Raw genomic sequence first — 288,358 nt, forward strand, 5'->3', positions numbered from 1 at the left:
TTCTGCCCCACTCCTTTCTTGGCCTTCAATAAATCATAGTCCCCAATATGTCTTTGACATGGGGGGAAATACCCTTATTCTTCTGCATTTAGAAAATGTGTCATAATATATGCCCTTGAATAATACAGCCATAGGTAGTCAATCAACCAATATTTGGTCTTAAAGTTCCAGTTTTAAGAAAAAAGTAGATCATGTTTTGGGCCACAGCAGACCTTTCAGAGTGATGGTAACACCTCCAATCAGGAGTCTTACAAAAGACAAACCAGTATTTCAAATCCGGGGAATCATGGGTCTGGACTGCCCCCCTAATACGAAACCGTCTCTAATAATGGACACTCTGGCATCCCCAGGGAAGGCTGGATTACTTTTAGGATCTTGAATATTTTAGGTGAGTATTAATAACACTTTGCTTCGTATTTCTTAGGCAAGATTTAACCTAGAGGTTGGGATGGCCATGTGCTCAGCCACATCTTGAACACAGAAAAAAAAGACTTCCTCCTGGGTTCTGACTTTGGGAAACCTCCCCTCCTTCTTCCCCTCACCATACATGACCTCAGGGCTGCCTCTCTTGATGCCCTCAACCATTAACATTCCTGCTATAGGCAGAAATGATTTTCAAAGTCTCTTTCTCTGTCGATTAAGCCCCATGAGATACGCATACGGGGCAGTTGAAACACCATGAGACTGACAGTCTGACTCTACTACTCACTTATTAGCAGGATCCACAACTTCTCTGACCTTCAGCTTGATGTTGTTTAGACTCTAAGTCGTGTCCGATTCTTTGTGACCCCATGGACTGTAGTCTGTCAGGCTCCTCTGTCCATGGGACTCTCCAGGCAAGAATACTGGAGTTGGCTGCCAGGCCCTCCTCCAGGGGATCTTTCCAACCCAGGGATTGAACCTGGGTCTCCTGCACTGGAGTGGTCTCCTGCATTGCAGGCAGACTCTTTACTGCATGAGCCACCAGGGGAGGCCGAGCCTTAGCACCCTTACCTGAAAATATACATAGACCATAATTCCTACAATGTAGGTTGTTGGGAGACAAGAAGAAATTACATAAAGCCCTTGATACTGAGGAGATGTTCCACAAAGAGGAGTTGCTATGATCATCAGCACTCTCAAGAGAAGCAGCAAGTGCCGGGAGATGACCATCACAGCAATTGTATCATCATTAGAGATATGATCAGTGTCACAGTGCTGACATTTGACAGTATCCTGTGGGGCTCGTCACGTAGAACAATTACTGCTAATCCTTTCATCAAACTCCGGCAATCAACCATCCATCTGGGTCTCCAGGATGTCAAACCACCACTCCATCCATGCAATGTCACTGTGTCAGGGACTGCTCTTAGGACCAACCTCCCCATCGAGAAATGCATTTGAGTCAGTTCTAGTGAGGTGGAGGAACCGAGAGCCTGTTATACAGAGTGAAGTAAGTCGGAAAGAGAGGAACAAATTTTGTATATTAACACATACAGGTGGAATCTAGAAAAATGGTACTGATGGACCTATTTGCAGGGCAGGAATAGAGATGCAGACATAGAGAACAGACTTTGGACACAGCAGGGGAAAGGGAAGGTGCAGCGAACTGAGAGAGTAGCGCTGACATAGGTACACTCCCATGTGGGAAATTCGCAGCGAGTGGGGAGCAGCTGCAGGGGCGCAGGGAGCTCCGCCCGCTGCTCTGTGACACCTAGAGGGGTGGGGGAGCCTCAGGAGGCGGGGGACACGGGTGTGCTTGTGGCTGATCCACGATGTCGTACGGCAGAAGCCAACACAATGTTATAAAGCAATTATCCTCCAATCAAAACTAAAGGAAAAAAAGAAGGCATCTACTGTTTAATATGCTGACCAAGCCCGTGTTTTACCCCTCCCAGGATGTCTACAATAAAGCTAATTTGTACTATGCTTAATCCCCCTCCCATACCATCCACATTTGTAGCCTGTTTGAACTCTTCTTTCCTTCCCTCTCCTTACCCTGTGTACGCACATCACCAGCTTTCTTATTCAGTCTGGATTGATGGATCAGTTCAATCCATCAGACCGATTTTCTGATCCGTATTAACTGGTTGCATCGCTTCAACAGTCCAATCAAGAGACACTGTGCATTTGGCAGTCTGCGAGGATTAAGGATGCAGACTCTGCCTTGTCCTTACCCCTACCCCAGCACCTGGCTGAAACTCTGGCACAGGATGGTGCTCAGTCCTTAGGGCGATAGTCAAGGTCTCTATTCCCACCCGGGCCCTATCTTAGAAACGCTGTTCACTGGATCATGGGACTTGGCTGAAAAGGGGCTCACCAAGTTATTGGGCACCTCTGAAGTGCACATCCCCCAAGAATACTCCAGACAAGATTCTGACCAATTAGAAGGCTTGCACTTGCATGCTAAGTCACTTCAGTCATGTCTGACTCTTTTTGACCCTATGGACTTGTAGCCCGGGGACTCCTCTGTCCTTGGGGATTCTCCAGGCAAGAATACTGGAGTGGGTTGCCATGCCCTCCTCCAGGGCATCTTCCCAACCCAGGGATTGAACCCACGTCTCTTACAGCTCCTGCATTGGCAGGCAGGTTCTTTACCACTAGTGCCAATCAGAAGCTTTAGAATGTCTCGATTCAGATCGTAGAATGAATTAAAGCAGCTCACTGAGTGCCACGGGCCTCCTTCTGCACCTGCTCCTGCACAACTTCCTGCTTCCTGAATGGCTCCCAGGAAATACTGGGGCCTCCCCGTCAATGCCAGGAGAGCAGAAGGCCCAGCTTCTCAGCAGAGGTCCAGTATTCACAGCTGTACCCTCTGTGAAGTGTGGATGGGAGGCCTGTGTCAGCAAGTCCCAGACCTCCCAGGAATGGGCTGGCGCCAGCCTCATCCGATTACAAGGCCCCGAACGGTGCTGTCAGCCAGATCCTTTATCCAGCACGAACTTTAAGTTGTTCACAAATCCTGAACCTCTCGGCTGGGTATTTGATCATATCTCAGGGACAGAGGGGAAACGTGAACATCTAGTGTCTCTAGGAAAGGAAAAAATAAAAGCACACACAACACCGTCTGTGATGTCAGGAGGACGGGAAAGAGGCTGTTATCTGAACGTGTTTACCTGCTCTTGCCCAAGCCAGGTAATTTCCGGGAGATGCAGGCGGAGATGAATAACCATTTATGAAATTACAAATGAATAAAAAACACTGGCTCCATCTGAGAACTGAAAGGAGGTGTGCTTCTTAGTCAGGGAAGCATGAACCAGGTGGGGCCCCGTTCAGCATAGAAATCGGAACAGTCTGCCCAGGAGGGGATATGAGTGATGTCATCCCTGCCCTCAAGGAGCTCTGGGCATAGAAAGGGGAGAGGCGTGCAAAGAATGCACTTTCGACACATCGAGAGGATGGCGACCAAAGCAGTATGTGTGAGGGCCGGTGCCAACACCACGCAGATAAAGGACTGACCAGGGCTTGGTGTTTAAGGAAAGCAGCTTGCAAGCAAATATCCCTGAGCTGGAGGCCGAAGACGAGAGTTCACAAAGTCAGGGTGAGATAAAGAGCAACCTGGGCTAAGGGTGTGTAAAGTGAGGCACATTCTAGGTCAGTGGTCTTTCTGTCTTGCTTTAGGAATAGACCGTCGTTCACGCAGTGATGACTAAAGCTGCTTGCTCTCTACGAAGTTGGGGGGATGCGCTTCCATTCTGTCCTCCCCTGCTCTTCGCCCCTGCCCCCCCACCACACTTACACACAACGGTCCTTCAGGGACCCCACCCCAGACCTGCTGAATCAGCTTCTGGGTTTAGAAAGACTCCCAGAGACCTGCATTCTTCCCACTGAAGTTGGATGAGGAAACCTATGTTTTCACCCACAAGTGTCCCCGGGAGAGGGGTTAGGATGGGAGTTTATGAACACCGCCAGCCCACCCTTGTTCTCTTGAAATCTCCCTCCACTGCCAAGCCCAGGCCATCCAAAGCCTGGACTAAGAGTAAGAGCTAGAGAGACAGGAAAAGGATGCCATACAGCAGACAACTTATGCCCCCATCCTGACCCAAAAAAGAAAAAAAGAGGGAGGGGATGACCTGGAAATCCAGGCAAAGCTGATTGCCCAGCCAGGTCTCACACACAGGCACTAGGGGGTCCCTGGGGCTCCTCAGCCGCCCATGTGTCAGGCCAGCAGTTTTAAAGCGGCATCTGCGTGACCTTCGCCTTCACTGCTCCAACCCTCTTGGCGCTTCTACTAGAGCCACAGGGCTCCAAACATCACAGATAGCCTCTGGGCACCAATCCCTCATCTGTGACCACTATCCCTTCCCATGCTGGGCACAACTGCCCCCCGCGAGGAAGGAAACGCCCCCCTCCTCCTTTTGCCTGGGCTCCTTGGGAAGCCCATCTTTCAATCTTTATACACAGGGACCTTTCCTGGGTCCAGACTCCATTCTATACTCAGATGATTCTTGCACTAGAGAATCGAGGATTCCACAGCACCTGGTGCAAACAGGTTTCTGGCAGTGCCAGCCCACAGGGGCCCTCAGCCAGTGGGTGTAGAATCAGCTTCCCCTAAACCCAGGAGAGGTGCAGGGTACCACTCAGAGGCCCCTGCAGGAGCAGCCTACAGCTCCCTTCCACGGGTTTCAGCCTGGAATCACAGGGCCTCCTTCCTCTGCCCTGCCCTGCTCCTGAACTAGTCCCATGCACAGGACTCCGCGAGCAAGGCCTACTTCTAAGGAAACTGCCCTCAGACAAGGGTTGTGGATAATTGTTGTATAAGCCACCCACGCACCTGTTAAATTTGTTCCCTTGTCTGCAGTCAGGATGGCCCTCCTGCGGGGCCGCAAGCCTCAAATCATGAGAGCCCCCAGGCTAGAGGGAACCGTCTGCGTCCTGGAGCCCTGAGCTCCTGAAACACCTTGAATCACACCCACCTCTCCCTGAAGGGGATTACAGTAGCCTTTGAGTGAAATAACCGCGGTCGGCCGAGCCACCCCCACCATCACTCCAGCTTTATTGCGCCACAATCAGCAGCCATCTCAAGTGGAGATGAAGCCGTGGAGAGCGGATATTAAAGCCACCTGCCACTCCCAGCTTCCCCAGATGGGAGGCCAGATTCCCCACCAGCCGTTCCGAGACGCTTTGCACCCCTCGACCCTGCCTGGCTGGTGGGGAGGAGGGCTCTGTCCTTGGACCACGGGGCCTCCCCTGCTTGTTAGCACCCACCGTTCCTAAGAAGGGGGTCTTCCTGCAACACAAGCTCAGAAGCACAAAAAAATATTAAAAAGATGGTGCAGGCTGGGGGACACATTGCATGCATGGAGTTATCCTCTCTTTTGAAAAGAAAATTCATTGTCTGTGAATAATTCGTGGAAGAGATCATGGGGGCCTCAGAACAACAAGGAGCACTTGGTTAACATAAATAGTTGCCACTTATGTGCCAGGCACTATGTCCAATGTTTAACAGTCTTTTTTTTTTTTTTTTGGCATGCAGGATCTTTAATTCCCCAACCAGGGATTGAACCCATGCCCCCTGCACTGGAAGACTGGACCGCCACAGAAGTCCCAGTGTTTAACAGTCTTTGAAAGAGGTCCGTTCATCTTTGATTCTCAGGTGAGGAAATGGAGACTCCCCACATGTCTGGTAGTGATGAGTTAAGCCCCACGCCCTGTTCTGCCTGTCTCTAAGGCTAGATTCTCAAGCAGAGCTTTTGCCAGGGATTTGGGTTCAAACTGTGGTTTAACTTCCTGTTGATGTTCAGTCACTAAGTCGTGTCTGACTCTTTGCAACGCTATGGACTGCAACCTGCCAGGCTCCTCTGTCCTTGGGATTCTCCAGGCAAGAGTACTGGAGTTGGTTGCCATGCCCTTCTCCACGGGATCTTCCCAACCCAGGGATCAAACCTGAGTCTCCTGCATTGCAGGTGGATTCTTTACTGTCTGAGCCACCAGGGAAGCCCATTATACAATAAGGTCCCATTCTTATACTGTGGGGTTAGTACTTCCATGTATCTTGCGGGAAAACTCAGTCCAACCTGTAACAGAGGACAAGCAGCCAGAACCAGAAACTCTAAATTTCTAAATGAGACTCAGAGAGGTTGAGGAGAGACCCGGCCTCCTCCCCGACTGAGGGACCCCCAGGTGAGCACCTTTGATCTTGAGTCTCCATCTCTCTCTCTGCTCCCTTGCTACTTAGGGGATGTTCCCAGAGGAAGAAGCCTGCTCACCACTGCACCACAGCAGGAATAAGAAAGAGCACGGAAGGAGGGCGGGCCAGTCTTCAAAATGTGGCACCCTCCAAATGCAGTGTTCTGGGGGACAACCTCCACAAAGCTGTTTTGTTAAGACTTTAGTCTTATAAAACATGTCTCATTAAACTGAGATACGGTTCTCAGTTGCATGCATGGAAACAGACTCGAGATGGTTTTAGCTGAAGGCAATCTATTTTAAAGAGAGGGTCTTGTTCACACAGGAACCAGGAAGGCTGCAGGACCCAGCTGAAACAATGGCCAGGAATGCGGGAGTCTGACAGTCAGAACCACAGTCAGAACCCCAACCAGCCCAGTGGGGACACCAGGGCCACTGAGCATGGCCCTGGCCCCGTTGCCATAGCTGCCCATAGGCTTGGACACGATCGCTGAGGCCACACACCTCCCAGAAGATTCCCCACTGCCCCTGACTTCAGGGGCCACTAACTCTAGACTGGTTAAGATTAACTGGTTGATCATTAAATCATCGGTTAATGATTGGCTAAAATCATTGGCTAAGCCTCCCACATCAGAGACCCAGCGGCAAGGGAGTCTGGGAAAGCATATATTCAGCTTTTTTTAAAGCTTTAATAGAGACAGGGCTAGGCTTTCCTGGTGTCCAGTGGTTGAGAATCTGCCTGCCAATGTAAAGGGACATAAAGAGCCTCTTGAAAGAAAGAGGAGAGTGAAAAATTTGGCTTAAAACTCAACATTCAAAAAACTAAGATCATCACTCCATGGCAAATAGATGGGGAAACAATGGAAACAGTGACAGACTTTATTTTGGGGGCTCCAAAATCACTGCAGATGGTGATTGCAGCATGAAATTTAAAAGACGCTTACTCCTTGGAAAGAAAGTTATGACTAACCTAGACAGCATATTCAAAAGCAGAGACATTACTTTGCCAACAAAGGTCCATCCAGTCAAAGCTATGGTTTTTCCAGTGCTCATGTATGGATATGAGAGTTGGACTATAAAGAAAGCTGAGCGCCAAAGAATTGACACTTTCAAACTGTGATGCTGGAGAAGACTCTTGAGAGTCCCTGGGACTGCAAGGAGATCAAACCAGTCAATCCTAAAGGAAATCAGTCCTGAATATTCATTGGAAGGACTGATGCTGAAGCTGAAGCTCTAATACTTTGGCCACCTGATGCCAAGAATTGACTCACTGGAAAAGACCCTGATGCTGGACAAGATTGAAGGTGGGAGGAGAAGGGGATGACAGATGATGAGACAGTTGGATGGCATCACCAGCTCAATGGCCATGAGTTTGAGCAAGCTCCGGGAGTTGGTGATGGACAGGGAGGCCTAGCATGCTGCAGTCCACGGGGTTGCAAAGAGTTGGACACGACTGAGTGACTGAACTGAATGTAAGGGACACGGGTTCAATCCCTGGTCCAAGAAGATCCCATATGTCATAGAGCAACTAAACCTGTGTGCCACAACTACTGAGCCAGAGCTCTAGAGCCCAAGCACCTAAAGCCTCTGCTCTGCAATAAGAAAACCACCACAGTGAGAAGTCCATGCACTGCAACAGAGAGCAGCCCCTGCTTGCTGAAAGCAGAGAAAGTCCAGGAGCAGCAGTGAAGACCCAGTGCAGCCAAATAAATAAGTCTAAAAAAAAGTAGAGGCCTCCGACAGTGAGCCATGCACTATGGAATTCCACACATATGGGAAGAGGTTCAAATGTTGAGCAAATAATGAAAAATAGCTCTAAGGGAAGATTAGGCCTGCTTATCCAGGAGCAAAGGTGAGACAGAGACGGCAGAAAGTAGATTAGGGGTTGCCACAGGACGGGGGAGGGGGGACGTGAAGGTACTCAAGGGCGCGGGGTTTCGTTTTTGGAGTGAGGACAGTGTTCTGGAACTAGTGGTGATACCTGCACAGCTGAATTATGTGCTTTGAGAGGGTGCCGTGTATGTGCATGCGAGCTAAGCAGAAGTGCGTGTCTAGTCACTTTAGTCGCATCTGACTCTTTGCAACCCCATGGACTGTAGCCTACCAGGCTCCTCTGTTTGTGGGATTTCCCAGACAAGAGTACTGGGGTGGGCTGCCATTTCCTCCTCCAGGGGATCTTCCCGACTCGGGGAAGGAACCGGAGTCTCTTATGTCTCCTGCGTTGGCAGGCGGGTTCTTTACCACTGAGCCACCTGAGAAGTCCTGTATCTCAATGAAAACAGAAGTCTCAGAGAGGCATCTAGGCGCCTCTTATTAGCAAGCGGTGTTGGGAAAGCTGGCCAGCCCCGTGCAAACCACGCGGGAGTTAAGCTGTCTGAAGGTCCACAGCTGGGACTCAGAACCCACCGGAGGAGACTTGGAAGCCCAGCACCCTCTGTTTCCTCCCTGGGCCCGGCTGGGGGGATTCTCGGGGCCTGAGAAGAGGGTGGCAGGGCATGCCCCTCACCCTCCTGCCCTCCAGGATCGGGCCTGTAGGATGTGTGGGGGAGCGTTCTCAGGGGCCAGGCCAAGCCAGGCCTTCCTGGTGATGTAGACCGTCTGCAGACCAACCCTTACATCAAACAAATTAAAGGCCTCTCAGCTCTGCAGCCCTGCTCCTGCCTCGCAGCCAGGGACGGGGGGCTGATGCTGGGGCCACGGGGACTCGGACTCATCGGCAGGGGCTGGCAGCACTGAGTGCTGCGGCAGATCAGATGGGGAAGGAGGGGTGGGGGTGCCCCCGGCTCTCGGCCAGTGGGGGTCTGGACTGAGCTGGACCCTGAGTCATGGGGATTCATGGCCTTCCCCTCAGCCCTGGACATCCCCGCCACGGAGGCTCAGGGCATACATCTGGCCCCTCTGGCCCCCAGTTCACAGCACTGCATTATGAGAAAGCATGAGGTGCTCAGAGAGCGGGGGACGGTCTCTCCTCTGACTCGCTTACTAGAATCCAGTCTCAGCAGGAGAAAGGGGGTGGGGGGAACCCTCAAACCTCCCAGAGCAGCATTCTCCAAACCTGTTTGGCCACGACTGGCTGCATCCCACCCTGGTAGATCCGAATACAAAACAGAACGCATCTGCACAAAGTAATCCTCACACTTACCACCTGCAGCGCTCTGTGCTAGACTTCATTCCATTCCATTCCTTTTACACACACACACACACACACACACATGTATTTTTGCAAATGCTGGTTGTGACCCACAAAAATGATGTCACACATCCATGAGGGGACACATGCGCTCCGAAAGACTTGCCACTCGGGCGCTGTGCAGTTGAACTGGGTTTGAACCAGCTGGCTGCAGAACCCAGCCAAGTGACTTAGCGTCTGGCGCCTGGCCACTTTTCCTAACTGCTAATACCGTGATTCGTTGTCCCTGGCCTCCATTCCAGACTGGGGCGCGACTTGCTGACTGGTCTCCCCAAGATGCACCCTGGAACCCCCTCTTTGCACATTCCGGGCACAGCCCATGGCAAATTTGTGAGTGTGGGCGTGCCAGTCCTTGCTCAACACCTCCACACTTTCCCTTTGATCTCTGGATGAAGACAGCTTCTGCCCCGGGCTGATGGGCTCAGGAAGCCAGAGTGGTGTGACCCCTGCCCCCCCACCGTCCCGCCCCTCCTCACCTTGAGCCCACCCCGCACCTGAAGTCTCTTCCCCCTTCCTCCTCTCCTCCTACCCCTCCTCACAACTCCAGACCCACCCGTTCTTCCGAGTGCCTGGTCAGTGTCCTTACCACGCTCCTGCTTGCGCAAGGATTTTGCACACCCTCTCCCCTCACCTCTTTACCTCATTCACTCCTACCATCTGCCCTTCAGAACTCAACCCAAAGTCACTTCATCTAAGAAGCCTTCCTCGACTTTCTGAGCCAAGTCCAACCTCCCAAATAACCCCTCTGGACCACACTCCTCACCACCATAGCACTTCAGGGCTGCAGCTCTGTGTTACTTAGAGAGTTACTGGGTTAATCCAGGAGACTTCCAGACCAGGACTTCTCCGTGCCGCCCCCCCCCCCCCCGGGAGTTAGGATCAACTAGAGACATTTCCGAAACTGCAGAAGGCTGACTGCCCGCCACTCAACTGTGACCCCCACCCCCCACCTATTCCAATTCTGTTCCTCCGAGATTGTGGCTTCCCAAGGGGAAGGAGAATCACTGGGCCGGGCCCTCAGCCTCAGGATGGCAGCGATGAGGTCAGCTTCCTGCCCCACTGTGTGCCCCAGGGCCTAAGGGAGGGAAGGAGGGGAGATGAAGGAGAAAGAGGAGGAAGGGAGGGAGGGTGGGGTGAAGGAGGGAAGGAAGGAAGGCAAGGGAGGGCAAGCAGCCTTTTTAAGGAGGATACACCTTCCAGCACAAAGAATCGATGGTTTTGCCCTACTCGGTTCCAGCCCTTGGAAGACGCTAAGGGCCTGGAGGCACAGGGACCTGGGTTCTCAGGGTCCCAGTTCATGGGGGTGCGTCCACTGGCCCTGCAGCCACCCCCAAAGCTGAGAAGGTGCCCCCACGGCTGGGGTGGGGTGGGGACCAGTTCTGCTTAGCTGGAGGAGATGATGGGATTTTGTCTCCGTCTCCCTCTGACCTCACACAATGGAGCACAGCTGCACTGACTCTTATCCAAGCCCCTTCCTGTCTGCGTGACAGCACCCCGAGCCTGTAGGGGCGTCAGGGTAAGAGGACTGCCCCCAGGGACACAGCCAGGCCCCCAGCTAGGGGGTCAATGGGGAAAGGCCTCAACAAGATGACAGCCCCCGGTCTCCCAACGGCTTGTGGTATGGAAGGGAAGAGGTCGAATACATAACCCACCCGACTAAAGCCTCACTGCCATGCAACATGCTGCCAGGGTCGGGTGGGGAGGTATTAGGAGCAGTGGCTTTGGAGTCACGCAGACCTGGGTCCCTGACCCACCTTCCACCTGCGGAGTCTTGGTCAGGTGGCCCCACTTCTCAGCCTGTTTTCCTAACTGTAAAATGGAGACAATAAGGTGCCCTCATTGGGCTGTTTGTGGGGCAGAAATGGAATAATCAGTTCAAAGTAAGAATGAACGCTTACTTAGACTCGAATTTTGCTGCGGAAGACATTCCTTGACTTCTGGCCCCTGCCAGTCTCGCCAACCACCTCCTCCCTCTCCTGGCTCTAGCCTCCCGGGACACCTTTCTGCTCCACGAGTAATTCCAGCTTGTTGCCACCTCAAGGCATTCGTCCCGCTGTTTCTCTTCCAAGAACACTCCTGTCATTTGTCATCAAGGGCCTGGCCTGAGGTCTCCTCTGATGGCTCTGTCCTGTTCAAGAGGCCCCTCTCGCCTTAACAAATTTCTGCCCTCTTCCTCCGTTTCACTTCCTTTTGCGCATTTATCAGTAACTGAAATAATCCTGTTCATTTATTTTTTTGCTTACAACATTATAATTGCAGGGGAGGAGGAGCTTCTGTCTCTCCTCCACCTTCCCCGAATTGTCAGCTCCATGGGAGCTAACTGCTTATCTGATTGGCTCTCGACGCTCTGGCATTATAATGATGCCTGGGGTTAGTGGTACTCAAAGCATGTCTGTTTCAATGTCTGTGTGAATGAATGAGTGAGTGAGTGAGTGAAGGCGCGGACAGTGCAGTGGTTGGTACACAGTCAGTGCTCAGAAAAGGCTGTTTATTCAATAGCCTCATTCTGACGATCACCGTGAGAAAGCTTGTTGCTAATAACGGAGCCCTCATTTATATGGCACCCTCACCACTTTATTAGTTTCCCTCCAGGGGGATAACCAGCTGGGTTAGCTTTGGGGCTCAGCATCACCCCCAGAAGTCAAACTGGAAGCCTGTGATGGGTGCAGGAAGTCCAGACTGGCAGAGGCCCAGTCTGGTGGCCAGATGTGAGGGCAGAAGCTTCCTTGGGGGAAGTATTTGTGTTATTATAAGTGCTAACTCAGAGAGGCAACAAATGCCCGCTCTTGGTGCACAGACACACAGACACAGACACACACACACACACACTCCCCACCTCACTCCCACCAGGGCCCTGCCAGGCAGATCCAGCAAATGAGAAACCTCTGGAGGAGGGATCTTCAGGCGCCTCCCTGGGCACCGTCTGGAGTGACCCTCCCATCATTAATACCCCTTGCAGCTGAGCACATGTTTTTTATGGGGATGAGTATAAATAAACAGCAGCAGGAGCCTTCAAAGAAATGACCCCCAGAGGAAACCTGATCTTCAGGCAATTAGAATGCTTCTGTTCAGATAATTGCCAGCTGAAAAAGTGAGCCTGGTGCCAATTCTCAAAAGGCGCCAGCACCGGCCACCCCAGGCTGATCACAGCCTCCTGTCTGGCGTGGCACTGGGAGATGGTGCTCCAGCAGGTGTCCCCGAGGGTGTGAGCGGGAATTCTGCCCCTCCAGGGACAGTTTTAGCAAAGCCTTTTTGGTTGTTCCAACTGGCACTTAGTGGGTAGAGGCAAAGGATGCTGTTAAACATCCTGCAACATGGACGGCCTCCACACCAAAGAATTGTCAGCTCAGAGGGTCAGGAGGACTGAGAGTGAGAAACTCTCGTCCAGGGTGGGGAGAAGCCTGCAAGGGCAGAAGCTTCAAATGCGCTCCAAACACCCACTGCAGGTCAAACACTTTGTCAAACATAGCTCGCGACCCCTGAATCCTCAAAACATCACTATGAGGTTTAATCACCATCCTCATTTTACAGTTAGGGAAACTGAAACTTAAAGTGGTTTTTATTAATAAAAGGGGGCAGCTTGCCCACGATTGCCCTGGCAGTCAACACAGAGCCAGATCTCAAAGCTGAACTGGTGCCACAAAGCCTGAGCTTTCCCCTCCAAGCTGGACCATCATGGTTATAAAACTCTATGCCGGTCACTCTTACATAAGCATCTTCTTGACCCCATGGGAAATGGGAAATGATGGGAATAGCTGGGACTTCAGCTTCCTGTGGACCTGAATTCAATGTCCTGCTCTGTCATTTTTTACCTGCCACGCAACAGGTTATGGGCGTGCTAGTCAAACCAGCACAGTTTCATCATCTGTAAAATGGGCTGATACGGCCCATCAGAGGGCCGTGATACTGTGTGTAAACACCTTTGAACCATGCCCAGCACATTGAGGACCTCAACAAACAGTAGCTATTAGTATGATTGCTACTAGTGAATTTGAAATTCAGAGCCACAGAGGTGCTGATTTTTTGCAGGGAAATGGGGCCTTGTGGGGCGAGTATGGAGGGAAGGGGATGGGCACTGAGTGGGTGAAGGGAATTGATTCCTGGGGCTGCCAGAACTCTTTACTAAGTCCCCTGTGCATGGCTTCCTTTGGCGAAAGCCTCTTATTTTGTTTACTGGTGATGGTAGCAAAATGTAACCATTCTCTGTCTCACCAAATGCCCAAATATATAACGTTCCAAGCAGGACTAAGCAGGTCCAGAGAAGCGGGCTGATGTGAGGGCAGGGGAACTTCCCTGCAGTTTGTAAAGTCACCTGGCTTTGAACTCACCCACCCTGGCCTTCTCTCTGATGGAGGGGAAGAGAACTGACGCTTCATAACCTGTTGTGCGCAAGTGCTTTTGACACAGCTCTTCCAGTTTTCCCACAAGTCCCTGTGAAGTTGTGGCATACACATTTCACAGTTGGGGAAAGTGAGGCCCAGGGAGGTTTATAAATTTTCTCAAAGTTGCACAGCTGAAAACTGGAGATCTGAGCCCTGACTCCAATGCTGCTGACTTCAACCACCTTATCTTAAGCCCATTGAGCTTAGGCAGGATGGCGGCAAGACTGAGGAGTCCGACAGGAGCCTCTCTCTGGCTCGTCTCCCCATCCCACTGGTGCGTGCTGGCCACAGTGACCACGGGCTCCAAGCCTGAGACCAGCCTCCTTATCTGGAAAGACTAATGTACTCAGAGGCCACATGGGGACTGAGAATCAGGACCTTCTAGGACAGCACCAAGAGAACTTTTAGCAATGAGACACTCAATGGTCAATGGCTGCATATCCAATATGGTAGCCACCAGCCATAAGTGATGGGAGGGGACTACCATAACTATGGAACTCAATTTAACATTTTATTTTATTTTATTTTAAATAATGTGACTTTTAAAATCTAGTCACTAGTGGCTTCCATATTGGTTGGACAGTGCAGGAAAAACAGAATCCTCAGTTTCTGAGCATTTTTGCCAACACTGTGCTTCTCAGAGCACCCTTCCACGGGAATTTCAGGTTTAAGATCCACTAGCCCTCAACTGCTGGAGAAGGCAATGGCACCCACTCCAGTACTCTTGCCTGGAAAATCCCATGGATGGAAGAGCCTGGTGGGCTGCAGTCCATGAGGTCGCTAAGAGTCGGACACGACTGAGTGACTTCACTTTCACTTTTCACTTTCATGCATTGGAGAAGGAAATGGCAGCCCACTCCAGTGTTCTTGCCTGGAGAATCCCAGGGACAGGGGAGCCTGGTGGGCTGCCGTCTATGGGGTCGCACAGAGTCGGATACGAATGAAGCGACTTAGCAGCAGCAGCAACAGCAGCCCTCGACTGCTCTGGGCACATGGGTGAGAAACCTCTTGGATGGGCTGAGCTCATGAAGGGTCATCTCATTCAGGCTTCCAATCCACAGACACGTGCTGAGATCCTACTGCTCGTATGGGCACCATCCCCATCCGAGAAGAGCTCCAGAGCTGACAGGCACAGTCAGGAATAACGATGCTGACTGTCCCCACAGAGATGCTGATGAGGATGGTGATGACGGCAGTGGTGATGGTGATGAGGGTGGTGCCATGTTGATGGCAGTGAGCAGTGTGATGGTGATGAGGGTGGAGAGGATACTGATGGTGATAATGGTGATGGAGAATGATGGTGATGGTGAATGACGACGACGGAGATGATGGACGATGATGCTAACGATGACAAAGGCAGTACGCACGAGGTAAAATATGGGCTCGGAGTCTCTCTGGATTCAAACCCACATTCATCCATTTACTAGCTATGAGACCACGGGCAGGTCATTCAGACTCTTTAACCATCAGATCTTTTGAAAACTGAGGTTAATAAAATATGTCTTCCTAAGATGGTTGAGAGCATTAAATAAAAAGTATAATGTGCACAGAATAGCCTAACACATAGGGAGGACAAACTGAATTAGCATTTTATTATTATTACAATTATTCATTATCACTGATTCAGGGCACACTATTTCCCAAGTGGTTTGACACAGTCTCAGTTGGGCCTCACACTGACTCTGCTCTCCTTCCCATTTGACAGGTAAGATAACTGAGGCTCAGATAAGTTTAAAGGATTTGAGGATTCTTAGAGCAAGTGGCAGGGCTGTGATTTGAGCCCCGGTCTACATGTCTTTGGGCTTCCCAGATGGTGCAGTGGTAAAGAATCCGCCCGCAATGCAGGAGATGGGAGTTCAATCCCTAGACCAGGACGATCCCCAGAGGAGGAAATGGCAACCCACTCCGGTGTTCTTGTCTGGAGAATCCCATGGACAGAGGAGCCTGGCGGGCTGCAGTCCACTGGGTCGCAAAGAGTCAGACACGACAGAGCACGCACGCGCACACACATGCACTACACTACATCTTCAAAATGTTTCAAGTTCTAACTGCCCAGGATGCTATTAAATACAAATTAGATGATAGGGGTTCTCAACATGGCGCTTGTGGAAAGAAAGAAAGTGAAGTGCGACTTGGGTCAGTCCCATCACTTCTCAGATCCTCAGGTGCCTCAGCCATGAAACACTCCACAGATGTTAAAGGATCACATGGGTGAATAAATAAGACAGTCTGCATAAAAACAGCTGCATGGAGCTTTCACACATAGAACACTCATTATCAGCTCACATTTTCAACCAGCATTAAATCCCCGGGCATAAGCCTGGCACACAGTCTACAAATGCCCCAGGCCTAACCTTGTCTTCACGCCCCCACCCCTATAATGACACAGCACGAACCTCCAAACGGTTTTATCTGAATGGGACAAAGGAAAGTGTTATTCCCCCACAAGGCTTTTGACTGCCTCGCAAGGCACAGGGAGGAGGGAGGCAGCACCGGGACGCATCCACTGGAGCCTCTGCCGCAGACCCTCCCCAGGGCTGGGGGCGACCCGCCACCCTGGATTCTCATCCCAGCGAACTGAAGCACAGAGGCTCCATGAGAAACCCTGGAATCACTGACAATCGGCCAGGGAAGAGAGAGGGTATTTATAAACCTGGCGCCTGTGCCTGAGCCCTCAGGAACCTGAGAGGGCGGCAGCTTCCCCACCCCGATGGGGAACCCAAAGAGGAAAAACACCAACACGCTCTGAGCTTGGGCACCAGTCAAAAGCCACAGAGGGCGCATCCAAGTCCCCTTCTAAATTTAGAACATTCAGCCAAACCAGTTCTCCGGCTTACCCCGCACCTCTCCTCCGGGCTGGACCAAGGCGTTCTTCTGAGAGCCAGCCACACGGATGGGAGCCTGGATCCCAACCCCCTTTGTCTCCATGCTCATCCCCATGAGCACAGACAGCCAGGACCCCGGGGGCTTCTCATACCTGAGACAGCAGTGCCAGAGGAAGGGATCTGAAGTCGGAGGTGGGAGTTCCTGTGTTTGCGCTGGCTGCTGACGCCAACCAGTCTTAGACTTTAGACAAGCATCTCCAGCCTCCTACTGTCTACTCCGACAGTCTCAAACTCATCTGGACCACGAGCAAACCTAACCCGGCAGCGTAGCGTGGGCATCCCACCCCCGCGGCTGAACCAAGATGGAAACTGGAGCCTGAAAGTCCCTGTTCTGAGTCTCTCTCTCTCCTTCTCTTTGACTGAGTTCAACACATTTATTTCAATATTACCCATGAGTTCCAGGCTCCATTTTTAGTCCAGGGATCAAAAACAGGCATGACGGTAATTATAATCAAAATCTATTTCTCCATCTTTAAAGTCCTCCTGCTATTCTAGAACCATCATCTCCATTGATAATCATCATAATAAAAATAACAGAAGCAACTAGCAGCTGTATGTAGCACTTACTACGTACAGACATTGGTAATTTATATAATTTAATTACGTTAGTAATAGTACATTGTTGTTCAGTCACTAAGTTGTATCTGACTCTTTGTGACGCCATGGACTGCAGCACGCCAGCCTTCCCTGTCCTTCACCATCTTCCTGACTTTGCTCAAACTCATGTCCATGGAGTCAGTGATGCTGTCCAACCATCTCATCCTCTGTCATCCCCTTTTTCTCCTGCCCTCAGTCTTTCCAAGCATCAGGGTCTTTTCCAATGAGTTAGCTCTTCGCATCAGGTGGCCATAGTATTGGAGCTTCAGCTTCAGCATCAGTCCTTCCAATGAATATTCAGGGTTGATTTCCTTTAGGATGGACTGGTTGGATCTCCTTGCTGTCCAGGAACTCTCAAGAGCCTTCTCCAGCACCACAGTCCAAAAGCATCAATTCTTCAGTGCTCAGCCTTCTCTATGGCCCAGCTCTAGGGTCTTCCCAGGTGGCACAGTGGTAAAGAATCCACCTGCCAATGCAGAAGACTCAAGAGTTGCAGATTCGATCCCTGAGTAAGGAAGATTCCCCTGGAGCAGGAAGTGGCAACTCACTCCAGTATTCTTGCCTGGAAAATTCCATAGACAAAAGGAGTCTGGCAGGCTGCAGTTCATGGGGTCACAAAGAGTTGGACACGACTGAGCCCACATGCATGCGTGTATATGTGTGCGTGTGTGTGTGTGTGTGTGTGTGTGTGTGTGTGTGTTAGTCGCTCAGGCACGTCTGACTCTTGTAACTCCATGGACTGGAGCCCACCAGGTTCTTCTGTCTATATATATATATCTCAGAACCGAGGTTTATTTGACATAACAATTAAAATTATGAAACAGCAATAACAACACCAATGCTTTTCTTATTCTCTCACTTAATTCTCATGTTTACCCTATGACACATCACATTACCTCAGCTCCCTGCTTGAGTACACAGGGGGTGCCATGCATAAACCCAAGGACATGCCTCTCTTGGATACCCCATGTAACCTGTCTGTCCTATGGCCCTCCCAGCCAGCTCCGGCTCCATTTCTCTACAGGAGGGTCACTGTTGTCCCCAAAGCCCCACTGCCCAGCATGAGACCCTCCAGCATGACCTCATTCTGTGCTCCAACAGCCACCCCGACTGTGAGAGTACCCATCCCCATTTGCGCTACATCCTGTTTCCCTGGTTACAGAGCACCACAGCCGTGGGCTCTCGACGCCTTCCCAAGTCTGGATGGATAACAGGCTTCTGATTTTATGCTCAGGCTTTACGGCAGGTCCTCACATGCCCCTGTTCCTGGTCAGAAGCCAGGAACATTTCTTCCCTCAGAACGTTTCTTTCCAGAAGCCTTGGGCGAATAACCCCACGAGGCCACCCCATCGTCGCTTAGACTTGCTGGACTTTGCTGCCTCCTGAGTGAACACGAGAGTCGGTGCTGTCCGGCCAGGACTGAGCTGCTGAACAGCCAGGCCTTTCGGTTGTCTTCTCATTCCTGGGCTGGTTCCATCCCGACTCGTCCGCAGTCTCCCTCCGCTCTTGTGAGAAACCCTGGGCACTGCTGAGATGGCTGCTTGGCAGCACGAGTGCTTCTCAGTTCGTGGTGAGCGCTAGTGATTCGGGCCCAGCCTCCTTCCCGTCTCCTTGCACTCATCTCATCAGGAAGGTAAAGGGTTCATGGGAGGTCAGACTCATCACTTCACCCCTTCAAGTCCACGCCCCGACCCCATGGGCTAATCGTAAGGAAGATGAGGTTCTGAGCTGTCAACCGGCAATTCCAAAGCAAGATGCGCTCACTGAACTCCGTGCATGTTTGGAATGAAGAAGAACCCCCAAATGTGGAAGGACCACCGTCAACTCTGAGGACAGCCCAGCCCACGTGGTAGCGCCAAGATGGCAGCTGGCTTATAAAAGTCCTTGAAGATACAGCCCCGGCCCCATGGCTCCCAGCCTGTGAGTCAGCAGCCTCCGCTGCCGCTCGCTGCTCACCACGGAACTGCGTGTGTCTGCAAAGCTGATGACATCTGGAGTTTCGGTCTCAATCAGGCTGCTTTTGGCAACTACCTTTCCTGCCATGGAGCTGATTCTGGGTATTTTTCAAATTTGTTCCTAGGGACTTCCACGAAAAAACCCCTAAACTGCATCCCATGAAAGCCGCAGCCTGAGATTCCTCGACTGCTCATTTGTCACATGGTTCAACGTGTGTCCACACCAAGAAAGGTTGACCAGACTGTAAAGGCGTGGCAACAAGCTGCACCCAGACAGACTTGCCTGCGTCTCCTGCCTTCAGGCCCAGCTCTGCCATGTCCCAGGTGTGAAGCTGACAAAGGGCTTCCAGGGGTTCCTCTAACTTTGTCTAAAAAAAATGGAGGAAGTGAGAGAAGTAAAGCACTTAGAAGTTAACTGCACATGTTTTAAATGGAAGAACATTTTTAAAATAATTTGATTGATTTATTATTGATGTTGGCTGTGCTCGGTGGGCTTTATGAGGGCTCTTCTCCAGCTGCAGCGAGCTGGGGCCACTCTGGAGTTGCAGGGCCAGGGCTTCTCATCGTGATGGCTTCTGCTGTTGCAGAGCACAAGCTTTAGGGGACACGGGCTTCAGTACTCGCAGCTCCTGGGCTCAGCACTTGTGACTCCCGAGCTCCGGAGCTTAGGCTCCACAGCTGTGCTGCACAGGTGTAGCTGCTCCGCGGCATGTGGGATCTTCCCGGATCAGGGATCGAACCTGTGTCTCCTGCATTGGCAGGTGGATTCTTTACCACTGAACCATCAAGGAAGTCCAGAAGAACATTTTTTAAAAGGCTAACTACAGTCAGTATCCTATTAAAAAAAAACTACCAGCAATTCCTTAATATTATTCACACACACACAGGCACACAGGTTTTTTTGTTCAGATCAAGATCTGACATAATCTACATATGATGTTTGGTACATATGTCTCTCCTAGGTTCCCTTCTCCCGTTGATATTTTCTCCTTTGAAAGTCATCTGGTAAAGGAATCAAATGCTGAAATAGCTTTTTTTTTTTTTTTCTGCATTCTAGATTTGACTAATTGCATTGATAGAGTTTGCTTAACATATTCTCTCACATATAGTTCCTGGACATTCCAAGCCCAATTTAGAGACAGGTGGTATTATGTCTTTCCTTGAGGAGAAAAATAATGTCCAGTTGACTCCCTTTTGGTGAAATTACTAGGAATGGCAGTCATTAATTACCTAAATGTAATAACTCATGAGGGGCTGCAGCCCAGTCTCTTTTAAGAGAAAGAGAGGTGCCTAAGACCAAGAAGAATGAGGGCCATCAGCAGACAGTAAAGGTCACAAAGCTTAAAACAAGACCACTCCACATTCCAAACCCAGCAGTTGCCATTACTAGTTGGGACTAATTGTGACTTGGAAAAGTGACTTAATGACTTTGAGGCTCATTTCCTTCATCTGTAAAAAAAGAAGATCATAATATTACCCAACCAACTGGTTTGTTGTAAGGACTAAACAGCAGATATAAACAGCAGTGCAGGAGAAGTTGAGGAAACACATGCCCTGAGCTCAGACTAAACTACAAAGTGACAATAATGAAAACAGTATGGTACTGGCCAAAAATAGAAACAGAAATCAGTGGAACAAGACAGGGAGCCCAGAATTAAGCCCACGCACTTACAGTCAATTAATCCATAACATGGGAGGCAAGAGTATACAATACAGTCTCTTCAATAAGCAGTGCTGGGAAAACTGGGGAACTACGTGGAAAAGAATAAAATTATATTCTATACTACCACATACAAAAATAAATTGAAAATGGATTAAACACTTAAATGTAAGACTATATATTATAAAACGCCTAGGAGAAAACATAGACAAAACACTCATTGACATAAATCACAGCAATGTTTTCGGATCCATCTCCTAAACTAAATAAAAGCAAAAATAAACAAAAGGGGCTAGTTCAACTTACAAGGTTTTGCAGAGCAAAGGCAACCACTGACAAAATGAGAAGACTGAATGGGAGAAAATATTTATTTGCAAATGATATGACTGATAAGGGGTTAAAAGCCAACATAAGTAAGCAACTCATACAAACATCAGAAAAATGAACAACTCTACTTAAGAATGGGCAGAAGAACTGAACCAACACTTTTTCAAAACGGAAATGCATATGATCAACAGGCACATGAAAAGATGTCAACATCACTAATCATTAGGGAAATGCTGATCAAAACCACAGTGAGATGTCACCTCATACCTGGCAGAATGTCTGCTATCAAAAAGAACACAATAGCACATGTTTGCAAGGATGTGGAGAAGACAGAACCCTTATACACTGTTGGCGGAAATGTAAATTTGTGCAGCCAGTGGGAAACTGTATGGAGTTTCCTCAAGACCCTAAAACTGGAGCAGCTATATGACTCAGCAATGCCACTCCTGGGTATACATCCAGAACAACCCCAAACTCCTCACTTGAAAAGATACATGCACCCCAGTGTTCAGAGCAGCATTACTTACTACAGTCCCGATGTGGCAGCCTACCCATCCATGGACAGACGAGTGCACAAAGATGTGGTATACATATACACAATGGAAGGCTACTCCCAAACAAGAATGAACTGTTGCCATCTGCAGCAGCGTGGATGGACTTGGGGGAATTATGTTAAGAGAAGGGAGTCAGACAGAGAAAGACAAACACTGTGTGATATCACTAATGTGTGGAACCTAAAAAAATATGACAAACTAGTGCATAGAACAAGGAAGAAGCAGACTCTCAGATACAGAGGATAAACTAGTGGTCATCAGTGGAGGGAGGGGGTAAAAAGGAGGGGGGTACAAACTGCTGGGTGTAAGGATCTATTGTACAACATGGGGAAAATATTTTGTAAATGGAAAGTAACCTTTAAAATTGTATTAAACAAATTTTTTAAGGCAATGTATGGTACCTGGTGTATGGAAAGTAATCAATAATTATCCCCCTCCCTTGATAACCTAATCTACAAGCTGATAGGGAAAACCATTCTGAGTGAGACCCAAGGGAAATGGCAGACTGAAGAGAGAAGAAGAAACCACCCTCACCTCTTCCGAGGTACAGGAACCACCCCATGCTGTGACCTCCAGAAGAAATAATGTGGGTTTATGACTCAGAGGTTAAAGCGTCTGCCTGGAATGAGGGAGACCTGGGTTTGATTCCTGGGTCGGGAAGATCCCCTGGAGAAAGAAATGGCAACCCACTCCAGTACTCTTGCCTGGAGAATCCCAAGGAGGGAGGAGCCTGGTAAGCTACAGTCCATGGGATTGCAAAGAGTCGGACACGACTGAGCGACTTCACTTCCACTTTCATTTTCATGACTCAACTAGAGCTAGGTTCAAAGTATGATTCTGCCATTTCCTGACCATGTGATTCTTAGAGCCTCAAGTTGATTCAGCAGTAAAAGAAAAAAAAAAAAAATCAGCTGTCAAGTCACAAAGAAGCCATGGAGGAAACTTAAGTGAAATTAGCCCATTTGAAAAAGCTACATACTGCGCAACTCCAACTATGTGACATTCAGAAAAGGCCAAACTATTGCTGTGTTCAGTTCAGTCCAGTTCAGTCGCTCAGTCGTGTCCAACTCTTTGCGACCCCATGAATCGCAGCACGCCAGGCCTCCCTGGCCATCACCAACTCCCAAAGTTCACTCAGACTCACATCCATCGAGTCAGTGATGCCATCCAGCCATCTATCTCATCCTCTGTCATCCCCTTCTCCTCCTGCCCCCAATCCCTCCCAGCATCAGAGTCTTTTCCAGTGAGTCAACTCTTCCCAGGAGGTGGCCAAAGTACTGGAGTTTCAGCTTTAGCATCATTCCTTCCAAAGAAATCCCAGGGTTGATCTCCTTCAGAATGGACTGGTTGGATCTCCTTGGAGTCCAAGGGACTCTCGAGAGTCTTCTCCAACACCACAGTTCAAAAGCATCAATTCTTCGGCGCTCAGCCTTCTTCACAGTCCAACTCTCACATCCATACATGACCACTGGAAAAGCCATAGCCTTGACTAGACGGACCTTAGTTGGCAAAGTAATGTCTCTGCTTTTGAATATACTATCTAGGTTGGGCATAACTTTTCTTCCAAGGAGTAAGCGTCTTTTAATTTCATGGCTGCAATCACCATCTGCAGTGACTTTGGAGCCCAAAAAAATAAAGTCTGACACTGTTTCCACACTTTCCCCATCTATTTCCCATGAAGTGATGGGACCGGATGCTGTGATCTTCATTTTCTGAATGTTGAGCTTTAAGCCAACTTTTTCACTCTCCACTTTCACTTTCATCAAGAGGCTTTTTAGCTCCTCTTCACTTTCTGCCATAAGAGTGGTGTTATCTGCATATCTGAGGTTGTTGATATTTCTCCCGGCAATCTTGATTCCAGCTTGCTGTGGAATGTATCACAAACTTAGCCACTTACAACACAAATGTATCATCTCAGTTTCCATGGGTCTGGGAGTTGGGGCACAAAGTAGCTGAGTCCTCTGCTCAAGGTCTCATGAGGCAAAATTAAGGTGTCAATGCGTTTGGGTCCTGTCTGAGGCCCAGGTCCCCTCCCAGTCTCGCTCAGGGTGTTGGTAGAATTCAGTGCCTTGTGTTTGTGGACTGAGGTCCCTGTTTTCTTGCTACAAGCCACTGACTGGTGGCTGATCTCAGCTCCTAGAACCCTCCTGCCATTCCCTACCATGTGACTCTCTCCCTTTGGCCTCTCAAGTCTGAACCTCTGAATACTCCATCTCTGACCTCTAGTTTCCTGATGGTTCAACTGGTTAGAGCAGCCCCACCTCACTCAAGAACAGGGGATTATATCGGGTGGCAATCTTGAAGCCATCTCAGTATTCTGCCTACCACCAGCCAGAATCATTAACCAGCTTTCTTAAACTAAACAGTTACAGTCTCCATCTGTGGAAACACCACAAACAACCAAAGATAAGAAAATTATTTTTACACACCCAGAATCAAAGCAGAAATACCTTTGTTTAATAAAAAAGAGCTGTGAAAAAAATAAATATTTTTCATTTTTTAAAATACAAAATAGATATTTTCCCCTTCTTCTTGTAAGTCAGGAAATGTCCACTTGGAAGTGTTAGTTTCATTCATTCATATTCAATTGAGTACCCACTGTTTGTAGGCAATATAGAAAGTAAAGGGATATAGAAGGTATATATTCCTGCCCTCCACCTGAACTGAGAATCCCATCCACTCATATGTTCATGATTTTATTTATTTTCACTCAACAAACAGCATCTTGGCTTTCTCTCTGTGCAAGGCACAAAAGCACCAAAGATTCAAAATTGGTTTTTGCCCTCAAGGAAACTCACAGTATAAAAGCAACATCTCGAGTTGCGGTATCATTTAATATTATTTTCAACTGCTTTAACGGCAGGATTGGTTCTGACAGCTTGAGTACAGTGTATAGAAATCAGATTGTTGGTAGCATGGTGCAGTCAAAAGAAGAGAAGCCTTGGAATCTAAACCCAAATGATCAAGTTGACATCATCAGTGAGGGAACAAAGGCCCCCAAGGCAATGCACTCAGACAGACATGACGTGGCTTCTGTGATCCTCCCCCCAAAATGCATAACCTGAATTGAATAACGGGGGAAGAGGAGACAAACCCCAAACTGCAAAACATAACTAGCTTCTTATATACTCTTTCAACTGTCAAGGTCAAGAAAATCTCAGAAAGGTGAAGGATCTGCTCCAGGTTAAAGAGGAATCGGGAGAGCTAAATGTGACGCATCACCTTGGATTGGATTCAGGACCAGAAGAAGGACAATCATGGGACAATCAGTAAAGTCTAAATAATTAGGTCATAATATTGTTGTTAATGTTAATTTCCTATTAATACCGTGCCATGTTTATACAAGATGTTATCCATTTGGGGGATCTGGGTGAAGGGTATGTGTAATTGGGGGGTGTACAATTTTTGCAACTTTCTTGTAAGTCAAATTGTTTTAGAATGAGAGGACAGAAAGACAGTCTGGAATTCCCACTCACTGCTCACTACTGTGTGTCCTTGGGCAAGTTATTTCACCTCTCTGAGCCCCAGTTTTTCTCTCCTATTAGACTGAGGCAGGCAAAGAAGTTGGGTACAAAATGAGTACACATTTTTCAGTTGTATGTCTGCATATGGATTTCCCTGGTGGCTCAGATGGTAAAGCGTCTGCCTACAATATTTCTTAATTCTTAAAACAAACAAACAAAACCTAGAAGAGGTGCCGAAGGCGAAAGGAGCTGAGTCATCACACATGACATCACACCATGATGGAGGGAGAACGTGAACTCAGCTCCATTTGACGCCAAACGCCAGGCTCTCCCGGCTTCCTCCTGGCCATTGCTCTGACGACGCTACTACGACCAATGCAAGACACGGGGAGGAGGAGAAGGGGGAGGAAAAGACTCCGCAATCAAACAGGAAATGTGGCCAAGAGGAGATACAATCTTAAAGACACAACCACAAGGCTTCTTAAAGAAAAAAATTGCCAACCACAGATCTCCTCTGCCAGGAACTGGCCCACAACGTCTGAGTTTTCTCTTCTTTTGTCAGTAACTGCTTGTTACCATCCAAATGGCTGTGAGAGCAGCCTGCGGGCCCCTGTTTGGAAGTGAAAGTGTAAACAAGTGTGTCTGCGCGAGACAAGGAGGCGTCTTGGGACACCGAGTGTGGCCTGAAGCTAGAACCCATCGGGCCCCCTGGCACTGCGAGACAGCTCATTTGCCATCTGTCCTGGCAGAGCCCAGGGCTCCATGTTTGACAATACATGGAAAATCCCAAGGACACGCGTCCCCCACCCCTGCCCCCCAGGCGAGTCCACAAGTGTTCTCTTAGCGTGTGTGTGTGTTCTGCACGTGGGGGCTAAGCCTGTGGACCCCAACTGTCCTACAGCCACAAACCATTGTTAAGGCCCTTAATCCAGGCGGTTAAGTTACACCCCACAAGTCACCATCTGGCTAGGGGTCCCACGTGGGTGGGGTCTCCTGGCACCTCCTGAATGACACCAGCTTGAATGTCAGTCCCTGATGACTGACTTGCGGAGACCCTTGCTGCCTCCCAGTCTGCGTCGTCCGCTCCTCCCCTGTGCTCCAGACAGGTCTCCACTGCTTTAAAGACGGGGAAGGGGAGGAGGTAGGTGTCAGGCAATCACCATGCATAGGACACCTACTACGTGCCAGCTCTACTGCGGGCACGTTCTGCCTTCAGCTTGCCTGAGCATCACAATGCCCTGTAGTGAGAGCTATTGTGCCCATTGCACAGATTAGGAAATGAAGATTGCCATTCAGTGAAGTCAGATCAGAGACTTAAATGCAAGATTTTCTGCCCATAGAACAATCACATACATCATGCTCTTTCCAGTGACATCGTTGCCGTTGATCTCTCCAGTCATTTCTCAGCAAGATCTCGCCACATTTCTCACAAACTGGCAGCCTTGGAGGAGGAATTTTCACTGATTTACATACACATATTGGTGCTTCCTGCCTGCCTGGTGCCCTGGACAGTCTCCTCCTGATCCCTGCACAAAATGGCAGCTGCCCTATAAAGTGTCCCCCTCCCACTCTCTGCCCTGAACCTCCCAGTCGCTCCAGATTGGTGCCCCCATGAAGCCTGTCAGCTCCTGGACGTTGATTTCTCAACTTGCCTCGGTGCCCAAAGGGCTCTTGTCCTCACCCCCAGCTTAGGAAGGCTCCTGGACCATGCTTGGGCCCGGGCCTCTGCATCCGCATTTCCAGGAAGGGGTTTGGAGGATGGAGAAGTACAGACCTCACTGGAAACCTCAGAAGCCAAGAGCTTCTGACGGGGCCGCCTTAGGGAATTCCCAAGGAAAAGGGCATCAGGCCTCACACACGTTCCCATCAAATCCTCCCAATAACCTTAAGAGAGGCAGCAGCATGAGCCCCACATGCAGGAGGGCTCGGGGGCCAGTGGGGAAAAGGCTGTGCCACGGCGTCACGGCCAGGGGCCTCCTCTGGGGAAGCGGCCATCCAGCCACCAGCAGAGACTAGTTCTCACCTGGGAGAGCAGAGGGACGTTACATCTCCTACCCAACTTCTGCCTGAGCCCAGACCTGTGTTTGCCCCCATCTAACAGACGTACTCGAGTCCCTGACTGATGTAACCCAGTCTCTCGCCCTGGCCTTCACCAGCATAAGTACTGATAAGGCTACTCTTGATTCAGTAGCAATGCTTTGCCAACAATGGTCCTCAAGATGAGAGTGTGTTTGTATATGTATGTAGGTAAGGACCTGGTTAATCTCACACTTTAAATAAATCATATATATATATATATAAACTCATGCATATATGTAAAGTTCATTTCATCACTAAAGAGTGGCTATGCACATAGACAAGACATGGAAACAAAATATCCATCAATAGATGAATGGATATAGAAGAAGGAATATTACTCAGCCAAAGAAAGACAAAATAAGGCCCTATGCAGCAACATGGATGCAACTACAGATTATCATCCTAAATGAAGTAAGTCAGAAAGAGAAAGACAAATACCATATGAGGTCACTTATAGGTGGAATCTAAGATATGACAAAAAGGAACTTACCTATGAAACAGAAACAGACTCATGGACATGGAGAACAGACTGGTGATTCAGGGAGGAGGGGCGATGGGGGAGGGACGGACTGGGAATCTGGGACTAGCGGATGCAGACCGGTATACATGGAACGCGTAAACAATAGAGTCCTACGGTAGAGCGCTGCTGCCGCTGCTGCTGAGTCACTTCAGTCGTGTCCGACTCTGTGCGACCCCATAGACGGCAGCCCACCAGGCTCCGCCGTCCCTGGGATTCTCCAGGCAAGAACACTGGAGTGGGGTGCCATCGCCTTCTCCAATGCATGAAAGTGGAAAGTGAAAGTGAAGTCGCTCAGTCGTGTCCGACTCTCAGCGACCCCATGGACTGCAGCCCGCCAGGCCCCTCCGTCCATGGGATTTTCCAGGCAAGAGCACTGCAGTGGGTGCCGTCGCCTTCTCCACGCGACTGAGCACAGGGAACTCCATTCACTGTCCTGTGATAATGGAAAAGAATATTACAAAAGGCTGTCTATGTGCAACGGAGTCACTTTGCTGTGCAGCATTAATTAACACAACACTGTGATTCAACTACATTTCAATTGTAAAAAGTGACTATGTGCCAACAGCTGTTCCAAACATTTTGCACATAGATAAAACCTCATTTACATATGTATGTATGTGTGTGTGTATGGTAGCCACTCAGTCGTGTCTGACTCTTTGCGACTCCATGGACTGTGGCCCTCCAGGCTGCTCTGTCCCTGGGATCCTCCAGGCAAGAATACTGGAGTGGGTTGCCATTTGGATCTTCCCAACCAGGGACGGACACGACTGAAGCGACTTAGCAGCAGCAGCAACCAGGGATCAAACACAGGTCTCCCACATTGCAGGCGGATTCTTTACTATCTGAGCCCACATATAATGATAATTATATATAATCTCTAAAATTTATATATGATACGTATATATAAATCTCATTTATATAAATTTTGCATTTATAAGAAAATCTTACTTAACCATTAAATACCTACTATGTTAGCAACTGTTCTAGAGACTCTATATAATTATGCAAATCTCATTTAATCATTAAAAAAGACTTCATGCCAACTCTTATAAATATACCTAATCTAATTTTATATATTAGTGTCCTTTGTATATTTAAATAAATCTCACATATATAAACTCTCACATATTCATACATTCACATATATACGTATGTTTTTATAAATCTCATTTAATCATTTAAAAACTCCCTAGAAGGCGAGCACAGTTGTATTCCCCAAAGGCTAAGCAAGTTCAAACACCCTGTGCATGTGATACCAGGACTCAGCTGAGCTCCAAGCACCCCAGCTCAGATCTGCCTGCCCTAAACCCCAGAGGTGTCCTTGCCTCACTTAGGGGCAACCCCAAATCCCAGGACCAAACTTGACTTGTTCTCTCTAAGTCTGCCTTCAAAATACACTCAGGATGTCACTCCTTCCTGTTACCTCAAGTGCCCCATCCCCAATTCAAGCTTTCATCGAGGGCAGACAACTACCAGAGTCTCCTTTGGGTCCCCTTGCCCTCAGCTCCCTTTTGCCCAAAACCACAGCAAATCTGCTAAAAGCACAGGTCAGTCCTGGCTCCTCCTTCCTAAGCCCTCCCACCTCCCTTGGAGTGGGAACTCGAATCCTCAGCCCAACCCACGAGGCTGTACAGCATGTGTCTCCCATACGAAGACCTGCCAGCATGTTGAAACCACCACTTGCAAGAGCCTGAATCGTTTGGGGATGTAATGTATGAATCTAACGTCTACTACGGAGGATTTGTAAGAATTTCTTTGGTGAGAACTATGCTACCTACCACCCCTTCACACACACACACACACACACACACACACACACGTATACACACCCCGGAGTGAGCGAGAAGGCCTTTCATCTGAAGTCAAAGGAAATGAGGCTTTATCAATTTATATGTATCCCCTAAAACTTAGGTAACGCAGTAGATTGGCGTCTGACTCGTGCCTGAGAAATTCAGTGAACGAGAGGCCAACTAGCTGACTAGTTAGCCCACCAGGGAGGCAGTTGCTGCTGTTTGGGGTTCAGCCTGCAGTCCTCGACCTGTATGAACAGAGGTTGCATGAATGCTCCCCTGAGCCAGATGGGGTCTAGGCATGTAGGACCATCTTATCCCACAGGGACAAACAGACCTGCACTGAAGAAGCTGGCAGTGGACCCCCGACTCCTAGGGACCGAGGAGGGAGGGATGTGCTGTCGACACAGAGTTCACCAGCAACACTAAGAGACTGGCCACCATCAGCGGAAGAAATCACCAGAAACCCAGACGGGCTCCCTGAAAGACAGTCAGCATAAACGTTTATGGGGCCCAGAGAAGGGAGCCCCCATGTGACAACAGCACCACTTGGTCCTGATAAAGTCTTCCGAGCGCTCCCTAATCCAACCAGGAAAGGAAATGAGAGTCAGTAAGAATGAGTGAAGTCTTGCCATTGAATGAAATTGGAAGCATTGATGCTTAAATGGAACATAACCATCTTTGACAACTGAACTGACATTGTGTTTGTGACATTGTATTATTTACCGAAAGACTGAAGGCAGGAGGAGGATATGACAGAGGGTGAGGTGGTTGGATGGCATCACTGACTCGATGGACACTGAGTTTGAGCAAGCTCTGGGAGTTGGTGATGGACAGGGAGGCCTGCTGTGCTGCAGTCCATGGGGTTGCACGGAGTCAGACACAACTGAGTGACTGAACTGACAGCCTGTGTTTTCGTCTAGGAGATGATTATCCAGTTAACCCACCTTAAAGAAACAGTGAGAGACAAAATTTGGGGATTACACCCCATCACTGTTCATTCAACATACTGGCGGTCCATTTAATTGCTGATGTGTCTGACCACATGAGACCCTCAGCTCAGTTCTTCTCACTGCTGGGTGAGGCCTTCTTTCAGTATCACATATCAAAGGTAGCCTCGGAGAGACAGTCAAAAGAAGAAGGGTTAGTCTTACAGACGCTTCGCCCTGAAACATCTGAAAGGCTTCGTCCAGTCTTCTGGAAGGACCAGACACAGTCAGGAGCAAAGGAGTTTCCAGGTTTGATCTTGACTGCTCAGGATGGAGTCAGGACTTCAGAGAAAGGGCAGAGAGGCACACAAGACAACGCTGATGCCACCAAGAACAAGAGAGAGGGAAGGGGACCGTCAGTGGGACGACCCTGGGCTCCCAGCCAGGCTGGCTGGCCCACGCCGCTGGATGCAGATTCGACGGAAAACTAACACCACCGCACCATCCTCTAGGTTCTGAGGGTGTTGGAGGTTATGTAAGCTCTTCTTTCCAGTACCACATTGTGCACAGTCTTGGAATTAAGGCAGGATGACATGTCTTTCTCACACTCCTGGGCCCCAAGATTCTGCATGACAGGGACGGTCTGAGTAATCTTTGCCTCTCGGCACTGGTGTGGCGTAGAGGCAGAGATGGGGGCTCAACACCGCCGCTGGATGGACGGACAGGTAGTCCCTCCCACAGAGTTCCCTGCTGCCTCAAGCCCCTGACAGACTTCTTCTTCCTCTTTCCTGGGGCCTCCATGTCGTCTCCAGAGCTAGGCGTCCTCAGCAGCATGCTCCTCCTGAGAGCCACTACGTGACGACCAAGGCAAAGAGACAGACTTCGTGTAATTCCATAGTGACAAACACGCTCGTGAGTCACGTGTGCAGCTGGGATTGTGTAAAACCAAGCTCTGCAGAGGTTCATCTCCAGTGAGGAGGGATTGCTATGCAAAGAAACATGCTGGGTGGGCCAGGGAAGGGGTGGATGTTCCTACCAATTTCTGACAAATCCTACCTGCACCCCTCCCCATTTCCAGGTCCTCTGTTACCAACCCATTGCCCCCGCAGCGATCCACCAGCCTGAATTACTGAAGCTGGAGGTAAATGTGGGTGGGAGGTACTTTTGCTCCCTAGGAACCCAGACACAACCTAGAAGCTTCAGATGTTGCAACCCCCTGGAGACCTCAGAAACGTCTCTGTTTGGAAACCACAGAACTCGTCTGTGAACTTCACCTGCCAGGCTGCCAAAGGGAGGACACGAGTGAACGCAGACCAAGTTTCAACCTTTTTATTCAAAGCAGCTTCTCACGATGTATAAATACTGCATATTAGCACACATGAAAAATACAACTTCTAAGGCACCCAGAAATGTGTTCATACACGTTACAGGACCATTCACAAAGAGAGTGTACAATTTGCTCTAGACAGTCAGCATTTGATAAATCAGAAGATTATTATCCCTCAGTACTGCACCCAGTCTCAGGTAATATTTACAGCATGGTGAGAAAGGGGCGGTGTACCTGCTTTATAAGTCTATGAAGTACTCATACTTACAGATATTCAGAACTAGTTAAAGACTTTCCCATGATCACCTGGCGAAAGAAAACGAGTAGCCTAATTTGCAAAGGTCTCCTTGGATTTCGGTGTGTGTGCTAGATCCAAGATCAAATCTGAACACTCCCAGGGTGGGCCGGAGACATTTTTTGGTAGCCTGCTTCATTATCAGAGGTTTGGTAATAAGCCTTACCACTAGAATCCCACTGCTTCAGTATCAGATCATTTCTCAGCCGGCCGATGGATGAATGGGTTCATTGAGGATGAGCATGGAGCATCTACCTAGTATGAGAAGTGAAGAGATTTCTTCCAGGGCTAAACAGGAAGCAGAATGGGTTGATGGAGAACAAAAAGGAGGTGGAAATTTGGCAACTGTAGGATCTGGCTGCTCAGTGTAGACACGTCTGAAGAACACGCGCTGGAGGCGTCTACACAGATGGACAAATCCTACACTGGTCAGGGACCCTGCAGAAGGCCAGACCTCCACTCTCTACGGTACTGACATGGACAAAGGCTGGGACCACACAGCAGAAACACCCGCCTGGGACAGCGTGTTTCAATCTGAGAAACTCGTCTTTCAGAGCCTTCGCAAGGGGACAACAAATCCCTCTGTAGGGCCAGCCAGGGGGAGCATGAGGCTGGTGGACGGGAGCAGCTTCTCTGCGCCATGAAGCATGCACACCTCTGCCTAAATGTGCCCACAATCTATGCAACTCGTGCTTTGCTGGAATAATGGAATTCTTTGGTCCTTGGTTTTATGAAAGGCAATATTTTCACAATCCTGTCAACATGGGCATCAGCAAATGACTTCAGGCTGGGACTAATGGCACAGGGACACATTAAATACTATATGGAAAATTCCACACCCTCCAAACTGCCCAGTCACCTTAATGAGCTCCAGAGCGAGGCCAGGTGTTGGGCCAACGAGGGAGGGTCAACCCACACGGAGGTCAGAGCAGAGGCTAAAAACTAGATGTCAGCTTTTCTGATTGACACACACACACTGCAAATATCTGAAGCCAGTCTCCATCCTAGTGGGAGATAGGCTGGCTTTATGAACACGTATTTTGAGATGAACCAAATAACTTGACTTTAGCCATTCTATGGCCCTGGTCTCAACATTATCTTTAAACCTTGATAAGGAGAACCAGGAGGTAACTACAGAAGCAGGGCCAATGAGAAAGAATCATTTTTTTAAGTTTAATTTTCAGAGTTTACTTGGTTTTATCAGACCCTGGTGGATGCCCGTCCAGTGAGCTCCACGACTTATGTGCCGTTCAAACAGCCCAGAGTGGGCTGAGACCGGCTCATTTGACGCGCACGTTGCACACCTAGGTTGCCTCTGCCCTGCTACACTCAGGTTCAGTATGGCTTAACACACCTACTTCACCGACAAGACATTCAGCTCATGTGGGAATGCAGATGATGTAACTGAAATCGACTTCAGATTGTCTACACAGTAAGACTCACATGTAAACTTTGTTAACATCTCTCAAGGAGTGCTGACCGCAGCCAGACTGGACATTTCCAGGTCACCTGCAAGGAACCTGGGGTCAACCACCAAGGTCAGCAGCAGGAAATGACATTGGTTCAGAACAAGCGATGGGCCAGCGGCCCTCCCTGTGGCCGTGTCTACACCGCGTGAACAGCACACAGGGGGCTCCAGAACGCCTGTCCGGGGCCCCTTTGTATGGCCAAAGACAATCACCACGGTGTCTAACTGGTCCCTGCTGCCGCTGGCTCAACTGCACTCTCCACATTAGCCATGCTGTACAGACTGCACAGAGTCCATCCACATGGCTTACGCTGCTTAAAAACCCGTATTACCTTTTTTTTTTTTTTTGCAACAAGCTTAAGGCTCTGTTCACAAACTCCATCAACTGCCACACAGTGAGAATTTATGGGGAGATCCTCAACTACATACATAGTTCCAAAGGTTGGAAATTTTTACTGATACTAATGGTAAGGCTTATTCACAAATTCAATACATTTTTTCAAACTCAATTACTTTGAAAAAAAAGAAAATTAACCGGCTCTCTAACAATTTAGGAGCACTCGATTCTAACGGGGAAAAAAAAAAAAAAGGAAACCATTGACACCAAACCAGAATGCTATTTCTTGAAAGAACAAGTGATATTAATGGAAAAGATTGCCTAAAACGCAGATCCTAACTCACCACAGAAATATAAAAGTTTATATTCTGAAAATATATATACTGTATTAAAGTCTGTAAGCATTTCAACCAAAATTTGCAGAAATAACTAAGCAACACTTATCTACAACAAAAATATACATGCAAGACAACCCCCAAATGGTTTCCCTTAAATATCTACAAAAGCAAAGTGTAGATTTTTAAAGATCATACAAAACCATTTACAGAGAATAAAATAAAATACTTAAGAAATCTCATTTAGAGTCTTAAATACTGTGTATATTAGTGAGGATGTCTAAACTAGTATATACAACAGATCTCAGTATCTGAATACAGAAACACAGAAGAGAAGCAATTCTGCATTTTAAATATTCACTTAGGAAGATCTGAAGGTGTTTCTATATTTTTCTTTGTTAAAAAAATTTCCACAGAAACTGGCTTGAAAAATTATATGAATGTGACTAAATTTCAAATTAAAAAAGTGTACAAAATTTTTTAAACCAACAGTTAATCATGGGAAATGCAATTCAGCATCCAGTGAAGGCTATTTTTCAACATGGATATCTGGAAATAGAGTTGCATTGGTCAAAGTCTAGTGTGATTATCATTTTTCCATCCTTATACTAAATTCCACGTGGGAAAAACATATTTTCATGCTTCAGAGAGAACACTTCCCAGTTTACTTTATACCAAACAAGAGTAATATTTTAAATCAATTCTCTACTAGCTTCTTAGAGTTATCCAATTTCATTTCCTAGAGGGTCATTTTCTATGGTTTTCACCCACAGACATTATTTCAGAGCAGGAAGGGATATATGGGTATATCCGCCTTAGGCTGAGCCATGCCAAATGGTGAGGAGCTCTGACCATCTTTGCAAAGCTCTCCAAAAAGCCCTCCTGAACCACACTGTTAACTCAGATGTTTCCACTGCAAGGCCCTGGATGCTAATCACCAGGGCCTGGAGGAGAGGGGAGTCCTTACGCATGCCTCACAGGATGGCACAGGGTGTACTGTCCAGAAGACTTCTTGACTAAAGAAGTACCCTCATCTTCCGCAAAGGCAACCCCAGGACGGGGCTGCCAAGACCAAGTACAATTCCTCTAAGACCTGCCCAGGCTCTGGGTCATGACCGACTGGGTTGGGGAGGGGGTGAGACAGAGTAGAGAGAGGGGAGAAAGGATCGTATGGATGGAGAGAAGGTTCTGGGGTAGAAGATAGGAAAGGAAAACCTGGGCCCCATCTCAAGAAGGCTATGGAGGACAAACCGTGACAGACACAGGTTTGGCGAAATTCAACCCATGTCGGCCGTAAATCGACAACCCATGTCCGTTGGCCGTAAGTTACCTGGATCTCATCTCTGCATTATCAAAGCGACTATTCAGAAAGTGAAAAACTCAGTGGTTTGGTCTACCCTGTAGCTAACAGATTAAACTGGCTTTTGCCCAATTTGTGGAACATCCTTCTTGAACTGACTGTACGGAAACAGCCGAAACACAGACTGTAGGGTAAAACACCTCCTCTTATGCGTGGAACCTGCCCAGGCATTCCACCTGAGTGATGGTTTCACGTTCCTACCTTATCATCAGAGATCCTGGAGGTATTTAGAAGTTTGGATTTGATGATCCAAAGCTATGTTTTAGTCCAAAGCTAAAACACTTCTGGTTTTTTCTGGCAGGGGACAAAGATGGGCACTGAGCCCAAGAAATTTCCAAACATTGTCTTCCATCTCCATCCAACAGGAATCCTAACTCTGCTTCTAGAGACGATGAAGTGGTTGTCCATAGAAGGTGAACAGAAAGCACGGTGCTCTTTCTTTAGACAACTTAGTGATGGGAGAGAGATTACCTGCCAAGAACGAGGCTGTCCAGGGGCTTTGGCAGAGCACACGTTAGCTTTCTCAAAGGAGGAGACAAACCCAAATGGAGATGTGACCACAGGCATCTGGGCAAAGGGAGGTGCTTCCCTATAGTAACAGTTCCTACAGGATCCCACGTGGACCACGGTGGTGGGCAGGGGGTGGGGCTGGTGTACACAGGACTTCAACCCATCTTCCTGTGGATGGATTTAGCCAAGGCAGCTGTCTCCCTGCCGAAGGAAGAAGCAAGTGAGACGTGTGCTCTTCCCTGACTCTCTTGAGGTCACAGGAAAAGGAGTGGGGCTTTCTGCAGAGGGAGCCAAGAGAACCCAGGTTCAAGTGCAGAGACTCCACCTGTCCTCTGAAACACAAAGCTCAGCACCATGAGTCCTCTCCACCTGCCCGGCCCAGGGTGTCCACCTGCCTGGCCCAGGGTGTCCACCTGCCTCCAGAGGAGGGAAGAGGACCAGAGAGGGAGAGGGAACTACAGCAATGACCCTCCCTCAGCCGCCCTCCCCTCCCTCAGCTGAGCCCAGCTCTCGCCGCTCCCCTCCTCTCTCCAAGGAAGGGCCGGGAGGGGCTGGGGACTGACAGAGGGCAGAGGAGAGGGGCAAGCGGCGGTCCTTGAGAACACTCGGGGGCTGGGGTGGAAATGGAAAGATCCTGCCACTCTGAGAACCAAACTTCCTCTGGTGTGACCCCCACGCAGAAGAACATGGCCCTGTAACCTCTCTGCTTGAACCCTGATGCTGACCTTCTCCTCTGCAACCAAAACCAAGGCCCCAAACCAAAACCTCTCCTCCCCTATGGCCAATCTGGGGACTTCGGGCTGCCAGCCTGAACACAAACGCTGGGGCCCCTCTGTGGCCCACGGGCAGAGGCTTAATCCCTGCTGCTGCTCCCTCATGGGAGGAAAGAGCCTGAAAACAGGACTTCTGGAGGCAGAAAGGCTTAGCCCGCTGCTGACAGCCCCACAGAGCGGGGACTCTCCCCCACCTCTCTGGGAGGCCCCAACCAGATACCACTGCCCATGAGAAAGGGGCTCTGAAAGTCAAGCCCCCAAGGAAGAAGTGTCCCTCAGTAGTATGCAACCCCCAGGGGGCCCAGCCCCACCTGTTCCCGACATCCAGGGATTAGCGACTGGCTGTGTCTCAGGACCATTCAGGCGGGAGGCCCCTTTATCTCCTTAAGGGCAGCGGGGCAAAGAGAAGACCTTTCCATGACTTCTCCTAGAACAAGTGTTCAGTGACCACAGAGCTGTTTCATATGCAGAGAATCTGGTGCAGAACCGTTCCTTCCAATCCTAGCAATCCCATTTCTATCTCTCTGAATTTTACATCTCCGTGGTTCATTGCTAGAATGCACCAAACAGCTCGAACCCTGTATGGGATTTGGTCTAGGGCAGTATGAAAATAGTATCTGCGTGAACAACAGATACTGTAACATATAAACAAAAATAAATAAATTAAATAAGTCTGATTAAAGGGGAAAAAAATCCACTTTCCTAGTAGTTTGTGTGTTTTGCAAAACTAGCTTTACATATAATATACATAAATTATCAGAATTTCCACTTACATTGTTTTAAAAAATATATATTTAACAAAACGCTCCTAAATGTACAATATCTGGGTTTTGTAAATCACTTGGTTGGGTTGTTAAGACCAAGCCCTAAAAGTCACACAGACATGCATCAGAGAGGAGACTGAGGCCGGCTCCACATAAGCGTTCTGCTCATTGCTCTGGAAAATCCCCTAAGACTGGCCGTCCCCCGGTCACTGGATCTGCCCTTAGCCACAGAGAGCCATGGCAGCTGTGTCTCCACGTCAGAGGCACTGTGTCAGACACAGCCTGAGTCAGAGGGACTGGTGGGGTGAGGGGACTGGTCTTCCTTCCTGGACAAGGATGGTGCATCTCAGCAAGTGGGGCAGGACAAGGGCGCCTGGCAAAGGCCTGGGAAGAGATAGCCCTCGATGGCCCCCCAGCCAGTTGGGGTTTGAGGTGTGGACACGGGGCAGGAGGCCAAGCACACTGCGTTTCCCATCATTACACAAAACCAAACCAATGAGGAGCAACCAAAGGACACAAGGAAATGGACACAACCCTAGGGACAGAGAGACACCTGGACAGACTCCTCGGCCGAGCATACACTGGGCTCCGATCTCTGAAACACAGGGGCGGAGCTGGAAGTCAGGGGCCCTGCAGTGCTGGGCCCTCAGACTTCGTAAATTTTGTCCTGCAGGTAGCTGAAGAGGGAATCCAGGCCTTTGGAGGAGCTCCAGAGTTGCTTGAGCATGATGCATTCTTTCTCATTCACGTCTTCAAGCACCGACCTCAGGAAGCTCCGCACGAGGCATTTTGACTCCTCCAGCACCTGCAGGGAAATGCACGAGCCTCATCAGCCAGGCGCCAGGGACTCTGCTCCCGAGGGACGTGCTTGGCCTGGGTAACCTCCTGATGTCCACAGCCAGAGGAGGCGCCTCCTGTGGTCCCGGGCTTCCCCGGCCGCTGCCCCTTGGCAACACCAGGAACAGGTTGCACATGCGCCCAGATGTCAAGCCCTCAGTGCCTGGGATGGATGAGTGGGACCTGTGTTAACCCCGACTGCAAGGACTTGGTCTTTCACCCACAGGTGACAGATACTCAGTATCACTTTCTATGGATGTCAGGAAAAAACTTGGGGAGATACTGCTTTAACCTCCGTGTGCTACCTAACTCAAGAATGGCTGGGATCACAGAGTAAGATAAGGAAATGAACTAACGGGTTGCCAGAGTACCCACAGGACCCACCTCGACAGCAACGTCCCTTGTTCAGGCTTAGCAGTAACAGCAGTGGTAGTCAAAGTAGCGATCCTTGCAATAGCAAGTAATAACAATGGCAATAAATGGCAGTGACGAGCAATAATAGTGACAACAGTAATACTGTAGTATCATAGCTGTGATAACCGTAATGTTAGTGGTGGTAATAACGGTAACAGTAGTAACAGAACTATAGTATTACAGTAGCAATCATAGTATCGCCAGGGACAGTAATACGATAGTATTATATTGCAGCAGTATTAATGATTTGAATATTAGTAATACAGTAGCCAGCGTGGAAAAACTAGCAATAATAATCATGATCGTGAGTGAGAACCGTCGCAGCAATCACAGGACAGCAAAGCCACTACGACCACCATTAGTTGTCAGCTCCGTGACAGGCACTCTCCATGCAGTCATTCATTCCCACCTCAAGTTCACTCCACAGACAGGCAGTATGTGTATCTCCCCATGACAGATGAAGGACCCGAGCTCAGGGAAGTGGACGTGCCCATGGCTGCCTGGTGGACACGCCCTGCAAACCCCTGGCTGATTCTGTAGGCCCCACGGCTGCCTCAGTCTGGCAGAGGCACGGCTGGCAGCAAAGTGTCCGAGCACCCTTCTACTTGCCTCCCCATTCTCTGCGGACGTGGGGACTTCAGCTCTCAGTCTCCCCAAGTGCTTTCAAACAGAAAACAGCAAGACAAGAGCTCCCTTGCTCAAGCAGGCTGGAAGTGGGCAGTGACCCTATCCTTCAGCTTGGGCTGGAGGCTCACAGGTGGTAAGGAGGGGCCGGCTGATGAAGGACACCTCTTCCTTCCCCCAAATTTCTCCAAAGACCACCATCTCCGGGGGCATGGGGGAGATTCCTGTCTCCGGTGAATCACCCCGAAGCTCCTGAACTCCTGTCTGTGGACAGGAGAGTCTTCCTTGCAGGACTTCTTCAAAAGCCGGTTTCGTCTGAGCACCCCCAGAGGTCAGACTCCTCAGGGGAGCTTTGGGGTCTTTGTCCTCCTGCCTTTTCAGCCTCATGGCCCCCCAAAATGCTGTGTGCCAGCTCACACCACCAGGAGCCACTGCCTGAACCCCACATGCCCTCACTCACACCGCTTACCCCACTAAGAGCGTCTACCCACTCCTGCAGGCAGCGGCCCCTATGGCACCAACCACCCCTGTCTGCCTGGGCCATGCAGTTTCCTGGGACTTGAGATCTCTGGGGCTAAAACCACAGGAGAGAGTTCTGGGCAAAGAGTTGGCCGCCAGAGTCATCAGGAAGATTGAAAGAGAATCCACGTAAAGAGCTGAGCAAAGGGCTTGGCCCATGACAAACGACCACCAAGATGGCAGGGCTGTCCCCACCCTGCCACCATCCCTGGGACCACAGGCTTCCTGGAGGCAGCGCTGACACCGTGGGTGTCTGTAAAGGCTGGCGGGGGCAATCAGGAGGTAAGTGACTGTGGGTGGGGACTCAGGGTAGACGGGGAGAAGGGGGAGGTGACCGCTCGGCCCCCACAGTCCAGCCCAGCTCCCCGTGACGCTAGAGCACAGAAAGCGTCCGGACCTTCTGCTCTCAGAGCGCCCTTTCTCCTGCCCTGCCCTTTCCCCCCCATCCCCGGGGTATTCCCACGCAGCGCTCAGGACGACTTTTATGAGATAAAATCAACAGTTAAAACCCGGTGCCTCCACGGAGGTGTTATTCACTTATCCAGTTTTCAAGGAGTCTTCAGAGTTGAACTGTAGACTTTAAATGTGCCGCGTGCTGGGTGGGCAGGAGAAATGAGGTTCCAGGGCAGCAGGAACTGTTGTTTCTCATCTCTCAGCTGGCTCGTACCCTGCCCTTATTCGCTCTTGCTTCCCCTTCTTTGAAAACCGTAGATGATTTGTGTGTCTGTGCAAGTTTGGGAGCTTTAAGGCACCACTTCTGCCCCAGGCTATAAATCTCTTCTGAGGTTTTCGCACTGCACCTGACGTGGGAACACCTAACGGTGCTGACCGTCTCCCTCTGGATTTAAGCTCTCAGCACCGAGACTCGGCCTCTGTGAAATCACACAGGGCCTCCCATGTACTCCCTGTGTGACCTCTGGCAAGTCAGACACTCCCTTCCAGTCTCTCTGCCCCACCTGCGAGAATAGCGCGCAGAGACGCAGAACTCACCACCGCGCTGCAGGAGGCCATCTCCTTGACCCGCAGCATGACCTCCTGGCTGAACGTGGTCGGCCAGAAGACCTGGGACACCAGGCCTCTGCTGCATGCCTCCTGGGCAGTGAGCTTCCGCCCACAGAAGAGCATCTCGTTGGCCTGAAAAAGCAAAGGCAGGAGAAAGCTGAGAGCCGGTATGCCTGTGGGCCTGTTAACAAGTCAGCATGCTGCGGGTGATGGTCCCAGTTCTCAGAGGCGGCATCCTTAACTGGGGACCAAAGATGCCGCGGGGCCTATTTGCCAACGCTTGTGTCTGTATGCATCTTTCTGAGCAGAGGGCCCCCAGCTTCCATTAAATTCCCAAAAGAAGTCGTGTACCTACAGGAGCTTCGTCTGCCTAATACCCCTCCCCATGTCTGGTGGCAGACCCCCCAGGAGGGACTTGGGACAGTTCAGAGTTGACACCCCGTCCTTGATGGCTGATATGGGAATAAACAGAAGAGCCACCCCAGGCATTAAAGCTCTCTGTGAGGTCCCCAAGCTGGAGAGGATGGGGAAGAATCTTCCTCCTTCTCTGGTGGCTTAAGCCACTCAGCCCAGGGCCACCCACTGCTGTGTCTGTCCCTGCTCCGTGGAGACAAGGAGCTGCAAAGACAGGATGGACAGAGAACAAGAGCCCTGCAGGCTCTGGGATGCCAGGGCCTGGCACCCCCAACAGGGGCTCTGTTGCTGGACCTGCCAGTTATGGGAACCGGTAAACTCTCTGTTCCCCCCACACCATCCTTTAAGCCACCTCAGGGGTCTCCCTCACTGACTGCCCAAAAGGTCCTGAGTAACAACATGATCCCGACACAGAATGCATCCTTTCCAGGGGCCCAGGGCTGGCTGCAGGCGCTGCCCAGCAGCCAAGGTTAGAAACCCCTCCTGCCTTCCACAGAGTCCTCTGCACTCTGCTCCCCGAAGAACTTCTCTCAGGTGGTATTCGTGTTCTGGGAGGAGCTACACGGATAAGGTCCTAAGCAAAGGCAGGGCACAGTGCAACCACCACTGACACCCACGAGTGGCTCTCCCACTGACAATCAGGGCAAGACGGCCGTAGCCCCTCCCTCCTTCAGGACAAGTCCCTGCCTCCTTCCCACAGCGGACCATGCAAGCCCCTCCCTGACTGCTGTCGACCAGCCTCCCCTCCAGTCCCCTTCCTGGCATGCTTAGCTGCTCTTAGGCAGATGTTAAAATGCCAAGCTCTCCCAGCCTCTGGATTTGTGCACCCGCTTCCCCTCTGGGAGGGTCATGATGACCAAAAGGACAATCTTTCATGCCTGAGGAGTGAAATTTGTCAGGTCGGTAACAGGCTAATGGATGCATCTGGTTGGAGATTTGAAGACGAACACACGCTGTATGTATTCAGAGACAAGAGACACCATCTCAGGAAGGAGAAATGTGAGGAAGAAATCCAGCGGAAGAAGCCAAATGGGACATAGTCAGTTGGCAAAAACAGGTCTCAATCGGGAACACTCTTGGAGTTTCAGAAATGATTGAAATGAAAGAGACAAGGCTCTGCAATGTTAATATGTTTGTGACCATCAAGGCCGGGAGGAATGGGGCAGAGCACAGAGGCTGAGGTCACAGGGGAAAGTGCCTGCCTCATCTGCCCGCCACTGCTGAGGCTGTGAGCCGCAAGAAAGTGGCCCCAGCTCCTGAGTCCAAACCACCTTGCAATCCACCTGCTGGGCAGGCTGTGTAGACACCGGCAGGCAGCAACCCCAGGGAGGCAGAAGCTGAGATGGCCTGCAGACTGCACGGGCAGGAGCAGCCCTGGGCCTCTACCCACGTGAAGGGCTGCGTCCTCAACACCAGGACAGAGGAGGGGTGCTCTGGCGCCCCAAATGTGCTGCAGAGACGAGGAGGCTTACCAGGGCGACGCCCAGGATCTGGGGGAAGGTGTAGGAGGAGCAGCCGGCAGGCGTGAGGCGGATGGTGGCGTACGGGGTCTGGAACCAGGCCTTCTCGCTGGCCCACACGATGTCACAGAGGGGCAGGATGGAGGCGCCCAGGCCCAGAGCAGGCCCGTTGATCGCCACGACGATGGGCTTCTTGAACTGGATAAAGGCCTTCACAAAGTCCCTGGGGAAAAGAGAGCCCCTCTTTAGCAGGTGAATGGATTTGCCAAGACCCACAGACCAGCTTGATTCTGTCGAGGTGGGAATAAGCCTCCCTGGGTGCTGGGAAGCACCCACGGGTCATCAGGGGACCTCCCAGATGGCGAGCCCTGGAGCCACAGGCATGGCACAGTGCTTGGCATCAGATTTTCAGGGGAAAACTCACGGAGTGACCATGGTTTGCCCAGAAGATCCCAGGTCGAGCCCATGGTCCCAGCACTGCACCTGGCTACCCTGCCCTCCCACCTCCAAGACGGGAATGAAGAGCAAACGTCCTTAAGGAAGACAGCCTGAGTGTTAGCGTTCAGAACGGAGCTAAGAGGGTCTTATAAGGAGGGGTATTTGAACTCAAGGAGAGAAGGAATGTTCTAAGGGCAGGGGTGAGGGTGGAGTGGGCGCCTTTGGCGGCATGAACGTCTTGTTCCTGGAGGTACCCCAAGTCTGGCCTGATGATCACCCTGAGTGAGCTTTAGACCATGGGCACAGGTGGGGACTGACGACCTCTAAAGAGTTCTTTCAGTATCAGGACTATCTGATTCTGGATTACCTACAGGCATACCAGACTCACTGAATGTGGTTCTAGAATGTTGATGAAGGTCTGTATGTTTGGGTGGCTTTGGCCAAAATTGGGGAAAGATGCTGGGCTCCCCTGGGGGCATGAGGCATCGCTCTCCGTGGCTATGGATCAGGCAATGTCGCCTCCCTGTCCTGCACCGAGCAAGCTTACAACATGCATCTTGAATATTAAACACCTACAGGGCACCGGTAGGGGCACCTACAACGACCTCCAGTCCTCTGCCTTAGGACACTCTTCACCTTTCCCCTATCTGCTTCATAAGGTCCATAAAACATTAATGTTCATCTGGACATGGAGGAAAAACCCAGGATGTCTAGTAAAGCCTGCAGCCCTCATTATTTTCAGGTAGAAGATTGGAAACTAACAGGAACTTGCAAGAATAAAATCCAGACTCCAAACCGTGGCCTTGGTCTGCCTCCGCTTCCCTCTCCAGACTCATCTCCTGTCTCTCTCACCTCTGCTCACTGTGCAGGGGTGGCCTGGGCCTTCTGCGAGTTCTCGGAAAACTCCGTGATCGGGATTTGCAATTATCCCAATTATCTGCTGCTTGCTTGAACACTCCTCCTCTTCCAGTTCCTTAAGGAAACTCACAGGTCTGCCTCATGCCCTGCTTGGTCTCCAAGCACATCGGGATGAACACTTGGTAAATCATCTCCCAGAAAGAGAGCAAGGCCGGTAGATGTGTGGTATGGAGGCACTGGCTGGTCATCAGACCTGCTTTCCCTTCCTTCTTCTTCCTGGGGTTACTGTTGGAACATGGTCTCCCTGGCAGCTGGCTATGCCCAAGTAACCAGGTGCCGGCCGACATGAGCAGAAACCAGATACACACTCTGGGCCTGGTACAAGAAAATCTCCCCCCACACAGCCCTCCCAGCTTGACAGGCTCAGCAATCTTGGAACACATTTGTTGAATCACAAAATGGCAGGTGTTTGGGTTCCTGACTCAGCCCTTGGGGGACAGCCACGGGTTGATCAGTAATATCTACTCTGAGTTCACACATGCAAGAAGTAAATTTCTTTCACAGCTGAGCCATTATGTGTGTTGGGGGTTCATTTGTTACAGCAGCGAATACTTAACTTATACAAACATCAAGCTGATTTATCTCTTCTCAATTGATACTATTCCCTCAAATTCATCTCAAAAAAATCTGGGTATCACAGTGATATGCCAGGATTAGACTGAACTGTGAGAAGACAGCTTAACACTCCTGACGTGGGGGTTATCTTGGGACCTACGTGTTGTCACAAAACATGCACCCAGGCTTGAGCCGTTGGATTTCCTGACTTCTGTGCGACTCTGTGAGTAGACTCTTTGGGACGCACCTCAGCCACTGTTGCCCAGCGCAGCTGACCCCAGAAGGACACTGCTGCACAGAGGGAGATGTGGCCCTATGGCCTTCTGAATCCTGGGTCTCCAGTGGCCTGTTTCCTAGCTTGGCTTCCTAACTTCATGGCCCCAGTCACTGGTTTTAACAGGAACTTTTTGCCAAATGCAATTCGGAATTTGCAGGGGGAAGTGGGGCTTCTTTGCAGGGTCCTTGGAACCACAGGGTTTGGGTTTGGGATTTTCAACAGACGTCCCATTCCTAAACCCCCTGGTACAACTCCAGGATCTTGGATTTCACAGTTGGGAAGGACGTTAACAGAGAGGCAGGGAACCAGATCTTCCACTTGGCATAGAATCACCTCCTGAGGATGCATCACAGCCTCTGCTGCACACTCTCAGTAAAGGGGGCCCACCCCTATCAGGACGTCCCCCCCTGCTGCGGCCCCTCTGATACTCCTATTCCCTCTGCTTCACCATCCACACGACAGCCCTTCCAGAAAGTCACTTGGGCACTCACGACTCTCCAGGAGCTTCCTCTTCCAGACCCCAGAAACTTTCATGCTGTTTTTTCCAACCTGAGCTCTGTGCACAGGCACCAAGGACCCCCAAGGAGGGCAGATGGGCCCAAGCATGCTCAGCTCCAACCCTCTGACCCTTCGACCCACCCTCCCATTTCAGTCCAGCGTGCTAAGTGCTGTTGCTTCGGTTGTGTCTGACTCTTGCAAACCCACGGACTATAGTCGACCAGGCTCCTCTGTCCATGGGACTTTCCAGGCAAGAGTTCTGAAATGGGTTGCCATTCCCTTCTGCATTCAATCCAGCAGACTTGCAAATTCATTTCCTTGATATAAAACATGGTGAGCAGACCACACTCCCCTTCCTTTTCTTCTCACCTCGAGCAGGAGATCTCTATCGCGAGGGCCCGCTGGATGTGGAAGCCAGACAGCAAGCAGGATATTGCATTACAGATGCTACCGCTCAGATATCTGATTCTGGCCTGGGTGGCAGGGCAGCACTGGGGAGATGGCTGGTGTGTCCCCCCATGTCAGAGTCCCTTAGGCTCATGCCAGCCTCCACTCAACCTGAGCCCACGCTGGGAGCTGCAGGCTGGGCTGATGTGGCAGGAGGATCAGGAACTTTGGGGGCTGGAGGACTTGGCCTCCAGCTTCAACACTGCCCCTAATGAGTGGGGAGACCTGGGACAAGTCGCCTAGTCTCTGGAGCCTCATTTGGCTTCTCATAAAACGGGAAAGCCAGAGACTTCAACGTGAGGGTCCACCCAGCACCAGCTCAGAGCCTGGCACACGCATCTCTGTCATCACGGTCAGCACATCAGCCGGGGAGGGCGGACACAGCTTTCACGCTGTTCCCAGTGGTCTGTGAGCGTCTCTCCTGGCCCACAGAAGACTCGGAGCAAGCTCTTGCATCGGGGGTGTCCAGAGTCCACCCAGAGCACTTGGCAACTGTGACCCTGCTGCCCGTTCCCCATAATGGGAGCCGTGGGGTGCAGCCCCCCACTGCCAACCTTCAGAGCCAAGTCAGCCAAGATGGGGCATGTGGGCACCAGGCACATACACAGTGACAGGCACCCTGGGCCCCTCACCAGAAGCCCACTCCATCGTCAGATCCAGGCTTTTAGCTAGACCTCATGGCTGGAAGTAATGGGAAGAACAGTGAGAATCATTCTTTACACCAGTCCTAAGTACTCATTATGGGCCCGGAATGGACCGAGTACTGCACACAGGTAATCTGACTCCTTCTCGTCCCAGCATCCAGCCAGCAGGCCATGGTCTCCCCTGTGAGGGGTTCAGGTGAGGCCGGCCTCTCTGCCGGGATGGAGCACACAGCTTTGTTTGGGTCCTGGATAGAGGCTTCTGCGGAGTGAGTCATCCGAGCTCTTCCCACATCTGCTAGTTCATTCAGCGAACATCTGCAGAGGGCGGGCAGCTTCCCGGGCCAGGTGCAGGCGTGTTTTCTTTAGGAAACTATCAGGATGGGGAGGGACCACGGCTGGGGTGCCACGGCCGGGTGTCTGGCCCGGATCCTGGGCTCAGCCCAGCCAATATCGTGCGTAAGAACCGCAATGGACGCCAGCAGCTTACGAGGTTCTGTGGCCAAAATACGTATTGGCCTTGGAAGATTCTGAATGAAGTTCTTTTACAAGAGACCTCTCAGACTGTAAATTTCTTAACATGCCTGGAGAAGCCGCAGAAGAGGGGACAGACCTCATTTATCAGCAGGGTCCCTCATTCACGATGCTTCTCTGGAAAGCTGCAGAAAGTTTTCCGGGAAATGCTTGTCTAGAACACTGTGGTTCTAGAACTTCTGGTGCATATGTGTTAAGTCGCTTTCAGTCACGTCTGACTCTTTGTGACCCTATAGACTTATAGGCCACCAGGCTCCTCTGTCCATGGGATTCTCCAGGCAAGAATAATGGAGTGTGTTACCATGCCCTCGTCCAGGGGATCTTCCCGATTGCTGGTGCACTCAGTCAATGTGGAGAAGCCTCTTGGTTGGCACGCGGCAGGGGTTCCTGATCTTGCTTTCATAGTAGAATCACCAAAGAAATTTTGAAACCCAAGACATGCTGCCCCAGCACTCCCCTCACTCATTAAGCCCAAAGCTCCTGGAGATGCTGCCAAGCCGCTGGGTTTTAGAAAAGCTCCCTGGGCTGAGAACCAGTGGTCCAGAGGACGCGTGGTCCCCAGACAAGTCATGGTTCGGTGGTGCGGCCTGGTCCCTGGAGAAGGGGCACTTAGTCCACGTAAGGTGTAGCCGCGGGTGTGTGCCCTTCCCAGGGTGGCGGCACACCCGGAAGGGCAGCCTTGCTGCCCACTGAAGACAGCCTTGCTGGAAGTCACACTCACTTGCTTCTGACAGATCAGTAAAGAATGAGGTTGTAACCACACGTTGCTTTCCCAAAAGAGATACTGATCTATGGGAGTGGATGTCCTCCCCAGGATCCCAGCTTTTGCCCCAAAGACAACGCAAGAGGGGGAAATGCTCCCCACCCAAGGGTCGGCATATACAGAGCTGCCCACGTCCCTCCTCCTCCTCATGGCTGAGCCGTGTCAGCTCCATGAGGCTGGGATGCCCAGAAAAGCAAAGATTTCACCACCAGGCAGACGGTGGGATTAGTGTGTATAATACTTGGGCATTACCAGAGGCTGGCTTTAACGTGAGGAGATAATATCTCTTTTTGATAAAAAAAAATAAATAAATAAAGTGGGATATAACCTAGAGTGTAAAAGCATCTCTAATTTTGGCAGGAAAATATCGGAGGTCCAATTAAACTCTGAATTTCAGATAAACATAAAACAATTTTCCAATAGTCATGTACAGATATGAGAACTGGACCATAAAGAAGGCTGAGCACCAAAGAACTGATGCTTTTGACTTGTGGTGCTGGAGAAGGCTCTTGAGACACCCTTTGTACTGCTAGGAGATCGAGCCAGTCAATCCTAAAGGAGATCAATTCTGAATATTCATTGGAAGCACTGATGTTGAAGCGGAAGCTCCAATACTCTGGCCACCTGATGTGAAGAGCTGATTCAGTGGAAAAGACCTTGATGCTGGGAAAGATTGAAGACAAAAGGAGAAGAGGGTGGCAGAGGATGAGATAGTTGGAAGGCATCACTGACTCAGTGGACATGAGCTTGAGCAAACTCCAGGAGACAGAAGAGGACAGAGGAGGCTGGCGTGGTGTAGTCCATGGGGTCGCAAAGAATTGGACACGACTGAGCGACTGAACAATTTTTTAGTATAAGTGTATCCCAAGTGCTGCATAGGATGGGATATACTCATGCTTTTAAAAATGTTTCCTTGTTTGAAATTCAAATTTAACTAAGCAGCCTGTATTTTCACATGCTAAACCAAGGCACGCCCCCCGGCGTGTGCAGACTCACCTGATGGCCTCTGCGATCCGGGTGCTCTCCTTCCTCCGGTCGCTGGACAACCTGCCGATCAGGTAGGAGTAATCCAGGCCGCTGCAGAACACGCTGCCCACAGCACTGAGGAGAAGCAGTTTGCTGTCGTCCGTGGCTGCGTTGCAGAGCGCACGCCGCACTTCCTTCATGATCTGCGGGCAGAGATGGATTTGTGGGAATGGCGAGTGGTCCCTCTAAAAGCAGGGCTCCTCCAGGCCTGTGTAGAGCCCTGGGCGTAGAGGAGAGTGAATCTGCTCTGCCCGTGCAGGAAGCCTCCCCTGCAGACACGCCACACCCAGACCAAAGAAAGAAACCCAAACCCAACTCCCTGTCCCGTCTCTGAAGCAGCACAGAGCACCAAGGAGGTGCCAGTGGGGTCAGCGGCTGCAGGCTCGGAAGCCGGGTGTGGAGCTGTCTAAGCCTGCTAAATCTCAGCAAGTCCTCCACCCGCATTGCTTATTTGGCCCTTTCCAAGGTGTGGGAAAATATTCCTGTGCACAGCCCAGGCAAGGTATGTCAGCTGTTGCCAGAAGTCCCAGTTTAACTATGCTCCTGCTTATCCTTTTTTTTCTTTTTCCATAGCAGCAGTCATTTATTTGAGTATATACATATATTGGGCTTCCCTTCTGGCTCAACTGGTAAAGAATCTGCCTGCAATGTGGGAGACCTAGGTTTGATCCCTGGGTTGGGAAGATCCCCCGGAGAAGGTAAAGGTTACCCACTCCAGTATTCTGGCCTGGAATATATAGTCTGTGGGGTAGCAAAGAGTCAGACACGACTGAGCGACTTTCAAATTCAAACTTCAAAAAAATACATATCAGTGCTGCTGAGGATACAAAGTGCTAATACCATAGCATATACCCAAAACCCACATGCATTTATGTAAACATTGCTACCTAGGATCAGGTTGCATCTTTTGGTCTCAAGATGCAATCCTGTCCATCACAGTTCTCTTTTCCAGTTTAATACGTATTGAATTGAGCAGTTCCATATATCCAGTAACAACAATGCTATCTTGTTTATCCTTAATTCCACTAAGATGCTCACATGGCTCAGAGGTCAAGTGAGAACTGGGCTTTGGCACCAGACCGACCTGTAACATTTTCCAGGTGCCAAGGAAAATAACCATTAAACACAAGCTCTATATCCAGCTAAACCATCATTCAGAGGCAAGGGTAAAGATCAGGCATTTTCAAGCAGGGAAGGATGGGGAGAAAGGATGGTTAGGGAGTTTGGGATGGACATGTACACACTGCTGTATTTAAAATGGATAACAAACAAGGACCTACTACTGTATACCACGGGGGACTCTGCTCAATGTTATGTGGGAGCCTGGATGGGAGAGGGGTCTGGGGGAGAATGGATACATGTATATGTATGGCTGAGTCCCTTCACTGTTCACCTGAAACTATCACAACATTGTTAATTAGCTATGCTCCCATATAAACTAAAAAGGTTAAAAATAAAAAAGATTAAGAATTTTCAGTAAAAGAATGCTTACTACCCTTAGGCCCTCACTGGAAGAACTAAAAAGGGATGCACTTCAAGAAAAAGAGAACTATATTCACAAAGAAAAACTGACTTGCAAGGAAAAGCAGCCAGCACAGAACGGAGAAAATGTGTCAGTAAATCAATGTAAGAACTGCCTATAAAATCATCATCAAACTGATAGAGGCCGACTGAAGGCTGGAGTCTGCACAAGGCAGAACCATAGCTTTAGGCAATAATACTGGGTGGGAAGGCCAGAGCTGGGGCATGCTGCGGCTCTGGAAATGGTGCAGAGGTCACTGTCACATTTAGGCTGATGCTTCTGAACTGTGGTGTTGGAGAAGACTCTTGAGAGTCCCTTGGACTGCAAGGAGATGCAACCAGTCCATCCTAAAGGAGATCAGTCCTGGGTGTTCCTTGGAAGGACTGATGCTGAAGCTGAAACTTCAATACTTTGGCCACCTCATGCGAAGAGTTGACACATTTGAAAAGACCCTGATGCTGGGAGGGATTGGGGGCAGGAGGAGAAGGGGATGGCAGAGGATGAGATGGCTGGATGGCATCACCAACTTGATGGACATGAGTTTGAGTGAACTCCTGGAGTTGGTGATGGACAGGGAGGCCTGGCATGCTGCAATTCATGGGGTCCCAAAGAGTCGGACACGACTGAGAGACTGAACTGCACTGAACTGACGTGTACATAACGGGCTTCCCTGATAGCTCAGATGGTAAAGAATCTGCCTGCAATATAAGAGACCCAGGTTCAATCCCTGGGTTAGGAAGATCTCCTGGAGAAGGGAATGGCTACCCACTCTAGGGTTCTTGCCTGGAGAATTCCATGGATAAAGGAGCCTGGCGGGGTCACAGAGAGTCAGATATCACTGAACAACTAACACTTTAACTTTTTCCCTTTCATGTGAATACAACTTAAGGAAAATGTCTCAAAAGTACATGAGTTACAAAGAATGGGTGGGGGAGGGTGTAAAATAAAAGAAGCTCACCCAATCCAACAGAAGTTAGGGAAGCAGGAAAAGTAAGTGCAGAAAGTGCATGAAAAGAGAAAACGAGGCATGTACTTGCCTGAGTGGAGCCGAGAGTCCAATAGGGGAGACAGTAAAGGAACAGGCTTTTGAACGATTGTTATTAAACATTCAAAAGGCAGAATCGTAGGGTACAGTGGAGACACTTTACGAGACCACTGGTTTTTAGATTGTACTTTAAGTGACCATGCCCTTTTATTAAGCACAGAGGTGCCAGGATTGCATCCATGAATTTCCACATAATGTTTGACCTGAAACGAAACTTCAGTGAGGGAGGGTGTGGTATCTCAATCTTGCAGATGAAGCAGGGAAGACTCAGAAAAACAAAGCCAAGGTCACCAGCAAGAGGCAGAACCAGGATACAAACCTCACCTCCCTTCTCTGCCCACTACCGCACACTGGAGGGTGACTTAAACAAATGGGTGAGTCTTTGTGGAGAAAAATAAAAACCACACACGCACGCTGAGACATCAGTCTGAATCAGAACTCTTGGGGCTTGAGCTTCATGAGGAGGGCGGGAGAAGTGCTTTCCATTCTAGCAGGGATAAGCCACAGACATTCATTTAAAACATCAGAAAAGCTAACAGATCACTATCATGTGGGTCCTTTAACCCATCTGCCTCCAGAAATAGACCGGCTCTCACCTATACATGAGCTCTGCTTCTCCGAGAGGCAAAGGAAAGAAAACCCTGTGCCGGGGACGTGAGTTGTAATTCTTCACGTGACTCCCCACCTGAGGGCCTGAACACTTGTCAACGAGCAGAACGGCCACCCCCTCTATGAGTTAAATGGAAAGCAGGTTCGTGTTTTGTTCATGTGATGAAAGAACAAACTAATTTTAATTTTTAAAGTGTACATATCTTGGGGACTTCCCTAGTGGTCTACTGGTTAAGACTCTGCACTTTCAATGCAGGGGGTGCAGGTTTGATCCCAGGGAAACTAAGCTCCCACCTGCCTTGAGGTGTGGCCAAAAAAAATAAATGAAAATGTATGTATCTAGTTAGTGTACTTTTCCTTGGCCTTTCTCGTGTTGATAATGCAACTTGGATGGAAGGCTGAGGGTCCTGCTTCTTGAAGGACCCCCTACCGGTCATATACTGTAACTGAAGTGTGGTTCTAAAATTCCTACACACTCCTGTGTCTTCTAAAACAGAGCCTGTCACTGCCTGTCCGTGTCACGTGCTAGCCTGTGATGGAGCAGTCCCCTCAGAGGCTCCCGGGCGCACCTCTGCTAACAAACGGAGCCGGACCACTGTGCATGTGGAAATCCTGGGTCCCTTCTTGATGCCACTGCCCTGCTCTGCACTTGGTGGCCACCGCCTGCTCCTGTGTGAATGTCTGCTGGAAAAAACACACCCCTCCGCTGCTGCTTCTACCTTCTGAGCTGCCAAGGGCTGGAACCAGATAGCCAAATCCATTAAAAGTGGGTATTAAAAGGGAACAGACCAGGGTCCCTCTCTCTCCTTCATCTCTACTTGCTGAATCCAGTCACCCGGGGCCCATATCCACTGAGATCACCCTCATGAAGACCTTCTCAAATATTCCCCACGAAATGCCAACTCCTTCTTCTCCTGACACCCCAAGAGCTTCTATCCCCTCCTATGACACTTCTACCAACTCCCTGGCAGAACGTGTGGGTCCTTACTTTATCCTGCCCTCTCCCTAACTTAAATCCCTGGGACAGGCAGCCTCTAAGGTAGCTGGTATTCACACCTGCGTGCAGTCCCTAGTGACTCGCTTCTAAGAAAATATGGTAAAGTCATGGGATGTTCCTTTCGAGAGGTGATTAAGACACAGGATGACTAAACTTGTCTCAGCTTTTCCCGGCCACAATCCAAGGCTTTCAGTATCTTAGTTCCCCAACCAGGGATTGAACCTGCGCCCTGGTAGTGAAAGCACCAAATCCCTAAGCCAGGAAATCCCCCCAGTCGTCCTCTTTCGCTCTCTCTCCCTTGGAGCTCTCAGTCTGGGGGAAGCAAGCTGCCACACTGTAAGCAGCCCTATGGAGACACTATGCCATAGTCCACAGTGGGAAGCCAATGGCAAGAAATGGATGCCTTTGGCCACCAGAGACCTAGGACCTGCCAACAGTCACTAGAAGGAGCGTGGAAGTGCAGCTTCCCCAGCCGAGTCTCAGGTAAGACTGGAGGAGCCACTGATGTGTCTGAAGTATGTAAGGGTGTGTGTGTGTGAGGAGTGGCCTGATCATATTTGCTTTTCCAGCAGATCACTCTGCTTCTGACGAACAGCTAACGGGGCAGGAAACATGAAAGTGGGCAGACTTGTTGGTGGGCTATGGCTGATACAATCGTGCAGACAAAACAGCTAGCAGTGTGGCCTCTCAGAGTTATGATGGAAATGGAAAGAAACATGACTGGCTTGAGGATGGTGTGGACACGGCAGATGCACCCCAGAGGGTGTGAAGATGCCTCCAGCGGGCCTGGGGGCCCCCGTGGAAGGTGGTGGTCTGTGGACTGAGGCTAGGGGCTACAAAGAAAACCCCAGAAACACAGTGAGGGCCTGAGGTCCTCTCCTAAGGAGAAAGTGGATGAGTTTTTAATCCCCAAGACTTTGGACCATCTATTTTGCTGGCTCTTTCTTGCAGGGGCATTTCCATTATTTCCCTGGCTCTTTGCTAGATTCCAGACAAGGAGAAATACGGCAACACTTGTGCTAGCCTCAGAATCCAGTTAATACGCCCAGTAATGTATGAGTTTCTGCCCATGGGGCCAATCCCGCCAACGTCACATACACAACTAGAAAAAGAATTCAGCTGTGATCCTGAAAGCGGCCTCCTTCCAGCCTCTCCCTGAACGAGCAGGGCTGGGTCTGCTGGCGGCCACTGTGACACCTCTGTTTCATCTTAACAACAATAGGAACATTCACTGAATACTTCCTAGGTGTCAGGGACTCTGAGAGCCTCTTTTGCAGACATTATCTCTAACCCCACAGGGAATACACTGTATGATTCCTATAAATGAGAACACTCAGAGAGGCAAAGTAATCCCAAGGGAGCAGAAAAGGAAAAGTGTTGGAGGCGGGATCTGATCCCAGTTCGGCCGGGAGGGGCAGGGCTCCGCTGCTAACTCTCTGCATGCTAAGTTGCTCAGCTGTGTCTGACTCACTGTGACCCCAGGGGCCGTAGCTCACCAGGCTCCTCTAACCATGGGATTCTCCAGGCAAGAATGCTGGAGGGGGTTGCCATGCCCTCCTCAGGGCACCTTCCCAACCCAGGAATCGAACACACGGATCTTCCGTTTCCTACGCTGGCAGGTGGGTTCCTCACCACTAGCGCCGCCTGGGGAGCTGTATTCCTTCACTAACATCACGTCACATACTGTCCCAGCTACTCTTCCCAGTTAGCCAATTTATCCACGGCGTCAATCCACTCTGGTTGCTGCGAGAGCTGAAACACCAGATCAATAATTGTTTTTCTGTCTTCCTCCTGTTCTGTTACTGACAGACACCAATTAGGAGTAAACCTTGCTAATCAACCAAACCTGAGTCTCAGGAGGTGAGAACCCGGGCGCCTGAAATTAGTCAGATGCCACACGCTTCTGTGATGACAAGGCAAGAGTTAATACACAAAGCTGCTGCAAAGAGAGAGGATGAACTGGCAGGCTCCACATCTATTCGGTTTATCAAAGGAAAATACCGTGCCTTTTTCAAGCACGCTTTTTAAAAGTAGTGAAGTAGAAAAAAAATCTGAGAAGAATTGGTCTCTTGGGAATGTTTTGTGAGGAGCTTAAAATAACAAGGTTTCCAGGTGTATCAACATGTGAATGGTGGCCTTTGGGATAAACCACAGGCCCTGGGCTCTGAGATCCATGCAGAGGTCTACACAGCAGAGAACCTAGAGGTGGTTCCGCTGAAGGTGGAGGAGGGAGTGACCCCAACACCTGCGCTTAGAAGAGGGGTGATGAGTCACCAGCAGGCCCCTACCTCCACAGCCCTGGCCACCCTCTTCCCTCACAGGCTGACATTCCTGCCCATTACCCACACAGTCCCCGAAAGGAACCACAGTCTGTGTAAATCATAGTGACAAGGGAAAAAAGGCAATAGAGAAAAAAAGATAAATTGGACTTCAAAGAATTTTGAATTGAATATCAAAGAGTGCTATCTAGAAAAGAAAAAGACAACCCACAGAATGGCAGTATCTTCAAATGACAACTCTGACAAGGACCCGGGATCCAGAGCATTGAGGGAATGCTGGTGGTTATAATGAGCTCAAGGACGCAGCACTGCCTGTCCCACCCACTTCCGGGCCCCCGAGTGGCACTGGACACAGCGGCAGTGCCAGGCCATCTGCACCGCCCCCGCTGGGTGGGTCACCAGCGAGCCGCCCCCTGACTGTGTCCGCCACCCCAAACCCATCCCGGGGTTCACCCTCCAGGTCTGCACTGCTGCTGCGGACCGGGAGTGCAGTACCACGGGAACGGGAACGGGGGTCTGCACTGAACTGTCTGCGCTGGCCAGGCGCTGGGCTGAGCGCCCTGCCCTCTGAAGCTGCGGGACCCCAGCCCTATTCCACTCTCTAGGCCCACGCTGTCTCATCTGAAAGACGTGAATTGTAATAACCCTACACCAGAAGGTGGGATGAAATGGGGTAAGAAGGATGTAGTGTGCAGAGCCCTGCGAGCTGCACCGTGCTCGTCTTGGTCACTTACCACTCTATGCCCTGCCCGGGTTGGTCCAGCAGGAGAAGACTGCTCGGATGCAAGTCTTCTCACACTGGCACTACCAACAATCTCTTCGCTGCCATCTGCTAAGCACCCCCTCTTTTGAATGGTGTTGTCTATGTAAATGCATTATGTATTCACTGCTTCCCTGTTCTGCTCATCTAGACATAAGCAGAATTAGCATTTTAAAAAGTAATAGAGATGGAATCCCCTGGCGGTCCAGGGCTGAGGGCTTGGTACTCTCACTGATGGGCCCTCAGGCTCAATCCCTGCTTGGGGAACTAGGATCCCGCAAGCCACCATGAGCCACAGTCGAAAAGAATAAAGAAAGTCAGAGAGAAAAAAGATAAACTGGACGTCAAAAACTTTTGAATTGAATGTCAAAGAATGCTATCTAGAAAGGAAAAAGACAGCTCAGAATGGCAGTATTTTCAAATCATAGCTCTGACAAGGATGTGATATTCAGAACACACAGAGAATGCGTAAAACTCAACTATAAAAAATTCCCAATTTTAAAATTAGGCAAAGGATTTGGACAGACATCTCTCTGAAGAAGACAAATGGCCAACAGGCACCAGAGGAGACGCCCAGCATCACCCATCATTAGGAAAATGCAAACCAGAACCACAATGAGATAGAGCCTCACAGCCACTAAAACGGCTGTAATAAAAAAAGACAGGCAATAACAAGTGCTGGCGAGGAAACAAAAAAACGGGGACCATCATACACCACAGTTGGGGATGCAAAATGGAGCAACCACCGGGGAAAATAGTTTGGCACTTTCTCATAAGGTCAAATATGCAGTTACCATTGTTACTGTAGCTCAGCCGCTCAGCTGTCTGGCTCTTTGCAACCCCATGGCCTGCAGCACACAAGACTCCCCTGTCCTTCACTGTCTCCCAGAATTTCCTCAAACTCATGTCCATTGAGTCGGTGATGCCATCCAACCATCTCAGCCTCTGCCATCCCCTTCTCCTCCTGCCTTCAATCTTTCCCAGTAAGAGGGTCTGTTCCAATGAGTTGGCTCTTTATGACCCAGCAATTCCATAATTAGGAATATAACCAAGAAAACCTTATGTTCACACGAAAACACATACACAAATGTTCATAGCAATATCATGCAAGATAGTCAAAAGTGGAAAGTGAAAGTGTTAGTCGGTCAGTCGTGCCCAACTCTTTGTGACCCTGTGGGTGTAGCCCCCCAGGCTCCTCCATCCACGGGATCCTCCAGCCAAGAATACTGGAGTGGGTTGCCATTTCCTGCTCCAGAGGATCTTCCCGCCCCAGGGATTGAACCCAGGTCTCCTCCATTGCAGGCGGATTCTTTACCATGTGAGCCACCAGGGAAGTCTGCACCAAAAGAGGAGCCAACCCAAACGTCCCTCAGTGGAGAGCTAATAGACAAAGTGTGGCCTACCCACACGCGGAGGAGGGGCGAGGCACTGACCGTGCTGCCACGTGGACAGACCCCTCAAATACTGTGCTGAGCAAAATAAGCCAGCCACGGGAGGCCACGCACTGCACAGTTCTGCATCTATGAAATGCCCAGAAGAGGCAAATCCACAGAGACAGGAAGGCCGTTCGTGGTTGCCAGGGACGTGGGGAGGGAGAATGGGGGTGGCTGCTAACGGGCACAGGGTTTCCTTTGGGGGTGATGGGAATGTCCCAGGATTAACGCTGATGGTCACACAGCTTTGTGAATACACTAAATACCACCGAACTGTACATTTTAAAAGGATAAAGTTTATGGTATGTGAATTATATCTCAGTCAATAAAACTGTAAGTGAGCTGAGTGAATATGATTCCATCTCTATCAGACATGCTGACTACCATTCAGTTTTGCTGGAGAAGCCCAAGATGTCATGTTTGGTTTCTGGGGTCAATACTGACTAATTCTGTGACCACGATCAGCTTATTGAATCTGTTTCCCAGGGCCTTCATTTTCAAAATGGGATACTGTAGTCACGGATCATAAAGATCAGACAGATGACGGATGTAGTGAGATCAGCAAATTGGGTCTCCAGGTCAAGTCTGCCTGGGTGTGGGTGGTCTCCACTGACTCCAGAGGGCTCAGAGAGCCAGCACCCACCCGCTGTCCCGTCCCTCTCACCTCGGGGGTCAGCGCGTTGTTGTCCGAGGTCTGGCTGGACAGCAGGATGTGCGTGAAGCCCTCTTCCTTCCGCACGACAATGTCCCGAAACCGACAGTTGCTTTCGTTCTGGCGGACGCTGTACCTGAGCCTTTTGTCGAAGACGTAGTCCTTCTCAGCTTCCAGCTTCCTCTTCACCGGGCTGTGCAGGTTGAGGCCCCCGTTGGTCAGAGCAGAGCCTTCCAAAATCAGAACACAGAGTGAGAAGCTGACTGCAGAGCAGCCACACAGGAGCGCGGCGGGAGAACACTCAGATTGTCGTGGGAAGGGTCGGGTGGGGCTGGGACCTCCGGGCAGCCTCTGTTCTGGGTGGTGAAAGGCTACATCTCCAAACATGGAAGAGCACAGAGAGGACTCTCTGTGAAGGACCCCGCACGATCCTTGATTCCCTCTCCCACACATCCACCCGTGAGCGCCCAGGTTCTGCTTGGATGCCTTCAGCAATGACGGATCCAGGAACGGTCCCTAAATAAACCACAAACCAAAAATACTGCAGCTTTACTCATAGTCAAAAACTGGAAGCAACCAATATGCCCTTGGGCTTTCCTGTGGCTCAGCCGGTAAAGAATCTGTCCGCCATGCAGGAGACCTTTTGATCCCTGGGTTGGGAAGATCCCCTAGAGAAGGAAAAGGCTACCCACTCCAGTATTCTGGCCTGGAGAATTCCATGGACTATATATGGGGTCACAAAAAGCCGGACACAACTGAGCGACTTTCATTTTCAACTCTGGTTAATTCACACAGTAGAATATTATTTTGCATAAAAAGAAGTCCACTATCAAGCCACAAGAATACACGAATGACTCTTCAATGCATATCACCAAGTGAAAGAAGCCCGTCCGAAAAAGCAACACATACCGCATGATTCCAATCATACGACATCTCAGGAAAGGCGAAAGTGTAGGAAAAGTAAAGAGATCATTGGTGGCCAGGGGTTCAGGTGGAGTAAGAGGAGAGCAGGACTGGTGAAATGTAGCGGACTTTTCTAGGGCCGTGAAACTACCCTGCAAGATATTACGATGGCGAATATGAGACACTGAACATTTGCCGAAACCTGAGGAACTTTATAGCATAGATGCCTTTGTTGCTGTCGTTCGGTCGTTAAGTCATGTCTGACTCTTTGCAACCCCGTGAACTGCAGCATGCCAGGCTTCCCTGTCCTTCACTATCTCCCGGAGTTTGCTCAGATTCGTGTCCACCCAAGGATGGAACGCAGAATGTGATAAAAAGAATCTAACTGTATGACAAGCATATGAAACCATCTCCCTGAAGGAGGATGGGGAAAGGTCCTGACTGAAGCAACTTTAGGAATGAGTGGAGCTTGTGAAACTGAAAATAACTGCATGGAAGCACTGGAGTCCAGCTGATAAAGTTGACTCCTACTGGGTAAACTGTTGTTTAGGCACTAGGTCACGGCTGACTCTTTGCCACCCCATGGCCTGTAGCCCACAGCCTCCTCTGTCCACAGAACTTCCCAGGCAAGAATACTGGACTGGGTTGTCACTGCCTTCTCCAGGGGATCTTCCTGACCCAGGGATCAAACCTGCAACCTTCTGCACCGCAGGCAGATTCTTTACCACTAACCCACCTGGGCGTCCCTGGTGGCTCAGATGGTAAAGAATCTGCCTGCAATGGAGGAGACCTGGGTTTGACCCCTGAGTTGGGAAGATCCCCTGAGAAGGGAATGGCAATCCACTCCAGTATTCTAGCCTGAAGAATCCCATGGACAGAGGAGCCTGGTGGACTACAGTCCATGGGGTAGCAAAAAGCTGGACACAACTGACCCACTTTCACTTTCACCTTGGAAGTAAGTGGAGGTAAGTAGGAGTTAAGAATTTCAGCCCATGGAGGTTAGTGGAGGTAAGTAGGAGTTAAGAATTCTGACATCATACATGAATGCTGGAGTTGAACAATTATGTAAATATATAGCAAGTGGGAGTGGAAGGTTTCTCTGTTTGAGTGGGAGTTTATAGAGAAATAAACGGAGGGAGCTAGAAGGATCCACGTGTTGATGGATGAACACTGAAGACATCAGTATGAACTTAACACAGGTACAGATGGTTACATACAGAAATATTTCTAGATAAGCGTGTCTATGCAGGTTCATATACACAGTGCATTTCCTCGCTCTGTCAGCTGAGAAGGCCCAGAGTCTGGCATCCCAATAGCAGTGGGCACCCCAAGAGACCAGGTCTTGTTTTCTGATAACCATTCTCAACAAAAGGAACAGGGGCTCTCTGGAGAAATAGGTGATTCCAGGCCTGGGGCAGGAAACAGGCGAGATAAGCTTGTAGAGACTGAAAGGGAGGGAGTAGCGAAACCAAAGCCAAAACAAATAACAACCTTCAAAGTGACAACACATGTCAAAGGACACAGGCGGCGGCTGAAAGAGCGCTCAATGGCCAAAGACGCGAGAATTTGAGCAGCTAAAGTATTAAAAGTGCAGACTGTGTTATAATTGAAAGTAAAAAATAGATATCCATGAGTCTAGATTGATATAATCAAATGACTGGACAATCGGGAGATAAGAGACACGAATCTGAGCAAACGCCAGGAGATAGTGAAGGACAGGGAAGCCTGCTGTGCTGCAGTCCATGAGGTCGCAGAGAGTCGGACATGACTTAGTGACTCAGCAACAAGAGACAAAGCTTCCGTGGACGAGAATCCCAAACAGTTCATGTAGACACCCTGTTCTCAAAGAGGTAGAACATAGCTTCTTTAAGGGTGTGCTTCATACCCTCCAAACGGTGTAGAAAGTGGGGGAGGGGGCTTAGTGGGGGAACAGGAACAGTGGAGAAACCTGACTGGGGCAGATGGAGAAGCCAAAGCCCCGTGATCAAGACCACCACTGACAGGGATAAGTCATGGCGTGGTGTGCACTCCTGATACAATGTGAGGGAGAAGGCGCTGGACCTCTGGGGTCTTCCTCTCAGAAGGGATAAGTCATGGCATGGTGTGCACTCCTGATACAATGTGAGGGAGAAGGTGCTGGACCTCTGGGGTCTTCCTCTCAGAAACCTCAACCCAAGTCTAATCATGAGAAACACACAGACAAATCCCAGTTGAGGGGCATTCTACAAAATACCTAATCATTGTACTGCAAGAATGTGAAGCTCATCAAAACACAGGAAAATCAGAGAAATTGTCTCAGGGCAGAGGATCCTAAGGAGACATGACAACGAAATTGGTGTGGGATCCTGGATAAGATCGTAGGATAGATGGTAGGATAAGGTATGGACTTTAGTTGATAATACTGTATGGATTAGCAGTTCATTGATTGCAACACATGGACCCTGCTAGTTTAAGATGTCATAAAAACAGGAGAGGCTGACTACAGGGTACGCACAGGAACTCTCTGTATTTTCTTTCCAAATCCTGGAAATCTAAAACTATTTAGAAAATAAAGGTAACTTTGAAAAAAAGAAAACTACACCCCAATTGATTCTGACATGCAAGAGGGTTTGAGTCCCTAGACCAGTGGTTCTTAAACTTGAGCAGACACCTAGATCACCTGGAGAAGGTTCGACCAGCCGGCTGGGTGCACCCCAGGCTGTTGCCCCTGCCCCAGGGACCGGACTGTGAGAACCAGGCTCAGGACAACTGTCAAGGTGACTCAGATTCTTAATGAGCATGGGGGTGGGGGTGGGCCTTGGAATCGCAAGAAGCAAGCCAAAGGCAGAGACCAGAAATGCTGCTCTGGAGCCCTCTCCTACCCCACCAAGATAAGCGCCCAGCCCCAAAAGGGCACAGAAACACCAGCCTCTGTGTCATCAGACAGCCTCTGAGAAGCCTCCTCATTTTGTCCCTTTCCATTACCCAAAGCGACAGGGCTTTGTCAAACACCACAATGCAGGTAAACGATTCAATGAACTCCGGAAAGCAAGCGTGAGCATTTAATTAAAAGGCTCATGGAAAGGGAGCTATTTCTTCAGGGTCAAGCTCAAAACCTCCAGCTCCTGAGAAAGCCTTCTTAATTGGAGCCAGCAGATGCGTGCTGGGGACCTCCTGGCAGAGGTTAGCTCATCACGGGAGCTGCTCTCAGCGGCGGCCACCCGGCTCACCCGTGAGAAGTCAAAAGCTCAGGGCTCCAGAACAGCAGTGTTTTCCCTGGGGCTGGGAGAGGTCTGACTTCACCTCTCCTGCCCTGCAACCAAGTCAAGGTGCTGGTTTACTTTTACATCAAGAAGGAGGACCTGAGGGTTACCTTTTCTGAGCAGCTCTGTAAGCTGCCTGTAAATTGCTCAACAGTCCTACAAAACTGCCCTTCTTGGTCCATTTTACAGATAGGAAAAGTGAGGCACTTGTGGGGAGCCAAAAAGGTTTTAAATGGCAGAGCCAGGATTAGAGGCAACTGCCCCTCCTCTTCATTCATTCAAAGTCTAATGAGTTATCACCTCCTCTGGGTCAGCCATCACACTAGATGTTGGAGGTCCAACAAAAATCAGAGAAATAAGGCCCATGCCCTCCTGGAGCTTGCTTCATGCCCTCTCAGAGGGTGGGAGACAGAAAGAAAACAAATAAACTAATCATTAAAATAATGATAAATGGGAAAAGATAGGGTGACGTGATAAAGAATACTAGGGATTCTCGGTGAGGGAGCCCATGGTCCTTCTGTTAAAGCATAAGAGGAAGCGGCCCCTAAGGGACCATCTGACCAAGTAATCCATATGCCTATTATTTACCAGGACACAGGGCTCACGTCATGAATGCTAACTTGGAGGACACACCATCTCTGGGCCAAGGAAGGCAGGAAGCCTCCGTGAGGGCCTGGATTCACTCACATACAGTAGCGTTAAGTCACCTTGAGCCCCACTCCGCTCTCCCACAGAGCTGCTCTCAAAGCTGCTACCCTTCTGGGGCACCATGCCTCCAGAGAGACAGGGGAGGCTGGTGGGGAAGGCACCATGGGGAACAGAATACACCGGAAGCAGGGAAGTTCGGGGCTTTACGGCCAGACAGCATGCGAATCCCAGCACTATGGCAGCTCATCGGGAGAAGCTGGAAGCCCACGAGCTCTCCAGCAGCATCTCCTTCGTTACAAGCTGGGGTCCGTGGTATGTGTTTTTGAGGGTTGTTCCATGTTAATTTAATTAAGGAACCGACATGGGATTAGCAAGGGCGTGGCTCGTTCTAGGCACTTTCAGAAATGTTAGCTGAAGGACACCAGGTCACTCCAAAGCTGAGGAATCAGTTGGTAAGTCTGTGTAGCCCCAGCTCTCCTGCTCCAAGCCCAGGACACGGGTCCAGGGGAGATGGGGTGCTCCAGGGGGAGAAGAACTGACTGCCTGATGAGGCAGAAGGCCAGAGTGAAACCCAGGGACGGACCAGCCTTCAAAGCCCACACCCCTCCTCTCAGGCTGGGGGCTCCCTACTCTCTCTGCACCCCCACTTTCCACACATGGAATGGGAGATGCCATCCCTGCCTCCCAGGATGATCAGGCTGGTTTCTTTCCTTCCACTCCCTTCAAGCCTTCTCAAGTTCCTTCCTTCCAAGTACAAAGGAGTATTTCCCATTAAGAAGGCCCCACAGACTCTCACTCTCACACAGCCCCTCTGCTCCAGACATGCAGAAGTGAAGGACACAACGCCGGGCTCACAGACAAGATACGCATCTCTGTGTGAGGGAGGCAGAGCAGCAACACAAAGCTCGCGGTGGGGGTGGGCGCCGGGAGCGGGGGCAGGAAGGGGGCGTGGGGGCAGCAGGACGCACGTCTCCCACATGAGGTGGGAGGGCGGGGCCGGGGGTGGAAACCAGGGGACGGGGTGATGTCCTCCACCAAGACAGGACAGCGACAACAAAGCCACATGCTGCCCACCACCAAGGCGTTACTGGGACCTCTGGGCCGGCTAGAGGGAGAGAGAGGAAGCAAAGAAAGACAAAAGCAACTTCCCTCTTGAAATGAGCCTGTCCGCCAAAATTCCAAAACAGGAAGATATCTAAGGCTTAGGATTCTAGCTGATAAAATCAACGCTGGTGACATGGATGGCTCCAAATCAAATCAAATAAATATTATGAGACAGTATGACATGGACTTTAAAACAGGAACGCTTAGGATGCTCCAAGCAATAGATGTGAGGGAAACAGTCATTTAAAATAAATAAATTCTCAGACAAAAGCAGACAGAAAGGAAAAGAGCACAGGGGTAAGGTAAGGAACTAATTAAAAAGCAAATGACAAAAAGGAAAAAAAATTGCATGCCATGGATAAAAGATCCCCAGACTAAAGAAAAATTTAAACACTGAGGACAAAAAGACCAAAATTCCTCCAGGGGGAGAAAAACAGACTGAAGATATGGACAGATAATCCACAAATATCACATAAAAACAGCTCTTATGTGTAAGAAGAGAATTCAACTTCGTTTAAAAGAATAATACAAACTAAAATTCAGAATGAAAGAAATGAACATTGAAACTACACTGAGAAACCATTTCTTACCCATTCACTTGGCAAAAGTTTAGAATCTTGACAATATACTCTCTTCTAGAGAATATGTGTGGAGAAGGCAATGGCACTCCACTCCAGTACTCTCGCCTGGAAAATCCCATGGGCGGAAGAGCCTGGTGGGCTGCAGTCCATGGGGTCGCTAAGAGTCGGACATGATTGAGCGACTTCCCTTTCACTTTTCACTTTCACGCATTGGAGAAGGAAATGGCAACCCACTCCAGTGTTCTTGCCTGGAGAATCACAGGGACGGGGGAGCCTGGTGGGCTCCAGGCTTCAGTCTACGGGGTTGCACAGAGTCAGACGCGACTGAAGTGACTTAGCAGCAGCAGCAGCAGCAGAGAAGATGTGGGGAGTCAGGCATCCCTTATTGGTGGGTGGAATGCAAACGGTAGAAGTGCTTTGGAAGAGAATTTGGCAATCTGTGAGAAAACTGTTCATGCACTTACTCTCAACACAGCAATCCCACTTCTGGAAATATAACATAAAATATACACCTATAAACATACATATACATGTATGTATAAGATGATTCCTTATAGCATTATTCACGATTGCAAAACACCACAACTATCTAAACATCCAAGCACAGACTGGGGAGATTGAACTCTGGTGCATCCACACAATGGGATACTAACGCAACTGTGAAAAGAATGAAAACTATTTCTAGGAACTAATGAGTGATTTCCAAAGTGAAGACAGGCAAGGCATGAAAGTATTTTACCTCTAGTGTAAGAAAGAAGGGGAACTAGATAAACTTGCTTATTTTGCAAGAAGAGGCAGAGGAAGGGAAAATCAGAAAATGATTAAACTGGTTGCCCACAATGGCTGGCAAAGAGAGCAGAGCAGAAGGGATGGAGAAGGAGTAGAGTCAAATACCCGAATCACTTTGCCGCACGCCTAAAACTAATACAACATTGTAAATTAACTATACTTCAATAAAAACAAACAAAACCCACAGAAAATATTACTGGGTAAAGAGGCATGCAATCTACACTTAAATGGTTCAGAGAAAGAAAAATAATTTGTATATAATCCGTATAATCATTTGTACATAAGTTCTAGGTGTGTATATATGTGTGAGTCTATGTAATTACCTATACATGTACATACACACAGATATATACACAAAGAGAGAGCAAGCATGGTAAAATGCTCAGTTCAGTTCAGTTGCTCAGTCGTGTCCGACCCTTTGCGACCCCATGAACTGCAGCACGCCAGGACTCCCTGTCCATCACCAACTCCCAGAGTTCACCCAAACCCATGTCCATTGAAAACTAAAAGTTATATATGCTAAATATATATATGCATGAGTGTGTGCGTGTGTATTTATATATATATATGTGTGTGTGTATATATATATATACACACACACATATATATACATTCTGAAAATAAGAATCAAATTAAAATTCCATACAAGGAATACCTCTAGGGAAGAAATATTTAAAGAAAAAATGGTTGAACGTTTTTAAGAACTTAAGAAAAAAACAAATTCTTAGTTTGAAATAGCACTCTAAATATGAAATAGGATAGTTCAGTTCAGTCACTCAGTTGTGTCCAACTCTTTGCGATCCCATGAATCACAGCATGCCAGGCCTCCCTGTCCATCACCAACTCCCGGAGTTCACTCAGACTTGCGTCCATCGAGTCAGTGATGCCATCCAGCCATCTCATCCTCGGTCGTCCCCTTCTTCTCCTGCCCCCAGTCCCTCCCAGCATCAAAGTCTTTTCCAAACAGACAAATAATAATGAAACTGTAGAATGTCTCAAAGAAAAAATCTTAAAATATAGCATGGAGAGAAAAAAACACATTCTCAAGAAGGAATATCTGATTGATAGCAAAAGCAGTAACAGAGGCCTGAAAAAAAAGAAGTTCCATCAAAATGCTGACAGAGAATAACTCTCAGCCAAGAATTTTATACCCAGCTAAAACCACATTTAAAGGACCAGTTAAATGGGCATTTTTAGATATCCCAAAACTAAAAGAGTTTATCACAGACTCTGAAATAATTATAAATAGAAACTTCAGCAAATCAAAAAGTTAATTTGTAGGAAGACAAGAGACATGAGAAACACAGCTGCTGGGTTTTAATTTAGTAAATGTAATTCCTGGCTGCAAAAATAACAAAAGCAATTTTTGCTGTTTAACAACACCGAGTGAGTGAACAAAACAAAAACATGAGGCTCCTTGAGAAGTCAAAACCAAGTAAGGTCCTCCTTGCTGCACCAATAGGAAGACAGCACATCTGTTAGAAAAAATGTGTAGTTGAATATGCATGCTAAAATTTAAGAGCACAAGTATGGCCTATGGCTAGCATCCAAATCAGCCCAGAGAGGAAATGCATACAATGTATCAGCTCAATTAGAAAGTACAAAAAGGGCCGTGGATGGGGATGAGAGAGGGAGCAGAGAGACAGAGTTACAAAGTGAAAATGCCAAATAAATTAGGAGAAAAGACACAAATGATGTTGATAGTCACATTAATTTGTGAGCAGGTTAGGCTCATATATTAGAAGACAGAGATGATCTGACTGGAGAAAAGAATCCAAAATCCAGATGTGAGGAAGACTCCCTAAGGACAGACTCTTAAAGACAGAAAAAAAGCATCTTAACTCAGCTAGTGGGAGAAGAAAACCTGTCCGGTCAAGTGAGAAATAGTGGAGATACTCAAAAAGTGTCAAGAAATGGTGCATAGTTGTCACTGTGCGGCAGGAAGAGGTGTGTCAGGAAATGCACTGCCGTTTGTAAGATACACAAAGCCAAACGGAAAGCTGGTGTGTGAAAGGTAAGGGAGCAGCAGCCCTGGGACGAGTGAGGGTAAGTTTTCAGGGAGGACAGAGGGTAAAGGTCTAGGGGAAGCCACAGAGGACTGAATGGATGAGGGACAGACTGCAGGACACGACTGTGTGAAGCATCAGCCACTCTGGGCAGGGCTCAGCATCCATGTCCACGTTCTCCACCAGGAGCATGGCAAACCCCAGCCCTGGAGACCACCAAGCTCCCTCCAGAGAGCAAGAAGGGAAGGAGCTCAGACAGGACACCAGAGGATGCCATCCCCAGGTGAGGGGTGCGTCTTCTGTGCTGGCTTCACACTTAACTCTTACTTACGGTCTAGGGCAGCTCTAGAGAGTCCCCTGACAGCAAGAAGATCAACGCTGAGTATTCATTGGAAGGACTGATGCTGAAGCTGAAGCTCCAATACTGGCCCACCTGATGCGAAGAGTCGACTCACTGGAAAAGACCCTGATGCTGGGAAAAACTGAAGGTAGGAAGAGAAGGGGATGACAGAGGACAAGATGGTTGACTGGCATCCAACTCAATGGACATGAGTCTGAGCAAACTCCAAGAGACAGAAAAGGACAGGGAAGTCACATCCCTCCCTGTAGCCCAGGGATCACAGAGTCAGACACGACTTGGTGACTGAACAGCGACAGTAAGGGCGGTCCTTTGACTATCATGGGCAACTGGGCTCAGAGCCACCTACACCTGCCCGGACAGTCTGAGAAGGCTCCTTCCACCATCAGTCCAGCATCAGCCTCAAAGTCCTTTCTCTCAACTGCCCACCGTTAACACAGTCAAGTGAAGAGGGACCAAAAAGCCTCTTGAGGAAAGTGAAAGTGGAGAGTGAAAAAGCTGGCCGAAAGCTCAACATTCAGAAACCGAAGATCACAGCATCTGGTCCCATCACTTCATGGGAAATAGATGCAGAAACAGTGGAAACAGTGTCAGACTTTACTTTTTTGGGCTCCAAAATCACTGCAGGTGGTGATTGCAGCCATGAAATTAAAAAGACGCTTACTCCTTGGAAGAAAAAACAGAGTTCCAGAAAAACATCTATTTCTGCTTTGTTGACTATGCCAAAGCCTTTGACTGTGTGGATCACAATAAACTGTGGAAAATTCTGAAAGAGATGGGAATACCAGACCACCTAACCTGCCTCTTGAGAAATCTGTATGCAGGCCAGGAAGCAACAGTTAGAACTGGACATGGAACAACAGACTGGTTCCAAATAGGAAAAGGTGTACATCAAGGCTGTATATTGTCACCCTGCTTATTTAACTTCTATGCAGAGTACATCATGAGAAACGCTGGACTGGAAGAAACACAAGCTGGAATCAAGACTGCCGGGAGAAATATCAATAATCTCAGATATGCAGATGACACCACCCTTATGGCAGAAAGTGAAGAGGAACTAAAAAGCCTCTTGATGAAAGTAAAAGTGGAGAGTGAAACAGCTGGCTTAAAGCTCAACATTCAGAAAACGAAGATCATGGCATCCGGTCCCATCACTCCATGGGAAATAGATGGAGAAACAGTGGAAACAGTATCAGACTTTACTTTTTTGGGCTCCAAAATCACTGCAGATGGTGATTGCAGCCATGAAATTAAAAGACGCTTACTCCTTGGAAGAAAAGTTATGACCAACCTAGATAGTATATTCAAAAGCAGAGACATTACTTTGCCGACTAAGGTCCGACTAGTCAAGGCTATGGTTTTTCCTGTGGTCATGTATGGATGTGAGAGTTGGACTGTGAAGAAGGCTGAGCACCGAGGAATTGATGCTTTAGAACTGTGGTGTTGGAGAAGACTCTTGAGAGTCCCTTGGACTGCAAGGAGATCCGACCAGTCCATTCTGAAGGAGATCAGCCCTGGGATTTCTTTGGAAGGAATGATGCTAAAGCTGAAGCTCCAGTACTTTGGCCACCTCATGCGAAGAGTTGACTCATTGGAAAAGACTCTGATGCTGGGAGGGATTGGGGGCAGGAGGAGAAGGGGACAATCAAAGATGAGATGGCTGGATGGCATCACCGACTCGATGGACATGAGTCTGAGTGAACTCCGGGAGTTGGTGATGGACAGGGATGCCTGGCATGCTGCAATTCATGGGTCACAAAGAGTTGGACACGACTGAACTGAACTGAACACAATCATCCTATTTTGTTGAATGCTTATTATGTGATCCACAGAACTTATGTTGCTTGATCCTGTAAGGCATCATTTCATCCACATTTCACAGGGGAGAAAAGAAAATCCCAAGGTCATGCCCCTGGGAAGGGCCAGAATACAGTTCAAACTTGGAACATTCTGACATCAAACATGATGCTTGACTCAAGCAACAAGACTCGGAAGCCTAAAAATGGTCCTGGGCCCTCCTGATGGTGGCTGGCTCTGAGGGACCTTCTGCATTTGTTTCCCCCTGAGAGACTACTGAACAACATCAGAAGGAAAATCTGGGTGCTGCACCTGGCTCCAGTGTCCCGTGGAGCTGTTTCCAAGCTGAGCTCATCTCGCTGCATCCTCATCGTCTCTACACCCACCTGATGCCTCCACCTGCCAGCAGGCTCTCCAGGGACAAGCCAGAGAGCCACTCACTTGCTCTGTGTCCGCAGGATGAAGCACGGTGCCTGGAAGGCAGCCGTGGTCATCAAGCAAACGGAGGAGTGAAAAACAAACCATGGAAACTAACCAGGGCAGCCTCCTTGCACCACATGCCAACCTCGTATTCAATGCTCTCAGTTTTGAGACATGTTCCACGTTCATTTCTCGACACGTTGGTCATACTTCCGAACCTTGGTATGAGTCTCATGCATGGAAAAAAACAATGGTTTCCTGAAATCAGGCTGCTGTCACACCTCGATGACTAACTTGTACTTACATCACATTTGGCCCTTCTGCTTCACGACAGCCGGGCGAGACCTCACCTCTCTGAGATGCCCGAGGAAAAGAATACGGTGTGAGCGCTATGAAGTTTCCTCCCCTTGCGAAGAAAATAGTAGCACCTTCTTGGGGTGCGAGCCATCAGGACACAGCAGGAAGGTGTCTCCAGACGAGAGACACTGTTTCCCAGAACGCCCTTCCTCCTGTGCCCTCCTGGTAAAGGTCTCATCCTTCTCAACGTGGCTCTTCTGGGACCTGCTCTCTAATTCTTCCAGAGCAGTTCATCCCTCGTCTAGAGGCTGCTGGCACATCCTTTTCCTTTCTTTTTGTTTCTAACATTCTTTACTGCCCCTCCCTTCATTCAGTTAGCATGCAACTAAGGAATGTCCAGGACAAACCTGGCTCCTGGGATACACTGATGGGCAGAAACAGAGATGGAGCCTGCGCTTAGGAACTTACAGTCTGGGGACTTCCCTGGCGGCCTAGTGGATAAGACTCTGCACTCCCAGTGTGGGGGGCCTGGGTTCGATCACTGGTCAGGGAACTAGATCCCACATGGCACAACTAAGAGTCTTCATGGTGCAACTAAAGATCCCTCATGCCGAGGCATAGCCAGATGAATAAATACACGTTAAATACGAACTCACAGTCCAACTCAACGTGTCCAGAAGAACCCCCTGCAATGCTGGAAATGCTTGCTATCTGCACAGTCGCATGCTGCCGCTGCTGCTAAGTGGCTTTAGTCGTGTCTGACTCTGTGTGACCCCAGAGACGGCAGCCCACCAGGTTCTGCCATCTCTGCGATTCTCCAGGCAGGAACATTGGAGTGGGTTGCCATTTCCTTCTCCAATATGTGAAAGTGAAAAGTGAAAGTGAAGTCGCTCAGTTGTGTCCGACTCTTCGCGACCCCATGGACTGCAGCCTACCAGGCTCCTCCATCCGTGGGATTCTCCAGGCAAGAGTGCTGGAGTGGGGTGCCATTGCCTTCTCTGGCACAGCCACATAGGGCTACTGAAACTTAAAATAAAGAAAAGCTGTCTAATTTTAATGAACTGAAATCTAACGTTAGCCACCTGAGGCTGGTAGTGCCGTGCTGGACAGCGCAGGTAATCACGCTGCAGGAGAATCACCTCGTGTGCCTTGCAAACCCTGAGAGAGCACAGGCGCACCCGGCCCCCTCTTCCCCCATACGCAGATCCCCCCACACTGGGAGTGCAGTGCAAGGGCTGTGTCAGCCGCTCCTGTGTCTTTAGGCCACAGTGGTGAAGAATCCGCCTGCCGGCGAAGGAGATGCAAGAGGTGAGGGTTCGATCCCTGAGTCGGGAAGATCCCCTGGAGGAGGAGATGGCAACCTGCTCCGGTATGCTTGCCTGGAAAATCCCACGGACAGAGGAGCCTGGCGGGGCTACAGTCCATGGGGTCATAAAGAGTCGGACATGACTGAGCTTTAAAACCAGTGCAGCCGGCAGGCAGGAGTGGCTCAGTCACGCTGAACCAGTGAATGAGTGCATAAATGAGTGCATGCCACACACAGCGGAGGGCCCAGAGAAGCTTCTGTCTCCTGGCCCAAACCGAGAGAGCGAGAGGCTGGAGAGCAGGACGAGAACGCGGTGAGGGACCTGCCCCGGCCTCCCACACCACCACCCCCATGCAGGCGCGAGCGTGAGGCCTTCCCCCTGGCTCCTTTCCTCCCAGCATCCCGCTCACAATCGCCATCTCCCGGGAAGCAGACTCCACTCACAGAGGCGAGGGAGGCGTGCAAGCAGCCGGAGGGCGCTGCACCCCAGAGCGCCGTGGCCTGCAAGCTGTGGAGCGGGCTGGGCGAAGGGGAGGCTTGAAATAGGCAAGAGAGAAGACTCATCAGTTCCGCAGTTGAGGGAAACCGTCCTGTGTTGACGGCGGGGTGAGGGCTTTCCAGCTGCAGTTCTTAGAAGAGAAAGTGATCGTTCTTACACTTGAGAACCGTTTCCTGGTCTGTGGTTGACGCACCAAAGATCCCCACGGTGCGGCCGGGTCTGAGGGTGCGCTGGGAGGGGAAGTACAGGATGCAGAGCTGACACGCCCGGTCCTCTCCTGTCTCCGCCGGGGAGGAAGGGCTGCTGCCCACAGACTCCTCAGTGGGGGCAGCAGCTGCTGTCGGCAGAAGCAGGGCTGGGGGTCAGGTGTTTGGAGCTGGGCGGGGTATGGGAGTTGGCGGTGGTGCTGAAGTTGAAAACACCCTCCAATCACCCCATCCTCTCATATCGAAGAGTTCAAAGAGCCCAACATGCAGTCAATACTTGTACAGTGTTTCGCAGCTGGTCCTCGTCCAGCCCCTAACCGTCACCATGGACAGAATCCCTGATCTCAGGGCTGAATTCAACAGCAAAGCTCAAGTTTATAGGTACGTTCAAAAAAAAGAATCTTCCTTTAGGCAGTATGCTAAGTGACACAAGTCAAAGATAGATACTGTATGATGTTGTTTACCCTGTGAAAACTAAAAAAATAAAATAAAACAACAAAATAGAACAGACAACAACAACAAAAAACCCAGCAGACACACAGACATAAAGAGCAAATTAATGGTTACCAGTGCAGAGGGGAGAGGCAGTATGGGGTGGGGGTGAGAGAGGTATAAAAATTATTGCATATAAGACAGGCTCTAGGGTGTATGGTACAACACAGGGAAAATAGCCAATATTCTGTAATAATTGTAAATGGACTGTAACATTTAAAATTGCATTAACAAATAACCAAATTTTTTAAAAAATCTTCTTTAGCCTCGTTAGCCATCATCTGGCATGTTATAATCATGCCTGATAAAACAAATACACTAGGAATTTCAAGAAAGCTTAAGGCTCCCAAGTTACTTCAAACCATTGAGAGTGATGGGCGTATATCTTACGATATCTGTTGTCAGTTCTAAATGTTTTTAACAGCAGAGCATGAATTCAAAATGCAGAATAACCTGATGAAAACGAAATTGTTTCTAGAGGTGAAATCACATCTCTTGTGTTAAACACCCCACGGCCATGGTGATGCTCAAATATTTGACCAGAATCCTGGCACCCAGAGAAGGATACCCCATTCGGCTATACCCAACAGCTGAACTGGCTACCGAATTCAGCCCTACGGTCTCCAAAGCAGAAAATGACTCCACTGGAAAGCCACTTTCTCATCTGTTCTCGTCACCCCTCCGCTCACAGACTCTACCTTCTGGCCTCACTCTAGTTTCCAACCTCAGTTCCCACCCCCGCCCCTCAAACACCCCAACCTCCAGGACGATGTCAAGTTTCCTGCTTCCGGGCCATCTTCAGCTGTCCCCCTGGTCCCGAATGCCACTTCCGTCCACCTTCACACCTGGAGTCACCTGAAACGCTTCCCTCCCAGGCAGCTGACTTCCTCCCAGAACAGCCACTCCCTGGGGGCCCCCATGGAGGCCTGTCTAGGCCCTTCCTGAACACTTGGCACACTCGGCTTTGTAGCTGGCCACTTGGGAGCATCTGATTCCTTAATTAATGAGTTCTTTGGAAGTCCAGGCTTGTCATCGCTAATCCCCAGCTCCCAGCACGCAGTGGGCATAAAATAAACATCTCTTTAACTGAGTTGTAGAAAAAATGATGGTATCGGAAGGCTAAGGGGATGGCTTTTCGACAAAGAAGTATTATCTGTGCTTACAGACAACCCCACCCCTCAGGAAGTTGAAGAGCCGAAGCTAAGAACGTGGGTCTGGAACAAGAAAAACTAAAATATAAAATTTTACAGTTTTTAAAATAAACAATAACACAAAATAACAAAAAGTGTTTTTTAAAGAAAACAACAAAAAATAAACTTAAAAAATTAAAAATAAAAAAAAGAACATGGGTCTGGAGCCTGACCCACTGGATCTGAATCTTGGGGCAGCCACCTTCTGACGGATCAGTTACTTCTCCACATACCTCATTTCCTTATCTGTAAAGGATTCTTTACAAGCTGGGCCACCAGGGAAGCCCAATCTGTAAAAGGAGGAGAGAAACAGACTACCCCCCACCCCAGATTAAATTAGTCGCCACATATCACGCTGCTTAGAACCGGGCATGGTGCACAGCATGGGCTCAACAAATAAATATTAGGTATGTTTGGCATGGTATGGAAACTGACCCTGAAGCTGGGAAAGACTGAAGGCAAAAGGAGAACAGGATGAGAAGGTTAGATAGCATCACCGACTCAATAGGCATGAACTTGAGCAAACTCTGGGAGACAGTGGAGGACAGGAAAGCCTGTCGTGCTACAGTCCAAGGGGTGGCAAAGAGTTGGACACGCTTTAGCGACTGAACAACAACGGAAACCGCCAATTTGTCTTTTCCCCATCAGGTTGCTTTCTTCCCTTAACTGTGAGCATCTTGCTCATTAATATACATGGAGAACAAGGCACGGACTGACCCGCTCCTCGGTACACGTGAGGGCTCGCGGCAGTCACTAAATGCTGGATGAAGAAAGCATAGATGAAGTTGACCGATGATGTCGGAGGTCACTGTTACCTATTCCCTAGAAATCTTCTCAATAAAATGCAGTTCCTGCTTGTCCAGAACATTCGCCCTTCTCCCTTTTGCCTGAATCCACTCTACAGGTCCTTCAAGCCTCAGATTCCATGCTCTCCCACCTGGAAGACCCTCCTCTCGTCTCCTAACCCCGGCGGGCTCCTCACTCACTCAGAACACCCCCATATCCTGTGAGCTGGCATGCTGAGCTGCTTCCTCAGGTCTTCCCACGAGAACGCGAGCTGGGTGAAGACAGCAACCATCTCACATACAGCCGTGGCCTTAGCACCCGATCCCACACCTGGCACACACGGCTGCTCCTGCAGTCAGATGTTTCGGTCTCGCCACCAAGTGATGCTAGGAGCTGCTGGTGGGAAGCCAGGACAGTAGTAAGACGCCTTGCTTAGACTCTGGGGGCTCAGCATGGGCTCACTTTCCTCCCACGTGCAGAAGCAGGCAGAGGGCGGGGAAACCGCAGAGCGCTAGCGTGCTAGAGAAGGAAGGGCTTGGGATCACTGTCACCATGAGGCAGGCGGGAGGGCTGACGCTGACTGCCGACTACCAACTCTGAGGACACAAGCGGCGGGCCAGTCACCCCTCTCTCAGAAGCAGGGCCTCTTGAGTTTGCCTGCCGGCTGACATGGACGGAAGAGCCACAAAGGTCCTAGCATCAGTGGGCAAGCAGCAGGGCACGTGGCAGCAGGGAGGAAAGCGGGCCTCCGAGCACAGGAAGAGACCCCATCAGAGCCCGTGCCGACTGGGAAAGGGCAGAAGAGAGATCAACACCCACGGCGCTGGGCGTGCGGCCCCGGCGCTGAGCGTGCGGCCCACGGCGCTGGGCGTGCACCCACAGCGCTGAGCGTGCGGCCCCGGCGCTGGGCGTGCACCCACGGCGCTGGGCGTGCGGCCACGGCGCTGGGCGTGCGGCCACGGCGCTGGGCGTGCGGCCCCGGCGCTGGGCGTGCGGCCCCGGCGCTGGGCGTGCGGCCCCGGCGCTGGGCGTGCGGCCCCGGCGCTGGGCGTGCACCCACGGCGCTGGGCGTGCGGCCCCGGCGCTGGGCGTGCGGCCCCGGCGCTGGGCGTGCGGCCACGGCGCTGGGCGTGCACCCACGGCGCTGGGCGTGCGGCCCCGGCGCTGGGCGTGCGGCCCCGGCACTGGGCGTGCACCCACGGCGCTGGGCGTGCACCCACGGCGCTGAGCGTGCACCCACGGTGCTGAGCGTGCACCCACGGCGCTGAGCGTGCGGCCCCATCACCTAACCCTCTGCAGAGGGTTCTGTCATCGCCCGTGGACAGAGGGGAAGACCGCCAAGGGTCCAAAGCTGCGAGCGCCAGCCTAGAGTCACTGGCTCAACGAGAGGCAGTTTGCGCTTGAACTCATGGACCCTGTGCCTCCAAAGCCCCTGCTCACTCTTTCTAGTCTCTTCCTCACCACTGCTGCCTCCAGAATTCACGGCAAGTCTAAAGGAGAAATCCCAACGTCCTTTCTGGAAACAGGACTTCGACTAAGAAGTCTGCTTGCGTCTTCTCTGCCACAGCAAAGGACTTAGACTGAACACAGAACGTGTGACCCAAATAACGCGCTCTGCCGTGAGAGACCGTGCCGAGCCCCTGACGGAGGACGGGCAGGGTCTGAGCCCCGGGGCTTCAGTAAGAGCTGCGCGTCTATGTGAACAGTAAGGGCGGAGAAAGAAGTGCAGCCAGTAGGGCTGTTGGCGGGTGCTGATGTGAACAACTGTCAGGCAAGATGCTGAAAGGGAACCCTTCAGCTGATAAAGAGAGCCCACATCAGCGGTCCTCTGGGCCACGTTGAGGGAGCGCGATGTTGAGAAACGGGAGACAGCCCAGGATGGGAAGTGCCGCTGAGACGAGGGATGGGGGAGCCTGACAGAGGATTCTACAGGGGCTCGGCCCACGGCTCCAAGCAGAAGAGGCTCCCTGCTTCTCTCTGCTCCGTTTGTCCACTCGCTCCCTCATTCGGCAGGCCTTTCTGAAGCGCCTCCTAGGTGCTGAGCAGTGCTAGGTGTTGGATCTACAAGTGGGAGCAAAGCCAGAGCCCATCGGTGCTCTCTGGAGCCGACAACCCAGGGAGGGAGGCAGAGGCTATCTGAGAATTCGGGCTGTGACCGCGACAAGCCGAGGTCCGTGCCGTCCATGAGGAAACGCGGGTCTAGGTGTGCAAGCAGATGGGAAGCTCACCTACCCGGGGAGTCAGGGGGAGCTTCTGCATGAGGGCTGCTGTTGAGCAGAGCCACGAAGCATGAGCAGGTGGGTTAAACGCCCACCTGAGGGCTGGCGGGGAGGGTACCGAGGCATACACAGCACACAGAGACCGCGTGGGGAAGGAGGCAAGGCGGGCCTGACCGGGGAGGCTTTGCAGGCCTGCAGAGTGTGGGCTGCACAGAGGGATGCCTCGGTTCCTTCCAGAAAGTCTCCCAGAAGCCCTCCCACTGCAGGCTCCAAGCCACCTGGTTCTTAAGCCAGCCCTGGAGCTTCAGCCCTCCCTGCAGGGTTGTCCAGAATTTTCTCTGTGATGTGGTGCGGTATACCCACACGCTTATCCTCGGCTTTATGCTTCTGGGGGTGCTGCCATCTTCTCCCACCGGCCCTGCCTTTTTCCTTGCTCATTCCGCTTCATTCTATCAGACTCAGCTTGCGTGTCACCTCCTCCAAGAAGCCCTCTCCTAACTCCTTTCCCAGGCTGGCTTTGGCACCCCTGCTTGTAACTCCCTCAATATCTTCTGCGTCTCTCTCCATCAGGCTATGAGGGACTGCCACTCGACAGTTCCTGGTATACAGCAGTCACTCAGTGAGTACAGTTGAGTTAACAAATATAACGAGGGATTAGAGTATACAATATAAAAAATGCTCTAAAACAATAAAAGCTTCCCAGGTGGCTCCGTGGGTAAAGAATCCATCTGCAGTGCAAGAGACTTGGGTGCGATCCCTGGGTTGGGAAGATCCCCTGGAGGAAGGGCATGGCAACCCACTCCAGTGTTCTGGCCTGGAGAATCACACGGACAGAGGAGCCCGGAGGACTGCAGCCCATGGGGTTGCAAAGAGTCAGACACGACTGAAGCGATTTAGCATGTACACATGCAGGAGAAATTGGCAGAGGATTGAAACAACATAGCTAATATTTATCAAATGTCTACCATGTGCCACCTAATATTCTCAAGGCTTTCTATGAATGAATTCCCTTATTCTTTACACAACCCCATGAGGCATGATTACATCTACATTTTATGAATGAAGCCTCTGGCCCAGAGAAGCTGAGCGATTTGCCTGCAGCCACGTGGCCGAATGCCTGGTCCACCCACCCTACTGAGCATCATCCCCTGCTCTGCTTGGCATGACGAGGCTCAGGCCCCTCCCAGGGGAGGAAGCACAAGTGTTGGGAACGTGAGAAGATGCTCACCCTCATTTGTAGACTAAAATCAGAACCGCAGAGCTTGGAAAAGCGTGACGAAGACTGGCAACAGCCAGAGCTGGCGAGGGTGTGTGTCTCGGGAAGCCGCCTGGACGCCCATCAGAGAGGCCAGCTAAGTCCCTGCAAGCCGTGAAAGCCCGGGCAGCCAGAAAGGGGAGGCGCATCCACTCCCCTGACACAGATGGAGTTTCAGATTTAAAACACAGTGTTCTCACCACCTCCAGTCTCTACCCAGATGCCACCTTCTCAGTGAGGCCCCGGCTTCTTACATGTGCACACACCCACAGAGGTGGGACTATCCTCGTTCATCATGGCTTCAACAGATCTCTGAGCAAACAGAACGTCTTTACACATGCAACATATAATGTGTAATAAATATAAATAAATATATATGCAAGTTGCATAAGCTGAGAGAGTAGTCCAGAATGATCCATAGGGAAATGTGAGCATCAGTCACCTCTAAATAGAATTCAGGGGGAAAAAAGGAGGGAACTTGAATGTTTAAAAAGCTTACACTTTCCATAGTGTTTCAATTTTTTGAACTAAGTTACTTTTTAACTTTAAGAAGGAAGGGAGGGAAGGAGGGAGAAAGGAAAGAAGTCTCAGGGTGGGAAAGGGAGGGGACATTTTGGGGACGGCAGTTAGACAGGCCTCCATTCCAGGCCTCCATTCAGGGTGAAAACCACCCTGAAACAGCAGTGAAGGAATCAGTTTTCTGAAAGGTATAAATACCCACAAGAAAAAGAGCAAGAAGGGACAAGAGTGGATACTGCTTTCTACCACGTGGACGGGAAACGGGACAAGGCAGGGCCGAGGTCATGCCCTAAAGTTTCCGCCAAGTACCTGAGAGGGGGTGGCCGAGATGGGGGCCACCGCCCCCCCCCGCCCCGCCCCACAAAGCCTTTACAACTCAGGACTTGCAGGTGCCGAGGACCATGGAGAGTGGCCCTTCCCAGCCGTGGACACCAGAGGGTAGGGGGAGCCCAGAACCAAGTCAGAACTGCAGGAGGCCACCTGAGACTGGGCATCTGGGCTAAGTGCACTGGGGAGGATGCTGGGCTGGGCATCCAGAAGTGGACGCGTGACCCCAGTGGAGGGTGGTCTGCTGACATATAAGCCAGGAGGAGATATTGCTATTTCGGTCTTTTCTGACAGTTCATCCATAATACAGGATCAGAAAGTCATCAGGAAAGTAGGATCAGTCCTTCCATTCATGATTGCCCCCACAAAGCAACTGGTCCTGTAACTATAACTAGAGTTGGGTCCCCAAGTATCCTGGCATCTCCTGCCCTGGCCCCGCCAGCCTTCAGAAGTCTCCCTGAGTCTTCCCTTCAACACAAGCCCACCTCCTCCCCAGCCTGCCACCCCTCTGTACCTTCCCCCCAGGTTCAAAGACAAGAGCAGACAAGCCCAAAGGCTCAATGAGCATGTGCAGAAGAGACTCAGCCTCAGTGATGAGTTAAAAAATGCAAATCAGAGAGACACTGAAGTTCCTCTTTTTGTTTCCCACAAATAATGCTGACAGTTCAGTTCAGTTGCTCAGTCGTGTCCGACTCTTTGCGACCCCACGAATTGCAGCACGCCAGGCCTCCATGTCCATCACCAACTCCTGGAGTTCACTCAGACTCACGTCCATTGAGTCAGTGATGCCATCCAGCCATCTCATCCTCGGTTGTCCCCTTCTCCTCCTGCCCCCAATCCCTCCCAGCATCAGAGTCTTTTCCAATGAGTCAACTCTTCGCATGAGGTGGCCAAAGTACTGGAGTTTCAGCTTTAGCATCATTCCTTCCAAAGAACACCCAGGACCGATCTCCCTTAGAATGGACTGGTTGGATCATGGCAAAAGTAAAACTACCTCACTAGTTACTTTGTTTGCTGGGGAGAAGGGCAAAATCACCAGTACAACCCTAGAATAAGTGCCTCTGGGAATTTATTCCAAGAAAACAATTCAGAAATAAAGCAAGAGAAAACCAAAGAAGTTTTCAGTTCAGTTGCTCAGTCATGTCTGACTCTTTGTGATTCCATGGAAGTTTAGACCCAATCTGTGTCTAACGACAGAAGACTAGGTCACATGTACAATTTCTTATATATATAAAATGGCATGACTACAATTATAAACATGAAGACCTGCCCAATATGGAAATAGGTATATGCTATGTTGAGTAGAAAAATCAAGACGCAAATGCTGTCATACAAAATGCTTTCCATACACACAGACACAAACATAGACACACAGGGGTGTGTACCTGAATGCACACACACACACACACACACACACACACACACGAGCAGAACAGGCTTTTTCCCACTGTGTGATTAGGGCCTGGGAAGAAAGTTAGATATCCCACAGCAAGACAGTGTGACAGAGAGGTTTTTAAAAGCCCGGAATCTCAAAAGTAAAAAGCTGGGTCAGGGGACTTCCCTGGTAGTCCAGTGACCAAGATCACACACTCCAAGGCAGGGGTCCCCAGCTCAGTCCCCCGTCAGGGAACTAGATCCCACATGCTGCAGCCAAGAGTTCACAGGCCACAGTTAAAAGACTCCGTGCAATGCAGCTAAAATCCAAAGCAGCCAAATAAATAAATGTTTTTTTAAAAAAAGCAGAAAGCGGGGGTCAGAATTCTGACTCTGGCATGTTACCCTCTGGGGAGTCCTAACTTCTTAAAGGCTCAGTTTCCTTACCTGTAAACTAGAGATGGAAAAGACAAGCTACTCCACAGAATTGTCAGGACTGGCTGAACTACTGCCTACAGTCCTTAGCGCCACCCCCAACCCCAGCAAGGACGTCTTAAGTGTCTGTTACTGATGCCATTGCTGTTATCGTTATCACTAGTAAGGCTGCAGCCTGTGGAGGGCTTGGGTCAGCTCCTCTCCAGTAAACGCGGATGTGAGGTGTGCCACGTGGAGAGGCATTGTGGAGTTTGGAAAGTGCCTCCTATCCTGTGGGAGCCTCAGCTGGCCTTCCATCTCTAAAATCAACAAGGAAACTTAAGCCGAGTTCAATGCCCACCAGTTGTTCACAAGTCCACACCAAGCAGATGATTCCATTTGCACGTACTGTCTAACCCAGAGGACAAAAGTCATGCTTCCTTGTTACCAGCTGGCTTCTGCCCATGCAGGAATATAAACCCACGTGTCTCGACTGTCTTCCCTCCAGACTCTCCTACGTGCGAGTGGTCTGCTGGATAATGCACCCCCCAAAGATATCCCCATCCTCACGCCCAGAACCCCCGGATACATGACCTGATGTCGCAAAAGGAGCTTTGTCAGAGGAGACCGCCCTAGGTCACACAGGACAGACCCGATATCACCACAAGGGTCCTTATGAGAGAGAGGCGGGAGAGGCAGAGAAGGAGACGTGACGGCGGAAGCAGGGGGATGCGGGGCCAGGGGCCAAGGAGAGCGGGCGACCTCTGGAAACCGAAGAAGACAAGAAAACCGGTCCTCCTCGAGAGCCCCCTAGGAGCACAGCCCTGCCAGTTCACTGTAGACTTCGGACGTCCAGGACTCCGAGAGTGTAAATGTGCGTTGCTTTAAACCACTCAGCGTGTTAGAGCAGCCACAGGAAAATCAGACGGGCTGTTGCTCCACCAAGAGCACCTGCCTTTCGCAGGTGGGACCTGGGCTCTGGGAGTCACGCTGTGGCTGCACTGCAGCTCACCTGGACGTGCCTGAGAGGTGTGCTTTAGCCCCAGTTTCCTGGGGCGGCAAAGGGGCATGTCTCTGCGGACAGCACTCAGGGCTCCCAGGCATGGGGTCAGCACTAGCCGTTTTGAGTCATCATTTACATGCTATAAAATTCACCCGTCCACAGTATACAATTTAGTGAGTCCTAAATTCACTTGCTGAGTTGCACAACCATCACTACAATCAAATTCGAGAACGTGTGGATTGCCCCTGAAAGAAGCCCTGTACCCATCAGCAGGCATTTCCCCTTCCTTTCATTCCCTCAACCTCTGGCAACCACTAATTTGCTTTCTGTCTCTATAGATTTGCCTGTTCTGGACCTACCAAATAGAGAGTCCTACCGTAAGTCGCCTTCTGTGACTGGCTTCTCTCACTCAGCGTCGTGTTCTCAACAGTCATCTACGCTGTAGCCTGTGTCAGCGCTTCATTCCCTTTTATGACTGAATAACATTTCATTGTCTGAATATAAGAAGTTTTGTTTACCCTTTCATCAGCTGATGGACACTGTTAACTTTCATTTTCTGCCAATTCTTCTAGCCCTGAAATGAACTTTGATAATTAAGGGAGTTCCCTAGAAGAGCTGCGAATATGTATGTGTGTGTCTTTTACTATAAAGAATAGAGGTTTAAAAAAAAAAAGACATAAATGAACTTATTTACAAAACAGAAACAGACTTATAGAGTTCAAAGACAAACTTATTGTTACCAAAGGGGAAATGTGGAGGGAAGGAATAAATTAGGAGCCTGGGATTAACAAACACACACTACTATATATAAAACAGGGGGTTCAGGATGGGGAACACGTGCACACCCGTGGCAGATTCATGTTGATGTATAGCAAAACCAATACAATATTGGAAAGTAATTAGCCTCCAATTAAAATAAATAAATTTATAGTAAAAAATAAAAGAAATAAGCCAGTCACAAAATAAATGAATAAATAAAACAGATAACCAACAAGGACCTACTGTATAGCACAGAGAACTCTATTCAATATTCTGTAACAACCTATATGGGGAAAGAACCTGAAAAAGAATGAATATATGTATAACTGAATCACTTTGCTGTATACCTGATACTAACACAACACGGCAAATCAACTATACTCCAATAATTTTTTTTAAAAAAAATCAAGCCTAGTGGAAAATCCTTGTGCAGGACTGACAATTCCATCCCCCTGGAATGCTGAGCCAGCATCTTTGGAACCACTGAAGATGTCTCATAGGAAGGCCCAGGGATGCTGGCCAGAACACTGCCTTAGGACCCTGGGGAAGCCTGCTGGTTTGAACCTAAATCCCTGTAATGCCTTTTGGTAAAAACAGGTCACAGACCTCTGAGGGCTTCAGCATTGCCAGACCTGGCACTAAGGCCCCACCCAGCCCCTGCCATTGGCACTCCATGTCTCCACCCCTCCACGCCTCAGTTTCCCCATCTATAAGCAAGGCTGATCATAGCGAAGCTTGTTATGTTGCTATGTTGTCCAGTTGCTAAGTCAGGGAGCCAGTGAGGGGATTAAATGGCAGGCATTCATCAAACACAAACGGTAATGCTTCTACTGCCGTGGAACCCAGGCATGCATCATCAGGGTGGTCTTTGTAGGGACAGCTGGGGGGGTGGGTGGAGCTGGAGCCCTGGTCCCTGAGGGTCTACCCAGGGAGGGGGAAACCTAGCTTTTCACCAACGTCTGCAAGCCAAATTGTACCACGTGCAGACAAGGTACCCCTCACAGCTTGTGCCTGGCGGGGTGGTGGGGGACTTCCACTCCCCACCCCACCCCTTTAGTTCACCACTGATAAACAGGTCTTGGAAACAATTCCTAAGGACGCTTTTTTGAGGTGGTTGAGAGAGGAAAACAATATCTGAGCTGGCGGTGAAAGTGATTAGTCGATTTCCAAGTCTTGACAGTGGTCAAGATTCCATCGGTCTGCTCTGGATGCCAAAATCAAACCCGGGATTGGGGAGCCAACCAGGAGAGTTGATTTCCCCCTTGGATCTGCCGTGGGTCAAGCCGACAGTCAGATTTTCCACCACAGTCAGGCACTTTCCACTCAGAGGCAGTGGCCAAGTTGGACGGGTCTGCACACATTACCCATAAAAGGGTTTTAAGTTCATTCATTCGCACAAGTCGCTCACTTGCCATGCTTTGAAAGACAAAACGTAAGAATCCCTTAGGCTCTGGTGGCTGCTATACGTCTGGAAAATGACCCACTTTTGTAAAAACAACAAGGCGGGTCAAAGTCTGCTGGCCTGGGAGTGGGTGTCTGAAGTGTGTTAAAGGAACAGCTGTGCCCAGGAAAACGGATACCTGCCTTCACAAGAGGCCCCGTGTGGACACCCTCTTCAGATTTCCTGTGATTCACCGAGATGGCTCAGGGCCACTGCCTCTGACACTCGGGACCTCTTCCGGAGACAAGCTGGGCACCTCCAGAAGCGGTGGTGATTCTAAAAGTCATGAACTGGGGTCAAGTTCAGAGCATGGAGTGAGGACTTTCTGGAACAGTCAGTTTTGAGGAAGTATCAGGGAACCGTAACAAGCCCAGGGTGGGGGGCGTTATTCAGGACTTTTATCACTATATCCTTAAGTGAAACTGGCCTCTAATTTTCCTTGTTCCTCCCTTCTTGTCTGGTTTGGAAATCCAGGTTAATCCCTCATCAAAGGAGATGGGGTATCTCCTCTTTTTCTGTTTTCTCTGCAACCATTTGGGTATGGGAGAGATGCTTCTGTTCTAGAATACTGGATAGGCTTGCCTGTAAAACCACCTGAGTCTGTGTGCCTTCTTCTCTCTTTTTGTGAGGGATGTGGAACGACTGATTTAATACTGGAATTTAAAAGCCAAGCCTGGTAGGCTGCAGTCCATGGGGTCGCTAAGAGTTGGACACGACTGAGTGACTTCACTTTCACTTTTCACTTTCACGCACTGGAGAAGGAAATGGAAACCCACTCCAGTGTTCTTGCCTGGAGAATCCCAGGGACGGGAGAGCCTGGTGGGCTGCCGTCTATACGGTCGCACAGAGTTGGACACGACTGATGCGACTTAGCAGCAGCAGCAGCAGCCCTTATTCACGTTTTCTGTTTGCTTACGTTGTATCTGTTTTAAGAAATTGACCACTTGCTCCTGGGTTTGTAATTGAATGTTGTTGCTATTTAGTTGCTAAATTTGTCCAATTCTATGTGACACCATGCACTGTAGCCCATCAGGCTCCTCTGTCCACCGGCTTTCCCCGGCAAGAATACTAGAGTGGGTTGCCATTTCCTTCTCCAGGGGATCTTCTCGACTCAGCGATCAAACCCACGTCTCAGGCATTGGCCGGTGGACTCTTCACAGCTGAACTACCAGGGAAGCTCTTCAAACTGAATGGCACATAGTTAAACCTCAGTTTCTTAGGCTTAGAAGGATTATATCCATCCATCAATAAACAACAAGGATGAGTCCAAATGGCTTCTGCCCTACCAACATTCCAGGGCCCCCCAGTCAGGGCATATTTTTATCAGTGATCAGGAACTGCCTTGCCCTGCCTGGGAGCCAGCTGAGCGGTGATCTAGGGACTAGCTCTGGAGTCGGCCTGCTTGGATTTCTCTCCTAGTGCCAACCTGAGCACTTGCAGCCTCAGTCTCCTCCCACGAAAAATGGGTAGATTAACCACAGGTGCCACTCAGGGTTGCTGTAAGAACCACAGAAAGGACTTCGTACACTCCGAGGCCTGACAGGGAAGTTCCCACATGGTAAGACTTTCGACTCAACAACTTTGTTCCACAAACTTTCACCTTGTGAATTCTCACAAAGGCAAACTCAAGATCCAGAGCAAAAGTGCTTCAGCTCCCCAGTACCCCCAGCTGGCGTTCCTAATCGTCTCAGTGCTTACTCGTCCAGACCAGTGGTTCTGAAAGCAGGGTCCGTGAGCCAGCCACAGCATCTGTGAACTTGCTAGAAATGCAGAGTCTCAGGCTCTCTGCCACAGCGGCTGAGTCAGTGGGGGTAGGCGCCGTAATCGTGTTTTAACATGCCCTCCAGTGGATCCTGATGCCAGCTCCACACCTGAGGGCCCAGGGTTCTTGAAAGTCACCGGGCACCTCCCCTGTCCGTGCTTAGTTCTGAAGTGCTTTTAAAGCACAGTTACTCCACGAGGATCAATAAAAGGAAAAACGATAATCGTGGTGAGAGAGTGAGTAGGGAGAGATAAACAAACACGATAGAAGTGAAAGCTGAGATAATTTTACAAGATCAATGGAGAAGAGACGGCAAATGTTGTGCGTTTGTGTGGGATGAGTCATTCAATGATGGGAACAGTTCTGAAAACACTGAATCAGGCGGCGTCTGAGACACAGCGCCTGTGCTCCAAAAGACAGTCATCAGGACGCGAGGACAGTGATGCCCAAAATTCAGAGAAACGTGAACACGGGGCCACAGGGTCAGCGTCAACAGCGAAAACTCATCGGCTTCACGGAAACTGGGGGAACACCAGGCACCTGTGTGTTGTGTTTGGGGCTCAGAGTTGGCTCTGAGTCAGGGATGTGTCCACAGGTTAAAGGCTCATCTGAATCTGTCAAGTATTAATGCTTTGGGCTTCCCTGGTGGCTTAGGTGGTAAAGAATCTGCCTGCAATGCAGGAGACTGGGGTTCAATCCCTGGGTCAGGAAGATCCCCTGGAGAAGGGGATTGCTACCCACTCCAGTATTCCTGCCTGGAAAAGCCTGGCAACGAGGAGGAGCCTGGTAGGCTACAGTCCATGGGGTCTCAAAGAATCAGACACAATTGATGCTTTGGCGTATTTTGATGAAACTGTGCTAACCAATTCTGGACCAGACTACAGGGGGAGTTCACTAATCCAACAGCTCTTCCGTATGGATGAAACAGGTTTGTTTTAGAAAAAAAGAGAGAGCGAAAAAGAGAGAGATGCCTGGTAGAGAGTGTATGAGCAAGAAGGAGAAGTTATTTCAGGTTTTAAACCTTTAAAGAACTAAATCACATTCCTACTTACAAGCTTAAAATTCAAGGAGTAATTCTGAATCTACCAACAAAGGACGTGGACTATGAACCATTCATCACTACAAGTAAATGCTTCCGTGAGAACTGCTGTATACACCATGGCTGTGAAAATTCAGCATTTAAAAGACACAATCCACACTCCGCCCCCTGAGATTCATTGATGGGCGTAGGGACCATTTTTAACAAGCTCCCAAAGGGACACTGAGGCAGATGGTATCTGGACCACAGAGCCATTTGTCATTACGGGAAAAGAATCAGAAGCAAAAGCCATCCTGGGCCCCTGCATGCACTTCCAAACATTGCTGGAGAAACTGCTGTCTGAAACCAAAGCACCACCCGCTAGAGCCCCAATTTAGCACTTGTTCCCACAGCTCAGATCGGGGAAGTCAGCAGTACATGAGTAACGTGTTACATAAGTTGCTTTTCTGTATGCAGAACCTTAATTCACCAAAGAGAAGTTGAAATCATATAAAAAGCAACAGCCCTCCCCCAAAACAAATGCTGGGAAAGCGTGGCCAGGATCTCCCCATCTTCTGCCAGGCAAATATGAGGGCCCTCTGTGCTGAAAACCCTGTTGCCTCCTCTTTGTGCCCCTGGGGTTCTGGGTCAGTGGTGGATGTGGTCACAGAAGGCGGGGCTGGGGAAAAGAGGGAAGAAGAACATTCAAGGTCCGTGCGGGCATGGACACTGGCTGTACCAAGGCTTCCCTCCAGCTGAAAACATAAGTGGAATCGTGTGTTGCTTGACTATACCTCTGACCCCCGGCTGGAAAGTTCTGGAACCACACAACCTCCTGTCTCGGGTCTTCTTCAAGAACTCCAAACCTCGCATTTTCTCTCTCTCTCTCTGGCGAGGATTCTGTCTTTTCCTCTTCCCAGTTACTCCAAGACCTGGATATGATGCTATCTCTAACGAGAGTGTTAAAGGCTGACCAGGGCTTGGGCATTTATCGCCCCACTGACCACAGAAGACGTCAACCCAGGTGCAGAAAGGCACACCGTCTCTAACAAGCACGCTATTCCTACCAGCGTGTCAGCCTCGGGAGTCTTCTCAACAACGACCTAGAGACACCCAGTTTCAACTCACTGGAGAGCAGCCTCTAAGTTTCAAAAGGCACAGCCCTAACCTATGCTTTTATGCCTTACCTCCAAGCACCTAGCATAGTGACCAACTCTTGCGAAGAACAGAAAAAAAGTAAATGGACAGCTGATGCAAAACGTAACTGCCACCCCATTTTACCACAGAGCAGGTCCCCAGAATGCAGGAGAGCCACCAGGAGGTGCTTGTTAAAAACCCACCTTCTGGGCTCCACCCCAGACTCAGGAAATCAGACTCTATGGGACCTGCCTTTTAAGAAAGTGCCAGGGAATCTTACACGCGACTTTGAGGACCACTGCCCTAGCCTTACGAGAACCTGAAGGACACCAATATTATAGGATGCGATTAAGCCAAACGACCTTCTGGGGACACTCAAAACCAAACAAGAGAAAGGCACTTCCTCCTCTCTACACAGGCATGGGCCGAGTGGAGTACAGAATGTTCAACACTGGGAATAAATAAGGCCAAGAAGAAATCAGAAACAAGAAAGGTCTAGAGAGGCACTCAGTGTCAACAAGGCCTCCAGCAGGGCCGGCAGGCTTGTCCTCGTCTGTCTCCCCCGGTGGCGGGGAACCGTGCCCCATCCTGAATCAGGTGGTATCGACCAGACCCGAGGACAGAGTGCACACAGCTGGTAGCCACGCCGCCTCTGGAAAGGGGTGCTGAAGGAGAAGCAAGCCTTTATCACAACCTCCACAGGCCTGGCGTCCCTCCACCCTGTGGTCTGGCGGCTGGAGTCAGCATACGGCCCTCCCTGACACTGACCCCCCACCCCGCTCTTAGGGCGGCCCCCTCCTGAGCAGGGCGGGTGGGCGGGGTGCTGCTACCAGCCAGGGCGCCCGCAGTCACCGTCAAGCCCCTGGGCCTCCAGCATAGGAGCCGCCAAGGCTCCCCTGCCCCAGACGGGGAATCCCTCCACTGCTGGTGACTGTCACGGGAACGTCAAACACCGGTGTTTGTGCCAGGCCTCATTCACACGAGCCCACTCCTCCCTGAGAGATGGATTTTTTAAAACAAACAGTTTTTCCATATGCTAGCAGGCAGAGTCATGTCAGCATCAGGGATCCCCAGACGGAAACGTGAGTCAATCTGGGGCAGAGACTGCTAAATCAATCCCGTTTGGGTGAAATTCCTCTCTCTGGAGAAACAGGGACCTCAAAAGCGGATTGCTCGGATTCCCCCCAGGGGGGAGTCCCTGAGGATGCTCTTCCCAGCCACGCACACCCTGAGCGCCCTGAACTCTGACATCACTATCCCCGTAACGTGCCTTGTCACCCCATCCTCCTGGGAACTCTCCCAGCCCGCCCCACCTGCCTCTTGACACCCTCTGCCCACACACACTCCAATTCCACCCGGGGCATCGGAAGGCCCTACTGTGTTGGGCATAGGCTGTCCACACCCATTGCAGGATTTCCTGACGTCCCAAGGCCTGGAGTCCTGGTGGCTAAAGAGAAAAATTCACCGCTTGGACACACAGGTATCTGAGAAATGAAGCAAGGCAGGTAACAGGTGCAGACTGCCCACCTGGAAGACGTGGCCGCTGAGGACTCAGTCAGGAAAGCATCTGACTATGGAGGGAAAGTCAGACTCGAGAGCTCGAAAAACCTGGGTCACTGTCTCCTCTTTCCCCTGCTGTGCCTGTGGGGCCTTGGTCAGAGGGACGGGGGATTCCAGCATCTTTGCTGGGTGACTTGCAAGAGCGGGCAAGAAGGCACCAAGCCAAAGGAGCCTGGGGGGCAGGTGTCCAGGCAGCCTCTGGGACCTAATACAGACCGGGGGGCTGATCATGCGTGTTAGCGAGAGATGGGGGCAGGGAGCTCCAACTGAAGGGCCAGCTTGGGGAATTCCAAGTCCAACCTGGGTCTGAGAAGGAGGAGCAGCCCCCAGCCCAGACTCCACCTCTCTGGGCTATGGTGCTGGGTTCACAATGAGATTGAAAGCAAGGGCCCTGGGAGGCGTGTGAGCCCCAGAGAGACACTGGCCCCCGGGGACAAGAATCTCAGGTCCTGGGGGTTAGGGACTCTGAGCTGCCCTCAGGGCAGGGCCTCCAGAGCGGTTACCATGGCCTCGGGTGTCCCCGAGGGCAGCTGGGGATGGTGGACCTGGGACCGGCCTTGGCCGGAGCATCAGTGGCTTGGCCTCCCCCACCTACATAGGCATCTGGGACTGGTGTGGGCAAGGGATTGAGCCCGCAGGGCCCCAGGTGAGAGAGCCAGGGCAGGGGCCCTGTGTTTCCCCAGGCTGTCCGCAAAGCCCCATCCAAGAGGAGGAGCAGCCACGTACCCAGCCCATTCTCCGCCAGCGCCGCAGGGCTCCCGTCGCAGTCGCCCAGGTCCTGCTCGCCCACGTCGTTCAGATCCAGGTCAGGCTGGTGGGACCCGTCTCCAAAGGGCCTCTCGTCCTTCTCAGAGCCGGCGTCCCCATTCTCCATGCCGTTCTGTGCCTTTTTCAGCGGCATGATTTGCAGGCCACTGGGGGTAGTCCTGTAAGACACCGTCTTGGCGGCCCGGTCCCCGCCTGCGGGGGGCTTGGCCGAATAGCCTTTCTTGGGCTTGGACAGGGAAGGGTTGGCCCGCTTCCGTTTGTGGGAAGTCCCTTTGCTCTTGCTGGCGTCCGAGGGCCTGTGGGGGAGCTTCTCGACCGAGGGTCCTCGGCCGTCCCGCAGGAGCTTGGAGGCGCCGGGCTGCTTCCCCGACTTGAGCCTCTTGTCCTTAGCCAGGTGCAGCCCGTTGAACTCATCGATGAACTCCTCACAGTGCAGCAGGTGGTGCTCGGGCTCCCAAGTGTCCTCTGTGCTCCCGTAGCCTTTCCACCGGATCAGGTACTCCCATTTTCCCTTCTTGTTCTTCCTCTTGTCTACAATCCTTTCGACCTGGGATGCGGGAGGAGAATCAGGAAAGAGAGAGAGAGAAGGAAAAAATAAAAATCAAATCATTGCCAGGTCACAAGAACAACACAAGGACAGAGGTGTCTGTCCTGGCTACAGGGGCCAGGAGGCTGACCCTCCCAGGAGCCTTCGAGGCTGGTTTATTTCAGGAGATCGCTGAAGGGAACCAAAGGCACACACGCGGTCGTTTCCCATGACAACTGCATGACGCCACGCCTGGCTGGTTGCCTCTACCTGTTGGTCCAAGGCTTACTCTTTTTCTTTTTTAAAGATTGGGTGTGGACCATTTTTAACATCTTCATTGAATTTGTTGCAATATTGCTTCTGTTTTATGTTTTCATGTTTTTGGGCCCTGAGACATGTGAGATCTCAACTCCCAGGCAGGGATCGAACCGGCACCCCCTGAATTGGAAAGCAAAGTCTTGACCACTGGACCACCCAGGAAGTCCCCAAGGCTTACCCTAGCTCAAAATCACATTGTGAGCGTTTGCGGAAGGTCTTTATTCTTTCTGTGGCACAAAAGTGTAATCAGACTTTTAAAGACCAATTTGGTGTGGGTTTTCCACCCACTCTGCTAACGTGTCCTTACTTATCATAATACTAATGATTAGTCATGTTTTCTGGGCATGTGTGAGGAGGCAGATGCTACTAACTGCTGGCCACGGATGCTTTCACTTCATTTTCTCCGGACAGTAACCCAATGCTGTGTTCCTCCTATCCCCACTTTACAGAGAGGAAAAGAGGCTGAGAGATTAAGTCAGTCAACTAAGTTCCAAACTGGTAAGAGCAGAACTGGGATATGAACCACTCTCAGCCCAGATTTATTTTCTCACTCACTGCAGCTACTGCTGCTAAGTCACTTCAGTTGTGTCCAACTCTGCGACCCCATAGACAGTAGCCCACCAGGCTCCCCTGTCCCTGGGATTCTCCAGGCAAGAACACTGGAGTGGGGTGCCATTGCCTTCTTACTCACTAGGCCATACCAAATCTCTCAACTATAAAAATCTTCCATATTGACCAAAACTGCTTGGAATCAGTGACGCCCAATGTCCCCCTAGTTGGCTCCCCTAGCTGCAACGTTACAGGTACAACAGCCAAGCAAGGTGACGGTATATACCTTGCATAACCCCCCAGAATGTACATTTTTACTATCCATTTGATAAATGAGGAATTAAGTATGAGGCAACCGACCTACAGTGCAGGGCTAGAGATAGTGGGGGTAAGATCCGAACGGAGATCTGGTTTTCAAGTCATGTACTACTATCTGTGTACCGTCAAAGGTAAGGGAATCTCTGTCTTCAAGTATTATTATGGGAAAGCACACTTAGAAAATGCCAGCCCCAAGGCTAATAACTGGTGAACAAGGTGAAGGGTATACAAGGGTTTATTTATTACTCTCTCAACTTTACTACAGGTTTGAAATTTTTTAACTAAAAAAAAAAAAGAAAGAAAATTTCCATTGCTCTACCAAAAAAAAAGAGCTAAATTTCAAAGGAAAAGTAAACTATTACATTCAAATGTTTATTACATTTCAGTGTCAACGTAATTTTCTAGGATGGAACTTTGACCCAATGAAAGTAATAAGTAAAGGATATGCTCTTGAAACTCATAGAAAAAAAAAAAAAACAACAATATGAGAGGGGGAAAAGTGGTTACACTTAGAGCTGGTAACTGTTAAAGATGGGTAATAGGTAAACATGGGTTCATTTTCAACTGTTTATGTTTGTATATTAGAATTTTTATGTTTAAATTTTTCCATAATAAGAAGTGAAAATTTCTGAAAAGTGAAATTGTCTCCCAATATCTGGGTATAACAGAAGCTATGCAAAATAATTAAGTGACTTTCATTGCTTTGCACTTAATAAATATCTTAATAGCTAGACCATATTGCCTTTTTATAGTACTGCTTCTTCATAGACAATTTAAATTGTTTCCTTAATTGATTCATCTCAAATCAAATTGGCCTATTTCTATTAAAATTTGTTTCCTTCTAAAATGTGCTCTGAACATCTGTTTTGGATTGATTATATAATTTTTAGAAGTATCACACAAACTCTATAATAGCTTGAAAACGTAAAATCATGCCAAACTAATCAAACTTTCAATCTCTGAGTCAAGGAATGGGGTAGCTGGGTATTCATTTGTGATAATGTTGCAGAAAGTTGGGAGTGTTTGTGGAGGAGCCTGCAGCTTTGCACATTTGTAGGATTTTGAAGCAGAGAAAGCAATGGCACCCCACTCCAGTACTCTTGCCTGGAAAATCCCACGGACGGAGGTGCCTGGTAGGGTGCAGTCCATGGGGTCACTAAGAGTAAGACACGACTGAGCGACTTCACTTTCACTTTTCACTTTCATGCATTGGAGAAGGAAATGGCAACCCACTCCAGTGTTCTTGCCTGGAGAATCCCAGGGACGGGGGAGCCTAGTGGGCTGCAGTCTATGGGGTCGCACAGAGTTGGACACGACTGAAGCGACTTAGCAGCAGCAGCAGCAGCAGCAGCAGCAGGACTTTGAAGGGGAAACCCTCTGCAAGTTTACAGAGGGAGGAAAGCACACAAGCAGAATGCCACTGCTGGAAAGAGCAGCATTTTGGAGAAGGCCAGCCTAGGAGTGTCAGGAGGAAGCCCAGATATGTCTAAGGGCTATGAGTTAAGGCCACAAATGTGTGGGCATGGAGGTCTCCAGCTTCAGAAAGCATGTGCTTGACCTCCAGGATGGAGAAACCTCTTCCCCAGGATGAAGCAGAAAAACCATGCTAGACAAACAGCCAATACAATCGTTGGTAGGTAGGTAGACGGGTGGATGGATGGATGCTTGAATGAATGAATGAACAGATGGGTGGATAGTGGGATGGATGAATAGATGGATGGATGGAGAGATAAACAGATGGGAGGATAGTGAGATGGGCAGGTGATGGAAAGATATATAAATGGACAAATGGCTAGATGGATGGGGGATGGGTGAAAAAGGCAGGCAGAGAGGTGAGTTTAGGAATAAATGGGTGGATGAGTGGATGGCTCACACTCATCAAATGAGCTTAGTACAGTATTTAAGAATAAGGCTATGGAGCAAGACTATCCGGTTTAAATCTTCTAAGGAGTTGTGTGTTCTTGATCAAGTTACTACATCTCTTTGGGCCTCAGATGACTTTCCTAGCAAGAGGGAAATAACAGCACCTACCACCTAGGGCAACTGTAGAGAATATACAAATAAGGTGTTTAGCATTCCAGGGTAAAGGTCACTTCACCTTGCATATCCTCCAGTGAATGCAAACCTGGGTAGTAGCTAAAGACAATGTGCCCCCACCCAGCAGAATAGACGTCCTGAGGGTAATCAACTGCTCCCTAGGAGAGTCCACCTGCTGAGCTAAGTCCTGGGTGGGGGAGATGCCATGCAGGGGAGAGCGGCTCAAGAAGCCTTTAGTCACCAAGGGTGCAGTGTCTACACGGCTACCTGGGGCCACACTGGGAGAGCAGCTGGTTTTCTTCCCTCCTGGTTACTGGTTACTGGAGGATTCAGTCACAGTTGGTGTTACGGGGGACAGAAAGGCCACTGCTTCCACCTCTGGTCCTATCCAGAAAGCTACTGGGTGACTTGACAGTCATTTCTACTTAAGTTAACCCAATACCAACAATGAACGGTATAAGCAGGATCATTACTAGCCTGACATGCAGGAAAAAAACTATTGGCTCTGCCACTTTGTCTATACGTGACCCTGGGCAAGTTGCCTAACCTCTCTGTGCCTCCCTGTCCCCATCCGTTAAACAGAAATAGTAATGATAATAATAAGAGCTTCCCACAAGGTTGTTGGGAGAATTAAGAGGAATGAGGTGTGATGAGAAAGTAAAGTGTCCTGAACTTCAATCACAAAGCACTGCAAGACGAGTGGAACTGCTCTGAGAAGCACAAAACTTCAGGTGACAAGAGTGCTTTTAAATACATTTTTTTCTTCCACAGTTTACACACTTTGTAAAAAAACACAAAAACAAAAAAAAACAGTTTTTTTTTTTTTTCCCCAGGTTTAGAGAAGCAACTGCTTTTTCTGAAAGACCAAAATGCCCACGAGGCACTCAGAGGAAATCTAGCCCCAGACACCCCCTGAGACTTTGAGTGCACCATCTCCTGGGACCTAATCTCCTTCTTTACATCCCCGTACAGGTTTTCTGACCCTCTTTTCCTCTTCTTCTCAGGAAAGCCTCACATAGAACCAGAAAGCTAATCTGTTCTGAGGATAACAAAAGCCCACATTATTTAGGACTTGAGTGTTAAATGACAGCAACATTCTGTCTGGAAAATCTCTTTCCCTGAAGCTCCCCCAGCCTCCTCCACTGTCCCTGACTCCTTGCACCTGTTGAAAACAGAGACCTGGGCCCCCAGATGCTGGCAGCTCTGCTTCTGAATCCCTACCCTACCTGCACAGCCCTCCTCCAGTAGCTGAAACTCACCTTCTGAATGGACACAGCTGCCAATTCCCTTAACCTGAAGTTACCTACCAATGCATGTTAAAGTCACTCAGTCGTGTCCGACTCTTTGTGACCCCCATGGACTATACAGTCCATGGAATTCTCCAGGCCAGAATACTGTAGTGTGTAGCCGTTCCCGTCTCAGGGGATCTTCCCAACCCAGGCATCGAACCCAGGTCTCCCACATTGCAGGCAGATTCTTTACCAGCTGAGCCACAGGGGAAGCCCTACCTACAAATGCATGAACACTATTAAAAAAGCACGTACCCACACACCTGCCACCCTCTCTTTTCAAAGGTAAACAATCTGAGGCCCTGAACAATTCCTTGGAGTTCAACCAAATCATTAATGAACATTTCCCCTCTGTGATCCCTGCTGGTACAGATGGTATTCTACTGCAGGTGGGGGCAGGGAAATTTTGAGGAAGTTATTACCAGAGCTGCAATGACAAGTGGACGGCTGCGTCATTAGGAACAGGATGATGCCAGTCACCTTCAGTGGTACATGCTAAGTGAGCATGCCGGGAACTGTACTAAGAACTTATAAGGAGTCAGACTTCACCTTCCCACCCAAGCTTTCCCCTGAGGAGCATTCTCACCACTGACAGCTGAGGAAGTTGAGGCTCAGAGCAGGGAGATAACTTTCCCTCCATCACACGGTCAGCAGGCAGTCAGCCAAGAACGGAACCACAGTTCGTCTGACTCCTCGGCAGGAGTTCTTGGCCACTGGCTACACCTCACTGGTGGGAAGCCACTGGAACCAAGCAAGCAAGTTGCCAAGCACGTGGACCAGCAAAGCAAAGCGACGGGCACTGAGGAAGGAGGCGGCTTCATGAAGTCGCTCACCCAACACTCTAATGAGTCCACACACAAGGCACCGCAGGCCCTGGCGAACCCGCAGACCGCCAGGACGGTGCCCTCAGGCTGCGGGAAGCAGAGCGCTTCAGCGAGGCGGCGCAGAGTCGGGGGAATAACCATGAAAAGTGCTCTGACGGTGGAGAGAAAGGGGCTGTGACAAGAACGGCTACTTCAAATCAGATGGGCAGGGAGGCTCCTCTGAGAAGGAACGGGACCTTCAGAGATGGAGAAAAGCTGGACCCTGAGAGGCCTCTCCGGGCAGCAGGACAGTTGCTGCCCATGGGCAGGTGGGCCAGATCACCAGGGCCACCTTACACTCACTCAGCATCGACCAAGCGCCAGCCACCATTGCACGCGATCGCTGCATAGCAGATTAACACTGTATATATTAACTCATTTCACCTTCAAAATAGCCAAATGACGTAGGTAACTTTATCCTCTTTCTTATAGAAGGCAAAACTGAGGCACCCAGAGGTTAAAGACTTTGACTAAGACCCCACCTCTGTCAAGCAGTGGACAGCTAAGACTCGGTCAGGAGTGTCTGAGCTGCAGACCCCGCGCTTTCAGTGATGACACCATATCCACTCCCCACCCTTACTCAGCGAGCCCAGCCTGACTGAGGCTGATGGTGTATCTGCAGCTGCTGATGCTCCCCCAACTCCTGCCAGGTCCCAGAAAACTTACAGCAGCTTTACATGGCTTAAAAGTGGCCTTCTAAAGAGAACTCTAATTTGAAAAGATACACGCACCACGTATTCATGGCTGCACTGTTTGCAATAGCCAAGACATGGAAACAAATGTCCATCAACAGATTAATGGATAAAGTAGATGGAGACACTCACACACACACACACACAATGGAATATTACTCATCCATAAAAAAGAAAGAATGTCATTTGCAGCAACATGGATGGACGTTGAGATTATCACCCTAAGAGAAGAAAGTCATACCAAGACAAATATCATGATATCAATTATATGTGGAATCTAAAATTAATAATACAAATTAATTTATTTACAAAACAAAAACAGACTCACAGACATAAAAAACAAATTTATGGTTACCTAAGGGGAAAGGTTGGAGAAGGCAATGGCACCCCACTCCAGTACTCTTGCCTGGAAAATCCCATGGACGGAGGAGCCTAGTAGGCTGCAGTCCATGGGGTCGCTAACAGTCAGACACGACTGAGCGACTTCACTTTCACTTTTCACTTTCATGCATTGGAGAAGGAAATGGCTACCCACTCCAGTGTTCTTGCCTGGAGAATCCCAGGGACGGGGGAGCCTGGTGGGCTGCCATCTATGGGGTCGCACAGGGTCGGACACAACTGAAGCAACTTAGCAGCAGCAGCAGCAAGCGGAAAGGTGGGAAGGAGGGAGAAATTCAGAGTTTGGAATTAGCAGATACACACTACTATAAATAAAACAGATAAACAACCAGGTCCTACTATATAACACAAAAAGACTATATTTAATATCTCATAATAACCCACAGTGGAAAAGAATCTGAAAAAGAATATATGCATATAAGTAAATCACCTTGCTGCCCACCGGGAACTCACGCAACATTGTGAATCAAGTGTACTTCAATAAAGAATAGTGGCCTCCTGAGTTAGTCTCTCCCGGGCTCCCCAGCACGCCATGTGGAACTCCCTCCCTTCCTGCGCCCATGCTCCGTCAGCTCAAAGGGAAACAGAACAATTATCAGTCATCTTCCCTCTCCCAGCTTCCCACCAAACCAAAAGAGTACATAAAACGACAACTGCTCAGAAGTACAGGTTCAGATTGTCCAGACTCCTGAAAGAATGCCCCTCATACCAGATGGGGTTGGATTGAGAAACTATAGGTTACTAGTACATCTTAACCTCTGAATGCAAAGAGCCAGGCCAAAAAGGAATAAAGGAAGGTGATGTCCACTTGGGCTCTCTGCCCACATCTGCACCAGAGCTGCCATCCCTAGACATTTCCAGAATCCTGGACCTCAGACCCAACAACCATGAGGGCCTCTCTATCTGCACGCTTTCAGTATCCTGGGACAACTGCTTTGGAGGTAGAATGGCACAGGCTCCTATCATCTGACATGGGGGATGAAGTCCTTGGGTTTCCCTGGTGGACCAGTGGTAAAGAATCTGCCTGCAATGCAGGAGACCAGGGTTCGACCCCTGGGTCGGGAGGATCCCCTGGAGGAGGGCATGGCAGCCCACTCCAGTGCTCTTGCCTGGAGAATCCGACGGACAGAGGAGCCTGGGGGGCTACAGTCCACGGGGTCACAGAGAGTCGGTCATGACGGACGTGACTGAGCAGGCAAGCACACGTGAAGTCCTCGGGAAGAATTAAGATGGAGTAAATCCTGCAGACAACTAGGTATGGACTGCGTCCGGGTTAGAAGACTGTGGTTGCTTCAGATGATCTCATCAGAGAATAAGGCAGCACCAACAGGCGGCATGTCCTGCAGCTGAACTACACTAAGGAAACAGAGGTAGAAATTCGGCTCAGAGCCATACGATTCAAGCTGGCTTCTGGGTGAGGGTCAGAATGGGGGGCTCAACAGCATCTAAGTGAGCAGAGGACCAAGACCAATGCCCACACCCACTCTGTTGGAAAACACTAAACCAGAGACTCCTCTCTGATAGAGAGCACACAGACAAAAGCTGGTAATGTGTTTATAAAAACTTCTAAAACATACCAGAACATGATCATAACTAAAAATTCTCAGTCACACTACACTAGAAGTACTACTGTATATTTCTGGATACCATTTGTGTTGTGATTTCAAAGACTATAGAAAATACGACCTCTTTTTTAAAAAGAGTGAGGAAAAAGGAAAAAAGATAAATGATGATGATGAAATCAATAGGTTGAGAAGGGAATTGAAATAAAGGAAGACTTGTTTACATAAGAAAAAATGTAAGGAAGCTAAAGGAAAAAAATGCCAGCAAAGAAATAAAATTCCCACTGGAACCAGGAAAGGACAGAGGCAACAAGCAGAAAATCAAATCAGTGATGTAGACAACATACTTGCAACAGTCTCCAAGAACGCAGAAGAAAAGGACACAGAAGCTTTTAAAGAAATGAGAGTAGACATATAGGAGGGCTAACAGAGATCCAAGAACTGTAAGCCTGGCAAAGAGGAAAAAATCAAAGTAAGACAAGAACACTAACAAGGAATAACAAGAGAGGTCTCTGTATCTTGAGTCTGCACGTCAAAAAAAGATCTCTTTGGGGGGAAGCAAAGGTTGAGAATACATCAACTTAATTTCTATTTTTACAAACTTTCTTGGTTTCAAAAAATTAAACTCCCCACCTCACACCCCAGCCTTCCTCCATCCAAAATGGTACACAAGTTGAAAGCATAAATAATGTGAACTTAAGAAGTCTAAAACCAGTCAAGTGGACCTTCAGCTGAGAAGAGAGGAGGAAGACATTTTGTTCGTTAGGGCACAAAATAAACAATAAACCATGTTTTAAAAAAAGAGTCTGGAGGATCTCGTAATGCCAGAAAATAAGATAGGGTTTAATCAATCAATAAACCCCAGCTGATGAGGAAATGCCAAAGAAGCCATCTGAAACTGAAAGAGTGCCCAGTGGCTGGAACAATTTGAAAAAAGCAAATAGGGATAATACTACATTTATAACCTAAAAGAATGAAACAAATACCCATGAGGTCACCTGATATAAATAAATGAATTAATTATCACAATTGGTCACAGGCCAAATCTGGTCCAGGGTCTGTTTTTAAGAATTAAGATTCATTAGAACACACCACACCCACTCATTTATGTATTAACTATGGCTGCTTCATGCTATAAGAATACTTAGTTGTATAACAGAAACTGTGTGGCCCACAAAGACTAAAATAATTGCTATCTGGTCCACTGCACAAAATGTTTGCTGATTCTGAAATAAACAAGTGGAGGATAAGGGACAAACATTCCTTATAGAACAATTTGAAATAATAAATATAAAAGAATAGGGGAAATAGAAAAATCATCATTAGAGCACCACAGTAATCATTGCTACAAACAAGATGCACAGATGGATGCTAGAATTAGTGGGTAAAATTTTAAAGAGAAACAGAATATCTGCATAGCCTGAAAATATCTCCCCCAACTACCATAGCAGTTTTAACAGCCCTCCAATTAAACCCCCCCCTCAAGAAAGTACACAAAGAAAAAAGAGTAACCATACCGTGCAGAAACCTGGCCCACATCAGTGATCAAGGGTACATCACCTGTGATAAATCGTGTTGATGTCACATACAGTCTGATCTGATTCACTGAGAAGAGCACTCATTCTCTGTGAAATAATCCCCTAAAACCCATAACCTATTGATTAAACATCAGACAAATCCAACCTGAGGGAACTCTACAACATACTTGACCAGTATCCTAGAAAAGTGTCAAGGTTACAAAATACAAAAAGACCAAAATATGGCCTTAGATTGGAGGTGACTGAGGAAGAGTGCTAACTAAGTGCAACATGGTATCCTGGACTGGATCCTGAAACAGAAAAAGACACTCATGGAAAACACGGCTGTGCTGCGCTCAGTTGCTCAGTCGTGTCCGACTCTGTGACCTCACGGACTGTAGCCCTCTTGGCTCTTCTGTCCGTGGGGATTCTCCAGGAAACAGTACTGGAGTGGGTAACCATTCCCTCCTCCGGGGATCTTCTCAACCCAGGAATTGAACCCAGGTCTCCTGCTTTGCAGGTAGATTCTTTACCATCTGAGCCACCAGGGAAGCCCAAGAATACTGGAGTGGGTAACCTATCCCTAAACTAGTGAAATCCTAAGACGGTCTGAAGGTTAGTTTACAGTGTAACACCAATGCTCATTTCTTAGTTGTTATAAACGCACATGGTGTAAGATGTAAATAATTATGAAAACTGGTTAAGGGATATATGGAAACTCTGTAGTATGGATTTGTGAAAATCTATAATTATTTCAAGCCCGTTTTTAAGTACAATTTCAGGCTACACTAAAACTTAAAAAAGCATCCAAATAATGGTAACAACAATCATAAAACCTAGCAATTTCAAGTACTCCTTATATATACTTATTCACTTACTGATAAAAGTTAAAAGAAATAACAAAAATATATCAGGCAAGATCAAATTTTGTAAAGATAATCAAAGTAAAATGTGAGGAGCAAAAATGCATTAAATAGGAAGATTTTTTTAATTCAAAAATACTAAATACATAATAGTCATGAATTTTTCTGTGTCAATAGCAGATTAAAAACTAACTTTTAAAAATTCAGCAGAAAACTGGTAGAAATAATCTGAACTGGAAAACTTAAACTCAATACTTTCAGGCTAAAATAGATCAAGCCGATGAAAAGCAGGGATGTAAAGAATCTGATGTATACATATGATGGTTGATAAGTAAATATTGCATGTATTTGAATGAACACAAACTTTTAACTGCATAACTTGTAAACAAAATAAACTTGACAGAATTTCAAGAAAATCATCCATAGAACACATCAAAATCAATTATATCAGAGGAAAAAATCCTCTCAGTTCATCAGTTCAGTTCAGTCGCTCAGTCGTGTCCGACTCTTTGCGACTCCATGAATCTCAGCACGCCAGGCCTCCCTGTCCATCACCAACTCCCAGAGTTCACTCAGATTCACTAATGAACGTCAAAAAAGAAGGTACTTTATGAAGTATGATCTCTAAATACACAAAATGCTAATATACTAGATAACACATTTAAAAAATTAGTCCCAACCACTTATAAATGAAATAATGGCCCTAAGTAACCATCAAATAAAAAGCTAAGAAAATAACTACAGTAACAATTTTTTAAAAAATAAACAAAATTGGGGACACACATAATCAACAATTGGGCAGGAGAAGGAAAGACGAAAGGAGTTAGACATCTGCCCTGAGAAATCAGTGAGAGAAACACACTCTCCTGGGAAGAAAGAGAACGGAATACATATCAAAGTAGAAATTAATAAACCAGAAAATGCAAAAAAGCTGCACTCATTGACATTCAGAAACTGATTCTTGAAATAAAGAGCAAAAAATGGAAGAGTAGGCAGCCCTGGGGGCTTGTTTCTCCACAGAAACACTGAAAAATCAAGCAAACATCAGAGTCAATCTTTTTAGAATTCTGGAAAACAAGGTTTGTAACAACCAAACTGAATGCTGAATCAAGAAAAACCCAACTCAAAAATAGTAGGAAAGGGTTTTTTTTTGTCATTTTTTTTACTTACCCTTGCCCCACCCATTCCCCAGCTCAGCAGCAGTCTTGAATAAAGCAGCCCACATTCCCAATATAGAACCATGGTCCTTGGTCCTGGAAGGAGCAGATCAAACCTTTTCTTCAAAGAACTGTGTTTGTTCTAACCTGTCTAGGGGCTACATGAAGAACTGACATAAGCACTTGTTTTTATTTTGCTTGAAACTTATTCAGGTTGGTAAAACATTTATGCAGACTAATTCTTTCAGAACAATGTAAGATTGCAAAATCAGCTGCCAACTGAGGCAAAAGAGTACAGTTGAGAAAAACAACAAAGTACAAAATCCTGGGAAGAAAAGATGGAGAGTTTTCTTGGGAAGTTAAGGCACTCAAAAAACCCTGACTGTACCAAGAAATTTAGAAAGCCACACACCTTCCCAAGGCAGGATGCATGCTCAGAAAAGACCAAGGATGGCCCTAAAACTTTCAGCTGTGGCTAATCTCCAGGGTTCATGCATGCAGGAAGTGAAAACTAAGGCAGAGCTGTGAATGGCCTGGCTGAGCACTGAAAGAATGTCCCAGTGCAGAGCCAAGCTGAGGTTCCCCTTCTTCCTCCTTCCCTCCCTCCCTCCCTCCCTCCCTCAATTCCTCTCTTCTTTCATTTCTATTCCTTATTAACTTCTCCTGGCATGCAAGATCTGTCACAACTAGCTTAACACATGCTAAAGGCACAGAGATTCATAGATTACCCGTGATGAAGAATACAGACTTTATAAAAACTGTTTAGAAAGGCCTCTAAACAAATGGCAATAGTCCACAATGAGCAACAAAACAAATCCTTAGAAGTGAGGAAAGCCTAATTTCCAGAGTTACCACATTATAATATTCAAACTGTCTATTGTTCAATAAAAATTGTGAAACATTCAAAGAAACAAGAAACATGACCATTCACAAAATCAATTAACAGAAATTTTCCCTAAGGAAGGAAAGATACTGGACTCACTAGACAAAGGCTTTGCATCAACAGTCTTAAGTAGGCTCAAAGAGGTAGAGAAACCTATGGACAGAGAGTTAAACTAAGCTAGGACAGCAATGGCTTAACAAATAGAAAAATAAAAAAGACACAAAAATTATAAAAAAGAACCTAAGAAATCTGGGAGACAAAAAGCACAACATAAATGAAAAATTCATTAGAGAGTTTCAGTAGAGAATGAGCACAAGCAGAAGAAATAGTTGGCAAATTTGAAGATAATTCAATTTTAACTGTCCAGTCTGAGAAGCACAAATGAAAAAAATTAAGGAAAATAAACAGAGCCCAACAAACCTGCGGAACATAACCAAGAGTAACAACATACGTACATAATGGGAGTTCCATAAGGAAATTCCAGCTCACTGCTTTACAACAAGAAAAACAACAAAAATCCAGACAAACTCATGTTCATAACTTGCCTAGAACTCACCACAGAATAGACACTAAGGGAAAACAACTTAGCCCCAAATCTCAGATGTTTGTAGAAGGAGACTGAATTTGATACACCTCAAGTGATGCCACTAGTCACCAGCTCTAATGGAAAAGATGAACAATGCAAAATCAGAGAGAAAAACTCAGTGGAGAGAAGGAAATTACAAGAAATAATCAAGCAAAAGTGCTAGACATCAACAAAAAAATAAGAGATCAGATAGACTGATCAGTAGATTTAACATAGTTGAGGGAGGAAACCAGAAAACTTGAAGGTAGGTCAATAGAAATTAACCAAATTGGAACACAAAGAAAAAAAAGCACGGGGAAGAAACAGGGCATCCTAAGGACTATAGACTGATATAAAATAGGCTGACACACATGTCAATGGAATCTCAGAGGAAAAGAAAGCATAAATAGGCAGAAGAAATATCTGAAAAATGAATAGCCAAAGTTTTTCAAACTTGTCGAGAGTGTCAAACCACTAATCCAACAGTTCAGAGAACACTGAACAACATAAATACTACCCTCTCTATACCCAAAAGAAAACAATATAATGCAAGGCAATATACCAACTCGTATCATATTGAAACTGCAAAAAAATGCAATCAGAAAATCTTGCAGTCAGTACAGAAGAGACATATTTCATACCAAGGAACAAAAATAAGCATTAAGTGAAAAAAGTAAAGTGTTAGTTGCTCGGTTCGGAGAAGGCAATGGCACCCCACTCCAGTACTCTTGCCTGGAAAATCCCATGGACAGAGGAGCCTGGTGGGCTGCAGTCCATGGGGTCTCGAAGAGTCGGACACGACTGAGCGACTTCACTTTCCCTTTTCACTTTCCTGCACTGGAGAAGGAAATGGCAACCCACTCCAGTGTTCTTGCCTGGAGAATCCCAGGGATGGGGGAGCCTGGTGGGCTGCCATCTATGGGGTCACACAGAGTTGGACATGACTGAAGCGACTTAACAGCAGTTGCTCACTTATGTCCGACTCTTTGTGACCCCATGGACTGTAGCCCACCAGGCTCCTTTGTCCATGGGACTTCCCAGAATATTGGAGTAGGTTGCATTTCCTTCTCCAGAAAATCTTCCCGACTCAGGATCAAACCTGGGTCTCTTGCATTGCAGGCAAATTCTTTACCATCTGAGCCATTTCAGACTTCTTATCAAAAACCATGCATGACAGCACAGTAAAATAACATCTTAAAGGTGATGGGGAAAAAAAGATGGTCAATCAAGAACTTGATACCCAGCCAAAGTATCTTTCAAAGATGAAAAAGGAAGAATTTATCAGAAAAAAAACTAGGGAATGAATCTCCAGCAGACCTATTCTACAAAAAATGTTAAAGGAACGTCTCAGATAGAAGGAATATAATAACTAGACAGAAACTTGGATCTACACAAAGAAATACAGAGCCCTGGAAATAGGGTACATGAAAGTAAACTCCTTACCTTGAATTGCTCTAGAGGTAAATGACTATCTCAAGTCAAGAGAGCAGCAATGCGTTGCGTGTTCATGGCATGTGCACAAGTAATGCGTATGACAACCATGGGACGAAGGTAGAAGGAAAATGAGAATATCTTATTGTCAGGTCGCTAAACTGCAGTGAAGCAGTGTAAGTTATGTAAAAGTAAACTGAAGAAAGACATGGAATGGAAGCTTTAATGCAGTTAGTTTTATAAATAAACAAGAGTTATAAATAACTGCCAAAGAACTAATGGTTTGAACTGTGGTGTGGGAGAAGACTCTTGAGAGTCCCTTGGACTGCAAGGAGATCCAACCAGTCCATCCTAAAGGAAATCAGTCCTGAATACTTTCATTGGAAGGACTGATGCTGAAGCTGAAACTCCAATACTTTGGCCACCTGATGCGAAGAACTGACTCATTGGAAAAGACCCTGATGCTGAGAAAGATTGAAGGCAGGAGAAGAAGCAGACGACAAGGGATGAGATGGTTAAAATGGCATCACCAACTCAATGGACATGAGTTTGAATAAACTCCAGGAGTTGGTGATGGACAGGGAGGCCTGGTGTGCTGCAGTCCATGGGGTCACAAAGAGTTGGACACGACTGAGCGACTGAACTGAACTGATAAATAACTGCAGAGATAAAAAGAATAATGAGAAATGCTAAAACTTTTTTGAAAATTTTAACCCAAAATAAGGCAGAAAAGTGAAACAATGGATTAGGCGAACATAAAATAACAATATTTTAATACAATTATATAAGTAATTACATTAATGCAAAGGGCATAAACATCAAATTAAAGGACAATATTGAATTTGATCTTAAAAATGAGACTCCACTATATGTTGTTTCTAAGTAATCTATTTTCAGTCTAAAAACATAGGTTAAAAGTTAAATGATAAGAATACATATTATGAAAAAATTAAAAAGGCTTGAGAGTTATATTAATATCAAACAAGTAGAGTTCCAAACAAAGGATATTACTAGAAACAAACAGAACATCACATAAGAGTCAATTCTCCAAGAATATACAGCAATACAAAAGAATTATACACTGAACAACAGTTACAGATATGCAAAGCAAAAACAGAAAACTAGAAGAATTAGACAAATTCACAATTACAGTTGGAGACTTCAATATTACTCTCAGTAATTAAAAGAATAAGAAAAGATGAAATCAATATGGATACCAAATTCCTTAAAAACACTATGAATCACTTTGACTTAATTGACATTTATAAAAAAAAAAAACCTCACACAAAATATACATTCCTTTCAAGGGCACATGGAACATTTACCATACTTTAGGCCATAAAGAAAACCTTAAAAAGTTCAAAAGAATGGAAATCATGCAAACTATGTCCTCATAACAAAATTAAACCACAAATTAACTAAAATATATCTGGAAAATCTCACCCCTAATATTTGGAAATTAAAGCACCCACTTCTAAATTATTTCATGGGTCAAATAAGTCTCCTTGAGAAGTTATAAAATATTGCAAATTAAATAAACATGAAATTAATACAACATATCAAAATTTGTGGGAAGCAGGTAAAATAGTGTTCAAAAGGCAATTTATACCATTGCAAGCTGTCATAAGAAGAAAACAAAGATCTAAAATAAATAACCTAAGCTTACACCTGAAGAAACTAGAAAGAAGAACAAATTAAACTCAAAGCTAACATAAGGAAAAAAAACAATAAAGGTAGGAACAGAAATAAAGGAAATTAAAAACAGTAACAATATAGACAGTATTAATAAAATCAAAAGCTGATTCTTTTAGAGAATGATAAAATTGATAAACTTCTAGCCAGACATAACAGCAAAGAACACGAAAACTCAAGTAACCTATAATAGGAATGAAAGAGTGGACATACAGAGACCCTCAGATAAACATTTAGGACCGCCCTCAGGGCTCAGATGGTAAAGAATCTGCCGACAATCCAGGAGGTCCCAGGTCCGATCCCTAGGTCAAGAAGATACCCTGGAGGAGGGAATGGCTGGCTACCACACCACTCCAGCATCCTTGCATGGAGAAGTCCATGGACAGAGGAGCCTGGTGGGTACATGGGGTTGCAAAGAGTTGGACACGACTGAGCCACTCACTTTCACTACTTTCATGATGATCCATGGTTGCCAAGGGTTGGGGAGGGAAAAATGGACAGGTGGCACACAGAGAGCTTCCAGGGCAGTGAAACCACTACGTGTGATGATGGATATGTGTCATCATACACGTCTCCAAGCTCAAAGAATGTACAGCACCACAGTGTGAACAATGGGACAGTGATACATCAATGTCGGTCCATCAATTAAAACAAAGACAAAAGACAGCATGACAAAACAGTGACACTTATGACAAAAGTGTTAATGTCCAAATCCTTTTTAAGAACTTTGAAACCAACAACAAAAAAATTTAAAACAATGAAAATGGGTAAAGAATCAGAATAAAACATTCAAAGAAATAAAGATGGATATAACATGCAAAAACATGATCAGTCTCATCGCTAATCAGGGAAAGTAGCAATGGAACAATGAAGAAAACGGACAGAAATAAGGTTGATAATATTCATTAGCAAGAGTGTGGGGAAATGAACACCCACATATGCCTTTTATCAGAGTGTAACACTCTTTGTTGTTAGTTTCTAAGTCGTGTTCGACTCTTTTTCGACCCCAGGGACTGTAGCCCACCTGGCTCCTCTGTCCATGGGACTTCCCAAGAAATTTCCTTCTCCAGGGGATCTTCCCAACCCAGTAATTGAACCTGCATCTCCTGAATTGGCAGGTGGATTCTTTACCACTGAGCCACCAGGGAAGTTTTTGTAATACCCTTAAGAGTAATTTAATAGATACCTATACAAAGTTTAAATGCACAGATATCTTAAAATTTATTACCTGCACGCACACAGAGTATTTATATTTAGGGTCATATCCACTAGCTCAGGCCAATGAGCAGAACCGTGTGTCCCCTCTGAACAAAAACATTATTTCCCGCTTTGTCTACTCCATGCTAGTAACCATGGAAGTATCAAATGTTTTTGGTACAGCTAGGATAGTTAAGACTCCATCATCAGCCTGGGCCCCCATGGGACTGGGTGGAGCCGATCCCCCCCTACCAACCCGCCCTGCACTTGAAGCATGAATGAGAACCCTTTATTGCATCAAACCACTGGGAATAAAAACTGCACAAACCCTTGGCCCAGCAGTTTGGCTTCTGGGTACCCATCCTGACTATACAACAATGATCAAATAAATTAAAATAGAGCTGTATGCTTTGATTTAATAGTATGATTCCATTCATGTCAAAATATGCATATGCAAATGAAGACAGGGCTAGACTATTTCACTGTTAATTGTCTCTGACTATTGCCTAATCCTTAACACGCTTGGCTCTCAGGCTGGGAGTGGGATCAGGGAAGAGGCAGTAAGGGGTTCTTTTCCTTTTATTCAATAGTCTTCTGCACTGCTTAACTTTTTTCGCCACGCTATTTATATAGTATCTATGCCACTGTTAAATCAATAAAAATATTTTTAAATTAATGCATTTCCTATACAATCTAAATCACCAGTTAGAAGATATAATGGGAAAACAGCCCATTCCAAAAAGCAACCAGAAAGATTAAATAGCAGAGGTTAACTTTTACAAGAAATATTGAGAAGCCGTAAGAGGAAAAACCACAAAATTCTGCTGAGATATTTTAAAGGGCTCAAATGAATGGAGCTGTATGTACAATGTTTCTGGATGGAAAGTCTTAATATATTAAAGATGTCAGATCATGACAAACTGATCAATAAAAATAATGCAGTTACAATCTAAATCCCAATAGGCCCATTTACAGAACTGTTTAAAGGATTCTCAAGTATCTCTGGGAGAATTAAACAAAAATAGTCAAGAGATTTTGAAAAAGAAGAAGAATGAGGTGGTTCTTTCCACAATTATAAAATAAAACCCAATATAAAGTCACAATCACTGTGAGCCAAGTATTCGGGCAAGAAAAAAAAAAAAAATCAAGTGAATAAGGGAGTAAGCCCAGAAACAATCCTTAGTATATTAGGAAATAGAATCTGAAGAGGGGGAAAGTTGCATCAAAAATTAATGCCCAAAGAGGAACTTCCCCCGGTGGTCCAGTGGCTAAGACTCCCCACTCGCAATGCAAGAAGCTCAGGGTGGACCCCTGGCCAGGAACTAGATCCCACATGCCACGACTAAGCGTGCCCGCCACACCAAGACGGAAGACTCTGCATGCTGCAACGAAGACCCACTGCAGCCAGACAGACGCATGAATACAATGAGTGCCGGAAAGAAGAATTCTTGGGTAAGTGGGACAATTAAACAGAAATGAGGTGAGAACAGATCCTCACTTCACAACAGAGGAATCAGAGTTTGGGGTTTCTTTAAAAACTAATTCCAGGTGGTTCCAAGAGCCAGAAAGCTGAAAAACACACACACATACCACATACCTAGAATAAAATGGAGGTGGATAGCCATCTTAGTTTTAGTTGAAAGACACTGTATATTTTAAAAGAATAATTTTTTACTCTGAAACAAAAACTATTTATAAAACTAAAAAAAAAAATCAAAAGGTACACAATGAAATGGAAAAAACTCAAGAGACATGCAAGAAACATGTCAGATGGAAGCTTAAATAATTACCACATGAAAACATCAGGAACATCATTAAGAAAGGTACATAAATAAGCCAAGGGCATGAAGAAACTATTCACAGATAGTATATACAAATGGCTACTAAATACGTAAAAACACTTTAATGAGTGAGCAAATAATGTAAACAAAAACAAGAGTGAGATTCTGGTTTTTAAGCCATCAAATTAAAGCTTTTTTCTGAAAATCAATAATGCTTAATGCTGACAAGGGGATGGACTGTTGTGAAGTGTTACAACTTTCAGAAGAGATTTTTACAATATGTATTAAGAGCCTTAAAGCACCCACACTCTTTGACACAGCCATGCCTCTTCAAGGACTCCAAAAACCTGGCAAAGCATCACATGTGGAAGTATACATGAAGTATGTATACATGAAGTATGTATACACGGAAGCAGACTAAAATCTAAATCTCTAACAAGCAGGTTAAAATGAAACATGGACTCTCTAAAACAAACAAACAAACGAAAACGTCATCTACAAATAGGTTTCAATGATGTGGGAAAGTGATGAACTATTAAATGGAAAACAAAGATTTTTCATAGCTTCAGGGAATCCTAGATTGTTCCAGTTATGGCCCTTAATAAATAACATCTTTCTGCTTCCACCCCACTTTGCAATGGGATTTCACCCCTCTTCTTATCAAAGGGTGGAGTGTATTTTCCAGCCCTGGAATCCAGAATAGGCTTGTAACTTGCTTTAACCATCAGAATGTGATAGAAACGATGTCATTCAACTCCAAACTCTAAATAAGCCTTAAGAGACACTGGAGCATCTAATTTCACCTCCTTGGTCCACTGCCCTGAGACCACCAGGTCCAGTCCACAGAGAGTGAAAAGACCAGACGTGCCCAGCCAGCTGCCAGCACCACGTGCCAGAAAGGTGGGTGAAGCCACTTGGACCTTCCATCTCAGCTGTGTGAATGAGCCTAAGATAACAAGAGAGACCCACCCAACCCACCCACCGAATCATGAGAAACAATCAGCTGTCATTTTCAGCTACTAAGTCTGTAGCTGATATACCATGATATAAAATTGTATTAGAGAATTAGCTCAATCATGTAGCACAGGACACACGGAAACTTAGACAAGAAGACAAGAAGGAAATATTAATAGGAAGAGAAAACCTTAACATGTAGAATACATATCCTTGAGCAAAAAGAAGAAAGGCTGTTAAGGCTATGTCCAGGGAGCAGGATTTGAGTTTATACCCTTTATATTTATGAATGTCCTTTCATTCACAGGAAACCATATGTACACAGAATTGTGTCTTAAAAATTCATTTATTTCCCCAGACTAGATTGTGAACTCTTTGACGCTAAGTAAAGACTGTGTTTTTCAACTGTGAACCCCAAGGCTTGTCACAGAGCAGGTGAACAACAAATGTTTGAAACATGAAAACATGGAGCACCAGGGCTTCCCTGATTCAGGACTGGGGTGCAGTTCCAAATTGTCTTGCTCCTGAGTTGGCAACTGGACGGAGAAGGCAATGGCACCCCACTCCAGTACTCTTCCCAGGAAGGTCCCATGGATGGAGGAGCCTGGTAGGCTGCAGTCCACGGGATCGCTAGGAGCCGGACACGACTTCACTTTCACTTTTCACTTTCATGCATAGGAGAAGGAAATGGCAACCCACTCCAGTATTCTTGCCTGGAGAATCCCAGGGACGGGAGAGCCGGGTGGGCTGCCGTCTATGGGGTCGCACAGAGTCGGACATGACTGAAGTGACTTAGGAGTAGCAGCTGGATCGCTCCTAATGTCCACTGGACCAGATCTGGTGCCCAGGGGTCAATGACCACCCGATCAAGTTGCCGGATCCAAGTCTCCTGGTCACCCTGCCCTGGCTCAGGCCAAAGGGCCCTCTTGTGGAGTCCTCTAAGGACTGTTCTGGTTACCCTGTTTTATCACATCATTTACAGAATAACCATATAATAATTACCATTATTATTATTTCAGTGAAACACTCCAGGCAGCCACAGCTACTCTCTCAGAGATAATACTAAAGATGTAACTTGTTCACTCAACAAACACTTTATTGAGTGCTTATCACACGCCTTCCCTTATAGCTCAAGAATCTGCTGCAATGCAAGAGACCCCAGTTCGATTCCTGGGTTGGGAAGATCCACTGCAGAAGGGATAGGCTACCATCTTCAGTATTCCTGGGTTTCCCTTGTGGCTCAACTTGTAAAGAATCTGCCTGCAATGCAGGAGACCTGGCTTTGATCCCTGGGTTGGGAAGATCCCCTGGAGAAGGCAAAGGCTACCAGCTCCAGCATTCTGGCCTGGAGAATTCCATGCAGTGTACAGTCCATTGGGTCACAAAGAGTTGGACAGGACTGAGTGACCTTTGCTATCCCATGCCAGGCACTGTGGTCGACACCAGAGGTTCAGCACTGAGTAAAGTCAAATGTGGTCCTTTCTCTTGAGCCTGCAGTCTAGTGGGAGACAGCTACTAGTCGACACACAGGTAAGTGCACTAAGTGTTTGGAAAGAAGTCACTGCTGATCCTAGCTTCCAGAAAACAAGGAGCTGTCACTGAATTATCAACCTGGGAGCACGGGACAGCCCCATAGGAAACCTTCCCCATTCCACAAGTAATTAGCACGGTGACAAGATAGCTTTGGGTCACAGAAAATATAGAGAAGAATGAGGCTGAGGTCCACAGTGTAGGCAGGGACCACCTGGAAAAAGGACGAGGAGGAATCAAGGGCTGAGGCTGCAGGGAGGAAAACACGGTCAGTCGTGTCCAACTCTTTGCAGCCCCATGGACTGTAGGCCACCAAGCGCCTCTGTCCATGGAATTCTCCAGGCAAGAATACTGGAGTGGGTAGCCACTCCCTTCTCGGGGGACCTTCCCGACCCAGAGATGGAACCCAGGTCTCCCACATTGCAGGTAGATTCTTTACCATCTGAATCACCAGGGAAGCCCCCTTAGTTCCCTGACCAGGGATCAAACCCACAACCCCTGCATTAAGAGGTGGATTCTTAACCACTGGACCGCCAGGGAAGTCCCCCTGGTTCTATGATTTTAAATCCTCTATCAGAGAAGTAGTCTCATAGAGGCCAGAACACAGTTTCCCCAGGTTAGCTTCACCAAACTACAGATAATTTAATGTGTCAGTCTAATGCCTAAACCTACACTGAAGTCATAATCTTTTCCTTGTTTTTATCAGCTTTTGTGTTTGTACAAAATAACCCATTTGCAACAGAACGGCCATACCTAGCCCTCCAGAGAGATAGCACTGTTCAGCTAGGGGATGCAGCTCCTCTGAACCCTCGCACAGGTCAAGGGCTGGTACTTCAAGGGGGCTGTCATGCACGGCACAGTTGTTTCACTGCCCTTCCCTGGGGAAATTCCAGTGACAGACCACTGATGTCTCTTTTGCCCCAAGTGTTTTCTATTCCAGTACAGTGTCAGGGTGCTGAGGTCACCTTGCGATTATCCAGAAAGCAAGGCCAGTGGTTCCTCTTCTGCAGAAGGGCTCCTAAGACCAAATTCCTCATTGGTGGGGCAAAGATGGAGCCTTTCCCTCGCCATGTTCCTTAGGAAGGTTGTAGGGGATGTTAGGTCATCGGAAAAACCGACATGGGATGGAAGGATGGGGGAAAACGCTCCTTCACCCAATAGGAAATGGAAAAGACACATTTCCTTTCTTGGTACAGCCTCATCCCTCCCTTATGAGGACACCAACACCATCCCATTTTGAGGATGAGGCTCAGAGAAGATCTGCATCTAGAAGAAAACTTAACCTGTCCCTTGAGGATGCAAAGGGCATCACTGTACCCAGGAGGCAATCAATAAATATCAGCTGGCAGTCAGATCTCTTAGAAACGAACAGAAAATAAGAGGCATGGTCCTTTTTTCTAAACTTAGAAATGGAAAATACAAGACACTCATTTTGTAGTTCCAACTGTTCCCAGCTCCAAAGTACGAAGACAGAGTAGAGAAGAATCTAGTAACGATGGAATCTGTATTATAAAGTAAAATTGATGCAATCCTTTTTTATTATAAAGCAAAATGAGGCAATTACCTATCTACATTCCTATTTTTTAAATACAAAGATAAAAACTCTCTTCAGGAAACACAGCGCCTGTCTGCAAATTGAACAGAAGCATAAGACACCAGCCCAACAACAGGAAATACAAATAGAAAAAAGCACAGTGAGTTCTGCTTATAACTTGTTTTGAAAACACAAATTTGTTCCAAGGTGACTAATTTGAAGGTACAATTTGAACAGAATGCAAATTTCATGTTCGCGTGTACACAATCTTTACCCATTAGAAACACACTAGACGAATGTAGAATCCCACGTAAAATATGTAAACATGAGCATGCGTGTGCATACACACACACACACACACACACCCCTCATGCATCTACCAGCAGCCTCGGCTCACCATGTGTGTTATGAGCCACAGCGATCCTCAAGCTTCCTCCATTCAGATGACCTTCCAAATTCACAACCCCTCTTCAGCTGCTGCTGCTGCTAAGTTGCTTCAGTCGTGTCCGACTCTGTGCGACCCCATAGACGGCAGCCCACCAGGCTCCGCCGTCCCTGGGATTCTCCAGGCAAGAATGCTGGAGTGGGTTGCCATCTCCTTCTCCAATGCATGAAAGTGAAAAGTGAAAGGGAAGTCGCTCAGTCGTGTCTGACTCTTTGCAACCCCATGGACTGCAGCCTACTAGGCTTCTCCACCCATGGGACTTTCCAGGCAAGAGCACTGGAGTAGGGTGCCATCGCCTTCTCCCTCTCAAACCCACTTCTGCAGGCCAACTTCCAATCACAGGCACTGTTGAAGGTACGAGTTTCTTAGGGCCCTCCAGGTGGCACAGTGGTAAAGAACCTGTCTGCCACTGCAGGAGCTGCAGGGTACAGGGGCTGGATCCCTGAGGCGGGAAGATCCCCTGGAGGAGGGCACGGCAGCCCACTACAGCGTTCTTGCCTGGAGAATCCCATGGACAGAGGAGCCTGGCAGGCTGCAGTCCATGGGGCCGCACAGAGTCGGACGTGACTAAGTGACTAAGCACGCGTGCACCGTGTGTTTCTTAACCATTTCACATGTGCAGAACTGTGCTGCCTTCTCTTTTGGACTGTGTCACTGACAAAGTTTTCAAGTCTTGTGCCCACTTCTATAAACCCTGTGAGTTTTTTATCGTGGGATTCTGGATAGCACAGTGATTTTTAGGGACACCAAAGTCACACTCTAACAGAACTTGCTGTACGTGGAAAAATGTTCTTCCACGGTTGATTTAATTTTTAAAGGAGATACACAGCATTATTATTAATGAACTGGTCCAGCCCTTCTTGTGGTCATCTGGCAATATATACTGTTATGCCCATGTCTTTTGACCAGGTAATCCCACTCAAGGAAACATTAAGCACGTTCAACAGGAATTACAGGCATAATTTAATGTCTGTAAGAGACAAAAGCATGCATTTAAGATGTTCATTGTGAAAGCAGCGTGTGTGTATGTGTGTGCTATGTCTGTGTGTGCACACGTGTGTGAATGCAAAGCCCTGGAACATTAGAATTACAGACAGTATGTAACCAAATACTAATAGAAAAATGACTTTAATATATTGTTTGTTAAATGAAAAAGGAAAACAAATGTATGTAAACTGATTAACAGGATCAAAACAAAGGCTGGGAAAACAATAATATTTGTTTACGCAAGTATACAGACAGGCACACAGAGCTGTGTTTTACATTTTTAAAAAGCTAAGTCACCAAAAGAAGGGTTTTCAATAGGCTAATTTTCAGTTTTGCTAAAAAAATCAGAAATAGTTCTTCACTGCATATCACATACACAGCACCCTATTTATTTCAAGACGTGAAGGAAGTAATTTGAAATTTTAGTTTTGTGAACACATATTTTTGTACGAGCTCCAGTCTGAATCCTGAACTACAGCTGGTTATCTTCAGTCTGTCACTGAAACTAATTTGCAGCCTGCTGCTTGATGTAAATACGGAAACAATGGCCCCTTCGCAACATGCAAACACTCAGGGCAAAGCACACCAACAGGAAGGAAAGGTTTTGTTGAAAGGCTGGCCGGTTGTATAAGGCTATCAGGCCGACTGTGTTAATGGGAGAAGAAGAGGTGGGAGGGTTTGATCAAGCAGGGCCATTACCAAGAAGACAACTTTCTGGACACAGCAGATGGCACAACGGGAAGGGAGGGTTTCTCACGTTTAGCACAGAAGGAACCACTCAATGGGTTCCGCAAACTATAAAGTCTGTATCTTTAACCATTCATGTCAGAATCTCTGAATCAGTAAAATTCTCATGCTGGGAACCAGACACTGACGACGTGGAGGGAGGCGGGTCAACACACCTGTGTGCATACCTGGGAGGGGCAGAGATGGGAATACTTTGCGTGTTTAACAGAAAGTTCTGTTTTTATTAACATTTCATGAGTTGGCTCTCCCATACCAAAACGCTCGCTCCTCCTCTGACCACCTGGGATGCAGAGTAGAAGACAGCGCTCGAGCTTTGGATCCTAAGAGCTCTGGGGTTTAATTCTATCTGCTCGTTGTGTGACCCTCAGCAAACTGCTTGACTTCTCTGAGCCTCCCTTTCCTCTTCAGAAATGTAGGGATAACAGTTTCTCTCTCAGATGTTTGTTCTGAGGATTGAACGTTTTATAAAGCAACACCCCCTGGCTCTGAGAGGGCTTCCCAGGTGGATTGGTGGTAAAGAATCCGCCTGACAATGCAGGAGATTCGTGTTTGATCCCTTTGGTCAGGAAGAAGGAAACGGCAGATGGAGAAGGAAATGGCAACCCACTCCAGTGCTCTTGCCTGGAGAATCCCATGGACAGAGGAGCCTGGCGGGCTAGAGTCCACGGGGTCACAAGAGCTGGACATGACTGAGCAGCTGAGCACACATCAGCACGCTGGCCCTAAGAGGAGCTTAGCCAATAGTCACTAAGCCTGAAACCTGACATTTCAAGAGACATTCAGACTGCCTCTACTCTTTAGCTTGACCCCATGCCTGATGTCCCCAGAAAGAACAAAATGCCCTGACCATATTCAATATGGCACCGAGAGACGGACACCACAACAGGATCCTGAATTTTCATTCATCCAACCAAAGCCGGATTGGATCAACCAGCTTCACTCACTCGATCACCCAAGCCAAGCGTGTGGGGAATGATGAGGCTGTAAGGTTAAGGGGAGACTGAGTGCAAAGAATTATTCTTCACACTTTAAAAGGAAAGAAAGAAAGAAAATATCCAAACCACTGTGACTCAGCTGCATGCAATTACGTTTGCGTCTGTTTTAAAATAATGCCCCCAAAGTTCTTCCAAAATAACCACTTGGCCACCTGGCGACTGTGCACAGAAACACCGGTGTGAGCGATCACTGCCTGGTGTCCTCTGTCTGCCCTTGAAATTCTCTCTGATTCATTCATCAGCATCACAGCGATGCAGGTTGCTGGCTCCTCCACGTGTCAGCTAGCCCCTCATGTGTCCCAATGCCTCACCACGGCAGCAAGAAACTGAATACTCGTGGACACGAATGCGGGGAAAACAATCCCATCCCAAGCAGCAGCGGCCCAGGGGCAGCTGTGTCTCCTCCCCACTGCACGGGAGAAGATGGGCGGCCAGGAGGAGCGGGGGAGGAGGACTCGTGAAGCCTGAGCAGGTGCTTGGAGTGGAAATGCATAACACCCTCCTTGAAAGGTGCGTATGGTAAGGCAGCCCTGAGCCGCCGTGCCCAGCTCTGGGAGCAAAGGGAAACGGGCAGTGAAAAGAAAATGCAGTTGCTACCAGACACATCTGTCGCCCTTCATCTGATTTATGTGGGATGCACAGCTGGCTCTGTCAGTCTGCTAGCCACCGGGTGCCACGAGCTCAGTGACTTCCAGCCCAGGGGCACTAGCCAGTGCCCCTCGGCAGAAAATGGCGACTTTCTGCCAATACCCAACCGAGGGACGAGCCCGGGAGGCCACTGGATATGGAAGGCGAGGGCACTGAGGTCCAGTGGGTATGCCAGCCTTAAGGGGCTCAGCTACAGGCTAGAACCTCTCCACTGCCCCCAGCAGCCCTACTCACTACTGCAAGACTACCTCTCCCAGGCAGCGCGTTCCTTGCAGGTTCCAGTGATCTGCTAGAGTCTGTCTTCTTCTCTTCTTCTCCTCCTGCAGCTCGTAATGCCCTATGCAATTCACAGCACACAGTAGATGCTTAATAAGTGCTAGGAGGATGGGAGATGGCGCAAGGGTGGGCAGAAATGTGGATGGAAATATGGGTGGATGGAGAGCTGCCGGGCCGAGCTCAGTCACTTCAGTTGTGTTCGCCTCTTTGCAACACCACGAACTGTGGCCCGCCAGACTTGTCTGTCCATGGGCTTTTTCAGGCAAGAATACTGGAGTGGGTTGCCATGGCCTCCTCCAGAGGATCTTCCTGACTCAAGGATTGAACCCGAGTCTCCTGCGTCTCCTGCGTGGCAGGTAGATTCTTTTACTGCTGAGCCACCGGGGACAGGCTAGGGTTTTAGGAGAAGCCAGGAAGGGCTGTGAGTATACCACACTGGGGGGAAATTCTGAAATTGTTCAGGTGACTCAATCAGATTGTCACTTGGAAACATCCAGGAGATGGGCACCATTTTTAATTAAATCAAGTGGCCATTCAGATGCACTGCGGCAGTCGCCATGGGTCACTATTTAAGATGTGCCATTTGAACCATATCGAGGTTTAACCCAGCGTTCAAAAGATCCCTCTAAACCTCGGATTAGCTTCAGTCAGTCAGTGGAGGATGACCATGACCTTGACATTTGCTCCACCACCCTGCCTCTGTCAGTAAAATTTATGGAAGTGACCCTTCTACGCCTAGACCACAAGAGCGCTATTCATCTCCACCGTGCTCTCCTGGGACACGCATCCTTGGACTCAGCAGACACGTTGTGAGGAAGCCCGAGAGAGGCCATGTGGAGCGACCACACGTGAGTGTTCCAGGTGACAACACAGCTCAGGTCCCAGCCAACAAGACATGCAAGCAAGGATGCTTCCAGATGATTCCAGCCCCTGGCCATCGAGTCTCCCACACCCTCAGGTCTTCCCAGTGGACGCCCCAGACACTGTGGAGAGGAGACAAGCTGTTCCCAGTTTCCCTGTTTGAATTTCTGACTGCAGAATCCATGAGCATTTTTCAAATGCTTTACACCATGAATTTATGGGGTGGTTTCTTTTACAGCCATGTTAATTGGAACACTGGAACTGAAATACTATCCCCAAACCCAGACCACTTAGCTCAAGCCTTGACACTGAACCTCAATCCTGTGAGCCCCTGAACTGCAGAGGGGCCCTTTCCTCCTGTTGTCTTAGATACTTTAGGGGTCTCACTGCATATCATCAATAAACTAAATAAGCCAAGAGACTGCTGCCCATCTGGCTTGTCACCCACCATGTACACATCTGTTCTGCGGCTCATGCATCAGATCAGACTTCCTTGTACCTGCCATGGTTCTGGCTGCTTCAATAAAGCCTGTTACCCTATCTCTGACCCCAGCTCTCTCTGTTCCCCCCACTGTTCTGCTTCATAAATCCCAGCATACCTCACACACACTCCAACCTGGGAACCCCAAGAAGAAATACCATCTCGCTTTCTACATTCAATCAGCTAACCCTGAGGCTCACCCAGGGCTGCCCAGGGAAAGGTAAATTAGCCAAAAGTAGGTTACCACTGCCTTTGATCTAAGCTCCGACTTCGGAGACGAGATGAAAGGTGAGCACTTGTAACGCTCCTTCAGTGGACAGACAGAGTCCACAGAGCGGCATGGATATGGCATGTCAATCAATCCCACCAGGTAGGAGGTAGCCAGAAGCTCAGAGCAGGCCTCAGGGCACTTGGGAGCAGAGACAAAACCCTGAGACAGAAACATCAGCAGACACAGAGTGGGTGGTTAAGCTCACGCAAATGAGTGATTACATCTGACTCACCTGGAGGACCAACGGCGGTGAGGCCAGAGTGAGTGTAACCGAAGCACAACACACAGACCCAAGCGGGACGTTGGTTCACGCCATGTGACACGGTGGTTGCAAAGAGCAGGCAGCAGAGAGGAGGTGCTGTGTCTGACCCAGGCCCTGAGGAAGGAGGGACTCACACACACCACACCCCTGCATCTTGGCACTGGCTTGAGAACACAGGAATCCTTGCGGGACCCCAAGTCACGACCTCTGCACAATCACCAGGGACCCATGACTTGGGAAGACCACAACCACCCTCAACATCCCAACTAAGCAGCTACGTCAGAGGATCAGCTATTCCAGCACTCAGAGCATCCACCATGGTCAGGGAAGCGACAAGTATTCAAGAGACCCGCTGGGGACAGGCAGCAGTGAAGTGGACAGACAAGGCCCCTGATCTGGAGGGTTAGCCAGGACACACAGAAGACAGACAGCAGGGACAGGGGGCAGCGAAGTGGACAGACAAGGCCCCTGATCTGGAGGGTTAGCCAGGACACACAGAAGACAGACAGCAGGTAAGTATTTAAACTAAATGACTGATGATTGCAAGTGTGCAAAGAATAGGATGTGCAAGTATATTTGGCGGTGGGGGTGGGGTGCGCAGCATATTCCCGAAATTCCCCGGCATGCAAACCACGGCTCTTGGGACAGTGCTTCCATGTGATCTGTGGAGACAAACGAGGCCTGTGCTGCGCAGATCTACTCCTAATAAGCTTCTCACTGGAAAGGCCAGCGGTGCAGGGTGGGACCCATAGAGATGCACAGGGTACCTGGCTCTGCACAAACAGAAGCGCCTGCTGTTTGGCGCCTGCTGGGTGCTTTCCCCACCTCTGCCGCTAAACCACTCAGACAAACCCACAACAGGCGATCATCTTCACTTCACAGATGCAGCAACTGAGGCTCAGAGGGGTGAGATGAGTTGGTCACAAAGCTGACACAAGAATGCACCCCAAGTCAATCTCACTGCTTTACTGGCCACGTGGAGAGTGAGTAGTGGGCTTTGCTTTGTCGTTGCATAAAATTAAGGGACCTAATTTAAAATAAAATGTGAATATATAGCACTCATTGTTAATATGACCTGCAAGGAAAGCTCACAACTTGTTTAATGATAAATGGTAAACTCACATAATTGATACAACAGTGATAACCTGTGGCTACCACAACACTGAGCACCTCATACACATGATTCCATTTAATCCTCACATCACCCTGTGGGAGAAACCATCATACCTGATTTACAGATGTGGAAACTGAGGCTTTCAGAGTTACAGTGCTTGCTTAAGGGTCGAGAGTTGAACTTGAGTCTATCCTCTCCAGGGCCTAATATCACCTGACCATCTTGACCAGCACTGACTTACTGCTCCCAGGCAAGCTGGCCAGGATGGTAGCCAGACTCGGGAGTAGGACTGTTCACTATGGGGAAAGGACGCAGCAGAAGGAGCTGGAAATCCAGTCTGGCCAACGAGACCTGACACCCCAGGCTCCAGTGGCAGGTGTGTGTGTGCCGGAGGTGGTCACAGGATGGAAAATCCAGAACAGGGGACTGGCAGGAGCCTCAGGAAAGCCTGCTCAGGTTAGAGGGTCCCAGCAGCCAGGCCTTGGTGGGAGACAGAAGCCTGGTCCCTAAGAAAGGGACTGACCAGAGGCAGGGAAGGTCTGGGACCTAGACAAACAGGGAAGGATGAAGGACTCTGGCCAGGGGAGAAGGCAGCAGCCCAGCACACTGCTCTAGGGCCGGAGCTCTGGCCTTGACACTGCAATGCTCCCCGGGAGCTGGGCAGGAGTCCCTGGGGCTCCCAAGGGACTGCTTGGAAGAGAACAACACTCATCCATCCTTCTGATAAGTACTGATGGAGCACGTGATGTGTCTCTGGCCCAGGCCAGGCCCTAAAAATGGAGCCTTGAACAAGACAGACACAGCTCTTGCCTCCTGTGAACTTGAAGTCTAGGCAGTGTTTCTCAAACTAGAGTCTGGAGACCCTCTGGGGTCTTTGGTTTAAAAAAATGTAGATTCCTTGGCCATGCCCCAGAAGGAGGTTAGAAGCAGGAGCCTGTGTGGCCTTGAGTAAGCCATCTAACTTCTTAGAGCCTCAGGTTGCCCATTTGTAACTGGGGAATAAGCCTGGCTCACGGGTTGCTGTATTAAACGTACTCAGCATACAGCAGGGATTTAACACAAGCCAGGATCACCAGGACCATCATTGACATCTTCGGCATCACCATCTCGGAATACAGTCGACGAGACTTTCTTTGAACAAGACCATTAGTCACTGGCACGCACTGAATTTCAAGAATCTCCGCATTGTTTTTAGCTCTGCAGGGAGTTCCCGCTTTTCCAACACGGGGACCAGCCAACAACCCAAAATTGAGACAAACAAGTATCTGCACTGGAGGAAAACAAGGTCACCTGGGGACCCCAGTTCTGAGCCCCTGCGTGCTGCTGTCTCCCCTAGGAGCCCAGACACCGACAGGAAGCCAGGGAGGCCATCACCGCCAGCTGCACGCTGCGCGGTCATGGGGACAGGAAGCACCTTGCTCTCAGCTTGCGTCTGTCTGCGCAGAGACGATGACTTGGCCCAGGGGAACCCGAGGAGTCTCCGAGTCTGCCCTGGCCACCTCTTTCTGGCCCTGGCCTGCCTCCTCTGGCATCACTGCAGTGAAGCCCGTGAATTCAGGAGGCGTTTCAAGAGCATCATGGACATTCCCTGTGCTGGGCCATCTCCCAACAATGTCCCTGCTTCCCACACCCTGACCTTCTAAAGGTGCTACAGAGCAAAGCAACATACAGGTAGAAACAGGCAGGTCACGAATGAAGGTGTAAAGAAAGGAGGAGGCAGGTTTTCCCCAAGGGCTCTGAAACTATCCAATACTCCCACCAACTGAGGAGATACTCGCCCTGGAATACCTCCACTTCCCCCTGCCGCTTCCCCTCCCTGTGGACATACTGAATTCCATGTTGGACCCTGTAAACCATGGACAGTCACCTGAACTCTTAATGCTAGAGACCAAAGGAAGCAAGGAGACAGAAACAAGGAACAAGGCTTGCCCGTGCAGAGGTGATGCCATTCCCACCACGTTTATGAAAGATCCCCACTGAGTGCCCAATGACCAGGCAGTGCAAATTTACCCATGCACAACACCCCCGCTGAGCCTTGTCATTTTCATCTGATCCCAACAACAGGAAGCACCCTGGCAATGAGTGTGCACTCTTCTGACAAAGCAAGGAGCGCGATGCTCTGCTGGCGGTCTTGAAACTCTGAGGGACTTTGCTTGGTGGGGACTCGACTCTTTACCCAAGCCTTCAACCTGGCTTCTGAGACAGTTGTTGCTGCGGGGAACACAATTCTGGTGTTTCTACCTGAGACTCAGGATGCATTTTCCTCCGGGACCAATGTATCATACAAATGTGGGAGGCCAACACACTGCTCTGATGAGTAGAGTAACCCTGCAGCTTTAGCTGGAGGCAGACTTCGGTGGGCTGGCCTGGGCATCCAACTTGTGATATGGTTTCTGGTTTAAAATTAAATCCCAAGGGCCCAACCACTTCAGAAATTTAGTGTGTGTGGTTGCTTAAGGGCTTTCTTTAGAGTCACCGGTGGGGTAACTTATCTTAAATAAAAGAATAGACTAAAATAGCCAGAGAGAACCCACATCACATCATTACGGGGAAGTGGCTACAGAGATGATGCTTCAGCCTGAAGAGACTCTAAACATGGTGAGCACAATTCCGCAGAGACCCCCAGGAAATGTCACCTCCTCCCAGGCGGTCTGGGGCTTCCTCTAAAGCCCACGCAGTGTCTCCCACGCGTGGCCAAGACAAGGAGGGACAGTACATGAACACGAGAAGAAGCCCCCAGGATAAGAGCTCCCGGACGACCAATCGCTGCTGTTCTCTGGCTGTCCCACGTGCCTGCCAGGCCCCTGAGAAACACTGCACTTGTGATAACATATCAACTCCTTGCTGTTCCCATTTGACAGGTGAGCAAACTGAGGCTCAGGAAAATCAAGGCATCTGCCCAAAGTCATAGAGCTAACACTTGCTGGAGCCTGGATTTGAACCCAAAATTATCTGAGCTCCTTCCCAAGACCCTGAGCAAGTCTGAGTGGAGAAAAGCTGCCCTGCAGGAGAGTCCTTCTGTCGGGGCTGCCGGGCTAGGTGGTGGTGAGGACTGGCCACACTGCTCCTACAGCGGTGAGCTCTTCCTTGTCCATGAGGCTCACACTCGGCCTGTGCATCTGTGGCCCCCTTCTGCTAGGCAGGTTTATCATCTAACATACAACCCACTTGGAGGAGGGCACGGCAACCCACTCCAGTATTCTTGCCTGGAGAATCTCATGGACAGAGGAGGCTGGCAGGCTACGGTCCATGAGGTCACAGAGAGTCAGACATGACTGAGCAACTAAGCACATACAACCCACTATATTTCATTGAGTCTAAAACACACACAATTTTCCATGCTATCGTTTCTGCAACCAGGATTAAAATCAAGGGTGCCGTGACCCCATCCTGCCACAAGGCGAGGACCTCTGACCAGCCAGGGTCAGCAGGAGCACTGAATACCCATTCTCTGGCCCTGTGCATCATGGTACCCGTTTCAGGCACCTGCTTAAACTTACTGTCTGCCTCAGCGCATTTAGGTGTGTGGCATGGGTCCAGGAATTCCTAGAGAGCGGAAAAGTGGCCTGGAGAGCCATCTCAGGCCATCTCCTCTTAAGAGCTGTTTCTCTCTACACAAAGGCTGCATTCCCTGCGCATGGCCAGACAGCAGGGAACTCTGCCCAGAAGGGTTGTATTAATTAATCCTTGGCCTGGTGTCAAGTCCAGCTTTGGCCTCACAGCCCCAAGAAACTAAGCCGAACATCCAGTTTACAGTTTGCATTCTGTGTGTGGCTGACTCTGAGGCTGGGAGATGAGACCTTAACTTCAACTGCTTCTGCAACCCATACTCCCCACATGCAAACCCTGAGTGTAAGAATGCACTGTGGTCCCAGCAGAACTTCCTCAGAAGGGCCACCACGCTCCAGCTGCTCTGATCCCCCTGGAGGACCACGTGGGACAAGTATCATCCCCCACACTGACTTTATCTCAACAAATCCTCCTTCCTCACAAATCCCACAAGTCATTCACCTCCCTTCCTCGGGACAGGGGTCAGCAAGCCACAGCCTGCCAATCTGGCCCACTATTTGTTTTTATAAATAAAGTTTTATCGATAACACCACCACACCCATTTTTTACATATTGTCTTCCTGCGGCTACTTGCCAGTCTTGAGAGCTGACCTGAGTAATGGACAGAGATAAAATGGCCCCAAAAGCCAAAAATACTTTTCCTCTCGCCCTTTTTCCAACTCCTACCAAAACAAAAAGAAGAAAAGGAGGAGGAAACTTAAAGAAATTATTTATGTGCTCCTGTCATTAGACTCTTTTCTTGATTGTTATTTTCTATTATTATTAGGGTTATTTCTCTCAAAGAACGAATCTGTTTTAAAACTATGGTGAATGAAAAAAAAAAAAAAAACCTTGGTGATATCCCACTTCATACTGGATGAAGATCCAGATTTATTAATATGGCCCATAGAGCCCCAGAACACCCTCTCTCTGCCTATTTCAAACACACACACACACACACCATGAAATATTGCAGTGTGCCTTAGCTATAGTAAAGACGTTTTATGAAGCTTTTGTTCACATGTATATACATACACACGTCTATGAATTCGCTCTCAGATCTCACTTCTCTGCGTCACCAGGTCACAAAACCTCTCACCCAGACCTGCTCTGCAGACACCTGCTCCTCCTGCTTTCAGTCCTCACCCTCACCGTGCATTCTGCACATGGTGGTCGGCTCTCAAAGGCCCCATTCTGAAACCCTAAGGTGGTTTCCCACTGCCTTAGGAATAACATCCAGGCTTCTCACCACAGCCCATAGACAAGCAGGGTCTGTGGCCAGCCTGCCCCTCTCCTGTACCCACAGTCTCACTGCCTCCTATGGGGTCCTTGGCCAGCTTCAGCTCTTTCTTCATCGCAGCGTCTCTTTGTGGGTATTATCCCCTTGGATACTGGGGTTGAATTAGGCTTAATTAAGTAAATGTTTTACCTTGAATATTCTTAATTCCCATACACTCACCTTTAACACACATGCATGTGTGTGTGCACGCACATACGCACATACACACATACACACATACACATGCCTTGCTTCACCTAGTTTAATAAGACTTCCTCAGAACATCTTCCCTGATATCCCAGACAAAATCATGGATGTGTACTCTTAACATTCTTTTCCATCCTTTGCAACACATCACAATGTCACTGGTGCTTTGTCGGATTCATGGTGACTGTCCCCTCATACTCCAAGATGGCAAGGCCCATGTACCAGGGTCTATGCATGTCCCACCCACTACTGCGTTCCCAGCACAACCTCTGGCCCACAGCAGGCACTCAGGAGACATTTGTTGAATGGCTGAGTCAACAGATCTCCTTCTACAGTCTGCAGATCTCAACCCACAAACTTCTAATTCTCATGAATTTGAAATCTCTAGGAATTACACTCAGTCACTGGAGCCTAAACTAGATCTGAAGTTCCAGCAGTCCACAAGAAATTCTGGCAACGGGTGTGCTGGCCTGACCTGAGAAACCTGAACTCGGGCTGAACTGCAAAATGCTTGGCACATTTTGTTCCCAAAAGCCTGCCAGCCCCAGTGTGAGTGGCATGCTTTTGTGACAAGCATGTGCACAGCTATTTAAGAAGAGTGAGATCTGAGTTCTAGATGAGTGAACCTTCATTTGTTCAAATTCTCACTTGTCCTGAACATTCTTGGTGTCACTCTACCCACAGGCTCCTAAGCTCTTTTATCTTCTAAGGTGGGATGACACTTAGTTACTCATTGGCTCTTAAAAGGCCAACTGTGAAATGTTCTTTAGCATATACCCAAGCTTCTTCCATTATGTATCTGTGAGTCACAAAGAAGCAGTGGTATCTATTCCAAGTTCAAAATAATGTGCTAATCCAAAAAAAAAAGTCAAGTTCAGATGAATTAAGATTGGCCATGAGTTCCAATTATTGAAGCTGATTGATGGGTCCTTGGAAGTTTAGGATATTGTTCTCTGTATTATCGTGTGTGTTTGAAATTTTCCACATGAACACTGAAAAATTATTTGATGAGCATTTAGAGACTCAAGTAAATATTCATCCATATATTTGCTCCCAATAATAAACACGTGGTTTTAAAATTGGCAATGGAATGAAGACATTTGTAAAATAGACTGATTTTAGCACAACAAACAATAATTATATTATGACCCTATCTCCAATTTAATTATAACCCTTTACTAAAATAACAACAAATTATGAATGAATTTCCAATTAGTATGTGTAAAAATAAGTGAAATTCTATTTAAAGCAAGTTTTAAATAACTAAAAACATGACCACAAGTACAGAACTTGACATTCATTATGTATTTACTCAATAAAAGACCAGCTGAGGCATCTTTCTCAAAGAGTAACTATTTTTAGAAAGCACAAAAAGGATTAAGAATGACTAGGGTTCAGATCTAGGTTCCAATATCATCTTCAATAAAAAGTACAAGGACTCCTTGAAGAAACAGCTGATACTAGGGTTAGGACAGGGAATACACAAAATAAGCCTGGAGCATCTTGTGCTGCCAGAAAGTAAGGTAGTGATGAAAAAAAAAAAATGGAGATATGTCAAAGCCATATCACAAGCCAACCTGAAAGAGCTTCCAGTGGCTGAAACTGGAACAACTGGAGTAAATAACGGCACCCCACTCCAGTACTCTTGCCTGGAAAATCCCATGGACGGAGGAGCCTGGTGGGCTGCAGTCCATGGGGTCGCTGAGAGTTGGACGCGACTCAGTGACTTCACTTTCACTTTTCACTTTCATGCATGGAGAAGGAAATGGCAACCCACTCCAGTGTTCCTGCCTGGAGAATCCCAGGGATGGGGGAGCCTGGTGGGCTGCCGTCTATGGGGTCGCACAGAGTCGGACACGACTGAAGCGACTTAGCAGCAGCAGCAGCAGCAGTAGTGGATTATATCCCAAATTACAAAATAAATATTCACAAGTCCAATTATGTAAATTAGTACTTAAGTAATTAAACAAATCAGGGAGAAGAGACAAATCTACCACACAGAAGAACTCCAAATAATTCATGTGGATATGCTCCCCTCAAGAAAGTGACACTTAACTCCCCACCCTTAGGTGTGGGCTGAGCTTAGTGATTTAATTCCAAAGAACAGAGGGTAACAAGAGGAAGGGGTACCTTTACAGTGGAAAAACCAGACACAACCTCAGTCCCGTGATCAAGGCCAGCATCAGCAGTGGTAAGTCATGTTGATGGCATGCATACTTGATAGGATGACAAAAGAACGGTACTTTCTCTCTAGGATCTTCCTGGTAAAAACCCATAACCCAAACTAATCATGAGAAAAACATCAAACAAACCCAAACTGAAGGACATTCGACAAAATACTTACCTGGTATTCCTCAAACCAATCAAGGGCATTAGAAATGAGAAGAACCTGAGACACTCTCACAGATCAGAGGAGGCCAAGAAGACATGACAATTAAATGCGATGTGTTATTCTAGATAGGATCCTGTGTTATACAGATGAACCGCAGAGAATGAGTTCAGCCTGGTCATTAAATACATAATGACCAAATACAAACAACAGGTGGTTGGGAGTGGAAGGAGAGAATCAGTATCTGGGTTTGCTACAATATATGATCTAAAATGCCTAGTTTTCAACAACAAGAAAGAATTACGAGGCTTGTGAAGAAATGTGAAAGTGTGATGAATAACAGGGCGGAAAAGCAAACAACAGAAACTGTCTTTGAAGGGGCCCAGATTTGGACATAGCAGACAAAGACTTTCAAACAACTGCTACAATGGTATTCAAAGAAGTAAAGGGAACCATGTTTATTTTAAGGGACGTTTGATAACTATAACACATCAAACAGAAAATGTCAATTAAGAGATGAAAATCATTTCTTAACAAGAACCAAATTGAATTCTTGAAGTTGAAAAGTAAAATAACCAAATGAAGATGTCATTAACAAGGCTCAAAAACAGATTTGTGTTAGTAGAAGAAAGAGTCCGTAAACTTCAAGATAAATCAGTAGAGATCATGCCAACTGAAAACAGAAAAAAAAGAACAGAACTTTAGAGAAATATGAAATACCATTAAAAACAGATATATGCATAATGGAAGTAGAAGCAGAGGATGAGAAAATATTATTAAAATAAATAGTAGCTGAAAATATCTCAAATTTGATGAAGAACACTAGTCTACAAATCCAAGAAGCTAAAAAAAACTCCAAGTAGAATAGAACAAAGATATCACACCCAACACATTATAGTCAAATACTGTAAGCTGAAGACAAGGAGAAAGTCTTTAAGGCAGTAAGAAAAAATGACTCCTCACATACAAAGGAATTATAAAAAGATTAACAGCAAACTTCTCATCAGAAACAATGGAGACCAGAGGGCAGTGGGGTAACGTACTCAAAGTGCTAAAAGAAAAAACTGTCAACCAAGAATCCGATATCTAGAAGAGATATCTTAAAAAAATCAAAGGCAGAGTAAGGACATTCCAAGACAAACAGAAACTGAAAGTATATGTTGTAAAGATAAATAACTGAAATAAGAAAACATATATAAGATATATAGCTAACACTCCAATAAAAGAGATTTTAATTTTTAATTATACAATTAATACAAATGAAGGTGGAAGAAAGGAACCATGCACAAACACAACAAACAGAAAACAAGCATTAAGGTGACAGAAGTAAGCCTGCTCATACCAGTAACAACATTTCATACAAATGATCTAAATACCCCAAGTAAAAGAGACGATCAAATCGGATTTCAAAAAAAAAACAAGAACTAACTACATGCTGACTACATGGAACATTTTAGTTTTAATAGAGACATACCAGGGAAAAATCATCTCATAATGATAAAAAGGGTCACTTCTTCAAAAGCACGTACACTTGGCATTCAAACTTCAAAACACAGAAAATAAAAAACAGATAGAAGTGGAAGGACACATATCCACAATTACTGTTAAAAGCTTAAACAGACTTCTCTTAAAAGTTAATGGAACAAGTACACAGTAAATCACTACATACAGAAAATCAGAATTTAGAAAAATCTGAACACTACCATCAATCAATCTGACCTAGTTGGCACTCCATCATTACCTGTGACTCCTGACTAGTACACTCAGCCCTGTAACACCATAATAAACATTCTTTCCAAATGCATACAGAACACTTGCCAATATGGCCCACAGACTGGGCCATAAAACAAGTCTCAAGTTAATAACACTAACGTCACACAAAGAATGATCTCTAACCAAAGTGGAATTAAATTATAAATTAATAACAGAAGGATCTCTGGAAAAATCTCTAAATATTTTTAAATTAAGAAATATACTTCTATACAATACATAGGTCAAGGAAGAAATCCAAAGGAAATTAGCATTTTAAACTAAATAAAAGTTGAAACAAAATATATCAAATTTGTGGTATGATGCTAAGAACTCTATTGGTAAAGACATAAGGTCTCAAGTTAACCTCATTTCTTTCTCTAAAAATTAAAACAGAGAACAAATTAAACCAAAAGAAGCAAAATAAAGGAAAGAAGAAGTGAAATTAATGAAAGAAAACAGAAAAATAAGAGAAAAATCAATGAAACAAAAAGATGGTTCAATGAGAAAAAAAAATTGATAAACCTCTATCCAGACTGATCGGGGGAAAAAAGAGGAGATACAAATTCACAATATCGATAACAAGGGAGGTGACATACTACAGATTCTGCAAAGACAAAACTCTTACATTTCTCATAACCCAAATAGCTCTATGTCTACTAAATAAATTGATTTTGTAGCCTAAGATCTTTTCAAAACAGAAAGTCCAGTTTTACCAATCATTTACTCCTACTAGCAACAGTACTTCAGTACAAACTCTCCAGAAACTGAAGCGGACAGAATAATTCCCATCTTGTTCTATCAGGGCAACCCTATCCCACCACCAAAACTACACAGATATAGTACAAGAAAGAAAAACTAAAATCAGCCTCCACTATACATATAAACACAAAAGTTCAACAATTTTAGTAATATCATTCCATCAATTATATATCGTGACCAATGAAATTTTATCCTCAGGATATAAGTTGATTTAGCATTCAAATAAATCAACATAATTCACTGTATTTCCAAATAAAACAAACAAAAAACATACAAACAATTCAATGATCCAGAAAAAAACATTTGAAAAAGTCTAATATCCACTCTTGAATGTTAAATTTCAGCATATTAAGGACAGAAGGTTTCTTCAACTTGATGAAGTGTACCTACAAACAAACAAAAATAAAAAAAGCCTACATTTAGCTAGCATTACACCTAACAGTGAAAGAATAAATGCTTGCCCCCTTACATCATGAACAAACAAGACAAAGATGTCTTCTCTCACTACTTCCACTTAACATTTTTTGGAAGTTCTATTCAGAAAAAAAAAAAAAAAATGTCATCCAGGTGGGAAACAAAGAAGCAAAACTGGTTTTATTCCCAGAAGACATGATTATCTAGGAGATAACTGAATTGAGTCATCCAAAAAAGCTACTAGAATGAGTGAATTTATCAAAGCTGCATGATATAAGATGAATACGCAAACATCAATCATATTTCTGTATGCTAGCAATGAACAATCAAATTTAATCTTTTTGAAAAATACCATTCACAACAGCATGAAAATATATGAAATACTTAGGAATCAATCTGATAAAAGATTGTTAGACTTATACACTAGAAACTGCATTACAGAGAAAAATTTAAGAGGACTCTCTTTTAGTCTTCTTAAGAGTTCAGAAATAGACCCACACACATATATCAACAACTGACTTTTGACAAAGCAGCATAAGCAACTGAGTAGAGAAAAATATATATATATACACACACATATATATGTAGTTTTTTCAACATATAGCACTGAAACAATTGGAGAGCCGTATGATGGCTCACAGCTTCCCTGGTAGCTCAGCTGGTAAAGAATTCGCCTGCAATGTAGGAGACCCCGGTTCAATCCCTAGGTCAGGAATATCCCCTGCAGAAGGGACAGGCTACCCACTTCAGTCTTCTTGGGCTTCCCTGGTGGCTGAGAAGGTAAAGAATCCGGATTAGACCCCTGGGTTGGGAAGATCCCCTGGAGAAGGACATGGCAACCCACTCTGGTATTCTTGCCTAGAGAATCCTCATGGACTGGCGGGCTACAGTCCATGGGGTCACAAAGAGTCGGCCACAACCGAGTGACTAAGCACCTCATGGTGGCTCAATCAGAAAAGAATCCACCTGCAACAGAGGAGACCCAGCTTCTGTCCCTGAGTCAGGAAGATCCCCTGGAGAAGGAAATGGCAACCTGCTCCAGTATGGACAGAGGAGCCTGGCAAGCTATAGTCCATTGGGTCCCAAGAGTCGGGCATGAGTTAGCAACAAAACCACCATCAGTCCAAAAAAGAACTTCAAATCACACTTCACACTACATACAGAAATTAACTCAAAATAGATCACAGACCTAAATGTGAAACCTAGAACTATAAAACTTACAGGAAAAAATCTCTGTGACCTTAGATTAGACAAAGATTTTGGTGTTCTTAAATAGAACACCAAAAGCACAGTCCATAAAAGGGAAAAAAAGGAAAACACTGGACTTTATCAAAGTTAAAACTTCTGCTCTTTGAAAGAAACCATTAAGAGATTGCAAAGACAAGTTATGGACTGAGAAAAAATATTTTGAAACGTATATCTGATAAAGGATTTGTGTCCAGAATAAAGAACTCATAAATATCAATAATAACAAAACAGTCCAATTTTTTTAATGGGTAAAAGACTGGAGTCATCAAAAAAAAAAGTATGTAGATGGCAAATAAGCACGTAAGACTCAACATCATTAGTCATTAAGAAAATGCAAATTATAACTATAATGAAATACCATTCAGTTCAGTTCAGTCGCTCAGTCGTGTCCAACTCTGCGACCCCATGAACCGCAGCACGCCAGGTCTCCCTGTCCATCACCAACTCCCCAAGTTCACTCAGACTCATGTCCATCGAGTCGGTGATGCCATCCAGCCATCTCATCCTCTGTCATCCCCTTCTCCTCCTGCCCCCAATCCCTCCCAGCATCAAGGTCCATGAGGTGGCCAAAGTACTGGAGTTTCAGCTTCAGCATCAGTCCTTCCAAAGAACACCCAGGACTTATTTCCTTTAGAATGGACTGGTTGGATTTCCTTGCAGTCCAAGGGACTCTCAAGAGTCTTCTCCAACACCACAGTTCAAAAGCATCAATTCTTCGGTGCTCAGCTTTCTTCACAGTCCAACTCTCACATCCATACATGACTACTGGAAAAACCATAGCCTTGACTAGACGGACCTTAGTTGGCAAAGTAATGTCTCTGCTTTTGAATATGCTATCTAGGTTGGTCATAACTTTCCTTCCAAGGAGTAAGCGTCTTTTAATTTCATGGCTGCAGTCACCATCTGCAGTGATTTTGGAGCCCCCCCAAAAAATAAAGTCTGACACTGTTTCCACTGTTTCCCCATCTATTTCCCATGCAGTGATGGACCAGATGCCATGATCTTCGTTTTCTGAATGTTGAGCTTTAAGCCAACTTTTTCACTCTCCTCTTTCACTTTCATCAAGAGGCTCTTTAGCTCCTCTCCACTTTCTGCCATAAGAGAAACACCATTACACATCCAAAACTGGCTAAAATATTTAGCATATCAAATGTTAGACATGGAGAAACTAGAACTCTCATACATCGCTGGTGGGAATATAAAGTGGTAAAACCACTTTGGAAAAAAGTTTGGTGGTTTCTCAAGAACTTAAACATACATCTTCTATATGATTCCTCTGTTCCACTCCTACGCATTTAACCAAAAGAAATAAAAGCATACGTCTTTAAAAGTCTTGTACGTGAATGTTCATAGCAGCTTTATTCGCAACAGCCAAAACCTGAAAGCAGTCCCCATGTCCAGCAATAACTGAATGGATGAATAAACTCTAGTGTATCTATTCAACTGGACATTACTTAGAAATAAAGGGAGTGAACCATCAGTACACTCAAGAACTTGGATGAATCTCAAAATAATTTTGAAATGAAAGAAGCCAGACAAAAGAGAGCACACACTGTATGATTCCATTTATATAAAACTGTGGAAACGAAAATACTCGGTAGCGACGGAAAATAGATCAGTAGTTGAGTGGGGTGGGGAGACAGTGAAAGAGGTAGCAGAACTTACAGGGAGGCAACAGGAAGCATCTGGAAGGAATAGGTATATTCACTAGATGGACTGAGGTGATAGTTTCACAGGTACCTACTATGTCAAAATGTACAAAATTTTTGCACTTTAAATATAAGACCCAGAGCAACCAAAAATAAATAAAAATTTAAAAAATATTTAGAAGTCTAAGAATCCAGGCCTTAGGGGTGATGAAACTGACTCTGAACTTCCAGACAGTGGTATAACGACTTCCTTTGGTTCCATTTGTTTTGGTCTGTGCACTTCCTTTGGACCTGTGATAGCCCTTCCTAAACAAGAGTCAAGTTGGGACCTTTGAGGAATGGGAAACACACCCACATGCACAGCCTAATTCTGTTGCCTGCATCAAGGTATCATGGTCTACTCAGTCTATGAAGAGACGTGACCAACACAGACTCAGAGGCACCTGCAGGGAAGGGTGAAGGCTGCAGCCAAACCAATGTATCCCAAATCTCTGCGTTCCCACAATCACCCCCAAAGCACTTGGCCTCTTGTCTGGGGGTGCAGGTAGCTTACTGGGAGGAGTATGGAGCTAGAAGGAAACTGAGGAAGTAGGATTCATAAAAATCAGTTATGCAAAAAAAAAAAAGTATTCTAGAATCTGCTGCATATTGTTTAAGATACCCTGAGAACCTCAAAAGGGCCATCGCTGCATCCTAGTTGGAGAATGGGCAGGGATGGAACAGGTAGGAAACCCACTTCTCTATCTGCTGGAAGCACAGTAAATAGTTTCATAATGCCATCTTGGCTATGCAGTGGCCTCACCCTATTCCAAGATTCGGAAAATGTTGAAAATTCTGGACCTTCTCCAAGCCTCCCTGGACAGGTTGACTGCAGCTTCCTGGAAGGCATCTGTGACCTCGCTTCACAGCCAGTAGGACATGGCAGTGTCTCAGCTCCCATCCCTCTGGGGACATCACCTCTATGCCAGGATGGAGAAGCGCCTGTCCAACAGCAAACAGAGGATCGTGGAGGTGCCTTTTCCCCGGTGCAGTGTCAATAAGCCTGAGTGAAGCCATCCTCACTACAAAGGAAACAGCCCTGAGGATACAGGGATGCAACAACGAGCGGGTCAAGGACTTTAGACGTCTGCATAACAGATCACATAACAGATCTGCATAACGACCACCTTGGATCAGAACTGTTCAGCGGCTCCTAACTGATTTCTGCTTCAGACTCCTTCCCCCAGTCTCCACTCAGACACCAAGTTGAGCTTTCTAATAGATAAATCTTACTGCCTTGTGTGTGCGTGTGTGTGTGCACGCTCAGGTGCTTCAGTCACGTCCAACTCTTTGCAACCTCATGGACCGTAGCCCACGAGGCTCCTCTGTCCATGGGATTTTTCTGGGCAAGAATACTAGAGTGGGTTGCCACTGCCTCCTTCAGGGGATCTTCCTGACCCAAGGACGGAACCTGTATCTCCTGCACTGCAGGCGGATTCTTTGCCACTTGCGCCATCAGAGAAGCCCCTTACTGCCTATCTCCGTCTTAAAAATATGAATGGCTCCCCAATAGGACTAAGTCCCATCCTAAAGGTAACAGATATATGAAGTTCCCAAAATTAGAAAGGGAGACTGGCTTTACTAACTTGAAGTTAGTAAAAGTTAGTAGTAGATGGTCCATTTTAGTAAAAAGTTGGTAAAAGAAAGAAAGTCCATTTTGTTCTTATTATCAAGAATAAAAGTAACAGATAAACTAGGATATACAAAAAGTTAGGCTCAATGAACTTATTAGCAAGCCACCATACCTCTTACAGATACCTGAGTGACACTGTTAACACAGTTGTGTTCTCATAGACTATATTAGGAAATACCATCACTCAAACTTTGGTATTACCAGAGTATAACTTTGAGACTTTACTTGGCCAGTGTGTAAATCTTGCTGAATCTACTGGAGGTGGAAAAAAGCTTTCAAGTTAGACCAACAAGAACCAGGCTACGCAGAAGAGAACTTTGGGGACCCCTTATGTGTTTGTACCACGGAGCTTTAGAGGGGCATGCTAACTGGGCTTGCTGCTGAGATGCTTGGGATGTGGTCGTGAAAACAAGAGGATGCTGGAGGTGTCCTGGGTAGGGGTGAGGGGTGAAGGAACAGTTAGAAGGCAGATACACTGTGGATCAAGAGGAACTGCAGCAGGACACTCAGACAGAAAGCAACTGCACAGAAACTCAGAAAAGAAAATTAGGCTTGGGAAGGAGAAAAGAGGAAGGCCTTCTCGTAAGAAGTCCATCTATGTGGCAATTAGAAGCACGGGGTTTGGACCTACTCATTTGATGAGGTTTACCGCATCAGCACTCACTATGAAAGACACTGTGTTGGGCCCTGGGGGTACAGATGTACCCCTTCAAGGATGTATTCTGGGAAATGGAGGTGTTAAGTGACTCACTGCCGTCTGCACATTCACTACAGAGCTTGTCCTCAATTTTGCAACCCAGCAATATTATTCCTTCAACTGAAGGTGACGGAGGTGATGAAGGATCTCCCACCACAATGTGTTCTAACTACTGACAGTTACTGGAACTCCCAGGCTCTGGTGATACTGTTGATGTCCCTCCACTCACAGCCTTCCCGGGGATCCCCAAGTTTACTCTGTATCCTTTGCCCACAGGGCGAGGTGTGCCAGCCTCAAGTCACCACAAAATGAGCACTTACCACCCAGCTCAACCCTCTTTCTTGGCACTTGGTTGGTTCTTCCAGCCATGCACCTGGTTTACCTGCTCTCCACCATCAGGAGCAAGAAAAAGAGCCCCAGTGAAGTAAACAGACTGAGATGTTCCTCACAAGCAAGGGATGTGCTAGAACCTGCCAGCCAGGAAGACAAATGGTGTTCAAGCTACTGAACTTGCCAATAAGCCACAAAGAAGATGTATATATTAACTGTACTCTTCTGTATTATAATGGGTCTATACATAGATTGGGCTTCCCTCATAGCTCAGTCAGTAAAGAATCTGCCTGCAATGCAGAAGACCTGGGTTCAATTCCTGGGTCAGAAAAATCCCCTGGAGAAGGAAATGGCAATCCACTCCAGTGCTCTTGCCTGGAAAATTCCATGGGCAGAGGAGCCTGGTGGGCTACAGTCCATGGGGTCACAAGAGTCAGACATGACTTAGCAACTAAACCACAACCATACATAGATTACAGAGACAGGAGAGGAAGCGGTGCTGCTTAGAGCAGTTCTAAAGAAAGCACAGTCTGATCACATCTTTACAGGCTCTGGCAAGTTTCCCCAAGTCTGTGCATCAGTGTTCTCATCTGTAAAATGGGGCTGATAATGACCACCTCATGATCAGAAAGAAACCCGTGAGCTCCTGTCAGCACTTAGCTCTGTGCCTGCCCAGAACAGGAACTCGCTGAATGGCAGTGATCACCAGGCCTGATGTGACAAGGTGCCAAGGGGGTTCTCAGAGGCAGCCAGACCCCCAGAGGACTGCCCCCCACAGTCCAACTACAGGCCTAGAAGAGCACCTGGAAATTTTGCTCCTGGACATTTTGCTCAGGGCCCTCCTAGAAGTAATCACCGGACTCTCTGCAGAACGCTCTGCGGGCCACGGTGCTGCCTTCAGACCACGCCGTTCATGTGCACTGTCTCCAAAAGAATCTTAAGTCAGTCGAGGAGCTCTGATCAGCTCTGACTTTCAGACATTTGTCGTCTGCCAGCCTCAGATATGGCCTGTCCATGAGAGAAGGGACTTTGGGATCACCCAAGGTCTGGATCAGCACTTGCTGGCTCAGGGGTCTCGAGCAGGTCAACAACCACTCCCGACCTTGGTCAGCTCCAGCCTCTGGGCTAAGGGGCAGCTCCAGCCTCTGGGCTAAGGGTCAGCTAGCTAGCTTGCCCTCAGTCACCAGCCCTTTATGGCATGGGCTGGTGACCTTGAGACTGTGGAACACCCAGCCAGTGACAGCTGGCCACAAGCCCAGGGCAGCGTGTGCAAACCTCCATCTTGCAGGCCGTTCATCAGCTCCTCAATCTAATTGCAAATGGTGACACATCCCCACCGTCACTGCATTCATAATTCACATTGTTTCAGAGCCCCTTTAACGGGTATGTCTCATTCGTCTGTTCTCATTTCTAATGGCAAACATGACATGTAACTGTCCCACACAGAACACTAAAATACGAATGACCCCTCGTGTAAGTTTAATGTGCAAAACTATCCAATACATAGCATTCGGGAAACTAAGCGCTTATTCTTAAATAGCTGATTTTGAATTTACCAAGCACTCACCATGTGCCACCGTAGCAGTGTACAACAGAAGCCTGAAGCTAAATCTCCACCTTGTGATGAGAGGAGCTGGGAACACACAGCAAGTTACTGTGGGCCTGAGGCGCTAACGCGTGCCTTAACTGGGTGAGCCTTGAAATCACTGTGCCGCGTGAAAGAAGCCCATCCCCAAAAGCCCAGACTATATGACTCCATCTGCAGGAAACGTCCAAAACCGGCGCATCCATAGAGAAGGAAAGTGGATCCACAGTTGCCAGGGGCTGGGGGCGAAAGGGATGTGAGAGTGACTGCTATTGGGTACCGGTCGCCTTTCTGAGCTGACAAAAATGTTCTAAAATCGACTGTGGTCACGGTTGCACAGAGTGTGATGATGCACTAAAACCGCTAACTTGAATCTCTGAGTGGGGGAGCCACAAGGTAGGTGAATTATATCTCAGTAAAGCTGTTCTTTGTCTTTTTCAGCTGCCCTGGGTCTTCACTGTGGGGCTTGGGCTTTCTCTATTTGCAGAGCACAGTCTCTAGAGTGTTTGGGCTTGCGTCCCCCAAGGCATGTGAGGTCTTAGCTCCCCAAACAGAGATGGAATCCATGTCCCCCCACATTGGAAGGTGGATTCTTAAACACTGGACCACCGGGGAAGTCCAAATAAAGTTGTATTAAAAGAAAGTAAATCGGGGGAAATCAGGAGCTTCATTCACCAAGCTTCCATTTCTTCCTCTGCAGAATGGAGATGAGAATAGTGGCAAACTTTAAATAACTGGAAAATTCAGAAGGATAACACTGTAAAAAGCACTCAGGTTGACCCATATTATTATCAGCTATAATCAGAGGATCAGTCACACCAGGCAGAAGGTGGAAGCAACTCAAGCGTCCATCAATGGATGAAGGGATAAGCAAAATGAGGCACACACACGAGATGCTTAGAGGAGTCTGAATCACAGAGCCAGAAAGTAGAAGGTAGTTATCAACAGATGGGGGGAGCGGGGCTGGGAAGTCAGGATTTAATGAGACAACTCACACAATTCAGTCTTGCAAGACGAAGAGAGTTCTGGAGATGGGAGAGTGGTGATGGTCCTACAACCACGCCACAGAACTGCACACTTAAAAACGGCTAAGACAATGAACTTTATGTTATGTGTATGTGACCATAACTTTAAAAAATTAAAAATGGGGGGATATAAGAGCTGGAGCAAGGAACACTGTGGGGAGGAGGGGAGAAATTTGGAGAAGACCTCATAGGACCAAAGACCTGGGAGCTAAGGCATTATCAGGGCAGACTGAAGGAGCATCTCGAGGGGAGGGATGAGGGCCAAGGAGAAATTATACAACACAGGAGAGTTTCTTATAGGTCTCCAACTCAGAAAAACAAAAAGGGAGAGACTAAACTAGGCAGGGTTGCATCCACATGACACGTTCATCTCTTTAGTGTCCCTTCTCAAACCTGGTGCAGCCTGTGGAATAAGCAAGTCTGGGAAGATACAGCAAAAACCAGGGTGCCTGAAATTTGCTACTTATGTTCCCTACTGCAACCCTCATCCTTCCAAGGCCCAAGACCCTACAGGTATACTTTTTCTATGCATCCTTTAAGTCTAAAGTGTTAGAGGCTGGGTGCAAGAAGGAAGGACTACAGAAGCAGCCAAATGTAAGCATGGGCATAAGTATCTGGAAAGCCTGATCCAGAGGTACAACTATAACACCCACCCTTTGGAGCTTTGTAATGCATAAATCTGCACCATTCAAAATGAAGCCTTGACTCCTAAAATCATTGTTTTAAATATTGTTTTAGAACTTCCAGCCAATGCAATAAGGCAGGAAACAAAAATAGAGAGGAAATCTATAGGAAAGAACCTAAAAAAAAACCATTTGCATAAATCATCATACATCTAAGCAGCTCAAGAGAGATACATTGAAAGAATTCAGAATAAGAAAATTCAGAAAGATGTATGATTACAAAATAAAGATCTAATTAACATTCAGCAATAACTGGTTAGGAACTATAGTAAGAAAAAAAAAAACCCATGCCATATTTATGGAGGCAGCAAAAATATAAAATGCCTAGAAATAAGCTTAGTAAAAATGTGCAGGATTAAATGAATAAATCCACAAAACAACTGTGATACATCAAAAAAAATGATTTTACCAAATGAAGAAACTTCTAAATTTGTAGATGGGACGTTTCATTACTATAAAAATGTCAATTTTCTCAAGATTAACTTTAAATTTAAAGCAATTTCAATCAAAATCCCATCTGGATTTTTTAAACCTGACAAATTTATTTCAAGTAAATAAGTAGCAGGAATAGCCCAGAAATTTTTGAAACAAGAAGAAAAATGAATTCAGGACTTACACTAACATTTATTAAAACACAAAGTTATAACAAAGAAGCAACTGATGTAAGCAGACATAAAAATTGAAATTGCATAAAAAGCTCAAAAATGGACCTGTATATATACATATATGTGTGTGTGTGTGTGTGTGTGTGTGTGTGTGTACATACATATTTCTTAGAATTTTATATATAATAAAAATGTCATTTTAGATTCTAAATTCAGTAAAGAAAGTGGGTTTGTATAACTGGTTTAAAGAAAAAATTATGAGATATCTACCTCCAAACAACCAACATGAATACAGTTTAATTCAGTCACAGGTATAAATAAATACTTCACACACATATGTGATTTAGGGATAGAGAAGGTCTTTCTAAGTTTACAGGAAAATTTTAAAGCTTTAATTACATAAACATTCAAAAATTCTTATATCAAAGAGTGTCACAATCTAAATTTGAAAAAACAGTGTGAGGGAAAGACTCTTGACGTAAATGGTAGATAAACATTTATTATTTTTATCATTATTATTTTTATTGAAATGATTCAGTAAGAAACAGATGAGCACATCAGTGGAAAAGGTGAGGGGGAAAAGGTGTAGAAGGAAAAAAAAAAGTGAAATGACCAGGAAATAAACAGAAGATATTTAAAGTCACCAGAAATATAAGCTTGAAAAATAAACCAATGAATTGACATTTTTCACAACACTGGCAAGAGTTAAAACAACTGACCATCATTGGCAGGTGTTCAGGTAAATGGGCACTGTTACACACTGCTGGCTAATTTACAACATTCCTGGAGGGCCATTTGGCAATGCGCATGAAAAACCTTTGTGAAATGGTCACAGCTTTTGATCAGTAATTCCACTTCCAGAAAACAGCCTAAGGGAATAACCAGAACTATGAGCACAGTTTCAACATCGTCATATGTTTTGGGCACCATGTGTACTTACTTACTAGACACAGTTCTGTGCTTTCAATGGGCTGTGTAACTTAATCCTCAGGAAGGTACTATCTAGATTCTGATAAGATCTCCACTTTTACAGAGGAGGAAACTGATGTACAGAGAGACCAAGAAGTCATTCAGCATCATACAGCTAGTATCTAATAGAGCCTGGACTGAAACCCAGGCAAGTGTGGCTGCCTTGACCCATACGAGAAGCCATCAGGGGACATCGATGCCAACAGTGGAGTCTGACTATTACCTAATGTCCAGCAACAGGGACTGAGGGAAGCACATTCCAGCACACGCACTGACAGAATTAATGGGTAGACGGATGGATGGATGGAGAGATGAGGGGTGGGTGGGCGGATGGGTGGGCGAATGAACGAATGGCTAAAGTCACAAAGCATCTGTTTCGAAAGCTATGCTTGTTTTTATTTCTACTCACATGTATTGAACGTCAGCTTCATGGCAGGCAAGTTTTCAGGGACCATTTTAGCCCTCACCAAAACAGGCATGCCACAATTAAACAAGACTTCTGCTCCCAGGAGTAAGCGGTGAACAAAGAGAGTGTGAGGCTGCCCCCAAACCTGAAGATGTTCTCTTCCCTAAGTTCTTAAAAACTTCTTCGTTTCATTAAAAGAGAGAGAGGTCAAAAGAATTTGCAGACTATGAAAGTCTTTCATTAAAATCTGGGTCTCCAAGAACCACAGACAACAGGCCTGACAACTGTCTGCACTGATACAGTAGCTCTGACAGAAGGAGGCGGCACCCAGTGTACGCTCTGATATCTGGAACAGAGGACCACCAAGGACGCCGTGGAAGTGAGGACGAGAGAAGAGGAGCCTGAGCAAGTCGGGAGAGACGTTCCCCACGCGGCTGCTTCTCTTCCATCCGGAGAGAAGGGCTTGGCAGTGAGCCCCAAAACCATGACACCTGAGCCTCGTGTTCCATTATTTGTTATTATCTTTAGCCAAGTAAGATTATTTCCTATAATAAACACATTCATTGGAAATTAAAAACAATTTTTTTTAACATTCAACCTCTTCATGTACAATCAAGGATGAAGAAGAGAGCGAAAAAGTTGGCTTAAAGCTCAACATTCAGAAAACGAAGATCATGGCATCTGGTCCCATCACTTCATGGGAAATAAATGGGGAAACAGTGGAAACAGTGTCAGACTTTATTTTTGGGGGGCTCCAAAATCACTGCAGATGGTGACTGCAGCCATGAAATTAAAAGACGCTTTCTCCTTGGAAGAAAAGTTATGACCAACCTAGATGGTATATTCAAAAGCAGAGACATTACTTTGCCAACAAAGGTCCGTCTAGTCAAGGCTATGGTTTTTCCTGCGGTCATGTATGGATGTGAGAGTTGGACTGTGAAGAAGGCTGAGCGCCGAAGGATTGATGCTTTTGAACTGTGGTGTTGGAGAAGACTCTTGAGAGTCCCTTGGACTGCAAGGAGATCCAACCAGTCCATTCTGTAGGAGATCAACCCTGGGATTTATTTGGAAGGAATGATGCTAAAGCTGAAGCTCCAGTACTTTGGCCACCTCATGTGAAGAGTTGACTCATTGGAAAAGACTGATGCTGGGAGGGATTGGGGGCAGGAGGAGAAGGGGACGACCGAGGATGAGATGGCTGGATGGCATCACCACCTCAATGGACGTGAGTCTGAGTGAACTCCGGGAGATGGTGATGGACAGGGAGGCCTGGCGTGCTGCGATTCATGGGGTTGCAAAGAGTTGGACACGACGGAGCGACTGAACTGAACTGAACTAAACAAGTGACAACAGAAGGCGACAGACCTGGGAGAAGCATAAACAGGATAAACCAAAAGAAAGATGAGGTCTCTGAACACAGGAGTGGCACCTACCACATGCTTACGGCCTCAGAGGAAGTGGCTGGGGCGGTGGTGGATCACACTATGGATAGGGCTCTGCTGGCCCCTAAATGAAAAGGGTACATCCCGGGTGACTGGGTCATATAGATGTTTTACACCTGTGCACGCTCAGTCATGTCCGACTTTTTGTGACCCCACGGACTGTAGCCTGCCAGGCCCCTCCGTCCATGGGATTCTCCAGGCAAGAATACTGGAGTGGGTTGCCTTTTCTTCCTCCAGGGGATCTTCCTGACCCAGGGATCAAACCCAGGTCTCTTGTGTCTCCTGCACGGGCAGGCGGGTTCTTTACCACTAGCGCCACCAAGATCTACAGTCAAAGCCCACGTGGGGATCTAGAGCAAACTAAGCTTTGACAGCTTGCATCAACACAGCCAAGGGACTTCTAGTTAACTGAGCTCCGGCAGGCTCCCTTCTTGGTGGACAGGGTAGCAAAGCAGTAACTCTGCCCTTGTGACAACAAGCAGCACATTCACACATAACCAGAGAGGTAACAGTCTTGGACCACTCCCCTCCTGCTGTGAGTTACAAGCTCAGCACGGAGGATACAGGAACACTGAGCCACCCGCCTCTTCTGCTCTCCGGAAAGCTCTGCACCCAAGAGGCCTTTGGGTGCCACAGACGTGCAAAACCCCTGGCCTCTAGGGTGAGTGACAGACATGGAGCAATAAAAATGTCATTGCTGGAGACCCTCTGGCAGATGAAGTACATTCACAACACTTGTTTCCTTCTCCTGCACAAGCACCTCGAAGAGCCAGGTATTACAGGCATCCTGCTCATTGAAACAACCAAGGTAAGAAGTTCAACCAACCTGCCCAAGGGTCCTGTGGCTAGAATGGGGTCTGGGATTTTTAACCAAGACTCTCTAATTCCAGTTCCCCTGATCTGTGCCCAACACCAGTCAACCTCTTTTGCACGAACTGAACATCTGGAAAGCCAGATGTCCACTCCTGAGGACATTAGTGACCCTGAAACCAGAAGCTCAAATGAAACCCTGACACAGCTACTCAAAGAGCCCAAGGCAAAAGGCAGTCAGAATGGAATAAAGAGCACCTGGGCTACATAATCCCAGCCCGACCACTTACTCTCCGGGTGACCTTGGGAAAGCCACCTAACCTCTCTGTGCTTCAAGTTCCTCATTGGCAGAAGAAGAACAGTGCCTATCTCTAGGAGTCAGTAGGAAGATTATATGCGCTAATATCTCTACAACACTTCAGATGATGCCTGCTACTGTAAGGATGCAAAAAGTCAATACACTTTAGCAATTACTATTATTAGTATTATTAGTATTACTATTGTTACAAAGAGATGACCATGTATAGGTTTCCAGCTTGTAACATGAGGTGCTTTTGCTCCTAGATTTGACTTTGAGGAGTAAAACTGTTAACATCACTCTCTGATGCCCATGGGGAATTTGAAAACAACCCTAAACAAGACCAGAGTTTTTTTTTTAATATAAATTTATTTATTTTAGTTGGAGGCTAACTACTTTACAATATTGTATTGGTTTTACCATACATCGACATGAATCCACCATAGGCGTACACATGTTCCCCATCCTGAACCCCCTCCCACCTCCCTCCCCATGCCATCCCTCTGGGTCATTCCAGTGTACCAGCCCCAAGCATCCTGTATTATGCATTGAACCTGTACCGGCGATCTGTTTCACATATGATAATATACATGTTTCAATGCCATTCTCCCAAATCATCCCACCCTCTCCCTTTCCCACAGAGTCCAAAAGACTGTTCTATACATCTGTGTCTCTTTTGCTGTCTCGCATACAGGGTTATTGTTACCATCATTCTAAATTCCATATATATGCGTTAGTATACTGTATTGGTGTTTTTCTTTCTGGCTTACTTCACTCTGTATAATAGGCTCCAGTTTCATCCACCTCATTAGAACTGATTCAAATGTACTCTTTTTAATGGCTGAGTAATACTCCATTGTGTATATGTACCACAGCTTTCTTATCCATTCACCTGCTGATGGACATCTAGGTTGCTTCCATGTCCTGGCTATTATAAACAGTGCTGCACAACAAAGGAAACTCTAAGCAAGGTGAAAAGACAGCCTTCGGAATGGGAGAAAATAATAGCAAATGAAGCAACGGACAAAGAACTAGTCTCAAAAATATACAAGCAACTCCTGCAGCTCAATTCCAGAAAAATAAACGGCCCAATCAAAAAGTGGGCCAAAGAACTAAACAGACATTTCTCCAAAGAAGACACACAGATGGCTAACAAACACATGAAAAGATGCTCAACATCACTCATTATCAGAGAAATGCAAATCAAAACCACAATGAGGTACCATCTCACGCCAGTCAGAATGGCTGCGATCCAAAAGTCTACAAGCAATAAATGCTGGAGAGGGTGTGGAGAAAAGGGAGCCCTCTTACACTGTTGGTGGGAATGCAAACTAGTACAGCCACTATGGAGAACAGTGTGGAGATTCCTTTAAAAACTGGAAATTGAACTGCCTTATGACCCAGCAATCCCACTGCTGGGCATACACACCAAGGAAACCAGAATTGATAGAGACACATGTACCCCAAGACCAGAGTTTTTAAGCAAACAGTAGGGTGTGCTTATTCACTTGGAAAGGTCTCGACCCTGATCTTCCCTTCTTGCTGCGCCCCCTGCCTCAGAGGATGGGAGAAGGCAGGGAGGACCAATGACACCGCTGCTCACCCAGAACAAGCTACACGTCACCACCCCCTGATCCAGCTGCGCCGTGGTTGTTAGCGCACCCCTTCTTCCTGCTGATCAGCACGCCTGCCGCTGACCTGCCCTGTCAGCATCACCCGCACCAGGTCCTTGAAATTGGAAGAGTAAAGTGGAAATGGAGTGAAACTCACAAGACCAGACGTAACACCTAGACCCACCTTCCATCGTGGTCTCTGGTGAGCACCTCCCACCGGTACCATAGCAGGGTACTGGGCTGCCCCCTGGGTGAAGCTAGGGGCTATTATTCCCCACCCCCATGAAGACCCGCAAGTGACAAGAGGCTGAATTCCACTCAGTCTATCTGAGCCGAAGCATGGGCTGGGTGCATAATAAAAAGACAGGGAGTGAGCCGACCCCGTGGACCAGGGAGGGCTGACTTTATAATCCCGAGCACTAGGAGCTCATGAGTGCATTGTGCTACGGGAAGAAAAGGGCTTCTTTAAACGTGCTCGAAATGTTCCATTTGGCCATGACTCCAATCATGACCTCGTGCCTTCTTCTTACAGCCAGGGTTTTTTGAAGTGTGGATTCTAAGCAATTTTCCTTGCGTTCTCTCAAATGTTCTGGAATCTTCTGAGTGCTCCGAATCGGTGTTGAAGACAGGAAAAGTAACCCGAAGAATGGAGGGCACAGGAAGTCGAGCGTTCTGAACAGACTGAGGATTCCTGGCTCACCCGGAATCTTCCCTCGGCCACCAGGCAGGCCAGGAAAGAGCTCCACGGTGTGAGTCAGCAGGGTCCCCCCGGGGCGTGAGGGGACCAGCGAGCTTACGGGAGCGTCTCTGGCAGCACGGCCCGGCAGAGACCACTCCCCGAGAGACTGCTCTCCCCACAGCCCTACTGTTGTTGGCTCAGCGTCGTTTAAAAACGGAGCTGCTTTTTATAAACGGGTAGACTTCACTTAGGGCTTCCCCGGGGGCTCAACGGTAAAGAATCTGCCTGCAGTGCAAGAGGCGAGGGTTCAATCCTGGATTAGGAAGATCCCCTCAAAGAGGAAATGGCAACCCACTGTAGTATTCTTGCCTGGAGAATCCCATGGACAGAGGAGCCTGGTGGGCTACAGTCCACGGGGAGGCAAAGAGTCAGACACACACACAGAGACTCCACTTGAAACCCAGTTTATGAGGGACTCTTGTGGTTTTCACTATGTATACTTTTATCTTCCAGATTTTCTCCAGTAATCCCGTTTTATCTTCTGATTTAAAAAACTAAAACTCTGTTGAGTGCTTCACCGTGTTTTACTTCAGGCGAGTAATCCATTAAAAAATGCTGAAAAAGCAAATAAATTATTGAAAATTTATGAGGCAAATTAGTGCTTTGCCCACAGTGGTCTAAGTTTTTTCACAAAAAACAAAAGCAAAACACAGTCGTTTAAAATGTCCCTGAAACACTTATAAAAAATTGAATGAGTATTAGTCTTGTATTATTAGAAATAATTCATCAAGTATTATTAGAAATAATAAATATCAATAGCCAGGAATTTACGGGCTATTTTCTCTGTCTGTAAAATAATGCAAAGCAAAATCAATAGCTAAAAGACAAACAAAACCTCGAAGCATCCCAATAATTAAGTCTTGGCTAAGGAAGGTAATCCAAACAAACCTTGGGCTACAAGTAACGGTAACAGCTCCAATGCATTCCAAAATTTATAAAACTGAGCCGAAGCTGGGCTCAGGTGGGGAAAATTAGCCTTACATATAAACTTTTAGAGCTTCCCTGGTGGCTTAGGGGTAAAGAATCCACCTGCCAGTGCAAGAGACACAGGTTAGGGTTAGGAAGATCCCCTGGAGAACGGAATGGCTACCCTCTCCAGTATTCTTGCCTGGAGAATTCCATGGACAGAGGAGCCTGGCGGGCCACGGAGTCACAAAGAGCTGGACACGACTAAGTGAATAACACTGTCACTTTCACTTAATAAGCAAAAGAGAACCACACATATACATTTTAAAGGGAACACAGACGTAGGGAAAAAAATGGTCCTTTCAAGAAACAGACGATTCCTAACTGTAAAAATAAAAAGAATCTAAAAAAGAACACATACATAACCAAATCACATTTTCTATTATAGGATATTACAAGATATTGAATATAGTTCCTTGTACTATACAGTAGGTTGATGTTATTATCCTATATATTTTATATAGAGAGAGCTAGCTATTAACCACAAGTTCCTAATTTAAATTAGAAAATTTTAAAGCATTTTTATGTTAATTTCAAAATATTAGCTTGAATACTACATGTGATGCTGTGCTGTGCTTACCACCCCATAGACTGCAGTCCGCCAGGCTTCTCTGTCCATGGGATTCTCCAGGCAAGAATACTGAAGTGGGTTGCCAGGCCCTCCTCCAGAGGATCTTCCCAACCCAGGGATCGAACCCAGGTCTCCTGCATTGCAGGTGGATTCTTTACTGTCTGAGGCACCAGGGAAGCCCAAGAATAGTGGAGTGGGTAGCCTATCCCTTCTCCAGCGGATCTTTCCAAACCAGGAACCGAACCAGGGTCTCCTGCATTGCAGGTGGATTTTTTACCAGCTGAGCTACCAGGGAAGCCCCACTACCTGTGGTATGATATGCCTATTAGAACATTCTCTATAGTAACATTACAGTGCCATCTATTCCGAAAAAGCATTTGCATGCTTTGTTTTTATTCTATAAGCCTCTTGCCACTATTTACCTATTTATTTTGGGGACACTGACTATTTAGTTACTATTAGAACAAAACACTGTTCTTCCATCACTCATGTCTTCACATATTTCCCTACTAGTAGAATATTTGAAGTAAAGCCTCCAACACTTAGGAAAATAAATTAAATTAAATTAAAAATAAAAAGAATCTTGATACCCTATGCTGAACCTCACACCATGTATAACAAAATCAACTCCAGAAGACCACCCATCTAAATGCAACAGGTCAAACAATGAATATTCTATAAATAACAAAGGAGAACATCTTCATGACCTTCAGGCAGAAAGTTTCTTAAAGAAAAGAAAGTGAAGTCACTTAGTCGTGTCCAACTCTTTATGACCCCATGGAGTGTAGCCGACCAGGCTCCTCCATCCCTGGAATTTTCCAGGCAAGAGTACTGGAGTGGGTTGCCATTTCCTTCTCCAGGGGATTTTCCTAGCCCAGGGATTGAACCCAGATCTCCCGCATTGCAGGCAGACGCTTTACCGTCTGAGCCACCAGGGAAGCCCCAAGTTTCTTAAACTAAGGCCCAAACTGGTCTTCCTTAAAACTATAGAACTTGCACTTATCAAAAGACACAATTAAGAAAATAAAAAGATAAGCCATAGAAGACATGTAGAATACATACATATTTCTGACAAAGAGTTTATTTCTAAAATAATCTGCTTTGTCAACACCCAAGGTATGTAACCAGGTTTCTGGGAAGAAAAGATACAGGAGACACGGCGAGGTGAATTACAACTGGGCGCTGATGAGGGAAGCATGCCTTATGCCACACCTTATTTGATCTTCACAGTAATCCTTTGAGGCAGGTGCAGTTTTTAATCGCTATCTGACAGGCTCAGCACAACCTTAGACTCCAACATGCTCCCAAGAGCCACCCCCATGCATGGTGAAGGGGACGGAGATGCTTCACTAGACACAAACTGTAATTAATCTTTGCCAATCTGGGAAGCACCAGCAGGAGGTGGATGTATACGAAGTCCCTAGCAGGAGGGGCTGCAACCAATGTGTGGGCAGATTCACCATGAAACAGACGACATCACTTTCTGAGGGCTGCATGAACAACCATCCCCATTCAGGAAAACAATGGAGATTAAGTCGGGAGCAAAGGCCATCCCAGTATCAGAGGTTAGGAGATGCTGCCATTAGAGAATTTTTTGCAGAGAACTTAACGTAGTTTGCAAAGTACACCAGAATCTGAGAGCCATCACATCCACCATGATCCACAAAGTGTGGTCTCACGTGGCCAGGAAGAATACTGTAGAGGAGGGCCGTCCAGCGTCAGCCCACATGGCTCCTGGGCAAGCCACTTAGCCTTTCTACTGAGACTCACTTCCCTTACCGCACACCGGAGAGGACAAGAGCCCTCCAGCAGGGAGACTAAGCACAATAAATTACATTGGTGAGATTTTAAAGTTCATTTGGGAGTGTGACCGGGTTTGGCCCTCTTTCTCCCAAATGCTAATCAACTGGGGAATCAACAGGCCCCCAGAAGACCCTCCTGCAGCAGTGCAGAACAGGGCCTCAGATGGGCAGGTGTGCACTGCTGGGTAGGTGAGAAGCCCCTGTGACTTCCCAAGAGAGAAGTCCTCAGAACTTGACTCCTGAACGTGGCAGTGGCCCAGCAATACAACGTGCATTTCTGGTGAGGGGAGGGGTTCGTAAGGGGCTCAGGCTTCTGCCCTCACCTCTCAGAGTCTTGGTTCCCTCACCTGTACTCTATTTAATGCACAGAGGTATTTTAAGATGGCAAAATATAAAAGGCCTGACGTTTCCTGGTTGCTCAGAGAGCATCAGTACACTTCTGTGTGTTAGCTGGGATGTGTGGAGATGCCTTACATTGACAGAACTGTGAATTCTCACCCCTTAATCTACCAAGGAGTCTGGGCATCTCTGATCTGTGTGAGGATGGACAGGAAGGGCTTCCTGGTTCCCTCAACCCAGAGCCCCCACATAGGAAACGAAGATGTCACGGGGGGACCAGAGCCCACACGCTACACTTAATTGTCTACAGAGAGCCGGCATCTGTGGAGGACGAGTTTTGATACCAACAACCCAGAAAAGGCAGAGCTGCCCTCAGTGGACAAAAGGGCCAGAAAAGAACCTGGCCATATCTATCAAAAGCCTAGAAAATAACTTTACTTTTGACCTGCTAATCCTGCTTCTATAAACCTATCCTATAATTTGAGATACAGAGAAATACAAAATATTCATCACAGAGTTATAAAGAAATTACAAACATATAAACAAAAATCTCAGTCATTTAGAAAAAAAACTTTTAAATAATTATTGGGTAAGGAAATAAAATTACAAATTAGTTCAAAATAGCAATGATGGTAATACTACATAGACTACTCTAGAAAAGATATGGCCAAAACTATAATCATAAGAAAAGTATTATTAAATAAGAAAGTATAAAATTTAACAAGAAGTTAGGGGAAAAAACAACAAAATAAAACCGAAGGAAAATAGAATCAAGGCATTAATAACATGAAAAGCAGAAATAAATTCATTAACAACTAAATGGCAGTAGAATTCAAGAGCTAGTTCTCTAAAAAGCACTACTATAAACAAAAACTGCCACCAACAGACAAACCTCTATACAGTCTAATTGAAGAAAATGATGAGAAAACAAAAACAGACACGATATAGAATGAAACAGGGTAAAAACGTGGCAGCATTTCAAAAATGACAAGAAATTATTTGACTTAATAAATTTGAAAATTCTCAAGGAAATAGAAGGTTGTCTGGAAAAAATTAAAATGAACACAATTGACTTAATAAGAATTAAGAACATCAAATTAAGCAAAAGCTACAGATGATTTTGAAAATGTTCCTAAAGAATACTCTCTGAAGCTTTATAAAATGCTCCAGGTGCAATAGGGAAGGAACATTTCCTCACTCATTTTTATGACATTTAATGACCTTGGCAGAAAAATCGAACACACACACACTAAACCTACAGCCAGTATTACTTCAGAATATACATTTTAAAATTCTAAATAAAATATTTTTGAACTTCACAAATATAATAAAATAAAATATACCTCTACCAGCAAGAATCTGTCCCCCAAAAAATATAAATGCACTAATATAAGCATATCAATTAGTGGGAAAAAAATCAAATGATCGCAATAATTTTTAAAATTCGTCTAATACGTCATTTCCTGTTTTTAAAATACAGCAAAAATAGAACCTTCCTAGTCTTAAACAACCAGCCAATGTGAAACACAAAGTGGGTTAATACAGGCCTTCCCATTAAAACCATGGATCAGGCTCCTATCACAACTAGTATTCAACACTGGTGAACAAGGCAAGTGAAAGAAGAGCTTCTATTATCAGGAAGGAGAGAAACTGACCATTGCTGGCTTCAGATAAAACCAAACTCAAAACACCCAGGAGAATTAAGCAGGAGCCCATAATAACTAATAGAGAGTCAAAAGCATGGGCAGGTTATACGTATTCAATAACCAATCATTTTACCCTATAAAATTAACAACAAAAATATAATAGAGAATGATGTATTCTCAACAATAACAGAAACAAAACTGAACAGAACATAGCTAAGAGGAAAATGTACTGAGAAATATGTAAGATTCACACAAAGAAAAAAAATTACCGAAAGATACAAATTAGACCTGCACCTGTTAGAAAGATAAGCCAACTGGCCTCTAAATAAGAAAGTCCTCCCAAGCTCAGTAACGAATTAAATACCATTCCAATCCAAGCTACTGGGATTTTATTTGACTTGAAAACTGATTCTGTAAATTCATATGTAAAAAAACTGGGCTAGTGTAGTCAATAAAATTTTGAAATATAAGAATAAAGGCATTATATAATTATGTATAAATAAATAATGTTTATTTATAATAAACATTAATGTTTATTTATGTATAAACATTATTTATTTATACATTTGATCACAAATAAATAACAATATATAATTAAATATATAATTAAACAGTACAATAAATATTAAAAATCACTAAGGAAGCAAAGCAAGTTTAGTCCTAAATAATGTGATTTTCTGTGATTTTTCAAGCCCTTCAATATGAACTGGACTCAAATGTGTACTCACAGATTAACTGAATGTCTTTAATTGTTTAGAGTTATGATCCATATACCGATTGAGTACAACCTCATTTTAAAATAACATGCTAAAAGGATGGCCAGGAAGAAAATAATAAATCATTAACCATTACAAACAGTGGCATGCTTCTGTGATGATGGTTATGAGCGCAGCAATCAAATCACTCTATTTGGGTTTTAGACGGTGTTTGCTGCTTGTGTGGACAGGAAGAGAGCGCTACAACCTGCCCTCCTCTTGAAGGTGGCAAAACAGGCCACACACCTGAGTGTGAGATGGTTCTCGGAAGCAAATGCATAACCAGAAAGATGCAGTCACACCAGAGTAATTGCACTGAGGAAAAAAATAAACAAATTTAAAATGACAACAAGTTCAGGAACTGCACAAACCACTTCGAGTCTAACCACACTTGCAAAAGTTTCCCTAAGCCCAGGAAACTATCAGGGGAATTCTAAGATTCCCTGAAACATGTGGAAAAATCTTGAACTACTTTTTTTTCCTTTGAAGTCGTGTCATAAATTCTACGAGTAATGACTCAGATGATTTGGAAATTACTAGAGTTACTAGAATTACTAGAAATTACTGTCTTCGGGTAAGTTGACCGTAGTGGCACAAAGACTGTTTAGAGATTTAGTGGTCCACCATGAAGGCATATTTCATGTTAAAGAAAAGGTGAAAATCTGGAATTATAAATTGGGTGTCACTGTTCACTTTACAAGGACTGCTTGCTACAGGGCTCCTTTAAAACTAGCAGGCTGCCCTTGTGCAATTACGTTATTATCCAACCTGCGAATGTGTTCATCTATTGTACAGACAAGGCACACACCTCAGCGAGGCAAGAACTTAATAGCATGCGCCCCTAAGAAAGCAGCCTGCTTTCTTAGAGGAAATGTATTGCCTCTAGTATGTTTGGGAAAAAAAAAAGTGTTAAAATAGTAGTATTCCTTGCAAGCATCTTCTCACCTAGGCTCCATTATTGGTGGAAGGATAAAAATCTTACAAGCTGCATGGATCACAAACTACAGTTAACAAACGCAGGAAGAATGACAGCTGAGCAAGAAGACTCAGAGGGGACCAGTCATCTAAAGCCATATTCTCAAAAGCATGGACACAAAGGGCTGGACTCAATCCGATGACAAGTTCTCTCTCGAAGGGTTAAAGGACTCACTGAGAACAAGTGCTTCTGTGGACTGAATGCACAGTGGGACAAAGGACACTAACGTGGCAGTTGGAAGGAATGGGAACCAGACAGAACATGCCATGTGGATCTGTCTCTCTCGTATTAAAGTTATACTCCCTTCATAGTTATTGTAAAATATTGGCTGATTCCCCAGTATTGCACAAAGTATCAATGTAGCTTACTTCACACCTGATCGATTTTAAAACTGAGACTGTTCAAAATTGAGACAGAAAATCAGTCATGTCTGACTCTTTGTGACCCCATGGACTGCAGCACAACAGGCTTCCCTGTCCTTCACCATCTCCCAAAGTTTGTTCAAACTCATGTAAAATTGAGGTGGCTCAGTCCAAAAAAAAAAAAGAGAGAGAGAGAGAGAACTCCCAGATGTTCAATCTGGATTTAGAAAAGGCAGAGGAAACAGAGATCAAATTGTCAACATCCGTTGGATCATCAAAAAAGCAAGGGAATTCCAGAAAAACATCTACTTCTGCTTTACTGACTACACTAAAGCCTTTGACTATGTGGATCAAAACAAACTGTGGAAAATTCTTTAAAAGATGGGAATATCAAACCACCTTACCTGCCTCCTGAGAAACCTGTATGCAGGTCAGGAAGCAACAGTTAGAACAGGACATAGAACAATGGACTGGTTCAAAATTGGGAAAGGAGTACGTCAAAGCTGTATATTGTCACCCTGCTTATTTAACTTATATGCAGAGTACATTATGTGAAATGCTGGGCTGGATGAAGCACAAGCTGGAATCAAGACTGCCAGGAGAAATATCAATAACCTCAGATATGCAGATGACACCACCCTTATGGCAGAAAGTGAAGAGGAACTAAAGAGCCTCTTGACGAAGGTGAAAGAGGAGGGTGAAAAGTTGGCTTAAAGCTCAACATTCAGAAAACGAAGATCATGGCATCTGGTCCCATCACTTCATGGGAAATAGATGGGGAAACAGTGGAAACAGTGTCAGACTTTATTTTCTTGGGCTCCAAAATCATTGCAGATAGTGACTGAAGCCATGAAATTAAAAGGTGCTTGCTCCTTGCAAAGAAAAGCTATGACAAACCTAGACAGCATATTAAAAAGCAGAGACATTACTTTGCCAACAAAGGTCCATCTAGTCAAAGCTACAGTTTTTCCAGTAGTCGTGTATGGATGTGAGAGTTGGACCATAAAGAAGGCTGAGCGCTGAAGAATTGATACTTTTGAACTGTGGTGTTGGAGAAGATTCTTTAGAGTCTCTTGGACTGCAAGGAGATCCAATCAGTCCATCCTAAAGGAAATCAGTCCCAAATATTTATTGGAAGGACTGATCCTGAAGCTAAAGCTCCAATAATACTTTGGCCACCTGATGCGAAGAGCCAACTCATCAGAAAAGACCCCGGCGCTGGGAAAGATTGAAGGCAGGAGGAGAAGGGGACAACAGAGGATGAGATGGTTGGTCAGCATTACTGACTCATGAGTTTGAGCAAGCTCCGGGTGATGATGGTGTCTCTGATAGCTCAGTTGGTAAAGAATCTGCCTGCAATGCAGGAGACCTCGCTTCTATTCCTGCGTTGGGAAGATCCGCTGGAGAAGGGATAGGCTACCCACTCCAGTATTCTTGGGCTGTCCTGGTGCTTCAGACAGTAAAGAATCCACCTGCAATGCGGGAGACCTGGGTTCGATCCCTGGGTTGGGAAGACCCCTGGAGAAGGGAAAGGCTACCCGCTTCAGTATTCTGGCCTGGAGAATCCCATGGACTCTAGTCCATGGGGTCACCAGGAGATGGTAAAGGACGGGGAAGCCGGGCAAGCTGCAGTCCATGGGGTGGCAGAGTGGGACACAACTGAGCAACTGACCAGCAACAACAAAAGACGGATATCATTGATATCAGCATCACAATGGAGCTTGTTAGAAATGCAGGCCCTCCAGGCCCCACTCCAAACCTACAGAATTAGAAATTCAGAGCACGGGGCTGGCAATCTGCTTTAACAAGCCCCTCCAGCCAATTCCTGCACAAAAGCCAGGTGGAACCACTCCTGATTAGGTTGCTGCTGCTGCTAAGTCGCTTCAGTCGTGTCCGGCTCTGTGCAACCCATAGACAGCAGCCTACCAGGCTCCCGTGTCCCAGGGATTCTATTGAGTTCCAATTCTTTGCCAAGGAGCTTTTTGGAGAAGTCACTTGACCACTGTGAACATCTGTCTTCTCATTCATATTTGAGGTTTATCACAGTATGTTCTGGGCTTCCCTGGTAGCTCAGCTGGTAAAGAATCTGCTTGCAAAGCGGGAGACCTGGGTTCAATCCCTGGGTTGGGAAGATGCCCTGGAGGAGGGCATGGCAACCCACTCCAGTATTCTTGCCTGGAGAATCCCCATGGACAGAGGAGCCTGGCAGGCTACAGTTCATGGGGTCGCAAAGAGTTGGACAAGGCTGAGCAACTAAGCACAGCACAGCACAGAATATGTTCTGGAGAAGAGGGTGACAGAGGATAAGATGGTTGGAGGGCATCACCAACTCAACTGAGAGGACTTCGAGCGAACTCCAGGAGATGGTAAAGGACAGTGCGGCCTGGTGTCCTGCAGTCCATGGAGCTGCCAAGAGTCAGGCTCCTCCGTCTATGGGATTTCCCAGTTAAGAATACTGCAGTGAGCTGCTGAATGTTTTGTGACAGCTTGGATGGGAGGGGAGAATAGATACATGTATATGTATGGCTGAGTCCCTTCGCTGTTCACCTGAAACTATCACAACATTGTGTGTTAACTGGCTATACCCCAATACAAAATTAAAAGCGGGAAAAAAGAGAGAGAGAGAGAATACAGAGTGGGTGGTCCTTTCTTACACCAGGGGATCTTCCTGACCCAGGAATTGAACCTGCAACTCCTGCCTTGACAGGCAGATTCTTTACCACTGAGCCACCAGGGAACTCCTCTTCATAGTATACATCTATGTCAAAGAGGTGTAAGATTAAAATACAAAGAGTTTATTAAGGAGCCCAGCGCTTATGGTTGTGGTTTTGACTGTTATCATTCCTAGTTGTTGTCTTCTTCACCAGAGCTCCTCACCTGCACAAATCTGACTCACCTGTGTAACATCTACCTTTTGCCACTGCTGACTCACAGGGGGTCTGGGGCAAGGCTGGGGGGACCTGAGTTTATAGCACCCCCCCTCCAGGTTATGTAGGTGTGTGCCTCCATTTCAGAACTTCAGGAAAGTAGATTTAAAACGTTTTGAGTTTCAAAGGCTACATCTGTGGTCCAGGGATTCTAAGAAGAAGGGCTGCTCAAATAAACTTCAAAAGAGTCCCCAGAGTGAAATTCTGAGTATGCAGGGGCAGAGGATCCCAGGAAAGAGAAACAATTTAGTACCTAAGGAAAAATGTGACCTCAGGGAGAGGCTGGACATCACAGGGACATGAAGCGAAGGCGGAAGGAGTAGAAGGTGACTACGGTCCAAGATGCTGGGTGATGCTAAGACCCAAAGCTCATGACTGCAGAGCTGCTGGCCACGGTCACCTCATTCAGACCGAAACCCGACTCAGGAGGGATGTTCCACCATTTAGAAAAGATGCTACAGCCACACCACATGAAACTACACTGGATCCTCATTGTTCACTGACCCCATATTTGCGAATTCTACTCACTAAAATTTATTTCCAACCCCCGAAGTCCATCTTCAAGAGACTCTGTGGCCATTCATGAACATGCACAGAGCAGGGTCCACTGAGTCATCTGACTGGCATGACCCCAGCTGAGACTGAACAAGAGGACACTCGCCTTTTCTGTTTCAGCTCCCATGGTGCAAACAAGTGTGCCTTTCCAGGTCTATTTAGTGCCACGCTTTTGCGTTCTCGTGCTTTCTGTTGGTGATTTTGCTATTTAAAATAGCCCCAAGCTTAGTGCTGGAAGGCCGCCTGGCGGCCCTACACTGAGAAGGTTGTGCTGGGCCTTGTGCAGAAAATACATATGTTACATGAGCTTCCTTCCAGAGTGAGTTTATAGTGCTGCTAGCTGTGCAGTTCAACATTAATGCATCAATAATATGTATTAAATAAGGTGCCTTTGAACAGAAGCACACGTAAAACGAAGTTATGTACTGATCAGTTGACAAAAATGTGACAAGAGCCTCACAAGCTGAACCCCACGCTTCCCCTAAGGTAATGGTTCAGTACAGACCTCCCCTGATATCCTGGGTTGCAGAGCGGAGTGGGTTCCATGACCCCTGAGGATAACAACATCTGCTGATGCTCAAGTTTCCCTTATATAAAATGGCATAGTATTTGCATGTGACCTAGGCACATCCTCCTATGTACCTTGTCATCTCTAGGTTACCTCTAAAACCTAATACAATGTAAGTGCAATGCAAAGAGTTGTAAATACGATGTAAATCCTATATGAATAGTTGCTGGTACCTGGCAAACTCAAGTTTTGCTTTCTGAAACTTGCTGGAATTTCCCCCGCCCCCCAACCCCCACCAATATTTTCCATTCACAGTTGGAATCTATGGATGCAGAACCCATGGATACGGAGGGCCCAAGGATACTGGCAAATCCTGTGTTCACAGGGACTTTAGAAAGAACATAACTTGTGACTAACAATTGTGACCAATCATGAGAATCAACTGTAGCTATTCAAAAACTAATTTGTTTCCATCATCTCCAACAAAGAATAGGTAAAAGAGAGAAGGGAAGCCAAGACTCTTCAAAAGTTTCACATGTCTGAACTCAAATTAGCTACAATCTGGAGTTCCAAAATAATGAAACTTCATCCATACAACAAATATTTGTGGAGTCATGTGCCCTTCCTACAGATACAGTGGTAAAAATGAATAAAAATCCCTATCCTCAGGGAGCATATATCCTACAGGGAAATCATGAATAAGTTGTTTTTCTTTAAAGGAAATATATAGTATGTCAAAGGCTGTTAAGAACCAGGAGGAAAGACAAAATAGAGGAGGAGGTATAAAATACGAGATGCATTGAAAATGAAATAGGGTACCCGGGAAAAGCAGTGGGGAAATCAGAGATGTAAAACACAATGAGCGCTATAAATATTGAAAAGAACAAGACAAAAAAAATATCTTTTTAAATATGGAATGATTTAACATGCTTAAAAGAAAAGAGTCATGTGAAAGACAAGCATTTAATAAAGTGGCTAGGCATAAGATGAATAAGTAAAAATCACTTTTCTATATCCCAGCAATAACCGCTAATAGTGTAAAATGTGATTTTAAACATTTTATACATGGTGGCCTCAAAAGCTATAAAATACTTAAAAACAGCCGTAAGAAATACACACGACCTGTATAAAGGCAGGGCTTCCCAGGTGGCTCAGTGGTAAACAACCTGCCTGCCAATGCAGGGGACCCAGGAGAGGCAGGTTCAATCCCTGGGTGGAGAAGATCCCCTGGAGAAGGAAATGGTAACTTGCTCCCGCATTCTTGCCTGGAAAATTTCATGGACAGAGGAGCCTGATGGGCTGCAGTCCGTACAGTCGCAGAGGCGGACACAGCTGAGTGGACTGAGCACAATGCATATATAAAGTCAACTGCAAAACTGTTCTGAGAGACTTGAAGAGAGATTTGCAACAATGGGGCTAAGAGCTTTATTCCAGAGAGGAAGACCAAAGAGATTCAAGAACCAAAATCTCCCCAAATTAAACTTAAGACTGATACAATCCCAATCCCTATCCCAATGGGAGAAAAGGAAATAAAATCTTTTACTATGAGTAATTAAAACAGACCAGCATTGTCGATACTGAAATATTTATAATGAATAAAAGGGTATGTTACTGGAATAAGAACAGACAGATATATGGAAAAGAATATAGAGATTAAAAACTTCAATGGTACCCCACTCCAGTACTCTTGCCTGGAAAACCCCATGGATGGAGGAGCCTGGGAGGCTGCAGTCCATGGGGTCGCGAAGAGTCGGACACAACTGAGCGACCTCACTTTCACTTTTCACTTTTCACTTTTATGCATTGGAGAAGGCGATGGCAACCAACTCCAGTGTTCTTGCCTGGAGAATCCCAGGGATGGGGGATCCTGGTGGGCTGCCGTCTGTGGGGTCGCACAGAGTCGGACACAACTGAAGCGACTTAGCAGCAGCAGCAGCAGTGTACACTTATGTACTATGGGGAGGTACCAGCAAAAATGGTCTTCTTTTTTTTAAGTAAAATTAGTTCAACTAAATATAACATTAGTTTCAGGTGTACAACATTATAATTCAGTATTTGAACACACTAAAAAGTGATCATCAAATTAAGTCTAGTTATTAACCACCATCATACAACCGACCCCTTGTTCACCTTTCTCACCCACCAACCTCCTTTCCCTCTGATATTTACCAATCTCTCTCTGTTATATATGAGTTTGGTTTTTATTTTTTTATCTAATTTTTTAGATCTCACATATATGTAGAATCATATGGTATTTATCTTTGTTCTCTGTCTGACTTATTTCAGTTAGCATAATATCCTCTAGGGCCATCCACATTATTGCAAATGGCAGGATTTTATTCATTTTGAAGGCTGAATAATATTCCATTACACACACACACACATATCACATGCTCTTTATCCATTCATCCATCAGTGGACATTCAGGTTGTTTCTATATCTTGTTTCCTGTAAATGATGTTGCAACGATCATGGAGGTGCATATGTCTGTCTGAATTAATGTTTTCATTTTCTTGCAGTAAATACCCAGAACCTGGATACCTAGATCACATAGTAGTTCTATTTTTAATTGTTTTGAAGAAACTTCATAATGCTTTCCATAGTAACTACACTAATTCACATTCCCACCAACAGTGTATGAGACTTCTCTTTTCTCCACAGCCTCTCCAACACTTGCTATCTTTTTGATAATATGCATTCTTTTTGATTTGCATTTCCCTGATATTTAGAGGTCCTGAGCACTTTTTTACGTGCCTGTTGGCCATCAGTATATCTTCTTTGGGAAAATCTTTTCAGATCCTCTGTCCATTTTTCAATCAAATTGTGTTTTTTTGTTATTGAATTGTATGAGTTATTTTTATATTTTAGATATTAGCCCCCTATCAAACTTATGGGGCTTCCCTGATGGCTCAGTAGTGAAGAATCCACCTGCAGTGGAGAAGATACAGGAGACGTGGGTTCGATCCCTGAGTCAGGAAGATCCCCTGGAGGGGGAAATGGCAACCCACTCCAGTATTCTTGCCTGGAGAATCCCACGGACAGCGGAACCTGGGGGGACTACAGTCCATGGGGCCACAGAGTCAAGACATGACTGAGCACACACATACACACATCAGATATATGATGTGCAAACATTTTTTCCCAATCATAGGCTGTTTTATTTTGTTGATGGTTTTCCATTCACTGTGCAAAAGCTTTTTAGTCTGATATAGTACCTTGTGTTTATTTTTGCTTTCTTTACCTTTGGAGTCAGATCCACAAAACAAGAGAAAAACCAATGCCAAGAGCGATGTCGAGGAAGTTACACCTACACTTTTATCTGGAAGTTTTATGGTTTCTGGTCTTACCTTCAAGCCTTTAATCTACTGTCAGTTAACTCTTGTGTGTGGGGTGACATGTGGTCCAGTTTCATTCCTTTGCATGTGGTAGCATAAACGGGCTCTGACACATAGTGTAGGAGTCGTCTCCATCAGTGGGGAAAGAAGTTTAGTAAATAAATGGGGTTATGTCAACTTGTTATAAACATGAAACAGGATAAATTTAGATCCTCATATAATGTGTCCAAATTAATTCCATGCTGATTATATGACAATAAAAACTAAATCAATATTGCATAAATGATTTCTTATAATTCTGATTTTTATCTCACTGGAGAAGGGGGAGCAAAAGGGCAGAGTCATTCAGTCTGGTAACAGAACTGAGCACAAACTACTGTTATTGTTCTTTCCTCTCAGAAATAGAAAAATGAAAATAAAAACAAAGCATGCTGTCTACCTTTATAATGGAAGAGTATGTTTCCATTTAAATGTACAATGAAGCAGAGATAATTCTGTCATAGTCACAAGGACACTGTGATCCCCCTGGAAACAAAATAAAGAAGTGGGATCAGCGTTCTATGCTGGCTTCAATTCTCTAAACTCACTTTGGGAAGTGAGGCAGTGAGAAGCCAGCCCTGGATTCAGAGGGAAGAGGCTAGGGTAGGTGCCAGATGCTTCTGGGTAGAAGGCACACATGGGGGTCGGGACAGTGGGGGTAGCAGAAGGCACCGTTGAGAGAATAAACGCCCTGCCAGGAATGGGGGTGGCCTTAGCACCCACCTTGCTTGAGGGACACTCTGGGGACCAACTCTGATTGCGACAGAACTCTGGTGACTTCTCCCAACAAAATAAAACAAGCAACTGGAAAGGAGATTCAGGGGCAAGACCCATGCCCAGCTGCTTCCATCCTGAGGCAGTCCTTGGCCTGGGAGAAGCTGGCCATGTGCTGAGTGTAGGGGAGGGGGTTCTGGAATGGGCAGTGGGTATCACTTCTACATCCTTGGAGGAGGAAATGGCAACCTATTCCATGAAAAGGAAAGAGGGTTTAAGAATAAAACAATTGCAAAAGTATTTTTTAAAGTGTGTCTTATCTTGTTTATATAATAAAGTACCAGGGTTTATAAAAATAAGGAAACCATCTCACAAAACAAATGGAGTTAACAATGGCTAGCAGAAAACAACAGGTGAATTAGAAGTTCAGCTTAAAAGTTCTCTGAAAATTAGGAAGAACAAATGATGAGAAAAATGACAGAAATATTGAGTGTATACCCAAAAACGGACAATATACTACCCAATGTAACTTAAGGAAGAAACTAGTAACTAATAACATAACTTTGAAGGCTTCCACTACTGATCGAAAGACTTGGCACCAACCTATATTAATGAAAACAGAACACTAGATGTATATTTACTTCTGAAATGTATTAATGTAAAAGATAAAGAACAAATCTTATAAGAACCAGAAACAAAAGTTAGTAAGTTTTTAATCAACTTAGCATCAGACTTCTCCTCCACACCATGATTTTCAAAACAACAGTGTGCAATAAAATCTTCACAACCAGTCAAGCTATCTTTCATGCAGAAAGAATTAAAAAAAAAAAAAAAACATTTTCCATGTTCATATATACAAGAGACCAGAAAGTATACCACTGATACATATGTTCTTCCTGAGGCAAAATAAAAAGTATACCACTGACCAAAAAGTGTATCAAAATGATAAATTTATAAATGAGGCAGATATGCCATCAGATAATTCATGATAAAGTATAACAGATAAAAGTAAAATGTAGATTTGATCTCTAATTTTTAACAATTAAATATATAAAGGCTATTAATCTTTCCTTAAATAGGACACAATGTTTAAAAACCTACAAAAACAAATATAAATTCCTTAATTATTCCAACAAAAACTTTACACACACTAGATACCACTAGAAATTTTGTTTCCTTTTTGACAAAGAAAAAACAGAGGAACAGGAGAACTGAAAAGGTACTGACCAACTACCCAGACAAAAAACGGGGAGTAATGGAAAGTCAAGGAATTAATCGACAATTAGAGCCAGGGGAGGGTATGTCCTGACCCAGAGTAGTCAGCTGAGAGGATCACAAAGGTTGGACCTACTGGGAATTCGTACTGGAACCCTGAAATTCTAATGAAAAAATTAAAATAATAGCATATAAAGGCTTCCCAGGTGGCTCAGTAGTAAAGAATCTGCCTCCCAATGCAAGAGACATGAGTTTGATCCCCAAGGCAGAAAGACACCCTGGAGAAGGAAATGGCAACCTATTTCAGTATTCTTGCCTGGGAAATTCCACAGAGGAGCATGGCAGGCTATAGTCCATGGGGTCACAGAGTCGGACACAACTTAGCAACTAAACAACAAACCTAAAATAAAACCAGGAATCTTACACTGTATTAGATGTCAAGGAAGACTTTTTATAGAAAGAAACACTGAAAAAAAAGAAAATGAAAATGAATTGAGAGCAGGACAGCATTCCAAGCAAAAAACAGAAGAATATTTTGAATAGTTCATAAAATGAAACATGGTATAAGGTCAGTAGGAAGGCCAGAATGGACAAAGCACAAAAAAAATTAAGGTAAGAGTCAGTTGTTAGATAGGCAGGGGCCACAATAGGAAGAAGAAACACAGCAGCTGGCTGAATTTCTCAGAAAAAAATATAATCATCAGCAAGAAGGACTTATTCCAAAACATGGAGGGTTAACATTAAGATATTTGTAAAGAAATTTATAAAACTGTATCAACCGATCAAAAAAGAGAGATTTCAGTAGAAAAAAAATACTTTAATAAATTAGAAAATTATAACATTTCAAGGAATCAGTTTTATAAGTATAGTCCTTATCTGAATGAGCTACTTGAGGATATACTCCAGCATCACAGAACACAGTCCAAGAAAATTGTGGAATATATAAAAGTGGAACAAATTATGGCGTAAGTAAATTTACATTTAAATCTAAATAACTGTTGACAATTCATTACACTTTGGGAAAGAAATGTTAAAATTCAAGGCCTAACAAAGTAGGTTTAGTATAAACACAACAGTAACAAAAGTCTGTATATAAAATTTAAATAATTAAATTAAAAAACAGGAGAGGTGGCCAGGAGAGAGAAAAGAAAGAGCAGCTAAGTTGCTTCCCGTGTTCAAGAGAGACGCTCTAACAATGCTTAACTCAAGGCATTAGCAGAAAGAATAGTTTCAAATATGTCTATTAAGAAGTTAAGGACAACCCATTACAAACAAAAAAAAAGAAAAAGAAGAAGAAGCATATATATATATAACTTCCAGGGGAAAAGAAAGTCACAAAATAAAACAATCAATCCCAAGAAAAGGAAAACAAGAATACACGATAAACGGGAGCAGATGAAGAAGATGGTGCCGGATGGCGCCGAGGCGTGGTTCCAGGGGGCAGTCCCGGAGGGTGTGGCTTCGCCCTGTCTGCGCTGGGAACTCCAGAACCCTGAGATGCTAAGAGATGTCTATGACAGAGAACTGCAAACTTTCCAAGAACATGGAGATGCAGAAGAAATCTGGTTTGGAGAGGCAAGCATGGAGAGGTGGATGCAGAGACACAAGATTCCCCTGGATGCTTCAGTGCTTGATATTGGAGCTGGAAACGGTGTTTTCCTGGTTGAACTTGGCAAAATTTGGTTTCTCTGATATTGTTGGAATTGATTACTCTCCTTTTGCAGTACAGCTTTCTGGAGGTATTACAGAGAAACAAGGTTTATCTAACATTAAGTTGAAGGGAGAATACTTCTTGAATCCTTCCACAAAGTTGTCTGGATTTTATAGTTGTATTGATAAAGGAACTTCTGATCCCATAAGCTCTAATCCTGACAATGCAATTGGGAAGAGGAAGCAATATGTGAAATCTCTCTTCAGGGTGTTGAAAGTGAAAGGCTTTTTTCTAATAACCCTATGTGATTGGACCAAAGAAGAATGAATGAATTCCGTGAAGGATTTGAGCATTTCCAAGAGCTGCCAACACCCCAGCTCAGCTTTGGAGGTAGATCTGGAGACAGGGTAGCAGCACTGGTTTTCCAAAAGACATGAGACTTTTCACTGGACAGATGCAGTTAGTTTTTTTAAGAAGCTCTGCCTCAAAGTAAACCTGACACAGAAAATGCAAGCGCAAATAAACATTTAGCAAGTACACAAGATGCACGTGTTGAATGCATATAGTTCAGTTCAGCTCAGTTCAGTCACTCAGTCGTGTCCGACTCTGCAACCCCATGAATCACGGCACGCCAGGCCTCCCTGTACATCACCATCTCCCGGAGTTCACTCAGACTCACGTCCATGGAGTCGGTGATGCCATCCAGTCATCTCATCCTCTGTCGTCCCCTTCTCCTCCTGCCCCCACTCCCTCCCAGCATCAGAGTCTTTTCCAATGAGTCAACTCTTCGCATGAGGTGGCCAAAGTACTGGAGTTTCAGCTTCAGCATCATTCCCTCCAAAGAAATCCCAGGGTTGATATCCTTTAGGACGGACTCGTTGGATCTCCTTGCAGTCCAAGGGACTCTCAAGAGTCTTCTCCAACACCACAGTTCAAAAGCATCAATTCTTCGGCGCTCAGCTTTCTTCACAGTCCAACTCTTACATCCATACATGACCACAGGAAAAACCATAGCCTTGACTAGACGGACCTTTGCTGGCAAAGTAATGTCTCTGCTTTTGAATATGCTGTCTAGGTTGCTCATAACTTTTCTTCCAAGGAGTAAGCGTCTTTTAATTTCATGGCTGCAGGCACCATGAATAGATATAACAAGTTGGTAAAAACAAAACAGAAAAGAAAATCATGAGCATGTAAGTAGTTGGGTTTTAGAGATCAATCAAGAACGATTTAAAATTTTCTTTTGTATTTGAGATGCAACCATTTTTCTTTCTGATTAAAAAAAAAATCCTGTAACTGTTGAACAGTTAAAACTTTAAAGTAGTAAATGAATTTACAGAAAGGATGTATTCTTCAGTTTTGGGCCTTGGTAAAGGTGAATTGAATATAGCTATTTATGAAGATTTGACCAAGTTATTCCAGGGTCAGAATAATAAGCCAGAAGACTTTCTTAATGTTTGATTAGACTGTCACAAAACATAGTAAGTATGAGGATTTATAAATGAGGATTTAAAAATAAATGATTTAATACCTGAGAAATGATGATTTAGATACCTTATGCATATAATTAAACATCAGGTAAATGTATCAGTTGATCAAAAGGAAGCATTATAAACAGAAAATATATGATTTCATAAATAATTTCAAATATACTAATATTCATAATAAATTTACCTATACACATTGACATGGAAATCTACCCACTACATCTACAAGAAGACCCTGAGACTTCAAACTAGCTCTCACTTTATGAAAAAACAGTAAGGATCTAAGGAATTTACTTGATATAATTAGTCAGCTTTATTTAATAGGTATATATCCTAATTGTCAATATATATTTACTCATAATATAGATACTACATTCTGTGCTTACTGATCATGCATTAAATCACAAAAAATTCAGTAACACTGCAAAAAAGAGTTAAATATACACTTTGATCTCTGGCCACAATGCATAAAGACTTAAAGCCAGAAACAATTAAAAAAAGAATAAAAATAATATTAACTTAATTATTTTAAAATAAAATTTTTTATTTAAATTAGAAGGCTCCATAATAAAACTGTAGATAAACCATGCTCTGAAATAAATTAATAACTATAAATCTTTTCCTTTTTATTTTCAAATATCAAATGTGAAATAAGTATTCAGCTCAAGTAACTGGAAAATTAAGAGTAAATTAAGCCTAAAGAGATAAATATTTTGGAAATAATTTGACAAAATTGGTATGGTCTAGTGAAGCTGAATATATGAGAACACAACAACACAGGAATTTCATATCTAAGTATTTAACATGGATAGTCTTTGGCATGGATGTACCAGTATATAGGTACAAAAAATATTCATAGCTACACTGTTTGTAATAGCAAAGCATGAAAATACAATAAGCAACTTAAATAATTCCAAGTGTCTACCCACAATAGAACAGATGAATAAATTCCATAATTTGTATATCCTATTATTTGTAATTACATACTGTATATTTCAACATTTTGTATATTTATATGTGTAAATATTATACTCTTATAAAGAAATAGTATACTCCAGTAAAAATAGTATATTCCAGTATACATTAACATGGATAAATCTTAAAAGCATAACACTGAGCAAAAAACAAGATTGAAGAAGAATTCATACAATTCATTCATTCAATTCATACAATTCAATTCATACAATTCAATTCAATTCATTTCTTTAAATTTCAAAACCAGGAAAAGTCAAGCAACATGAACTTTAGGGACCCATAAGTGAAATTACACAGAAAGTGAAGGAAATGATTAACCAGAAATTCATAACCTCTCAGAAAGAGGGATGCCTGGGCTTAGACTGAGACAGGGGCTCAAGAGAGCTAAAAACATGTTCTATTGTTTAAATTATGTGGTGAGTGCACTTATTACTGTTACTATTACATGTACATTTTTGCATTTCATATTTTATAATTTAAAGTTAAATAGTAAACAGATGAAGTAAAAAGTACATCAATGAAGAAATATTCATGAAATATTCATTTCTTCATGATAAATCAGGAACTTATTAATACAGAGAAGAAAACAGTGAAATGGGAAAATAAAGCCAAGAGCTGATTTTATGAAAAAAAATCAATATAAGAGACAAACTGCTGGCAACCTGAAAAACAGGTAAAAGAGGAGTATACAAGAGCATCATCAAATACAGAAAAGAGATATTCTGAAAACACAGGAGGAAACTTTGCACCTCTTCAAACGAATTTTAAAACAGGGATACTAGGAATGTTGTTCTACATATAAATTACAAAAAAATTACTTCAGAAGATGAAACATGAAAAAATCAACAGCCATTAGAAATGCTATCAAAAGTATCTCAAAAAATATCCTAGTTGCAGAAAATATCACAACCAACTGATTTCTTTCAAAAGACATTCAAGAGAAAGCTTAAATGACATGTTGCACAAACTTTCCCTAAAAACAGGGGGAAAAAATAAAAGGTTAATCAATTGCTTTCATGAAACCAACACTATTCTGACATTAAAAATTGTACTAAATTAGTACACACAGAAGAAAACCAAAGACCAACAATATTCATGAATATCAATACAAAAATTCTAAACACACACAGCAGTTGGCTGAACCTAGCAAAATATTAAAATAAAAAATTCATCATTACCAAGTGTGCTTATTTCACAATGTGACAAGTTAGTCTTAAGATATCAGTTACTAAATTATACCCAAGTTTATAATAAGGAGGAAGATTATATGATCATCTCGGGAACTATCAAAGAAGCGCCTAATAAAATACAACAGCATTCCTTATTAAAAACAAAAAGGAAGACTATAGATACAGGAACTCTAATTAACAGGGACCAATAGCCCCTGCCTTAATTAATGATGAAATCAGAAGCAAGACATGACAAGACATGACTCCTGGCTGTCATGCTGTTAGTGAGTGCTTTTTAAAATCATGGCAAATGAAATAAGAGTAGAAAAATATATGTGTATAACTAAGAGAAAGGACAGGCAAGATAATACAATTTCAGGATGATGTGACCACCTAAAATTCCAAAAAAGAACTGAACAAAATATATTTGATAAGAATTCAGAAGGTGAAGCATTAAAAACAAATATCAAAAATTATTCTTCTAATATATAACCAGTAATAAATTGCAAATAAAACCCTATTTACAAAAGAAACAAAAATTTAAACTGCCCAGTAACAAACTCAGAATCTGTATCAAGAAAGCTAGACAACTTTACTAACACACATGAAAGGAAGTTTTAATAAACATAGATGAGAAGACTCAAAATCACAAAGATGCCAACTTTCCACAAAGTGATTTGTAAACTGAGTGCAATTAAAAGAAGAATCTCATATGGATTTTATTTTGGAACTTCATCAATAGAAATAATCAAAAACATTTTGAGAAAAGAATTAGGAAGGTGGACTCAAGTTATCAAACAATAATATGTTTTCTAAAAGTACAATAACTAACAATCAGCTATGGACACTCCCGAGAGTCCACTGGACTGCAAGAAGATCCAACCATTCCATCCTAAAGGAGATCAGTCCTGAATGTTCATTGGAAGGACTGAGGCTGAAGCTGAAACTCCAATACTTTGGCCACCTGATGCAAAGAGCTGACTCATTTGAAAAGACCCCAATGCTGGGAAAGATTGAGGGCAGGAGGAGAAGGGGACGACAGAGGATGAGAGGGCTGGATGGCATCACCGACTCAATGGACATAAGTTTGAGTAAACTCTGGGAGTTGGTGATGGACAGGGAGGCCTGGTGTGCTGCGGTTCATGGGGTCACAAACAGTCAGACACGACCCAGTGACTGAACTGAACTGAACAATAACGGAAACTGAAGAAGAGAGTAGAATGCTTGTAAACAAACTCATATTCCTATATGTAATAATTTCACCAGTGATAAATCTGACATTTCAAATCAGAGGGAAAATGATGAATTATTCAGTAAATAGTGTTAAAACCATAGGTTAACAGTGCCAGGGACCCTACCCCTACTTCACACTACACAGTAAGACAAACCACAGCTGTAGTAAATGTGCATGGAAATGTGTGTAAGTTTTGCCATAAAAGGAGCAGAAGAGACCAAAGATCAGTGGTTATAAACTTCAGCACAAGGAAGGCTTTCTCCCTACTCCAAGAAAGGAAAGTAGGAAGAAAAGGAGGGAAGCAGAAAGAATAGAGAGATGGGAAGGAATCACAAATATGTTCAGTTCAGATGCTCAGTCGTGTCCGACTCTGCGACCCCATGGACTGCAGCACGCCAGGCTTCCCTGTCTATCACCAACTCCAGGAGCTTGCTCAGACTCATGTCCAACAAGTCGGTGATGCCACCCAACCATCTCATCCTCTGTCATCCCCTTCTCCTCTTGTCTTTAATCCTTCCCAGCATCAGGGTCCTTTCTGATCAGTCAGTTCTTCACATCGAGTGGCCAAAGTATTGGGTCTTCAGCTTCAGAATCAGTTCTTCCAATGAATATTCAGGACTGATTTCTTTAGGATGGACTGGTTGTATCTCCTTGTAGTCCAACGGACTCTTGAGTCAGATTCTCTGATACCACAGTTCAAAAGTCTTACAAATATGTAATCTAGGATAAAAGTTACTCTCCTTATAAAAAAAATTACAACAGATGAAATTTAAAATTAATCAGAAAGAAAAATAAATATTTTGGTTAATGTATGTGCTTAGACAAGGACTGTTGTTGTTGTTCATTGTTCAGTTGCTAAGTCATGACTGACTCTTTGGGACCCCATGGACTGCAGCACTCCAGGCTTCCCTGTCCTTCACTATCTCCTGGGGTTCACTCAAATTCATGTCCACTGAGTCAGTGGTGCCATCCAACCATCTCATCCTCTGTTGCCCCCTTCTCCTTCTCTCAATCTTTCCCAGCATCAGGGTCTTTTCCAATGAGTCAGCTCTTCACATCAGGTGGCCAAAGTACTGGAGCTTCAGCTTCAGCTTCAGTCCTTGCAGTGATATTCAGGGTTGATTTCCTTTAGGATGGACTGGTTTGATCTCCTCACAGTCCAAGGAACTCTCAAGAATCTTCTCCAACACCACAGTTCAAAAGCATCAATTCTTTGGCACTCAGCCTTCTTTATGGTCCAACTCTCACATCCATATGTGACTACTGGAAAAACCATAGCCTTGACTATTTGGACCTTTGTCAGCAAAGTGATGGCTCTGCTTTTTAATGTGCTGTCTACGTCTGTCATAGCTTTCCTTCCAAGGAGCAAGTGTCTTTTAATTTCCTGGCTGCAGTCACCATCTGCAGTGATTTTGGAGCCCAAGAAAATAAAATCTGTCACTGTTTCCACTTTTCCCCCATCTATTTTCCATGACGTGATGGAACCTGATGCCATGATCTTAATTTTTTTAATGTTGAGTTTCAAGCCAGCTTTTTCACTCTCCTCTTTCGCCCTCATCAAGAGGCTCTTTATATACTCTTTCCTTTCTGCCATTAGAGTGGCATCATTTGCATATATGAGGTTGTTGACATTTCTCCTGGCAATCTTGATTCCAGCTTGTGATTCATCTAGACAAGGATTAAAGTCATTAATAGTTTTTTAATCTTTATATATAATAAGAGTTGGAAAACACCTCAAAAAACACCTTGCATTTTTTAACAGCTATACAAGTAGTGCTGAGAGCCCAGTGAAATAAATAAACAGGCCAGTTACTGCTGGCAGTATCTTTTCTGGATGGCAAGCACATCCTTTCTGGAGAGCAGTCTGACAGCATTAGTAACAGTCTTTATAAAAGGTATATTCATTGAACTTCCATATCTAGGAATTCATCTTCAGGAAACATCACCAACATATACAAAGATTTCTAAAGAAAGCTTAGTTATATCACTATTGAAAATACTAAAATTTTTATTTTGCCATTTGCAACAGTATGGATGAACTTGGAATCTATTACCCTTAGTGAAATAATCAGATAAAGACAGATACTGTATGATATTACTTACGTGTGAAATCTAAAAAATAAAACAAACTAGTGGCTATGATGAATAAGAAACAGACCCACAGATATAGAGGGCAAACTCGTGACTGGCAGTGAGGAAAAGGCAGGGGGCAAGGTAGCGGTAGGGATTAAGTGGTACAAACTATTGTGTAGAAAATAAATAAGCTACAAGGTATATTGCACAGCACAGGGAATATAGCCAACATTTTGTCATTGTAAGTGGAGTATAAAAATACTAGCAAACCAAATCCAGAAACTTATTAAAAAGATAACACATTGTGATCAGTGGGATTTATCCCAGTACTGCAAGGCTGATTCGACATATAAAAATCAATAAGTGTACTACATTAACAGAATGGAAAAAACGACATGATCATCTCAACTGACACAGAAAAGGCACTGACAATATTCCACATCCTTTCATAATAAAAATGTCAGAAAACCAGGACCAGGAAATTTTCTCAACATGGTAAAGAGTACTTATGAAAAATCCACAGCCAAAATCATTTCAGTGGTGAAACATTGAAACCTAGTCTCCTAAGATTAGGAATAAGACAACAATGCCCACTTTCTTCACTCCTTTTCAACACAGTACTGGAAGTTCTGCCCCAAATATGAGCCCGAAACCACAGGCAACAAAGGCAAAACAGATACTTCATTAAAATTATAACTTTTGTGCATCAAAGGACACTGACGAGAGAGTGAAAGACAGAGCGAGAAAATATTTTCAAATTATATATCTGGTAAGGTTTTGATAATCAGAATTTAAAAGAGCTCCTACAACTCAACCAACAACAACAAAAAAAATTCAATTCAAAAATGGGCAAAGGACTTAAGTAGATCTCTCTCCAAAAAAGATAAATAAACGCCACTAAGCACACAAAAATATGTTCAACATCATTAGTCATTTAAGGAAATACAAATCCAAACCACAATGAGATAACATTTCTTAACTACAACGATGGCTACATTTGTTTTTTTAGGTAAAGTAACAAGGATAAGTAAAGATGCAGAGAAACTGTGACCCTCAATACACTGCTGATGAGGATATAAGGTGGTGTATATGTAGTGGACAATAGCTTGGCAGTTTCTCAAGGGGTTAAACAAAGAATTACAGCCTAACCCAGCAATTCCACTCTTGAGTATACACCCAGAAGGACCGAGAAAAGAACTCAAGGTACTTGTAGGCCAAGCTCACAGCAGCATTACTCACAACAGCCAAAAGACAGGAAGTGTCCACAAACAGATGAATGAATAAACACCACGTAGTATACATGAAATACTACAGAATATTACTCAGCCATTAAAAAAAAAAAAAAGGAATGAATCTGGAAAACACTACAGGAAGAAATAGAAAAACTCCAGAGAGAAAAGGCCATGCACTATAAAATTCCATTTATATGAAATATCCAAAATAGGCAAATCCATAAAGACAACAGATTATTAAGTTGCCATTTGAGGACTAAATGGGTAAAGGGCTTCCTCTTTGGGTAACAAAAAATGTCCACATGTTCTGGAATAAGACAGTGGTGCACGGCAGCGTGAAAATGCTAAAGCCAACACACACTGAAAATCACTAAAATGGCAAAGTTCACAGGCGACTATCGAACACAGGTTTGAACTGCACACGTCCACTCATACACAGACTTTCTTCAGTAGATCGAACCCAGGTCCCCTCACTGCAGGCAGACGCTTCACCAACCGAGCCGCCAGGGCAGCCCAGCAAATGCTACAGTGCTGCCCAATCTGAGGCTGGTTGAACCCGCAGATGGGCAACTGCACACACGCCGGGGGAGGAGCCATGGGGACAGAGGGCCAGCTCTAAGTTACATATGGATTTTCAGTTGCGTGGAGGGTCTGTGCCTCTAACCCTAGCATCATTCAGGCGTCAACTGTGCATATTTTACCACAATTAAAAACTGGTTATATATGTGCGTGTGTGTGTGTACATATATATATATATGTATATAACTTTTACATCCAAAAAAAGCTAGTACAACCTTCAATGCACTTATTCTACTATTTTTCTCTTTCTGCTTTATTAATTTTTGTCTTTACCCTTATTCATTCTTTATGACTTCCTTTCATTCGTTTTGCTGTCTTTTTTTAACTTTTTGAGATGAATGCTGAGTTCATTCTTTTTTGTTTTTAAGATTATGAATGTTCATTTAAGTACCCGTTCACCCACTGCACAGAAGTTCTGGGACTTAGTATTTTCATTTATGCTATTTTGAAGTTTTTTCTTTAAAAAGGTTGACAACAAAAACAACAAAATATAATCTTAGAAAATAAAAACAGCAGGAAGAAAGGATAGAGGTGCTCACTCTGGAGGAGAAAACAGCCCTAACTTCCAGTAGCCCACACCTTTCTGGAATACTTGAGAGACTTCCACAAGCTCCCCTCACGCTCTAGGTGCTGGAGATACATCCCTGAACCAGACATGACCGTGCCTCCAAGAAGACACTCCTTACATAAATAAGTACAAAAATAAAGACTGATTATAAAAAGCAACACTGTGGAAGAGAACCACAGGGTGCTCAGAGAATACATAACAGGGAGGTCTACCCTGGTCTGCAGGTCAGAGAAGGTGTTCTTGTAAACCAACTTTAGAGCTGCAAGGGGGTGGAAAAGGAGACCAGGCAGGATCAGGGGTTTCCCAGGCGCAAGAAACAGGATGAGCAAAGGTCCTGAGGCCAAAGACGGCCAGATGCCTATAAAGAGGCAGTGAGTTTAGTCCACAGAGAAGAAAAGGGAGAGTCGTCTTAGCTGAGCCCGGAAAGGCAGGCAGGTCCAGATCCTGTGCAGTAGTTCAAACTTTTGTTCAAGGGCAACTGAAGACATTGGGAAGAAAGTGAGAACAGAGAGTGGCAAAGGGGAAATGTTGGGAGTCCAGTCAAGAGGCTATTGTTTCCTCCAGAAAGGAGCGAGGGATGGCTCGGACTAGGATGCCAGGAGGGCATCCCAGGAACTAGGGCTACCTCGGAGATGAAACTGAAAGCTTCCTGGTCACTGAAGTCACGGCTCTTACCAACAGGCAGGAGTTGCACAAGAAGGGAGACTGGCTCACTATAGCAAGGCATTTTCCAGCAGTTAGCACACGACGCCAAAACGGACGAGGCTGCCCTTTAAGACAGCGTGCCCTCTTTCCTTTGAAAGATTCTTAGAAGGAACGGGCTGATCACATATGAACGGTGTATATGCTGGTTGAGGAATCAGATTAGATGACATCTAAGACACCCCAACCTCTAAGACTCATTGCTTTATTTTTTTGGCTGCACTGCTGAGTACATGGGACCTCACTTCTCCAACCAGGGATCAAACCTGGGCTCCCTCCAGTGGAAGCGTGGAGTCCTAACCACTGGACTGCCAGGAATTCCCTAAGACTCTTCGTTAAAATCAACAGAAATGTCAAGCCATCTGGACAACCTAACGCAAAACTCCTGGGAAAGATACAAATCATGTGTTTGTGTATGTGTACGTATCATCTCATATCTCAGCTTTCCTATCTACTCAAACTGAGTTTTCTCATAGAAAAGTGCATGGGTAAATGACTGTCAGCACTTTACAGCTTGTCACGTAGATGCTGAAAAACCTGTACTACATCTCTCTTCCTGGTTCTTTGTATTCAAGTATTGATATAATACAGAAGCGCGGCGGCTCGACAGACCACACAGAAGTGCGGCAGAGAGGAGCTACCCCACGCCAAGGTCAGGGGAGGCCACCGAGAGCACCAGAAGGCAATGGCACGGGAGTGGCCGAGAAGAACTATCCCACATCCGAGGTCACGGGGGCGGCAGAGAGGAGCTACCCCACATCCAAGGAGCAGCTATGGGGGCGCAGGAGGCCAGAGAGGAGCTACTCCACGTTCAAGGTCAAGGAGGGGCGACCTCGTACAAGGTAAGGAGCAGTGGCTGCACTTTGCTGGAGGAGCCGTGAAGAGTTACCCATCCAAGGGAAGAGAAACCCAAGTAACACGGTAGGTGTTGCAAGAGGGCATCAGAGGGCAGACACACTGAAACCATAATCACAGAAAACTAGCCAATCTGATCACAGTTACCACAGCCTTGTCTAACTCAATGAAACTAAGCCATGCCATGTGGGGCCACCCAAGATGGCTGGGTCATGGTGGAGAGGTCTGACACAATGTGGTCCACTGGAGAAGGGAATGGCAAACCACTTCAGTATTCTTGCCTGGAGAACCCAACGAACTGCATGAAAAGGCATAAAATATAGGACACTGAAAGATGAACTCCCCAGGTCGGTAGGTGCCCAATATGCTACTGGAGATCAGTGGAGAAATAACTCCAGAAAGAATGAAGGGATGGAGCAAAAGCAAAAACAATACCCAATTGTGGATGTGACTGGTGATAGAAGCAAGGTCCGATGCTGTAAAGAGTAATATTGCATAGGAACCTGAAATGTTAGGTCCATGAATCAAGGCAAATTGGAAGTGCTCAAACAGGAGATGGCAAGTGTGAACTTCGACATTCTAGGAATCAGCGAACTAAAATGGACTGGAATGTGTGAATTTAACTCAGATGACCATTATATCTACCACTGTGGGCAGGAATCCCTTAGAAGAAATGCAGTAGCCATCATGGTCAACAAAACAGTCTGAAATGCAGTACTTAGATGCAACCTCAAAAATGACAGAATGATCTCTGTTCGTTTCCAAGGCAAACCATTCAATATCATGGTGATCCAAGCCTATGCCCCAACCAGTATCATTGAAGAAGCTGAAGTTGAACGGTTCTATGAAGACCTACAAGATCTTTTAGAACTAACACCCTAAAAAGATGTCCTTTTCATTATAGGGGACTGGAATGCAAAAGCAGGAAGTCAAGAAACACCTGGAGTAACAGGCAAATTTGGCCTTAGAGTACGGAATGAAGCAGGGCAAAGGCTAATAGAGTTTTGCCAAGAGAATGCACTGGTCATAGCAAATACCCTCTTCCAACAACACAAGAGAAGACTCTACACATGGACATCACCAGATGGTCAACACCAAAATCAGATTGATTATATTCTTTGCAGCCAAAGATGGAGAAGCTCTACAGAGTCAGCAAAAACAAGACCAGGAGCTGACGTGGCTCAGATCATGAACTCCTTATTGCCAAATTCAGACTTCAATTGAAGAAAGTAGGGAAAACCTCTAGACCATTCAGGTATGACCTAAATCAAATCCCTTATGATTATACAGTGGAAGTGAGAAATAGATTTAAGGGCCTAGATCTGATAGACAGAGTGCCTGAAGAACTATGGATGGAGGTTCGTGACACTGTACAGGAGACAGGGATCAAGACCATCCCCATGGAAAAGAAATCCAAAAAAGCAAAATGGCTGTCTGGGGAGGCCTTACAAATAGCTCTGAAAAGAAGAGACGCGAAAAGCAAAGGAGAAAAGGAAAGATATAAGCATCTGAATGCAGAGTTCCAAAGGATAGCAAGAAGAGATGAGAAAGCCTTCCTCAGTGATCAATGCAAAGAAATAGAGGAAAACAACAGAATGGGAAAGACTAGAGATCTCTTCAAGAAAATTAGAGATAACAATGGAACATTTCATGCAAAGATGGGCTCGATAAAGGACAGAAATGGTTTGGACCTAACAGAAGCAGAAGATATTAAGGAGAGGTGGCAAGAATACACAGAAGAACAGTACAAAAAAGAGCTTCACGACCCAGATAATCACGATGATATGATCACTCACCTAGAGCCACACATCCTGGAATGTGAAGTCAAATGGGGCTTAGCAAGCATCACTACGAACAAAGCTAGTGGAGGTGATGGAATTCCAGTTGAGCTATTTCAAATTCTGAAAGATGATGCTGTGAAAGTGCTGCACTCAATATGCCAGCTAATTTGGAAAACTCAGCAGTGGCTACAGGACTGGAGAAGGTCAGTTTTCATTCCAATCCCAAAGAAAGGCAATGCCAAAGAATGCTCAAACTACCACACAGTTGCAATCATCTCACACGCTAGTAAAGTAATGCTCAAAATTCTCCAAGCCAGGCTTCAGCAATATGTGAACCGTGAAATTCCAGATGTTCAAGCTGGTCTTAGAAAAGGCAGAGGAACCAGAGATCAAATTGCCAACATCCATTGGATCATCAAAAAAGCTAGAGAGTTCCAGAAAAACATCTACTTCAGCTTTACTGACTATACCAAAGCCTCTGACTGTGTGGATCACAATAAACTGGAAAATTCTTCAAGAGATGGGAATACCAGATCACCTGACCTGCCTCCTGAGAAATCTGTATGCAGATCAAGAAGCGATAGCTAGAGCTGGACATGGAACAACAGACTGGTTCCAAATAGGAAAAGGAGTACGTCAAGGCTGTATATTGTCACCCTGCTTATTTAACTTATATGCAGAGTACATCATGAGAAACTCTGGGCTGGATGAAGCACAAGCTGGAATCAAGATTGCTGGGAGAAATATCAATAACCTCAGATATACAGATGACACCACCCTTATGGCAGAAAGTGAAAAGGAACTATAAAGCCTCTTGATGAAAGTGCAAGTGGAGAGTGAAAAAGTTGGCTTAAAGCTCAGCATTCAGAAAACGAAGATCATGGCATCTGGTCCCATCACTTCATGGCCAATGGATGGGGAAACAGTGGAAACAGTGTCAGACTTTAGTTTTGGGGGCTTCAAAATCACTGCAGATGGTGACTGCAGCCATGAAATTAAAAGATGTTTACTCCTTGGAAGGAAAGCTATGACCAACCTAGATAGTATATTCAAAACCAGAGACATTACTTTCCCAACAAAGGTCCGTATAGTCAAGGCTATGGTTTTTCCAGTGGTCATGTATGGATGTGAGAGTTGGACTGTGAAGAAAGCTGAGTGCCGAAGAATTGATGCTTTTGAACTGTGGTGTTGGAGAAGACTCTTGAGAGTCCCTTGGACTCCAAGGAGATCCAACTAGTCCATTCTAAAGGAGATCAGTCCTGGATGTTCACTGGAAGGACTGATGCTGAAGCTGAAACTCCAATACTTTGGCCACCTCATGCGAAGAGTTGACTCACTGGAAAAGACTCTGATGCTGGGAGGGATTGGGGGCAGGAGAAGAAGGGGATGACCGAGGATGAGATGGCTGGACGGCATCACCGACTCAATGGACATCAGTTCGAGTGAACTCCGGGAGTGGGTGATGGACAGGGAGGCCTGGTGTGCTGCAATTCATGGGGTCGCAAAGAGTCGGACACGACTGAGCAACTGAACTGAACTTAACTGACTGATATAAAGCTTCAACTTACTTGTACACATTATCTTAATTTTAATTAAGATTACAAACATGTGGAAAACAAAGTATGATTACCAAAGGGGAAAGGGGAGGGCAGGATAAATAAGGATTTGGGGATTAACAGATACAAACTACTCTATATAAAATAGATAACCAACAGGGACCTACTGCATAGCACAAAGAACTATACTCAACATTTTGTAATAACATATAAGAAAAAAGAATCTGAAAAAATTATATATATACATACATGTATATAATTATATAGGCATGAATCTCTTTACCATATACTTGAAACTAACACATTATAAATCAACTATACGTCAATAAAAAATGACAGTTTTTTAAAGCATATGCTGTTAATTCTTTTCTGAGCCAAGTGTACAGAACTGTCTGCTAGAATCTGGGATTATGTGCCTCACCTATGAGAAGGCTACCTGTCTGGAGCACAAATCCACACAATCAAGGCGCCACTGTCCACCAGACGCCAAAACTCTAAGTACAGAATATGGCAGTAAAGTAAGCGTTTCAAACATAGTATCCTGCCAATTCCAATCATGACGGGGTGCAAACACCATGCCAAGAGAAATAAAACCGAAACAACAAAGAAAAAAGAACGTGGAAAAATGCACTGAGGCTCATAAATATGCTGAAAGAAAGGACACTGACCAAAAAATGTTACCAACTGCCCTCAAAACCAGTCTTCTCCTCAATGCTAAAGCTGAGTAGAGGCCAACCAGCTGAAGGCTACTGAAAACAGCCCCTCCATCAAAATTACTAGGTGGGCAGAGGCATCACAATTTCTGAAGCAGCAGAACTTTAGAACAGTGTTGAAAAACCTCTACTCAGACAAACTCAAAAGGAAGATTTCCCTTCCCGATTAACTCACTTCTCAGGAACTCCTTCACAAACCAACACACGAGCTAGCCAGTGTCATCCCCGTCTTGAACATATACAACCACGTTTTCATGCTATAAGCATGAAGAAGCAGAAGGGTTTTCTTGTTCCTCTTCTTGGTTTTGGTGAAACCTCCACTGACCTATCCCATCTGGGATTCTGTATAGAAGTGCTACAGCTGAATACCACTGAGTAACAAAAGGAGGGAGGCGAGAAGCAGTACTACAGGCATCTTATCACTTATCAAAGAGATGAGTGCCTCAGATGACCTCATGCGAATCTTGGGTTTAACCACCTGGGAGCTGATGAGCCTCAGTTTCTGAATCATAAAGTGAGGAATACTAGTACGAATCCCACTGCTGTTGTTGCTCAGTTGCTAAGTCGTGTCCAACTCTTTGCGACCCCATGGACTGCAGCACGCCAGGCTCCTCTGTCCTCCACCACCTCCTGGAGTTTGCTCAAATTCATGTCCATTAAGTTGGTGATGCTATCTAATCATCTCATCCTCTGTTGCCCCCTTCTCCTCCTGCCCTCAATCTTTCCCAGAATCAGGATCTTTTCCAATGAGTCAGCTCTTCACTACAGGCAGCCAAAGTACTGAAGCTTCAGCTTCCAATGAATATTCAGGGCTGATTTCCTTTAGGATGGACTGGTTTGAACTCCTGCTGTCCAAGGGACTCTTGAGACTCGAGAAGAGTCTAGTCTCTAGTGCTACAATTCAAAGCCTTCAGTTCTTCAGCACTCAGTCTTCTTCATGGTCCAATTCTCACATCCATATATGACTACTTGAAAAACCATAGCTTTGGCTATTCGGACCTTTGTCAGCAAAGTGATGTCTCTGCTTTTTAATACACTGCCTAGGTTTGATCATACATTTCCTGCCAAGGAGCAAGTGTTTTGTTTTGTTTTGTTTTGTTTAATTTCATGGCTACAATCACTGTCCACAGTGATTTTGGAGCCCAAGAAAATAAAATCCATCACTGCTTCCACTTTTTCCCTTTCTATTTGCCATTAAGTGATGGGACCAGATGCCAAGATCTTAGTTTTTTCAGTGTTGAGTTTCAAGTCGGTTTTTTCACTCTCCTCTTTCACCCTCATCAAGAGGCTCTTTAGTCCCTCTTCACTTTCTGCCATCAGAGAGGTATCATCAGTATCTGAGGTTGATGCTATTTCTCTTGGCAATCTTGATTCCAGCTTGTGCTTCACCCAACTTGGCATTTAGCATGATGTACTCTCCATATAAGTTTAAAAAGCAGGGTAACAATATGCAGCCTTGACGTACTCCTTCCCCAATTTGGAACCAGTCTGTTGTTCCATGTCCAGTTCTAACTATTGCTTCTTGACCTGCATACAGGTAAGGTAGTCTGGTATTCCCGTTTCTTAAAAATTTTCCACTTTGTTGTGACCCACACAATCAAAGGCTTTAACATAGTCAATGAAGCAGAAGCGGATATTTTTCTGGAATTCCCTTGCTTTCTCCATGATGCAATGAATGTTACCAATTTGATCTCTGGTTCCATTACCTCTTTGAAATTGAGATATACATCTGAAAGTCCTCAGTTCGTGTACTGCTGAAGCCTAGCTTGAAGGATTGTGAGCATAACCTTGTTGGCATATTAAATGAGTGCAATTATACAGTAGACTGAACATCCACTGGCATTGCCCCTTCTGTGGGTTTGGAATGAAAACTGACTTTTTCCAGGCTTGTGGCCACTGTCCAAATTTGCTGACATATTGAGTGCAGCTCTTTAACAGCATCATCTTTTAGGATTTTAAATAGCTCAGTTGGAACTGTGTCCCCTCCACTAGCTTTGTTTGTAATCATGCTTCCTAAGTCCCACCTGACTTCACACTCCAGGATGTCTGGCTCTAGGTGAGTGAGCATACCATTGTGGTTACTGGGAACATTAAGACCTTTTTTGCACAGTTCTTCTGTGTATTCTTGCCACCTCTTCTTAATCTCTTTTGCTTCTGTTAGGTCCTTACTGTTTCTGTCGTTTATCATGCCCATCCTTGCATGAAATGTTCCCTTGAGATCTCCCATTTTCTTGAAGAGATCGCTAGTCTTTCCCCTTCTATTGTTTCCCTCTAATTCTTTGCATTGTTCATTTAAGAATGAAAATTCTTCCCTCTCCTTGCCATTGTGTGGGTTATATACCCAACTGCATTCAGTTGGATATATCTTTCCCTTTCTCCCTGGCCTTTCACTTCTCTTCTTTCCTCAGCTATGTGTAAAGTCTCCTCAGACAACCACTTTGCGTTCTTGCATTTCTTTTTCTTTGGGATGGTTTTGGTCACCACCTCCTGTACAATGTTATGAACTTTCATCCATAATTCTTCAGGCATTCTGTTTACTAGATCTAATGTCTTGAATCTATTCATCAGCTCCACTGTATAATCATAAGGAATTTGATTTAGGTCATACCTACATGGCCTAGTGGTTTTCCCTATTTTCTTCAATTTAAGCCTTAATTTTGCAATAAGGAGTTCATATCTGAGTCACAGTCAGCTCCAGGAAGGACCAAAGGAGAGAATGCATGTGAAAATTTACATAATGTCTGGTATACAGTAACACTCACTAAGCACTATTATTACTATTTTTACTATTTTTAATAAGACTATTTTATATAAGAATCATAGGAAGTTACAATTCTAAAACTTCTCTGTACCTCAACCAGGATCAAAGATTAGATTTCTTCAAAAAATATATCAGTTCATGAAGTCAAAAGTGAATATACCAGCTTCCCAAAAAGTCAATACCATAGCCAGCCACAGAAGAGTGGGAGAGTGGAGGGTAATAAAACGTAAAAAGTCTCAGGATATCAGAGAGTTTGGAATCACTGCCATGTCTGATAAACAGACGAGAAAACAATCTATGACAATCCTTTGTTGTTGTTGTTTAGTCACTAAGTTGTGTCTGACTCTTGCAACGCCATGGACTGTAGCCTGCCAGGCTCCTCTGTCTACCACTTTCTTCTCCAGGGGATCTTCCCAACCCAGGGACTGAACCCTCGTCTTCTGCATTGGCAGGCAGATTCTTTACCATTGAGCCCTTGACAGTCCTACATGGCATTAAAATATACATCACTTTGGAAAGAAACTTAGGTATATAATTTGGAGAAAGTCCATATGTTTTTACATTCCAAAGGCAGCCATGGTGTGGTTCCCTTCCTCTTTCGGTTAATATTTAACTACAAGATGCTTACCAAAGTCTGTTTCACAAACCAGCCTGTGTACCATATTTTTCTAAGTGAACATGGTTTTAAGGAAACACAAACAAATACGGCAACGTAAATATCAGGACACTAAAATGCTTCCATGAGTCGATCTGACTTCCAGCAGTTCATCATCGCGTCTGGATTTCCAGGAAAAGTTTAGATGTCAAGTACCTGCCATAATGTCAAGGCCTGTGATGTCAGCCACCGAGGCACGTCTTAACCCCATTCTTCATCAACAAGAGAATTAAACAAGACCTGAGGCCGAGCTGAGCCTCACTGGCCTCCTTTGCTAAGTCTTGTGCAAGAAAGCGATAATGACGTCAAGATTTCCAAGGCAGCTCTCCAGAAGAGTCTAGGAAGATACCATCTCTGCCCCGCGGATGACACACTCAGACTCAGGGAAGGCAGACAGCCAGGTTTGACATCTCAAGCATTCCTCTCTTCTTCAGTAAAGTAAAAAAGTCCCTCACTTTTGTTCACGTGTTGGAGATGTTAGTGAAAGACAAGCAGAGGACTTCAAAACGCCCATCCACTCCAAGATTCAATAATCCCTTGCACACAAGACTGTAGTAACTTTACTTATAACACAAAGTTGAATGCTTTGAGTTTAACTTATGAGAAACCAAAAAAATTATTATTAATTGACCAATAAAGACATAGAAAATAGACTCAAAACTTATATGCCCTCAGGAAAACTGAAAGATTAAAAATGCCTTCGAGCTTCCTACAAAACAGACTGTGCAAACATCTGAGACAATTTCAACTTTCATGTAAATGAAAGACCTAAATAAATTAATTCTTTCACTAGAGTGTTTTCTGAATCTTGCACTGTGTGAGGTGCTAAAGATGCAACAAGTCAGAGGGAATCCCTGCTCTCTCAAAACTTACAACCCAGTGGGAGATTTAGGAAACAAGATAATAAATTACAACGTATTAATGTGAGTGCTGTGATGAGAGACAAACAGGGTTCTATAGGAGCCTGAAGAAAACTCTTGATGAGCCGGGGAAGTTTTCCCACGAACGATGTCTCAGCTGAGACGTAAAGGATGAGCAGGGATTAGGGAAGCAAAGACATGGCAGCAATGATCCTGCAGAGTGCCCTGTCACTTAGGAGGGTGTGATTAAAGGAGGGCACATGCAATGTCCAAGAACTGAGAACAGATTTCTCTGGATGGAATATGTGCTGCGTGGAGAGCTAGTAGAAGATGAAAAGGGTCAAAACCTAAGGGCATCACTTAAAGATCATTCATCGGGAGAGACATAGAAAAATGGGGATTTTAGAAAGACCTTTGTGAGTCCAGTATGGAAAAAAAAAATTGAACTAGATTCAGAGATACCAGCTGAGAGGTATCAGAGTGACTGAAACAGTGAGAGTTGTCTCTTGAATTAAAGCGGTGAGAGTGAGTATGAAGAGAAAAGGCCAGGTTCAAGAAATATTCAAGATGCAGATTCATCAGATACATGGGGTCTGGGCAAAACAAAGGAGGACATATTTCTAGCTACAGAGCAGGTGGATACAGATGCTATTGAGGCTAGGAGCCCAGAAGGAAAAGCAAGTCTTATAATATGTTAAACATAAGTTCAGCTTTGGATGTTTTTAGTTTAAAGAGCCCAAGAGAGTTAGATGGCTAGCTCTGGAGCTCAGGAGGGAAAAAAACAAAACAAGAAAGTGTCAGAGACTTGGAAATCACCCTTCTGGTCACTGTAGTACAATGAGAGAACAGAAGAACCCCAGGTTAAAACTATAAGAAGCTTCAACGTTTACGGAATAAATGGCAGAAGATGACACAAAGGCAGTTTAAGAGTGGGAGAGCCAGTGGAAGAAACCATCTCAAGTAGAAGGGGTGGAGACCCAAAGGAAATGTCAGCTTCTGAAACACCTCCCCACATGCGGATCTGTGCTGCGCGTGGTATGGACAGATAGGAATCACAAGCATGGGTTGCCACGGCCAGCGTGTCAGTACTCAAGACCTGGGCGGCCCTCAAGAAGCTGTCAAATGACAAATGATGTCTTTGGGAGGAACCAATAACCGGAAGGATTAGGACAGAGGATGAGATGGTTGGATGGCATCAATGGAAATGAGTTTGGGCAAACTCCGGGAGATAGTGAAGGACAGGGAAGCCTGGCATGCTGCAGTCTGTGGGGTCACAAAGAGTCAAGACAGGACTAAGAAACTGAACAACAATAATAACCTAAAATACAAGTGAGATGACAGACGTTCATTATGGAGGACCTAGAGCAGACACTCACCGATCAGTGACAAGCAGGAACTGCTGACATGGTGGATAATGTGATACCCCACCCTGATCCCCTTTCCAGGGTCCATGTGCCCATCCTCTCAGCTTCTAGGAATATCCATGCTGCTCAGGACTCACAGATGTGAGCCTCAAAGGGAACTGCCTTCCACCATAGGGAGCTGCCCTGCCCACGAATAATTCTCCCCAACCTCAAGGGCAGCCTACCAGCAATGGCTGGCTGATGGAGGGATATGAGGGGGCTGGTTCCCTGGCCTCAAGTTGAGACATTTCTGAAGGGTCATTCCAGCTCCCAAGTCTTCCTTGGGATCCACTGAAGCCTCAGTTGGAAACTCACTGCAGGTCTGCTCACCATCCAATCCTGCCTCACTTCGTTACAGGTCAAGCACCCAAGAGAATCCTTCAGTAAACCCTCTGGATACAATTCTCCAGTTCTGGGCAGCTTGACCTAAATGGATGGTGCATACCAAACTGGGCCAAGACACTGAGGCTTGAGTAGAGAAAAACAGCAGCTGCAAACCACAGGGCGGTCTTTGTGTGTAAAGAGGTACAAGGGGCTCTGTCTCATGCAGCACTTAACAGAGAATGTTGTTAGTGTTGGTGTTCATTTGCACAGCCATGTCCGACTCTTTGTGACCCCATGGACTACAGCATGCCAGGCTTCCCCGTCCTTCACCATCTCCCAGAGTCTGCTCAAGTTCATGTTCATTGCATTGGTGATGCCATCCAGCCATCTTATCCTCTGATGCCCTCTTCTCCTAGAATAGCCGCTCTCAATCCAGTTGTCATCCATAATGAAGGACAATGATTTGGATGTTTGAATTCACCGTAAGGAACTTTTGTTACCTAGTAAGTCTATACAAGATCCAGTGGAAGGCAAAATGGAAACTTGAATTTCTAGGACAAATTGAAGGAATCTTCTTAGAAAGGGTAAAAAGTAATACTATATAGGGGAAAAATAAAGGACACTCACTCAAGAGAAACCCGAGGTAGCCTAGAAACACAGGTTTTGAACATTTTCAATGACTCATTCAACAAATATTTATTGAAAGGTAACAGTGTCCCCAGCAAAGGGCCATGAGTTGAGAATACAATCATGGAAAACACACTAGACATGGCCTGTACTCTCATAGAGCTTAGAATCCAGCAGAAAGTTCTGGAGTTCAGCAATGGAACCCTCTTCCCCCACCAGAATGGTTCCAGGAAACCTAACACATAAAATCAGATACATGTGATAACCTCCCAGTGGAGATGTCTGGTGTAACTATAACTTACAGATACTTCCTTATCTCTGCGTTAACTCGAGAGCAATAAAGCCTATTGTGATTAAGAGCAAGGTTTTTAAGTGAGGTCTGAGGAAGTTACTCTTCCTATAACAGCCTTGGCAATTTATCTCATTTGGTTTGCTTGTCCATAAGAAAACAACCCCCGATTTGCAATGAAAAGTAGTTGTGAGTGCTAACCAGGCTTGGTTGGTTTCATCATCTTGTCTTGCAATTTCAAGGTGTCCTTCACTCTAACTGAAGTCTGATGCCTGTTTCATAGTTGAACCTTTAATATACAAGAGTTCACACTCTCTCTCCTAAATATAAAAGTCATGGTAGAAGGACCCAGAACTCTAAATAAACACCCACACTACCTTTTATACAATTTAAGGAGACAAAGTGTTAGACATTCAGTTACTACCAGACACTGATTATTATGCCAGGTCTAGAACATTCATCACCATACCACCTGAACCTTAAGTGGTTATTTAAATGGACTTGGGTGCATTGTGCTATAAAGTGTGTTTGCTTGTACACTTTCATGTGAGGAGCTATGAATAGACCTAAAATTTCTAAAGAATTTTGCAGATTTATAAAGATGCTAAAACAGTGCATTTACTGGAAGTTCACTTACACATCCAGAGATGGCAGGAAAACCTGTATTCTGACGTCTGCTCACAGAAAGGGTTGACCTGATTGCCCCTTTTAACATACTAAAAACACTCCAATGTGTGAAAAATGTGGTATACAACCATATGTGGGCGTGAGGTTTTCTTCATGATCACATTCTGAACAGCAGTTTAAAAGACATTCATGGCTGCAGCCCCAGCACTTAGCATAGTTCTAGGCACATAGTTAACATACAGTAAATATTTGATTGATGGATAACTGAACAAAAGTAACTATTTTTAAATAAAACTCACATCCAGGATATGTGATCCACGGTTTATTAGCAAGTGCCCTTGAGATATAAGTTTTAGAACACTGAACTCAGACAAGGAAATGAAAATCAAAGAGGAAAATTCCCTGATCAAGAATCTGAGAATAGGGTGGAGGCCCCTCGGCAGGGGAATTCCTGGTATGGCAGAATGTGGCCTGGGGCCCCAGTCCCACACGTGTGTCCCTCCAGCCTCCACACCAATGCTCCTATAAGTCATTTAGAAAGCAGTGTGGTGATGGAACAATGCTGGGGGGATTCCAGGAGAGATGGGATGACTGGAGCAAAGAAAGAACTAATTTTTTTAACATTTAACATTTTATTGATTAAAATATTTATGATTATAAATTTCATTCAGTTTTCTGTTATCAAACACACAATTAAGAGAAAACAGGACATAAAATGACAAACTGATGGCCCTCCCAGGCTTCCCAGAACAGACCACAGCTTTCTATAGGCTTGGTCAACTGACGGGCCTGTAACAGGAACTTTGGAGGCAGCAGCTTCCACCAAGTGACTCAGCCTAACTGGGCAATGTCAGAAGAGACACTCTGCTGAAAGAAGGGACAAGAAGGAGTGACTCAGGACCAGGAAAAGCTACTTTGCCATCCCTATCATTCACTCAGCTACCAGAGAGAGCAGGGGCTGACTCAAAGCAGGGGTGAATTTCAGACCCAGCTGAGGCCTGCCCCAGGGGTCCAGTACCACCTCTAACCTGCCATCCCAAACATGGCTCCAGGGAACAGCTCCAAGAACAGAAGACCAAAACCCAGCAGCATTCTTGGAGCTCTAGGCTTGCCTCTCTTCACACACAAGATGACGACGGCTACAAAGAAGTAAGGTGTTCATGTGAAAAAGCAAGACTCAACCAGGAGGAGGAGGGTTTTGAAAAACAGAAGGGCTCTCATTTTACAGTAGAAGCCAGCGAGGTTCAAACAGACTGAAAGGCATGTCTGGCTTCACAGTGTTACGAATCGGTGGTGTGTCGATGGGGATGCTGACTGTGTCAATCAGGGCTCAGCCAGGGAAGCTGAACCACCAGATATACTGATATATACTAAGAGATTTAACAAAGAACGGCTTATGTGGTTATGGACCTGGCTAGGGAAGTCTGAAGTCCATAAGTCAGGTCACTAGGAAGGGGAAGCTGGAAATCTTCCAGGCTGAGGCTGCTCTCCACAGATGGCATTGCTTCTTCTTCAGGAAGGCCCCCATTCTATTCTTTAAGGCTTTTCAATAGACTGAATCAAGTTCACCCAGATTACCTAGAATAATCTCTCTTATTTAAAGTCAACTGATTATGGACCTTAATCACATCTGCAAAATAACCTCACAGCAACACCTGTTTTAGTGTTTGACTGAATAACTGACACATGAAACACTATCACATTCATTTATCAGTGGCACCCCAGGGATCAGATCTCTCAGAGAACTGCTGGTGCAACAGACCCCGTTAATGAAGAACTTTATCTCCTTGTCCTCAATACAGCAAGATCTTTCCCCCGAGCAAATTTTATTCAGAAAGGTTCTGGGTGACTACATTAGACATATTCTGCCTTTCTTCTCCAGCTAAATTACTGAAGCTGTTGGACCCCACGGTCACCATTCAGCAGGAGAGGAGTTGGTAGGGTTCATAGAAACTCACTTCTTGGGTCCAATAAACCAAAGTCAGTATCACAATTTTTTGTTATCCACCAAAGCAGCAGAGCATGTGCAGAACTAGGGGAATGGAGAACAGGCTGATCTATTCTCCCGCTTCACTCTGGATATCACATTCACTCTCTCCTCACTATCAAACAATGTTCTTTTTTTTTTTTTTTTTACTGAAGTATAGTTGACTTACAATGTTGTGTTAGTTTCTGATATATAGCAAAGTGATATATTCTTTTGCAGATTCTTTTCCATTATAGTTGATTATAAGATATTGTATATAGTTCCCTGTGCTATACAGTAGGACCCTGTTGTTTACCTATTTTATATAGCAATGTGTGTATCTAATGCAAAACTACTAATTTATCCCCTCCCCTCTTTTCCTCTTTGGTAACCATAAGCTTGGTTTTTTTGTTTTGGGGGTTTTTTTTTTTTTTTTGGTCTGTGAGTCTGTTTCCATTCTGTGAAAATGTTCATTTGTATTATTCTTTTAGATTCCACATATAAGTGATAACATATGATATTTGCTTTGTCTAACTTACTTCACTTAATGTGATCATCTCTAGGTCTATCCAAGTTGTTGCAAACAGCATTATTTCATTCTTTTCTTTATGGCTGTCTCACTCAAGCTTCTCAAGAGTGTTACCCATATGTCTGTACGTCCACATTCCCCACATCCCCCTGCATGCATCACCACACTGCAGCCAAGCCCTCCCACCAACACACTCTACAGAAAATGTGCCCCTTAAGGTTTCCAATGACTTACTGTTTATTACAGCCAAAGGACTCTGATGACCACACCATTCATGAAGTACAATTTTCCATTACCTTCCATAACAGCAAAGTCTCTTGTTTTGCCTCCTACCTCTCTTGCTACTCCTTGTAAATCTGATCTTCTGTCTCTTCTTCCATCCTGAAAATGTCCACTTTCTCCAGTCCTCCTCCCCTGGACCCCCCTCCTATTTACACACTGTCCTCTGCCTTTCATTCTAATCTATATGCCAATGATTTCTAATCTCTATCTCCATGACAGATCATGCTTTTGAGTCTAATGCTCACATGACCTACTGCTATGAATATCTATACCCAGGTGTCCCACAAACACTCTGAACTCATTGTCCTTTCCACTGACCCCACTTCCTCCAACCAATGCTTCTTCCTCAATTCTCTATCTCCACTACTGGTTCCACCACCCACTTAATGGACCAAAACAGAAACCACCAAGTTATGCTTCAACTCCTGCCTTTCCCTCAATCCTACATAATGTCAGTCAAGTCTTACTTGAGAGGGAACGAAGAGAGTATAACTGAAAATCACATTTTCTAGCCTCCTTTGCAGCTAGCTGTGACAATATAATTATTCAGGCCAATAAGAGGAAAGCAAGATTGCATGGAACTTTCAGCAGCTGTTTATAGAGGATTACTCAACTTTTGCTTCTTCTTTTCTGCCTATTTCTTCCACCCTCTCACACAAAAGATGGCTAGAGCTCCGTGGCCACCCTGGATCCAGCAGTGACCTTAAAGGTAGAAGCCACAGCTGAAGATGAAAGAGACAAGAAGGAGCCTGATATCCTGAGAACTTTGGAGAGCATCACACCAATCTTGGACTGCCTAATCCAAGTTTACTTCATGTAAGAAAATAAACCTTGTTTAGGCCACTGTTATTGTACATTTCCTATTATAAGCATCCAGACATAATCTTGACTGGTGTACCAAATTATGTTGATTCTTTTTTAATCTTTCAAATTCCATCCATATCTCTTCATCTGTATTACCACTCCTTTGGTTCAAGTCACCAACTGACACTCCTTTCAATTACCAAAACAGTATATTAACTAGCCGCCATGGCTTCTAATCTTCCTCCAAACTAATCCACTGTCCATTTCTGAGGGGGCAGTCTGAGATTAGGTAACAAAAGTGTTAAAAATGTTAGCATTCTTCAACCTAGAAATTTCACTTCTCAGAATTTATCTTGAGGAAAATAATAGGACAGGAATACAAATAATTATGTTCATGGAGGTTAAAAGCAATATTTAAATTGTTCATAAATGGAAAAAATCGAGATGTCCAACAATAGAGGATCAGTTAGACACAAAATAGTGTATCAATTCAAGTGAAAATTAACTCGTCATTAAAAATCATGATATAGAATAATATTTTAAGATATATAAGGAAATAATCATTATATATATGTATGAGGAAAATAAAACAATATATATCCTATGTTCTAATTTGATTTTTTAATTATATAGATATAGAAAATACTTTCATTCATATTTGTACCTATACCAAGGAAGTTAACATTTTAATTAATTCAGATATCACATCAGTATTTAATAAACATCAAGTATATGCTAAATGTATAATATATGTATAACAATATTTATCTTAGATATATTAGATATATATATCTATGCTGCTGCTGCTGCGATGTTGCTTTAGTTGTGTCTGACTCTGTGCGACCCCACAGACGGCAGCCCACCAGGCTCCCCGATCCCTGGGATTCTCCAGGCAAGAACACTGGAGTGGGTTGCCATTTCCTTCTCCAATGCATGAAAGTGAAACATGAAAGTGAAGTCACTCAGTCGAGTCTGACTCTTAGCAACCCCATGGACTGCAGCCTACCAGGCTCCTCCATCCATGGGATTTTCCAGGCAAGAGTACTGGAGTGGAGTGCCATTGCCTTCTCCAATATATATCTATATATGGATATAATTTTATGCTTTTATTTTTCCAAGATGCAACAATAAACATAAATTGCTTTTAAAAACAGAAAAGATAAATATTCTCAATAAGTCCTGCAAACCTGATCATGCTCATTTCCTAGTTCAAACATCTCCACAGTCATCACGTTCTCTGGAAGGCTTTCATTTATTCCCCCAAGGTAGATTCCCCTCATGATGGTAGAGAACCCCATCTTTCTCTGTACTAACGCTTTTCCTCCTGCACTGTAAACTGCCTATTTTCTTAACTGCATCTCACCTATTTTCTTAACTACATCTTAGACCATAAGCTCAGGCAGTACAATCTCATCAATTCCCTAGAGTAGTGGTTGGCATATATTTGGTGTTCTCTTAATGTGAGATGAGCAAATGAGTGATGGTGTTATGAATTTAGCCACATCTACAACTTTTTTCACCATCCAAGAGATGTAGAGGGGCTCACATCTTTGCAATCTAAATGCGTGTCTCCAATACTTAAGATCTTTGATAATTACCATGCCTGAACCATTCCTTAGCAATTGCTCAGGTACAAGACACTGTATAAACTCATTTCAAGGATAGTTTAAGCCCCTGAGGAAATGATGTTATTCGATGAGGAATGATTTCACATAAAAGTCTATACTGCTTGAAAATAAGCTGCTATCTATCCACAGGGAATAATTTAAAACAACTTTCAAAAGCTGGGAGAATCATATACCCAGTCGATATTCTTCAGGTGTCTACCATGTGCCAAAAAATCAATTCAGCTCATCCAGTGTATTCTCTTTGACAATATTTGCCTCTTCAAATACTGGTACTGACACTCAAGAAGTTTTATCACTGACTGTTCATTCTGGAATTATACATGTTTCACCTTGGGTACAAGTGGTACATAGAGGAATATATCAAATTAACAAGTTGTGTTGGTTCTTATGTGAGTTTCACAGTTTGTTAATGCTTTGAAGCAATCGCAGGAAAGAGCTCTGACAAGGAAAGAGAAAGACTTAACAATGCTTGAAGATCAAGAACAAAGCTGGAAACGCATTCAAGTGCCTTCCTTTAATCTGAGTAGTGGCCCATGGTGGCTTCAAGAATTAATACCTTTCCAGTATGCTAACATGACTGACAAAGCTGCAAATTACAGATGAAGAAGGGACAAAATATTTCTTTCCATAGAGATGAATGCAGAGGGCTATGTTCTGGGTTAGATTTCACTTCAGTGAAAACAGTCTCCATTAGAAGTCAATGACCTCTGTGAGCTACAGAGAGAAGAAAGAAGTACCAGCCCAATTTGAAGGCTGTAAGGATGGCCTGAGCTGGTAAGAGCAAACATCAGCCAGGTGGAGATTTAACTGAGGGGTATTTTCATTAGATTTGGTTTTGTTTTTGTTCACAGTTCCAATGTTTCTGCAGTCGGCCTCAATCCACTTTTTCCCATAAACCCTGTTATTTTCAGTGTGCAATTTTGCAGGACACAAGGTGCCTGTGTAGCGCTGTAGTGGAAAGGCCCATGTTCATCACTGTAGCAGCATCAACTTTCAACTAAAGTAGACTGCTTTCAACAAAACGAAAATCCTATTATTAGTTATTTTACTTGGAATGAAACAAAGGCAGTATTTTATATATATATACATATATATAATGGTATACATATTTATTAGATACGGATACATGAATACATAAGATAGAACTATCTTACGGGAAGATACCCAGGAACTGTAAATAAACTGAACACTGACAAATGTCAGGAATTGCCACTGTTCAAAACGCCTCAATAAATTTCAACTTGGCCACTGACCTTCTGTGTAGACATACAGAACTCTTTGAATATTTTTGCCAACTGAGTGGAGCCTTCCTCCATACTGTCAGCTAATCACAAGGGAGAGGGTGTAAACCACCACCCAACGGCCACTTGGAAAGCCATGTGGTTGAAGCTTAAATGCATTCAATCCTTTTAATGAATAACATAGTCCGGCTCTCTGGAAGGGGACTCAGCTACACTTCCTTCCAGAGAGAACTGGAAGGGACTCTCCTAAACAAGGTGTTACCACCATGGAGAGACCACAAGTCAAAGGAGAAAGGAGAACAGAGGGCAGCACTCCACACAAGTATAACAAAGGTCAGCCAAGGTACTTTATCTATACTTAAGTCAGTCTTCTGTTCACTGATTCAGTCAACAAGTATTTGAATGTTCGAGGACGCAGAGGTGGACAAGGCAACTGGGCTCCTTATTCCTACTGGTTACATCTTCCTGATATCCAAATATGTTAGCGAATGCTTGACTACCATCTGGGGGCTGCAAACTCTAATGCCTACTGGAGCCAGATAAGTAATGTGAGAGTGAAGCAGAAAGGGTTTCTGGTAAGAGGGCACACTGGGACAATTATACACAAGAATCACATGCCCCATCTACAGGTACTCAAGTCCATTTTTCTTATCTACCATCCAGGCAAGGCAAAAAACATAGAGAGCCTAGACCTGGCTCTCAGACTACCATTTTATGACTCTTTTGTTTAGCAGAATGTTGACCAGAGCATCTGGATGAGAAGTTTCATTTTGCATCTAGATATATGACTTTAAAGTGCTCAGCCCATATTTACGATCACCTTCCTGTGGTGGATGGCTATAATACACCAGATGATGGTGAGAACTCTGCTATAGGAGAAACTGTCTATCAAGAGCCAAGATTTTGGTAACTGAGCTTGATTACATATTTCTTCACTATGACTGAAGAGTGCCATTACATAAACAAAGTTTTTCTTTAAAATTAGCACCTATTCCTTGAAAGATGCTATTCAGGGAAGGCTTACTTTTTACAATTTAATTGTCTAAAGCACCAAAGAGAAGTTGAAGACTCTCTAGACTCCAAATCACATCTTCACCATAGAGGGTCAAGGAAAGTGTCAGCAGACACACAGGTGAAATAAACCAATTACAAACGTACTCAATAATAGTTCTTGCCCAGTCAAAATGTGGTTTCTTGGTCAGAGGTTACAAGAAGCCATTTTACATACCCTTGGGTATAGTATTTAATTAATGTAATATTTAAATTGAGAATGGTATCAGTTTTCTTCTTTTTTTTCTTTAAAGGTCAATAAGTATACTGGATAATCCAAGACGTGTCCTTAAGTCAACAGCCTGCTTTTTACACACCCAATTTTACAGTTCAAAATGTACAGTTAGCACTTCTTAACTGTTTTTAAAACTAAATTTGAACAACAAATTAAATTTCTCAGTATGTGTTATGTAATGTAGACAATGGCTATAAAAATGCTGACAATGGTTATATTCTCGTAAGGCAATTTAGCCCTTTTTAGTAATAACTATGCAAATAAACAGCCATGGGAAAACTAGTTTACATCTAGTACAATTACCTACTATCACAGAAGTAATTATTATTATTGTCTTGTTTACTGAACTTCAAGAAAAACTTGAGAGATGCTAAGACACCTCCAAGGCTGGTGTGAAAACTCCCCTTTTAACAGACTCATCTGGCAACTATAATTACCAATGTTAAGGAGGGCATTTCAGATGATCATTAGACAAGAAATTATCCCCAGAAGGTTCATAAGTTCCAAACTTTAAAAGAAAAGTATACTGACAGCTCCTAACATGTCCTCTCAATGCCTTCTCAATGCAACTCTTCTCCCAGGGAAAGTCGGAAGCTCTGAGATGACTCACTATCAACGGGTAGAAAAATCCATACTCCCAACGAGCTGAGCTTTGCCCCTGAACAATGTCTACGTTTTTGCTGGTTATACTTTGGGAAACTCAATCAAACATCCCATTTGACTGTGCTTCAGCTCTTTCGGTTTCAGAAATTGTTCCACCATCTTGAAATAGACAAAAGTGCTTGGGTGACCTATTGGACACAATCTTCCAAAGTTCTTCACCAGGTCTACCCAACTTCATCTTCTCTATCAGTGCAGGGATGAGGAAGGCAGTAGGCTAGAGAAGAGGTCAACCTACAACATTCTTTCAAGGGTAACAGAAGCATTTTAGCTGGATGGTTCTGCACCAGAATATATGGCGATTCAGTCAACATGTTTGTTGGGGCTGTGGTCTTCTGAACGCTCGACTGGGGCTGGAGTTTCTGTTTGCCAGGTGGCTCACACACAAGCTTACTAAAGCAAGGTCTGGTTGTTGGCAGGAGGTCTCAACACTGACCTCTCCATAGGACTGGAGTGTCCTCTCCAGCCATGGGACCTGAGCCCTCTGGTGGTTCACGACTGAGCCTCACCAGGTCCAAGGCAAGGCATCCAGAAGACCCTGGTTGCACAGGAGGCTAAGATGCTACCTTGCCTGTTCGCTACTCTTCTTCTCTCTCACACTGGCCAGCAAATCTACCACCTGAAAAAGCTACATCTTTCCAGAAGGCCCAGAGGGGAAAAAAGCTCATTGTGGGTGAATCACCCCTGTAGTCTCCCACCAAGAATTCCACCCCTTGGGGTGTTCATCTCAATTTAGCCAAAAGTCTTGAGAGCCAGGGCTACTGTTAATCGATTTCTGTGCAAGGGAGTCCAGGTCCACGCCGGGCTCTGATTCTGGTTTCTTGGAGGATCAGCAGGCCTTCAGGTTGAAGATGGGGCATCTTTTAGCTTCCTTAATCCTGAACGTTCTCTTGGGGCCAACAGCTCTTTGGGGGCATTCTCCCTAGGGAAAGGGAGTTGCTTCTTGTTTTGTCCACTTGTCCCAAATCCAAAAGCAGGACCTGTTCTGTTCAGAGATAGTAAAACCCAGCTCCCAGAGGCCATGGCCGTTTCTCCATTGTTTCAAAGGTGCCAGACTAATGTCTTCCTTGACCATTTTTTGAGACGTTTTCAAAACAGCCATTGCTGGTCACTACCTGTTGTGGACCTGGAGACAGGCATCCCCTGAGGTCAGCGCCGTAGAGCTTTGGGAGCCGGGCTTCCATCCCCAGTACTCTAGCAACGTGTTACCACCCACCTCCGCCTTCCATGTGCTCCGGCTTCCACCGGAGTCCCTCTGCAGCGCCCCCTCTCGCCCCGAGTGAGCGCGACACCCGCAAGGACCGCCCCCACGCCCCGGCCCCGAGTCGGCGGCGGGGGCAGCAGGTGGGGGGAGGGGGGCGGGTGGCCCGGCGGCCCCGGGGAGCGGTTTGGCGGGGGTCTCCCGAACCCCCCATCCGGCCGCCCCCTTTCAAGGCCGCCTCCCCCCAGGACCCCGCCTCGCCCCGGCCGGGCTCCGCTCCATCGCGGCCCGCCACCCCCCCAGGTTCCCCTCCCGCGCCCCCGGCCCGGCCCCGGGGCAGCGCACCCCCGGCCACTCACCCGCGCCGGCCGCCCCGCGGCCTCCCGCATTCCCCGCACGTCCGGCGCCGACTTTTACCTGTACTTTCTGCACTCGAGGCGGCTCGTCGGGCGAGAAACACCTCCCCGGGACCGCTACCTCCCCCGCCCCGGCTCCGCCCGGCTTCCTCCTTCCCCTCCAAGGCCGCAAAGTAGATGGAGTAAGAGAGTGTGTGCGCGAGAGAAAGAGAAAGAGGGAGCGGGCGCGGGCGCCGCGGGAGGGCGGGCGGCGGGCGGGAGGCGCGCCCGGCCCCCGCCACCCTCCGGCCGCCGCCGCCGCCGCCACGGGCTCGGCAACTCCGGCTTGCGCCCGGCCCCGGCCCCGGCCCGGCCCCCGCCGCCCGCCGCCCGCCCGCGGGCTGGGGCCGGCCCGCGCCCCCGCGTCCCCGTACCTCGTAAAGGTCCCCAGAAGCCATGCCAGGCTGCGGAACTTGGCTCGCCGGCTGTGCGCGTCTGCTCGCTCGCGCCCTCCGTGCGTGTGCGCGAGGGGGGCCAGTGTGCGCGTGTGTGCGCGCGTGTGTGTGTGTGTGTGTGGTGTGTTGAGTAAACTGTGTTTTTGCAGAATGACAGGCTTGGGGGCTGCCTATGCGCAGAATCAGAGCGGGCGGCGGCGGCGGCGGGGCTGGCGTAACCGGCAGCGGCGGCGGCGGCGGCGGCGGCACGAGCGCGGGCAGCAGCGACGGCCGCGCAGCGCGCCCAGGAGGCACCGACGCGGCCCGAGCGCCGCGGCCCCCGCGACCCGGCGACCCGGCGGCGGTGTGGCTGCGGCGGGCAACGGCTCGCCCCGGCGCCGCCTGCAGGAAGCCGCCCCGCGCCCGCCGCCGGCCCGGACGCTGCTGCCACTGGGCGAGTCCCCGCCCCCCGGGAGCCCGGCCCGGCCCCCCGGGCGGGCGGGCGGGGGGGTAACGGGGGCGGCTGCCGGGCCGCGCCCCGGGGGACCGGTCCCGGAGCCGGGGAGCGCCCAGGCCCGCCCCGCCGCCCCGGGCCGGCCCTGGAGGCGACCGGCGGGGCTCCCCGGGGGGTGGCGGGCCAGGTGCCCGCCGGGCGCACCCGGCCCGGGACAGCGAAGGGGCGGCCGGGAGGCAGGTAGAGGGCTGCGGGGCCCGGCGGGGAAGGGGCTCCGGGCGGGCTCGGCCGACTCCCGGGGGCCTCATCTCTTGCCCCGCGCCCCCGGGAGGGAGTGGGCGCCGCCCCCAGGAGACTTAGCCCCTGGGGACCGCGCGGCCCCTCCCCGGCCGCATAGCGCCTCCCTCCAGTCTGGGTGGTGAGATGTGGAGGCCACAGGAAGAACGAAAGGACCCCTCCAGAGACGCCGAGAGAGGCAGGACAGCACCCCAGCAAACCCTGAAAAGTCTTTGGAGCCGGGCGTGGCCTTCGCCCAACCTCCCCAGCCCCCATTCATCCACTCATCCATTATTCAACAAGCATCTTCCAAAGTCTACCCGACTGCACCGCGTCCCCGGGTAGGCGCGACTGGGACCCTGCCCTCAAGGGACTTTGACTCCAAGAGGAGCGAGGAACCACGCGCACGGGAGGAGGATTCAGTCGCTCAGCCAGAAGGCGCTCCTACTGTGTGCCAGGCTCGAGAGCCGGAGGAACTCTGAAACCCAAACTCGTTCTTAAGCTATCTCTTCCTGCTTCATCGTGGACACCAATTCTGTTTAAAGACAGTGAATTCAGGACCTGGGAAGGCAGGCTATTGAATTTGGAAGGAAGGTCTTCCTCATTCTAGCCCCAGAAATGCCCAGTTGGTCATTCTCCAGCTGTGGTGTGGACTTAACTCATATTCTCCCTCGGTCTTTTCCTATTTGAGAGACTTTGGACGAGTCACTTTACCTCATGAGGCTTGCTTTCTCCATCTCTAAATTGGAGATGGTAGGACACACCTAAGGTGATGTGAGAATCGAACAGAGGATCTCTGTATACACAAAGTGGCCTATTCCAGCATAATTCCATAAGGTTACTTGTGTCTGAATTTGGACCCTGAACTGCCCTTGTGGAGAGGGAGATGGCAAAGGAGAATCATAACAAACAGAAAGGTTTGATTCGTAGATTATCAAAATTTTTTAAAGTCATCACATCTTTCTATTAAAAAAAAAATCCCACAGAATCTGGAACACAGGGTTTTCATGTCTGGCTCATTCTAGGAATACATGGGCTTTCATATGCTGTCCCCTGTGCCTAGAATGTCCTTCCACGCTGAATCCATCTGGGAAGCTCCTCCTGCCGAGGCTTGTTCGTCTGTGTATCACAAGCATGGCAATGTGATCGTTATCCCTATTGCTGGCAGAGAGTGGGTACATAATGACTGTCAGACTATACCAATACAACAGATTTTATACCAATGTCTAGTTAAAATCCCATATTAAAATGATGAAGCGGGAAAGGGGTGACGGGGTGGGAATAAACAAGAAAGTGTATTTGGTTTAGAAACTGGAAATTGCTACAGTAGTTTTCTCCCCTCTTCATACTGATATTTTCCCCATGGTCATGGTTTTAAATAAGAATATTAATAATAGGCAGTTCCCTATCTGTAGGTCAGAAAACAAATTTTAATGATCCTTAATTTGTACTTGGGAATAAATGCACCACGATAGCATGAGGTTGTAATTTGAAAGTAGAAGACAAGAAAGAAACTGGGTTTGGAAATAATACGCTCAGCCAAATTTGAATATATAATCAGTAGTTTTACAAAAACACCAAAAACTTCACTTGTGCTGGCCAAGTACTCCCTGGGAATGTGAGCACAGTTTGGAAAAAAAAAAAACCTTAGTCTAGACAACAATTGTTTACAGAGTTCACAGAAGGAGATATTCACTGTGGATTGGCATGCTCAGGGAATATTTTATGGATGAGATAGTATTGTAATGGATCTTGAAGACTCAGAGAAGGAGGGACTTTGGAGAAAATGACAAGGGTAGTTGGTAGGCAGTGCTGCAATGAGATGGGCATGAGAAGACCAGAAGATTGATTTGTGGAAGTCACAGGACATTGGATAATGAATGTGTGTCTGTTCATGGAGAGTCTTGAACACCAAGCTAAGAAGATTGCAATTTAGCCAGTCAGCAGGGGAAAACTGGATGGAGACTTTTGAATCCATCAAAAGCATGTGGCAATCAAAAGTGTGTTAGAAGACAAATTCTAGAAGAAATATGAACAGACTCCAGGGGTTGAGGTTAGAGGTAGGGAGACCAGTCGCAGTGGTCCAGTATGGTGGAGGTAGAAATGAAGAAGAAAAACTGGATTTGCAAGATGTTCAGAAGGAAGAACCTGGTGGCCACAGACTTTCATTATGGTTACTCCATCTACTTCCATAAAGTATTTGATCCACATCAACAGGACTTGATGACTAACAGGATATGTGTGTGTGTGTGTGTGTGTGTGTGTGTGTGCATAACTGAGGGAGGGGGTGAGCAACTAAGGAAAGAAAGGATACAGAGATGACTAAGGTTTTAAACTGAGTGACTGAACTCCCCATCCATCATAGCACCATTTTATTTTGAGCTTGCCCCCAGACCATTGCTGGCTTCCAGAAAGGCCAGATGCTTCCTAAAGGATGAAAAGGAAGTCCTTCACCCTCTGAGGAAAGGCCAACCAATGGACAGAACTGCTTCAGGTTCTTCGGATGACTCAGAACCACTGTTGCTCATGGAGAATGGAAGATACCTACCATCTTCCACAAAATGGGACAGACTCTTCATACTGGTCATAATGAAGGGCAACTGATAGAAACTCAAACTAGTTTAAAACATAGTTTATTGACTCACATAGATTAGAACAGGATGGAGTTGCTCTCCAGGTTGGCTGGATTCAAGGTCTCTAAGGATGTAAGATGTCCTCTCTCTCCATGCTAGACTCTTTCCTGTTGGAGACAGACTTCCCCAGGCGGCTAAGAATATGGCACCTGGCAACTCACATCCAGAGAAGGCAATGGCAACCCACTCCAGTACTCTTGCCTGGGAAATCCCATGGACAGAGGAGTCTGGTGGGCTGCAGTCCATGGGGTCGCAAAGAGTCGGACACGACTGAGCGACTTCACTTTCACTTTTCACTTCCATGCACTAGAGAAGGAAATGGCCACCCACTCCCGTATTCTTTCCTGGAGAATCCCAGGGATGGGAGCCTGGTGGGCTGCAGTCTATGGGGTCGCACAGAGTCGGACATGACTGATGTGACTTAGCAGCAGCAGCAGCAGCTCACATCATCTGAGCTTAGAGATCTCACTGAGTATTTCAAAATCCTAGGGAATGTTTCTGCTTGGCCAATGTACATCATGTGCTGGTATGTTGGACAGATTACTGTAGCCAGCCACTAATAATGCTCTATGGCCAGTTTAAGTCACATCTCCACCTATCCCAGCAGGAAGAGTGCAATGATTGATTGCTTTGCCAGAATTACCTGATCCCCGTTGAGAATGAGCAGAAGCCCAAAGAAATGGGGGAATGAAAGGATGCCGGGAAGACAGAGGTTCACGATATGCTAAAAGAAGCTTGGGGAGGAAAGGGAGCTTAGAAACAAGGGAAGTGGCTGCGTGAAGCATGCCCTTGTGATAGAGCAAGAATGGACAGTTTAGTATCCGAGGATAGACTGTATCCTCCACCCCGACAGTGGCATTAGAAAGCCGCAGTCTTCTCCTTCTGGCATTGCTTGAGACCTGACCTTGACTTCCTATATAGCATGGTTGAACATTTGGGTTCTAGATTCACTCTGCCTGGGTTCCAATTCTTGTACCATCACTGCTAGGTGTATGCTATGAGGCTCTTTACTTAACCTCTCTGTTCTTTCATTCCCCAAAATATTTATTGTTCCATAATAAGTTATCCCCAAAGCTTAGTAACTTAAAACAAAAGCCATTTCTTATCTCACCGTTTCTGTGCATTAGGGATCTGGAAGCAGCTAAGCTGAGTCCACACTCAAGGAGAGATGAATTAGCCTCTACCATCTTAAGGAAGGACCATCAAAGAATTTGTGGACATATTTCAAAACCACCATACCACATTTGTAAATTGAGGTGATAGACAACCCATAGAGTTGTTTGGAGAATTAGATAAGATAATCCATGCAAGGCACCTGCCACTAACAACGGCTGAGTAATGGTAGCTGTTATAATTAATATTACAACTGCTACTACTGGTTTTAAACTTGCACGTGTCATTAATATCTGTGAATGTTCAAGATCCTGTAGAAAGGCATTAAATAAAACCTTCAAACTATCGTTTTCATGCCATATAGAAACCCTTGTTGCTAATTAAACCTTATTTTTAGCATTAATTTTAAAACACATTTTATTTCAATGATGATGATGATGATGATGGCCATACAGTAGTAATTGAAGTAAATCATACTTATTCAGTGTCTACAGCATGTCAGTTGCTATTCTCACTGAACAAAACAAAAAATGCCCTGCCCTCTAGGAGCTTACAGTACAGTGGAGGAGACAGTGACTCAAACAAGAAAACAACACACATATGTGATATTATTGCATGGACTGATAAGAACTACAGAGGAAAGTGAAACCAGGTAAAGAGGCAAAGAAAAACTGAGATGGGTGTATGCTTGGGAGAGGGTACTGGTTTAGGTAAAGATAAGACCTCACTGAGGTCTTAACCCCAAAGAAAGTGAGAGAACATAAATCCAATCAGAAGGCAGAGAATGTCAGAGACCAAAAACGGCCAAGGCAAAGCCCTGGGGCTGAAGAAGCTGTGTGTGTTCAAGGTCCAGCCGTGAAGTAAAGTGGCTAAAGCCGAGTGAGCGAGAAAGAGCACAGGTGGAGGTCAGTCTGAGACCTGACCGAGGGCCAGGTATATGGAGGGCCTCGGAGGCCAGATAAAGAATGGAGATTCCATGCTCAGTGATGTGAGAGGTCATTGGAGAAGCTTTGAACAGGGGATGATATGATTGGGTCACTTGGCTCCTGGGTAGAGACTGCAATGAAGGGACACAAGAGGGCTGCTGGATACCATCCTGGAAGTCCAGGTGTGAGATCCTCGTGGTGTGGACCAAGGAAGAAGGTGTCGAGACAAAGAGGAGCAGTTGGATGGGGGTGTCTATGGGGATATGTGGGCTGTGAATAACATGGAAGAATCCTACCTTTTTTATAGTCTATATTTTATTTTGTATTTATTTTCTTTATTTATTTCGGCTGCACCATGGGGCATGCATGATCTTAGTTCCCCAGCCAGGGCCCAAACGCACATCCCCTGCATTGGAAGCATGAGCCTTAACCACTGGATGGCCAGGGAAGTCCAAAAATCCTAAGTTTTTGGTCTGAATGTCTGGGAGAATGGAGATGCCATTTACTGAGATGTGGAAACCTGGGGAGAAGTGTATCTCATAGGTTATTTGTATTTGCATTAGGTCCGGGTGAGGGGAAATCAATAATTCCATTTTAGAGCATGCTAGCTTTGAGGTGAGTTTAGACATCCAAGTGGAGATGAGGGAAGCGTTGATATGTGAGTCAGAAACCCAGGTCGGGGACTTCCCTGGTGGTCCAGTGGCTAAGACTCCGAACTTCCAAGGCATAGGGCCTGGGTTCAATCCCCCTTCAGGTAACTGGATCCCACATGCTGCAACTGAGTTCAATGATGTGCAGAAACTAGGACCCAACGCAGCCTAAAATGTAAATTTAAAAAAAAGAGAAAAAACCCAGGCTGAACACAGTGGCAGTGGTCAGCACACAGCTGGTAAAGACTAGGCAGAGACCTGGTGGGAAAGAGGGTGTCAGATAGAGGCCTAGAGTGGTTTAGCAGTTAGAGGTCAGGAAGACGGTGAGGAGTCAGCAAAGGTGTCTGAGAAGGGGTGATGGAAATAGGAAGTGAGGAAGAGGGTGTGGCGTCCCAAAGCCAAGTTAGAGACAGGGGACGGCTCGTTAAACCTCAGGGGGAGAACGGGTGAGAAGGCGACTGATCGTAGGATCCAGCAGCGTGGAGAGCTTTGGTGACCCTGACAAAACCCATTTTGCTGGAGCAGTAAAGCTAGACTGATAAGAGTTCACGAGACTTGGGCAGAGAGGAAGCACAGACAGTGAGCACAGGTGACTCATTCGAGGCCTTTTGCTACAAAAGAGCAGAGAAGTGGGTCGGTAGATGGAGGCAGGCATCGGATGCAGGAAGGGTTTTTCATACAGATGATATGACCACACGTCTGAACAATGATAGGAATGACACAGTCACGAGGAGGAAATAGTCACACAGCAAAGAGAAGACAGATTTGCAGGAACAGAGTCTTTGGAAAGGTCACTGGTGAGGGGATACAGAAGGCCAAGGTGGGGGGCCCAGCCTTAGGAACACAGAGTCTGTCTATAACAGGTTGAATTGTGCCCCCCTAAAATTCGTGTCCACCTGGAACCCCAGAATGTGACCTTATTTGCAGATGTAATTAGTTAAGGTGAGGTCATACAGGATTCAGGTTGGCCCTGAACCAATAACTAGTGTCCTTAAAATAGAGACAGACAGGGGGAACGCCATGTGACAATGGAAACAGGGATGGGAGAAATGCGTGCAGAAGCCAAAGAATGCCAAGGATTGATCGCAATCACCAGAGGCCAGGAGGGAAGAATTCTTCCCCAGAGCCAGTGGAGGTAATGCGGTCCTGCTGACACCTTGATTCCAGGCCTCTAGACCCTAATCCTGGGAGAGAGTAGATTGTTGCTGCTTTCAGCCATCGGGTTCCTGGTGAGCTCTTACGGCAGCCACAGGAAACTAATACGCCATTCTCTGCACACACAAGGCAGGCCAAGTGTGTGGCTGCAGATGAAGTCACTGGCAGGTTTGGAGCTCTCTTCTGTTATTTCTATATTCCCCATGAAATGAGCCATGAAGTCTTCAAATGAAAGCAAGGGGAAAGGTATCATATAGGGGAACTTGATTCGCCTGGAACAACACTTCTCCCAAAACTAACAACACCCCCCTTTCACTGTTCAGGCTATCTAGGTTTAAAATGAACCTGTGCCGTTCCTCTAGTGTTTGAAGACAGATTTTAAAATGTGAAGAAATGACTTGGGTGAATTCCCTGGCAGTCCAGTGGCTAGGATTCTCTGCCTCTACTTCAGAGGTCACAGGTTCCAACCCTGCTCAGGGAACTAAGATTCCTGGCCAAGGAACTAAAATCTCTGGTTGAGGAACTAAGATCAGGCGTGCCCTGCAGTGAGGTGGGGGGAAAAAAAAGGTTGACTTGGGGAAGAGAGCAAATTGACTAGGAAAACAGGGTGGGGTTGCTGGGAGATACTGAAGGCCCACTGGATACGTGGTCATAATTTAATCAGACCCATAGGCTTGGTTATTCTTTATCCAATCACATTCCATTGTTCAGGGGCAAGCTGGGCATTGGGTTTAAGCAAGGGTGGGATTCACCGTGTGAGTTCAGTGGAAGGAGAGAGAGGAAATGGAGTTAAGAGTGTATTTAAGGAAGTAACTGTAAGGAAAGAATGATGGTAACTGAACCTAAGCTAGATAAGGAGGCCTGCGATATCATGTGGGCTGGGCAGAGGTGATATAAACAAAATTGTCGGTCAGTGAGTTGGAACAAAGATTGTTCAAGTGAGAAGTACTATACCAAGCAACAGGGCTCTTGAAATGGCGCAGTCAGTGTTGGCAGTGACCACTGTTGAACAGCTCCCTTGAGCTGCACGCTTTCCTGTTTTTCCCCTGTTGTTTCGTTTTTCCTTTGGCATGTCACTGGGCTTGTGGGATTAGTTCCCCAACCAGGGATGGAACCCGTGCCCCTTGCAGTGGACGCTCGAGGTCCTAACCACGTACGTGCTTTCCATGTACGACCATCTTTTGTTTCCTTTGCCTCTTTCTTGTTACCCCTATTCACAATGAATGACCTTGTTGTTGCCCCAGCAAGACAGAGGCAGGATCCATGCTCAGAAGCTTCATGACCTTACGAACAAAGGGTGACTCCAAGGTAAGAACTGAGGGGCAGAAAAGACCACAGATATCGGGGCTAGAAGAGGGGCTGAGAAATGAGAGAAGGAGAATGAAAACAAAAGACCCTCTAGGATCTCAGCCGAGGTAGCCTCTGCATCAGCTTAACTGAAAGGAAAAGTGAGGAAACGTGTTGAGCTGTTTATGGACTCCAGTGATTTTTGGTGGAGTGAGTCTGCCTTTCCTTCTAGGCATGGTGTACAGAACTCAACTATGACACGCAAGTTGTATCATTTTAATCATTTCAACAAGGTAAGAACCATTGGCCTATTTTATAAGTGTAAGAATCATGATGCTGATCATATGCTCCAGAAAGAGCAGATAAACCTTCTGTTGCCTGACGTAGGATCAGACTCCCTGTAGGCTATATTCATGAGAAAAAGTTATTCTTGTAGAGACCATGAGGCAAGAAAGAAAACCCAAGTGTTTAGCTTTAAGCCTTGACTAAGAACTGATCCTCTGACTTCGAAATCCTGCAGTAAGAGATGCGTGAATACTGGGAAGCAAACAATATCAGTTTTTAGGGGTGTCTCTGTGTGTGTCTGTGTTGTAAGAAGAATGAACTTGGACTCCAATTTGTTGACCCAACAGTACTTTGTTGGGACTTCCCTGGTGGTCCAGAGGTTAAGGCTCTAAGCTCCCAATGCAGAGGGCCTGGGTTCTATCCCTGGTCAGGGAACTAAGATCACTCAGGCACCAACTAAGACCCGGCACAGCCAAATAAATATTGTTTAAAAACCACTGCTTCGTCTAAGAAGATCAAAATGCAATTTTTTGTATGTAGTAAATCAATGACATTACTGTGATATAGGTATGTCTCTCAGTGTCGTTTCAAGTGACCAAACTCTATCACAGGCTCTCAACTTTGGGTCTCAGGATCTATTGGCACTCTTCAACAAGATTGGGAACGCCAGAAGGGCTTGCACTCATGTGGATTATAGCTACTGCTATTTGCTGTTGGAAACTGAGTTGAAAAAATTTTTAGAACAGGAATTTACACACATAAGACACCAGCACACACTCCATTAGCCTCCAGAGGAACACAGTTATTTAGAATCAGGAAACTTCTAGAAAAGTACTGCATACACTGGTGAGAGGGTGTGCGTGAAAAAGGCGACAGTTTCTTGGTGTTACTGTGAAGATAGTTTTGACCATGAGAGTCCCTGGAATGATTTCAGAGACCCTGAGAGACCTGGACCACTCTTTGAGAATTGCAGTTCTACAGAATCGGGTGAAAGGCTGTATCTGTTGTGGGCAAGGTCGCATCTTCAAAGGTTATATGGAAATGTTTCTTTTCTAAATAGACCTACCTATAGATGCCTCCTACATCTTAGGATGTGAGCATGTGTGTTCTCACTCACTCTTCTCCCCCTTTTCCTCCTCCTTCTCTCCTTCTCGTTCTTCTCTTTTTAATCTTTTTCTTTAATGAAAAATTCCAAACTTATGCAAAAGTAGAGAGAAAAATGCAGTGAGCCTGCACAGACATACCCAGTACGAGGTATGTCTCACCATACCTCACCAGCCTGAGCTCACTCTTATTTCATCTCTCCTGTCCCATTCCCTCGTGCAATCCACTAGATTATTTTCAAGCAAGTCTAAGGAGTTACGTCACTCTATCTGAAATCGTGTCGATACATGTGTCTAACACAGAAGGACTGGGATCATGTACCTGCATCTTCGCCGTCGCACGTGGTTGTTGTTATTGTTGCTGTTTAGTCACTAAGTCAGGTCTGACTCTTTGTGACCCCAGTAGACTGTAGCCCACCGGGTGCCTCTGTCCATGGGATCTTTCAGGCAAGCACATAGATTAACACTCTTTTCTTTTTAATCGGAGTATAATTGCTTTACAATGTTGTGTTAGATTCTGCTGTACAACGAAGTCAATCAGCTCTATGTATACATGTATCTCCTCGCTCTTGGACCTCCCTCCCACCCCTCTGGGTCCTCCCTCCCACCCCTCTGGGTCATTACCGAGCACGGAGCTGAGTTCCCCGTGCTATACAACAGATTCCCCACTAGCTATCTGTCTTACACATGGTAGTGTCTATGTCCATCTTAATCTCACTAATTCTTTGATATTATCAAAGTTCAGTTGATGTCCAAATTTCCCCAGCTGTCTCATAAATACTTAGTCACAGTTGGTTTGTACAGATCGCGGTCCCTGCCTTTTTTTCTTGCAATGTGTTTGTTGGAGGAACTAGATCATTCGTCAACAGTGTTGCTCAGCATGTGCTTCTGTGTCCAGTAGCCCCTCTGTGCTGGTCGTTAGATCTAGATTTGATTTTGTTTGGGGGAAAGAATACTCCACTGCTAGTGCGCAGTCCCACCAGAAGCCACAGGGTGTCTGCTTGGCTTTTTCTGATTTTAGCAGCCACAGAGATACTGGTTTCTGCCTCAGTCCATATCATTAGGGGTTGCAGAATGAAGATCATCTATCACCTCTTCGTTATTTATCAGCTGGATACTTCTGTGAAATCTTCCCTGGTCAACTGTTTGATTGCCCTAAGGCATATCTGTACAGGAAAGGCTGGCTAAATGCTTTGTTTTTTCCTTTATTTATGTTGTCCAAATCATGAGTTGGTTCTCCAACAGCCTCCAAAAGAGCATAAGGTATTTGTTCTAGCGTCACGCTGAACTCATGAATTTTAACATATTTAATATATCTTACCCCCTTCTTATTGTTCCTCTTCTTATTGCTCAAATGGCCCCTGTTTTTGGCCAGCAGGAGCCTCTTGCAGTTGGTTCCTGAATCTTTCAATGCATCCTCAATTTCTGGTATAAAAAGACACTCAGGTGTCATGACCACTTCCTTCACCAGATCTTGAACCCACCGTTTCAACAGTGATCCCTGATTCTTCTCACTGAGAAAGGTCATCAGGGTGCCATAAAATGAACACCAACTTGTAGCTGTGGGTTGGTCATCACTTCTATACCTTTTCAACAGATAAAGCTAGAAACTTTTTACAGTTCTTTTAGTCCTTAAGGTGTATCCCACAAAGAATGTCCAGCCACATTTCTTTGTTTTAAAATCACTTGGAATAAGTTCTCCATGATTGGTTAAGTCAACAACTCCCTACACGTTTAGAGTCATTTGTTTTTGTCTTGATTTTGATGTTTAGAAATTACATTTTTACATCATTCCAAAATTAAATCTGTAAACAAAGTATATTTAGGGAAAACTGCTGTTGTCGTTCAGTTGCTAAGTCATATCCAACTCTGCAACCCCACGGACTGCAGCACGCCAGGCTTCCCTGTCCTTCACTATCTCCTGGAGTTTGCTCAAACTCATGTCCATTGAGTCGATGAAGCCATCCAACCATCTCATCCTCTGTCGCCCTTTTCCTCTCCTGCCCTCAATCTTTCCTGGCAGCAGGGTCTTTTCCAATGAGTTGGCTCTAAGTCTAGCTTGTACCATTTTCCCTCCAGTCTGTTCCCTCCCTCCACTTGCAGGTAACCATTTTATTTTATGGTTTATGGTTGAATTTTTTAACACAAATAAAGATGCACGTACATTCATATACTCCATGTCTTAGATAAGTATTGGTATACTATGCACACTTTTCTCCACCTTGCTTTTCTCATCAGACATCATATCCTGTAGCTCATTCTTTAGCATTATCTATGATTACTATTCTTATAGCTGCATAATACTCCATGATGTCGTAGTGACATTGTCAGCCAGCCGCCTTTTGCAATTACAAATAGTACTGCAGTGATTAGCTTTATGCCAATATTCTTTTTGAATGTCTGCTTGCCTATAGCAGGATTTCAGTTTTTTGAAACTTGACTTCAGAAAATGTGAAAGTGAAAGTAAAGTTGCTCTATCGTGTCCGACTCTTTGTGACCCTGAGGACTGTAGCCCACCAGGTTCCTCCATCCATGGGATTCTCCAGGCAGGAATACTGGAGTGGGTTGCTATTTCCTTCTCCAGGGGATCTTCCCGACCCAGGAATCGAACCCAGGTCTCCCGCATTGCAGGCAGATGCTTTAACCTCTGAGCTACCAGGGAAGTAGCTGGTCAGAGAATGTACTGACCATTATAATCTGTAAGGAGAGAGGGTGCCCAAAAGCAAGCCCCACCCCTGTGGGCAGCGCGCTAGGTTTATTTTTACTTCTGAGAAGGGTAGTCACTGCAAGTGTCGATCATTATGGCAGGGAACTAACCTGCAGGTAACATACGGGTACCTGCAATGGGGAGGGAACCTGAGGCTCCACGAAAGAGAAAGCCAGTAGAGGAAGTCGTTGGAGAAAAGGTGAAATGCGGTGGGCCAGAATCACTCAGTCTAGGGAGTGGCCCTGGCAGTGACAGCTGGGCACTCAGGGGGAGGAACCTGGATCCGTGGTCTCTGAGGATAGCAGAATAATGAGCTGGAACTTTCTCTGTGTTCAATGCCTCTTCTTTTATCCGAGTCTTCAGTTTTGTGAAATGTTGCAGCGCTATCTTAGTTATGCTATGGGAAATTCAGAGTCAAGCCTGCATGTATGATTGGAATGCACTGATAAAGCAGAAAGTAGCCATCTCTCCTTATCCCCTGCCCCCCAGGCAGCAGAGGGGCAGCAGCGCAGCTAAGGGGAACACACTGGCTCATAATCCCGGAAAGTCGGTTCACGCTAACCCTGCGGAAATCCTTGCGGCACCAAGAGTGGGGTCATGGAATTAAGAGACGGTCCAGGCTGGGGTCCTTGTCAACCTGCTGAGTGGAGTCAGACTTCCTGATTAAGGACGGCCACAGAAAAGGCACCCAGATGGATAGACACTCACTCCCAAGAGGTCTTCTCTTTTGAGCCGAGAAACACCACTGTGTGGTCACTGAGGAAATATTAATGATAGAGCCTTAAGTGATTAATAAGCAGTCTACAAAACAAGGCATCTAGGGTACCATTTTTCTGATTAACCATTTCTAAAATGTAAAATATTGACTTCTGGTGTGTAGATAGACCCATCAGAATGGAAATGATAGCAGTGGACTAGAGGGGGTGATGAGATCATGGGTAATTATTTTCTTTGTTTTCAAACTTTGTATATTAAAATGCTATTTCAAAATAATAAGAAATAAAAATACCTAACCAAAAAAATGGGCAAGGCAAGGGAATTAGAGGGCGATATAGAAATAAAGAAATATGAATGGGCAATTAACTTAGGAAAAGACTATTCAAACATACTTCTTATAAAAGAAATTCAATGAAAAAGAGTGGCAAGCTGGCATTTTAATTCATCAATTGATAATTTTTAAAAATTAGTCCAATAGTTAGGATTGTTAAGGATATAGAAGAAATGGTTTACATACAGTATAGGTAGGAAGCTATTAATAAATTGTTGCTATCTTTTCTGGAAGGAAATTAGACATTGATTATCATTCTCCTTAAAATGGTCATACCCTAAGTAATTTAACTTCCACAAATTAATCTAAATTAAAAAACAGATATTTAAATAATGACATGTTTAGGAGTATTTATTATAATCATTTATAATATCAAAAATAATTAAACTGTAAATGTCTAAAAGGGTAATATTCTTTAAGTAATTAAAATCATGATCTTTAAGAATAGTTATGAACATGAGAAAAAGTTGACTGGAAAAGGCCGATTACAAAGAGTATATCTAGTATGATTACACTTTTATTCATAAAATTGTCTGTGTAAATGTGCAACAGTGTGTGTACATGGTAAAATGTTAATAGTGATTGAATATAGATGGATATTTGGGTTTTCTTCCATAGACATTGTTGGATTTTTTAATGTTCTATAATGAGCAAAAATACATATACACATAAACAGACACATTTATAGACTCAGGATATTTTGCTTAAGGAAATGTTATTTCAAAAATAAAGCAAGGTTCAAACTATTATATACAGAATGGATAAACAGTAAGACCCCACTGCAATAGCACAGGGAACTATGTTCAACATCTTGTAACAAACCACAATAGAAAGTAACACGAAAAAGAATACATATGTATGTGTGGCTGAATCACTTTGCTGTGCACCAGAAATTAATTCAATATTGTTAATCAACTACATTCAGATAAAATAATTTTTTAAAAAACTAAAGCAAGCTTTGGGAGTGAGAGTTTACAGAAAAATATGAGAGGAAGCTAGAATTATTGATGTGGTAATGGGTTGGAGGTGGAGACATCAGTATGGACTCATGTTTAGCTTAACATAGATACAAGTAGCACCATATATAAACATTTGTATCCACATGTTAGTATGCATACACATGTATCTCCTTGCTCTGTCTGCTGAGAGGGCGTAGAAGGAAGGACTTGCCAAGGGCACTGAGCACGCATGATGCCCAGATCTTGGTCTCTAACACCATTCTGCAGGAAAAAGAACCAGAGCTGTTCAGAGAAATGGCTGACTCTAGAACTAAGGCAGAAAATGTACAAAATGAGCTGAGACTATCTCAAAGTACCAGAAAATTAAAAAGTACTCACAATGAATAAATAAACCCACAAAGATGAGAGTATGTCAAAGAAGCCAAGTGAAAAAGCTTTCAAGAGCCAAAGCTGGAACAACTTGAGTGACAAAATAAATTTAGTAGTATTGGATTATATCCAAAGTATGAAATAAATATTCATGAGTCAAAAACTAATATAAATGAACGACTAAATAAATAAATGGGTTAGAAGAGACACGTTTTCCTGTGCAGAAGAATTCCAAATAGTTTATGCATCTGCATAAACTATTCCACACTCAAGGAGTTGAAGCATAACTCCCTACCATAGTGAGTTCTTTCCAAGAGTGTGGAAGGCAGGGGGAGAGGGGGGCAGCGGGGTGAGGAGAGTAATTTTAGAGTGGAGACACCTGACAAACACATTCTCAGCCAGGATCAAGACCAAGGTCAAACAGTGACAAGTCAAGCTGATAGTGGGCACCCTTGATATGATGTGGTGAAAATGGCACTCTTACTTCCGTAGCCTTCTTCTCAAAAACTGAAGATCCCAATTTAATCAAGAGAAAATTATCAGACAAACCCTCACTGAGGGACGTTCTAAAAAATATCCAACCAGTACTTCTCAACGTGCATGCAACATGTGGGCGTGCTCAGTCCTGTCCGACTCTTTGCAACCCTACAGACTGTTGCCCACCAGGCACCTCTGTTCATGGATTTTTCCAGGAATGGGTTGCCATTTCCTCCTCCAGGGGATCTTCCCCACCTAGGGATCAAACCCACGTCTCCTGCATCTCCTGAATTGGCAAGTGGATTTCTCAGGACTAAGCCACCTGGGAAGCCCCAGTACTTCTCAGAAGCTCATCAAAAACAAGGGGAGTCTAAGAAACCATCACAATGAAGAAACGTCTAAGGAGGTATGATTAAAAGATGATTAAATGTAATGTGGTAACTTGGATGGGATCTTAGAACAGGAAAAAAAATGACATTGGGTAAAAATTAACGTCATGTAAGTAAAATACGGCCTTTAGTGAAGGCCATCAGTGAAAAGTGGAAGTGTTTGCCGCTCAGTCATGTCCAACTCTTTGTGACCCAGTGGACTGTAGCCCACCAGGCTCCTCTGTCCATGGGATTCTCCAGGCAAGAACACTGGAGTGGGCTGCCATTCCCTTCTCTAGGGGATCTTCCCAACTCAGGGACTGAACCTGGATTTCCTGCTTGCTGGCAGATTCTTTACTGTCTGAGCCACCAGGGAATCCCTATTAGTTGCTAATTGTGACAAATGTATCACACTAATGTAAAGCATTAATAATTACATTAGCTACTGTTACTAAAATGTTAATAATAGGGGAAACTAGGTGAGTATGTGAGAAATCTTTGTACTTTCTTACAATTTTTCTGTAAATGTAAAACTATTCTAAGAAAAAAAAAATTTTTTTAAGCAAAGTCCTGTAACAGAATACAGTAAAAACATTTTCAGAAATTATCTATTCAGGGCTCTGAAGGAGGCCATTAAAGACAAGGTTTTTTTCTGGAGAAAAACTTTATTATATTGATTTCAATTAACAGTTTTGCTTTAAAAAAAGAAAGCACACTAAGAGGAGAAGTATTTTTCTTTTCATTAAAGAGTGAAATATTACATTTCCCCAAACATACAGATGTCCACAAAGTTATAATTTCACTCAACTTAATCACAAAGTAAAAGAGAAGATAGCGAATTCATCTGAGGAAAAGGCACATCTAAACAACAAGAAACCTGGAAAGAGGAAGAATCCAGGAAAGAATTCACCTCGGAAGATGAGCTACTCCTAGACCGAGAAGAAAACTGGAGGTTTTCTGATTGGGATTCTCAAAGGACAAACAAATAATAAGTTCTATAGATAACGATCAGAGTGTCCTGAGAAAAGACAAAGACTGATAAGCAAAAGAAAAAAAGTAGAGTTACACAAAAGATTTCAAGGAAATTTAGCATGTTGTAGATGAATCAAAATCAACATCGTAGTACTCTTGCCTGGAAAATCCCATGGACAGAGGAGCACGGTAGGCCCATGGGGTTGCTAAGAGTCAGACTCGACTGAGTGACTTCACTTTCACTTTTCACTTTCCTGCATTGGAGAAAGAAATGGCAACCCACTCCAGTGTTCCTGCCTGGAGAATCCCAGGGACGGGGGGAGCCTGGTGGGCTGCCGTCTATGGGGTCGCACAGAGTCGGACACGACTGAAGCAACATAGCAGCAGCAGCAGCAGCAGCAGGAGCAGGAGCAGACAATAAGTGACAGTATGTCATAAGGACAGCAAACTTGAGAAGAGTTCTCAGGACTTAGAATGGAAGAGCACAGCTTGAGGTGAAGAGAGAAAACGATAGTCATGGGAGATGGAGAAAACAGGTGATTTTTTTAAGTGCCACTAAACAAGCGCAAAACACAAAAGAAGAAAGATCTGAAGCTATAATAGAAGAAAGCAGTGATGAACAATAGACTTACCACTTCAAAGTAACTAAATGTTAACCACTTTATATGAAGAAAGCAGTCATTTTTATGTAAAGACAACACAATAACATTCTAATATGAACATGAACTCAGAAAATATATTTCTGGTGAAAAAAAATCACCTAATTATATATTCCAATCCCCCCAAAAAAAGCCTCAGGAATGGACTTATCTAAAGAGACCAGCAATAAAACACTGAAACTTGTCAAAATAGTGAAGTTTAAATGTGTTTTCAGTCTATTTTTAATACTGAAAGTGAATGTAAAAGTAACAGTATAATAATATGGGGGACTGACATGTGTGAACAAGGGGGAAGTAAATACTTTTTCTTGAATGGGAGCTGGTGGGTTGGAAAGCCCAGATACCCCTTTGCTCCTGACCCTGCAATTAGAAAAAGAATCAGATGGCAAATTTGAAACAGTAAAGATAACTTCTACTAGAATTTACATGATGCATTAGCTTCCAAAATACAGATATAAAAGCAAAGTTAATATAGTCCACAAGCCACAAGATAGAATATAGAGATAGCAAGGAACTATAAAAAATAGCAAACACAGGTGAAGATGACAGGGGTAATATTTATAATAGTGACAGAAGTAAATGGGATAAATGCCTCCAAAGAGAGGCAAAGACTCTTAAATTAGGCTGCAGAAGCAAGTTAGGCCAAAAACTACAGATGAGCCTTGAACAAACAATGTGGAGCTTAGGGGTGCCCACCCTCTGTATCCAGTGGAAAATCTCCCTTTGGCCTAAAGTTGGATCTCTATATCCATCATTTCTCTGAATCCGAGATACCTCCACATCTGACACACTGCATCCTTGAATTCAAACAAGGGATTCTCTAGTACCATAGTTTCTACTATTGAAAAAAATCCACCTGTAAGTATATCCCACAGTTTAAACATGCATTTTTCAAAGGTCAACTGTATTTTTTTTCACACATAAATATAAAAATAAATGATATAACATGTTTAAAAACCAAAGGACTACAAGAGAACACGGACTTCCCACGCGGTGCTCCTGGTAAAGAATCCACCCGCCCAAGCAGGGGAAGCAGGAGATGCAGGGTCGATCCCTGGGGTGGGGAGATCCCCGAGGGTAAGAAATGACAACCCACTCCAGTATGCTTGCCTGGAAAGCCCCATAAGCAGAACAGCCTGGTGGACTACAAGTCCGCAGGGTTACAAAAAGTTGGGCACAACTGAGTGGCTGAACACACGTACATGCAAGACATGGTATAAATGAAAAATTAGTATCAGATGAAAGAGAAATCTAGGGACTTCCCCGGTGGTACAGTGGCTAAGACTCCGTGTTCCCAATGCAGGGCGCCAGGGTTTACTCTCTGGCCCGGGGACTACTTGCTGCAACTAAAGATATCGCATGCCGCAAGGATGAAGATCCTGTGGACCACAACTAAGACCCAGCACAGTCAAATAAATAAATGATAGTAATTTTAAAAGAAATCTAGGAAAAAACACAAAATGTAAAAAAAGTGGACATTGTATAGTGATATGGGACACAATTTGAAATGAAGATATGGTGCATTGTTCAGCAAATATTTATCAATTCCCACAGCTTTTTGGAACAAAAAATGGATGAAACATTTAATGTTAGCTACTACTACAATTTAAAACATGTGTAAAACTTTCTTGAGTTGCTTTGTTGTGTACAACAGTTCATATCAAGGAAAAAACAATGCATGAGAAATACAAAACAAAACCAAAAAGAACGGACAGAGCCGCTGTAATTTTGTGAAAGGTCAACATAACATTATTGCTTTTGGAAGGTAAATTAGACAAAAAAATCAACAAAAATATAAAGGATTTAAGTCATAAAATTAGTAAATTTAATTTTTTAAATGGGGTGAGGAGAGAGTATATTTTCCTGAAAATTACTGAAAATTTACAAACATAAAACACATAATAATAAAATTCACTAATAATATATACAAGTATATTGTATAATAATAACTCAATGATAAACACATAATAAATAAAATTCAAAAATGCAATACAATTATACATCGATCACAGACATTCCTTGAGGATATCTGATCCTGAGAATAACCCTTTCAAAGTAAATCCCCTTAAAAGGAAGTTCAAATTTTCACAACGAGCATTGAAGGAAAGTTCATTTGTCTTGAAAAACGAAACAAAAAGTTATCAAGGTAAGTTTATTTTAGTACACATTTAATGAAATCAAAGAACAAAAAATATTGATTTTGGCATATTCTCACAAATCTGTGATCTCATGATGCAACACCCTTTATGTTTGAATAATATTACTAGAATGATTTTGCTGGAAAAAAATCAAAATTTTATCAGTTTCCCAAGGATCTTTTCAATGCTTTTGTATTTGGATATCTGTTCCTCCTGGTGGCTCAGATGGTAAAGAATCTGCCCGCAATGCAGGAGACCTGGGTTTGGAAAAATCCCTTGGAGAAGGGAATGGCTACCCACTCCAGTATTCTGGTCTGGAGACTTCCATGGACTACTACATGTAACCCTGGTGGGCTACAGATCATGCAGTCGCAAAGTCGGACACGACGGGGTCACTAACACGTTTTCTTCCTCTGATACTACACACCATCATCTTGAAATTTTCCTCTTCTTTCACTTAAGTTTGGGTGGTTCTAACAGTTCTCCAACATCACCTTCAACCTTATAAAATCTTCAGGCTCTCTTTCTCATCAAGTATTACATGCCTGCTTTGTTTTGTCAGCAAAATATCCAGTAATTGACTAAAGGAAAACAATCAACCGAAAGGCCAGGTAAGGATCCTTGTTTTACCAATGAAAGGACTTTTAAGATGAGATCAGTTTTATAAATGGTTAATTCATCAGTGAATATTTCATGTGAATACAGTTTTGCCCCCCTACACAAGTTCATGGCAGGTTCCCTGAAGGCTCAGTGGTAGTATCTGCCAGCCAGTGCAGGAGACGCAGGAGACGTGGGTTTGAGCCCTTGGTTGGGAGGTGCCCTGGAGAACAAAATGACAACCTACTCCAGTATTTTTGCTAGGGAAATCCCATGGACAGAGGAGCCTGGTGGGCTACAGTCTGTGAGGTCGCAAAAAGTAGGACATGACTGAGCGACTGACTACACACACACACATGTATTAATACAACTTCATAACTTCAGGGAGTTAGACATTGAAGTCTCCTCTGTTTGAATGTAAAACAAACTATCCTGTGTAAGTATGTGTAAGATGTCAAAATTGTAATGACAGCTTATTTAGAAGTTAATTGCAATGAAAATATATAATATCAAAACTAACTGATCCTGCTGAGGTTTGACAGAAAACAACAAAATTCTGTAAAGCAATTATCTTTCAATTAAAAAATAAATAAACTTTTTAAAACTAATTGAATACAGTCAAGGTGTCAAGCAGAGGTGGAAGTTAAAGGCTTCCATTATTAAGTAATATTGAAAATAAATAAACTAAGCATTTAACTTTAAAAAAAAAACAGGGGAAAAGATATGGAATCTAAACATAAGGAATTAAAGATATAAATTCATCTAAACTCTGATTCATTGAAAAGAACAAGGCATTCCAAGGCGGCGCTAGTGGTAAAGAACCCGCCTGCCAATGCAGATGTAAGAGAGATGCAGGTCTCTGCAGGTTGATCCCTGGGTCGTGAAGATCTGCTGGAGTCGGAAATGGCAACCCACTCCAGTATTCTTGTCTGGTAGATTCTATGAACAGAAGAGCCCGGCGAGGAGAGAAGTCTGGCGGGCTACAGTCCATGGGGTCGCAAAGAGTGGGACAAGACTGAGCACAAGGCTAAGAAAAGGAAGGAAGGGAGAGAGGGAGGGAGGAAGGGAAAGAGAAGGAGAGAGAAATGAAATGAGAAAGACCTAAGGGGAGCAGAGGGAAAATGGAATAAACAGGGCACAATTCTATAACGCTGCTGCTGCTGCTGCTGCTGCTGCTGCTGCTGCTAAGTCGCTTCAGTCGTGTCCGACTCGGTGCGACCCCATAGACGGCAGTCCACCAGGCTCCCCCGTCCCTGGGATTCTCCAGGCAAGAACACTGGAGTGGGTTGCCATTTCCTTCTCCAATGCAGGAAAGTGAAAAGTGAAAGTGAAGTCGCTCAGTCGTGTCCAACTCTTAGCTACCCCATGGACTGCAGCCCGCCAGGCTCCTCCGTCCATGGGACTTTCCAGGCAAGGAATGGTAAAAAGGTCTCCTTCAGTAGAGATTAGGTTCTGGAAGACTTTCAAAGGCCATTTGGTCTTAAAGTGAAATTAACAATACAAAGTGACTGCTATCGCCATCTGTTGGTGGCAGACAGAGTTGACATCCTTGCTCCGCTCTGTTTCCATCTAAGAAATATAAATCAAAGTTTCCAAGCTGTTTTAAATTTACAGCTTCTGAAATATGTTAAATGGAACAAGATACCTTAGATGCTATGACAGTTAATTTTTTTCAGCTTTAAGGACATTCATTGTTTTATTTCTAATATTGCAAACAATACATGTTCATTGAAGACAATTAAAGATACATAAAGGCATAAATTAAGAATTAACAATCACTCATAATCCCCACCCCCAGAGATAACCATCATTATCATTTTGATTCACTGCCTCTCAATGTCTACATATTTTTAAATTGGGATATAATTAGTCTACTTCACTATGTTGGTTCCAGGTATATAACATAGTGATTCAATATTCCTATACATTATAAAATGATCACCATGGTAAGTCTAGCTCACCATGGTAAGTCTAGCTATCATCTGTCACCATACAAAGCTGTTACAATATCATTGGCTATATTCCCCAAGCTGTACATTTCAGCCTTGTGACTCCAGTACTCAGAGGCATTGGAGATTTGTATCTCTAAATCCTCTTCACCTATTTCACACATTCTCCCCAACTCCTTTCCCTCTGGTTCAGTTCAGTCACTCAGTCATGTCCGACTCTTTGCAACCCCATGGACTGCAGCACCCCCAGGCCTCCCTGTCCATCACCAACTCTCAGAGTTTATTCAAATTCATGTCCATTGAATCAGTGATGGCATCCAACCATCTTGTCCTCTGTCCATCTCATCCCCTTCTCCATCCACCCTCAATCTTTCCCAGCATCAGGGTCTTTTCCGATGAGTCAGTTCTTTGCATCAGGTGGCCAAAGGATTGGAGTTTCAGCTCCAACATCAGTCCCTCCAATGAATATTCAGGACTGATTTCCTTTAAGATGGACTGGTCGGATCTCCTTGCAGTCCAAGGGACGCTCAAGAGTCTTCTCTAACACCACAGTTCAAAAGCATCAGTTCTTCAGCTCTCAGCTTTCTTTACAGTCCAACTCTCACATCCATACATGACCACTGGAAAACCCATAGCCTTGACTAGACAGGTAACCACATTTATTCTCCGTATCCAAGAGTCTGTTCAGTTACATTTGTTTATTTGTTTTGTTTTCCAGCTTCCAAATAGAAGTCATATGGTGTATGTCTTTCTCAGTTATGTCACTGAGATGACAATGCCCCAGGCCCATCCGTACTGTTGCAGATGGCAGGATTTCATTCTTTTTGTGACTGAGCAGCATTCCACTGCGTATATATACCACACTTATTGATGGACTTTGGCTGCCTCCATTATCTTGGTTATTGTAAATAAGGCTGCAATGTTTTCTTTGGGAAAATACTCAGAAGTCAGATTACTGGATCATAGAGTAATTCTGTTTTTTAATTTTTTAAGGACTCTTCATACTGCTTTCCACTGTGGCTGCACCAATTCACATTACCATCAGCTATGTGCTAGCGTCCCCTTTTCTCTGCATCCTTGCCAGATCTTGTTATTCACTGTCTGTTTGACAGTCGCTTTTCTGACAGGTGTGAGGTGTCATTGTGGCTTTGATTTGTATTTCTTTGATGATTGGTGATGTTGAGCATCTTCTGATGTTTCTGTGGGCCCGTATGTACGTCTTCTTTTGAAAATTTCTCTTCCGGTCCTTTGCCCATTTTATAATTGGGTTGTTATTGTTCTTAACATTGAATTGTATGATTTCTTTGTACATTTTAGTATTAACCCCCAAGAGACCTAGAGTTTGCAAAGATCTCCTACCGTTCAGTGAATGGCCTTTTCATTTTGCTGATAGTTTTTTGTCTGTATAATCTATCTCAATTAATCTTAAAATATTAATGGAAAAATAAAAATGTGTTGGAAATTATAAATCACTAAACTTGACTTGAGAAGTAGTGAATTCAAAAACACAAATGACTATGTAAGATATATTAAAAAAAAAAAAGCTTTCCTCAACATATTTTAGGACCAGAGATTACAGGTGAAATTCTTTTAAGAAAGTACCTATACTCTTTAAACTGTTCCAAAATGTAAAAAAAGAGGGATTCTGTCTAATTAATTTATTTATTAATCTCTAATTAATTAACCAGCATAACTACAACACCATTAAAAACTGACAAAAATACCCCCATAAAGAAAGTTTAGAGATAAATTACAATATTTCATATGGATGAGAAAGTCAGAGTAAAAATTATAACAAGATAAATAAAATTATATAACCAAGAATATCACACTGTGTCCAGTGACCGTTATTTCCAGAAGTACAGGATAATTCAATATATGAAATCATCAATCTGATTCACCATGGTGATAAATCCAAACAGAAAAACTCTATGAGGATCTTTAAGTATAAAAAGAAACCACTTTGAAAAATCCAACTGCGTGTCTAATTAAACAGTCCTAACAGTAGAGTTAGAAAAATAATTCATAAACATCAGTAAGATTTTCTCCCTAAAATAGCAGTAAGAAAATTATTCCTGAAGTAACCACTATTATTCAGCATTGTTTTGGAGATTTTGGTGAGTACAATTAAGTCAAAAAAAGAGATAATATATAAATTACAAAAACATATGTAATTATTCGGTCCAAAAAAAAAGAAAATTAATAAAAAACTATTAAATAAATTAGTTTAGAGTTCTAATTTTATTAGAAAATAAGTATAAACCAAGACAATGGCTTTCCCATATACTAGTTACAATCATTTGTAAAATATCATGGGGAGAATTATTTTATAAAAGTATCAAAAACTATGAAATTTCTTGAAACAAATGTAAAGTTTAAGACACACTTTGTCAAATCTACTAAACTCTAAGAAAACTTAAAACATAGCATGGACAAATAAAATTAACATACTATGTTCATGGATGAGAAGACTTAATATTGCAAACAAACAAGTTTCCCAAATAAATCCAAACATATAACACAACTCAACCAGTATTTCAATAGGATTCCTGTTTGAAAATAAATGGTGCAGGTTTTTAAAAATTCAACTAAAATAATGAACAGAGAGCATACTCAAGACATTTATTAAATAAAGGAAATAAAGTGAGCCCTTCCCTAGGTGACTTTAAAAGTACAACTGGTCCTTGTGCAGGAGGGGAAAAATAGATCAATGAAACCCAACAGAATGTCCAGGAACTAAAAAAAGGATATAAAAAGAAAGTAGCTTGTAATAAAATTAGCATCACAGAGCAGCATGGAAAATAAGACTACTAATACATGGTATCGAAACAACTGGCTAACTACTTAGAAAAATAAGAAGTTAGACCCTCTAATAAACAAGTGGTATGTTACACTTAGTTTTTAATTGTAGGAAGCTGCCCTTCCTACGAGTCTATACGTCCGTGCACCATGATATAGACTTAGCCATGTGACTTGATGTGGCCAGTGACTATGCCACATCCTGGTATAAGTTCAATGAGCTGTCGCGTGGTTTCTCCATGGCTCTTTGTCCCTCTGGCAGGAAATAGAATAGAGGCTGCTTGTTCAGGTGGACTCCCAGAATAAGGCATATCTGGACCAGCACCAAAGCAAGCCTGCAGCCCATACACAAGGTGAGTGAGAAATAAACATGCATGATCAGAAGTCATTAAAATTTAGGGAGCATTCATTACCATGAGCAACCTAAAGAAAATCTGGGTGACAGAGAAATAGAAAGATGAAATGCAAGAAAGAAAGAATGAAAGAAAAAAAATGAAAGAAAAGAAATTATGAAGTCTCTAGAGGAAAATATGGATGAATGTTTATATAATCTTATGTCTATTTAAATATAACATGGAGAAACAATATTTAAATGAAACACAATTTAAAGCTTTGGCTACATAACAGGTAAAATTTCTTTTCTACAAAATATTCAGCCAGCTACACACTGGGAAAATTTATGTACAACACATATGTCAAAGGATTCATATGAAAAAGTTCTTATAAGTGAAAAACATAACATTTTAAGGGGCCAAGGATGTGAATAAAAGTTCATTCTCAAAAGAAAGGATATAAATAATTAAAACATATGTCACAGCAGAATCACCAAATAAATGCTAACAAATATCAAGGCTCTTTTTTTTTCTTTTTTAAGTTGTTTTTTTTTTTTTTGATGTGGACCATTTTTAAAGTCTTTATTGAATTTGTTACAATATTGCTTCTGTTTGATGTTTTTTGCCTATAAGGCATGTTGGATCTCAGCTCCTTGACAAGGGATTGAACCCAGACTCCCTGCATTGGAAAGGGAAGTCTTAACCACTAGACTACCAGGGAAGTCCTTTGAGGTTCCTTTTTTAACAGTCTTATTAACAGAGACAAAAAAAAAAAGAATGATCTGTGCCCAGGGTCAGCAGGTGAATATAGAGAGAGGCACTTTCTTATACTGCTCTTAAGAGTGTAAAATTTTTGGAAAGTAATTGGGTAAAATATTAGAAGACTTAAAAAGTGACTCAGAAAGTCAACTTCTTATAGCTTGTCCTTAAAACTAATTGGCTAGATGGGCAAAAATATAGATATATATCATTGTAATTTATAATAAGAAAATATCTTTTAAAATCTTAAATGTTTAAATTTATGATACATTTATATAATGGAATTCCATATAATCATTAAGGATGATTATATAGACATACGTAATTTTAAAAGGCAAAATACAATTTACAAATGTTTGGTTATATCCAGCTATTTTATTCGAAGAATATATAGTATAAAAAATATGTATATATGTATATTTCCATTGTGTGTGCTTATTTATATCCATACATAGTTTTTAATATCTAAAGCTGGAGAAATAGCTAAATATGTAGTTTTGGTAAATTTTTTTCTTTCATTCATATGCATTTTCTAAAACTTCATATTATTTATGTATTAGATAATAAATTATTGAGGGTATTCTAAAAAGCTATGTTGCTTAACCCCCATTAGGGTGACAGAGTTCTGAGACTATAAGAAAAGCTATTGATTGGCTGACCTTGAAAATGCACAGGTCCAGGGAGATACAGAATTTTGTTTGGATTTCTAGTGACTTCCATTCCTCTTGAATATAAATCCATGGACACCTAGATGAAGAACCCTTGAATAGTAAGTATTGTACACCTGATTTCTGTCTACTTCAGATTTCATAAGTTGGGTCCACTTAGTCCAAGTATCTATAATGAACAAGCTCCAGCATTGTTTAACTTGGTGTTCTCTTAAGTTGACAAAACATGTTTTGAGAATGAATGATTGCAAAGTTTGTCATGAAAATGGCATCATTAATCCTCTATCATTAGAACCATATAGGAAGTATATTCATTTGAAGGACCATATAGGAAGTATATTCATTTGAAGGACTGAGGCTGAAGCTGAAGCTCCAATACTTTGGCCACTGGACGCAGAGAGCTGACTCCTTGGAAAAGACCCTGATGTTGGAAAAGATTGAAGGCAAGAGAAGGGGGCAATAGAGGATGAGATGGTTGGATGGTATCATGGACTCAGTGGAGATGAGTTTGAGCCAACTCTGGGAGATACTGAAGGACAAGGAGACCTGGTGTGCTGCAGCCCACGGGGTGCAGAGGCGGACACAACTGAGTACTGAGCAACTCTAGGAAGCATATCCAGGGTTCCTGACCCGACTGCCTGTCTTTCCAAAGCAACGTGTGAATTCCCTTAACCAGGACAACCAAGAGAAATACAGGAACGCATACTGCTCTGGTCTGATCTTCTTTCTGAGTTTGAGGTTTGACATTTCCTATGCTAGGCTCTCTGTGTCTTTATCCAGGCTAAGTGATGCTTCAGCTTTCTCACCTGAACTTGGCTCTGTATCTGTGTCTGCTTTGCCTGCTGTTCTCTCACTCTCTTATTCTCCTTAATGATGGAGTGAATGAGAGTCTATGTTCCTCTCCTTGACCAAAGGGCACAAGGGCTTGAGACCCAAACAGAAAACCCATCACCTCCTTCCATGCCAAGACTATAGCACCCTGAACCCTGGGGGATCCTTATCTAGCCAGTTCATGCTTCGTAACATGGGACTCTGAGAGTGTGCCTTTCTCTCTCCTGGACAAGATATTTGAACGTCCCTGAGATCACTCACTAAACCAGAACTGGTGCCACTTGAATTCTTCTAAGTGTGACACAAACTCTGAAGAGCTGAAAGATTAAATGAAGTTATAACACCCAACAGCTTCTACATGTGAAGATAAGTCAAATCAATAGACCTTTATCACCTGTCTCTCATGGTTTATCGCGGTAGGAAGTGTGAGCAGAGATATACATTAAGAATTTAGGATGATAATCTCTAAAAAACCCGTGACATGTCTAAGCAACAAGATAACCGGATGTATACCCGGATATTCAAAGTAAAATGTGTCAGATATGAGAAGCTTACTGTTTTCAAGCAAAAGTTTGGTTGTTGTTTTTTTTTATGGAAATCTTTCAGAAGAAGCTAAAACATTTTCCTGCCTTAGGCAGAATATATGGAACATAGATTAACCTCTTCTATATGTCTCTGGATAATTAGGAATGTCAGCTTTCGTACTGTGCTGTGATATAGAGATTCCCCTGGGAATTTTCAAGTGTGCAGGCTGCCTGAAGCTATATGAAATGACTTAGAGCTATTACAATGCTCACTTCATACTTTTTATAGTGTTTTTGGTCCCCTATGTTATCACCATTTTTTTGTTGTTGTTTTGAGCAGGCTCACAACCATTTAGCCAAGTTTTTATACAAACTGAATCCAAAGTAAAAGTATACAAACTTACAAGTAAGATAAGAGGCTCTCTTCTTAGATTCTGCCTTTAGATAAATACTACCTTTAGAAAATGAGGTTTTTCACATCTAATTTTCTGCACAATTGCCACTGATTTTTCTCCCCGCCCCCCACCACCAGATTCTCAAGTATGTTGAAGAAAGATAGGTTTGGTTGATAGGTGACATTCAGTTAAATAAGATATTATTGAATAAAATTGAATACGTAATGAAGGTACGCGCCAAAGAAAGAAATGGAGTCCTTGGGAAATAATACAGGGAAAGCACAACTTAAACCAAACCAGAAGAGAGGTGTGAAGGGGAAGTTCTTGGCATTTACTGACACTCACTATTGCCAAGCACTGGTATGAGAGCATACTGTTTCACGTTTAAGATGACATTAAAGATTGCAGTTAGGACTTCATTCATCTGCAATATAAAACAGGAATTTATTTAACTTTTCTAACAGAAAGCCTAGGAGTTAGCGGTTGCTGCCTGTGATTCAGTTTCTCAATGATACTGTCAGAGATCTGGGCTCTTTCTCCTCCTTCTCTGCCACTGTTCACAAATTGCCTATATCTTAGTGATTACAAGATGGCTGCTGCAGCCCCAGACTTCACACCCAATGTTCAAAGCAAAAGGAAGACAAAGGGACAAAGATTTTATCCCTGCGAGACTTTGTCTTTTTATTTGGAAGATTGTCCTTCTTTGGCAAACTTCCCCTTTCATCTCCTTACCCTGATCTAAGTCATACCGCCTCCCCACCCCCACCCCAGGCTGAGATAGGTTCTATTTTTTTTCTTTTGGGCTGTGCCACACTGTTTGCCAGACCTTAGTTCCCCCACCAGAGATTGAATCTGGGTCATGGCAGTGAAAGCACTGAGTCCTAACCATTGGACAACCAAGGAATTCCCGGAGATAGGGTTCTATTATCCTGCAATAAATTGGGATGTTGTTAGCAAGCAGGAAAAAAGTATAGAAAAAGTATGGGTGGGGAAGGCTACTGAGTCATCCACAGACAATGTACACCAGACAGGTATTTCCCCATTTAACCCAACAGTAACTTGCTTTATTCTGATAGGGAAACTGAGCCTCTACTGTGTGACTTGCCCACACACACACAAGGCTAAATTTGAACCTCCTGTTCTTCCTCTCTCCATGATCACACAGTGGCAGTGGGAACACCATTCATATTTAGAAGATATATTCCAGCAGGAAGAATACAGCTATTTGCCAAATTTGTTGTTGTTCAGCCACTCAGTTGTGTCCAACTCTGTGCGACCCCATGGACTGCAGCATGCCAGGCTTCCCTGTCCGTGATTATCTCCCAGAGCTTGCTCAAACTTATGGCCATTGACCACCACAGTTTGAAAGCATCAGTTCTTCAATACATAAAGAATATTTCGGGAAGCATTATCTTCATCTTTATCCAAATTTGTAAAGATGGAGTGGCCATTGAGCTGGAGGAGGCAAGGGCACCTCTCAACATGCTGCCCTATCTCCATGTCTCCAGGGTAGCATCACTCTCCTCTTGCCAGAACTGCTTGGTCACGGCCTCCAACTCCATCAGGCATCTGTCTCACCCCAGGTATCGCACTTTCAGCAGCAACCTCACCTCTGGCCCCAGAAATCACAAAATTAAACTCCTCCACCCACATCTCCCTCAGCTCTCTACCTGATTCCAGTGAATCGAGACAAAACGGCATTTACTCCAGAGTGTTCTTCATCATTTTGGAGCAAGCTGCAGAAATTAAAATCATTGCTCCTTTTTGTCTAATAAAAATCCTGCTTTGGGACACATGATAAGCAACCTTACTGATTTTCTTTTGTATTTAAAATTTTCCAGAAGGAAAGAATGAAGTATTTTGCAAACATGTGAAAAGGGAAGTGACTGCACTCTAAGTCTTTCATATTTAAAATCTCCCTTGGTTCCTTCTCATCTCCACGTTGCTTCTGTGACTCCTGTTCTGAAACTCAGACCCAGTTGAGTTAATGGTGCACGAGCATGCACAATCTTGTCTGACTCTTTGCAACTTTTGGACTGGAGCCTGCCAAGCTCTGCCGTCCATGATATTTTCCAGGCAAGAATACTGCAGGGGGTTGCCATTTTCTCCTTCAAGAGATCTTCCCAACCCAGGGATTGAACCTGCATGTCTTGCACTGACAGGAGGATTCTTTACCCCAAGCGACCTGGGAAGCCCCAGTTGGATTAATGGTGCCCCATTTTCTAGACGAAGTGTGCTTAACCTTGAGACCTACGGTTGAGCTCTAGCACACCCATTTAAACTGATAGCAAAATTGTACTTGTGTGTGCATACGTATCTTTTTCTGGAGAAAAGATCCATAGATTTCATCAAATTCTCTAGAAGACTGGATTAGTTTTCTAAAGCAGTCAAAACCAATGACTAAAACCCTGCTGGCTTAAAACAACAGAAACTGCTCTCTCACAGTCTGGAGGCCAGAAGTCTAAGATCAAGATGTTCCTGGGACCACATTCTCTTCAAAGGCTCTAGGGGAGGGTCTGCCCTTGCCGCTTCCAGCTTCTGGGGACTCCTAGTGTTCCTTTGCTTCTGGTCACATCATTCGAATCTCTGTCTCCATCTTCCTGGGGCCTTCTTCCCTGTGTCTCTGTGTGTCCTTTTCTGTCTCTTATAGAGACACTTGGAGTTAGGCCTCACCCTAATCTGGCATGACTTCATTTTGATCCTTACCTTTGCTGTATCTGCAACGACTCTTGTGCGCGCATGCTCAGTCGCGTCAGTCATGTCCGACTCTTTGAGACTCCACGGACTGCAGCCCACCAGGCTCTTCTGTCCATGGGATTCTCCAGGCAAGAATGCTGGAGCGGATTGCTGTGCTCACCTTCGGGGATCTTCCCGACCCAGATATCGAACCTGTGTCTCCTGCATTGCAGACAGATTCTTTACCACTGAGCCACTGGGAAACCTGAAAAGACTCTTACTTTCACACATAGTCACATTCTGAGGTTTGGGGTGGACATAGATTTTGGGAGGACACTGTTCAGTCCACTCAGGGATCTGTGATCCTCAATAGGTAAAGACAAAGGATGTCCCGGACTCCAGGGATGACATTCCAGGACCTCCAGACTCTACTCCCATCTTACATCTCTGATCTCGTCTTCTTCAGCCACTCTCCAGCCAGCCCTGACTATTCCAGCTCCCCAAACCGCTGCCCTGATCTGCTTCCCCTCCTTCTGAGGCCTTATCTTTGAGCCTTTCTCATCTCACTGTGGACGCAATGCACAGCTTGATCCTTGATCCTCCACATCCTCTCTTCACACTCTTCCCTCTAAAGAACTCACCTCCCTAGAGAACTCACCCCCACCCAAGACCAACTTTTTATTTTCCTGAAAAAATGAAATCTGCAACCCTGACCCAATCCATGCTGTGTCCACAAGCCTCTTCATTGAGACTTCCTTAATTCTCTGAGCAAGTGTCCCCATGTATTTACCACATATGCTGCTGCTGCTGCTGCTGCTGCTGCTAAGACACTTCAGTTGTGTCCAACTCTGTGTGACCCCACAGACGACAGCCCACCAGGCTCCCTCATCCCTGGGATTCTCCAGGCAAGAACACTGGAGTGGGTTGCCATTTCCTTCTCCAATGCATGAAAGTGAAAAGTGAAAATGAAGTCGCTCAATCATGTCCAACTCTTTGTGACCCCATGGACTGCAGCCTACCAGGCTCCTCTGTCCATGGGATTTTCCAGCCAAGAGTACTAGAGTGGGGTGCCATTGCCTTCTCCGTACACATATGAGGTAGGTGCTATCATTACTTGCACTTTATAAATGAGAGAAATGAAGGTTAGAGAAGGGGAAGAATTTGCTCAGCATCACACAGCCAGCAACAAGCAGAGCTGAGGTTCCAACCCAGATGTAGCCGAGTCCAGAGCCCATACTCTTGACCATCAAGAGTAAGCTTAGCTTGTTCAAATAAAGAAAAGAATGAGTGTGACTGGAGCAAAGCAAAAAGTGGAAAGAGACTGAAAGGTAAATAGACCAGCCCTTGGTTAGGTAGGGCCTTGTATAAAGCTCAACATTCAGAAAACGAAGATCATGGCATCTGGTCCCATCACTTCATGGGAAATAGATGGGGAAACAGTGGAAACAGCATCAGACTTTATTTTGGGGGGCTCCAAAATCACTGCAGATGATGACTGCAGCCATGAAATTAAAAGACGCTTACTCCTTGGAAGAAAAGTTATGACCAACCTAGATAGCATATTCAAAAGCAGAGATATTACTTTGGCAACAAAGGTCCGTCTAGTCAAGAAGGCTATGGTTTTTCCAGTGGTCATATATGGATGTGAGAGTTGGACTGTGAAGAAAGCTGAGCGCCGAAGAATTGATGCTTTTGAACTGTGGTGTTGGAGAAGACTCTTGAGAGTCCCTTGGACTGCAAGGAGGTCCAACCAGTCCATTCTGAAGGAGATCAGCCCTGGGATTTCTTTGGAAGGAATGATGCTAAAGCTGAAGCTCCAGTACTTTGGCCACCTCATGTGAAGTGTTGACTCATTGGAAAAGACTCTGATGCTGGGAGGGATTGGGGGCAGGAGGAGAAGGGGACGACAGAGGATGAGATGGCTGGATGGCATCACTGACTCAATGGACGTGAGTCTGAGTGATCTCCAGGAGTTGGTGATGGACAGGGAGGCCTGGCATGCTGTGATTCATGGGGCCGCAAAGAGTCGGACATGACTGAGCGACTGAACTGAACTGAACTGAACTGTATACATGGAAAGTTAAGAAGTAATTCTGAGTGTGGTAGGAAATCCTACAGAGACTTTGAAGAGAACGAGATCTGGGACAAGACCACAAAGTAATTTGTCATAAAGAGTAGTATCACTCATTCATTTGTCCATTTACCAAATAAATAGTTACTGAGAACCTCCTACGTTCAGGGCACAGTGTGAGTAATGTGCGTAAAATGGCAAACATGTTAGATGAGACCCTGGTCTGCACGGAGCTTGTATTCTAGTGTGTGCTGGGTTAGGAAGTCGCATCTGACTCTTTGCGATCCCATGGACTCTAACCCTCCAGGCTCCGCTGTCCGTGGGATTCTCCAGGCAAGAATACTGGAGTGGGCTGCCACTTCCTCCTCCAGGGGATCTTCCCAACCCAGGGATTGAACCCGTGTCTCTTGCATCTCCTGCATTGGCAGGAGGATTCTTTACCCCTGAGTCACATAAGAAGCCCTGTATTTTAGTAGGAGAAAGGCAATAACCAAGAAGGGACTAAACAAAGCCAGGCAGTTAGTGATAAGCACCACTAAAACAAAACAAAACAAAAGCCACATAAGACAAAAAAACTACTACAGAATGGCCGAGAGGCAGAGGAGCAACACTCTAAACCGGGGGTCGGGGGAGAAGGGCACTGAAGGTCTCTCCAAAGCGGTAACATCTGAACGGACATAAAAGGGGATGCGGAACCAACCAAGCAAACATCTAGAAGCAAGCTTTAGTGAAAAGCCGAGACACACATACAAAAGATGAAAGTGCGTTAGGGCTGATTTAGTGAGCAAAACTCCAGAAAGAACTTTATGGGACCTAGACCACAGCAGTAACATGCAAACGCTTTACAGTTCCTACAGCTGCATTTAAACAGTGTCAGTAGGACTGGGAAAATGGTGAATTATTGTTATTTGGACACCCTGACTACTCATTAGTATTCCTGACTAATGGAAGATGACAAATATTAGACAAGAAAAATTACTGCAGCAAATGCCTTGGCACCTCTAACTCTTCACCTTTGGCAAACGACTTCTTCGACAGCCTCTTATGTTGCGTCTGGCAGCTGGGAACTCCCAGAACTGCAGGGAGACAAAGCAGACATGATCTTTGCAATGCAGAAGACATCTTGAGGGGACATGCTCCGAAAAACAACGTAGAGTTCAGCCATCTTCCAAAGCAAGCGATGTCGACAGAAAGCCTGGGCTCCGACTCATGCAACCAACCCCAGGCAAACCATCTTACAACCATCTCCTCCTATCTCATCTCCCTTCCTCTCCTTCACGTAGCCAGGTTGGGCAAAAAGAACTAGATTTCAGGCCTTTAGGAAGGCTGCATGTGTCACCTAAAGGCCTTGAGAAAGTCACAGATACACAGATGTCTGTACAGGACACACGTCTCCAGTGTGACTCGTGAAAAGACACCACGGCTTGATGGTTCCTCTCACTCACTCAGTTCTGTGAGCCAGATGCCTCCAGTACCGTCTGGCTAGCTGAGGGCACATCTTCTTATATCATCTGAATGACATGGCTCATGGCCCCATCCTAGTCCACGAGAAGTCCTGTTTCTCTTCTAGTGTCTGAGGGGATGGGAACCGGGAGGAGTGAATGGGCGTTCCGCTTCCTCTGATCGCCACTCATCTTCCTTCTTCCCCTCTCTCTCTCCACGCGACACTATCCAACTCTGCTGTGCGTGGTCCACTTTCACTGAGGCTCTGAAAGACAGCCAGTGTGGTTTCTTCACAATCACTTCCTAACAACCAGAGAAACTCAACCCCCAATTTAAAACAGCGTCGTTTTTTCACAGGTCCCCATATTTCCTCCCCCACAGGAAATTTCCCACTGTCATGATTTGCCCAGAAATACTCTCTGCTGCCACAGGACTGAGAGTTTCTTCTGACGTGCTGGGTCCCTCAAACCTTCTTTCCTCGGCTGCCCATCAACACTCAAAATCCTTTCCTCATGGAAGCAGTTGAGCTCTTTCACCCTCAAAAATCTAGGCTTTGCCTGTAAGTTGGCAAAAAAAAACAAAAAAGCAAGACAGAGGCTCACCTTTCCCAACCACACAGCCCCATCGAAGTATTTTATCCATCAAAGAGCCCTTCATCTCTAATACTCATGCTGTTCTTTCCCTAAATGACAGAAACTTGACACTCGTTTCTTTCACTAAAGTGCATGTTTTTCTTTCTGCCTCATGATCCTATAAAGCTATATCAAGACAAATGCCATCCGTGAATTCACTTCCTTCCATATTTAATTTCCCTCCTGCTTTAATTGCTGAGTCAGTTTTGTTTCGCTTTAAAGCATCGTGTCAACGTACAATGAAACACCAGTAGCACCTCTTCACAACCGTGACAACCAAAACCATCCCACAACATTGACAAACATCCCCTGAGGGCAAAACGGCCCAAGTGGACAACCGCTGGTCTGCTGAACATGATCTTCACTTGTCGTCTGGTTCTTTGAGCTCCTGGGAACCATGAAAAACCATTTCACAATAGTGTCAGATCTCGAAGAGGCCACTGTGGGTGAGGTGTTGGCTGCACCTCAGGACTCCTCCGATGGACTTGGGTGAAGACTGGCTGTCCTTGAGTGTTCCATCAACAAACCTCCTTGAAGAAGATCGCCAAGCAGTTCAAACATAGAAATTGGCTTCGTCTGTCTGGCCGAAGCCAAAACATCTGGTTGAACACTAATTTATCCTGTTTTCAGTAAGCCAGCAAGTCCTGATGATTGGATGAATTTTTTCAGCTTTCATTCTTTGAGGAGCTTATAACACAGCCCAGTCCCTGGGGAACACTTTGTATCAAGAGGACATAGTTGAAGTGAGGTACAATTAGAAGGAACTAGCCTGTTTAACATCTACATTGAGTAGCTTTGCAGGTCACAAAATCTTATGAACTTCCCTATAAACTTGGTTCTAACAGGGATATAGAGGGTCAAATTCTTTTTTCCAGGGTCATGTTTAAAATTTGATATCCCATTACAATGCCACTGCTCCTAGAAGGAGGGTCACACCTTGACAACATCTCTGAATTGATCCCACCCTTTGTTAAAAAAAAATAATAATAAGAGTGGCTAGAAAGGAAAATGGGAAGAATAATGCAGTCCAGCAAGTATTAGTAGAAAAGTGAAAGTGAAGTCGCTCAGTCGAGTCTGACACATTGCGACCCTATGGACTGTAGCCCACCAGGCTCCTCCATTGATGGGATTTTCCAGGCAAGAATACTGGAGTGGGTTGCCATTTTCTTCTCCAGGGGATCTTCCCAACCCAGAGATAAAACTCAGGTCTCCCACATTGCAGGCGGACTATTTATCCTCTGAGTCACCAGGGAATTCTGTGTTAGTAGGGACATCCCTTCTAATAAGGGCAAGGAAAACATTGGCCTCTTTCCACCCTTGGTCAAGAGCAGCCCTGCTTCTGTTTAGTCAGTTTCCTGGGCTGCTCCTTTTAACTCTCCACACTCATTCATTCATCTATTTCAAAAAAGTAGGCCAAGGAGGTACTTTCCTGGTTGCCCAGTGGTTAAGACTTTGCCTTCCAATGCAGGGGGTGTGAGTTCCAATGCAGGGGGTGTGAGTAGATATCATTTATATGTGTTATCTAAAAAATACAACAAACTAGCAAATATAACAAAAAGAAGCAGACTCACCGGTGTACAGAACAGACTAATTTACCAGTGGAGAGAAGGGGGAGGGACAGCATAGGGTTGGTGAATTAATGGGCACAAACTATTGGGTATAAAATAAGCTACAAGAATATATTGTACAACATGGGGAATATAGCCAATACTTTATAATAACTACAAATGGTTCATTCCTTTAAAAATAGTGAATCACTATATTGTATACCTGTAACTTATGTAGTATTGGACAGCAAATATACTCCAATTCTTTAAAAGATTTTTTAAAAGAAAGAAAAGTATAGGAATAAAAGAGCTCAGTGCCACATGAAGCCAGAAGGCTCAGCTGCTACACTACAATTCTTATTTCCACTCTACCTCTAGTTTAAGGTGGCCACACTTAAAAATGCTCACAACCCAAGAGTGCAAAGACAAGGAAGAGAACACAAGAGGCTACTCTGTCTCCAGCAACTAGTGCGTTGCAGTTACATAGCTCTGAGTATTTCAAGTGCTCCGAGATTCCATAAGGGAAGGATGAGGGGTTCATAGACACTTCCCAGGTGGTGCTAATGGTAGAGAGTCTGCTGCCAGTGCAGGAGATGCAAGAGATGGGGGTTCAGTCTTCGGGTTGGGAAGATCTCCTGGTGAGAAAATGGCAACCCTCTCCAGTGTTCTTGCCTGGAGAATTTCGTGGACAGAGGAGCCTGGCGAACTACAATCCATGGGGTTGCAAAGAGTCGAACACGACTGAGCAACTGAGCGTTCATGCACACAGTTGGTGCTTTAAGGATTCTTCGGTCTCCAGAAATCAGAAAAACGCAAAGCTACCGTAAGAAGCCCATTCCTTCTTATGATTTAGATATATTTCATTCTCGAGGTGGAGAATTTACAAATATAGACTTTTATTTAGGGAACAAAACTCAAGGCACCACAGCTGCTCAAGAAGAGAATGAGAATATGGCACCTAAGTTACCACTAAAGTCGTCAGAACAAGGGGAAAGGTCAACAAGGAGATTGCTCAGCTATTTCCAGAGCATGAGCATTGCCTTGGGAAGAAATATTTGGCTCTTTTTTTTTTTTTTAAAGCATCTGCTTTGAAGATTTTCCTGTTTTGGAATCCTATCAGTTCTAAAAATCAAGATATTTCCTTCAGCTTATTTATGTAAGAAGCTTCCTTATTGATATTTCTCTCACAAAGGCAGAGTCCCCGGTTGAGAAGTTACTCATAAGCAGCCTGTTTTAGCATATGCTTTGCTATTTGCCTTTTTATTTCAAGTCCTCGAAAATGAACTTTAACACCACGTTCTGATTGCCAGGGTACACAGTTAAGTTGTCAATAGAAACGTAAAAGACTGCTTATGTTTTTTAACATCTTTAATATTTCTTGCATAATTATCAGTCATCATTTGAGAATTCCACCCCCGAACCAGCCATACACCCATCAGTCATTATTTGAGATTACGGGTAAGGTGTGTTTTTTCTTCTGCAGTGCTTTTTTCCCTATGTATCCCACTTACATTAGCACATGCTATTCCCAACACAGCATAAACTTTCACAAAGAGATTGCTTCACGGAGAGGTTTAAGAACTTGTCCTCATTTCGAAGGGGTATGCTTAACATTAAAGATTTATACACGCTGAGCTTCCTGCCTCTTTGATAAGAAAAAAGAAAATGAATCGTGAAATGAGTTTTTTAAAACAAGTGACTAGTTCTTCCAGTTTCTGTTTTTGTTTTCCCTTAGCCTTAACTTGCCAAGTTATTTATGAGGCTGCAGTCCTTCCCAGACACTATTGTAAATCATGTGTAAAATCTGGTGACATGTGAAGGGTCAAAGGTGTAAATGTCAATGAAATATGCTTTTGTCTCTGGGGTTGGGGTGGGGGGGCAACCTCTCACTCCTCGAAGGAACAGCCCCACTTGATGCACACCTGTGATCACCAGGCTCTTAAACCTCTTGTGTCGATATCATCTTCCATTCAACTAACGCTTAGTGATGTCCTTTTGTACCAAAGACACAGTGGTGAGCAGAGCCAGTCACGCTCCCTCCCCTCATGGAGCTTACAGTGGGGGAAGAAAACTGCAAGTCAAGAGAAACACGAGTGAAGTCTGACATAGAAAGTACAGTCTGCTGGGGGATCCCGAGAGCGCTTCCTGGAGTGACCATCCAGGCACCAGAACAGGCGTGGCTGCCCAGGACAGACTCCACAATCTGCTGTCCTGCCGGCTTATACAACAAGCGCCTTCACCTCCAGAATCACGGAGGAAAGGAATGAATCAGCTATCCTCAGTGAAGTCCACTCTAAAAGTAAGCACTCTCTCACAAAATAAAAAGTCCTTTACTTATTCTTTTTTCTGTAAAGAAAACAGACTCCACCTACCGTTCATTCTCCCCTTTTCCCCTGTCTTCTTCTGAATCATTTAATTGCTTCACTTCATACATAACAACTTATAACCATGGGAGAATCTAATTCTCCCATGACATTGGGAGACTAATGATTGCTTAAAAATTTTAGTCAATGAAAACAGTATGCCATCAAACAATGTATATGTTAAATGAATGAGATGCGCACGTGCACACTGGCTAACCGATGCTTGTAATGGAAACACAAGGACTTTTCTGTGAGCTGTTGTTCAGTCGCTCAGTCATGTCTGACTCTTTGAGACCCCATGGACTGCAGCACCCCAGGCCTCCCTGTCCATCACCAACTCCCAGAGCTTGCTCAAACTCATGTTCATTGAGTCGGTGATGCCACCCAACCATCTCATCCTCTGTCATCCCCTTCTCCTCCTGCCTTCAGTCTTTCCCAGCATCAGGGTCTTTTCTAATGAGTCAGCTCTTCCCATCAGGTGGCCAAAGTATTGGAACTTCAGTTTCAGCATAAGTCCTTCTGATGAATACTCAGGAGTGCTTTCCTTTAGGATAGACTGGTTTGATCTCCTTACAGTCCAAGGGACTCTTAAGAGTCTTCTCCAACACCACAATTCAAAAGTATCAATCCTTTGGTGCTCAGCTTTCTTTATAGTCCAACTCTCACATCCATACATGACCACTGGAAAAACCATAGCTTTGACTAGACAGACCTGTGACTGGGTACCCCTGGAAGTGGTGCGGTACAGCAGAAATCTCTGTGATGCCGCAAGTGTTCTATCCCTGTCCTAATGCAGTTATCAGCAGCCGTAGGGCTACAGCTATAACTCTGTGTAGTATCAGCCAGCACAGGGCATGACTCCTGTGTTATTTTTCCTGTATAAAGCACACCACATGCCTCCTCTCTGATTTTCAGTTCTTGATTTCCTTAAAATGGAGTGAGAATTTAAAGACAATTGTGACACATTCAGAGAGAAATATCCTTTTAGATTTTAATATTTTTTCCTAATTTTTTTTACCGGTCTTTTGCTCACATCTAATCTGACACTCATTTTCTGGAGCAGATTGAACATTTCAGATCTTTTGAAGTGTTCCACACCTGTCTTCCTTTCCCACCCCTGCCTGCTTCCTCTCTGGAGACTGTCAGCTTCTCACATGGACAGACTGCAGGTGGGAGGGAATGGGTTCCAATAGGCAGAGACTCTGTTGAGTTTCCTCCCTCTGAGCTGAGCGAGACCCAAGGGGCCAGCGTCAGAGAACCTTGAGGCAGAGATAGTAAATGACAGGTCCCAGGGAGAGTGAGATGTCTCCCTTGGGGCTGAGACATGCCGGGAGCAGAACAGCGTGGTGGGGAGCAATATGCCTTTCTTGAGTAAAGAGTTGGAGTCTTGTTTGCAAATCATAATATGTAGATGGCATGTGAACACAGAAAAAGGGACCAGAGTGAGACAGAAATTTTGGTAAAATACTCAGATGAACAAGGGGGAAAAAACAAAATAAAAAATGGAATGAATAGCAATCTAATGAAATCAGCAAAAAAAAAAGTTAAAAAATTAATAATCAAAGTAAATGATTATAGAGTGATGACCGTTTCCAGAACGTGCCCTGAACTTTACCCCTCCGTGCAGTTTACCCTCCTTGCCCTTCTCTGCCCCTCGAGGCTCAATGGCTTTTAGTTGCTGAGCATTGTGCGTCCATCGCCACCATCAACAAGAGAGCATTTTTTTGTCTGCTCCAAAGAGGAACCCTCTTCCCTCAGCCATCTCCCCCTTCTGGGAAGCAGGGCCTCAGTCATCTCAAAATCAGTTTTTAAGAACTGATGGGTCTCACGGTTCTTCATTTCCTGAAACATAACTCTATTTACAAAAGCCTTTAATCTTGCCTAGACTGTTTGGAGTTGGAGGAAATTTTATTAAACATTTGCTGTGCACCAGTAACAGTGAGACACACTACACAAAGCCGCTGTCAGCCTCAGATACAGGAGACGGTAGCAACCAGCAGCCCCATCTCTGAAAGGATTAGGAACAACACTAATTGCTACCCAACACCAGATATCACTATGTGATATGCTACTGTACACTCAGGAAGAAGTAGACAGAAACTAAAAATCCACGTAGACTCATGGGCCATAAGGATCCAAACTGAAAAACAGTACCTTACAAACAAGACATTTGGGTCTGGCCACCTCATGCGAAGAGTTGACTCATTGGAAAAGACTCTGATGCTGGGAGGGATTGGGGGCAGGAGGAGAAGGGGACGACCGAGGATAAGATGGCTGGATGGCATCACGGACTCGATGGACATGAGTCTGAGTGAACTCCAGGAGATGGTGATGGACAGGGAGGCCTGGCGTGCTGCGATTCATGGGGTCGCAAAGAGTCAGACACCACTGACCGACTGAACTGAACTGATTTTGGTTTGGCCCCAGAAATGACAAAAATTATCAGTAATGAATGGAATGGGCCATTAAATATTTCAAATACTTCCTAAAGAATGGATCGTGAAGGCATTTGGTCCTGCCACTTTGGCCACCTCATGCGAAGAGTTGACTCATTGGAAAAGACTCTGATGCTGGGAGGGATTGGGGGCAGGAGGAGAAGGGGACGACCGAGGATGAGATGGCTGGATGGCATCACCGACTCGATGGACATGAGTTTGGGTGAACTCCGGGAGTTGGTGATGGACAGGGAGACCTGCCGTGCTGCAATTCGTGGGGTCGCAAAGAGTCAGACACGACTGAGCGACTGAACTGAACTGAACTGAAATATCACCCTTGGCAAGTAGACTTGGTATGACGTTCCATATACAGTGATGAAAGGATGGGGTTGTTTAGAACATAATGTTGCAATGACTGAGAAAGAATTACTGAATCAGAATTAGAGAAACACTGCAGTTGTTTCTTTCTCTTTTTTTAAATCAGGTCTCCATTAGTAAACACTTTGAGACTGTGGACCAGATAAAGAGTGTAAGTGCAAACAGAAGACAGAGGTGGGGGAGAGAGTGTGGTGCAAGTGGAGGGGAGCTTCTGCGGCTGGCAGATGGTGATGAACTCCTTTTGGGATGGCTGGAAGGGATATATTGAGCCTATCTCCCTGAGAGCATCTTTATATGGTTTCATCCTGCCGTCTCTTTCCATCTTGATAATTCCAGCTCTGCAAGCATGAAACCATCTATGTTGACTTGCCTCTCTTGCTTAAAAACTGCGCTGTGTGAAGAAAATATTGGATCTACAAGATGATGAAATTACTTGTCTGACAGTTGCAGAATGCTGACTAGTGCTGCCAGCTACAGTGGCAGCCAGCAATCTCTCTGCTGCGACTCACACACGCTAAATGGCGAGTCCACCTGGAGGTGCTATAAGAAATCAAGAGGGAGCAAGAGGTGCTCCGAAGTTCAAGAGAAAGGTGCAAAATTCTAAGTAAGGTTCAAAGAAGAGTTTCCTGTAAAAGACTTTTCCAAAGGAAGATCATTTCACCAGAATGTCCAGGATTTGACCTCTTACAGAACAATGTGGTATATCCAGATTTCAGTATCTTAACTTCAAACAAGTACAAAGATTTTTTATTTCATTTTTTTAAATTTTTATTTATTTATTTTAATTGGAGGCTAATTATTTTACAATATTGTGGTGGCTTTTGCCATGCATTGACATGAATCAGCCACTGGTATACATGTGTCCCCCCTCGTTCCCCCTCCCATCCCCCTGGGTTGTCCCAGGGCACCGGCTTAGAGTGCCCTGCTTCATCCATTGAACCAGGACTGGTCATCTGTTTCACATATGGTAATACACAGGTTTCAATGCTATTCTCTCAAACCATCCCACCCTCGCCTTCTCCCACAGAGTCCAAAGTCTGTTCTTTGTATCTGTGTCTCTTTCGCTGTCTCACATATAGGGTCATTGTTAACCATCTTTCTAAATTCCATATATATGCGCTAGTATACTGTGTTGGTGTTTCTCTTTCTGACTTACTTCACTCTGTATAATAGGCTCCAGTTTCATCCACCTCATTAGAACTGATTCAAATGCGTTCTTTTTAATAGCTGAGTAATATTCCATTGCATGTATGTACCATAGCAGCAGTGGCATTGCTGGGTTGTATGGCAGTTTTATTTCCAGTTTTTTAAGGAATCTCCACACGGTTCTCCATTGTGGCTGTACTAGTTTGCATTCCCACCAACAGTGTAAGAGGGTTCCCTTTTCTCCACACCCTCCCCAGCATTTATTTTTTGTAGAGTTTTTGTAGCAGACATTTTTTGTAGAGTTTTGTAGCAGACATTCTGACTGGACAAAGATTTTTTTTTAAAGGAATCCTAGAATCTTATGTGGCACCTATAGATAGAAAAACTAAATTATTTTTTAAAGTTTTATATATCCTAGGAGAGTATTATCGAATATAAATGTCTCGTGCAAAATAACGGAAGAATACTAAACATGAAGCCATCATTTTACACCCAGGAAAAACATCTGAATTAACTTGAAAATGGAAAAATAACATATAACTAATATCTAATAATGGGAACCCAGCAACCATATTTTACTTATAAATTCAAACACAAAGAGAGAATTTGCTTTACACTCATTTCCTTTGAAAAACGACAGACTTATAAAAATGATAAATTACTCTTTGAAATGAAGTTTTTATTTCCCAGGAAATCCTCCTTGATCTGAAGAGGGGGATGTGGCTAAAATCTCTTATCAACAGGGTTTGATGTCACCACAGCACAAAAACTGAGAATGGAGCCGTGCCACAGTGCTGATGAAAAGACCCATCATCTGCTTTTCCTTCCTCTGCTGTTTTTATTCAGATTTCTCTCTCAGCCTCTACATCTGAGCCATCTTTTGCTCAGGAATAAACTACATTTGTCCCACGAAACTTATGAGTTTTTCACAGTATAAAATGGCATCAGATAAAGGCATTCTTCATCCACCCATTTCAAACCTCACCATCACAGATCCAGCCCAGTAGAACCTAGGGTTACCATGGATCATTCACTTCAGGAAATCATTCTTCAATTACTATAATAAATGGTTTTTTTTTAAGTGGGCAATGTTTTTTTTCTTTAAAAAAAATAAGGATATAACAAGTATGTAATAATTTCATCATATATTAATGTTTAGACTCTTGGATAAATGATATTCTATTATACCAAAATTCGTGAAGTAAAAGGATGATTCATTAAAAGATTCACCTCTTATGTTCAGTAGGATACAAGGGAAATATTTTCTATTAAACAAGAACAAAATGATATAAACCACCAACTGATATAAGAAATTTTAATTAAAAGTGCAGCTGTATTGGACATGGAAAACAAACAAACAAACAATGCTGCCCAAACTTGATTAAATGATGGAGATAGAACACATTTGAGAAACACTAAACAGACTTTTTAAAAAATCAACTATTCAAGCAATATTGAATAAAAATGAAAATATTAGAGGAGTTGGCAGATAAATTGGACACATTACAAAGATTTCACTAATGAGGGGATCTTTTGCAGAAAAAGAGCAAATATAGCAAAGCAATACTCAAAAGTATAATAAGAGAAAATTTGTACAAGCTAAGCATCGTTAAACTTTTGAGAATGAGATAGGCGCCCCAAATCTGGCTTCCTAGCAACCCACCTTGCATCCCATCTAAATTCATTCTGCAACCAGAGAGGTCTTTCTAAAATAGAAAAATGATCATGTTGCCTATGTCAACACCTACAACTGTTTAAACTCTTCACTTTGGCTCTGCTTTTAGGAAAACACATCAAATCTCAGGTAATCTTATATAACCTATGATCCTGCATGCTTTAGGGAAGCATTCTCCCCATGCTTGATTCTCCTCCAGTCTTCCTCAGATATGACACCTATTTCTTAATTCATGTTGCCATATAATTTTCCCTTTGTTTATAATTTTTTCCTTCCTACTTCCTATATCTCAACCTATCCAACTCTGATTCATTATTCAAGCTTCTTCTTTCGTGTCATCACTTTCTTAAGGAAGAAAGTGACTCTCCTTAGTTGGGTTAAATTCGTTTAGCCAGAAAACAAATTTGTGTTCCGTCACTCAGTCATGTCCGACTCTTTGTGACCCCATGGACTGCACGGTCCTTCACTATCTCCCTGAGTTTGCTCAAACTCATGTCCATTCAGTCAGTGATGCCATCCAACCATCTCATTTTCTGTCATTGCCTTCTCCTCCTGCCGTCAGTCTTTCCCAACATCAAGATCTTTTCCAGTGAGTCAGCCCTTCGCATCAGGTGGCCAAAGTACTTGAGCTTCAGCTTCAGCATCAGTCCTTCCAATGAATGTTCAGGAATGATTTCCTTCAAGATTGACTTGTTTGACTTCCTTGCTGTCCAAGGAACTCTCAAGAGTCTTGTCAAAAAAAAAAAAAAAAAAGCATCTTCTCTAGCACCACAACTCAGAAGCATTAACTCTTTGGCACTCAGCCTTCTTCAAGGTCCAACCCTCACATCTGCATATGACAATTGAAAAAAGCCATAGCTTTGACCATATAGACCTTTGTTGGCAAAGTGAAGTCTCTGCTTTTTAATATGCTGTCTAGGTTTGTCATAGCTCTCCTATCAAGGAGCAAGCATCTTTTAATTTCATGACTTCAGTGACTGTCCACAGTGATTTTGGAGCCCAAGAAAATAAAATCTGTCATTGCTTCCACTTTTTTCCCTTCTATTTGCTATGAAGTGATGGGACCAGATGCCATTATCTTACTTTTTTGTAAGCAGAGTTCCAAGCAAATTTTTTCATTCTCCTCTTTCACCTTCATCAAGAGGTTCTTTAATTCCTCTTCACTTTCTGCCATTAGAGTGGTATCATCTGCATATCTGAGGTTGTTGATATTTCTCCCAGCAATCTTTATTCCAACTTGTGATTCACTCAGCCCAGCATTTTGCATTATGTACTCTGCATGTCAGTTAAATAAACAAGGTGACAATATATAGCCTTGCAATACTCCTTTCCTAATTTTGAACAAGTTAGTTGTTCCATGTCTGGTTCTAACATTGCTGCTAACATAACATCTGCATACAGGTTTCCCAGGAGACAGGTGTGGTCACCTGGTATTCCCATCTCCTTAAGACTTTTCCATAGTTTGTTATGATCCACACAAAGACTTTAGCGTAGTCAATGAAGTAGACGTTTTTCTGGAATCCCCTTGCTTTCTGTATGTTGGCAATTTGATCTCAGGTTTCTCTGCCTTTTTAAAGCCCAGTTGTATATCTGGAAGTTCTCAGTTCACATACTGTTGAAGTCTAGCTTGAAGGATTTTGAGCATAATCTTACTATAATAGCATGTGAAATGAATGCAGTTGTAGAGTAGTTTGAACATTCTTTGGCATTGCCCTTCTTTGCGACTGGAATGAAAACTGACATTTTCCAGTCCTGTGGTCACTGCTGAATTTTCCAAATTTGCTGGCATACTGAGTGAAGCACTTTTAACAGCAACATCTTTTAGGATTTCAAATAGCTCAGCTGGAATTCTATCACCTCCACTAGCTTTCTTGGTTGTAATGCTTCCTAAGGCCCACTTGACTTCACACTCCAGGATGTCCAACTCTACATGAATAACCACACAAGCATAGTCATACAGGTCATTAAGACCTTTTTTGTATAGTTCTTTTGTGCGTTCTTGCCACCTATTCTTAATCTCTTCTGCTTCTGTTAGATCCTAACCATTTCTGTCCTTTATTGTTCCCATCCTTGCATATAATCCAACCCTTGATATATTCCATTTTCTTAGAGATGTCTAGTCTTTCCCATTCTATTCTTTTCCTGTATTTCTTTGCATTGTTCATTTAAGAACGCCTTCTTATCTCTCCTTGTTATTCTGTGGAACCCTGCATTCAATTGGGTGTATCTTTCCCTTTTCCCTTGCTTTTCACTTCTTTTCTTTCCTCAGCTATTTGTAAAGCCTCCTCAGAGAACCACTTTGGCCTCTTGAATTTCTTTTTCTTTGGGATGGTTTCAGTCACTGCCTCCTGGACAACGTTATGAACCTGTGTCCATAGTTCTTCAGGCACTCTGTCTACCAGATCATGAACTTTAATTCAATTTAATCCCTTGAATCTATTCATCACCTCCACTGTATAATCATAAGGGATTTGATTTAGGTCATATCTGAATGGCCTAGTGGTTTTCCCTACTTTCTTCAATTTAAGCTTGAATTTTGCAATAAAGAGCTGATGATCTGAGCCACAGTCAGCTCCAGGCCTTGTTTTAGCTAACTATATAGAGCTTTTCCATCTTTGGCTCTAAAGAAAATAATCAATCTGATTTCGGTATTGACCATTTGGTGATGTTCTTGTGTGTAACTGTCCCTTGGATTGTTGGAAAAGGGTGTTTGCTATGACCAGCAGGCTCTCTTGACAAAACTTTGCTAGTCTTTCCTCTGCTTCATTCTGTACTCCAAGGCCAAATCTGCCTGTAACTCCAGGTATCTCTTGACTTCCTACTTTTGCATTCCAACCCCCTATGATGAAAAGGACATCTTTTCTGGTGTTAGTTCTAGAAGGTCTTGTGGGTCTTCATAGAACCGATCAGCTTCTTCAGCATCAGTGGTTGCGGCATAGATCTGGATTACTGTGATGTTGATTTGTTTGCCTTGGAAATGAACCGAAATCATTCCGTCATTTTTGAGGTTATATCCAAATACTGCACTTCAGACTCTTTTGTTGATTATGAGGGCTACTCCATTTCTTCTAAGGGATTCTTGCCCACAGTAGCAGATCTAATGGTCATTTGCATTAAATTCTCCCACTCCTGTCCATTTTAGTTCACTGATACTTAAGATGTCAATGTTCACTCTTGCAATCTCCTGCTCAACCACGTCCAGTTTACCTCGATTCACGGAGGTTCCTATGCGATGTTATTCTTTACAGCATTGGACATTACTTTCCACACCAGACACAGCCACAATTGAGCTTTATTTCTGCTTTGGCCCAGCCACTTCTTTCTTTCTGGAGTATTAGTAATTGTCCTCTGCTCTTTCCCAGTAGCATACTGGGCACCTTCCAACCTGGGAGGCTCATATTCCATTGTCATATATTTTTGCCTTTTCATACTGGGCTGGAAGAAGCACAAGCTGGAATCAAGATTGCCGGGAGAAATATCAATAACCTCAGATATGCAGATGACACCACCCTTATGGCAGAAAGTGAAGAGGAACTAAAGAGCCTCTTGATGAAAGTGAAAGAGGAGAGTGAAAAAGTTGGCTTAAAGTTCAACATTCAGAAAACGAAGATCATGGTATCTGGTCCCATCACTTCATGGGAAATAGATGGAGAAACAGTGGAAACAGTGTCAGACTTTATTTTGGGGGGCTCCAAAATCACTGCAGATGGTGACTGCAGCCATGAAATTAAAAGATGCTTACTCCTTGGAAGAAAAGTTATGACCAACCTAGAGAGCATATTGAAAACCAGAGACATTACTTTCCCAACAAAGGTCCATCTAGTCAAGGCTATGGTTTTTCCAGTGGTCATGTATGGATGTGAGAGTTGGACTGTGAAGAAAGCTGAGTGCCGAAGAATTGATGCTTTTGAACCGTGGTGTTGGAGAAGACTCTGGAGAGTCCCTTGGACAGCAAGGAGATCCAACCAGTCCATTCTGAAGGAGATCAGCCCTGGGTGTTCTTTGGAAGGAATGATGCTAAAGCTGAAACTCCAGTACTTTGGCTACCTCATGCAAAGAGCTGACTCATTGGAAAAGACTCTGATGCTGGGAGGGATTGGGGGCAGGAGGAGAAAGGGACGACAGAGGATGAGATGGCTGGATGGCATCACTAACTCAACGAATATGAGTTTAGTGAACTCTGGGAGACGGTGATGGACAGGCAGGCCTGAAGTGCTGTGACTCATGGGGTCGCAAAGAGCCGGACATGACTGAGCGACAACTGAACTGAACTGAACTGAAGGGGTTCTCCAGGCAAGAATACCAGAGTGAGTTGCCATTTCTTTCTCCAGTGGGCCACATTTTTTCAGAACTCTTCACTGGGACCCAAATGTCTTGGGTGGCCCTGCACGGTATGGCTCAGAGCTTCATTAATTTATGCAGTCCCTTTCACCATGAAAAGGCTGTGATCCATTACATATATATGTAATGGAATATTACTCGGCCATAAAAAAGAATGAAATGTTGCCATTTGTAGCAACATTTATGGATCTAGAGATCATCATACTAAGTAAAGTGGGATAAAGACAAATATATAATATCACTTATATGTGTAACCTGAAAATAATACAAATGAACTTATTTACAAAACAGAAACAGACTCACAGGCACAGAAAACAAACTTATTGTTGCCAAAGGGGAAAGAAGGGGGAGGGACAAATTAGGAATTTAGGATTAACAGACACACACTACTATATATATAATAGATGAAAAGGATTTACTGTATAGCACAGGGAACTATATTCAGTACCTTGTAATAAAAAACCTATAATGGAAAATAATCTGAAAATAGGTATACATATATAACCGAATCACCTTGCTGTACGCTTGAAACTAATGTAATATTATAAATCAACTTATACTTCATTTTTTAAAAAAGCAAAGGGGAAAAAGGGTACCTTTCGATAAAAAGAGATGGAAAGAATTTAGCACTAACAAGCCTTCACTGCAAGAGTTAATGAAGGTTATAGTACTTTCAGGAAGTAGGAAGTTGAACTCAGAAGGAAGTAGAGTCGTGCAAGAAACAGTAAGTAGAGACACTGGTAAACACACCAATAAATCTGAGTAATGGCAATAATAATGACATTTGTGGAGGGAATAAAAACAAAACAGTGGTGATAACAGTGACCCGACTTAGCAATAAAAAGGAACAAAGTATTGATACACTCAACAGCCTGGATAGATCTCAAGGACATTATGCTGTGTGAAAAGACCCAGCTCAAAAGGTCACATACTGTACAATTCCATTTCTATGACATTCCTGAAGTGATACTATTATGGAGATGGAGCCCAGATTAGTAATTGCCAGGGGTTGGAGACAGTGGGAGAGCAAGAGAGGGTGAGACATAAAGGAATATCACAGGGAGAGCTTTATGGTGGCTGATCAGTTCTGCGTCTTGATTACAGTAGTTGTCATACAAACCTACCCGTGATAAAGGGACATAGAACTATAAATAAACATTGTGCCGATGTCAACTTCCTGGTTTTGACATTGTGCTTTACTTGTCTAAGATGCAACTTTTTAAATAATTTCACCCATTTATTTATAGCTGTCCTGGGTCTTCTTTGCTGCTGCGAGGGCTTTTATCTGGTTGCAGAGAGTGGCGGCTACACTCCAGTTGTGCTGCACAGGCTTCTAATTATGGTGGCTTCTCTTGTTACGGAGCACAGACTCTAGGGCACACAGGCTTTCAGTAGTTGCAACACCCAGGCTCAGTAGCTGAGGCTCCCAGGCTCTAGAGCACAGCCTCAATAGTTATGGTGCACAGACTTAGCTGCTCTGTGGCACGTGGGATCTTCCCCCATCAGAGATCGAGCTCGTGTCTCCTGCATTGGCAGGTGAATTCTTTATCACTGAACCATCAGGGAAGCCCTAACTTTTAGAAGGTACTGGGTGGAATACAGAGACTGCTCTGTACCATCTTTGTAACTTCCTATGAATCTATAATTACTTCAAAAGAAAATGTTTTTAAAAAAAGATGAAGCCACTAAATAATAAAAAATATGGAAGATGGCAGGAAAGATCAGAGTTAAATCATTTTGAGGTCTTCATATGTTTGGAAAGAGGACAAAGATATTGATTAAACCTTAAGCCAACTATGTCATTAAAAATTTAAAGAAGATAATAAAAGAATAGAAAAACTGTTCAGTTTCTAAGTCAGAGAAGGAGAAGGGAAACATAATAAGGAAAGCTTGATTGATTCAATAGAAGTTACAGAAGGAAAAAACAGTAAACTGGCTTGCTAAAACATATATATTCAAAAAGTCATAACTTTCCTACAGCATCAGTAAGAATGAATTAGGAAAAAGGAATCCAGCGCATAATAATAACAAAAGAATTATAATATCTATTAAAGACCTAGGGCTTCCCTGGTGGCTCAGATGGTAAAGAATCCACCTACAGTGTGGGAAACCTGGGCTCAATCTCTGGGTTGGGAAGATCCCCTGGAAGACGGCATGGCAACCCACTCCAGTATTCTTGCCTGGAGAATCCCCATGGACAAAGGAGCCTGGCAGGCTACAGTTTCATGCAGTTGCAAAGTATGGATGGGACACGGCTGAGCAACTAAGCATACTTAAAGATCTAAATGAAAACTATGTGTGTGGCATATGAAGAAAACTACAGAATATTTGTGGAATAAGTTTTGTTTATACGTAGCTACGTAGCCTTGGGAGATAAGGAGAGGAGAGGGAGTTTCGAATTTGTTTGTGAAAAGCCCGTCCTTGATAAGAAAGCAAAAGTAACCACGTTGCGCTGGCCTGCAAGGACTGACCGCAAGAAAGCTACAGTTTCTAACGCGTCAAACTTTGACCAACTGAGTAACATAAAGGATATGAGTCCCTTCAGAATTCCTAAGAAGGGGATGCCAGAAGTGAGACATCTGCACAAGTTTGTCCCTGTTTCTGATGGCAAAAGCTTGCAGGGGGCTGGGAAGGTGAGAGTTCCTGCATCTCTCTAGAGCAGGCGTGCAGCTCTGAACGCAGTCTGTGGGAAGGCGGAGGTGCTCAAGCCTTGACCTCCTCAGCAACAGGCTGTTGGTAGTATCCAGGTCACCTCGCTATTGCAGCCAGCCACATTTCACCCCAGAAAGAACATCCGAACCAAAGAAGGTCTTGCCTTAGGGTTAAGACTTCTCTTACCAGGGAGAGAAATGGCCGAGGCTACTTCTATCCTCTTTATCAACCACATGCAATAAATGGGTCTTATCCATTTAAGAGAACTGCTGGGAAACACTGAGTTTAATGGTCTCATTTCGGGGTGAGGAGGGGGTGATGATCCAAATCCTCCCTCCACCCGGATCTTAAATTCTCTAGTTAACTAATAATCCAACCAGAACACTATATGTGGGTAAAATAACAAATGCTCATTGATAAAATAGGGGTTTCCCGGGTGGCACAGTGGTATAAAACCCACCTGCCAATGCTGGAGATGTGGATTTGATCCCTGAGTTGGGAAGATCCCCTGGAATAGGAAATGGAAACCTGCTCCAGTATTCTTGCCTGGAAAATTCCATGGACAGAGAAGCCTGGTGGGCTACAGGCCATGAGGTCACAAACTGTCAGACACAACTGAGCATGCATGGATGCGTTGACAAAATATTCAGTATGACTTGAATAAAGCAAGCGAAGAAGGAGTTATCATTCCAAACCAATGCTTAGGTTTCACTTACTATGATTTCCATCAAATCCCAAATGGGTGAGTTTCGAACTTGACAAAATCATGATAATCACTAGTATTATTTAGAACTTCAGTTCAGTTCAGTTGCTCAGTCATGTCTGACTCTTTGCTACCCCATGAATCGCAGCACGCCAGGCCTCCCTGTCCATCACCATCTCCCAGAGTTCACTCAGACTCATGTCCATTGAGTCGGTGATGCCATCCAGCCATCTCATCCTCTGTCGTCCCCTTCTCCTCCTGCCCCCAATCCCTCCCAGCATCAGAGTCTTTTCCAATGAGTCAACTCTTCACATGAGGTGGCCAAAGTGCTGGAGTTTCAGCTTTAGCATCATTCCTTCCAAAGAAATCCCAGGGCTGATCTCCTTCAGAATGGACTGGTTGGATCTTCTTGCCATCCAAGGGACACTCAAGAGTCTTTTCCAACACCACAGTTCAAAAGCATCAATTCTTTGGTGCTCAGCCTTCTTCACAGACCAACTCTCACATCCGTACACGATCACTGGAAAAACCATAGCCTTGACTAGATGGACCTTTGTTGGCAAAGTAATGTCTCTGCTTTTGAATATGCTCTCTAGGTTGGTCATAACTTTTCTTCCAAGGAGTAAGCGTCTTTTAATTTCATGGCTGCAGTCACCATCTGCAGAGATTTTGGACTTTAATAAAGTCTGACACTGTTTCCACTATTTCCCATGGAGTGATGGGACTGGATGCCATGATCTTCGTTTTCTGAATGTTGAGCTTTAAGCCAACTTTTTCACTCTCCTCTTTCACTTTCATCAAGAGGCTTTTTAGTTCCTCTTCACTTTCTGCCATAAGGGTGGTGTCATCTGCATATCTGAGGTTATTGATATTTCTCCCAGCAATCTTGATTCCAGCTTCTTCCAGCCCAGCATTTCTCATGATGTACTCTGCATAGAAGTTAAATAGGCAGGGTGACAATATACAGCCTTGATGTACTCCTTTTCCTATTTGGAACCAGTCTGTTGTTCCATGTCTAGTTCTAACTGTTGCTTCCTGACCTGCATATAGGTTTCTCAAGAGGCAGGTCAGGTGGTCTGATATTCCCATCTCTTTCAGCATTTTCCGGTTTATTGTGATCCACACAGTCTATGTGCCATATGAGTTTTAATTCCATTTATCTTCACCACGGTCCCATGCAGAAGATGATACTATTGTCCTTATAGAAGATAGTACTATTGTTCTCATGGGAGATACTACTATTATTCTCAAATGAGGAAGCTGAGGCAACCTGCCTAAAGTCATAAGGCTGGCAGATGCCAATACAGGATTTGAATTTGAACAGAAATCCACCTGAAGTTCCTATGTTCTAAATGCCATTGCAACTTGTCTTTTAAAATAAAGCCTGGGAAAATAAATAGATAAGGCTATCAAAGACAAACACGAATGGAGGCAGACTAGCCCCGACAGCATCTCTGGGGTGGGGTGTAATACACAGTGTGATATTATATGAAAACAGATAAAGGGAATCAGGGGAACAAAACCAATCACTGAGAAACAGAATTTATTGTGTACATTTTTGTGTACATTAATTTAATTATAGGTGTATTCAAAATCAGAGAGATATTTTAATAAGTTGTTTTAGCACAACAGGCTAAGAACTGCAAGGGGAGGGTAAAGATTCAGTTTGAATTAATAATTTCTCCTTTCACCATACACAAACAGAAATCCTAACTGGAATAAAGAGTTAAATAAAACCAAATTGTATCATAAAAATAGAATGTGTATTATTAAATATTTATCAACTCTCAAGAAAAACTTATGTAGTAAATTACAAAGGAAAACAGCAACTGACTTGATAACATAAAAAAGTAAATTCTCTATTAACTAAATAAAAACTTAGTTCAGAGGCAAAGGCAAGTAGAAAAGTTTCAGCAAATATAACTTAAAATCATACAAGGTTTGACCTGAGACCAAACTGTGGTGGAGGTAGTGAGGATAATGGCGACCTCCTTCAAAGGCCTCATGCACACACTGCAGCATTCAGAGCCCCCAACCTGCAGCAGGCCCCTGGCAACTCACCCCTCCGCTAGAGATTCCTGGACACTCACAGGTATGAACCCCTCCAGGAGGGAGCAGCTAACAGTGAACTGTGGCATGCTGCCCTCAAGCATGTAGACCCCAGACCAGTTGGAACTTGAAGGCTGATGGTGCTGACTCCCACCTACCTCATGACCAACCCCTCAGAAGAATGTCCACAAGCTGATAACACCCTCTTTGAACCATTACTATAAAGCTTCTCACTATCTTTTCCAAGTGGGGACATGTAGATTTTCAAAGCAGGAGCCCATTGTGTCCCCCTTTGCCTGGCAAAGCAATAAGGCTCTCCTTTTCTACTTCAAAAAAACCCCAAAATCATACAAAACACATCTGCACTGTTTGGTCAAGTTGCTTAAAACTTCAAGAACTAGTTGATTTCCTTAAAATAGAAAGAATTTTCAGAAATCAAAGAGCAAAATACTAAAACTCCAGATGAAAAACTGACATGAGCAAAAATCAACAGAAGAGACAACTAAAGTTCAAAAGTTCATTTATAATCCAATAAAAGATGCAAATTAAAACAACTCGTCATTTTACATTTTCCTTTGTTGATAAAGATTTCTTTTAAATAATGGTAGTAAGATTGTAATACAGATATAAATGCATGCAAACTTTCCGTAATGCTATCTAGCAAAATAGTAGGGTTGCATTTTGTATCATTTTGAATTAAGTAAATTAAGTAGTGGGATATAAGTATCTTAAGAGCATTGTAATTTGTGTGCAATATTTGCACAATATTTGAAATAATGCAAAGCCCAGCATCCTTAAAACTTGAAAAACATAGCAAAATTATTGAGCTCTCCAATGAAGTAAATTGTATAGCAATAATAACCACTTTACATGTTATAAGTATTAAATGAGATAACATATTTAAAGTATTTAGAACACAGCCTTGCATATGTAAGTGTTACATGGTGTTTATTATGAAATGATGATCTTGGTGGTGATCATGCTGATCATAATGATGATGATAATGGTTGAAGTTGCCACATGATGGCACCATGTTAGCAGAAAATAAATATGCACCATTATCCTGTGTCATTACTTTGAGACCCATACTGCACTAAATGTCAGACACTCTATAGATGATTTTGTTAGGTATTTATTATTTTGCTAAAGTATTCAGTAAAAATAATAATTTGTAGGAAACAATAATTTTTTAAATATACATTTTCAACTATTTTTATATTTATAAGAATGTTTGTCAAATTCTAATACAATCACCATTGCTGACACGGTAACCCTGAATCAATAACTTTAAAATAGGAGTTAGATATATTACATTACACAGGGAGTTTTTTTAAACTCATGATACGTGACGCTCTTTGGAAAAAAACTATCAAAAGAATGCTGAAAAATAAAGAATCATTAAAGCAAAAATATCTTGATATATTGTAGTAGGTGAAGATTTACACACCCAAGGAATATCCTCTCATACCAATTTTACACTCATTCCAATTAGAAAGTCAGTGTTAGATTTTCAAAGTCTTTGGGAACGCTTCCCTCACGTGGAATGCAACCACCTGGTAAAGGCAGAGCCAGTGAACCAGCAACAGTCAAGACCCTTTATGCATTGGTGCCCAAATACATAAAACTTTCTATAAAAGTCTTCAGAAAGAACTGAGCAAAAAGTTAGACTAAAACACTTTTTTAAGATAAAATAAGTAGGAAAGTCTGTATATCAAGATATATACTCAGTATCTATTTGTTTCCAAAGAAAATCTCTAGATTTTTTCAAAACTAGAATTTATACAGGCCATGTGCGCTCACCATTTTATCACCAGCAGAATTCTAAACTTTATAAAGTAGCTCTTGATTCACTTTGGAAATAAAATCTGTATTTCAAGACAGTTTAGAACATTTCTGTCAAAACAATAAATAGCACTTTTTATAGTATGCAGTCAAAGCTGTATTCAGAAGAATATTCGTAGCCCTAAATGCTTTTGTTACTGAATAAGAAATGATAAAAACAAACAGCCAACACAGGAAGCTATAAACCTCCAGAGAATGAAGTAAGAAATTATAATAAAGGAGAAATTAGTACACTAGGAAATAAAGCAGAACTGATATATATGAGAATGAGTTCTTTGAAATGGCCAGTTAAGCAAATTTTAACAAGTTTAATAAGATATTTGTACATACATATATATATACATATATGGGCTTCCCAGGTGGCCCCAGTGGTAAGAATCCACCTGCCAGTGAAGCAGATTAAGAGACACGGTTTGATCCCTGGGTCAGGAAGATCCCCTGGAGGAGGGCATGGCAACCCACTCCAGTATTCTTGCCTGGAGAATCCCCATGGACAGAGGAGCCTGGGGGGCTACAGTTCAAAGGGTCACACAGAGTCAGACATGACTGAAGCAACTTAGTATGCACACACACATCAATATCAACTGGCAAGTCAGGAAGTGACAGCACATTGCTCATTAAAAGACACAAACACACAAAAAGCCACTAAAGGCATTCTCATTAAGACAATAAAACAATAATTCCCATAATCACTTCCGATATTTTAGATTATGGTGGAAGTTCTATATACCATTGCAATATTCTTTATTTGCATACAACACAAATATGTATCTCTCAAAAACAACAAATCAATTGTAAAGCTATTGAAACTAACAGGAAAGGTTTCAAAAGTGTCTGTTTACACTGGTTACTATGGCCTCATAGTTTTAGTTTGGGATGATCCATGTTGGACAACAATGTCAGTGTACTTAATTCCACTAAACTCTATACTTCAAAATGCTTTAAATGGTAAACGTTAGTGTTGTTTATCTTTTACTATGATAAAAGGAAAATGCCAATGGCTTCAGTCACTTGGAGCAAGACTGGCCCTATACAAATGCTTGATAACTTTTTTAAATAAATTGTCCTTTTGTTGTTTAGTCGCTAAGTTATGTCCAACGCTTTGCAACGCCATGAACTCTAGCCTGCCAGGCTCCTCTGTGCATGGGATTCTCCAGGCAAGAATACTGGAGTGGGTTGCCATTTCCTCCTCCAGGGGATCTTCCCAACCTAACTAGTGTTTTAAAGTTAATGGGTAAAAAACAAGCATTCACAACAGATGAGGGAGAGAGAGAGAGAGGGAAGGAAAGAAGGGAGGGAGGGAGAGCGGTAGGAGGGTGGAAGGGGAAAGGAGAAGAAGTGAAGGAAAGAAGGAGCAAAGGACGGAGGGTGGAAAGGAGGACTATGCAGGACTCTTAGGAAGCTAAAAATGTTTGTTAAGGGATATCAAAGACAACTGAGCTTTTTTCAAAAGACATCATATTCCAGGACGAATGCATTCAATATTACAAAAATCTAAAAATTCTCCAAGCCAATCTTTAGAGGTAATTCAGTTCTAGTCAAAATATCAGGAGGATTTCCCTTTCAGAATTTGACACAATAATTATAAGGTTTATCTGGAATAATATATGAGTGAAAATAGCCAAGAAGATTTTGAAAATTAGTAATGAGGAAGGAGGAGCCATTCCAGAAATGCGTAATGTGCTCTATAATTTCTTTTACTCCCTTTCAGAAGACTAGAAATTCAGCTTATCCCAGCTCACTCACAATCATCCAGAGAAAGAGAAAACATTACCTCAAGTTGCTAAGTTACTTTAACCTAGTAAACAAGCACCTTCAGTAGAATTTGCTTTTAATACATTCTCTATTTTTTATTTTTTTATTTTTAAAATAGAACATTACAATTGGAAATAAACTGATTAGTTGTGCTGTATAAATTAACCAAAGTGCATTACAGAATGCCTTAATATTCTGTGGTTTTTGGCTCTAAGTTTTAAAGATATTCAAGTGTTGTCTTCTTGTACAATTTATGAAAGTAAAATCTTTCTATAAAAATAAGTAAATATTTTACTGGTCCTTGAAAAACAATAATCAAGAACACTTGCTTAGAGAGTGGTTATGAGATCAAATAGACAAACAGAGTAATAAACAACAGAAAGCATAGAAACAGCACCAAGTATATACATGATTCGCATATACAGTAAGTACAGTGTTTCAAGTCAATAGGAAAAAGATAAATTATTTGCCATTTGCCATTGAAGTTACAGACTGATCGTTTGTGGGGGAAAAAAAAAAGTTAGTGACTTCCCTGGTGGCTCAGTGGTAAAGAATCTGCCTGCCGATGCAGGACACACAAGTTCAACCCCTGGTCTGGGAAGAGCCCACATGACTCGCAGCAATTAAGCCCGTGCACCACACCTACAGAGCCTATGCTCTGGAGTCCGGGAGCCAAAACTACTGAGCCCCTGTGCCGCAGTTACTGAAACCCAAGCACCCCAGAGCCTGTGCACCACAATAAGAGAGGCCATTGCAATGAGAAGCCCGAGCACCCCAGCTAGAGAGTAGCCCCCACTCGCCACAACAAGAGAAGAGGGCGTGCAGCAACAAAGACCCAGCCTAGCCAAATAAATAATTAAATATTTTTTAAAAATAAGTTCTCTAAATCATAATTTATGCTAAAATGAATTCTAAATGGATTGAAGAGTTTAATTCTTCCATATATTTGACAAATGTTTACCAAGTACAAATTTATGAGCTAGATTTCTTTTTAGTCCTGAAACACTGATTTTAAGTATTTTTATTGGAATATAATTGCTTTACAGTGTGTTAGTTTCTGCTATACAACAAAATGAGTCAGCTATATATGTATGTGTGTGTGTGTGAGTATGTGTGTGTGTGTGTATTCAGCTCAGTTCAGTTCAGTTGCTCAGTCGTGTCCGACTCTATGACCCCACGGACTGCAGCATGCCAGGCCTCCCGATCCATCACCAACTCCTGGGGTTTACTCAAACTCATGTCCATTGAGTTGGGGATGTCATTCAACCATCTCATCCCCTGTCATCCCCTTCTCTTCCTGCCTTCAATCTTTCCCAGCATCAGGGTCTTTTCAAATAAGTCAGTTCTTTACATCAGGTGGCCAAAGTATTGGAGTTTCAGCTTCAGCATCAGTCCTTCCAATGAATATCCAAGACTGATTTCCTTTAGGATGGACTGGTTGGATCCCCTTGCAGTCCAAGGGACTCTCAAGAGTCTTCTCTAACACCACAGTTCAAAAGCGTCAATTCTTTGGCACTCAGCTTTCTTTGTGGCCCAATTCACATATCCATACATGACTACTAGAAAAACCATAGCTTTGACTAGAGGGAACTTTGTTGGCAAAGTAATGTTTCTGCTTTTCAATATGCTGTCTAGGTTGGTCATAACCTTTCTCCCAAGGAGCAAGTGTTTTTTAATTTCATGGCTGCAGTCACCATCTGCAGTGATTTTGGAGCCCCCAAAACTAAAATCTGTCGCTGTTTCCACTGTTTCCCCATCCATTTCCCATGAAGTGATGAGACCAGATGCCATGATCTTAGTTTTCTGAATGTTGAGTTTTAAGCCAATTTTTCCACTCTCTTCTTTCACTTTCATCAAGAGGCTCTTTAGTTCTTTGCTTTCTGCCATAAGTGTGCTGTCATCTGCATATTTGAGGTTATCGATTTTTCTCCCAGCAATCTTGATTCCAGCTTGTGCTTCATCCAGCCCAGTGTTTCTTTTGATGTACTCTGCATATAAGTTAAATAAGCAGGGTGACAATATACAGCCTTGACGTACTCCTTTCCCAATTTAGAACTAGTCTGTTGTTCCATGCCCAGTTCAAAATGTTGCTTCTTGACCTGCATACAGATTTCTCAGGAGGCAGATCAGGTAGTCTGGTATTCCCATCTCTTTCAGGATTTTCCACAGTTTATTGTGATCCACATAGTCAAAGGCTTTGGCATAGTCAATAGAGCAGAAGTAGATGTTTTTCTGGAACTCTCTTGCTTTTTTGATGATCCAACAGATGTTGGCAATTTGATCTCTGGTTCCTCTGCCTTTTCTAAATCCAGCTTGGACATCTGGAAGTTCAAGGTTCACGGACTGTTGAAGCCTGGCTTGGAGAATTTTGAGCACTACTTTGCTAGCGTGTGAGATGAATGCAATTGTGTGGTAGTTTGAGCATTCTTTGGCATTGCCTTTCTTTGGGATTGGAATGAAAACTGACCTTTTCCAGCCCTGTGGCCACTGCTAGTTTTCCAAATTTGCTGACACGTTGACTGCAGCACTTTCACAGCATCACCTTTTAGGATTTGAAATAGCTCAACTGGAATTCCATCACCTCCACTGGCTTTGTTGGTAGTGATTCTTCCTAAGGCCCACTTGACTTCACATTCCAGGGTGTCTGGCTCTAGGTGAGTGATCACACCATGATTACCTGGGTCGTGAAGATCTTTTTTGTATAGTACTTCAGTGTATTCTTGGCACCTCTTCTTAATATCATCTGCTTCTGTTAGGTCCATACCATTTCTGTCCTTTATTGTGCTCATCTTCACATGAAAAGTTCCCTTGGTATCTCTAATTTTCTTGAAGAGATCTCTAGTCTTTCCCATTCTATTATATATAATATATATAGTTATATATATATATATAAAACCCTCCCTCTTTAGCCTCCATCCTCCCATCTCACCTCTATGAGCTAGATTATTGTGCCATAGCAAGGACAGAGTAGTCAACAAGACCTCCCAGGAATTCCCCACACTCATGGGGCTGACCACCTAGCTGTTACCTAATGGTAAGTGCTGGTAACTTCAGTGGAATTGAGGAAACATCTGGTATCAGGGGTCCAGCCATAGCAACTCCAGGATTAGATAAGAATGTTTCACTTCCCACCTTGCATTTCTTTTATCTAGTGAACAGATCTACCCAGTGATAATCCTTTGGCTTTTCACCTTTCCCTTGATGACAGTAAACTTCAGTTGTTTCCTGCTTACCTTTCGGAATAGTGGGTGGGGAGGTAATCAAGGTCTGTATGCTAAGTCGCTTCAGTTGTGTCCAACACTTTGTGACCCCATGGACTGTAGCCTACCAGGCTCCTCTGTCCATGGAATTCTCCAGGAATCCCCATGTCTTTTATGTCTCCTGCATTGGCAGGCAGGTTCTTTATCACTAGCACCACCTGGGAAGCCAAATCAAGGGCTGTTGTTCAGTTGCTCAGTCATGTCCAACTCTTTATGACCCCATGGACTGCAGCACACCAGGCTTCACTGTCCTTCACCATCTCCTGGAGCTTGTTCAAACTCACATCCATTGAGTCAGTGATGCCATCCAACTATCTCATCCTCTGTTATCCCCTTCTCCTCCCGCCCTCAATCTTTCCCAGCAACAGGGCCTTTTCTAAAGAGTCGGCTCTTCACATCAGGTGACCAAAGCATTGGAGCTTCCATTTCAGCATCAGTTCTTCTAATGAATATTCAGGATTCATTTATTTTAAGATTGACTGGTTTGATCTCCTTGTAGTCCAAGGGACTCTCAAGAGTCTTCTCCAGCACCACAGTTCAAAAGCATCAGTTCTTCAGTGCTCAGCCTTCTTTATGGTCCAACTCTCATATTCATACATGACTACTGGAAAGACCATAGCTTTGACTAGACAGACCTTTGTTGGCAAAGTAATGTCTCTGCTTTTTAATATGCTAAGTTTGTCATAGCTTTTCTTCCAAGGAGCAAGTGTCTTCTAATTTCATGGCTGCAGTCACCATCTGCAGTGATTTTGGAGCCAAAGAAAATAAAGTCTCTCACTGTTTCCACTGTTTCCCCATCTATTTGCCATAAAGTGATAGAACCGGATGCCATGATCTTCATTTTTTAGATGTTGAATTTTAAGCCAGCTAGTTCACTTTCATCAAGAGGCTCTTTAGCTCCTCTTCACTTTTTACCATAAGGGTGGTATCATCTGCATATTTGAGATTATTGATATTTCTCCTGGCAAGCTTGATTCCAGCTTGTGCTTCATCCAGCCTGGTATTTCCCATGATGTCCTCTGCATATAAGTTAAATAAGCAGGGTGACAATATACTTGTCACCTTGACATACTCCTTTCTCAATTTTGAACCAGTCCATTGTTCCACGTCTGGTTCTAACTATTGCTTCTTGACCTGCATATAGATTTCTCAGGAGGCAGGTAAGGTGGTCTGGTATTCCCATCTCTTTAAGAATTTTCTGTCTCAGGACTTCCCTGATGGTCCAGTGGCTAAGACTCCAGGCTCCCAATGCAAGGGGCCTGAGTTCAATCCCTAGTCAGGGAACTAGATCCCACATGCTGCAACTAAGACCTGGTGCAGTCAAATGAATAAAAAAAAAAAAAAGAATTTTCTGTCTCAAAAACAACAGAATGATCTCTGTTCATTTCCAAGGCAAACCATTTGCTATCACAGTAGTCCAAGTCTATGCCCCAACCACCAATGCTGAAGAAGCTGAAGTTGAACAGTTCTATGAAGACCTACAAGACCTGCTAGAACTAACACACAAAAAAAGATGCCCTTTTCATCATAGGGGACTGGAATGCAAAAGTGGAAAGTCAAGAGATACCTGGAGCAACGGGCAAATTTGGCCTCAGAGTAAAAAATGACGCAGGGCAAAGGCTAATCGAGTTTTGCCAGGAGAACACACTGATAACAGCAAACACCCTCTTTCAACAACACAAGAGATGACTTTACACATGAACATCACTATATGGTCAATACCAAAATCATATTGATTATATTCTTTATAGTCAAAGATGGAGACACTCTATACAGTCAGCAAAAACAAGACCAGGAGTTGACTGTGGCTCAGCTCATGAACCACTTATTGCCAAATTCAGACTTAAATTGAAGAAAGTATGGAAAACCACTAGGCCATTCAGGTATGACCTGAATCAAATCCCTTGCGATTATACAGTGGAAGGGACAAATAGATCCAAGGGATTAGATCTGATAGTTAGAGTGCCTGAAGAACTATGGATGGAGGTTCATGACATTATACAAGAGACAGTGATCAAAACCATCTCCAAGAAAAAGAAATCAAGGACTAGGATGTTTAAAACTCAGCTTCCTCAACATGTCAGAGCACATGCTGAGGACAGAGAGCCATAAGCTCACAAGGAGGTGGAAGGGATCTTCCAGAACAAAGGGCAAAGGTAGCAATCACAAGATAATATATCCTGCCAGCCTTGATAATATTTTCACTATCAGGGGCAGAATTAATGAGAAGAGAGAAGAAAAAAATCAGCTTCAAAATAAGTATATACGTAAGTGTCTCTCCCTCTCCGCCCTCCATGCTTGGATTGGGATGTCATCTGACAGGCATAACGTGAGGTGTGGCTTGTGGCCAATAAAACAGCTCTGATTCTGCCTCCCTGGAGTTTCTACCTTAATTGACATGGCAACCATAATGCAGATATCAAAGGTTGAATTGCACAACCAGTTATTTAATTACCTTTGTGATGAGGCCAGAAAAGCCCAGGGTCGAGGGATTCACAGAATATGAGTTCTGGCCTAACCTCAGGGGTCAGGTGAGGCCTCCCTGAGGATGTTCGAGAATTCTGAAGCAAGAGCAGCATTTAAACACGCAGAGAGACTAAGGTAGAGACATGTAAAGTGAGCACATGTGAGGTGAGCACATGTGAAGCAGACAGCCCTCCCCAGGGCAGGTGGGCATCATTCAATTCATTGAGGATCGGAATAGATTCCCCCCAGAAAAGTGGAGCAAAGTGAATTAGCCCTCTGCCTGACTACTTGAGCTAGAACATCGATCTTCTCCAGCCCTTGGCCCTCCTGGTTCTCAGGCCTTCAGACCTGGACTGGAATCTATACCACTGGCCTTCTGGTTCTTAGGCCTTTGAACTTACCCCACCAGCTTTCCTGGGTCTCCAGTTTGCAGATGACAGACTGTGGGACTTCTCAGCCTCCATAATTGTGTGAGCTAATATAATAAATCCCTTTCTTAGCTTTTGGTTTTTTTACAAGCTATGTAATATATATGATTGGACCTGACAAATATGGATTTCTATCTTAGTTTGAGTTGCTACAACAGGATGGCTGAAACAACAAAACTTTACTTCATACAGTTCTGGAGGTTAAGAAGTCCAAGATCAAGATATAGGCAGGGAAATTCCCTGGTGGTTAGGACTCTGTACCTTCATTGCCAAGGGCCTGGATTCAATCCCTGTTTGAGGAACTAAGATCCCACAAGCCATGCGGCACAGCCAAAAAAAAAAAAAGGATGTGGGCAGATTCACTGTCTGGCAAGGGAATTCTTCCTTCTTTGCAGAATTTCATCTAGAGTCCTCACACAGTGGAGGGCAGAGACATCATCTCTTATGAAGTGAAGTTGCTCAGCCGTGTGCGACTCTTTGCAATCCCATGGACTGTAGCCTACCAGGCTCCTCCATCCGTCGAATTTTTTAGGCAAGAGTACTGGAGTGGGTTGCCATTTCCTTCTCCAGGGGGTCTTCCCAACCCAGGGGTTGAATCCAGGTCTCCTGCACTGCAGGCAGACTCTTTACCCTTTGAGCCACCAGAGAAGCCCCAAGAAGTGGCAAGCCGCCTGATTCATGAGAAGTGAAGTTGCTCATCTCTCTCATATCTCTTCTTAAAAGAACACTAAGAGCATTCAGGAAAGTCCATCCTCGTGACCTGATCGTCTCCCAGAAGTCCCACTTCCAAAGCCCAACACATTGGCAAGTTAGGCTTACACATTCACAAACCTTCAATCCATAGCATACATCTAGTTTCTTTTATTATACCTAGCTTCATTTTCCCTTTCTGTTTATACCACACTGTTTCTCTCTCACACTTAAATCTTTGCCTGTACATTTTCAAAGAGTGTTTTTTAGCATTTGAAAAAATAATATTATTTTATCAAATTGAGAATAACAATGCATACAGAATAAAACACAGGCTTGGCTTCCTAGGAGAGTTCTATGGGAATTCTGCTTTTCTTGACCATGACCTCATTTCAATTCAAAGTCTGGTATCTGGGAAGGAAAATAAAAAACTGATTTTTAAATCTCTCTTCAAAACTGTATTTAAATTATGTTCAAAATGTCCTATTATCATCAATTCAGGGAGAAAATGCAAATAAGTGATAAATATGAAGAAATGTTCAGCACTCAACTAATCAAAGAAATGTAAATTAAAATAACAAGGCAATATTTTTTACCTATCAAACTTGCAAATGTTGTTTTTTTTTAATTATTATTACTTTTTTTGCAAATGTTTTTTAAATGCCAGTACTGGATGCTGGCAAAGGTGGGATACAACTCATAAAATAGTGTTCATGGTGGCACAAACTGATAAATGTTTTGGCAAAACAGAGCAAGAGACTTCAAAACAGGTATAACATTTGACCTCATAAATTCTCTGTTAGAAATCTAGTATAGAAAAGTAGAAAATCAAAGATTTATGTACCAAAAAAATTCAAAGCAGTGGCATAATAAAGAAAAACTGTCAATATCGTACAACTGAAAGATTTGGTCATGGTTTTCAGGCTGCTTCCAGTAGAGCCCTAGAGTTAAATACAGGGGAAACCAGTGGGACCAGAAAGTGGTTAAGTTGATGGGACTCTGAGTTCTCTATTTCTAAGTTGAACAGTTCAGCTTTTGCCTATTTACATACCGAGTTTCAATTAAGATTCATTTTTGTGGAGAGGAGGGTGGAGGAGTTAATCTTCTGTGAGTAATTCCCAAAGCTAACCACAGTGCTTGGCTCATAATAAGTATTCAACAAATAGATGATGTTTGTTATAGATTTAAGTACTTTTTCCTGATTAAAAACAAGTTTGAAAAGTACTGAACATTATAATCAGGAAATCAAGTACCAGAGGTTGGCAAACTGTAGCCTATGAACCAAGCCTGGCCCACCACCTGTTTTTATAAAGTTTTATTAGGACATAACCATCCACACTCACTCACTTCCATGTTGTCCATGGCTGCCTTGGTGTTGCAACTGCAGAGTTGAGTAGCTGCAATAGGGACTGTTTGACCTTCAACACTGAAGATATTTACTCTCCTGAGTCTCTTGCATTGCAGGCAGATTTTTTACCGCTGAGACACTGGGGAAGCCCTATATTTATACTAATCACCCTCAAAATTAAGGAAATATTCTTCCAGGATTCAAAAGATATTTGTTTTACCTTCTTTCCTTTATTTTTAATTGGAGGATAATTGCTTTACAATATTGTTAGCTTCTGCCATACATCAACATGAATCAGCCATAGGTATACACATGTCTCTTGACCCTCCCTCCCAGCTCCCACCCGATCCCACCCTTCTAGGTTGTCACAGAGCACTGGGTTTGAGCTTCCTGCATCACACAGCAAATTCCCACTGGCTACGTATTTTATATATGGTAATATATATGTTTCAATGTTACTCTTTCAACTCATCCCTACCTCTCCTTCCCCCATTGCGTCCACAAGTCTGTTCTCTGTGTCTGCATCTCCACTGTTGCTCAGCAAATAGGTTTATCAGTACCACCTTTGTAGATTCCATATATATGCATTCATATATGACATATATACATTCACTCTGTATAATAGGCTCTAGGTTCATCCGCCTCATTAGAACTGACTCAGATGCATTCTTTTCACAGCTGAGTAATATTCCATTCATCTTCTTTATTCATCCACAACTTTATCCATTCATCTGTTGACGGACATCTAGGTTGCTTCCATGTCCTGCTGCTGCTGCTGTGTTGCTTCAGTCGTGTCCAACTCTGTGCGACCCCATAGACGGCAGCCCACCAGGCTCCCCCGTCCCTGGGATTCTCCAGGCAAGAACACTGGAGTGGGTTGCCATTTCCTTCTCCAATGCATGAAAGTGAAAAGTGAAAGTGAAGTCGTTCAGTCGTGTCTGACTCTTCGCGACCGCATGGACTGCAGCCTACCAGACTCCTCTGTCCGTGGGATTTTCTGGGCAAGAGTGCTGGAGTGGGTTGCCATTGCCTTCTCCAGCTATTGTAAATAGCGCTGCAATGAACAGTGGAGTACATGCGTCTTTTTCAATTATGGTTTTCTCAGTGTATAGAACCAATAGTGGGATTGCTAGATCATATGGTAATTTTTTTATTCCCAGCTTTGTAAGGAATTTCCGTACTGTTCTCTATAGTGGCTGTATCAATTTACATTCCCACCAACGACGCAAGAGGGTCCCCTTTTCTCCACACTCTTTCCAGCACTTATTGTTTGTAGATTTGTTGCTGATGGCCATTCTGACAGGTGTGAAGTGATAGCTCATGTAGTTTTGATTTGCATTTCTCTAACAGGAAATGTTCAGAGAAGGCAATGGCACCCGACTCCAGTACTCTTGCCTGGAAAATCACATGGACAGGGGAGCCTGGTAGGCTGCAGTCCATAGGGTCGTGAAGAGTCAGACACAACTGAAAGAGTTCACTTTCAATTTTCACTTTCCACTTTCATGCATTGGAGAAGGAAATGGCAACCCACTCCAGTGTTCTTGCCTGGAGAATCCCAGGGACGGGGGATCCTGGTGGGCTGCCGTCTATGGGGTTGCATAGAGTTGGACACGACTGAAGCGACTTAGCAGCAGCAGCAGCAACAAGAAATGTTGAGCTTCTTTGCATGTGTTTATTAGCCCAGGATTCAAAAGCTATTATCCAATCCAGCAAAGAAGTTGCTCATATCATGGACCAACATCCCTACATATGTCTTTGGTTATTTCACTTCCATCTTACTAGTTAACAGAAAGGAAAATATCAACCAACATTTACTACACTTGCTGATCAGTAGCAACCATGATTTGGCTACAGATACAAGCATTCAGCAGAGATCAGCAAAAACACCATGCGAAAATCAATCAGCTCTATGGAATTAATAAGAGTATTGCTTATTTTATCTTTATTTGTAAACTGTATGCTATACTTCCTTTATGCCAGTAATAGTAATAATGTTCAAACTTATATGCGTCCGTTTCCCCAGGGAGCCAGTTGTTAAGTATTTACCAGCACACCACTGCCTAAAAGCAGTGGTAGAAAGAAGTTACTAGCATAAACATGATTTGCAAACATAGTTAGTGTTAATCACTCAGTCGTGAGTGACTCTTTGCAACCCCATGGACCACAGCCTGCCAGGCTCCTTTGTCCATGGAATTCTCCAGGCATGAATACTGAAGTAGGTTGCCATCCCCTTCTCCAGGGAATCTTCCCAACCCAGGGATCGAACCCAGGTCTCCTGCATTGCAGGCAGATTCTTTAGACCCTAAATACATCCACAGCTGAAGAACCCAAAGAACTGATGGGGGAGAGCGCTAAAGCGAAAAGGTGAAGGTAAAAAGCCCCTTTTCTAACTTGGGCTAAAGAAGAGTCAACGACTTCCTCAGTGGCTCAGCGGTGAAGAATCTGCCTGCAGTGAAGGAGACGCGAGTTCAACCCCTCTGTCAGAAAGATCCCCTGGAGGAGGAAATGGCAACCCACTCCAGTATTCTTGCTGGGAAAATCCCATGGACTGAGGAGCCTGGTGGGCTACGGTCCGTGAGGTCACAGTATCAGATGCAACTGAGAACCCACAAGGAAGAGTAAACAACCAACATTTTGTGTCCCACATTTTGTGCCCCACGTGGAGGGAATCAAAGGGAGGTTAGTTCCCATCTTTCAGGTTCAGCCACAGGTAAAGAAAGACAATAAGAAATCTGAGAGCAAGAAAGTTAAAAGGTCTTCTCTGTAATTAACTTAACAGGTAAATTAAGGTGCATAGATTCCCAGGGGCTCAGAGACAAAGGGGGTCCTCCAGCCTGTACCTAATTCTATGTACCCTTTGCTATTCATCCAATAAACTGTACTTTCTCCTCTAATGAGATTGTAACTTAATGTGGGAAACCTGATCTCCTTTGCATTTAAGCATTACTTTATAATTTTCAAATACAATTATATTAATTATCTCATTTGATTCTCCTAACAAATTTTTGTAAAGCAGAAATGGCTAAATTTTAAGGGAAAGAAATCCCAAGAAAAATGTAATATTTTTATGTGCTTAATTTAATCATGGTTTTAAAACCAGACCCAAGAAAAAAATGCTGTATTTCTTTTAAATGTATTCATATCTGGTTCCTTAAAGATTTTTGTATGATTTTGTTTCTCAAGCACTCACCCTTTATCATTCTTCCTGACACAGAAGACAAAACCCACCTGATTACAATTAACTAAAGGGCACCCATTAATTTTTTAAACCCTGGCCTCTGCCTTTATCATGAAATCTTCTAAGAGGTAGACAGGCAATCTCTCTCTCTTTTTTTTTTAAGTCCTTGATCTTAATTTTCTTCATTAGTATATAAGCTTGTACACAGTATGTGCTCAAGTAAATTAAATAAGAATGGTTTTCCCAGCCTGCCTTGCATGAATTATAAGACAAACACCATACTGGAGGGAGACACATAATCAGTCGTTGAAGGCTCTGAAAGTCCCAAGCAGCCTTGTGAAGGAAGGCAATTCAGAGGCAGTGAGACAGTAAGTATGGATAGTTCCTTTTCAGAGAGAAGGGATAGGGAGAGAGAATAGAAGGAAGGAGAGAGGGATGGAGGGAGAGAAAGAAGTGTCCATTTATAGAAGCCCTATAACATATTTCAGGAACTTTCACAGACATCATGTTCTGAACCTTCAGACAACCTGACTTGGTTATCATGAGCCCCACTTGGCAGATGAAGAAACTGAGATTCAGAGAGAGCTTAATGGTTTGTCAGATAATAAAGTAAAGTTATATCTGCGTGGCTCATCCTAAAGGCAAGGCCACAGGTTAGACAAAGATTTCCTTCTAAAAAAGGGAACCCTCTTGCACTGTTTGTGGGAATGCAAACTGGTACAGCCACTATGGAGAACAGTTTGGAGATTCTCAAAACACCTGGGAAAAGAACTGCCATATGACTCAGCAATCCCACGGCTGGGCATACACCCCGAGGAAACCAGAATTGAAAGAGACACATGTACCTCAATGTTCACCGCAGCACTGTTTACAATAGCCAGGACGTGGTGTCTATTGGCAGATGAATGGATAAGGAAGCGGTGGTACATGTACACAATGGAATATTACTCACCTATAAAAATGAACGCATTTGAGCCAGTTCTAATGAGGTGGATGAACCTGGAGCCTATTATACAGTGAAGTAAGTCAGAAAGAGAAAGACAAATACTGTTTATTATGCATATATATGGAATTTAGAAAGATGGTACTGATGATCCTACATGGGATATTTTCTGTCTGGTCCTTTACAGAAAGCAAATTTTGTTGCTTTCTGAGGGCCTGGTTAACACACAGAGTATGGACCCCCACCCCTGTAATTTCTGACTCAGAAAGTCTGAGGTGGGTCCTGAGAATCTGCATTTCTATCAAGTTCCAGCAGAGGCACCTCCGTGATATGCTGAGACACACTAAGATTTGAGGACATCTGACCTAGAGCAAAAGTCAGTAAATGCTTTCTGTGAAGGACCAGACAGAAAATATTCCAGGCTTTTCGGGCCAGATGGTCTGTGTTGCAACTACTTGGTTCTGTTGCTGTGGCTCAGAAGCAGTCACAGATAATACTCAAGCAAATGAGTGTGGCTGTGCTCCAATAAAACTTTATGGACAATGAAATCTGAATTTTATGTCATTTTTATGTGTCACAAAATAGCATTCGTCTTTTGACTTTTTTTTCAACCAATTAAAATTATGAAAACCATCCTTACCTCAAGGGTTGTACAAAAACAGGCTGTGAGCCGTCACTTGCGACCTCTGCTCTACAGCTGTACTCTGCCACCTACTAAGAGAGAACTCTCTAACTAGAACAACACAAAGACGGGCAGCTCTCATACAAGGTGTGTACATGCTCAGTCGCTGAGTCATGTCCGTCTCTTTACGACCCCATGGACAGTGTAGCCTTCCAGACTCCTTTGTCATGGAATTTCCAGGCAAGACTACTGGAGTGGGTTGCCATTTCCTTTTCCAGGGGAATCTTCCTGACCCAGGGATCAAACCCACATCTCCCACATTGACAGGCGGATTCTTTACCACTGAGCCACCTGGGAAGCCCCTCATAAAAGGTAAAATGTTGCAAAACTCTGTATAGTCCAATGAAGGCAGACAGCCTCTATGGCAGTTAGGAAGGCTTCTATGAGGTGACTATCCCTGGGTGTCTTATGTGATGAGTAGGTGTTCAACAAGTACAGACAATGAAGTTATGCAAAGAGAACGGCTTGGGCAAAGGGGTGAGGACTGGCAGATGAAAGACACCACCTTCTAAAATGCCCACTTCCACCCCAGATATTTCAGTCTCTTGAACTAAAATGCTTTGGGAAAGTGTAACATGTAAAAAGTGTTTCAATGCTTCTGTGAGCACCAACTAAACTGAAGCATTGAGAAAGGGACAAATTCCAAGAACGGAAATAGCAGCTTGATGTGCAAAAGCCATTGTCAGTGATACATTCTTCTGCTCTCCTTACAGGTCACCAGTTGCGGGGGAGGCTATCTTATCTCCTACAACAAATTACTTCTGGGTGCAAGTTCAACTGTATGAAATATGCTCCGAGTATCATGCAATGCAAGAAATAATTCTCTCGAGATAGTTTCTAGTTATACAAATTCAATCTCTTGAGATTTGTTTTGTTTTCCTAATTCATTACATACCATCCAAGTTGTTTGGTTATTTTCAAACACATGACATCCCTTTATGATCATAAATTAGTACCATTTCAGAGTTTTTTTTTTTTTCAGGTTACACTTTTTCATTAGATTTGCTTTGATACTAGCTATTAAAAGGAAATGCTATCCAGTCTGGTAATATTTCCTAGAATAAGAAAGAAGGCAAAATTGTGAAGTTGGTAAGGAGTAGTAATTTCCTCTCCTGATAGATTTCCAACTTCAGATAGCAGAGCCGTTAAGAGACCAAGTTCTTACTTCACAATCTCTGGGCCCAAATCCCTGATCTTGTACTTACCAAGCTCTCTGCCTTTGACACAAATTATTTCTTTCTCAGAGCCTCAGCTTCCCTGATAATAAAATAGGAAAAAATCATTGTAGCCCCTCTGGTTATATACATGTTTGCACAGTACAGAAAAAGAGGCCCAGATAGTGTTAACAATCATTATTTCCCAGGGACCCCTTTCCTCCAAAACTAATCTACCTCTCTCTCTCTCTTTTTTTTTCTTTTTTTTTGAGCTAAAATATTCCCTTCAGTTGACATTTTTATGTGGCCTCAAGTTCAAGGTGGGAGAAGGTGACGGCTCCCCACTCCAGTATTCTTGCCTGGAAAATCCCAGACAGAGGAGCCTGGTAGGCTGCAGTCCATGGGGTCACTAAGAGTTGGACACGACTGAAGCGACTTAGCAGCAGCAGCAGCAAGTTCAAGACGGGACCTGGCAGGTAAGACTTTTCGAGACCCCTTCTCCTTCCTTCCTCCATTACTTGGACCCAGGAGAGACAAGAAACTGCTCACCCAGCGGAGCAAGGCAAAGGCAGAGAAACGGGGCAAAGCTGACCACACAGCCTCTCCCACCACCCGCTTCCAGGACTGAAGTTTCACTGTTAGGGACCTGGAGTTTGGCCCCTTCCCCTGGATTGAACACATCCCTTACTGAGATGAGAATCTTGGACATAAAGTGAGCTGGGTGTTTTGTATTAATATTTGCGAATGGCTGGAAAGGCTAGCGGGCCCATCTGAGCTTCCACCATGGGCACGAGAAAGCTGGTCCCATGATGTGGGTTGACTGGGCAGAGGGGAGAAAGAGATAAAGCTGCTTGAGGTCCTATTCTAAAAGGCCAGTTACAACCACATGTACTTAGACTGTCCATCATTCTGTCTGCTGTGGCTGAGGTGGGGACAGTAGAAACGACTCAGACATAAAGACCTGAAGCTTTGCTGCCTGTTAACCCCCGTGAAGTGCCATTTTCTCAGCTAAACACAGGATGAGAATAAGTGGGGTTTAAATGAGATGAGGGGTGCAGAGTTCTTTGCACAGAGCCTGCCATTCAGAATGAACAGACGACAGCTCCGGGTGTTCTGATCATTAGTACACGAGTTCTCACGCCCACTCAGCGGTCCCCTGCGAAGTCATGTGCATAGTCACTAACAGCCACACCACCCTGCAGCCAGTGCGTCATCTGTGACAGCAGAGCCTGTTACTGCGGGCTCCGTCCCCCCACACACAGTAACACTGACATGGACACTTCTTTGCTTAGTACCATTCTCCTCTCCTGACTTGTTGGTCAGGAACGACAAGTTCCCAGGCTGGTATGAGTAAGGGACAGGCTTGGGGAGAGGACGCAGAGCTGGCCACTCTGATCCTCTCCAGTTTGCTTCCCTCTCCCCTGCTCTGTCACACCTGGTTACTTCTTTTTCACCCAAATGACACTTTGTGGCAATTATCTCTCCAATTAAACACTTTCTCCACTCTCCGTGAACTCTGTCAGAACGCGCTGGAGTTTTCATCCCTGGATCTTCACTGTCCTACCTCCTAGATTTCTTAAATGATTCAATGCTATGATTACTTTTTATTGGTGTATAATTGCTTTACAATGCTGTGTTAGTTTCTGCTGTACACCACAGTGAACCAGCTGTTTTTATTGCTGTTTTTCAGTCATTAAGTCATATCCGACTCTTTTGGAACCCCATGCACTGTAGCCCACCAGGTTTCTCTGTACTTTTCGAGATTTCCCCGGCAAGAATACTGGAGTGGGTTGCCATTTCCTTCTCTAGGGTTCGCACCCACGTCTCTTGCATCTCCTGCATTGGCAGGCGGATTCTTTACCACTGAGCCACATAAACATATATCCTCTCCCTCTTGAGCCCTCCCATCCCTTAAATGATTTAATGATATTATTTACTAAAGGGTGAGAATACGCATCGCATTCAAAAGTACATCAGCGCTGCGCAGGTTCAATCCCCGGTCGGGAAACTAAGATCCCACAAGTCATGCAGTGAGGCCAAAAATTTAAAAAGTGTATCAGCACATGCTCTATATAAGTCTGTATTTATACTTATAAGCTTCCCCACAGACCATTACTCTAACCAAGTTTTTTCTCACTGAATCATTTCGTTTGCCCAGCAGGAATTCCCTAAAACCTCTTTTCCCCAAAATACAATGTGGCTGCTAACATTCCATTATGTAAAGCAAATTCAGGGTGCTCCCTGAGATGCCTTAAATTGTGTCCGCCGGTGGCCAGAAGCAGTAGCTGCTTCCTGTGAAAGAGATCTCACTGACGGGAGGAAGTGGTGCCATTCTTTAGAGAGCAGAAAATAAGGTTCCAAGAGCACATCTACACAGCCAGGTGGCCTTCTTTCCCAGATTCACCTCCACATGAGCACCGCACAACGTCCTTGAGACCTCGCTGTACCTTGCTGTCCACTGTGGTCCACGCATATGTACAGAGTCAAGAGAAGGCACTAGTGCCCGAGAGCCTCCAACTCCCTGAGAGCATCAGAGCTGCACGGCCATGTCGCAGTCTGCCACGCCCCGTGGTCCCCGGCTGTGCCAGGGCAAGAATGCTGTTTCCAAAGCAACTGCAACGCTGTGCCTTACAGATGCTGCAGGCAGAGAGCCCCACATGAACATGTGCAAACACAGTCACACACCAGTTCAGGGACACACTTAGGCAGGCACAGCTGAAAAACACACATGCACGCATCCAGACACCGATCTCCTGTACTATAAAGCTGTGGTGCTGGAGAAGACTCTTGAGAGTCCCTTGGACTGCAAGGAGGTCAAACCAGTCAATCCTAGAGGAAATCAGCCCTGAATATTCATTGGAAGGACAGATGCTGAAGCTGAAGCTCCAATACTTTGGACACCTGATACAAAGAACTGACTCATTTGAAAAGAGCTTGATGCTGGGAAAGATTGAAGGTGGGAGAAGGGGACGACAGAGGATGAGATGGTTGGATGGCATCACCAATGACATTGGACATGAGTTTGAGCAAGCTCCAGAAGTTGGTGATGGACAGGGAAGTCTGGTGTGCTGTAGTCCATCGAGTTGCAAAGAGTTGGACATGACTGAGCAACTGAACAACCAAAATGAATCTTTTAAAAAGAAACAGACATTGTATTTCTTATTCTGGCCAGAGAAGTTAGCTTTCCAAGGATATACTTAGCTGGTTTCATATTTGCCCTTTAATATTTCTTACAAGTAAACAGGGGGAGATTAAAACCCAATAAATGCTCTGTAGGTATTTGCAATTGTCTGCTGATCCCATTCATCCAACTCAGCCCCCTTGTTAGCTAGGAAGGGGTGAGAGGGTTAGGGATTATACCTGGCCTTGATGTGGGGGGTCCTGCTCTCCTAAGGCTTCAGTTAGTGGCCTCAAATGAGTAATCCATCATCCCTGCTATTTCTTCCCCTCTCTCGTTCTCTTTCTGTTTTTCTTCCTTAAGACCCTGCTCTTGTTGGAATTGCCCTCCCAGGAAAGTCAGAAACCTGAATCCACCTCCTGGTGTTAGATTCTGGCTGCTGAGTGAGCCTGGGCAGAATCATGTTGGTCTTACAAAGTCTTCTGTCTACACGGGGCAGGCCCAGAGGCCAAAGATGTCCTCCAAAGAGCAGCATCCCGCAAGGGGGAGCCAGCACCTTTGCGGAACTGGAGAAGGGCGTCCTCTTTGGGCTTAACGAGGGAAGCGGTGCTGGATTTCGGCTCCCAAGCAGCCACCCACTCCTGGTGGCCCTGAGCTCACTGTAGATTCTGTAAGAAGGGGGTCCGCAGCTTGGCCCACAGGACAAGGCAGCCATGGAGTGCCACTTCACACACACTCTCTCTCCATGCTCTTTTCTCCTGCTCAGATTCCCGGACCAAACATCCTCTCAACCTGAAGAATCAAAACCCTCGAAGGGAGCTCTGTTCTGTGCATGAGAAACCATGAGCGTCAGCGTGGTCAGGAGCCCCGGCTCCAAAGCAAGGAGCCCTGAGTTCTCACCCCTGCCCGTGAGACATGAAGCTGATTACTCAGCCTGGCTGTGTGTTTTCCTGTCTCTACACTGGAGCGCTAATGGTTCCTGCTTCCCCGGCTGGTTATGAGGATGAAAGGAGGGCACACAAATCAAACTTTTAGAACCGGACACGTAGTAAGTGAAAGTCTCTCAGTCGTGTCCTACTCTTTGCGACCCCATGGACTGTATAACAGAATTCTCCAGGCCAGAATTCTGGAGTGGGTAGCCTTTCCCTTCTCCAGGGGATCTTCCCAACCCAAGGATCAAACCCAGGTCTCCGGCATTGCAGGCGGATTCTTTACCAGCTGAGCCACCAGGGAAGTGACACATAGTAAGCACTCAATAAATATCACCTGTTATTAGTTACCTGAATTAACTCCAGATTTTACTAAATTTTCCAAAGTTACTGGCTGCTTTGGTTGCGTGTGTGTGTGTGTAAAATAATAGGTGCCCTTTCCCTGTCTGCCTGCCTTCAGCACATATATTTACGGTGCTCATTCTATGGGAACTTTATGGTCAGTATCCAGAAAGCGGGGCTTCAAGATGAGGCTGCACTTGGTAGGGTGGATGGCGTTGCCACTGGAGCTCTACCATAGGGTAATATGTCTATCTGTTAGGACAATGAACAAGTCTTGACTCTACAAAGCACAGATTCTGCAGGTGAAAAGGGGACAAGTGGTAAACTGCAATGACACTTTTAGAGGCTGCCAATGAAGACATTTTGAACCAAGAAATGGAAAAACCATTGAGTGGATGTCTTTCCCTGTTTATTTGTGTGTGGTGCTATTATGGAATTTTCCGGCATGAGAGATGCACAGCGTGGCTTAGGGCCACCATCGATGCCAACATCAGCCAGCTGTCCCTGCCCAACGCCAACATTTCCTAGGTCCATGCATATGGCAGTTCTTCCTAAAACTGTCTCTGAATTTCCAAGGCTGGCTTAGGTGTGCTCCCCATCTTCTCCTCTTAAGTCAGTGGACTGAATTGGTGGATCATCTGTGTCTCCCACTAGACTCCAAGTGCCAGGATGGCAGAGCCATCGCTTTGTTTTAGCATTGTGCCCTCAGCACCTAGCACAGCCCCTGGCACCCAGTGGGTTTCAATATTCTTGTAAGTGAACAAATGATGGTGATAGAGGGGATGAGTCAGCATTTTTGAGATGACTGAGGATGGGTGTGGGCACTGAGTGGTGTGTGTGAAAGGGGATTCTTGGCCCAGCTCCCAGCCACATCCGGGCAACCAGACAAGTAATCATTTCCGTTCAAAGACAAGGAAAAGAGGACTCTAGAATGTCCTGAAGTGTGGAGGGCTGCATTCATGAATGGATCAAACAAAAGAAAAATGAACTTACAGATAACATTTCCAGAGTTCACAGCCACAAAGCTCAGGATGCATGTACTGACACAAATTCCAGGTGTCAGTGTGTGATTTGGACCAAGAAACTCTGCACACGCACCTTGGCCAGAGCAGAGAGAGAAGTCAGCACAGGAAGACCAGACTGGACCCGCTGCAGGCAGGAGGGAGGCCAGTGTGGATTTAAGCCTGATGCCAACATTCATGGCTGCCATTGGCTGCGGTCCAGCTGCAGGCCTGCATCTGATAGGATGAGGGTTCCAAGCAGGGATCTGGCTGGAGGAGGGGTGCAGGAAAGGCCTACAAAGGCTGCTGGGAAGCCCAAGTGCTTAGGGGTAGTGGGAAGGGGAGGGGAGGCCAGGAAACAGGAGGAAGTTTAGACAGCATCATTCCCTGGGGGCACTGGCCGCTTCTAGGTCACAAGCAAGAACTGCTAGCAGAACAGAAACTTGGCTGGGAAAAAAAAAATTTTTTTTTTGAAGCTGCAGAGTGAACCTCACCTCTTTAAGTGCAGCCAGTTCTTTTCTTTCTTTCCTCACCTCTCTAAGTGCACACAGTTCCTCTGTGTGATCTCAGAGTGGCAGTGGGCAATTTCTGTGCTCTCTTTGGAGCAGCATTCTCCAGGCCAGACCACTGGACGGAACTGGGAGGTGGGTCATTCAGAGGCTTCTTACTGGAGAATCTTTTGGAGGCAACAAGTGCTTGCCACGGACCTCCATTGTGCAGTGGAACCCAGCAGTCTAGAAGAAGGTTTCAGGCCCAGCTGGTGAGGTCAGGTTTGAGGCAGATAACAAACAATAATAAGTGAAACCCAGCTGTCAACTGAGCCCCCCTACTACCCCCAGCACATGTGTCCTATGACATTGCAGATGCTCTTGCTTTTCTGAAAGTATCCACACTCACACCCTTCCTCAATCTCTTTTTAAAAGCAAAACTAAAGAAATTTGTGTGCTTAGAGGAAATGAAAGTTTAGGTGGGTGGAGCAAAGCAGAGAACTTAAAATTAAATGTTGAATATATTTTAAGATTCCTTTGCCTAAGTCAAGTAACTTGACTCCACCAGGACCCCCATGCTGAGACAGATCTCTGGTTCTTCTTCTGCCTTCTTCTTTCCATTTTTCTCTCTCACCTCCTCACTTCTTGATTCCTCTTGGGAACTTCAAATTCTCTTCCTTCTATCTTGGAAAATCATGAGCCCTCTCTGGTTTCCACTCCCTAACATATCACTGGATTCACTATTGAAAATCATGTTCATCTGAACCTGGCAATTGCCACGATCCTTAGGCAGAAGTGGTTAGTTAATGACATCACTTCTCTTCTCATATTAGGATCAATTATCATCTCTTGATGGGTCTCTCAATCTCAAGACTCCTATTAGTCCAAAACCAGCCATCCTGAAACATCACTTTTATCCGCTCACTTCTCGGCATTGAAAGTCAAAGTTCATCACCTTTTCCCAAATTTTATTTTCTGTCCACACTCCCAGTCCTGCACACATCCATCCAAATGACCAAACCACAGTATCGGTACCTTCTACTCTCTGTGTATCCAGTTGGCCACCAAGACCATTAGATTCTCCCTCAGAAATGTTTGGTCAAGAATAATGTTCCAGGGACTTCCCTGGTGGTCCAGTGGTTAAGACTCTGACTTCCACTGCAGGGGACATGGGTTCAATCCCTGGTCAGAGAACTAAGATCCTGCATGCTCTGGAGTCAAAAAGCAAATAAATAAATAAAAATAAATTTTTAAAATATACTATTTAAAAAAAGGATGGTCCAGATGGTGTTCAATGGAGAGAAGGTAGATGAACAGTTCTACCAGAAATACATGGAATGAGAGGAGGGAGGTTTCCCAAAAGAAGTACGATGGGCAAGCAAAACCCACAATAGCATCTCAGTGAGGAATTCAGGAGCTGTGATATTCACAAGCCTTGAGAGCTGGCTTCAGAAAAGTGTATGTAGAGAATCAAGCAACAATCAAATGACACCAGCCCCTGAGAAAGAGGAACTGGAAAGATCAGACTGGGGTAAGCATTGGGAGATGAGGGTATGTCCTAGAGAAAGAGATTGAGGTACCAGTCCACTATCAGAAGTAGGGCAGCCATAACAAAGTACCAGACTGGGTGGCTTAAACCGTAGCAATTGATTTTCTGACAGCTTTAGAGGCTGGAGATCCAAAATCAAGGGGTCAGCAAGGTTAGTGTCTTTTTTTTTTTTTTTTTTAAGCTCACTGAGCTTTCAAACTCCTTGTACCATTTTTAAAAAATATTTATTTATGTGGCTGCACTGGGTCTTAGTTGCAAGATGTGGGATCTTTCGCTGTGGTGTGTAAGCCTAATTGCTCCATGGCATGTGGGATCTTAGTTCCCCAACCAAGGATAGAACCTATTTTGAAATAAATTTAGCCAATGGTGCACTGGGATGACCCTGAGGGATAGGATGGGGAGGGAGGTGGGAGGGGGATTCAGGATGGGGAACACATGTACACCCAAGGCTGAATCATGTCAATGTATGGCAAAAACCACTACAATATTATAAAGTAATTAGCCTCCAATTAAAATAAATAAATAAAGCTGTCCAGGGAAAGTTAAAAAAAAAAAAAAAGACTTTGTATGGCAGAAAATAAATAAATAAATAAATTGAGCCAGGATATATATTTTTTAATACTATTAAAAAAAAAAAAAAAAAAGATGGTCCAGATGGCTGGTTCAATGGAGGGAACACAATGAAACCTGCATGGAAGGTGGATTCATAAGCACTGGACCACCAAGGACGTCCCAGGGTTAGCATCTTCTGAGGCCTCTCTCCTTGGAATGTAGTTGGCCATCCTTGCCCCAAGTCTTCACATGGCCTTCCCTCCGTGTATATCTGAGTCTCAGCTCCTCTTCTTACAGGGGCATCAGTCATATTGGACTAGGACCCACCCTAGTGGCCTCATCTTAATTACCTCTTTAAAGACCTGTCTCCAAATACAGGCACATTCTGAAGTGCTGAGGGTTAGGACTTTTGAATTTAGGGGCGGAGTTGGGGCGGGGGGTGCACACAATCCAGCCCATAACAAGGGACCACAATCAGAACCAAACTGTCAGCAGCCAGATGACTTGATGATGAATCTCAGAGAGAAGAGGTCAGAGCTGCTCAGGAGCATCCAGTGGCCTCGAGCCAAATACGCTCCCCAGGCCCTTCTCATTTATGACACCTGTGCTTTATTGACTGACTTCTGAGATGGAGTTGGTTAAGGGCTTTGAAGCATCATCAATCATTAAGGCAGAATTAACTCAGTCACAGCAAACTGCATTCCATTCACATTTTAAAGACTGAAAAACCTTTCCAGATCATCTAGAAAGCAGAAAGGTGGGTTGCTTTGGCCACGTTAGCAATTTACCAGGAACTGAAAGCTTGGTTTTTATATCATGAAACTCCAAACCTGGGTAAGATACAGTATTTCTCCCTAAGACACAGAAAAGTATAACTGAAAAAGGCAGGTGGCTTTTTCAGGCCCTTCATGATTCTATAACACAGAATTAAGTCTGGTGGAAGAACAAAAATGAAGAACCATCATGTAAGCCTCTTTGCTTTCATGGGTAGCGCAAACAGGGCCACGCTCACTGAAGGCTCTAGGGGTAGAATCTGCTCCAGGCCTCTACTCATCTGCAACCTGACATTTACACGTGAATTGCTTTTCACGTGGGATGTAGGTACATTTTATTATGATGGATGGGATGTAAGAAGCTGCATCACAAAGTGGGAGTGTCTAGGGCTTCCTGTGCACATCGGGATTTTAAAACAGCCAGCCTTTGCAGCGTGGCCTCCACGTCAAGAGAATCTAACCGCAACACCTCACCTTGTAGAGCTTTTGCATTCCGTGGATTTCAAGGCCTCTATAAAACTGTGCCTTCCGTGGGCTGCCGGCAGACAGGGGGCCCTAATTCACCTTGCCTTTGGAGGCCTTACCATGGATTTCCTGCAAAAATGCGTCCCATTGGAGCACCCCCAGGCTAGCAGCCAGCAGCCTCGCAGGGGCAGAGGAAAGCGGGCTGTAACCGGGTAAATGCCTCTGCCGGGAGCAGCCTGTGGCCCTTGAAGTCACAGCTCCTATACACCTCCGGGAGGGAGGGAACAGGGAGCCTGGGATGCTACGTTCCCCTGTCAGTCACGGGGAAGCAATTCTTTAGGTCATCAGTCAAGAGTCTCCTTGGAAATGAGAAACGAGCCTGAACACCAGGCCGTTTAAAAAGATATTTATTGTGAAATGTGGAGCCAGCAGCGCCTTCCCAGAGTGGAGACAGACGCTCAGCATGAATTACGCCGGCTAAGTCTGCAGAAGCAGGCAGCAGGTACCTGGGCAGAAATCAGATATGACCTCGAAACCATCATGACAAACAAAGGCCTGAGAGGAAAGAGCACACGTGTGGGGGGCTCAGGACATCAGGCCTTCCCTAGGCCTGTGGGACGGGACCATGGAGACCCCATAGCCCAGGGCAGATGGCAGCAGTCCTGGTGGCACTCCCCAGAGGGTCTGCAGCCCTGGGTGAAGAGTGAGGCTAAATTCATTCCAGTGTGAATGGAAGATGATGGCTGAAATGACTTGTCTGGAATCTGCTTTGAAATACTCCAGAAAGAAAAATATTGGGGGATGGATAGATAAAACAAGGTTTTTCTCCCCATGAACTTTTTTTTTTAGATATTGTTTTGGATAAAGCAAGATGTTGATGATGGCTGAAGCTAGGTGGTGAGTATTTGTGCTGTGTGCTCAGTCGCTCAGTTGTGTCTGACTTTTGCAACCTCACCCACCAGGGACTCTTTGGGATCATAGCCCACCAGGCTCCTCTGTCTATGAGATTTCCCAGGCAAAAATACTGAAGTGGGTTTGCCATTTCCTTCTCTAGAGGATCTTCCCAAACCAGGGATCAACCCCATGTTTCCTATGTTTCTTGCATTGGTAGGCAAATTCTTCAGCACTGAGCCACCTGGGAAGCCTGGGGAATATTTGGGGTTCATTAATTTTTCTACTTCTGTATAGACTTTGAAAATGTCAATATTGAAAGGAAATTGGAAGCAAATGTGTCCTTATCCTACATTCATGGATCTTATCTCTCTGCAGATCATTTTTGGATCATAACTTGCCCATATCACATATCCTAGGTGCTACAAGAACTTGCAAACTGCAAAATTATATTTTGGAATACACACACACACATATTACTATACAAGTACTATATCTGTAGTACACAGCAGACCAGGCAAAATCACCATTCTATGTGCATGTTATTTAATTTTCATGACAATCACATGAGGCAAGGGACTGAGTAGGTAATCCCAGGTCAAAGAACTAGTAAATGCCAACATTTCGAGTCAAACTCTGTCTGCCTTTAAAGTCTGGAATGTTCCTTACCCACCCTGCTATACTAACCCAACTAACCCATGCTCAACTGTGGGTAGGAAAAGCCTCAGGGTACAATCACAAGGCCAACAGAAACAAGTGGCTTATGTCAGTGAGGTCAGGTCAAAGGAAACTCAGCCTGCCTGAATGCTTCTACTTCCCTTTCCACTCCTTGCTTCAACCCCGCCTTCAGTCCTTTAGGCAAATCTGTGCGCACCTAAGGCCGCCCAAAGAGGTCCACAGCACTGGCAGCTTCTGCGTGAACTGCTGCTCAGCTTCAGGGTGGCCACTGGCCCTCATGAATCTGCATTTGGCTGTGCAGCAGGACCCCTGAGTTGAGTTAAGGGGCCAGAAATGGGGAGAAGAATGAAGTTATCTTTAAATATTAATAAAACTGGCCATGTTTGATTTTCTAAAGATAATTGGGTTCCACTGGAAGCAGAACTTAACTTAAGAACTTGAGTGCAACCAGTTTGGGAAACGTCATCATTGGCTGAATGCTGCTCCTGGTGTGAGAAACTCCACCCACATTGGCTGAATCCTACTCTTGGCATAGGTAACTGTGTGGCACTGCTAGCCCCTCCCTTGAGCTTGGGGCTCTACTGACATTTTAAACTGCATGATTCTTTGTGAGGGGGCTTCCCTGGGGAACTGTAAGCTCTTCATCAGCATGCTGGGTCTCTAGCCACTAGAAATAAAACAACAGCTCCCCCACCTTACTGTGTCCACCAAACATGTCTCCAGACATTGCCAAGTGTTCCTGGGGGCTGGGGAGGAGAGCGGGGAAACGGGTAGCAAAATCACCCCACTGTTGAGAACCACTGACTTATGGTGGTCAACCATCCAGGTATGCCCAGGACTCTGATTTTAGCACTAAAAGACACCACTCAAGTCAGTTGCCCACCCCAAATATATTCTCTTTGAGAGCTAAGAATAGCTTATGTGCCACTGAAAAGCCTTGTGTTTTTCCAGAAACCCAAGCCCAGACCCAGACAGTGTAGGGAATCTTGGAATGGAGCCATGGATAAAACGGTTTTTGAGACATCCCACCCAAGGGATCCAGGGAGGTCTGAGCACACACCCCACTAGACTGACAGCTCCATGAGGGCAGAAGACCAACTGTCTCTTTCCCCAGTGACACCCTTAGTGCCCTAAAGCACATGAAACATGATCAGTAAGTATTGTTGTTGATCAAGTGGTGGATGGATGGCTAGATGGATGGATGGGTGGATGATGGATAGATGGATGAGTAGATGGTTAGATGAATTGGTGGATGGATGGACAGATGTACAGACAGATGTATAACTCTAACTAGGAGATGACAATTAGGTTGTCCAGTCTTTCTAAACCTCAGCGAGCCTCCACCCATCAAATGTAAAAACTAACACCTTCTGTGTAGAATTGCTGGGAAGCTTGAATGAGAAACTGAACTGCTGTGTGTGGCTTCCAGCATCAACATGCTTAATGTAGTGCCTAGCACATAGTAAATGCTGGCTCGCTTCTTCCTTTTCTGGCTTCCAGAGAACTAGTTAAATTTAATTAAATGATCTGAAACATGAGGAGAGATAGGAAAGGCCTCCGCAATGCTCACAACACAGACAGGCAGGGGCAAGGATGATTACAGATGCTCTTATCTTTTATTTTTATCTCATGGTCATCATTTCAAATTGTTCCTAATTCAGATAATGGATCCAATAAATGAGATCCCACAGTGTCCTGCCAAGTGCACTCTGTCTTGCCTGTGCTGGCATCTGGGAACCCTTCATAACCAGCCCTCTACGCATCAGGCCAGTTCTGCCTCTGAGTCATTCAGTCCCTCTCATCGCTTGGATCACAAGGAGTTAATCCTCCCACCCACCTTGCAGTCCAGAGAAGGAAGAGCGCAGAAAGCAATAGCTCAGACTGTACTCAGCATTTTGAACCTGGGGATTTTGCCTTGGTTCAGCCAGGGACCCCAAACCTATGTCCTTCTCAAGATCAGCAGGTGACCTTGGACTAAAGACCTCTTTGAACTCTACCATCCCCAAAAATGGGTAGGGGCATGAAGGAGAGAGAAGAGAAGAGAGAAGAGAGAGCGAGATTTGTATGAACTGATTCCAAGTCCATCACTAGGCTGCCGCCCACTCTCGAGCCTTCTCTGGTTTGTGGAACACCCCTGGCTCCTTCCCACCTCTGGCTTTCCTATCTGCTGTTGCCCAGCACAGAGCGAGTGAAACGAGTCATCTCCACAAGAGAGCCCTTTCTGATTCCCACCTGAGCCCAGACTAGAGACCCAAGTACTTTTCCATTGTAGATTTTGTCGTATTATAATTTCAAATGTTTGTGGAATTACATGCTTGATGCCTGCTATGGGCTAAATTGTGTCCCTCACAGCCCCGCAAATTTCTATATTGAAATTCCTAGCCCCCAGTGTGATAGTATTTGCAGATAGGGCCTTCAGGAGGTGATTAGGTTTAGAAGAGGTCATGAGGGTAGCGCCCCAAGAAGTCCTTATAACAAGAGGAAGAGAGACTAGAGCTGGTGGTCTCACACGTGCTTTCTGCCGTATGAAGACACAGTGAGAAGGTGGCTGTCTGCAAACCGGGAAGAGAGCTCTCACCAGGAAATGAATCTTGATCTTGGATGTTCAGCCCCCAAGAATGTGAGAAATAAAGATCTGTTGTTTAAGTCACCCAGTCTACGGTATGTTGTTTGGGCAGCCAGAGCTGATTAAGACAATGTTTGCTGACCTCAGAGACACCAAGTCTGTCTTGTGACTGTCCCTTGATCACTCCCAGGCCTCCAGGAGACCAATGGCACACCTGAACTTGATAAGCATAGGAGGGTTTATTTACCCAAAGGGGTGAGTGCAGGGGATGTAACCCAGAACTTACCACCGTAAGCCTAAAGGGAGGAAGGGAGGGATCACTGGGGATGCCATGGATGCAAGAGCGATGGCAAATCAGCCTCCTAGAGAGCAGCAGCAATCGCCAGTCGTGGAGCTGAACGGGGGCCCAGAGAGGGAGCCAGAGGAGGAAGCGGCCGGCTGCTCCCTCTCTCCTTCCCCCAGTCTCGTGCCAGGACACCCTGTCGTCCAAGCCCAAACAGAAGCCAGGGGACACTGGAGCCCGGTGCCTCCCACATAGGTCCTCCTTCCAGGGCTGGAGCAAGGTGGGGACAAGTAGAGCCCCGGTCTGAAGGGGCAAGCGGAGGCTACCTGGAGCAGTCCCCTCGCACTCGGCACAGTCATGAGCACAAGTGTGAAATCAGTGTTGTGAATGAGCGACCATCTGACCCCAGTCTTCTCTCCTGTGCCTGGAGTCTGCCAGTAAAGGCAGGTCTTATGGTTTCGTGTACCTTCCTCCTTCACTTTAAAGGAAAAGTGCAGAACTGATTCCCATACTCCAGTCTTGCTACCCTGTGCCTTTTGACAATCAACGCCGTTTTGGTGAAAAACCACAGGAACTGCCACCTGCTCCAAAGCCATCTGGTTAGTGTTCCCGATTTAGACGAAGATAGACACGTTTTCTTGGGTACCTGTCTCTGAGGCAAGGTCTCCCATATGTCTGCTCCACATGAATGTCATCTAAAGAGGCCAAACTCTCTCCTTGGAGAGATCTGATTTCTTCCCCTCCCCAACCACCTATTATCTAAATACATTTCTCTATTCAGGGCATAGTGGGTGAGGGCCCAGCTGGGCTTGATGGCCCAGCTTGATGGCTTGATGGGCAAGCTGGTACGATGGCCATGGAGACTCACTGCTCAGACCTTCTGCTGTGGAGGCACGGTTGCCCGGCAGCTCCAGCAGCCACCTGTGGGGATGCACTATGTTCATCTTGAGGCTACACTTCTCCCAGGCTGTGCCACCCAGTGACTGGGCGCAGCACAGCACTAGCCCTTTCCCACAGAACATGCACTTTATCGGAGGATTCCTTACTAGCCTGGCCTAAATGTTCTTAGACTTCTACTGTGGTCTAGGGCTCTTCCTCCTAATTCTCCTCTCAAAGCTGTCAGACTTAGGCATCTACCCTCTTCCCGCTGTGTCACACTCTCCACAGGCAAGTCCCCAGTGAATCTTCTGCTTGCCTAATCCCATCTTACTATCTGCTTCTTGGAGACATTGGGTTGGCCAAAGAGTTCGTTTGGGTTTTTCCATAGCATCTTACAGAAAAACCCAAATGAACTTTTCAGCCAATCCAACACAATTCATCACATAAGGCCTGGCAGTCTGCCAAATTGAATAGGCTACTGATGCCCACAGGCAGATGTTTGCGTGGGTTTCCAAGCCTGTCAATGTAAGGACGCTTTCATTTATTTTAATTATTTTTAAGAAAGAGGATGAATGGGCTTGGGGCTTGGGAACTGAAGAGAGCAGGCTGATAGAGGAAATGGCATGAGTGCTGTCTCTTTACCCAGCCTCAGCAGCTGCTTTGAGCCTGCTTGGAAGGAGGGGAAATGGCCAAAAGTTGAAGGAGCTTCATCGAAGAAAGACTGAGAAGCTGAGCATAAGCATGATCAAATGTGGGGAAAACGACACTCTCACACACACAGTGGGTCACTGACCACAAGGCACTGGCAGAAATGGCTACATCCAGTGGGGCAGTGTTTTCATAGAGGACTGTATCGGTTAGCTATTCCTGTATAACAAACAACCCCAGCATGCCCAAATTATTAATTTGTCCTTTTTCTTAAGTTTTTTTTTTTTTAATGTGGACCATTTTTAAAGTCTTTATTGAATCTTTTACAATATTTCTTCTGTTTTATGTTCTGTTTCTTTGGTCATGAGGCATGCATGACCTTAGCTCCCCAACCAGGGATAGAACCCACACCCTCTCCACTGGAAACTAAAGTCTTAACCACTGGACTGCCAGGGAAGTCCCTCATTATTTATTATCTTAAAATGACAATCGTTTATTATCTCTCGTGTGTTCACAGGTCAGGTTGACTGCGGCTGATTTAGGCTAGGCTCCGCCAATGTACCTCAGAAGCTGGGAGAGGTCCAATGTGGCTGGAGTTCAGAAATCAGGGAAAGAAGTGAGTTAAAGGGCTAGGGGAGTCAGGCCAGACCATGCATGGCCTCCAAAGCCTTGGTAAGATGCTTGGTTTTTACCCCAAGAGAAGATGGACTCACTGAAAGGTCTTTAGTAGAGAGGAGACACAGTCCGACTTGTGTTTTCTTCCTTCTCAAGTGCTTTGGAGAATGGGTTGGAGCTGGTAAGAGTAGAAATGGCAGGCCTGTGAGGAGGCAATAGCTGTGTTTCCAGCAAACGAAATGGGGACCTGGAGAAGAAATGGAAGGGACAGATCTGAGGGTTGTTTGAGAAATAAAACCAACAGGACTAGGTAGAAAATGAGAGGCTAAGATCAGGGTGGTGACCTCTTAACTCCAGAAGCTGCTTTCCATTCAGGACATTCTAATTTTTCTACAACCCTTATCCAATAGTCCAAGGAAGTCATGGAAGACTGTCTTGGCAGCAAAGAAAATAAAACAGACTCCAAGCTAAAATCCACCCAACACTGACACAAACCTTTTCATTCTGCCAGCTCAGTGTGGGGTGGACTACAAAGGCTTGTGAAATCACAAAGACCAGGGTTCTGATTCCACCTCTGACCCTCATTAGCTGGAGAATGCGGGTGACCTATTTTAATTTTGTCGAGCTTCAATATCTACATCCATAAAATGGGAATTAAAATTCCCACTTCTTGGGGTAGCTTTAACCTGGGGTGATTGGGTCAGATGATAAATATAAAAATGTTTACAAAGCACTATCCGTAAATAAAATACTAGTTAATTTGGTACAATTGTAAGAAAAATCATTCTCTTAAGAGAGTACATTTATCTAGAACACTGGTTTCTGGCAATGGCTAGTTCTATATTTACTCGTTCCCCCAAAAAAGAGATATGGCTCCTTGGGTCTTTGTTGTAATGTTACATACTTAAAATGTAGGGAACAAAACCTCCCTCTGTGACTTGATGGTAAAGCCATTTCAAACGGAAGAGCACAAAGTATCCTATTTTGAGGACAGTTTTCTCTACTCAGAAAACCTGTCACTGGTGACCTGTCGCCTCGTCTACAGTCCTCTTTGATAAATTACACAGGTGTTGGAGCCACAGGAGAGCACATGTTCAATGCAAAATGGGATCAAAAGAGGCCAAGCAAGGGGCAGGGTTGGTCCTGAGTGTAGGCATGGTATCAGGAAGAGAGCACTTCACTTAGAGATGACTCATAACAGTTAAGTAAAAAAGGGAAATTCATTGACATGAAATAGCAAAGACAGGCATTGCTGAATTCTGGGATTTGAAAAATATCACCAGCTTCTCTCTATCCTTTACTTCTGCGGCACTGGCTACAGCTCAGATAAGACTTTGCTCTCCCAGGGACAAGCCCAGCAGAAAAGAAAGAAATTCTCTTCTAAGGGACTTCGGGGCGAATCCTGGGCTTCACTCTGACTGAACCGACTTGAGTGTGAATTGTACGTTGGTGAGGCTAGAAGATGCCTCGAGCTGTGATGGCCCGCTTCCCCGTGTGCAGGCAGGGGTCCTCATTTGAGGTGACCCAGTGGATCTCCCTTTCAACACACTTGTAGGCAAGGGCCTGCCTTTAGACTCCCAAACCAAGTACCACAGCCCATGGGCCACACCACATGCTGCCCTCTGCTTCCTGAGACTGCCTGCCTGCCAAGTATCTCAAATGATTCTAGAGTTAGAGAGATGAGTGCACTTATGGCTTTGTTTTTCCAGCACCCTTCACACTTCTTGGGGGTAAAGACAACCTCAGTTTCCCTTCAGAAGGAGGCATCTTTCTGATTCTCAATCCAGGGGCTTGGGAGAGGTGGACCTCTGCCACCCTCATCCCACTGCTCATTGCCAGAA

At 45.0% G+C, this 288,358-nt stretch overlaps 1 protein-coding gene and 1 pseudogene across 1 annotated transcript; one reads left to right on the forward strand and one right to left on the reverse strand.

The window, feature by feature from the left end:
- Positions 31,755-198,716, reverse strand: CDYL2 (chromodomain Y-like 2). The gene is made up of 7 exons (XM_018061754.1): positions 198,451-198,716; positions 90,412-91,000; positions 58,286-58,503; positions 48,947-49,119; positions 42,892-43,102; positions 40,994-41,137; positions 31,755-38,414 (listed from the first exon to the last, which is right to left on the reverse strand). Exons 1-7 carry the CDS (start codon positions 198,472-198,474, stop codon positions 38,256-38,258), a joined length of 1,518 nt encoding a protein of 505 aa, XP_017917243.1. The 5' UTR covers positions 198,475-198,716; the 3' UTR covers positions 31,755-38,255.
- LOC102178652 lies at positions 165,316-166,228 on the forward strand (annotated as a pseudogene).

The sequence above is a fragment of the Capra hircus genome, chromosome 18 (assembly GCF_001704415.2).
Source record: "Capra hircus breed San Clemente chromosome 18, ASM170441v1, whole genome shotgun sequence".
NCBI lineage: Eukaryota > Metazoa > Chordata > Mammalia > Artiodactyla > Bovidae > Capra > Capra hircus.

Bases quoted from the DNA above. Each gene is read 5' to 3' on its own strand.
- CDYL2 (XM_018061754.1), bottom strand. From the start codon at position 198,474: ATGGCTTCTGGGGACCTTTACGAG. The intron at 91,001-198,450 runs GTACGGGGACGC...CCCGCATCCCAG, and splicing joins CTTCTGGGGACCTTTACGAG to GTCGAAAGGATTGTAGACAA. The intron at 38,415-40,993 runs GTGAGTTCTGCG...ATTTCCCTGCAG, and splicing joins TGGCCTCCTGCAGCGCGGTG to GTGCTGGAGGAGTCAAAATG.